General features: G+C 43.4%; 5 protein-coding genes and 2 long non-coding RNA genes across 26 annotated transcripts; 3 read left to right on the top strand and 4 right to left on the bottom strand.

The window, feature by feature from the left end:
- Positions 1 to 290: 290 nt before the first annotated feature.
- Positions 291 to 10,114, bottom strand: LOC122409146 (polycomb group protein Pc-like). Of its 4 annotated transcripts, none has more exons than XM_043416467.1 (6): positions 9,559 to 10,114; positions 6,460 to 6,824; positions 6,332 to 6,375; positions 5,555 to 5,678; positions 4,242 to 4,679; positions 291 to 3,737 (listed from the first exon to the last, which is right to left on the bottom strand). In XM_043416467.1, the coding sequence occupies exons 2-6, from the start codon at positions 6,517 to 6,519 to the stop codon at positions 2,808 to 2,810; spliced, it is 1,596 nt and encodes a 531-aa protein (XP_043272402.1). In that variant the 5' UTR covers positions 6,520 to 6,824; positions 9,559 to 10,114; the 3' UTR covers positions 291 to 2,807. The 4 variants fall into 4 exon arrangements, with proteins under 4 accessions (XP_043272402.1, XP_043272405.1, XP_043272406.1 ...); XM_043416470.1 differs by having other exon boundaries at positions 291 to 3,734; XM_043416471.1 differs by having other exon boundaries at positions 4,242 to 4,673.
- Positions 10,115 to 13,740: 3,626 nt separating this feature from the next.
- On the top strand, positions 13,741 to 18,886 carry LOC122409147 (uncharacterized). Of its 2 annotated transcripts, XR_006260610.1 has the most exons (5): positions 13,741 to 13,805; positions 15,047 to 15,404; positions 16,457 to 16,961; positions 17,074 to 17,596; positions 17,906 to 18,886. It is a non-coding gene; the product is annotated as an uncharacterized lncRNA (long non-coding RNA). The 2 variants fall into 2 exon arrangements; XR_006260609.1 differs by lacking the exons at positions 13,741 to 13,805; positions 15,047 to 15,404 and having other exon boundaries at positions 15,673 to 16,961.
- Positions 18,887 to 34,168: 15,282 nt separating this feature from the next.
- LOC122409045 (ras-related protein Rab-37-like) lies at positions 34,169 to 43,898 on the top strand. 5 transcript variants are annotated; one of them, XM_043416262.1, is made up of 8 exons: positions 34,169 to 34,552; positions 34,925 to 35,269; positions 36,321 to 36,431; positions 41,572 to 41,682; positions 41,968 to 42,076; positions 42,203 to 42,313; positions 42,401 to 42,542; positions 43,360 to 43,898. In XM_043416262.1, exons 2-8 carry the CDS (start codon positions 34,928 to 34,930, stop codon positions 43,475 to 43,477), a joined length of 1,044 nt encoding a protein of 347 aa, XP_043272197.1. In that variant the 5' UTR covers positions 34,169 to 34,552; positions 34,925 to 34,927; the 3' UTR covers positions 43,478 to 43,898. The 5 variants fall into 5 exon arrangements, with proteins under 5 accessions (XP_043272197.1, XP_043272193.1, XP_043272195.1 ...); XM_043416258.1 differs by lacking the exon at positions 41,572 to 41,682 and having other exon boundaries at positions 34,174 to 34,552; XM_043416260.1 differs by lacking the exons at positions 34,169 to 34,552; positions 34,925 to 35,269; positions 36,321 to 36,431 and adding exons at positions 37,385 to 37,538; positions 40,660 to 41,167.
- Positions 43,899 to 44,535: 637 nt separating this feature from the next.
- l(1)G0007 (ATP-dependent RNA helicase l(1)G0007) lies at positions 44,536 to 48,973 on the bottom strand. Its single transcript, XM_043416257.1, has 6 exons — positions 48,251 to 48,973; positions 47,766 to 48,001; positions 47,338 to 47,621; positions 46,612 to 47,216; positions 46,388 to 46,531; positions 44,536 to 46,289 (listed from the first exon to the last, which is right to left on the bottom strand). Exons 1-6 carry the CDS (start codon positions 48,686 to 48,688, stop codon positions 44,619 to 44,621), a joined length of 3,378 nt encoding a protein of 1,125 aa, XP_043272192.1. The 5' UTR covers positions 48,689 to 48,973; the 3' UTR covers positions 44,536 to 44,618.
- A 406-nt stretch (positions 48,974 to 49,379) lies between these two features.
- LOC122409273 (diacylglycerol lipase-beta-like) lies at positions 49,380 to 184,602 on the bottom strand. 4 transcript variants are annotated; one of them, XM_043416686.1, is made up of 15 exons: positions 184,284 to 184,602; positions 153,709 to 153,817; positions 101,568 to 101,841; positions 54,899 to 54,997; positions 54,602 to 54,814; positions 53,505 to 53,827; positions 52,919 to 53,062; positions 52,539 to 52,831; positions 52,245 to 52,388; positions 52,032 to 52,143; positions 51,863 to 51,955; positions 51,624 to 51,778; positions 51,183 to 51,329; positions 50,601 to 50,716; positions 49,380 to 50,510 (listed from the first exon to the last, which is right to left on the bottom strand). In XM_043416686.1, the coding sequence occupies exons 1-15, from the start codon at positions 184,359 to 184,361 to the stop codon at positions 50,330 to 50,332; spliced, it is 2,481 nt and encodes an 826-aa protein (XP_043272621.1). In that variant the 5' UTR covers positions 184,362 to 184,602; the 3' UTR covers positions 49,380 to 50,329. The 4 variants fall into 4 exon arrangements, with proteins under 4 accessions (XP_043272621.1, XP_043272623.1, XP_043272624.1 ...); XM_043416688.1 differs by lacking the exons at positions 153,709 to 153,817; positions 184,284 to 184,602 and adding an exon at positions 157,359 to 157,443; XM_043416689.1 differs by lacking the exons at positions 101,568 to 101,841; positions 153,709 to 153,817; positions 184,284 to 184,602 and adding exons at positions 76,977 to 77,092; positions 77,255 to 77,487.
- On the bottom strand, positions 111,265 to 112,259 carry LOC122409274 (uncharacterized). Its single transcript, XR_006260643.1, has 2 exons — positions 111,605 to 112,259; positions 111,265 to 111,533 (listed from the first exon to the last, which is right to left on the bottom strand). It is a non-coding gene; the product is annotated as an uncharacterized lncRNA (long non-coding RNA).
- A 752-nt stretch (positions 184,603 to 185,354) lies between the features above and the next one.
- Positions 185,355 to 197,882, top strand: lov (jim lovell). Of its 9 annotated transcripts, none has more exons than XM_043416463.1 (3): positions 185,355 to 185,543; positions 190,661 to 191,311; positions 191,942 to 197,882. In XM_043416463.1, the coding sequence occupies exons 2-3, from the start codon at positions 191,118 to 191,120 to the stop codon at positions 193,980 to 193,982; spliced, it is 2,235 nt and encodes a 744-aa protein (XP_043272398.1). In that variant the 5' UTR covers positions 185,355 to 185,543; positions 190,661 to 191,117; the 3' UTR covers positions 193,983 to 197,882. The 9 variants fall into 9 exon arrangements, with proteins under 9 accessions (XP_043272398.1, XP_043272394.1, XP_043272393.1 ...); XM_043416459.1 differs by lacking the exon at positions 185,355 to 185,543 and adding an exon at positions 187,614 to 187,668; XM_043416458.1 differs by lacking the exon at positions 185,355 to 185,543 and adding an exon at positions 187,677 to 188,056.
- Positions 197,883 to 202,464: the final 4,582 nt, after the last annotated feature.

Below are 202,464 nucleotides of genomic sequence, written 5' to 3'. Positions count from 1 at the left end.
ATTTAAACGCTTGTTAAGAAAATTTAAATTAACGCAAATATCAATTAATAATCCGCATGCGATAGCTTCACCAGTTGGCTGTACGCGCCAAGCAATGTGATTACACGGCGGTAGCGCTAGATGTCCCTGACTGCCTTGGGTGCTTCCCGCCATTTTGACTCGAAGCTTAAAAAATGATTGCAATAATTACTAAATCAAAACTTTTTTCGGGCTCACTATGCTCAACAGAATTTCGTCATTGAATATAACATAGTTCGAAAAAGGCAAATGAAAATAAAAATCAAGACATCTCAGAGATTCAAGTAATGCTTTTATTCAAATATAAGGATTAATCTGTACCAGACAGAACTAAAATTACGCTTGGATTTGGTGCATGTATGTCCTTACTACAGGGGTTCACATATCGGGCAATTTTAATAATAATCATAATAATGATAATAAACATAAGTTATAACTATGTGTGTAGAGGTTGAAATCGAAGGAGAACAAGGAAGGTGGGTGGATCAGCCAGCAGCCTGACTGCAATATTATCGTTTATTTTTCGCCGAGATACACGAAATTGTGCATGCTTCTCAAATTTTCCAACAAATTTTTGTGTTTTAGCCCTTTTTTTTGGAACGCAAATAGACGTAGAAACAAAAAAAAATATTCGAAAAATGCGTTTATCGTACACGAAAATACATGTGTTACACTCGTGTATCTCGTTTTTTCTTTTTTCCTCGAAAATTTTCAATTTCTAAATATTTAAAAAGGAATATACATCATATATATATAAAAAAATCTCGTGGCCGATTTTTTAATCATTTGTACAAGAATGATTTACGATATTCATTCGAAATTTATCAAATCCCTTCTATGTGACCGTGTAGTACGCACACATACATACACGCACACAATCTCGCATATATCCCCGCACGCACACAGGCACCCGACTCACACACCACGCACGCAAAAGTATAATTAAAACAGTTTCATTTTTTCTTCTTTTTTTCTTTTAATTTGAAATTTGTCTATTTACACTTTTTACAACGGACTCTTCACCGCAATATACAAATTATACATGTAGTATAGGTTTGTGAGAAATGCCCTTCCCAAAAAAAATATATATATATATATATATATATATATATTTATGTGAAATAATAATTAGGAAAACAAAAATTACATTTAATCAATTTTCCGTACGCGCGCGCGTGTGTGTGTGTGTGTGTGTATGTGTTTATGGGCTCCGTGTATTTTTGCTCCTCTTTGGGCAATAGTGGTACACGATTTTTGTCTACTTTGTTCCTTGCATTCGTTACTTTGCTATCAATCTATTTGCAGCATACACTCAATTTTTTATTTCTCATCTATTAGCATCTTAAACCCTAAGCTTATGTGAAAATCTAAAAAATCATTCGTTTCTTTACAATAAATAAGCGAGGGGCGGGGAGGGGGCGAACAGGAAGGGTAGTTCTTTCTTTTTGTCACTATTCACTAGTTATTAAACTCTATATCACGGATTTACTGGTTCTGCACTGGTAAACAGTTTTTTTGTTTTCAATGTCCCCGGTCCACACATACATAACGCATAATTTAATGAATTCGCAAAATAATAAGACAATAAATATCCTCCTTCTCTTTCTCTCTCGTGTTTACACGTGACTCACTGTCCTTTTTAATCAATAATAACCTAAAATCTTGTTTCATTAGAATATTACTGAAATTTCGAAATAAAAATGCGTGTCTGTTCGTGTGTGTGTGTGTGTGTGTGTGTGTGTGTGTGTGTGTGTGTGTGTGTGTGTGTGTGTGTTCGTGTGTTTGCTGTGTGGAACGATGCAATGCTGAGAAGAGTAAAGTGTCCGATTGGGGATCGTTAAAATCTAGAACTGTAAATGCTTGTTCGATCTCGGAGGGTTCCTCGTTTGATCCACCGATGTAACACCTTTTCAAAGAATCAATTCCTTGAATAAATTCAATTCTTTATATATATACAAAAAAAACTTGGAAAACAAAAATTGAAAAACAAGGAAAAACATGTTTTCCCACCAAATGTTTCGTTTTGCGTTGACACTTTTTTCCAACAAAAAAAAAACCTTCGCAAGAAATAATAATCAATAAAATAGAATCAGGTATAATCGAACGATGGATTCTTCGAGTACTCAACGAAATTACAATTTTATGAGTATGTCGCGACCATGTACATCGAATTTAACGTACATATATAACAATCCAATTAATACGATACTATTTTACAGAGCGTATAGTACACAGGGCTATTGAACGAAAAATGAGGAATTCAAGAAAAATTTACCGGACCAATTAGTGTGAAAGATCGTCGGTATTTCGGAGAAATATATATATCATATATATATATATATATAGTGTTTGTGTGTATGTGTGTGAATACATAATATGTACACTCGTGATTCAAATATCAGAAAACGCGAGGATTCATTCCGATAAGAGAACGAACGAGAAGCGTGTTGAACATTCGTAATGACTGAGAGTCATCTCTTAAATTCTGCTAATACAACGATTGGCAAACATAGCCTCTCTCTAAAAAGAAAGAAAAAAAAATTAAAATATAGAAAAAGTGCGAGCCTCGGAAAAAAAGTGCAATAATTTATAGTTCAGTATGTACAAGGGAAGATAAAAAAGAAATAGAGTAGAGAAATAAGGTACAAATCAATGCTCAGTAACGCGGTGACGTTTTCTCGTCAAGTCTGTTTCCCCGATATAGTTTCATTTCTTACAAATTCATTTCGATTAATTCTTCGAGCTTTTCATCAATCTGTCTCTTTATACATTTCGCGGGCAGATTAATTTCAGTAAATATCGCTTTTGGGATCCCTCTCCCGGAAGAATCCTTTTTCAGTCTTGCACTCCCTGATCGTAACGGTTTTAAGATTGACCGTAACGTCTGTGATGAATACCTGATCAGCGACGGGATTACGTGCAAGCCAGTAATCAGTACCGGGGCTGGTGAGCGGTACGTAAACGTCAGTTCTCGTGATATCGTTTTTGTTATTTTTGATGGTAAGATCGTTGTCGTCACGACTATTCCGCTCGTTAATGATCTCTTCATTTTCGATTTCATTCTCTCGGCGATTCTCGTCTTGCTCAGGAGCATTCCTTTCGTCGCCTTTGTTGTTATTGTTGCCTGCCGGGGTGCTTGCGCTACTACTACCATTGTTCCGGTGCTTACCGAGCGTTGCTTTGGCCATTGTGACGTCGTTGCTGTCTGCAATAATAGAATTGTGATGGCCGTTGGGAATCGACCCTAACCTGTTGTTATTCGTGTAAGAATCGCTTGGACTTGTCGATTTGAAGCTGTTGTTACTCGGATCCTGCTTTGTCACGTGTAACAAACCACCGTTCGACGTTTTGTTCAGTTTGCTCTGCTCTAACGGTCGCTTCTTCCCCGTCACTGTCGCCGTCGCCGTCGTCGTTGTTGTTGCTGTTGTTGTCGTCGTCGCTGTTGTCGTTTGTTGCTCCACCGCCGCGATCGGCATATGATCCATCGACGATCCCGTACCCGAAGCCGCCACCGTTACCGGCGACACCGGTGCCCCTCCACCCCCTCCTGCGACTGCCGGTACACGCGGCAGTGACGGCACTGGTCCACGTGGCACATCCGCTTCCGGCCTTTTCTTGTCTTGCTGCGCAGGCGCTGGAGTTGTTGGCACCGCTGGCGATGGCTCCTCCGGCGTTGATTTTACGCTCGATGACGACGAGGGCCTTCTTCCGTTTACCTTCTGAAATCAATAGGACGCGCTTAATTTACGGTTTAATCGATTGCTCTATTTTTGCATCAATCAACACGAATGTATGGCGGGCGTGCCATGTGCGGTCTCTAATCTCAATGTTCATGAATAATCAAAATATTCGCAATTGAAGAAACGACGTATTCGATTCAGTTAATCCCGTTGAAAAACGTCCAATTTATCATGTGAATCCACACATAAAATGTTTCTGAACCATCATCGATCCAAAGACCGGATCAAATCTAAATGGGCTACTGTATGAAGAAACGGAAAAATTATATTACGCTATGGTTTTTAGAATTTCGTAGTCCAACTCGAAACTCACGATGGAAATTCACACCGCAGTATTCGCACCGAAAATATGCAAATACAGAAGTCTAAGTGAGCTTTAACCCTCCATGATTGCATAATACTTCGCGTGTTCTGAGGGAAAAACATTGTAAAGCAGAAGTTGCAGGAAACGGAAACAATGTCACTATTTCGAAGAAAACTTACGTTGAGGTAAGGTGGTGAAACGGCAGGAGGGTTTGTTCCCTTGATGGGAAGCAAACGAGGTATTTTATTGGGCGGTGGACTTCCACTGGCGCTGCTTGGACTACTTGTCGTAATTGTAACGCCAATTTTGCCGGATTCTTTACTGAGGACTTCAGCTTTTCTTTTAGTTCCAGCTGGCTCGGGTCTTGGTAGGAGTGGAATATCAACGCTGCTGTTCGAACACTCGGAATCGATGCTGAAAGCCGAAGCTGACAATTCCGGGGGTGCTGGAGATTCGTGACCATCAAGGGAACTAGCGACCGTGTCTTCGTCCGGCACAATCGGATTTAATCGCGGTGCCACTGTACTCCCGGTCGTCGATTCATCTTGACTATCCTCACCGACTCTCTCGTCACCACCAGGTTCTTCTTTCACGACCAAATTCGCCAAAACCTGCTCCTGAATTAAATCGTTCAGACAATATTAAATCATGAACAGTTTTTCAGACATCACCTTTGCGGTTACCATTATTATTTTTTTTCATTATATAATAAAATAATTAAACCCGTGACAAGAGCTACGGGAAATCAATCCCCTCAAAAGATTTTCGAATAATGGCACGTAGGCATTTATTGTGAATCTCTATGCCCTCGCTACAACATTATTTTGTTTTGGATTGTTGTCTAAAAGATGATGCGTGTGCCTGTAGCATCGCCCAGATTTTTTACTGTAAAAGTGTGATTAATGAACGTTGCATTTTCTTTATCGTGGTTTTCCATCCGATGATTTTATATTATGAGAAAATGAAGAGATGTCGGTCTTGCTAAATTTTGGAAGTAAAAGATATTCGTAATTGGAAAATCACGATTCTTTGATTCCCTGATAGAAAATTATTGAAAAAGATCTTAGACCTTGGTGTGGTTTTAGGTGTACTCAAGCCTTGAATTCATTATTTTTCAACATATAGTAAAGCGCAGCAATAATTTGGTTAAATACATAAAAGATAGCTTGTTCTAGTGAAGAATAAATACACAGCAACCGTCAACTATACTCCAAATTAAATTTGAAAAATTCATCTAGATTCATGGTAGCGAATTGAGATAATCACATCTATGAAAGCAAGTTCGCTCCAAGATTCTCTACCCGATTAACCACGTTTTCAACTGTATCCAAAAAGTTTCATATTTTGTTTCTATAAGAATGATCATATTGTTCAAAATAATAAATATTACATGGTAATACATGATTTTTAGAAAGTCAATTCTGTACATTGTCTGGATTTCTGTCTTCTTATCTGTTTGTTTTGTTATTATAAATATAAATGCAGCTCTTACACTGTATCTTGTGTCTCGTCGTCTCGGCCTCCTGGTTGTAACATCGTTTCCCTTTTGGCTTTCCTCGTACAGCTCTATTAGCCTCATGTCCAGTATATTCTCTTCTGGCTCCCATGTGTTGTGTCTTTTGTAACATAAACGAATCATGGTCAACATTTTCCTCCTGCTCTTTAGAAACGATTGATATATCAATAGAGAATAAGACCCTTAATTTCTAAGAATTTTGAAGTAACCATTGTTTCGTGTAACATATGAAAAAAAAACTAGTTTACAGCAATTTTCAGTAAAATGCTAGTGATCCATACAGAAACGAAGAAAGAAGTGGGTCTACAGCCCCAAGATTCGTTTGAATTCGGAAATGACCGCCAGCTAGAAAACCTAACCTTAAAACTCACATTTTGCCAATACATTACATAAATTGAAAAGCAAAAAAAATGTTTCACTAAAATCGACAATTCATTGACGAATCTCGTGGTTACTATTCATAACTTGCTGTTGTAGTGGAAGGATTTAATGAAAATTGAAAAACTGAGATCTTTCAAATGTGAAATCTACAGTTAACGGACTCCTGTGCATGGAGTTTATCAATCATTTTTGAGGGTTATTGGTTTTACCAATCGCCAAATATCAATAAGATTTTAAAATTACAAAAGAAATGCTGCAACTCCATTCAAACTTTGGGATAGACTGTTTATTGTAAAAAGGACTGAGAAAAATTTCTCTCCGCAAGGTTACTTCCTAAATTGGGTGAACGAACATTTACAAAATGAAACTCACTTTTTGCTCCAACCCTTCCATTTGACGAAATACTCGATTTTCCCCTAGAAAAACGAGTGAATAATGAAATTGAATGAAAAAACGATGAAGTATATAAGAGATAATTGAAATTTTGGTATCGTTCTTACTCGTTTTTCACGTTTTTTCGTAATTCGCTCAGCGGCATAAACCCTGTCGCCGAGATCCATGATTGGTAAAGTCGTGCCTCTCGCGTTCGTAGTTTTGACGTTTTTTCCGTAAAAACCCGTTGACACCCCACCCCCACTCGCGATTTTCCGTATCGAACAGGTGGATCATAAAAATTGTCTCGTCAAACACGCGGAACAACGAAGTGAAAAAAAAAAATACGAAAAAATGTCGTTACGTTATTGGTAATCGTTTTTTTTCTATTTTTTCTTTCTTCTTCCAACGGTTTCAATTGTTGCACGTTGTGTTTAGACGCCGTCGCATGCAAAGAAGTTTTCCGTTGGCCCCGCGAGTGAAACGGACGTCGCTAGAAGAAAAACACAAAAAACATAACGTCAAGATCAATTTTCGCCACTCTCGTGTCGTTCGTATGAACTAAATATTGTCATTATTATTATGGCTGAATTTTCCACACAACATGAGTGATTTAATAACAATGTACCAGGCATTTTCGATGATTTTCCCACGCAACATCATTCGTTATTTTTGTGAGAGTTTACGTAGCTTGTTCCTTGTCTTTCTCGTCTACTTTTCCCCGTTGTTTTCGTTTTGTTGAGAACGTTACGATTGGTGGGTTAACGCCACCCCCGGGGGGAGCGCCAATGTGATTGAAAGTGGGGGGTGGAGAAGGTTGAGTTTATCGAAAGTCGGAAAGAGGGAAAAAAGTGACACTAGTAGCAATGGACGACGATTAAAAAAATGTATTATTCGAGAGTAAATCGCACACGGTCCGGTTGTTTCGGTGAGAAAACAAGGATGTTTGCCAGATGGTCGGGACCGGCGAGTAGAAAACTCGTATACGCACGTCCTCCCATCGGGAGATAATTAAATACAGCGCGCACTGATGCGTGGTTGTCGTATTTTACGTATACATTCGTACATGTATACTTATATTTTTTTATATTTTTATGTATGCATCTATATACATATACATATGTTGCTTTCACGAAGAAAAAACGCGTACGCGTGACTCGAATTAATGAAACAAAGTTACGTCTTGCACATTTATGCGTCGCTAATGGTGTGTATACTTGGTTGCGAGTGCATTTTGTACTGAAGAATAATCTTTTTCACGGATTTTCTTTACGTACGGTACCCAGTTAGTGCTGCCACTGTATTATAATCCGTACACTTTTCTCTCCCGGTAGCGAGACTCGCCCTCCAACTGACGCCTCTAGCGGCTATTCATCGAACTAGCCTCGCTCTCTCGTGTGCGCGCGCGCACACGCACACAACCACCATACACAACGCACACGTTGGATCTATGCCGAATCGCGTTCGGCGTGTGCTGTGACGTCAGAGTAGAAGCAGCAGCAGCAGCCAAATTTTCCCCTCGCCGCGTAAACACCAAACATGGTCGGCGTTTACCGTGAAGTATGAAAACACGCAAGAGCCCGCAGTGATCGTACAACAAAATAAAAAAAAATTGAAAAAATATGTAAATGTCCGGTCGAGAGAGCACTTAGTTGCGTATATTCGTTGAAATCGTTGAGCAAGAAAAAAATTCTGCGTCTCTCGAAGCGATCTAACGAAAAAAAAAGTAAAAAAACAAACGCGCGCTTTCGATGGTAGGAGGGGAGGGACTCGGTTTTCTTTTTTCTTTAATAAATATGCTTGCTGCGATTCGTGAAAATCGAGGCGCGAGGCAAGACGCGCAGATTATTTAAAACAGCCGTCCGTCTCGTTTCTTTTTTCTCTCTTTTATTCACGTGTATCCCGGGGCTTAGGCGATCTAGCACATTCTCCGGATCACGACGTACTAGAAGAGATCGAGGTCTGCCGTACTCCCCCTCGGACATACACGCGATTGGACTCGCCCGACTCGTTCGAGGTTGTGGGGCGCCGGAGTGAGCGTTGTAGCAGGCGCGCTGCTTGCTCTTCTGTCCTGTCTCTCTCGCGCTCACGGATCACGGATCGGCCAACGAGGGGAAGGAGGGGTAGAAACTGTTTACTGTATAAGAGGGAGAAAAGAATAGTCGCCACATTGGTGGTAGCTTCGTAAAGCGTAAAGAGCCTGAGAGAAAGAGAGAGAAGCGAAAAGAAAGCATATTTTTCTCTTTATCGTGGAAAAGAGTACAACGTGTCGGTTCTCTCGCAGAGAGAGAGAGAAAAAGAGAGCAGGACAAGCAGAGCTAACCCGACGAAACGTCGCATGCTATATATACCTAACAGAAGATACGCCAGCGCGGGGTAAAAGGGGAAGTGAAACAGAGCGGAGGAAGGGGAATGAGCGAAACGGCGGGACGGGGAAAGGGAGAAGTGGCGGTGGGCGGGAGGGGGGCTGAGGAGCGCGACACGAGGCGAAACTGCGAGGGCAGGGAGAGTACCCAATGGAGGTAGTAGCTTAAGAGGATCGAGAGAACGGTAGCCCTATCCTGCCGTACGAGCAAGGCCTCTCGTGCCTGCCACCCCACGAGAGAGAACAGAAACAGCGCGCGATGTTCGCAGCAGTTGCTCTTGTGTATATTATACTTCTTTTTCCATCTCACTCACTCCGTACATCCGTGTATATTTGCGAGTACGTGTACGATCGAGTGAGCGAGCGCTCACCGTCCGTGTGAGTGCACGTCTGTGTGTGCGGCAAGAGCGCGAGAGCGGTTTGCTGCGTTGCCGAGTTTTCGAGCACTCACATAATGTCACAAACACACGCAAGAGCGCTTAGCAGATTTTTTCGTATATGCTTTTACGGCGAGAGGGGCGGAAGGTGGAATCGGAAGAAAATTTTGCATTTCAGACATAACCTTTTTGTACGTTCAGCCATACATCGTTCACTCAACACGCTCCTCGTTCACGATCGATAACGGTTTTTCGTTTTCCGGTAACATACGTTTTTATCCTCGTATCCCCGAGCTAACTCCAATGTTTATATGCTGCAGCGTGCTGCCGCATTTTATATGAGAATACACCTACATACACGGACGTGTATTTTTATATATATATACGCCAGTGTATATATATATATATATACACGTGTACGCGAGATTTCAGAAAGGAGACGTGAGCGACTGCAAAAATGCGATATACCAATATACTATACTCACTGTAATAGTTAATATATAGTAGCGCTGACGTAGAACCGGCAACACTGTAAAATCCTCCCGTGTGAGCCTTACGACGTTCCGTCACACGCGCTTCGCACACAGCCTCGATCCACGACCATGTACTTTTCTCCTCTTCTTTCTCTCTCTCACTCCTCCGTACTCCACTTTGGTGTTTCTCTTTCTTTCTACCGTAGCACAAACACAAACCCCACGTCATGTGATATTGTGATAAACACTGCACTGCGGGTTTGCCTCGTAATGAAAAAAAATAGTGTATAAAAAAAAAAATAAAAAACAAATGAAAGAGCGAACTGACGGCACACCGGAGAAAGAAAGATTTTACAATTTCATAACCGTAGATTAATACTAAAAGACGGTAATAAAGGAAGAACTATGGAACCAATCCTGTGACACTTATTTATAATCGACGCGGTTAGAAATTCAGTTTTGTTTTATCGTCTCGTTTTTATTTCTCTTATTCTCTACTGATACAACGAATGTGCCAAGTACGAAAACGCGTGCAACTTGGAGCAATCCCGAAACAAGAGTGTCCTCGGCGCATCGACGGTGCCAGAAGCGGTAGAAAGAGCGAGAGAGAGAGAGAGAGAGCGAGTGAAATGGTAGTGTCGTAGGGAGAGGGAGAGTAGACGAGCGAGTGAATGAGAGCGGGGAAAATCATCCCCGTCCTTTCTCACCCCTATTGGCATTAATACACAACCATGGTAATAAAAGAAAAAACCCCTCGTTCTGGAGAACAACGATTGGACGTCCTTCTCGGCTTCCCCCAACAATTTGACCTTACTGAGAAATAACCGACCAATGAGAACATTGTTACGTCCCACCTTCGATACAACGAGTAGGCGGTTACTAACTTCGCTCTGCGATTCCCTCTTTAGGCTCTCGCTTTCGTTCCACGAATATATCCCACCGAAACCCTCCGCGTTCTCTCTCACTCAAACACGTTCCTCTCTTCGTTGGCTCTCTGTATGTTGCTCGAGGCTGACGGTGTTTTTTCACCCCCCCCCCCCCCTCCTCCTCCTCCTCGCCTCTCTCTTACTCCTTTACCTCCCCTATCGAAGCTCTTCACTTCATTCCAACGCTCGTTCCTTATCTTCCTGATCTCTTTTGGCTCGAACTCTTCGCGCATTTATTTTTTTTTTTTTTCAGACCCCGTACAGACTCGATGTATTCTACGTATATCCGTACGGATTTTATCGTCTCTCGTTTTGTTTTCTTGCCAAATGAACGAAACGCGTACGAAGGTCACACGATTTTGCTACTTAAATGGTAACGAAATGAATTCCAGTTTTACTAAACGGAAATCGTATGGTTTGTAGGACGCACGTATGATTTTGAAAAAAATTGAAACTTGAAAAAACTCCTTCGCATTTCTATCGGTCATTGATTCACGATCGAGAGAACCTCCTTTGCTTTTTCTCATAGAAAACTGCTCCGACTAAATTTTCTTCATTCCGAGATGAATAGTTATATACTCGAGTTCCGAAAGCTCCAAAAAGTAATCGAACCGCGCGAGGTTTTTTGCGTCGGTATTTTTCGAGTTATCTGGGGATTTTAGATTTTCAATATTTTTGTAGAGTTTGTAGAAACAAATATAGTTAAACCAACGTGATTCGTTTTTTTCTCGCGCGCGGCGCTTGACACGGTCGCGTGTACGAAAACTCTTCGGGAACCTCAGATAAGTGAGGTTATAACGCACCATTCCGTCCGATAGGCTCAGTTCGGAGATAAATATAGATCTTTGGGACGACGAGAACTGCGTTGCTGTTGAAATGAAACGAAACAAAATCGCCGAATTTCGCGTCATCTCAGCATTTCGTGGACTGTCGATGACACAATATGTCGTGATGATTTTTTTAGTGGTTAGAACAATTGCGTTACAGTTGTATATCCAGAGGGCGCACCGTCGATCTCTCTACTCGGGAGATTATCGCGAAGACCTTTTCTCTTATTGTACTTTCGCTTCGCAATCGTTATTTCAAGAGTTTTCCTTCGTACAGTTGTGATAAAACCATGCGCTACCGTCCGCAGTCCGCATTACGCATTCGTTAAAAGGTATTCCTTTCACGAACCCGAATATTATACGAATAACTGATTTTGAATAACAGATGAGAAAAAGTGCATGCGAATAGATTGGTGAAATTTCGGGTCAGGTTACCGAACATTTATAAAGAATTGAAACTTGAAAAATCGTAAAATTTATACGCGAGCTTGTGAAGATTCCATCGACACCACATTTCTATTCAATAATTCATATATACTAAATAATTCTAGATTGCTGATACAAACTGTCTCACAGACAGAAAAAAATGTAAGGAATCTATAGCGACAATAAAAATAAAGAGTTACCGAATGCTTAAAAGAAATATTAACGATAAAAGTTGGGAAAATGGCAGAATCCGAAGCTTTTCCTGTATAACCGCGACTTCTCAGAGGTTAGGAATCAGTTGAAATTTCGAGTGCCCCGATTAGCGCCACCAAAAAATACGGTCTGAGCATAATTGAAGTCTTCGCAGTGGCGTATTCGGATCCTGATCCATCCGATTTCCCCTTTATTCGTAAGGTTCTAAAGCTCTCGAACCTCCAATCGTCGTCACATTGACGGTGTTTTTTTTTTCGACGAAAGGACCGCATCATTTTTTCGGCGTCATGTTTGTCGCTCGCCGACTCGCGCAACATACACTCATTCGTTACGGTTTCCAGTGGGATCGATTAGAAAATGTGACTAACGTCAGATTAGTAGAGTTGGCGGTAACGGGTTTAGATGTAACTGGTGCGTGCGAACAAAGGTAACTGTCGCGAGACAACGGGAAAACGTGGCATGAGAAAGGCGAATCGTTGATAAGGCACGGCTTCAAAACGAATATTTACCGATTGCTTTCCGTCGAATGATTATTTTTGTCTTGTGATACATTGTGGAAGAGTTCGTCGCGGAATTTTCAAGGTTAATTTGTTCTCTGTTCCGATCAACATTGTGGGAACTATGCGTTTCGGAGAGTCGCATTTCTCATTCGTTCGTCTGCGCGCGATCGCGAACGGTTCCGAAATAAGTGAATAATCTTTTGCGTTGTTGAAATGCCGGCTATTGTTTTACAACAGCGACAACAGGATCGGACTTGCGGAGCTTTTTAAAAAGTGACGCTCAATGGACTCGACTGACCGATCAGCCATACGTGGATCGCAGACACGGAAAAAATAACATGCCGAAAAATGTGTTTTGCGTGCCCTACAAATAACTACGTCAGTGGTGCTACATCTGTTTGGTTAAGGTTAAAATCGTGATGAAAAAATGCTGGAAAACACGACGAAAATCATGAGAAAAAGGGCGTCATCGCTACAAAAATTTTATTTCATCAACTCATTTTGACAGGGCTCTACTTTTTATTTACATTCCTATTAAACGGCAACTCGTCTCAAAATTTCTGCTCAGTAATCCGAAACACTTTGTGCACTCGAGTCGGTAACACCGCCGATTTATCAGAACGTCGAAGCAGCGTAATATAAACGGAGAATCAACAATTTGATGCTGTTTCGAGATCGCAACTTGTGTGTTGCTTTCTCTGAGTGACAAATGAGTCTCCCCATCAAAGTGGGAAAGCTATTAGAATTTTCGCCTCGTCACCGCTCCTTAGGAGGTTATGTCGCGAGGCAAAAAACAATGGTGAACGCCGCCGCCATTTTGTGATTCATCTAACAGCGACAACGCATCGCTATTGCACTGGCGAGGGGTGAAACGAGTATTATCAGTAGAGTTGATAGGTGTCGAGGTGATTGACGCGCGGATGGCGAACAATCGTGGATCGTTCCCTTGTGAGAGATCGGAGCCCCGAGGAAGTTTATTTTAAAAATTCTGTGAATCTTCCGCAATTCTAAGAAAATTCATCAGTTCAAAGCTTTTCCTCGTGCCGTAAGCGATCGTGTCGATTTTTAGTTCCCCGGAGAGCTTCGTTTCACGAGCTGTCAGTTTAACCTGCAATTTCGGTGAACCTCGTCGCGCTTGCAGCTCCGTCACCGCGAATAGTTTCCATCATGATAAAATGCTAAGAAATGAGCGACTCTCGTAAGGCGTTGTGCACACAGTTGTAGACGTACTTGTCCCGCGGTTCAATAAAGTCTCTTGATACTTCGAAGCGTCCGCGGAGACGCGTTAACTTTGAACCTCCATTCGACCTTGGTCCAGTCGAGCATTCTTCCGCCCACGTCAAGCATCGCGCGGTCATTCTGCTCGGGTATGTATTCAGGAGTACATAACCGCATCCACGAAGCAAATGCATCCCGTAGATGGAATTGCTATCGCGTAGGCCCAAACACACGCGCCGGTCTACGCACGCAGAGTCAATATGTACGACGACACCTGAGCAATACGCGTTGTTACGTCGGAGCCCTTCTCACACCAGTCGCCATGGCAACAAGGGAACTATATTTGTATGCACGCGAGCCACACACACACACACACATGCCAACGGTTTTGAGTGGATGTCCCACCCCCACGCCGCTCTCCTGCGAGACAGCGGCTCCCTACCCCCTCTCACCTCGCGCCCTGCCGCTTTATATATAGCGAGGCTCTCGCGGCAAGTCCGGAATTACGCCGCGCGCGGCGCCCGCTATCGATCGCCGTCTCGAACGCGACGCCGGCTATCTTCGCGTGCAACCGCGTTTTCTCGTTCCGTGGACGCGACCAGTCTCGGGAATCCCGTCTCCTTTCCCTTCCCTCGCTCTCTCTCTCTCTCTTTCCTACCCCCTCCCTCCCTTTCTTTCTCCTTTCTCTGTCTCTTTTTTCATCCTTCTCTCTATTACTGACGCGGAATCGTGAACTCGCTCCCTCCTCCGCCTCGCTCGCAAACCCAGTCACGCAACCCCCAACCTCGTCCCCACCCCTCCTCCCTCGGACCCGTCAACTTTTTACAACGGCCGAAGCATCTCGTCCTGTATGCACTCTTGTTTGTACACGGCCGATGGGCGATCAAACGTCATCGTTACTAATGATTCATCGGTACAAATGAATCTTACGCCTGATATCACTCGGTGAAGGGATTACCGAAGATTTTAATTCGGCGACGAATCTGTTGAGCTCTCGGGAAATTTCGCGTCGGCCTATGCCAAGCTTCTGCAAATATTTTCACCGTTATCGCTCGATCTACGCTTTTGCGTTTCTGCTGATTCTGCTCGAACGTCTTGTGACAGAGGGGCAAGTGAAAATGGGGAAATATCGCTCGGTGCATTACAAGAAAATAACGGAGCTCCACACTCCCATTGGCGTTGGATATATTTCCCCGGCAAAATGGCTTCTCTCCGGTGCTCTCCATTATACATCGCCAGTCGCTAAATCGTTCGAACTTTTTAACCAACGCTCCTTTTTTCCGGCCAATCGATTTCTCATGCTGCCGCAGCTTTCGATGAGTCGATGGAGATTCCGATTTAAATTCTCACACTTTCGAGCTGTAATCTAACGAAATGTTTTTTTTTACAGAAATCTCTTTTCCGTTTCGATTCGCCTGCTTATGAAGCTCTCGGTCACTCGAGATTCCCGGGGAAGGAAGTTCGAAAGGTTTTTACTCCGGTTCCGGCTCATTCTCGACTCGCGGAAGAGACCACGAGGAAGTTCGGCTGGCACCGAGTTGGAGAAAAGAAAAATTATCACGCGTTATTAAAACGTCCCAGAGACGTCGAAAAAAACGAGTTTTTCACAATTACATCTAGACTTTCTCAACCGACCTTCATGTTTTATCGCAAGTCCTTAATGACAGTTGCGACCACCGCGGAAAACATAGCTCCCGGTCTGAAAAAGCGCGCGGTCGCAACGCTCCCATCGTGGAAACAACGCATGGGTTAACCTCCCAATAATCACCATTTTTCGAGAATAAAAATCATTAAAGTAGTTCGGCCGTTCGATAAAGTACGGTGGTCTGCTTTTTTTTGCGGTAAATGATAGTTCAAGGTTCCCTAATAACGATGAGCACAGTTCCGAGACCTCATACGGAGAAAATTTTTGAATTATTTCATTTATAACTTTGAGTTTTTAACATTAGGAGAACTCACAATAATGTTAATTGTGAAAAAATTGTACGGTGTTCGAGCTTCGGAAAAGTTTCTGTCGTGAAGAAAATTTATCGCAGATTCCATTTCTTTAAAAAAAACATTACCTTACGGGACTTTTAAGAAAGAAAACATGAAAAAACTTGAGTTTTCGACGCGTCGAAACCGGATGCCAGTCATTACGTTGGACTGCTGGTGACAGCTGATTGAACTTCGAGCAAATTCGGGAATCGCGGGAATTTCATCAAATTTATTTTTGAGACTGACTCGCGTGCTTTCATTCGTCCAGTAGCTTCGTTTTTTCTCCATAAATTGACCATTTTTCTCGGTGCCGTAACACCGATATAAACTTTCTTTCGCACAATAAATATGTTCAAAAAACTAGTCAAGTTTGAGTATAAATTTTATCTTTTATGATATTTTTAAAGCATTTTATTACATTTTTATGATAAAAATATTCTCAATGTAGGTATTTATTAATTTGATTAATAATTTAGACTTGAAATTAATCAACACGAAGTGGTTGCAAACTTGACTAGTCATAGAACGGCCGAACTACTTTAACTGCGAACTTTGAGCATTGAATGGATCTTACGAAGCTGAAAACATGATCGTCACATATTTTTCTATCACTTATGAAAGTTTCTGCGAGAACTGCTTCTCAATGCCTGCGAATTTCATATACGAAGACGGGAAAACCACTGAAACTCGTAAGAGACCGTTTGAATTTTTTTTCCACGATCAAAGTATCCTCGGGCTTTGAAATTTTGACAGGACATTTTTTATAATTCATTTCTGTATGGAAATTTTTAAACCGAAATTTATTTGTTGATTCGATTACCAGGTGAGCTTTCTTCTGACCGCCTTGTCAACTTTTGGCCGCCGGGAAAGCAATTGGGGAAATAAAATGGCTCGAAAAGCTCAATTCCTCATAATTTCGGAGCTGCAGCGAAGCGCCCGCAAGCTTTTCATTTGAGCTGGGCGTTGACTCGCTACCGCATCTCTTGACATCGTGGCTCAGTGACGTTTGGATATTCCATTGCTCACTGTTAAAAAAATCATTGCTTCGTCCATGGGAATACGGAATTCACCAATCTCCAATGATTGGGCTCCACCGCCGAGGCGTGGCTAAGCGGAAAACGAGTGCAGTGATCAGCGCCGTTGGCACTAAAATTCCAGTTGAAAATAAAACAACAAATATTTCATCGCGATGAGTGCAGAAAATAGTACGTGGCCACATTTCGCGGTGCGATGTAGAGAAAATATTTGTTCGAGGTACCCGCAAAAAGTCGGCTGTTCCAATAGCAATTGATGTTGGGCAACCCCGTTGCCCAGCCGCACCGTTTCAGGTAGAAATTTCTATGCATTTGAGGTGGCGAAATGAAAACCTATTTTCTTGAGGGGCAACAAAAGCCTGCGCACCACTAACATTTCTTTTTTTATCGTCCGCACTCTCTGCAGTGTTTTCATGTGAGCGAACCGGATCCGGACACCTTCTCCTGGAGGCGAGCGCCATTCGCGTTGTCCCTCTCCAGCCCGCGAGGATTCCACGTGCTTCTCAGAACAAAGGGAGCTCGAGGGAGACGAAGAGAGCGAGATAATGTTAATGGCGTTGATGTCGCAGTACGAAACATTCGAGTCGCGCCGACCGGGGGGTTCAACTTGGCGCGAACATCGCGAGGAGATCGGTTCACGCTTTTCGAACATTTATCTCCAACATTCCGACTCGAAATCAGAAGACACACGAGATTTTAAACGACTAGGAAGTCAAGAAAGTCGGGATACTCCTCGACTGGAGTTCACGCTGATGAAAAATGCAGTTTAGACTTCTGAGAAAGTCAAGCACACGTAAACGTTTTCAAATCGATGACACTCTGATGAAAATGCTTGCAGTCGACACTAAAAATACCGCAAACGATTAGCCACTTTGCCACAAACCGTCCATCAGACTGGAGCAGAAAATGCGAGGATCGAAGCCCGCCAAGTACTCGCTTTTAAAATGCATTCCCAATCAATTTTTTTCTACATTTCATTACTTCCTGTAATCCGTAATCGAATTAGTTTCATACAGCCGGCAACCATCGATTATCGTTGTTCGTTAGCGATTTACGATTACAGTTGCACCATCTTCGTTAAAAAAACTCGCAAAGCGAGATGTTCTGTTCGGAATGCAACTAGAACTGGACCCCTATATTTTCAGTTTGCCTGCCACTTTCTCCAAAGCTTTTGACAGCGAACTGTACAGAAATGTGCTCCTTGATACAACGATTAATAAATTCCGTTTTTTTTACAGAATATCTAAAGAAAGACTTGAGGAAGCCTCCGGGGAACTGCTTTTATTGGCCCATGAAAAAGATCGAGAGTTTATTACGAAAGTAATGTCTCGAAATATCGATCGGCGTCAACCTTCTTCGGGTGGGATATGTTCCAAAATAGCATCCGGATCGCACTTGCAGATGAAATTCAACGTGATTTTCCAAAGGGGATTGAGAAAAAATGTTGTCGTGTGGCAACTTGCCGAAACGTCGGCAGTGTAGTTACGTGACGTTTCGTAATTATTCAATTCGTGGAGTTTTCAACAGCTCCCGAGCATTCTCATGCCTTCGTCCGTTATTTTCTGCATTGAGATAATATTCCTTGACGATTGTGGCGCCACTAGCGCGAGGAAGATGCTCGGGAATGTCCGAGGTGAATTCATCCAACCGAAATGAATGACGTTTGGCTCATTTTCGCATTCCCTCCTGCCGGGGGCTGAAACACTTTCATTTCGATCGATCAGTGTTGGGAATTTCTCGTTTTCGATACTCGGAGGGAAATGTCCCGAGGTAGAACGGTCAGGAAACTCCCATTCAAGAGTAAACCGACTTTCAGATTTGTCAATGTACCGTAATTGTAAAAAACTAGATGATATTACTCGAAATTCAAAATAATTTAGGGAAAAACATGAATTTTTGAGAGACTCTGCATCTTTCAACATTTTTTTTTAGCATCGTTCAAATGTAATTACGAACTTTTCACTTGGAACAATTACGTAACTCCGAAAGTTTGTGGTAAAACGTTATCATTTTTGGGCACCCGTGCAACGCCGACCCATCGTTCCACCGCTTTCATATTAATTTTGCCAACATTTCTTTGACGTTGAAAGGAATGTGACAAAATGAAGGGTTTGCCTGACAGGACGTGGGTGAAAAATAGTTATTTCAAAAACAAATATCACGACTTTTTTTGATATCCTGGAACGTTTGTCCTGACCGGAAGCCAATGCGCGTTAATACAAAAGCTTTTCCCTCGCATCGTGTCTTTTGTGATTTTTCGTGTGGTATGAGAAACAACGGATTTGCAACGTTTGCATGAAAAATGGCCGTTTCGGGATTTCTAACGCGGGCTCCTTATGCCGTTTTGCCAGAGCTTGTTCCATTATCTATTCCGATATGCTCATTTTCGCTTTCCGTTAAAAGGTCGTTCGGTGTCCGAGGAAACTCGTTCTGCTGTTTATCAAAAACGATCTTGCCACGGGGACGACTGCAAGTTGGAGAAGTGAGGAGAAATCCTGTCCCGTGTTCTCCAGCCGTTGGGAACCTCATGAAATGTGTTATATTTATCGGTTATTAAAAATGGCCGTTTCAAGACCTTTGTGACGCTGAAGTTTGCAACGTTGGAGTCCAACGAAATGATGTAAAAAAACTCTTGAATAATTCCAGTAAATCTCCAATCGTGCTCCCTGCCGAATATTCGTAGTTTTTCAACCTACATCGATGATTCGTGAAATAAAAATGTGGGCATAACAAATCTTCTTTTCGTTAATTTCGTTGGACTTTCAGCGTCGTAGACCTTTTGTGTTTCGGCATGTAAACGTTTTCGTTTATTTACCAACGCCATTGAAATATTATTGAAGAATCTTGGAGAAATGAAGGCACGTCAGGTTCGCAGAATATTGAAAACGTAGAAGAGCTCGAAAACCGTCATATTCGAGTTTTCAAGTTCACGGGGCAGGTCGCGATAGCTTTTGTTTGAAATTAGTCATCGAGCCACCACGAACATAACCCACATGCTTCGTATCCTATTCAAGGTGAATAATCATCATACTTTATTCGATTTTCTGCTGTTTTTCGAAAAATTCAACCGACGGAGACTTCTCGATAGTTGATTCGGTTTTAAAAGCCGAAAAACTGCGGAGACAAACAACCGTAGACTTTGCAGCTCGCAAAGCTCCGTAAACTCGTTCTGTTTTGAGGTTATTTTTAAGATTTCTTGTCCAACATGATTTCAATTAATTTGAGCTGTCAAACGCGTAATCGTGCGCAATAAACGTATCGAATGGTATTAAAATAAGAGCGATGCGAAGGTTCTCTGCTCAATTTAGGTTCGACCGAAGACCACCGTGTTTTCCTGTTTCTCTGCTCATAGCACGCGGACTCCATTGTCTTCTGTGAATAACGCGTCTGGGTACGGGAAGCCTCTGAAAATTGAACGCGAGATTATTTCAGTGTCGTTTCGCGCGTGCAGTAGAAAGAGGAATTACAAACTTTCAACGGCGTCGTGAAATTCGACGACTCGACTCGTCGCCAGAAAACTGACATTTCGAATGTCGAAATCGCGAAGATTCCGTACTGGAGAATGTTTATTGTTGAAATTGATCGACCTGGTTTCGGGATCGTGGAATAACGGAACGAATTGAAAGTTTGACAGTTCGCAAGTCGAGGCAAATCCGGTAGTTTTTATTTTGAATGGTAAAAAAATGAGAGGAGAGCGACGATCGTCGTTTACGTAAAACGCTTGTATTCGTTTGCCATCGCTTCGTGAAACGACAGCGAACTTTTGAACTTGTTGAGCAACGCAAATATAATATTTTTCGCAATGACAATAACGCAATCGTGATAATTAGAGCTTGTAAATAGACGAAGAGAGCAAAATAACGAGTAGATTTGCCTGGTAGAAGCGCACGAGTCGCAGAGAGTATCAAATTAGTTTGCGAGCTGCAGTAGAGAAATGAATACTTGTTCTTGCGTCGTTTGCTCTCCTGATCCGTCCTGGCGCTCGACTTTTCGAGAAAGGACCTTCGCGCAGGCATTTGCGCGAGGTATGAAACCGCTTTTGGTCTTCGCGAACGGCCTCTGCTCTCCGATGGCGTGGTTATGTTGTACAACGAGGAAAGCACGGTCGATACGGCATACCGCAGCGCCGCCAAGCGGCCAAGTTTCTTTTTGGGAGGCGCGCGTTCGCTACCTCTTGGCGCTGCATGCTGCCTCGATCCTAACCGAACCTTCTCCTCGTTTCTTCCATAAATGGTAAGACTCGTATTTTGATAACTGCTTGTCCATACCTTCCCAAGCTACTCGGGAGAGCTCTCGACTCAATATAAATTCATAATTTCTTTCCCTCGAGACTCTTGCCCCCCCCCCACGAAACCTCTTCGACCATCATGGTGCCCCGATAGCAGAAGCGCCGAGACGCAGACGTGCAACATGGCGCGTGGCGTTAACACGACGACAAGAGTGATGCCCGCAACGATATTCTCGCTCTCTCATCCCCCGTCATCCACCCGATTCTTGTTCTTCGTCATCGCGATGCACGACGAAACGGAGACGTTCTCGACGCTCTTCGCCTCCACGACATTAGGATATCATGTGCTGACACGACTCTCCCGATGCCAAGCCACGTACATACGTTCATTCCCGTCCGAATCTCTCGTTAAGAGTTACAGAGAGCCAAAATGTCGATTATTTTGGCACAGTTCGTTAATCGAATAACTCGCCAGATTTTCAGGTTACTCGACATTGGTAAGGACTAATGAAAATGAGACAGTGGACAGTTATTACGTTTACTTAAACCATTTTGCACTCAGCTGATTGGCGTTGCGAAGATATTCGTCGTGGAAGTACTTTCCCTCCGGTTTCACTCTCCAGTTCGAATCTCCTGTCAAATGGAAATAATTTTTTGACCCGAGTTCCTGGACGCCATGCATACGATCTCCGAGCCCAAAAGTGTATCTCCGTTTAATTCATTCGTGATTAAGTTTCATTTCTCGTAGCTTATTCATTGCTCTCGTTGCATTAATGATTTTCGCGGAACATCAGTGCTCAAAACGTCAATCGCCGTATTCAATTAACGTCCAGATTCTTCATTATCGAACTCGGCACACCGGAAACTATAAGTGTGAGAAAATTTGTCACCGCGCGCGCGGGGCCAGTGTACAAAGTGTGGGTATAGCGTGGGCGCTGACCAAGTCCGCGATTTGTCGTCGGTTCAGCAATTTCAGTCGATATTGAAAAAGCGAAGCTTTCCCAACGTGGGAATCCGTCATATTTGACTTACGAATCGATAGTTGACAGTTGCGTACCGCGGATTCGCTCTACGAAGCCGGTGGACTTTGGACTTTCGTTTTATTCGTTTTTCATCGATTGGACAAAGATCATTGAAATTTCTACGGATCGCTCCGTTGCCTCAAGTTTACATACGACCCGGCAGATCGCTCGGGCGAACAAAGAGTCGATAAGCGTTTGTTGTTTTGCATTTCGGTCAAGCACAATCGCTGTCGCGCGTAAGTATTAAGCGGTTTTTCATACCGTTCGGAGCTTTTAGTAAGCGGAATCTTGGTGACGTTGCACTGCTGCAAGCATAAAAATTGGACGAGCGGTAAGGTGCGAAGGAGAAGAGGTTAACGGGGACTGCGAAAGAGCAAGAGAGAGCGGACTGCTTTCGAAATCGTTTTCAGGATGCTCGCTCGCACCAGGCGCGGCGGGGGGGGGGGGGGGGGATTAGGGGGAAAGTTGGCGAGGCGGTGCGCGGTGAGCGGAGCGTGCATGAACAGCCGTGGAGGGGCGGTGCCAACCTCGCACGAGCGAGAAAAGGATGCCTGCCGAGAATGTCAGATCAACTCGAACATTAACGACACTTTGTCGCCTGACCTACCATCTTTTTCGATAATCCTTATATCCGTAATATTCCGAACAACGGAGCTTTAAAACCTTTTTCCACGGCAGCTTTTAATCAGCTCGTTTCATCATTGAACTTTAAACGAAGTTTAGTGCTATCGGAAATCCATGTTGCGACGCGAAGACCGACCAAAATCGAGAGTGTCGCGCTAGCGACTCGAGACAAGAATATTTTTCAAACCGACCTCTCGTCCAGACATTTTTTACATAAGCCGTCGCGTTTTCAACTTTTTTCGACAAATTTTAAAGTCCATTTTCGCAACAGTTCGGAGGATATTGCGAGTATTTTTATTCATTCTTTTTTTTTCTCTTTGTCGCGCGGTCTTTAGAACTCTTTAGCCTACGATTTAAGGATATCGGTTTAATATTTTTACGCTGCGTTTCGCATGTTGAATTCCATCGAAGGCACTGCACTGAGAATACGACTGATGCACCGACGCCGACATTAAATGAAACGGTCGAAGTTACCTTTTATTACGGATTTTCATTCGGAGGTTCGAACGCGTTGAAATTTTTTTTTCCTCGTCGCACCATCGGATCTTCGAACTTTAAGCACTTTGTCAAATTCTCGTGTACTCTTACGAGAAATCGGAAACTTGGCTCCATCAAAAAACCGAAAAGTTTGATATTCTTTCTTTTTTTTCGTCCCGACATTCCGTTTTGTGATCCTTTTTTGATGCTCTTCGGCCTTGTGAAAAAACGGCCGGTCCCCTGAAAGCGCAATGGATCTCGCAGACTTGTGACAAAGACTTGGAACTATTTAAATTCTTCCGGGAATAAAGACCGTTTAATAAGAAACGAATCGCGCACGGGGGGAACCGTAGAGCGTTGCATTCCCGGAAAAATAATAACTCAAATTTCGCAACGGAAGACTTCGTCCAGGTTTACATAGGAGCGGATATGAAATTGCAAAAAACGCGTTTTCTTCGGTTCTTGAGAATCTTTAATTTCGAATGGAAATGTAATCGCGATCTGTGAGTCGTCGAAATACGCGATGTCCTTTCTCGACCGATTAACTTTTGAACTAAACGGCCGCAAAGCAATTTATTTGTCTGAATAAACGAGCATTGATAAGGCGGAATTGCCTGGGGGATCGTTGTTCGCCGTTGAAACGCTCCGACGACGTTACTATTTATGCGGTCCTAGTAACCATCTGCTCCATCTTTTCACGTTCTCTTTTGTCATCGTTGACATTGACGTTCCCACAATGTAACGTTTCCTCAATTTTTCAGCGATTTATTTCGATCCTCTTGATCCTCAAGAACCGAGAATCTTCAGTTTTAATCACTGTGAAAAAATCTCTAAATAAATCGACGAATCGGCTCGTTTCGAGGGCTTTAACATACACGTAATCTAGGGAGCGTTTTTATTGTACGAAAGAAAGTTTATATCGGTGTAACGGCACCGAGAAAAAAAGAGTGGTCAAACAAGACGAATGAAAGCACGTGGCTCAGTCTCAAAAATAAATTTGACGAAATTCCCGCGATTCCCGAAGTTCAATCAGCTGGTACCAGCAGTCCGACGTAATGACCGACATCCGCTTTCGGCACGTCAAAAACTCAAGTTTTTTCATGTTTTCTTTCTTAAAAGCCCCTTAAGGTAGTTTTTTTTTTTAAAAAAAAAACTGAATCCGTGATGAATTTTCTTCACGATATAAACTATTCCGAAGCTCGTGCAACTTTTTCACAATTAATATTATTGCGAGTTCTCCCATAAGCTAGCGTGTTAAAAACTCGAAATTGTAAATGAAATAATTGAAAATTTCGCCCCGTAAGAGGCCCCGGAACTGTGCTTATCTGCGAACCTCAAACCATCATTTACCGCAAAAAAAGTGAACCTTCGCCGGACTATCGAACGGCCAGACTACTTCAAGTTGAGTCCATTGCAAACATAATATATTACATTCAGAGTCCCTCCATGATTTGAATTGAATCAGAGGTCACCATAAAGTACAGCTGTCACTTCCCTTGACAATACACGGAGAGAAAAAATAGTAAGAATTACAATGCTGCCATGGTATTGGGTTTCTATATCGCCCATTTTTAACGTTTTTACCGAAAACATTGTAATGTCCAAGTCAATTCTGAATGAAAATTTTTAAATTGCGTATTTTGCTGTGACAAAGGTTCAAACTGTGCTATTTTTTCCTAACACAGTTCACCAAGTAAACGTTGTAAAATTTGTGTTGACTCGATGATGAACTGGCAAGTAGAATTATTATGCCGTTTTGCTATACTCAGTACTGTTTTCACAATTTAAATTTACAGTTGAACATAGTCAAATTTGAGGAGCTCGAACACAAGCATCGATCGTACGCCAAAGCGTTTAGAAATTTACTATGGTAAATAACAGAATTTCATTCGCGATTGTATAATAACGTGCCGATATACATGTGTATCGATGTATTTATTTTGACATCACTCATCAATTTCCATCGAGTCGCTTCCCAAAAAATTGCTATGTATGTTCGTAAGAATTAATAAATATTACCGATATAGAACCCTACTTCTATGGCACCATAGTAGTTTTTAGTGAAATTTTCTCTCCGTTTATGATTGCGCTGTAATGACGAGTGACGTATGGGCCTGTAAAATTTCAGGATTCCGTAACCATTTGTCATCTTCAACGGAATATTTTTAATTCGGATGGTCGTTGCCTCCCCCCCCCCCTCGCTCTTTTTTTAACCTTTTAAGGACGGGGATTTATACGTTGAAATCAACCTTTTTTTTATACAAAAATTGTGCATAATATCGATGATTTTTTAAAGTGAAGTGCCCGACCAAACTAGTGGTCGATATTTCGACCAGATCCGTCCTACAAAGGTTAACCAACCATTGATTAGGCGCGATCCAATTCATATCAATAATGGTTTTAATCTTTAACATTTAATTTAGAAATGTATGAAATTTTGAGTCGAAGATGGTTGAAGGGGCCAGTGATGGCCATAAGTGACGTGTTAAGGAGGAACATCAGCTTCACGTAAAGCGAGGTTATGTAAATACGAATTTCATTGTTTTTATGTAAACAATCTAGGTTATGTAAACCCTGTTTGCTTTATTTATACGGGATTAAGCCCCAAAAATACGTCACTTTTGGGTGGAATTTATGTGACATATAAAAAAATGGGAGAATTAAAAGACCTCAAATTTTGCACACATGTTCTTTAGAGTTCAAACTTTGGAATGTTACGTTTTTTTTCTAATCTATCGCCATTTTTTATTTGTTTTTGAGTATGAAAAGATGGGGTCTGCGGAGTTATTTCCTATGCGTACACGGAGAGACTTTTATAGCAAAAATGACTATGTTTTTATAGTGACGTCGGACCACATCGATATTATAATAATAATCGCTACAGAGTATGTCGAATAATGCAAAAGTTTGGGGAACCATTATTACCACAGTTCATAGTAAATAACGCGCTGTAATATGTCAAAAATGAAGACCGAGTGAATTTTTATCAAAAACGTAGTAAATAATGAAATGATTTGATGAAAATTTAGGAGATAACATAGCAGTCGTTTCTCTGTGCTATACGAAAAATTACATAGTTTCGTATTTTCCCTTTCACCGCACTGAATTTCGCAATTCAACAATTTTTAACATTTCGCCGAAGACACGAGTGACATTCGGATATCGATACATCGTTCGATGTAAGAATGTCGCAGACCTAAATTTTGCCTGTCTTGCATAGTAAAATTTGAGATAATTGTTTTCGGCATCAAAATTACTATGCACTTTTGTGAAATGTAATAGAATGGCGATATAGAACAGCACTGCTACAAAACATTGCAAATTTTTCTAGCAAATTCATTTCCGAAATATTCGTATAAAAGTCTCTCCGCGTAGGTGTTAAATATTCGAAGTTTGGAAACGATTTATTGAAAAATGGCTGAATGAAGTGGATTAAAAATTGGAGAGGCTACAGAAAATATATCCAAAAATGTATTCTAAAAGTTTCATTAAGCTATCACCACTTTTCTCAAGCTCATGTACCTCCTTAATTTCTGTACTTTTCGACTGTCAGTATTTCAAGCAGAGTCTCGACAAGGGGTCTTGAAATTTCACAAAACGAATGTTGGATTGTAAGACATAAAAAAATGAGAGTGCTACATTCCTTTAGCCCACAAGAGAGTCATGGCTCAATGCAGGCTAGCAGGCAAACATTTCTTTTCGTTCAAGTTTAAAAATTTTAGATATAGTTTTTCTGGAGAAGATATTTGTTTACTCTGTGATGAAAAGGCTAATGAATCTGTAAGACATATTCTAAATGAATGTAAATTACATAAACCACAACGGGATAAATATTTAACCAATATTTACTTCGATTACCCTGCAGGTTTAGAGATACTTCCCACAGAGTTCATAAAAAATATATACGCCTTCATAACTTTAAGCTGCAAAAATCGAGCTTTTATACTTAGTCAGTAAGATAAATCATAAAATTATATCTGTAAAACGTAGCCTGTAAAACAGATAATTTGTAATAGATCTACGATCTTAAACAAATAAATATTATCTTATCTAAATGAGAGTGCTATCTATATAAAAAGAAGCCTCGCGCTTGTACATCCTTAATCGAGCAGCTCAACGTCGCATATGACTCGATTTCGTAACAACGATTTCGCATGTTTATCAATGAAGCGTTCTAACGAGTTGTCGATTCACTGCGATGGATGTCGAGTCGACACGTAGCAGGGTAATGCACCAGGTCGATGCCACGTTCCGCGGATGCTGCTAAGGATCGCTGAGCGTGAACGTTCAGATACCGAAGCAGCTCCCATCGTCACTTGCTGCCGGGCGTCCGTTGAAAAATCATTTTAAATATTCGGCAACTCCGGCTCATCCTAGCGGCCCATAAAGACCCTCCCAGGAGTTAAAAGTACACTCGTTAAAGCCCGAAACGATTGGCAGCCCGGTCTCCTTAGGAGGTTCCATGCGGATCAGTGAGGGAGGGGATACACAGCAGAGCCTCGACGACGAGTAGGCCGTTGAGCTCGAGTTCGGCTACTACGTCGCTTCTTCCTTCCAAACTCGACGAATCTTTTCCATTTGCTCGGAATAACTTCGAGTCTAATTCCGTTGCAGGAATCCTTTTCAATTGATTCTTTTGGCGCTGGTGCCGTGCTTGAGAGCTGCTCGAGAAGTTTATCCCGAGGCCTGCTGTCGAGTATCGAACTTGTTCGGTTTTTTTTACTACTGCGAAGCCTTTGGCTCCGCCATTTAGTCAAGGATGAATTCAATTGTTTGTCAGTTATTATATAATAATAATAGTTAGTTATTTTCAGTCAACGTAAAAAGACGGAATACTATTTGAAATTCTTCAGTTCTTCGATACGATTTATTCATTAATAAATTTATCTGAAGAATTGATAAAGTTTGCCGAAGCCACGATGACGTTGCGTCTCTCGTAGAATGTTAAAGCGATTTCACGCAGTAAGGCAGGTTTTTTAAATTGATCGAAAGGAATTTTCGCTCATTTTCCCACGCAGGGGACGAGCATCTCACCGATTGTGTTTCGAAACTCCACTTTCATCTGCGCTCCGCAGTCCTCGCTATCGTAAAAAGTACAGTTTTCTTCTCAAGAGTACGGATCAGTCACCTAACCTCACTTGGAATTTTGTAAATAAAAATTCTTTGACACAGAGTTTGACCGATTTAAAAATGGCTGATCAGCCCACGCAGGGCGAGGGCAAAAATTGACTGACATTTTTATTATTTCGATCGCGGGTGAACGGGCTGGAAAAACTCCATTTTTTCTAAATTTTCAGCTATCTCGCACGCACGGTTGCGATGTACCGACTGATCCGTGCTCTTATCGAGCTCACGTGACCAACTCAAAATCGATGGTGGCGCCTCCCGTGGCAAAGTATATCCGGAACGTAGTAAATACGTTGTCAGACGCCTCGCGTCTATTCTGCCGGATTTCTCCGCGAGTTTTTATTGCAATTGCGGCAAATAAATTTCGTAATGAGCAGTAAATCGGTGTGAATCCGCCCGTGGTCTCTTCGGTTGTGACGAACGTGTGTACGATTCGTGATAAAACAATCTCTGTAACCGGCGTAAAAGGTGTCATGGCGTACGCAAACTGCTTCGTATTTTCATTTATTCGTTGCCTCGATGAGAAAAATCTGGTGTCCGAATACGGCGCACAGCCGGAATTTAAATCACATTTTTCGACATTTTTTCGCGTATTCGCGCTACATTCGCGACGAAATCCGGTAGAAACGGATTTTAGTTTGATTTCTGGACACTTTTGGCGCTGCGTGTGCCATCGCTCGGTCAGCTGGAAATGCGGAGAAATAATCCACGAAGAATCGGACGTGACGAGTGATTGTGGTGCAACCAGAAGATGCGGCAGGCTAACGCCACTGTTAACGATAGTGTTGGTTAAGAAGTGATAAAAGCAAAGTACGAGTTGCCCCGAGGCCCGAAGTTGACGCGGATGAAAGCACATGCGGAATGTCGACAACGACATGCAGTTACAGTTTTTCCAGGCGTTCTGTCCGAGTACAAAGCTCATTAATTCGCTGACCCGCAGACCCCATTAAATCGTTATTGACGAACTCGTAAAGATCTGCCTTCTCTGAGGCTCTTCTCAAATGTACCGAGACCTTCCTTCCGCTAATCTTAATCTCTAGAAGATCAAATAACACTTTAAACCCATCAGTGCACCGATCAACTCGAACTTATTATTCCCTCTCGCAAAGTCACCCCCTTACAAAAAATTCACGCGGCCGAGTTTCCCGGAAGTGACGCGTAATTTGGCATTTCATCGAATCAGAACCACTTTCGATGTCACAGTTGAAAATGAGCGCAGCCAACCCACGAATGGTGCCGGTTTTCGTGCGTTTATAGCGTTTGAAGAGTTTTTCAGAAATTCCATGAGAAGCGACAGAGCTTTGCAAATCGTAGATCCGCGCAAAGATTCGTATTTTCATCGATTTTATTGCAACAAGTCTCATTTTGTTCGTCAACCGCTCCTCTATGAATCCACCGTGTAGTTATTTTTTTAACTTGATCGTTTCACCGTTGCAGCTGATTGTTCATTAAGTGAAAAAACTTTTTCATTCATAATTTCTCTCAGGAATGAGTTTGAAGTTAAATCTACGCGGTGAATTCGTAGAGGATCGGTTGAGGAACAAAATGAGACTTGGTGCAATAAAATCGGTTAAAAAATGCAGATGATTATTTGAAAAATAGCTGGGAAAATGTGTCAGCATGGAAATTTGCATCTATCAGTTGATGCTTTTGCAAAACTATCATTTTAAATATATTTTCACATTAATAAAGTATGCTCGAATACATATCTACTAACAATAAGTTTAATCGGTACGTTGAACTTGGTCTAAAAGCGTTTTGAAAATTTACCACTCATTTGACTAGCATGCAGTACAGGAGTTACCTTAAATTCAACACCGTTTTCGTAGCCGCGCACACGCGAAGTGCATCTGATATCGCTACGATTCGAATCCCGTTGACACGTCCGCGAGCGCGTGTCTAAATCAGCCGGCCTGTTGGCCCGAGCTCTGCGCCGCGTTCAGCGAGCGACAAGGACGGAGTCTCCGCATCCGTTTCGCTCGTCGTAGCCCACGCGTCAGCGGCAACGCTCACTCCAGTTATTATAGCCCTGTGGCCGTTCACCTTATTGGCTTGGAGTGGGAGAAGAAATGGACAGCACGCGAGTTCTTTGGACACGCGGATGCATGCCGAAAGACCCTCTCAAACCTACTGAAAAAATGACGAGCTAATTGGGCGTCCCGTTTTGCGGAGAAATCAACTTTTCCATCGAGTCTTTCTCCCCACCTCCATTCCGTCGCATCCTTACACTTGAACTTGCTCGCGGGGCTAACGCTTTTTACGCTATTAAGCAAGTTCACGGGAATCTAATGGAAATCGATAATTCCAAGTTTAAGAGTCGAAATTTGGAAATTTCCTGGAAATTTACTGCGTCCATCTTTCCCGGAATTTTTGTAGTATCTAAAGTCTAGTTTTCGGGAAGACTGTCAACGAAAATCACACTTTTGTGCTCCCAACTTTGAAGAGCCGATAACGAAAATAAGAAAATTTAATGTCTTTAGAGAAAGCCTCGTTACCTGTGAAAATCACTTGGGAATGGAAAAAAAACACTTGTCTGAGGTTAACGCGGGTAATGAGGACACGAGCAGTGGAAGGTTTGACGACGTCACGAGCCAGGTGGTCGTTTAAAATGTAGATGTGCATACGCACGCGAATAGAAAATGGCTCTCGTCACATTTTGCTTGACGATTTTACTGCGAAAGTATTTTAACCGGTATCGTTGTATTAAAAATAGATCTCAACAAATAAATTACACATGATTTTAATAATTGCGAGAATATATTTCAATCGTTTCTTTGATCGTGAAAAGAGGAAAAAAGTTCGGTCGCTGTTTTGAATCTTCCTTAGCTCCGAAGATTTTCAGGCCTCGCTTCTCCGAACGAAGAATCCCAAGTGACGAATTGGCAAATTGTTTGTCGTCGTGCAGGCTTCATCGGACGAAAGTGCAGTACACGGTGCAGAGGGGTTCCTCAGAACAGTGTTTCTTTGTGAAATCCGTTTTCTTTTACTTCGATCGCAAGTTCAGTCGTGCAAAAAACCTTGAAATACATTTTTTCGAGCAAAAAAAACGAATTTCCGAAGTTACAGACAGTTGAGAACAGAAAAGTATCGTCCGCGAGTGCGCAGCAGTCGAAACGATTCGTAAATTCGAAAATAAGCTTCGTCTCTCCGTTGATCGACGGTTGGAACGCTTTGGAATTCCTCTAACATTGATACGCACTTGAAACGTCACTTTTTGTTTTCACCAACTCCGTGTGATTGAGCACAAAAAATATTCGATTTATTGAATCAAACGATCCGCCATTTATTGAGCATTGTCCTAGACAAACTAAAAGCGAGTCTTCGAGGTTTTATTTCGAACAAGATTCGTAGCGAATAAAAAATGACAAACGTCATTTTCACGATGTAAAACGAAAATGTTGTCTCTTGCATGAGCTAATTATCGATAAAAAAAAGCTCCGGAGAGGTTAATTATTTCTTCGACTCGAAAAAGCGGAAAGAATCCCGGAAAAAGCGTCTTTGTTCACCCCCTTAATGAACCAAGTCTACAGGCATCGAGAACTCGGATTTTTTTCCGCGAGCAGCATCCTCGCAGCTCACTAAATCGGAACGACGTCGATGTACTCGGACGTCAGAGCTCGAAAGATTTTCCTCACGAAGTTACGTCGACGATCGAGTCATTTTGAGTTTCATTCGACCATGATTTCCATTTATATTTAAATAATACAAAAGTCACTAAATTTTTCTCGGTGAAGTATCTGAAAAGAGGAAAAGACATTTGTGCTTGTTTCGATGAACGTCCCAATAACGATACCACGAGAAAGTCATTGTTTTAGGGAGCAGTAGTACCGAAGGGTGAAAATGGATATTTGCATATACGGTGAACTGATCGATTTCTTTCGTTTCGTGCCATCTTGTCTCTCGCACACATTGAGAGTTCATACTTCGAATTGGAAAAACGTGCGATGCAATCGCCTTGGAAAATGGCAAGGACCGTGAATGCTGGTTGTCAGAGTGGCTCAAAGCGAAATAAAGTTTCCCCGAAATTCAGCGAGTTCGAAGCTTCAACGGGAAGAATTGCGAAATACAGGAAAAAAGGTTAGAGGACTTAACAGCACGAGAAGTCGTGCTCAACTGGTCTTGGCAACGGCTTTATCGCGTGATATTGGCCGTACACGTCAACGAGACTGCGCGGTAGCGATGTAACGTTATATGTATAGAGCGCAATCGTATACCTCAAGTTTAGTGCTTGTACGACACACTCGTGTTATGTAATATCACATAATACCTTCGGATCGTCCTGTCCGATTGCGTTCGAAAGCCCCCGAGCGCGCCTCGCCTAACGATAATTTCCATCGAAAAAGTCGTACTTGAATGTTCAAGTGGACAAAAATGTTCACGAGACAATTACGATTTTGAGCACTTTTATCCGCGCGAACTACGTGCTGGATGGCACTATCGATTTAGCGATAAAATCATTAAAGTTATTGGTAAGTGAGGTTAGGTCTTTCGGTCGATGTTTTCGCACCGAGCGCCACGGTCGAGTCTCGTCTCTCGTCGCAAAGTGTTATTCGAAGGAAACGTTTAAATTGAAGGTTCGACGGGATTTCAGTGGGAGAAATACTTTTTTCGGTAAATCCAACCCTCTTTTCGAAGCTTTCACCGCTGCGATTAATTGGCCGAGAAAATCTTGGTCACACGATGCGTCAAATATCTGATGATTCGTTGATGAAGAGTTCAACACACGCGGATATACAAAATTTGACGGTTCCCGGTTATAAAAACTGCGACGCTGGCGACCGGCCATTTTATGAATGGTGTCGATACATTTTTTTCATACCGATTCTTCCCAGGTTTTTTCAATCCCCCATAAATCTTAGTTGCTCTCGGTCGACGTTTAAATCTCAGGACGGAGCTTTACAATGCTTTTTCAAGGATAAGTTAATTGAGCGTGTACCTGGTCAATAGCCGGGTAGACCGCGATCGCCAACCGCCTCCTCTAAAAACTCGGTGTATTTATGTATTTCTTAGCGGTGGTAGGGATGAGTTAGGTTATGATCGTTTCTAAGAGAGGCTTATGTTTGCCTGATACGAACGCCGCTCACGCGCTAGCGCAATTCTCCTTCACGTACGATGTCTCAACTAAACTGAGTCATTGCTCTTGAGCGATTCGTACAATAACCAATAACCATAGTTTTTCGTTCCGATTGTTTAATAATCAAGCTTTTAAATATTTCAATAATTTATCAAATTTTCTAGTATTAATTCGCAGAGCACATAACTTTTTCGTTACAACGGTTTTCCGTGTTTGATTAATGTTTAACTCGAACAATACTCGTTCGAAAGTGAGTGAGAACATGCGGGGAAAGATATGCTCCTGGTTTATAACTCAAGCTCTAGGTGGCGGTGCGAAAATGTCTGTATATAAATAGGTACTGAACGGTTCATTCATCCTTAATGGAAAGCGGGTTCGATTGTCCTTGTTGCAGAATAAATAAAGCAAAGACAGGTCGGAGAAACAATACGCTATAATTACAATTCTCTGATTCAAGAAATCCTTTGTATAAACCAATCAATGAGCGAGTCTCGTCGACTACTTCGGACCGAACTATTGAGTTTAAAATGGCTGCTCGATTCGTCGTTTTTTTACGAGGAAAGTGACGCACGGCTCAGTGTTTTACGACGATTTTATGCCTCGACGTAAGCGTACGAAACGATAAACGTTTCGGTACATAATTTTAGAGGACAAAAACAACAAAAGCATATATGCGCCGGAGATCGACCAGGAGATAGCGAACATACAGCGCCGCCATCTTGCGTCGTTACGGGGAAGCTTCGTTTAACATTTCCCTGTTATCAGTGCAAGGTGCGCGGAGTGAAAACTCGAGCATTTTCCTAAATTCTCGACGGCATCTTTCCTTCTAACCTAAAATCAGTGGAACTACGCTCTCGTTTCTTTATCGATGACTGCGAGAGGTTACGACGCGCGGCGTTAACGCGTTTCCACAAACTCTCGCGTATTGACAATGGCGCTAGAGGGGTCTGCAATAACTAGAACGGGCTAAAAGGCGCGCCGCGCGCCGTACACTCGTGCATATGACGTTCTCTCGTTTTTCATCAATTTTTATTATCGCAACTCTACATAAATCGTGTCAGTTTCGATCGTCGATAAAACATGTGTAGATTTTTTGAATATTTCAACACACGCGTCGAACAAGTGAAACCTAATGTGCTTTAAAAACACCTTTGTGTGGCGCTATGTCCTGAGCAATCGATAGCTCGTGCTCTTCCGACAAGCCGAGCAGGCGAGAAAATAAAGCAGTCGAGCTATTTTGTTCCTGCGGAAAATTCCGTGAAAATTCAAGTGATTCGTAAGGGTGCCAGGATTTTATTGCGATTTATCACTGAGGAATGGTACGAGTCGAATCGTGAGTATTGCACAATTCGTCAGTATACTTTTTAGGGCGAGTTTTCTTTACTCATTGAGTGTGTTATACGCGGATACAGATATACACAACGCAGTTAATGAAAATATGGTAAATTTTGCTCCGTGCAACGTACAATTCCATCCAATCCATTGAAATTCATTAACCAAAAAAACTCGTGTATTTCCTAACCACACTTATTCCTTATCAAAAATGCAAAACCTCCCGATAAACTATTGAAATCCATTGAATTCTATGGAGCAATGAAAAAACACGAAAAACTTGCAATTATTTAATTTCGCCGATGAAGTTTTCGCCTCTTCGGACACGTCAGGGCTTCGTGAATTAATTTGAACGACTCCCGCGTTTGCATAGATAATGAGACGGGTTGCTCGAGGAGCGAGTGCCGACGACTCGTTTGACGACGTCTTCGAATCCGAGGGAGGCCGATTTCGAGCAGACGATTCTCATCTAACCACAAATTCTTATGTTACAAACGTCAATGCTCCTGCTCGTAAAACTGCCGATGATAATTATCGAGAAAAATTGGATCCCTCACCAACGGGTTACAGGGATTATACACCGCCGGCTGAAGTTTTACAAAACCGATGGGATGCCTCGTCTTCCCAGCGATTTAGTAACGACAACAGATCACCCAATTCGGGCTATCCAATCTGCAACGTCGATTTCCAAAAGAAAGAAGAAACTTTCACTCACAAGGTACGTCGAGTTATCGTTATTCCCGACTTCGTCGTCGTAAAGAAAATACTGCGCGGAATGCGTTTTAACACGATCAGCTGATTCTCTTTAACGCGGTCCTAAAAAACCCTCTATTCCTGTCAAATCGATAGAAACTTGATATTGTCTAACTTGAAAAATGTTTAACTGTCAAAAAGAAATTCTTAATCTCAAGATTCGTTCACCGGCCACAGTGGCGCCCTTGTCGCGTCAAAAAACTCCCGCGAGCGCTGTGATCGCACCGTTGTCGCGCGGGGCACGTCGCAAAGAGTGTTTTTTTTAAATTAAAAGCGTCCTGTCATTACGTCGTACCGCGATAAAATTAGAACGTCGCCCATACTGTATTATCAACAACCTGAAACAGGTAGCCACGGAACGAGACATTTTATCGATAATATAAGTACGAAAGTGCACTTGCCCTCTATGATCATTCGACGAATTGCGAGGCGCCGAGATCGAACCGTTGATCGGAAGCTTCTTTTTCAAAATTGTCGCCATTTTAGTCGTGTCTGAGAGCAACTGCTTCGACGAGACGAAGTCTGTGACGTCATCGAGGATTTGTGTTACGAATGTCGCAGCGTTGACAGCGTTGGCGACAGTTTTTCGATTCGGATATAACCTCAATGTCGGTTGTGTGTGTTCCCTTTTTTTTAAATCCTCTTTGGCCACACTTTTTGTGCTTTTTATGAATTCCCGTCACGTTAATTCCATTCGATACTCAATTCTGTAAAATCCATTTTTTTGGAAAATCTCGAAAAGAAGGTTGCGCGCTCAGAAACTTTCTGACGCAAGAGACTCCGTCGCGTTTGCACGAGGCCCAACGGAAACTGAGGGAAAACCTGAGTCAAATAAACTCCTTGGCAGCGATTGATATCGGTGATCGTCGAAGCCGCGCAGCGAGCATACTTGCCTGTCGTGGATCTCTAGTGTTTATTTATTATGTGGATCGACCCGTAAATAGTGAAATCTTCGAAAAAATCGTGCTAATTACAAATTTTTTGACTCCATGTTTTTTTCTTTGTTCACATGGCAGACGATACTGCTGGGGGACAGCGGGGTTGGCAAAACTTCGTTGCTCGTACAGTTCGATACAGGACAATTTCAAACCGGCAACTTCGCCGCTACAGTTGGCATCGGTTTTACGGTAACTAATTCTTTTTGCAAAAATAAATTTGGCTCTTCGATCGAAGCTTGCGCGATAGTAAAAACCACGATTTCAATTATTCCCGTCGTTTTACAGGATTTTCAAGTATTTGACAAGTGTGAAAATTTTCTAAAATCAACGCCGCGATCGCTCGCGAGGCTTTCAGTTTGCCCGTCAAAGCGGCTGCGAGCAGATTGACAAAATACTTGAATTCAATGAAAATTTTAGTTCCGAGGCTTTCCAGGCTGAAAAAAGTCGTGGAGCAACAAAGTGTGGCCGTCACAAGGTTGAGCACGATAAACCAAATAAAATAGTTTCAGACCAAGCTGCAGATTCATTCCCCCAGAAAACGTTGCAGTCTAACGAAGAAAACTCGTCCAATAACGTCGATTGCCATTGAATCAGCAATTTTTATTCCTCAGTGCTTATTCCATTCCCGAGTTCAGTTTTTCGTGTGCAAACGACGCCATTTTCGGACGGAGCCTTTTCACCTCCGTTATCCGTTTTGGAATGAAGAAAAAAAGCAGCGTGTTCGAGCACCGATTTCCGTGTGAAAATCGATCGAAAATTGAGAAAATTTTTCCGTTTCTACGATGCCCAGCCGCTCGGCTAAACTTCGTTGGATTTCAGAGACTCGAGTGTTTCATTCCAAGCCGAGGCCCAAAGAGGCGACTAAAAAAACAAATTTTTCCCAAACCTCGGGTTTGGTTGGTAAGAAATGATGTATCCTCAGATACGAGACATTCTTGAAAGTGTGTAACGACAGTGCGCGCGGCCCGTTTTCATGAATTATCATAGCCACTTTGAAAGGGGATATTTCCATCGTTTTTTTGTTATTCATCGCGCATGTAACACGTGTGCACGTAAGAATGCTTGCAAGTATATCTATAGCGTGTGAAAAGGTAGGGTTGCGTCGACGTTACGAGCAGGCGTCGGGCGCGCGAGTTTAGTTATCGTTTGACTTTGTCGGCGGTCGTGTCGACACGTATTTAACTTTCGTCTCCGACTCGCGGAGCTGGGAGAAATGATTCGTTCTTGTAGTTTTGGTGGTCGATGGAGGAAGTGACGTTCGTTCAGTGCGGAAGGAAACGGAGTGTAACTTTGGTGGTTGGGCGCGTTCCTCAAAATATTGTCATTTTTTTGCGAGCATCGAGGACCGACCGCCGAGTCTTCTTCGCTCGCACGTCGCCTCGCTCTCCGCTCTCCCCGATCGCTTCGATGCCACTGCGCAAATCGACTGGAGAAGTTGGACCGCGTACGCGCCGGACTCGTCCCTCGTTTCCGCACCTTTACCGAGCTTGCCCGTTCTTAAAATAGTACCCATCGGGAACGCATGCATTTTATTATTTCTTCGTCGCTGTACGCTCCGTCGTTACCCACAATCGCTCCATTCCCCACTTTCTTCCCGCTGTCTCCTCGTTATCGGACACTCTTACGCGGTTAGATAATCGACGATTAGCGGGCTGCGACTCGCGAAAATTGGCCTGCCGCTCGTAAAAACTCTCGTTTCCAAAGCTTTGAGGATCGCGCGCGGCTTGTTTTCTCGAACGTCTCGAGTAATCGGTCGACTTGGGCATTTATTTGCGATCGAAATCGGGGCTTTCGGTTGTCGCAGTTTTCAGAACGCTTCTTTGTCTCGATACCAAAATGGCGGGTGATGCGTTGCGACGTCAGTGGCGTCAGCAGGATTCTTTGTGTGTCGTTGGAAGTGTCGTGGAAGCTCGGGAAAAGGCGTTTCTTCGAGAGTCATGAGCGCGCCAGTGCTCCGGGTCGCACGGACCCGCGGCAGGGACTCGAAACTCGGGATTAGTAAGTTTCGTTGCTCGCGGGGGAATTGCGAGTCAATTGAAAACTCGAATTTCGTTATTACCGAAGCTTCGACGACGTAGCTCCGAGCGAATCCCCCGGGTCCGAGCACTCCACGAGTTTTTCAATGCCCTCGAAGTCGGCAGCTTTTCGATGAAGCGCCAATCGCGAGGTAATTAACAAAGGATATTGGAAACATGTCCTCCCGTAAATAAAACTCGGCTGGTGGCCTCGTTTTACATCCGAGACCCTCGACGTTCTTTTCCCTTGCACGTACTGCATCGTTCTCCAAGGGCTTATAAACGCGAGGGCCTTCGCCTCCTCTGTCCAACGCGCACGTGTGTCTATGCAATTTTGTTCCACACGGTCGCTCATGAGAACGAAAATTCATCGGTTCGAAACGACGCGCGGATGATGCTCTTTCGCTTTAACTGCACACTTCATACCGTTCGCTGGGTTATCGAAATAATCGAGCAAAGTGGGCCACTCTGTTAGCACATTCCAATTTAGGAATTTTCGTTTCAATCCGTCCTTCGAAACTCGAGGGTCTCCCGGACCCCTCCCTTCGTGTGACGTGTATACGGAGATAATTTCCGAGCGGATTTCGACCTTAAATTCGAGCCAGAAGTCCAACCGCTGGATCAGCCGGAGTGGGCAGATCGTATTTGTCATGAAATGCGCTCTTCCGTTCAGCTGATCGCGTGTCATCAATATTTCTATGCAGTCGATCCTGGCGCGAGACATTCGTATACGGGAATCACTAAATCGTTTGAGCACGGATGCTCGAACGATCCTCCAAATTCTCCGTTGCAGCGCCGAGTTGGCTCCTTCATAATTTTCTCGATCACACTTTCAACACGAATTTCCGTATACATTTTACTAGAAACCTTTCGGAGAGTCAGTTTCGCATACGAATTATGTTAAAACTCACATAATTTAGCGTCCCGAAAGCAAAAAATATACGGCCGATCGGCGCTGCGAAGTTTCTCCTCCCACGTTCAATTTTTCGTCACAATTATTAATAAAAAATGTTGCCGGTTGAATGCTCGCGACGGTTGAGTACTTCGAGAGTTTGAAAAAGCCCTCGAATCGGCCATCTTTTCGATTTCCAAAGCTAGCTTATCCTTCCCGGGAGTTTCCCCAGCCGTACGGCAGTTTGGTCGAGTGGTTAGGGAGCTCGCGCGTAATGGGCTCTCGTCGCTTGCTGCTCGGCGAGTCGTCGTTCGATTCCCCGTTGGATAGAGATTTTCACGAGTCTCATTATTCACTCGGAATGGGTTTTTTCTCGCACCGTGATGATAAACGATTGCTTGAGATCAATGTCTCACTCGGGCCAAAGATCGTTCTGATCTGAGGTTCATGTTGGTCGATGACACGCAATGTCATAGTTACTCTGAGTGCTGGTGAAAAAATACCATTTTTAGAACAACAAAAAAACTGATGAACGCGCTTAAAGGTCAATAAAACTGTCAAACATTGTCAATCGCGATGAAACCTCTGTTACGGGGATTATTTGAATAATTCGAATGACGAGCAGCATATATGATGTGATACTGAATTAGTAAAAAAACGTACCAAGATCAAATAAACCTTGGAAAACAAGAATCGAAGAATATTCGTTGAAAAATGGAAAAAAAATAATGTACGTTTGAAAAGGCAGACCCTCGGAGCGCGCCTCGTTGTGTGCCTCCATTCGGTCGCACTCTCTGGGTGTAGCCCGAATGGCCCAGCTGAATCTCTTCTCCAACCTTTGCCCCTCTCACTGGCTTTTTACGACTCATTTATCGTCGCCTTATACTTTATGGCAGGCGAGGGTGCACCGGTCAATTACAGGCGTCGTAAAATATTCAATGCGTCATGAAATTGAGCTTTACATTTATTTGCGATCATTGCAAGTCCCATAAAGGGGCGTGGGAGATTTCGCGCTATTTTTGGAGCCTCGATTTTTCCTCTTTTCCATAAGCAGCTTGGCACTATGGAGATTATTTCGTTAAGAGGCCGCAATAGCGACGGGCTTCGTCCTCGGCGTGTACGAATGTAGGTTAAATATTGACTCGTTACGTCGCGATGGATCAGGAAAAGAGGAAAAAAAGGATGCGCGATCGGTCGCGAAGCGTTGGTACGCGTTGAAGTTGATGTTTTGTGCACTACGGAGAGTCCGCGTCGTCAGTAAGGCAGAGAAAAGAGAGGCGAGACTCGCTCGGTTTGCGGGCGCTCGGTGTGCCGAGAGAGTCGAGAGTCCAGTTGAGTAGATGCGAGTTTACTGACCCTGGCTGTGGTTGGCACAGAATCGTCGTCGTTTCTTTCTTCCCTTTTTCCTCCTCCTCGCCCCTCCGCCGAGTCGTTATTTCTCTCTTTCTCTTTCCATCTTTCTCTCGTCCCCCTTCGGCGAAACTCTGACTCCGTGCATTGAATCCCGCAGAAAGTGTCGAGGCATAAACTACACACTTGTACGTCGCTGGCGAACGCCACGAAATATTCGAAGGAGAGAGAGAGCGAGCGGAGCGAGTAAAGAGAGCGTGAGAAAAGGGATTCTCTCTCTTTTGCTTATTCGAGACAAGAAAGCGCGCAAGAGCGACTGTGACGAGGAGTGGCCGAGGAGAAGAAGAGCAAATTGGTGCTCCGAGTAACAGGAGTTTATGAGCGTCATGGAGGAGGAGCCTGTCGCGGCGACGAGCGCCGCCGCTGGTGGCGTTAGCGGCAACGACGAGATTCGCTCGGGACTGTTCTTCCCTCGAAAAAATCACGCCGACGAATCCAACTTTGACGGATCTACGACCTCGACCGCTTCTACCATCCGCAGCTACTGGAAGACTCAGGCCAGTTTCAGTGACTCGTCGACGCATCGCCAGACCTCTCAGGACCAACTTATTTCGGCTTCCCAGAGAACCCTACAAAGCTCTAACAGTGCCTGCGATTACTTTTTCAAGGTCACCTATTTTTCATGCTCCCTTGCAAACTTATCCTCTGCTCGCGCCTTCTCTCATAAATTAATTCGATGTTCCTGACGACGGAGAACCGATCGCAGCCTTGTCCAAGAATCGTCATGGCCGCGTGTCCAGCCCTCGACTGCACCGGACGCAAGACCTTGCGCCGCTTTTGGATAAGCCGAAATTTTCTTCAGTCAAGAGTATTATTATTCGTAGACTCGAGACGAGTGACACTGGCTCGGTAATCCGTCGTCCCTTGACTCGACATTTCCCGGTCGAGAGACCCGCCATCCTCGAAACCGGAAGTTACGATTTTCCGGACGACCATTTGACCTCGACTCTCGTCTTCGTTCTCGTCCTCCTCGGTTAACCAACTTCTTATATGTACTGTTGCACGTAAATAGGTGATGCTGTTGGGTGACAGTGGTGTAGGAAAAACTTGTCTTCTAACTCGTTTCCGCGACGGTCGTTTTCTGTCTGGCAACTATATTACCACAGTTGGCATCGACTTTAGGGTGAGCCAAGGTCCCCTCTCATTGCTAACTCGTCTTGCACACCGGTGCAGTGTCAAATCTATCACGGCCTCAAAGCTCCCCGTTGGGGGGCGAAGCTTTATAATTGTCTGAGATTTTACGAGAGACTTTGTTCCACAAAGCCCTTTTTTTTTCATCATACTATTTATTTTCAACGTTTTTAGGAACTTATCTTCGATCGACGTTCCGCTTGCCGTGGACTGCGAGGGAACGATTGATCGCTGCGAGGAGGCTGCTCGAAAACTTGTAGAATTTCATTTGTTTCAGAATAAAATGATCGAAGTGGACGAGGCGAAGGTAAAGCTTCAGATCTGGGATACAGCTGGCCAGGAGCGCTTTCGTAGTGTCACTCACGCCTACTACAGAGACGCTCATGGTACGAGATGCTTGATGGTATCGCAATTTCAAAATAATTAAATAAGAATAATTGGAGTAATGATTAAGGGGGAAATGTGTGAATGTTATACGAGGCGCGATATTAGATGTAGTTGAGTGATTTTAGCGTTACTCTTACTGTACGACGTGACCAACAAAACGAGTTACGACAACATTAGAGCCTGGTTAGGTGAAATACGGGAATATGCTCACGACGACGTCGTTATAATGCTCTTGGGTGTGTACAGATAATTATTCGAAGGCCTTAATGCCCGGTTTTCGTATTAACGGAGCCCGACAATTGATTAACGTCGAATTTGCGTAGGCAACAAGTGCGATTGCGGTAACGAGAGAATCGTCAAGAGGGAGGACGGCGAGCGCCTCGCGCGGGAACACAATGTACCGTTCATGGAAACCTCCGCTAAAACCGGCCTCAATGTCGAGCTGGCCTTTGTTGCCGTTGCAAGGTAAATTCCGATCGTGTCTTTTTACTTTGCCTCTTCTGCGTGCTGCGATCACTTACCGATTGAGCAATTGTCCGAAAAGCAAAAGGGAGGTTGCGCTTCTCACTTTGTTGGTCAACTTCGAGCATTCGAAAAAAAAACTTCCCCGTAGCCTGCCACAGTCTCTCGGGGACTGATACGACGGTTGTGCTTTACCATGTGCCAGCTCGTGCCAAGGAACGAGAAAAGTCTCACGCCTAGTGTTCAGGTCTCTTGGAAACAATGACATTCCATATTTCTTTATACTCGCTTCCATCTATCGCTACATCTTCGAAGCTAAACGATCTTAATCGCATTTCATTGACCCTTTTGCATATTCGTGCCAATTTGATACACACGGTCAGACCGAAACTCAATTATTTTCACTGCGTGTTGTTTGGGTTGGAAATTTGGAAAATCCTTGTGCCACGAGATCGCACCTTAAAAAATCGAACGTTTGAATTTACTGGACGGTAATACCCCCTTAAAGTATTCACAGCAGCAGACGCATATCCGGTTTTTTTTAAGGCCAGGGAAATTATTTCGATTAATTCAAACTCGTTTCAATGCTCGCTGTTTTATTGGGAGGCTAGAAGTAAAAAAATCGATTGATTTTTGGATCGACTGTGCTCGAGCACTTCTGTCATTAAGCTTGAGTCATTGGTGCACGCAGAAGAGACAAGAGTCTCGATAAGAAAAAGAGCAAGTATTTAAAAGTTGTCGGAGTGCAACGAATCCGATGACTCAATCGCGACGAATGACATTTTATTCATTTTTTATCGTCACTTAAAACCTCTTTCAGGTACCTAAAAGCACGGAAGAGTGGAAATCCGGATACCTCGAAATTCAACGTGCAAGATTACGTGCGACAACAATCACAGAAAAAAACGTGCTTCAATTACAATTGCTCGACAACCTGAGTTCGCTAAACTGGTTTTGGCCTCGATGTACCTTCATTAATTTTATGCTGAAAAATACGTTTATAACGAGCCTCGGGTTAAGTACTTATATGCCGACCAACTTGAAACACAGTGGCACAAAATTTACGCAGACGACGTAGTGTTGTACATGAATATATATATATATATATAACACGTATACATATATAAATATGAGAGCATATATTGAAAAAAATCATCACGCCAAGAATAAAACAAAAATATTCGATGTCAAATATTCGTATTAATTTTTTTTTCAAATATCGAGTTGATCGTTCGAGAGAAGAAAATATTGCGTGTCTAGTAAACATGTCAAAAAGTTGTTAGGCAACTGAAAAAATGTCAAACAATCGTTCTAGTGCCGCTGCAATAATGATGAATGTTTAGCATTCGTATATTTCAATTTTTGTTGAAATTTGGGTTTCGAAACATTGAGAATTGATGAATCATGGGATTACTGACATGACTATAATGTTTCGGTTTTAGTAAACGAATGCTGCGAAAATAACACGGCAACGTCGTGAGCGGCACACACGTCATCTACTTTATCGACATTCGGTACTTACGCAGCAGATTTTAAATTTGCAAGAAATTAATCATCGATCACACACCAAATAAATATGAATAACGATGTTATTCCATTCATTTACAGGAAAAAAAACGTTTCGTGTGTCGATGCGTGCTCTTGACAGCTCCTCGAGCGCAACTTCGAGGTTGTAAATGGGGCGCGTATGTCACTATATAATAGTATATCAGTCGCGACAGCAACTCGAGACAATTGTTATGAAGCTAATGGGGCGAGAAATTTTTCCCGGGATCGTGATTCTATTGGTCTTTGAAAATTGATTCTTCATTACAAACTAAAGGACGGCATTTTGAAAAAATGATTGACATTAACATTCTTATTTGTTCTTTCACGCTCACTGCGTTAGAATCATCCAATTCCGTGGACGTGACGAACATCCATGTAACTGCTGACAATGAATCAGTCCATTTCATAAACCACATAAAACCGTGGAGAGTAATCGTGAAAAAATGAGTTTGTTTATTAACGAATGATTTATTGTTAAGTGCGGTCTTTTGAAAAAATACACTTTCGTCGGTAGACCACAAAATAGTTAATTTACAGACCCAGTCGTCCGGGTGTTTTGCGGTAGGAAGCGGGAGTTCCTGGTTCTCGGATACCAGGTGTGAGAATTTCTTTTTTTCTCACGGAAGCTTGTTCGCGTTCTAATTGTTCTTGAGCCCGGACCCGCATTTCCTCTTCGGCTTCTTTCATTTGTCCCTCCATTTCGTGAAGGTGTTGAAGAGCTTGTCGCCTCTTGGCGTGACCGCTCCGTCCAGTTTCTTTGACGCTGAAAAACATCGGTCCGAGTTCGGCGAGCCAGTGCCCATCGACGGCGGTAACGCATTGCATGTATTCTTTAGCGGTCATAACGAGCTCGTGGTAAACAACGTAATCGGGTGTGAAGCCCATACCGAAAAGTGCGGAAGTTGGATGAAGATGGCAGGGCATTCCGGTTCGGCAATTGACGTATTCACCGATTCCTTTGAGGCGTGCAGCTTGATGAAAATAAGCGGAGCAAATGCACTTTCTTACGACGTCCCAATCCGTACCGCAACTGACAACTTCCATTTTCTGTTGCTTCAATATCTCTTCCAATTGTTGCCGTACTTCTCGTACTTTTCTCATCGCTTTCGCGTGAATGAAATGTTCGTTGCACCAGGAGCTCGAATATCCGTTCAATTTCCACTGTTTATAAACATTGAGATACGTCAAGTGATCAGATTCAGGAACTTGGAACTTTTCTCTCGCCGAGTCCGAGTCCTCCTCGCGCCCTTTCGGTCTATAAAAGATCGAAGGTACCGAGAGCATCGAAACTATGATGAGAATATCGGCGGTACAACCGAGCTGAGAGGCAACGATCAACATTTGACATTGCGGTGGATCAAGAGGGAATTCAGCCATTTGACGTCCCAGAGCAGTCAGTCTTCCCGTGTGATCGAGGGCTCCCAGGATCCACAATTGGTACAAAGAGTTGAGAATATTATCCTGTGGCGGTGGATCCATAAAATGGAATGCCAATAAATCTTGGACGCCCAAAGATTTCAATAGTAATACGGTGTTTGCTAAATTCGTACGTTGAATTTCCGGCACTCCGGTTAACAAAAGCTCGTCGAGGTACTGCCGTCGCGTGTACAAGCGGTAGCAATGTCCGGGCCCCGTACGACCAGCGCGACCCGATCTTTGGTCCGCGTTCGCACGCGAAACCGGATACACTTGCAGCGCGTCCATACCGATTCGAGGATTGTAAACTTTCAGCTTGCAGTATCCTGAATCCACGACGAAAACGATACCGTCTACCGTCAACGAAGTCTCTGCTATGTTTGTCGCAACAACACATTTTCTAAGACCACCCTCCGAACGCTGAAATATTTTTGCCTGAAGATCCGACGGCAGTTGTGAATAAATCGGCAGTATCGACAATTCCGGAGCGGAATCGATTTCCTCGAGTCTTTCCTTCAGCGACTCACACGTCACTTCGATGTCCTCCTGTCCAGGCATAAACACTAAAACGTCACCGCTACGAGGCTGCAAATGTATCTGCAATACTTGCTTCACCGCAGCATCGACGTAATCCTCCACTGCATTTTTCGAATGTAAGACTTCCACCGGATATGTGCGCCCTGGTATCTCGTAGGTTGCAGCATTTCCGAAAAATGCTGCAAATTTACTCGAATCCATCGTCGCCGAGGTTACGATCAATTTCAAATCGTGACGTCTCGCTACAACCTGTCGAACAAATGGATTCATCATTTACATTGTTATTGAACAATGCAACGAAATTATTTAGCCTCAGTTTTGTGCAGACATTCGGCGTTGGTACTCACCTCTCGAAGTAACCCAAAAAGCACGTCGGTGGAGAGAGATCGCTCGTGAGCTTCGTCCATTATTATAACACTGTAACGATCGAGATCTCCTTCTCGAAGACTCTCACGGAGCAGTATACCGTCAGTCATATACTTTATTACCGTCTGTAAATAAATTCTTTAGTAATAAATGCACTTAAAAGCGAAGAACTTCTTGGGGAAAGAACGAGGCAGGTGGAACTCACTTCTTTGGATGTGCAGTCCTCGAAACGGATAGCATAACCGACTTTATCACCCAGAGCTGTGTCCATTTCATCGGATACCCTCTTGGCGACCGACATTGCAGCGACTCTCCTGGGTTGCGTACACCCGATAATGCCATTTTTGCTGTAACCGTCTTCATGCAAATATTGAGTAAGTTGAGTAGTTTTTCCGCTACCGGTTTCGCCCACGATAATGACAACGCTGTTTTCTCTGATAATGTTGAGCAATTCTTGTCGAACGGCGAAAACGGGGAGACTCCGTCTTTGATGTTGTATCGTGCGTTGTCTCGATTCCCCGCTCGATACTTGTCCAGCTCCAATATGTCGTGCGTACTTTTGTCCAGCTTTGTAATCCGTTTCCGGACCATGTTGTTCTCGATCCTCTTTTTTATTGTCGTGCACTCCCATTATGTTGCCGAGATGAGTGCCAGCCAACTCCCAGTGTTTTTTCTGCGCACGACGACGCTCTTTTTGCTCTCGATATGCTCGGACCAAGGCGGAACCTTTACGCGCAACCAAAGCCATATCCGAACTTGGATCTCGTACCGGTACAACCGGCTCTGGTTGCTTCGTGAAAACAATTCGACCTGAAATTTTGAAGCACGTTTCCTTATTATTTGTTCTTTTTTTTTTTATATCGTTCATTTTACATTGCAATATTCAATTCATCGAACAAACGATTTTTTTTAGAGTTTCATTTAGAAATACCGTCAAGAAACGGTGGAACGACGTTGTGAACGAGGAGATGAACTCGAGCTTCTCCCTCATCGTCCGGATCATCATCGTGTTCCAGTGAGCTCACAACACCCGAAGTCAACATTCGATTTCTTTCCCAAAGTTCGTTGTCCTTGTTGATCTGCCTTTGCTGCGCGGAAACCCGCTTTTCTCGTTTTGCTTCTAGTTCCATTTCCTTTTTTCTCGTATATTCTTCCGAGACATCGGCAAAACGCTGGTTTTCTCCATCGTCTAATGCGTACCATTCGCGATCCAACCTGAAATTATAATTAAATTGAAATTCGAATTTTTCGTTCACAGTTTCGTAGAATAAAAATGATGAAGAAAATTTTCCAACATCTTTCAATTATTTATCAACATTTTTTTTGTGAAGGAAGGTGTAAAACCCATCAAGATATAACCTTCGCTGTTCTTCTTCCCAAAGTGCTTTTTCCTCTCCGTCTATCATAGGTGTAGCACCAGAACCGCCTCTGTGATCTCGATGCCACGGATTGTACTTGTATGACGGAGTAAATTCACTTCTTGCGCTTTCTCTGTAATCTTTGGAACCATAAAGCTTAGGAGTGGGATGATCCCAGCTAGATCTACGTGGCTCTTCGTCATCGTCGTCGTCCCAGTTGCTTCTTGAAGTTGGATCCTAGAAAAAAGGAGGGAGAAAATTTATTATGCAAGATTCAAGGAACGACATATTGTATTATGTATTTTTGAATTTTCAAAGGAAAAGAATATCAAAGTAAAGGGATATTTTTCAAGTTGCACTTAAATTTATAAGTATTGACCAGATAAGTGATCGAAGGTGTGTAAGACGATTGTACAGTTTGAAAGCAGAGCCTTTTTTATTAGAACCCAACGTTTATAAAGTATGAAATAAAAGGAAAATATTTACTCTTGCACGAATTTTAGGAGTTTGAGGTTCGTCTCGAAATCTTGGAGTTCTATCTCGTCTATCTCGACTGTGACTTCTCTCTCGATCTCGTCTCATGCGATCCTGGGCATCGAGTCTCTGTCGTTTGAGACGACTTTCCAATTTTCTTTGAGCTTCGGCATTGACTCCGCCTGTGTAAGTAGGTGTTTCTTCCTCATGTGATCTATATCTACGATCACCTTTGGATTCATGTTTTGATTTTTTCTTTGATTCACTACGGCTACTTCCAGGCTCTTGAGAATTTTCTCGTCTTTTGCGTTCTGCCAATTTGTCTAGACCGAATTGTGACACGCTTGGTTTTTTGAAGGTGTGATCAGACGCTTGTTTACGAATGAACAATCCTCCGGTTTCGGTTCCATCGGATCCTTCTAACCTAAACAAATCTGGAGTTTCTGACATTTTTCTCACTTTTTATCAAGTTCTTTGATGAAATGTTTGTCGTTTGAAGGTCGCACCAATAACACTGTCGTTTCGAACGAAACCGAAAAACATAATTCTGATACTTCACTTTGCGTAAACACTTGACGAAGCGAAGAGTTGTTCACCGTTTATATTCAATGAACAAAAACTTCACTCAATTATTCATTATTATATACAAAGTAACCTCACATATTCTACGTTTGCTTACGTACTGTCAGCATGTTACATGTTGCTGGTCTTTCATCTTATATATATAGCTATAAAACGGAGAATGCTGCGGCGGACACGATTAATTTAGAGATTCTCGTTCATCTGGTGTCATATTTTAGTACTAACAGAACAGCGTGGTGGTTTGCCGGCGCTGAAGTCTGAAGTATCGGCAGTGAGTTTGAAGCGTTTCGTTCTGCCAACCGTTCATCATCAAAGTTGCGGGAACGATTCCATCGACGCCATCTTTAGTTCCTTCATACCCACAATCCCACATCCCAGTTGGTTGCTCAAGTTGGTTACGGGCGCATCGAATTCGATCTAGTTTATTCTCCGCCTGGCTGCTGGTTAGTGCAATTTCTCATTTTCCAGAGGTTAGTAAGGATATTTCTAAAGTGACGGGCTTTTTGTGGAAACTCTCGAGCGGTTTACTGGTGAGAAGTAAAAGTTTACCCAACAGAACTTGGTCAAGCCTGTAAGATTTTTGGTCTTTATTGAAAACCGCTGATATTACAGGTTTGTGCTATGAACTTTATGTACAATAATACGCATGGTTCCCGTCTTTTTGTTCTCGGGCAGTCAGGAGTAAAAAAAATACATAAGACATATAACATTGTCAGTTTGATTTACTAAGAAAATATTCTCCTGTACGTTACGAGTACAAAAGCGGGAGAAAAAACGCACATTTCGAAAAGTTGCATACATCCAGCACTCGTGCGATAAAGCACGCGAGTGTTCCTACGAGCAGCGGGTTTTACGGCAAACGTATTTTCAGATATCTGCTCGTATCCTCATAGTTTACATTCTTTTTTTATTCTCAATAATTATGTACGGCAAAGTTTAAGTGTTTAAATCCTTTTACTGAATTTTTTGTTTCGTCTTTGGCGACCAATTATATTGCGTGCCGGAGATTGAGCTTTTTTTACATTTTTAAATCTGTTTAATCTCATCCCTAAAACTAAATGAAAAAATCGATGTCGCACCGCACGTTTATGAAAAGTATTGAATTGAATTCAGCAAGTGCGCGAATTCGTTCGCAATAATATTTCCATCGAAACAGCACGTTCGGTAACAAAACATGATCTTCGTCGTGTCGTTATGAAAGTGCCGAAAAATTGAAAGCTGCTATAAAAAAAAACGTAGAAAACTTTATTCGTACTTTCTTCGCTCACTAATAATAATGAACATAATTTAAGTATTTTTTTTGCATAAATAATAAACCGTGCGTGGTAACAGCAGCAGATAAAAATGCATGCTTGCTCAAGGTAGTGACACTGTCGCGTAAATGCAGATTACCTTAAGATTAAGAAGAGAGATTACAGAGTACGTTTGCCCCAATGGGTATCAACAAAGTGTCACCTTCGCGCGCACGTATTTCTTTGTATTTTCCAATCGGAGCTTTGATTCTTTGGGTTACGAGGAATCTATATAAACCGGAAGTTCTTCCTGCTGTCGTAGCAACGTTGCTAAAGCGAATTCCAAATTTTCTGGCAAATGGTCGAGCAGCATTCGTGGCATAACAGAAAGTTCCATGAAGTCTTCCGCTTCGGCCCATCGCATTTCGTACTGTCTCTCTTTTTTGCTCACTTTTTTGCTGTCAACGAATCACCAAATTTCCCATTAATCTCTCTCTCTCTCTCTCTCTCACTCCCGTTTAACTCGTCAGTTGCAGTATTTTTCGTACCTTTTGTCCGGCTGTGACGGTTTACATCGAGCCAGATGGAGTATTCGACCGGCATTGTACAATCTGACCTTGGAGTAACGTCTTCTGGTCACGTCTCGTTCGAATACCATTGTTTCCTAGAAAAATAAAATAAAGCCATTCACACGATTCACCACACGCGGAATGTCGTTAAATTCAACAATCTCGTGGCCGTCAGTGACTCTACGTGGACATAAAAAAAATAATTCAAACAATAAAATGTTGCTACAAAATTTATTTTACGTTTAAGGACGTTTGCCGGTGCATTCAAACTCGCGAGTTCATGCAAAATTTATATTAACGGCCATTCGAAAAGCTTCACTTTTAGTTTGACTGATTCGACAAAAAGGCACACTCCAATTTACACTCTGTCCGCACTAATTTTTTCTTCATACTGAAATTTCCTGAATTTATGTTCAACTTTCTTCATCTCGACGGTACATTCACACGAATAAATAAAATGCTAATAAGCAAAATATTGGGCTGTGTTCGGCTCAATAATTGAGCGTTTCTCATCCATGTTATTTTCTCTCAGTGTAGATAGTAAACTATATTTGTCATTACCGCTTGACGCGTCGTTGGTAATTCGGAGAGCAAAGGTAATTGGCCAGGTATGGAGTTGATGGTATTACCATTCCTCCACGTTCTGTTGAGGTCTCGATCAGGTACGCCGAACAGTATGTAACCAAATCCATTCAAAACGACTCTGTACTAGAAGCGAAAGGAGCTCATAAGAATGAGAGATTTCGAGTTGTCTCTAAAGTGACAGATCAACTGTGGAGGGATTTTCAGTCGACAGAAATGGGAAATACAAAATCCTCTGACTTTCTACTCTAAAGCACTGTCTCTGAAAACAATAGCCCGTCATCGGTTCAGCGAATAAGAGCACAGCTCGGACCTCAATGTTTTAAGAATTTTGTGATCTTTATGAAAATTCTAACTTTCAGATGTGCTTTTGGAAATTGAAACGTGCTCTTGGGACGGTCTGCAAGGTCGGAGTCATACTTTTGGTAAACGACAAGCTTGCAGGGTTATGAGAAGCGACGTTCGGAAGTTCTCGATGCTGTCGACACTGAGCCTCATGACCAAGTCATCGCCCAGTCCTACGGTCAGCACAAACTCCTCCGTCACCCTGGCAGCTTCTCTGCTGAGTAAACCAGCTGGAACAAAGTCAAAGTGGAACTTGAGAAGTCCGACTGCGTTTTGACTTTCTGGGCTGCAGTGGATCAACCGTTTGTAAATACCTGGCGTTGAGAAAGCATAAACCTTCAGGTGGGGGTAACGAGGCCTGATAAGCAGCGCCAGTAGCACGGCCAGTCCGGCACCCAAGCTATGTCCTTAAACGAAATTTCCATTTCGTAATCGCGCGCGAGAATAGACAATTGAATTATAAATAATTGGCTTGTCGAATACCTGTCAAAACCAAACTGTAGTGAGGGTACGTAGCAAACGCGTTTTCCAGTATTTTGTATTGCTCCAACTGTTTGAGGAGGACTTTTGCACCGACGATCATACCCTTGTGAGCCTAAAATATGAGAGAGTTTCCGGTAACACGAAGTTTTATAATTACAGATTAACTCAAATGGTGGCATCGTTTTGACGAATCGTGAAGTATTAGCTGCTTACCATGCTATCCGGAGGAAGACCCTCCGGGTGGAAAGACTCGGAAGCGGCTGCTATGTCCGTTATCAAATCCCGCACTGAGAGCGATCCTCTGATCGCGATAACGATCGACGAGGTCTTGTGGTCGGCTATCACACAAAATGGTATCTGCCAACGGATTGAATGGGATTTTGTACTGACGGAATTGACTCATGCTCGGGTGGAAAATGAATCTTCAATCTTTTCCGAATACTTTCGAACCGGGCGTAGTTGAAAAAAGAAGGCAAAAGCCTGACTGCGCCAGGGTCTGGTACTCACTTCGCACAGGTGATTCCTGAAGGAGGCAAAGAGTATGTTTTCCTCGGGAAGTTTCGAGAGATATTTGACCCCGGCCATGCTGCAAAGACAGCAATTGTCGTCCAAAACGTTGGTGCGCTCTCTCCTGAAACAGGCGCAGCACGTCATCCCTCTAGCGAGTCTGAAGCATCCGGTACAGGCGTGCTGGTAGACGACGTACAACCATCCGTACGATGCTATAGCTAACTTCAAGTAATGGTGGGCGCGTTCCAGCGACATCCAATTCGGGGCACCGGCAAAAATGTTTGCGCTGTCTAGGAACAAAAGCGTCATTTTATTTACAACGTGACACGGGGAATTTCGGGGCAATTAACAGCTCGTCGAGTAGAAGAGAATAATACCGATCGTGTATTCAGGACGCTTCAATATGTTGAGGCGCCTTAGCTCAAGCGTTTCGCGCTTCTGACGAACTCGGAGTAAAACGCAGCCGGCCATCACGTCCGAGGGTACCAAGTCCGTGCCTCGGAATAGGGCGCTCAGTAGTCCTGGAAAACAGAGAATAAGGGGGACACTATTTTATTAGGAAATGAACAGGGATTTTCGAAACTTTAGCACAATCGTATTGAGGCAAGGCAACCGGAAGTTTTGAGGTTTTTTCGAGATTTAAGAGCACATCTGGAATCGGCTAATTAAATCACATTTTTTGATATTTTTTATATTCCCCTGATCGCGTTATGTTCACGACGAAATCCGGTAGAAACGGATTTCAGTTTGATTTCTGGACACCCATCGAACTTGGTGTTTTGGTTGGAAGTTCGTCGTTTCTATCAAGAATTTTCAACAGAAATTTTGAAGCACTCGTGACATTAAGTCACGCTCAGCTGGAACTATAAAGTCTGAAGACGATGTTGGTTTGGGTTCGGGTTAAAAAAACAATGTTTTTGGCTCATTTACTTTGGACCTCAACTCCATGTACCTATGTCTCACCAGCAACATGTTGGAACGTATCGTTAGCGCTCTCGTCTCGTCTCATCCACCACAAAAACTTGAATCTTCTCAACCAAATTCTCGAAACCTTGCCGTGCTCGATCGAGTCCTCGAGCACTTTGTCCGGCAAGCCGAGGGAACCGAGGGGGTCGAACACAAGCGCGAGACCCAGAATAGCGAGGCCGATTAATACCCAGTCGAAAAATACCAGTGCCTCCACCACCGTCAGCGTGTAATTCTCGTTTTTGCAATCCACGTGATCGCTTAATACCCACAATGTTCCGAGAATGTTCCATACTATTTCCGGCAGGAGCAGCAATATTCTGAAATTCGAAAATCAAACTCGTCGCAGTCGTGAATATTTCGTTGGGTCGAATATTCGATTTTTCCAAATTCGAAATTCCCGTCCGATTTTTCAGTTTATTTCTTATTCGCAGATCTTTTTTTTCGTAGCGCGAAACAACAAGTTTCCGTCGTTTCTTTCACAATCCACAAAGGTCTTAATCGCTCAATGAACAGTCACGAAAAACGAGTTTATCACATTTCCTACTATCTCGTCTCATTTCAAAGCTTCAGCTCGAACCGTGCTCGCGTTACTGAATTTTGCATAGCCAGCACATATACGAGCACATTCGCACGAGGCAGTTCGCCTGAATTTTTTCATTCTTCCCTTTTATTTTCAATGGCGAGACGTTTCTTTCAAATTTTTAGTCTATTCGACGCGGCGTTGCAGAATTCTAATACGCGTACGAATTTAGAACGAGCCAGTTTTATCGTGTCAAAGTGTTCCGAGCCGCGATCTCGTCGAGCAACGGAACTTTGGTAGTGTGTAATAAAAATGTTGGCTTTTATTCAAAACCGAGAACAAATTGAAGCAACAACATTTTTTTCCTTTGCGAAAGGATAAATAATAAAAAATTCTTCCAACTTCGTTTCCCCGTACTTTTGGATCTCCAGTTTCGTGAAAATCTTTCGAGTTATATATCGCCAATGAAAAATATTCTTCTAAACACACGACAGCAACAATTTCGTTCCTGTTCGTTATTGCGACTCGCAATCACTGCAAAACCGAAGAAAACCTCGGCGCGAAGACTCACTTGATAGTTAGAAGCGGTTGAACGAATCTTCTCGCGTGGGTATCGGTAATCGATCCTCTCGCACTGTGATTTACGATGACGAATACAAGAATGGTCACAACGCCAAGGATAACCATTTCACCGGCGAGGAACACCCTCACGAGTTCGCCTCCTGTCCGACATTTCCACGTCTCGTCGTAGAACCTCAAGCATGAAATCCCCACAAGAACGAGCCTAGTGAAAAGCAAAGTGATCGGTTTCCAGTTCGTTTCGTTACTCCGAGCGTTCGTTCGACAAAATAAAAAATTTCAAAGTTACCAGAGAACTCTTATGAAAATCTCGAAGAGGCCTGGGTAGACTAGATCGTCGGAGGCTGCTAGCCATTTCCTTCCGAACAGTTGAAGCGCTGGCATTTTTCTGGTGGAATGAATGATTGAAAAAATGGATGAATTTCTTGAAAAATACTCGACGTATGTTCGTCCGTAATCGAATGAAAAATTTCGCAAAATATCGAAGCACTCGAGAGGATTATTGCGATTGATCTAACTCGAAATCTCTCATACGTGGGAAAAAAACTTGTTCATTGTTGTTCGAGGCGTTCGTATTGCAAAACACGGAAATTCCAACTTCGGCACGCTCGTTCACTTGGACGCGCTAATGAATTTAATAAGCCTGCTGTAAGATTTCTCGTTTACATGTGCATGTGCAGCATACGCGCATATTATTTCTACAGAGAGCGTCGTTTTGACTCTTCAAAATTTTCATTCTACCAACAGGCGGAATAAATATTTGAGATAGTAATGGAGTTTCATTCTGGAGAATAATTATCGCACACATTACGCCATTCGCGTTTTGTCTCAAGTGAAAAATATAGTCGAATAATTATCACGAAATCTGCATCGTTTTACGGCCTCTGCGGGGGAGGTCAAAGTTTCGAAAAAATTCGATGAATTTGCTCCTTTTGGGTGCTTCCACTTTCTCGTTTTCCTCTGAGATTTTTCAAAGTGTGAATTTCGAGCGTTCGTCTCCTACCAGACGTTTCCGTTGGGGCAAGATAAAAGCTCTCTCATCAGCAGAGACGGCACTTGCACAGTCAGTTGCGTGCGTCTCTTACCGTTGACGACAAGGCTTTTTTACGGGCTCGCGTTTTTCTCGCTTTTTTCTTCAATCAGCGTCTCGTTTGCGCGAAGGATCGTTCATACTCGACTATATGGGCTTGTATTTCTTTCCAGAGAGTCCTCGCACTCTGAGCTCTTTATAGTATCGCAATAAGCGCAATTTATAGACTGAATGAAACTGGAGTTTGTCAAGTGGGAATTATCAGCTTCAGATATTTCGGCTCGGCAGTAAAGTTGTCCTGGCCAATCGGCGCGTGTGTAGCGACGTAAAAAGTATTTTGACATTTCTAGTTTTATTTTCACGAAAATATGTAACGACTCGAGGGGGAAAAAACTTTTGCGTGCCGGCCATTGGCGCGCACGCACCTGGAAATCGTTGAATCAAATTCGATTGAGTAATCCCAAGAATCGTTTAGGAGGCCGCGCGGCCCCTTAAATTTTCCTCGTCGCAGTAAGAACGAAGTTTAAATTCTGGCCTTTGGCTCCGAGGCTCTCGTGACTCGAGGAAAAATCGTGTCCGAACTCCGGTGAACGTCGGCTCTCTCCTTGAATCGAAAAGCTCGAAAAAAATTCTTGAAGGAAAGCATGAATTGAAGTACCAACGAAAAAACGGTCTTGAGAATACGCATGAGAATTTTCGTTTCGTTACGAGGGAAAAATACTCTTTACACGCCGTTTAGAAACACGCGGACACAGCGGTACTCGTGGAATCGTATTTCGGGGCAAAATGTAAAACTGTACAAATTCACCGTTCGGAAGAATCGGCCAGCGAAGCATTTTTCTCGCTGTATACGTACGAGTCGCGCGTGTGTAGGCCTGACGCGATGCATCGAGTATGTCGTAAGGCAACGGACAGCAATTTACTAGAGACTTGAGTAAAGAGTTGAACTGGAACGGGGCCGGATTCTCCGTGTATTTTTTCCTTTTCTCGAGCGCCGCGGTGTGCGCGATACTTCGCAAAACTCATTCTCCGCATTATACCTTCGAGTAGCCCGGGGCACCCAATATTCTTAATGAAATACAGCCGAGGGGGGCAAAGAGAGAGCGCGTCCGAGAGAGGGGGCGAGGAGAGCGAGAGAGATGACAAAAAGTCCTGTGAAAAATGAAACTGCTTCGAAGAGGTGAGAACGTGGCTCCGATCATCGCGAAGAGAACTCCCGGAGTACTACAACCGCAAAAAGGGACACTTGCACGAGCTCTGTACTAGTAATTTGAAGCTTGGTACATTGAAGACGTGAAAAAGCGGGCTCGAGTGGGAGCTCGAGAAACGAGTGTTGCTCCTCGAATCGCAGGCGCGATAGGACGCGTCGATGGGGTTTGAATTCAGGGCATTTTGTGGTGTCGAATCGTGAGAAAAGTGCCATCGATTTGCCCTCATAGATTCCCTCCAAATTCGGAAATAACGAAAATAAGGCATTCGTCAATTTTTTATTTCACGAATCATTGGCGTGGACTAAAAAACTACGAATCGCGAATTAGGCAGGTAACAGAAGAGGAGAATTACTGGAATTATTGGAGAGTTTTTTCACCTCGTGTCGTTGGACTCGAACGTTGCGAGCTTGGGCATCATCCACTATTTGCATCATAAATATTTGTAAACGTATAATTACAAAGGAAAAACTGCGTTTGTCGTGTTGATAATTTAGTAACGATTGAGACGAGGATATTTGTTCTCTTCTGCATACAGGAGTGATATAACGAGCGAGCAGGTGGGCTCACAGGCCTGAGAAATAAAGCTGGAATTGTCCTTCGGGTATCGCGAAATACGTGATAATAAAAGAGGTAAAAAAGTAAATGACTCTTGTAGTGGACTGTGCGGAGAAAGTAGCTGGAGACTGCCAGAGAGAGGGAAAGTTCCTCGGGAGTTGCTGCGAGAGTCCTACGCGCGTTTCTACCACACACACGCGCACACATATTACGTTGGTGGCCGCGAGAGATAGTGAGATTCAAGGATATTGCGTCATTGCGATGAAAAATTGGAGTCAAGTCGCCCGTCGAATCGTCCGATTTTGAGGAAAGATCAACTTTTTCCTTGGTCTCTTGGTTTTCCTCGCAGTCGTGGTTCGCTCGAAGTCTAGCGTCCGCTGGAGAGCGTAATCGAAGGTGGGGAAGACGAATGAGAGGAGAAGATTATAAAAAGAGAAAATGCGGTGAGGCTCGGTGATCTATCGAACGCTGTGTCGTACGCTCAATCGTTCTCGATACGCTCTGTTCGTGCTGTAATTGCCAACGTAATTGTAGTGCCGTGTATTTATATAGATATCGAGGGAGCCTGCGTGCATGCATTTTATACTGAATTCGAACTATATCGACGGAAAAATGATTGCGCGCTGCGAGATCAAACCGACGAGGCTGCCCAACGCGTTTTTTCTTCCTCGATTCGCTCATCGCTTCCTCCCTTGCAAATTGACGTGCAGTCGCGCACCGTCAATAATAAAAACAATGATCTGTTATTCACGGACCGACTAGTTCGCGTTTCTTTTCATTTTCTTTTTATATTTTTCCACTCGCAGGCATCTTTTTTTATTTTCCCCATTCGCATGCTAATATTTTAGAGACGTAGATGCAGCTTTTTGTATTTAAACATCACTGATCGCGGTCCACTTTTTATATTCCTGTTTTCACACCTCTTCCTCGTCCCCGATATTGATGAGCCTCTCCGGAGTGTATTTCAGGCGAACACTTTTGTCTTTTCTTTGACTTTAATTAGAGAACGTTCCAGCCCGGTTTCGCATGTGTTCCGAAATTCGTGGAGTTCGTTTTACAAGAAACTTTATTTCTTTAATGTACTCACAGTTTCGTGACGAATCCATATGATCTCGTTGAAGGATGAAATTGTCACGAAATTACACGTTCTTCGATAAACGTTGGTGAAAAATTTGCAGTGAATTTGTGATTTTACTGGTCCTCGATATTGTTCGGAGTATTTTGGACAATTCACAAAGCGAAGAATAACGCAAACATTCTGTCAACGAAGCTTCACACTAGCCCGAGTGAGAATGCGATAGTACAAAAATGAATGCACGGAATTGTTCCCTTTATTTGAAACCCATTCGAGCTCGCGGTGACGATTCATTTAGATGAAAAATTAGTGAAAAAACGTGCTTCCGAAAAACGGGAAAGAGAGACGAGCAACGGTAACGAGAAAAAAGTAATAGCGTTGGAAACTCGTTCTTTCGAATGTCGAAGCTCGTGCGTTGGTTCCTCGAGAACACACGAGAGCCCGGCTCATACTCGAGTGAACGGTGTAACGAAATTACATTGAATTTTGTTTCGTTTGAGCGTGAAGGAGCAAGGAAGAGAGAGAGAGAGAGAGAGAAAAGAGGAAGGGGAGAAAGAGAACGAGATTCTTAGGGAGGTAGACAGGTAGGACAGCGCGAATGGCGACCACGGGCGATGATGAGCCACCGATTGAGCCGGCATTCTGCCCGCGGAGCTTTGACTGCTCGCTGTGTATGCACATGCATCGGTGCACTTTGCTTATCCATAGACGCGGGAGCGCCTGTTCCTTCTTTCTTCTACTCTTTCTCCTTCTTGTTGCGCGCTCCATTCGTGCATATTCTCACATCGGATACAGTGTAACACCTCGCATTACAGTGCTTCAGGATTGCGCGGCTTTTCCTGGAAGGCGAATGACTCGGATCGATTATTCCAGACACAACGACGGTTTAATGATCGATAAATATTCTCCGCCCAAGGAAAAATGCAGTTCGATCGTTGAGAGCGAAGCGCAAGATTGTCGTTTTGTTTTTATTTTTTCGTAAAATTTCATTGTTGAGGTACATCATGCCCGAAGGATCGTATTTTATGGTCGATTTTTACTTCCTATTTTAAAATATAGTCACTTTCAATTAATCTCACAGTTATTTATTCGAAATTGTAAAAACATTTTTTCAGCTTAGCTTTTGCGGCGAATGAAATTACAAGTCATTTATTCATCGGGGATCCATCACTGACCGAATATAGTTTTTTATGTTAAAAATCGCTTTAAGGAGTTTCGGTACAGGCGATACAATGTTGCCATGCTAATCCATGCTAGAAAAATTTAAAAATTCAAAAAGTTCAGAATTTTATACAAATTTGGTGAACATATTCTTTAGTGCCAAATTTGACAACACAAATTTTTTAAGATTTTTCTTCTACACAGTTATCGAGTAATTGATCACTAAAGTTCACGGGTATAAGTAAAGCGTTTCCATATATATATAGGTATACATTCCGGGCATAAGAAATCTGCTTTAATGCGTAATTACTCGATAACTAAGTAGAAGAAAATTTTGAAAAAATTTGTGTTTTCATACTTGATGTTGAAGAACATTATCACCAAATTTCATCAATTTCTTAATATTTAGACTTCTGTACCGAAACTCCTTAAAGAGCGCAAAGGGATGAAGAAAAAAGGGTTAATTATTAAAAGTCAGAAGGCTGTGACAGGAATGGGCCAAGCCAAGAAGAAACCAAATGCCGAAATAAGCAAATGTGAGATCATACGAGTGCTCATTACCAATTTCGTTCAATCTTTAAGGTAACTCCTGTACTGCATGCTAGTCAAATGAGTGCTAAATTTTCAAAACGCTTTTAGACCAATTTTATCGTACCGATTAAATTTACTGTTAATAGATATGCATTCAAGAATATTTTATTAACGTGAAAAAATATTAAAAGTGATAGTTTTACAAAGCTATCAACTGATAAATGCAAATTTCCATGACAACACATTTTCACAGCTATTTTTCAAAGATTCATCTGTATTTTTTAACCAATTTTATTGCACCAAGTCTCATTTCGTGCCTTAGCTGATCCTCTACGAATTCACCACGTAGATTTTTTCTTTAAATTCATTCCTTCAGAAATTATAAATAAAAAAGTTTCTTCGCTTAATGAACAATTAGCTGCAACAGTGAAACGATTAAGTTTAAAAAAAAACTACATAGTGAATTCGTAGAAAATCATTTAAGGAATAAAATGAGACTTGTTGCAATAAAATCAGTCCGAAAACGCAGACAATTCTTTGAAAAATACCAGTGAAAATGTGTCATCGTGGAAAATTGCGTTTATCAGTTGATTGTTTTGTAAAACTATAGTTTTTCATATTTTTACATGTTAATAAAATATGCTGTAATACAAATCCATTCTAGAAGCGTTTTGAAAATTTAGCACTCATTTGACTAGCATGCAGTACAGTAGTTACCTTAACGTAATATATCTTTATTACTAGTAAGACAATCGTCTCAAAATTTTGTCCCAAACCTTTGTTATATACTTCATTGTTATCGTGTACTTTTTCATAAACTTCGTAAGAAGCGTTCATTCGTACTATGGAAAGATAAACCATTTTTTACGCATAGTCTCTATAATCGTGTGTATTTTTCTTCATATTTAAACACGTTCATCTCAATAACCAATAAGGCGGACCCTTTAAAACTTGATACGCTTGTCAGTCGACTACCCATTTAAACTCTGTGTAAATTTCAAGACTTTCTTAAGAAAATCCTTCCGTCCATGAGCTACCTTAAGAAGAATCTGGGCTGTATTAAAACTACGGCAAGCTGGACGTCGTGGCTCTTGACTTGCTCAGTTTTGTCCACAATTCTGTAATTGTGTTCGGCCACATAACAGATTCAATTGAACTCGGGACTTGAGATATTTCAATGAACTCAAACCTCAAAAGGTATGCACAGTTCCGGAGCAGCAGCAGTGTTCCGAGAGTCAAAGAGCCGAACCTGTCGTTCAATAAAACAACTTCCATGCCATAAGCAGTAAATGAATATTAATTCTTTGAATTTGTGTTTGTACAGCCTGCCATTTCAGGGACAGAGAGAACGAGTGAATGAGAAAAATTTCAAAGATGGAGATTCTACTTCTGAGATTATCTGACACACGATAAAATATTTACAGATCGCATTTTGAATTCTCGTCTCAACAAAATCCATCCCGAAATATGACCGACTCACCAATGTTCTTCGTCGCACTTACAAGTGCGCACGAGTTACGTGTCGAAATGATGTCGATCACTCGGAAATTCAGAGTCGAGTTATCCAAATTTCCACTGTATGAAGAGAGAAAGAATACTTTTCATCGCTAGATGCAGCACCGCTTGGTATTCTTTCTGTCCTTGTTTCGCCGGAGCTACGGAGCGAGACATCCCCGCGACTGGTCACTATACTCGTTCACCTTGCTCGGCGCAAGACCCTCCACAAGTTTCACGCTCTTGTTGGATTGGTTATCGTTGACTTTCCCCACGCTCGTGCGATCGAGAGAAGATTCGTTAGATATTTCCGCTTGGTGCATCGTCGCGTTCGTTTGAGAATTCATTTCGATTAATCCCATGAGCTCGCTCTCGATCGCACGGTGAGATTTTTTCTCTCCGAGAAATTTCGATCGGCACGAACCTTTTAAAAATTCTCAACACGTTCGTTCAGTTTGCAAATAAATGAAAAATGGTTCTTCCCATTTCATTTTTTTTACATCAGTCACTGTTGTACCAGCGAAAATGTTCGCGAGCCACAGTCGCAATGGCGCAGTTGTTTTCGAGTCCTCCTTTTACTAGAAGCTGCAAAAATGTGTTGGAGCGTAGGTGCCGCGATGACCGACCGTTTTCAAGCTTATCGAAACTTTGTTGAAACGTCATTTCGTTGTTAACTCGGTTATGTAGAAATTCGGTAAATACGAATCGACTTCCGGGACGTTTAAATTGAAAAAAGTCTCTGGATTCGAAGCTTTTCCCACTTGAATTTGTTCTTTCGGCGTGAGAAATTTTTTAGTGGTGTGCCAAGCGCAGTGGCTCGTTTGACAAGTTCTAAATCAAACTTGTATATAAAAATATCCAGAAAAACCAAAGAGAACGAGAGTTTCTTTCTTAGCAACCGTCGGAGACAGTTTTGAAGGTGCGAATACCGCGAATAGCTCGCGATCAGTCATGAGTAGCGTACCAACGGATGGTATTTCAGAGGGATCGACAATTCAAGAAGCGTCCAGGTCGCTCGAGGAGTGGTGCAGAGGTCCCAACAGTGATTCAACCGCGAGTAGCAATAAGCCGTCACAACGCGATCGTTCACCGAAACTGAGTTCCAAAGGAGCGAGTTATCGTTGCCGTTGAGAGTCCTATTACGAGGTAGCTCAAAGAAATCTGCGGTGATCGCTCCGGGGACGATGAAAAAATTCCGACCCTGGGAGTGCTTTCGCGCCTCGTTTACTCTGTCAGTCCAACTCCTTAATTGAGAACATTTCAATCAAAGTTCAAGCTAAGTGCGGAGCCCTGACCGCATCGGCGACAAAACTTTTCGAGATCTACATCGAGTCCAATTTGAAAAGACGAGACACACCGGTTGTCACAATGATTTATTCGATCCTGGAATCCTCTGGATGAATACAAAAGCGCGATCAGCCAGCACGCACCGTTTTTTCACCCCGGAGTGAACCACTGTGGATGGTCGAAGGGGGTAGGCGATGCAACGTGCGAGATAGGCTCCGAGGAAGAAAGGGAGAGCGGGGTGGCTGACGGTGGTCTTGCCAAAGGAGCAAAGAGAGAGAGAGAGAGAGAGAGCGAGAGAAAGGGACGAAGGGAAAGATTGGCGCGCACACACCCGTTGGCTCGAGCGCGAGGGGTGGTTTAGCTAAGGTGGCACGACGACGTCGTTCTCTCGTCCTGGTCGTCTTCGCTCTGTGTTTCTCGGTGGTAATGGTACTCGGCACTATACACAGGGGCGAGACCAATATGTGTATATTCGCATGTATAGATATATATGATCTCGATGTACAAACAAATATACGTATATCCGTTGAAGCGTGGAGTGTATAGATATATTTTAAGGAGGAGTAAGAGGCTAGGAGGTGGTGGTGGTGGTCGCGCGGCTATGGCTCTCCTCGGGTTGGCGGTGGTAGCCAGCCGAGCTAAGACGCGTAATGACGCCCTGAATCAATATGTGAGGCACTGAGATATGCATACGAACTAAGACAAGCGGGGTCGGGTAAGCGAGCGAGCGAGACGGACAGATCGAGTGCCGAGCGCGCGGGAGAGGAGGATTGAGGAGGAGTTGCTCTCCCTGGCGTCGACGGAGACGAAGACGGCGACGACGACGCCGGGGTGGAAGGGGCCGAGGGTTTCGGAAAGGAAGAGCGTGGGGCAAAAGGAGGCGAGAAATTAAAGACGAGGCAGGCACAAAAATAACGACCCGCGAGCGCACCGTCGTCCTCCTCCGACTCCTTTTCCACCACTTTCTTCTTCGGCTTCTTCTTCTTCTTCTTCTGGTTTCCATCCAGACCCTAGGGTTGCTCTCACTCCCGGTGAAGACAGGACCGACGACTCGGCGTCCGCACCAAACCACCCCTCCTCAGGCGCTCCAGCCCTCTTATTTCAACCCCTGCAGCTCTCCGTCGCTCTTGCTTCTTCTAATTTTTTTAGCCTCCGACTCCCTCGTGCTTTTCTCCTTCGAATCTTTCGCACGTTTCCTCTCTCTCTCTCTCGCCTTAATACGTTATCCGTCTTCCCTTTTCTCTCTCTCTCTCTCTCTCTCACTGTTTTGTCGGACCAACATCTCCACGCACTTTAGTTGTCGCGTTCTTTCGCCCTTATGACACCCACGTACGTATGCACACATAAGTACGGGATACTCTACGTCGAATCGGTGTAAACTGTATTCTGGTGCGATCCCTCGTCGTCGCGTCCTCACTCGATCTTCCGGATCTTGTTATAATCGAGCCAAAAGAGAGCTCGAGCTTCTTACAGTTTTTCTATCGGAAACTTTAGCCACGTGGGAGGATAGTAACCACGTGAATGGAATGACGAAAATCAAAATCTCGGTAATCCGTAGTGCTCGCACTCCACCCTCTTTTCAGTTGGAAAAAACCTTTTTATTCAAAAATAACCAAAACAAGAATATGATAAATTTAACAAAAGTCGTAGAAAAGTTTCACTGCTGCTGCAAAATACTACCTATTTTTTCTATTCGAAGCATAATCGCGATTTGATCGGAGCAACTTTTCGTGCTTATCTAATGGTCCGGCGTCAGCGCGAAGAGCTTCGTGTGTGAAAAATTTGAACATGGCTTAACCCCGGCCTCCGATCCTTCGGTCCGCTCCTCTTTCTTTTCATTTTTTCATCTCCATCGCCTCGCATTTCGCCACATTACTCGATTCCTTCCTCCGTTCTACACATTTGCACTTTTTTCTGTCGTTTTTCTTCTTATTCCGAATATTTCGTGGCCCTCGTTGAGGATGTCGGGGCGAGTATGTCGCCTGCGGACGAGATGAGACGTCGGCGAATAGAAGAGGGCCGTAATCTCCTACACGCCATAAAACCCGCGGGCAAAAACGCGAGAGAGGTCACATCCGATTTCGCATCCTCCCTCTTCCCTTCGTACGTCTCGGTCTCCTCCCACTGCGCTTTCTCTTAGAGTATTGAATCATTCTACTTCCTCGTTTCTGGCATCCCCTCAACCAAAATAAGTGTATCGCGTGTGTGCATAAAATGAAAAACGACGCACGGGGATGTTTCGTAGCTCATCTGCAAATGGCGACGCTCCTCATTTCGTAACTCCCTCGTAAAAGTTGAGTAAACTTGGGCACTTGACGATAATCGCACCGAATGAAATAACTCGCAGAGGCAGATGCGATTTTCCGTGATCATTATAAACCTCATAGAAATGGACTTTTCCTAAAACTCCATAAAACATTCGCTTTCGGATTATTTTCACACGTCTCTCCATATTTGCGGCGAGGTAAGAAACACACAGACTCGCGCGAACACACGCAGAGAGGCCGGGTGCTCGCAGGGCAGGAAGGCAGAGCAGTCTTGCACGAGGAAATCAATCGTACGTCAATTTGTTAGGGCAAATTCGTTCAGGTGACATCCTGGGCCACCGTTGCGCCACGTGTACCGGTTCACACATGCACGCGACAATTTACGCACATATCGAAAGCTCGACAGGATGGCGGGATGGCTTAAGGCCATCGGCAATGTCAATCGAAGTGCAAAACTGTATTTCTCACGCCCTTCTGTTCCCAGGCGCTATAAATATTTGGCTATATAAGTATGCACATGCAGGCACGTGTATGCTTAAAATATGGACATTTGTGCAGATATAAACTCCTGGCTCGAGCTCTCTTTCCTATGTTTTGTAACATGCGGAGTATGAATCCTCTTGTAGTGTGTGTATTGCAACAATACAGGACACTATAAACGTCGATACGTCGTAGAATCGGTATTTTATGATAATACGAGGGAACCTCTGAGTTCCCGTACCTCCTCCATTGATTGTACACCACCGAGAGAAGAGTATATTTGCATTTACATGGGCAGGTCGCAAAATCGGCGAGGCCACAAGGCACCCGCAAACAATCTCGCTCTCTCCGTCTCTCTGGGCGAGAGAGAAACGTGCTTTCTTTTTATCCGTCTATTTTTTCCCTCGGCTAAAATCTTTGCTGCCGATATTGCCCGATTCTTCAAACAGTACGATCCTCGCGATTTTTCCTCGTTCTTAGAGCTCTCTCTCTCACTCTTTTTATTTTCTTTCTACATTCTTCTTACTCTTACTCTCATTCTCCTTAAGATCGACTCCACTTCCTCTCTTCTAGACCTTTTCGAATTTCTGGCAATCGCGAGTCACACTTCCGCTTCCGGTCTCCCGCATTTGCATTCCCCTCCAATATGACAACAAGGATCATAATGATTGAACGAATAAATGCAAAACAAAACTGATGAGCCAGAACCAAGGGAGCTGAGATTATTATGATTAGAAACAAGCTCGTTTCATTTCGTGTAAACATTTAACTATTTTCGTACCACAATGCACAATCGAATATTCGAATTCAACTTATCTTGCTCTAGCAATTACCAAAATTCCTTTTGAGGAATGAAAATTCATGAATATTTCGAACGCCCCATATTTTATTGTTTTCATTCGAGTTTAAGAACGCGCGTGGGTGCACACGTAGATTGAACGACGGATACACCGGCTTGATGCGAATGAAAATAGTTCCTTGATATTGTGATCAATAAAGTTTAGTCTATACTCATATATGCCGGTAGTTATCACCGGCTTCTAATTATCGTAAGTTCCTCGTACATAGTTACAGTACATAAGATAGCTCGTAGAAATCTTCTCCTCCCCTCAGCCGTTCCTTGCCTCGTTTTGTCCCCTCAGCCCGAGTGCTATCTCCGTCATCGTTGAGGCCCTGCTGCACCGGGACTATGAGGAAGGAGAGAGAAAGTTAAAGCTCTCGCGCAGTTGCGCAGAAAGAGACGGAGAGAGAGAGAGACGAGAGACGAGAGTGAAATCTTGCGGGTCAAACTCGACGATTCCCGTAGATGTTCCAGGGTATAAAATTTACATCTCGTTATCGCGGTTCATCCTAATGTGGTGGCCAGCGGACCACGAGAACTGGCTCGGTCTTTCGCACGTGTATGGCGGAGCAGTGCGTTGAGTTTTGATGATTCACAATAGACTGAATTTCAATAATTACAATATGAAAAAGATCAGCCGCGTCAAAACGCTTTGATGAAAAAGTGCGACCATTTTTTAAACATCATTTTCTCCACATTTTTATATTTTTAACCGTTATTTTTGGAATCTATTATTTTGGTTATACGCATTCGAAGACATGATGAAAATTAGGGGCTCCCCTCGCCTTCGCTCAACTCTGTTCCAGCCGCGAACTACGAGGACAGGAATGGGTGGAAATCTCAGTCACGATAAATAATATGAACAACCGTAACACGTAGTCGTGCGTGTACGAAACGAGAATATAATGAAATCCCCTATAAAAAAAGCATTGTAAGAGTTGACCCCTCGATCAATTTAGCTGCACACGATTCTCGCTTTTTTCTTCTCGTCCGCATACACCACATGAATGATAGAGCGAGAACGGCGGAAGTAGGGGAAAATTGATCAGGCTCTGATGTGGATCGTGGGCGAGACACGCGCGCTTCTGAGATTGGTGACCTCTTGACGTATGCTCATGTGTTTAGAGTATCGACTTCGTTGGTGTGTCTAGAAGTGTGAATCATGCTTCTCGGCTACTGCGATTAACTTGTCAAAGAACAGGCGTTCATCGTCTTTAAAATAGATCGTTGAGCAGTTGATTCTCCGAAGGGTAATGAGTTCATAAAATCCTTCGACGATCAATGGTATACTCGAAGATCTTAGCGAGGATGAAGGATGAAAGAGAGCGACGATGGAATTAGGCATATGAGAGAAAATCTTAAAGCGTCGATGCTTTCTGAGCGGGGAGGCATTTGAGCTCGGTGTTCTGCATGTGCCGTTAATTAATCTTAGGAGTTGCTTGGGGGTTGAGTCGTAGGTGGAGCAGGGGAGAGACTGCGAGAGAAAGACAAAGAGAAAGTGCGAAGGGACGGAGAATTGAGCCCGTGGCAATCGATACGAAAAGTCTAAAGTGTCTCGCGTGTGTGGCGAGCTCGTCACGAGAGAAAGTGAGAGAGAGACGGAGGAACGGTGTGGTTCTTCGACTAAGCGAGGCGAGGGAGAGAGGGCAAGTTGACGGTGGCGTGTGGAATCGAGGGGCTGGTGGGTGAGTTTGTGCTTCGGGGTCGTTCGAAGGGGGACGACGGTGGCGGGCAAGCAAGCAGGCACGAGGGAAGGTGTTCCCCGCGTTACACAGGCGTTGCTCGTGCTGGCTATGCGCGAAGGAGGAAAAGGACGATTCTCTACGTGTATAGGTGGACAAGCGGCAGTAGAGTCGGCAACCAGCTGAGAAGAAACAGAAGTAAAGTAGAAAGAAAGAAGCCGAGAATGGGGAGATGAGAAGTTGGAGATTTGTGGGAAAGAAGAGGAAGAGGAAGAAGAAGAAGAAGAAGAAGAAAGAAGAGGAAGAGAGGAGGCGGGGGGGTGGTTGCTGCGCTCGGTGGCCAAGACGTCGAGGGAGGGTGCGGAGGTTCTCATTAAGCAGCCCGGGCACCGCGCGCGCTCTGGGGGTTTCAAATAAGAAGAGCCTCTGATCTCTTTTTCTCTCTCTCTCTCTCTCTCTCTACTTCTCTTTCTTTCTTTCTTTCTTGCTCCGTTCGACGCAGGCATATTCCCAGAAGAAGGTAAGAAAAGGAGAAGAAACCCGTAAGACTAAGACAGCCGGGGTAAAGAGATGAGGCAGAGGGAAAGAAAGAACGGGATGGCATACGCGAAGGCGAGCAAGGAAGAAGACGCGCTTCGCCTCATCGTTGCACGAAGCCTGCTCTCTCGAGGCGCACAAGTCGAACAGAGATGGACGAACGCTCATTCGAGGATGTACAAGTGAGATGGATGTATATGAACGCTGAGGGAGCGAGAAAAGAGATTATGAGGGTGAACGAGATGGGTGGAGGAATTATCAGGGCTCTCCCGAGCTGTGTGCGGATGTCTATCGTCCTTTCTCTCTTTCTTTCTCGCCCTTCGCTCGATCCTCTCAACCGGGAGGATAGCCTCTTCTTCCCTTTTTACCTCTCACCGCGCCACCCGGTGGCAATATGGCCGCCACTGATGAGTGATTCTCGTAACCCTTACCGCGCTCTAGCTCTCTTTTCTTATACGTATCCTCCCGTTCAACTGTATACCCAGCTCGCTTAGTATTTCTCATTTGTTACCAAAGACGCGTGTCGTGTCAATACCGTTCTGTTTTACTTCAATTATTCTGCACTCGTGTGTCGCGCTTCTCGGAACTTTGCTCTTTTTCATAGCCTTTTTTGTATCGAAGCCGTTGAGGGATGGATGACCTCATCAGCGATCCGAAGCATCGCTTGGCCCGTTAATATCTTTAGAATAAATTAGACCATGGCCGAGGAAACTCGTTGGACTCGTACTCGAAGACGCTCGTTCATGTGGAATTATAGAAAGTTGCATCTCCGATCCCCCCTCGAATCAGAAAACATTGATGTCGCGCGAGTGGTTTGAATTTCGCAATACATTTTATAGCAGCCCACTCGAGGAAAAGCGAGCGCTGAAAAGAGCTTGGGAGACGAAAATTTATCAGAGGCAAAGCGAAAATTGCAGGAGATGGAGGAACTGCTGGGTAAGGGATGAATTAGACGATTCTGAGATGAGTAAAATCGCGAAAGAGTATACGACGGGAGGCTCTCGTAGTTTCCCGTATATCTGAGATTCCCCGTTGAGTGATCCACGCTCTTTCCTTTTTTATCATTCGCCTTGAAAAGGGATGTGCTTTCTTGGAGCCCTTGGATTCAAGGGTTGCGCGAGAGAGCGAGCGCGGGCTGCGGGCCTCATTGTCTCAGGCGGTTTTCGCGTGCGTGAGTCGGTAGTTGCGCCGAGAATCGTGTGGACTGTGCAAAAGGGGCTGCTTTTTCCAACCGCACCGACGGAGTTTCCTACGCGTATTAGTGAGGGCGTACGCGAATGTGCATATTCCGCGTGGTCGGAAGACGCGAAGACTCCTGCCAAGGATGAGTCTTCACTTGCACGAGGAAGATGAAAAAAGAGAAAGACTGAGGTACGCAACGGGGAGGAGTGGGCGAGCAAAGAAGAGAGTCAAGACGAAATAAAAGTTGTCAAAAAACGAGACGGAGAATCGCGGACGACACGCACGAATGTTGGCCAAGAGGAAGCGGAGCTAAGACGAACACTGCTCGGATGAACGGGGATGGCTATACAGTACGAGTTGGCTGGCGAGCTTACAACGAGAGAAAGAGGGGTAGCCGTGTCGTCCGGAGGGTCGGAAGGAGGGTGCAAACGCGGAGGGGAATGCAAATTAGAAACGCTTGGGCAGAAAGCAGAGAAGGGTGAGCTAAAGAGCAGGAAGACGTGATGGCGAGAGAGAGAGAGAGAGAGAGAGAGAGAACGAGAAACGAAGCGCGGCTGGGTATATAAGAGGGCGGTGGTGAACGTCGTTGGGTGGACGGGTGGCCAGCCGAGGGTGGCTGCTGCTTCGCATGAGACCGGAATGGGGCTGAGACGAAGGCGCGCAGAGCATGAGAAAGAGATAAGGACAGAGAGACAGAGAAAAGCGAGTATGCTGCTCGACCAAGAAGTCCCATCCGTTATTACGTAATGGTAAATGTGTGTTGGTGAGTTAGCCCGTGGTGACTTTGTGTACAGGAGGTTGCGCGATAGTTGCATATGGCAAAGGAGACCATCACCAGCACCAGAATACCACCAACTTCTGACCGTTTGAATATACATGTACACTCTTATGTGTATGTATATATACTTGGAAGACGAATATACCATGTAAGGGAAACAACATCTGAATAGATGACTTTGAAATAAGAGCTTATACTCGGGTCCTCGAGGCTGAAACGATTCCGCGGATCGTCAAGATATTATTCCGAGACGATTCGTTTGTTGTCACGATTGTGATATAAAGCTGCCCGAATTTTTGATAATTTGTGTCCGAAAATGTGCAGAGCCGCATCTCTCTTTGTTGGCAACTAAACTACTTTGGCGCTCGACGAATTTTCGATATGCTTCAGCGTCTTAACGTCACGCCGCATGCGAGCTTAGTACACATTTTTACGTACGTAGGTAAGTGTTGTAGGAGAGGATTTAGCGTGTGCCGGAAAAGGCCGGGGCTTGGGCGTCGTATCTACTCGGCTAGATGTACGAAGCGGCGGTGTGCAGCGCGGTGATCCGGGTAGTAGTCGAGTTCCACAGCTATGCGTGGCCCTTCGTCTTGAAGACGATGTGTGGGTGCGTATCGATTCTCGGCTGGCCAAGCAGCCGGGTCTCTCTTGCGCTACTTCGCTTCGTCTCTCTCTTCTCCTTGCTCCTTATGTACAACCTATAGTAATTATTGTGTGCCCGGTCCGGAGAGTACAGAAACCCTCTCTCGGCGTCCCGCAGCGAGAAACGCTCTCACAAACCCACCCTAGGCCACCGCACCGTCGATGCTCCCCATACACACCTAACAACCATCCGCTTGGTCCTTTCTCGCTTGCCTCAATCCTCCCGACAACCCCCCGGCCATCCCACGGCCCCTCTCTTCCGCTTCTATCCGCTACGTGGCCTAACTCTTACTTCTCCTCCTCCTCCTCTTCATTCTGCCTCTCCACCTCATTTCACATGTGTGTATATCGCTCTCGACGTCGTCTCGTGAGATTTTGAGGTTCTGGGAACGCAGATACGTGTTAGTCGCTATACGTGAAGGCTCCTTCTCCGATGCTTGTCCTCTTATATGGCAGTGCTTTCCGCACTAGCTCTCGTTGCTGCTGCTTCTACTTCGCTTCCTCCAATCCTCAGAACGTCCAAGTTTCTCACTCCCCCCTTGTCCGATAGTTCCCTTATACTACACCGACCCTTCTCCGTGGCCACCACTTTCCTCGCTCCTCTCTCTCTCTCTCTCTCTCTCTCTCTGCATCCTTCTCTCATCCTCGATACCCCATTTAACGGGTGTCGTTCTTCGAGAATGACCAACGTCGTACCCCCAGCTTCTTCCTTCTCCCGGCTCCTCGCTGCATTGTTCTTTCGTTCATTTTTTTGGACTTCAATGACTTTGCGTGGGTACGAACTATGATGGTATGACTTATCACTGAACCTAGAAACGAAATTTTAATAAATCGTGATAATATTCATGGTCGTGAGATGATAATTGATCGAGGTCGTTTTAGTAGGTTGACAGTTTGTGTACTTCGGTAACATGCGAGCGCGCAGTGACTTTTAGTTAATCTATGAATAATTAAGTGAGGTATACGATACTTTCGGTTTAACTGAAAATGGAGTCACAGATACTTGGAAGATTATTCGCATTTCTGATTCCCAAAGCTTCTTATCGTCTGTGATTCGTGGAGAATTATCTGAAACAGCAAATTACTTGATAACGAGAGAGTTCACGGGGTCTTCAACGTTAGCGTAGGGAGTAGAGGAACGAAGGAGAGGACAGAGGGAAAGAAGAGAGAGAGAGAGAGAGAGAGAGAGAAACAGAGAAGAGGTTGATGGAAGGAAACAGTTGGAGTCAGATTCGTCCATGCTTCAAGCAAATAGGTACGCATGTGTAGTGGAGTTGGTTAACTCCTTGGCCGGTTGTTCGGACCTTTTGGCCGGTCAACGGACACACTAGATGCACACAGAGGGTAAGGAAGTCTAGGAAGTCTGGCGAGGGTGGTTATGTCCAGGAGATGAGAGAGAGAGAGAGAGAGAGAGAGAGAGAGAGAGAGAGAGAGAGAGAGAGAGAGAGTGAGGACGACGACGTTGAATGAAGGAGAGAAAGGATTTCGGTGCTGGTGGCGGTGGTTCCTCGGTGATTCGTGGAGCACCCACACAGTACGAAGAGGTAGGTAGAAAGTTCCGTATGCATGAAGTATGTGGCTGTACCAGGTAGAACTAAACTTAAACTCGGTAAAGTAAGATACAGAATATAGAGAGCTAAACCCAGTGAATAGTGGAATAAGAAGTTGGCACGATGGACAGGGACAAACGGTGTGTGTGCAGTTCGAACTGAGGAGTGACAAACGTCTTCTCTTGCTCGTGATGACGATTCGGCCTGTTTGTAAGAGCGAGAGACGAGAGGCAGGAAGCTTCCTATACAAGGCAAGAGAAGATGAAGTCGCACGGTCGCGCGTGCATACATGGACAGTTATTCAGGTTGGATGAAAGGAGGTACGTCGTGGAGGAGGGAGAGCGAGTGAGCTCGCTCAGACCCTTGGAAGCTTTGCCTATGCAAGACGCTCGGAAGGATAGGTCCGTGTCCTTCGAAGAATATGCTTGAGGGGAAGATTTTCCTTCATCAAGTACCAACACAGGCATACCCCGGACACATGGAAGGCTCGCCCACCAAGTGTAAGAACATGCCTCGTGCGTCCACCCTCAATTTCTCGGACCTTAAAGGACCTTGCTCCAGACGATTCGGGGACCAGCGAGGCAAGATACACCCGTGGCAGGGCGACGATGCTGGTATGTTGCTAAGGCGAGAACAGGAGAAACGACGGACTCGTGACTGCGACGAGGAATACGAGCAGGGACCAAGACAACTGGTGGTGGGACAGCGCTCCTGGTCCTCGGATATGTATGCGGCGTCGGGCAGCAACCCTATCCATCGTGACACACAACCACAAGTCAGCCTCTAGCCAACCTCTGGAACGGAGCTTGGATCCTGGGGTACTCTTGCCATTCCTGTACACTTCTCTATATACGTTCAAATCACTATACCCATCTTCTTCGTCCTTCTCCTTGAACATTCTCACTACACACCCTCGCACTGCGGTATCCTTGTACTTGGCCGTCCTCCTCTGTGCGCCCTTGTATGGGTACTCGTAGTTTCTTATAAGTCCCTCGCACGCTCATGGAGCAACTCACTTGCCACCCTACGGCTCTTCGAAGCTACCTATCGTCTTATACCGTGACTACTATGCCAGAGAGCACACCCCAATGTTCTCCCATTCTCTTTCTCCGCTTCTCTCCCTCCTCGTACTTAACCACCGGTCCGAGGATGGTCCTTCGTCCTTCACAGGGGCTTCCCCCTTGCCCTGCTCACATCTCTCACATTCCGTCCTTCTCGCTTGGCTTTGCTTCTTCTTCAAAACCGACACAACTGCGGACCCCTTCGAGTCTCTAGCAGCTGAGACTTCATATCTTGGGAGAAACCTCCTAGGCAATCAAGCCCCATCGTCTTGGTGCATTGCTGACCATCTCTTATACGGACGCTGGCATACCAGTGGCTTGTACGAACCGAGGGAATTCCTGGGGAGGATTTAATCGGAACTTCATCTTACGTATTCTGCGGCAAACACAATATTCGAAGGCTGTGGCATCTTGTTTTTTTACAATTTATTCTAATTCTTTTTATAAATTATTATTCCGTCGTTATAAATGTTGAAGGGAACGAATTGATTGGGCGAACGCCTGATAGAATTAATTATGAAATCTGTAATGAGCGGCTGCACGGCAGGGGAAGCCGCCGAACCCGAAGATTCTGAGTCGCGAAGAGGCACGGGTGGCATTGTAAGCAGGGTTGGAGGGTTACCTTTAGCCCCCGATCGAGGTAGCCGAAGAGTTTTCGCTCGAATGGAGCGGGACTCTTCGACGTCCGACTTTTCTCATCTTGGATGTTGTGGTATATACGTATAAAGAGAGAGAGAGAGAGAGAGAGAGAGAGAGGGAGGGAAAGAAGAAGGTTGTACCATTGCCCTCGGGGTCCTGCAATCGTCCATGAACTGCGGCTCTTCTATGCGGCGGACTTGAATCGATCCAGGCCGATAATTAATTAGGAAAAAAAACCGTTAAACTTGTTGAGCTCTAAAGAGAGTTTGCGAGGTTGTGGGCAGGATGGGGGAGTTGCGGGAGGGGCGTGGAAACTGGGAGACGCCAGTTGAACGAAGCAGTTGTGAAGAGGAGTTTTCCTTTTCTCTGTATTCTCTCTATCTTTTTCTCATCCGCCATCTCCCTAACCACCTCTCTTACAAGCTTCGCTTCACTTCCTCCGCTATTTTTTCATCCCTCACTTTTTTCTACATCGTTTTTTTAAATTTTTTTCATTCTCGGACCTGCTCTTTTACATTTGGCCTCCACTGCAATACTCCTCCGTTGCGTCTTCCGCACTTCACTCCGTTTTCTTCTCATTTTTCCGCTATTATATATGTATGAATACATACACAGGTATATGTATATTGGGAGCATTGAATAAATTAATGTTTTTTCGGTCTGCCGATATTACGTGGGCAAAGTCTTTCAAATGAAGCTCTCCTTGTGTTTTTTCTATATATGTATATCGGACAAACCGCGTGGCGTTGCATCGTCCAAGATTTTTTCTCTATTACGGCTGAAAGTCAACGTTGGTATATAAAAACTTACCTGGGAGAGGTTCTATCGTGGGAGAAGAGCTATTGAACTGGAATATATAACATCGTGCTGGAAGTACAGATTTACCATTGATATAAAGATTTATGGGGGTGTTTGTATGCGTATGTGCTTGTGTGTGTTCGTATTTCTCTGTAGAGTTCTCCCCATTGAGTTTCAACTCTCCCGGGCTAATTAATATCTCATCATATTCAAGCTATTTCTTGTTACCTATTCCTTCGCGGTATCGTTGAAACTTGCCCCCATTCGCGTGACTTTGTGCCTCAGAAATTGTAAATGTGTGTGAAGAAAACCTATGGAAATTTACGAGTGTAATTCTGACCAAGGTAACCCTCAAAGGCCTTAATCTCAGACTCGAATCTTTTTTCTCTTTCTTTTCTCTACTCTCTTACCAAATAAGCTTCGGGCAGAGCCCGCGTGTATGTGTGCGAGTGTTTTGGTGCGCGAGACGTGTAAAACGTTCCTACTCAATGAGGGTAGCAATACGTCTTCTCGACCTTATCGAGTTTGACTCGACCCTCGTTGACCCTCAACCCTCCTCTCGTGGGCTTTTCCTCCATCCCGTCGCTCCTCTCTCTCTCTTTACTCTGTGTGTTTGTGTGTGTGTGTGTGTGTATTTCTCTCTATTTCTCACTCTGTGGCTCTTGCGCCCGAAAATTCTATCAGTGCGTTTCCTCAACGAGGACGAGGAGGCTTTGAACGACACATCGAGATCATTGATGAGACATTGAAAATGAGATTTATCTGCGAACGACGGAAAAGAGAAGTCTTAGCGTATCCGATCGATGTCGCGTCGTCCGATGCGATTATTTTTGAATTTTTGAAATTGGACCATCGCGTTGCGTTGCTTCTGATTCGCGACGATTCGTCGTTTCTATTTTGAAACATTTTTATCAGAGTCGAATAGTAATCGAAGTTAATTTGAATATTTTTCCATTGGTTGAAATCTCTGGGATTCACTCGCACCTCAAGAACCCTCTATTCATAGATTTATACGTACGAACGAACTTGACATTTTTTCGAGACGTTTTTTCCATGCGCGAGGCATTGCGTGTCCGAGTATGCGAGCCACTGATAATGAGTTTCGTGCTCGAAATCTGGGCTCAGGAAGGAATACGTGTGTATGTGACTAAGAATTTGAAAGATTGGAGAATAGTGCGAGGGACAAACGATATCAGAACGATCGTTTTGCCCACACGAAAATATAATTGAACCGTCGTTTCTCGTAGGATCGCTATCTCGATTATTATTTTCGTCTCCGACGCTGATTTCTGTCCTCCTTTTATTTTTTTCTCTGTAGATTCTCTGTAGACAAAAGGAAATACGAAAGTATGAAAATGAATGAGGAGAACAAAACGTACGTCGAAACACCTCGACGAATTTTCCGTTCTTTGTGTTTCGTTGTTAATTAGCACGTGTCGAAGTGACTCGTGTGATTTTTTTCCCCCGTCATGCAGCAAGCTTTTCGCCGCGTATCCATCCGCTCGACGACCCTCTCCGTGCTCGTGGCTTTTGCCAAAGTCCCGTGAAAAAGTATATTGTACTCACGAGAAAGTCGTATAATTTGACGGGTAACGAGGACTGTAGACGAGGCTTTTCCATAACGAGGCGTGTTTGCCACAACTGCATATATCAACCTCGTGCATGGAACGCGGAGCTTGATCCTTCAACGAAAAATAAACAATAAATGAGTTAACAAAATTAAATGAAAATAAAAAGCAGGAACGCGGCGACAAGGTTCCCTGTAATATCGCGTCGCGTCATTCAATTCCAGGATATTCGGAGCGCGATAATTGTACGAAGAGTCGACGAAAACATTAACTCACGTGACTGCTATTTTACGCAAAATTTCCACGCACTCGTTCCTCTCGAGGGAGCAAGAGTTTGTCCAAAGCAAATCCTCGGAAAAATGTGGGAAAGGTGGAAAAAGATGTGAGAAATATAACGAGGGAGAGAACAAGAGAAAAGGAACGATGACACACTAACCCTCTGAAGTCTGAAGTCCGAGCGTCGTGATTGTCGTTCTTCGTTCTCCGTGGAGGGAGCAGCGCGTGGCGGGCATCGATTATCATTTCATTGGCAACTCGATGAGTCACGGATGCTCTTAGGACTGCCTCCTCTTTCGAACTATGCCAATAAAAAAGCTATCAATTTATCAGTGTGCTTCTCTCACTGGGTCAATAATGACTGGGTCAAAGAATTTCGGTTTCAAAATTTGCAGCAATCTCTCTCGCACTCACGCAAGTGATAGATCACCTTAAGGTTGACCTACCGTAGCAGCTGGTCAAGAGACACCCTATTATTTTGAAAACTTTAAATCAGCTATAGATGATGGATTTATTTGTTATTTTATTAGTACTACGAAAATCCATGATTTCTCAAGTGTGTGTCGTGCCGATTTATGGAACATAATTTATTATGAAGTTATTTAATGTCATTCTGATTTGACTCGCATCGACCAATCAGCCATACTTCTAATAATACATATGGCAACGCTGTCTCGTTTGCTTACCATTTACCATCGCTTTGTGCGAGGAGGTTATGTTTGACTGTGGATCGACACAATGCTCGGCTTGACCAGAAACATTTTCTTCAAACAAATTTATTTTTCCTAGCATTTGGTTTCTCGAATAAGAACCCTCGATTCCACTATTCAATGAAAACAGTTTGATAGTTCACATATTCCAATCCGTTCACGTAATTACTCAACTAAATGAAAGATTTTTATTTTCATTGTTCGGCAAACCTCTTTTTTATTCAAAAATGATTCTCATCATTTTTTTAACATTTGAGAATTTTTTAAAAACATATCTAATCGGGAAAATGATTTATTCGTGGCTCAAATCTCTGTTGGGGCGCGGTCTCCGGAAGCTGTGTGTTAAATTTATAAATTTTATCGATTATTTATTGCTATAATTAGTCGATGATGCGGACAAAAATTTTGCAGGCGTTTCCTTGTGTACTTTAACTATCAAATGAATAAATATCACGTTTTTATCTAATAATGAAACCTTAAGGTTGATCCTCTGCGACAGCCCCAACCAAAAGTTTTGTACCGTCTGCATATTAAAAGGCTTGATAATTCGTTCGGATCGCAATCAATAACTTTGTAAAGACCCTATATATGTACTCGGTGCCAGTAGATATAGTACAAATATCATTTGCTTTCGTAAAATTTATTCTAAAAGTATTTTTGATCTGACATCGTGAGTAAATTTTTTGACGGAACTATCTGGGTTACGTTTCAACATATAGAAAAGGTTGCCTATACAGACGACATTCGCTTGTTCGCTTGCAAAATATATCGTATGCAGCCTAAACCTTCGTACTTCTCGAGACTATATCTGTCAAACTAGATGGTCAATCACCTTGATTTTTTTTCACAGTATCTGTGATATCCTGCTCTAGCTCCTCCTCGTTTTTTATAAACTTCCTAATTTTAGTACTAGCGATAGAACTAATAATGTACTGTTTGCCTATGCATGGTCCATATGTTACGTGTTAATTGAGTCAACTTCAATTACATATATCTCGGGTTCGGGATGGTGAAACTTGTTAAAATTTTATAGAGGTGTTGTTCATATGTTAAACAATACGTATACCAAATTTAAATAATTTCCTAATTTAACTGTCTCGTGGAGGAACCACCTTAACTATCCGCTGCTCGTTATCGAGCAACTTGCTGCCTTCTCTCGAACCTCCTATTTTGAGTCGCCCTGCCTTTACGTGCACGATTACGAAATCTCTTCTCTCTCTGTTTTTCTCTCCACATAATCTCTCGTTTATCCTCTTGCTTTCATTCCCCATTTTTTCTTCTCTAGATTTAGTGAGATTTCTCGTTCTCGCCCTTCCACAAAACTCTTACCCTCGCCCCTATAACGATATCTCTCGGGGAATACCGGTTGATGCTCCCCGAATGGCCACTGAAAGGGAGAGCGCGCCTTCGAGTTTGAAGGATAGACCAAGAGTAAGAGTGAGAGCGTAAGAAAGAGAAGGTCCAGTTGGAAGAAGTTAAAGACAGTCGTGGCCGTGACCAGGATCATGACCAGCGCAATCTCTCCTCCGATGCTTAGTTTTGACGCAGAACAACACCGATTCTTTACATTCCTTTCTCACAAGCACTTTGAAAATCATTTTCTGAATCAACGAATCCCATTTTGCCCGCTACGATTTCGTTCATTTAACGAAATCAGTGTCATCCTTGGCGTGGAAAAATATCCGTACATTTTATTTAAATTAATGTTTACTTTCCTCAATTAAATCGTGTCGTCTTTCAGACAACGCACTGAAGTTGTATGACGCATCGAATTTTTATTCATAACCCAGTGGCGACCCGAGAACTTCATTGAAACAGCAATATTGAGCATCGATTTTCATCGGCATTTCCATGGTGACGCTTATATTTGTATCATCGAGTCGGCAGGTACTTTGATTATTTCCCTATGTCCTGCGTGCCTCAGAATCTTAAAAAAGAGGTCTAAAAATATGTAAAAAAATTAAATCAAACGCAGCTGGAAAAAATTTATGAAAAAATGAAAAAATCTGTCTTATGGCAATGACTTGAAGAGTTCGCTTGACCAACTCAAAATCGATGATGACGCTTCCCGTAGTAAAGTATATTTATATATATAGTAGATACGGTCGCTGTCACATGTCAGACTCCTCGTGTGTATTCTACCGGATTTATCCGTGAGTTTTTATTGAAATCGCGGCAAATAAATTTCGTAATGAGCAGTGAGTCGGCGTGAATCCGTCTCTGGTCTCTTCGGTTGTGACGAATGTATGAACAAAATTTGTGATAAAATAATCTTTGTAACGCTAATGAAATCCCATTTTTTGGTATTTTTTATATCCGCGTGATCGCGTTTTATTCGCGACGAAATCCGGTAGAAACGGATTTTAGTTTAATTTTTGGAGACTTGGCGTTGCGTACGTAGCAAAATGAGCAAGTTGGACGCTCCGTTGCAGAGTCTCGTAACTGTGTTAATCCGAATTCGAAAAAGGTTTTCAGGACTTTCAAATGCTTAGAGGGCGCTGAAATCTCTTCGATCTCAATTTCATGTAATATCAAATTTATTTTGACATTTCGAATGAGAGCGGATTATACAATGATTGAAAAGAAAGAGCGGGGTTGAAACGCCTATAAAAGAAAAGTGAAAAAAGAGCTGCGGGAGGAATTACCCGGAAAAAAGATACGAAGACTCGAGAGTAAGCTTCCGGAGCCGAGGGTTGTTGCACGAAGTATGAGAGAGATGGAACATGCACAGGGGTGGATGTGTGGGATGAGTATAGGCGAGAGAGCGGTAATAAAATCAAGCAACGAGGCTTCAACCCTTCTACCGTTTGAGTTGCTCGCAGAGGTTCCCGGTAATCTCACTCTCTTGGTCTTTCTACGCTCTGAACTACCCTAGCAAGTACACATGTACGCACACGCGCACGTAAATGCATAAAGATAGAATATTTGGTGGAGTGTGAGGATTACGAGATCTCGTTTTCGTTTTCGTAACTTGCCAATTAACGTTCTTCTGTATCCGACGTTAAATTGCGATTAAACATATGGATACGAGAATTCATGACAATCGTGGAATTTCCACGTTCCCTTTGGACCGTTGGGAAAGGTAGCTTCTATAACCAGGCAGCGATTTGTTATTCATTCGCATTGTTTCCTAGAACTTTCGTCGATGAATGGCCCAAAAAATGCTTCGCAACGGTGATTTCCGAGGTTTGGCAAACCTCAATTTTTTTTCAGTACGTATTCGATCGAAGTGAATAAAACAAAGGATTGTATGACATAAAATCGCTGTGATTGAGAATACGACGAACCGATGACTCGTTAAATCGTTTTCGGCCTGATGTGCCTTAGCAGAACAATCCGAATGCTCCTAATGCATGGTTTATCAAGTCATAAACTCCCTAGAATTGTACGTTGCGGATGTGCATCGGATATTCAGGGAATTCACAACTTCGCCCCTCGAATATAGACAAATATGTAACGCAGGAAGTATATATTGTAACGAAATGGTTGGCCAAACCTATCATTCGTTCAACTAGAGCTCGGGAACGTGTTCGTGAGATGAGTTAGAGCCTCGGAGCGCTGCCGCAACGCGCCTCGTGGTGCGGAGTTGCACAAACTTTTTCTGGCTCGTTTCTCAGGTTGTTCGTTTTTTCTGCGAGAGAATCTGCCGGAGCTGGGTATTGATAAGGCAGTTAAAAGACACGTGCGCCGTAGCCCGATCCGAGAGTGTGAATTCTTTTGTGCCGAAGCTTTTCGAAAAATTTTCGCAAGTTTTCAACCTCGCATCCATTCTTGTTCGGAGTCGTCGCACAAAGCGCGCTCCCGAATGCGGCGTCGTAAAAATTCCTTTATCAACTGCTCATTAAGGTTAATGTAAGCTACGTACGAATGTATACGGTCAAATTGACTGCTGAGTTTCGTTTCCAAGGGATAAAGCGAATGAGAAGAAGAGCGAAAAGTAAGAGGGGTGGATAGGCCCGTTGCTTGCTCGAAGAAAATTAAGCACAGCCTGGTAATTTGAGGTATTGATTTTTATAGTCTCTCGGCAGGCATATATTAGAGGCTGCTGCTCTTCCTTTCTCTCCTTTATTTTTTTCTTTCTTTCTCTTTCTATTTCTCATTCCGTCTTCTCCCTCAGACACGTACATCCACTCTTTTTCTCTAACGTCGGTTCTTCACGGGGGTGGTGGTGTTCTCGGGTGAGCTACCCCGCGCTACAGTCTGGGCCAAGAAATCGTAGCATGCGAGGAGAAGAAAGATTGTGGGAGGGGGGTGAGGGGCGGGGGTGGGGGTGGGTGAAAAGTAAAGGCACGAACGAGGCAGTGCCTGGCGATCAGCCACCCTCGCGTCACCCGTCCCACCAACGCCCAGGCAGCGGTACTTTCTTTCCCCGTTCGCTTTGCTCTTTTTCTGTTTTTTGTTGTTTTTTTCTTTCTTTCATCCCTTATACGTTCTTCCCTTTCCTTCCTGCTTTCGCTCTGCATGTCCGCAATGGAAACGATGTAATCGTGTGGCACATACGATTGGTATCTGTCGACGTCCTTTTTAAGTAGGTTAATTAGTTACGTTCGTGTTCTTCAGATTGCTTTACCGTCATTAAACAATCATTTGAATTTGCTTATTGCTAGTTCAGCTTCTCTCGATGCTTGGGGAAGGCACGCTTCGACGAATGTCGTATGAGGACACGGTCGACTAGTACGGAGTCTTTGGGAGGAACAAGGAAGCATCGATTTTAACGTAGTTTTATTTATATTGTGCGCACTCGAATAGGCAGCTTCTGCGAAATGTTTTCCGACGAATCTGGCCAAGACGGGGCGTTAAAGTTCCGAAAGCTTTAGACATTTTTGACTCGGATTTCGCAAACTCTTTCAGAAACCTGATGACAGGTTTGCACCATTCGCATCCTGAATTCTCTCGCCGGGCGGTCGATGAACGGTATTGCTGGTGGGCGCAGCTTTGTGTCTATAATCTGTTCGATTATCAATTGATATGACGAAACTTCATGATTTCATTACTGCTGGCTTTCTCAATTTCAACAGTAGCGAACGAAGCACAGGGAAAAATGAATAATGAAATGAAAATATTTGAATTTAAGAAGTTTTTGTAGCACGAGTTGTCGGGTTAAAAAAATCTAGGAAAGGCTCAAGACAAAAATTTATTATATAAAAAAATATTTGTTCCAGTAAGGCACTGTAAAGTTTTCAATATTTTGCGGAATTTTCAGTTTTATAATAGCAAATATTGCAAATAGTGAAATTTACGGTACGGAGACTAAAATTTACAAAAGGTTTAGTCAATTTAACGGTACGCCACGGTTAAATGTCTTTGCCCCAACGTAGGTATCGATCACCCGTTCCCGAATTTCGTAGCACACTGAAACGGTGATTTACACACTTCAACAGAGGGCTGAGCATATAAAAAGAATGGGGAAAGAGGCCGATATGGCACAAGATACGCCGACCATGTCCCGAGCCGCATCCTAGCAAAAACATTCGTCGCTACTGCGTCAACAATTAATATTATTTTGTTTTATAGGAAAATTCAATTTCTTTCGATTAATAAAATCATGTAATTTTTCAAATGGATATTGTGCACAGGCCAGTTATTCGAAAACGTTTTAACATTTTTAGCGCCGAATGATGAAATTTGTCTCGAAATGTTGATATTCCGATTAACTTCGATCTTCAATTATTCCAGCACGGAATAGTTGTCCGAAATTCGAGGTAACCAATCGTAACGGCCGCGCGGCACAACATTTTTTATTCTTTCTTCCATTCTTCGTGGCGATCGACGATTTTCGGAGATAAACGATCCGGTGAATACGGATTATAGAAGACATCGGGGCAGTGAAGAAGGGCCAAGGATTGGAGGAGGGGTAGGGCGTGTGGCCCATCTCTTTTCCGCCTAATTCTCCTCGTTGTTGTATGCATATAGAGAGACACACAAGTTGTACACACTCCGTGTGTTGTCTATGCATGTACGTCATGGTAAATAGTAAAAAGCGTGTGAGACCGAAAGACAGAAAGAGAGTATAAATGGAAAAAAGGAATGAAAAGGAGACAGAGCAAGATAGCGAGAGACTTTTTGCGGATAAATTGTTGGCTAACACGAGAAGGGGTTGAAGAGGGCGCACCAGTCAGCTCTCTCAGCCCCTCTTGCCCCCTTCGCCGCTTGCACGCCCTTTGCCTCCCCCACTTCTTCATGGGCCCCGTACACAAACGAGACGGGAGGGTGAGAGTTAAAGAACGAAAAAAAGTAAAGAGAGCATAAGTAAAAGGGAAAAAAGTATGAACGAAAATTATCGATCCTGACTGTAGACGCGTCACGCACGTGACGACGTTTCTCCACTTACGAAACTTTTTTCGACCCCTCCCTTCCATTTTCCGTTTTCCTTTTTTTTCTTCACTTCTCGCGCTCATTTCACTATCTTGCATTAGCTACCGTCCTACAACATGCACGCGCTAATGTTTTTCGACCATTCTGAATAGGCTTCCGACGAGTTTTCCAACTTCACCGCGATTACTTTGGGCGCTGAACCAAGCCCTCGCGGTACGAAGTGAATTTTTTACTCATAAACTAACAAATTCGTCAATTCTTTAGGCTCGATCGAACGATAAATTATAATCTCAATTAAAATGTATGTTGAAACGAGGAAATTTCATTCTCGAAACTCTCGTTTCAATGATTTTCGACAATTCATCATTTTTTCGCCACTTTACACTCGATTCTCATGATTTTAACGAGAATTTGTGCCGACGGATGAATACCACTGTTATTTTAATCTCAAAAACACCGGACATTGTAAATGGTGCGTCATGAACAGTGAAATTTATGGCTGGTCAATGAAGCGCATGAGAAAGACACGTGAAAAGCAAGGACAGCCGGACGACAAAGAGATGATTACCTGTAAGAGTTTTCATCCTCGCAATCCGCAGTTGATGATACAATAATGACATTGTTTTGAGAATTCGCTCGTCAGTTCGCCCGTTCTATTTGTACCGACTTTGTCTCGCTCCTTCTCCTCATCCCCAAAGACTTGATGCAAGCTGGCAGCTGTCGAAACTCTCATAAATTTAGATCCGTTCGAATTTCACTTCCCTTTTGCCTCGTAATTGATTCGAGCTTGAATTACTCCGGCATTAATAAAAGACAGTAAACCTGATGATAATTATTAACGATTTGCAACATATTCGCGAGAATATGATAAATATTGTAACTCGAATACCTGCGAGTTTCGATCGGCATGGATTTTCTTGAGGAAAAAATAACTTGTGGTAAATAATCGTGGAATGAAAAAAGCTTGTGAGAGTTATTTAATGGCCCTGTCTGTTCCTCTTGTTTCTTGGGCAGACTCAACGATCCTCGAGCCCTCGTGTGTGTTGGTGCGCGAGTGTGAGGAAAAGAAAATAGCAGGGATAAAAGAGGATATAGCGCGCGGTAATACACGAGAGTTCCAGGGGTTCATATGTGAGCGTCGATTTCGCGGTTCGCTGCGTCTCGTGAGTGGACCGTTGGTCCATTGCAACAGCAGCATAAGGAAGACGAGCCTCGGAGAGGTAAATAGAAAAGAGAGAGCGAGAGGAGTCGAGAGGCGAGGATGATAAAGAAGGCGAAGAGGATCGCGAACGAGAGGCATAAAGAGAAACGAAGAAGGAAGAGGAGAGAAAAGAGAGAGAGAGAGAGGAAAAAAGCGTCCTCGACTTCTGGCACCACGTTCGAAACATAGAACGCGATTCTCTCTCTCGATCTCTCTTGATTTATAAACCTCACCTACTAAGTGAGCGGATCGAGAGCTTATAAAGCCAAAGTGTCGAGAATGAGAAGATCTGCTCGCGAGATAGAGAACACTCCGCCTTATAAATTTGCCCACACACGTTTATCACGAAGATTTGCGAATCGGTGAGCGAGCATGATTCAAATATCGTCTGCGAGCTTTTCCAACGCGTGTATATTTACAGTTCCATTTGGATTGATTTCGAGGGAGGACGCGACGTCAATTCAAAATTCCAACTCGGATTCCCGAGTCGAAATTTCGACGCGTATATTCTTTCACACGGGGCACCATTCGTATCCTCCTTTTTTGACACTGCGAAAAATTATAATGCGAGCGAAGACCGAGGATACCCGAGAGTCAAGATTGCTTTTTTACTTATTCACGACCTCGCTCTCCCAAGCAGTCTGCTGCGAAGGAAAAGTGAATTTATAAAAGTAAGAGAGAGCAAGAAAAAATAAGATAAATACAAAATTCATACGGAAAGATATAAATAAAGAGAGCTCTTGAAAGCGATTCTCGAATCGTGCGCGTTATCGGTATCCTTCTCGTATCTCCGAGTCACGCATATGAAATAAATATACGCGCGTTTCCTCGCTCGTAATATACTAAGGGTGCGCGCTTCACGAATATATAGTACGCATGCCCATTGCAAAGATTTAAAAATGTGATTGTACACACGAATTTAAAATTCATTCACAAGATAATCTCAATGTTCACTAAAAATCTCTTTTGCTATGGAAAATACGATAATTTAGCTCAGCTAATTTAGCATATAGAAAAGCCTGTCGACGCATCGATGACGGGTCGACAATTTTCTTATTTTCATCAAGCATATCATATAAAACTTTTGAAAAATAATCAGCTGACCACAGAATCGCATATTTGTGCATATTATCCTCGTGTCGTAATGACCAAAGTCCGGGTACGCGTGAAACGGTTCGAAACAACTTGGAAGCTCTCCGAGCTCCATTTTCTTACAATCATTTCTCCTGTTACACGTAGCATGTAGTTGAGTGTAGCACACACGTGTTTTTATAGGAATCTATATAATACTGTGGAGTATTTTTCTTCGGTCGGATCCCCTTCACCCCAGCGAGTTATTTGTCCCGGGCAGCTATATATTTTATACGTGCGAGCTTTTATAAGGTAGTTTTATGTCAGCTCTGACTCTCGCACCTGTTGCTTCGGTTCACCGCACTAAATCGAAGCTCGCTCTCTCTCCCTCTCTTATTCTCTTTCTGGCTCTCGCTCTCTTTGCCAGCGAACCCTCCACTCTCACCTCTCCCAATTCTCCCTCCTTTACTGGTGCTGCAACCAAGAAGCGTCAAAAGGGGGATGATGATGTCTCGCTATAAAATAGAATTTGATAAAGTGTGCGAACGATACTCGATTTGGATAAGCTTTTGCGAAATTCAATCGACGCATGGAATAACTTACGGCGTCCTTTGCTTCCTTCGCAAATGCCTTGGAATTGCTGGCAAAAGACGATTTTTCTTCCCGAAGTTTTATTAATCACGAATTTTTTAAATCTCGAGTTTTTGTAGATTCATGTAGTTCGACACTGGAGCGACTGAAATTTTGAAAAATACGATAAATTCTTCATAAAGATTTGTTCTTCAATAAAATGCCCTCAGATCGTGGCATTGATCAATCGGAGATGCTAAAACGACAGAATGCAAATCGCTATTTTTGACGAAAAATATCTTCAAATGCGTCTACCGACAAGTTTGCTGTCACACAGCAGGATCGTAGCGGTACGCGAATGGGGAGTGAAAAAAATGGAGAGGGCGAGCGAACGACGGTTGACACCTTGTCCTCTCATTTCTCGAACGTCTTGGGATGCCTGCTCACCTTGTAACTGAACGATCAAGTAGTTAAATTTGTACGGACATGAGTTTCTCGTCTAGAATCGAGGTCGAAGGTCGCACGGTAGAAGTTACACACGGAGGAGGGAGTGAGAGAGTGAGGGTGGCACGAGAGCTGAAGATCGTTACAGTTTCCATCGAAGAGTTGGAAGGATTCTGCATCATTGCTCGAACGAGAAGAGGAGCAAGAGGGAGAGAGAGAACGAATAAAGAGGGAGCGAGAGGGATGGAAGCGAAAAGAGAAAGAGGGAGGGAGGGAATGAGAGAAAAGGACGGAAAAGAGTAAAGGCTCATCGCGGCTATATCGAAGAAGGATGTGCACAAGCTCACCGTACGGATCGAAGGGAACGCGATTAATAATTGCTGTAACTACGATCGTTGATCCGATGACCCCCTCCAGATCGTTTCGCGGAGGTCGTGCGCGAATAACGCCCACATGGGAAAGGAAAAGGCAGCTACGGCAGCAACACAAGAATGAGAAGAAGCTCACTCGCGGGAATCCGCGAGATTCTTCACTCACGATCGAGACGAGTAAAGATCCTGTACGTCCGCTCCATGTACTACGCCTTCTTCATATGTATGAGTGCAAATTCCAACTTATCACGAGATAAACCATCTACTATCGAAATAACACACATTTGCTTCAATCCCCTTAAAAAAAAATCGAGTAAAATCACCAGCGCCGAATCATTCGTGCCGAATTCGTTTTTATGCAAATCTTTCGCTTACATTTTAATCATCCTTGTGACGAACGATCTTTTTATTTTTATTCAAAATCATCGTACTTTGGAGCGTTCGCGATCACTATCAAAAGCAGATATTTTATCCAGGAAATAAATGAGAGAATGTGCACGTGTTTCTACCGGATTTCGTCGGGAATATAAAAAATATCAAAAAATGGAAGCCCGTGCTCCGTATTCGGACACCAGATTTTTCTCATCAAGGCAACGAATAATCAATGAAAGTACGAAGCAGTTTGCGTACGCCGCGTGACACCTTTTGGGCCGGTTAAAAAGATTATTTGTTTGCCACGAAATTTGTTTGCCACGATTTCGATAAAAACTCACGGATAAATCCGGTAGAACATGTGACAGCGACGGGAGGCGCCACCATCGATTTCGAGCTGGTCACGCGAGCTCGATGACTCGAGTTCGATTCATTTCAATTTTTCTACTTCCATTTTTCGTACGATTATTTCGCCTCTGACTAGCCATAAAATGAATCTTCGCATAGTTCGAACGATTGTGTTTTTTGTCAACCGATAATTTACCCTCATTCTCGAGTTATCCTCGATAAAATCATTTCGATTGAGTGATCGGATTTTACAGCTGCTATATTCTTTATTCCCATCTTTTCGAGCGTTTTTTCGTCATAATCTTGTCGATGTTGTTTTACGAGCTCAGTGAGACCCCCCAAGTGTGATGCTCACAGCCCGGCCATCATTGTACCGCATTTGCGCGAGGGCCTGAGGAAACTGATGAGACAGAGACCGGTGGAGATACAATTCGCTATGATTTTATTGATTTTCACTTCTTTTGCATCGTCAAACCCCATAAAAAGTGCCTCCCACGCAGCGATCGAAGCGATCTGCGAGCCAGTGTGTGGCTCGAGCATCACTGATCCGGGAACAGCGAGTTTGCCCGGAGCTGCTTATCCTGGGCGGTCGCGACGCCACATCATCGCTCTCGGCTCTTGTTCTTTTTACTAAATATTCAATTATTTATTCCCGCTTCCCCAAGCGCCTCTTTTTTCAGTCGGACCAATAAAGCGCTTGCGTAGGAATTTCTGTGCGGCGAAATGGCATTGATGATCATTGATTTTTGTAACCGCCGATCCGAGTGGTAAATATTGGCTGAAGGGCTGCAGCGAAGCTGGTAGCGGAGAACGAATCCGCACGAGTCTTGGCGCACTCTCGGAAGAGCACTCCGCGCGGGAGACTGCACGCAGAAAGAAAGAGGGAGCGAGACAGGGAGAGACAGAGAGGAAAACAGGCGGGGGGAGAGACCGAACGAAAGAAAGAGTCAGAAACGTGGAGATAAAAGAGGAAGATCGACCTCCGTCACGCGTCAGGGCGTCGGACTGTTGCTTCGCTTTCCTTACCGAGTCATCCCACGCTAACCCTTTTAGAGACCACAGTTCTTCTTCAACCTCGTCGAAAATATATATCCTCGTGCATCTCTCCCCTTCTCGTCCGCGATCCACATCAGTTAGAGACGAAAAAAAACGATTTTTCTTCATTTTTACTCCGGCTCTTAGCCACGCTCGCACTCACTTTTTTTCATCTTCTCCGCACGTGTGTTGCTGGGCCAAGATTCGAGAAATGAGGATGGAAAAATTCTTTGGATCGATGCCATCGCTGTGACTTTTCAATTGGGCTTCGAGAGTATATGAACCAGTCGGATAAATTAGTGCGGAATTCATGCGGATGTGAGACGGCGAAAGCGTGATCGTGGGAGAAACCGATTTACGCGGCGAGCCTCTGGCATGGTGAATGAGCTAAGAAAATGAGCGGAGCCACAAGTATTTGAAAAAATGAGCATGCGATACACAGTAATCGTCGCGTTACTCATTGATTTCATTTCGATTGAATTTTTCTGCGAGCATATATTGCTCGCGGATCGCCCGATTTGGAGACTGTCAGGTCCCGCCGAGCGTGATATTTTACTTCGCCTTTTTATTCTCTCAGTTCACTTACTACGTTTTTCGATTGACCGCAGCTTCCAGGAGATCGATATTGAAACATTGAAATGGAATCACGCCGCGCGCTCTCTCGTCTCTGTGCGCCGCGCTTCGCCTTCTGCTTCTTCTCCTTTCTTTTTTTTATCGGTTCTTATGATCCATCGAAGTGCACCCGGGCGGTAGATCCTCGATCCATCGTCCAAGAAATCGGCGCACATGCGCTCGCTCGATACGTGCTGGACCCGCGAGTCCATCATTTCCTTTATCGATTCTATACAGGGTGCACCAGTATTTTTCCAAAAAATATTCCAGCGGATGGAATATTCGTCGCGGAATCGGGGGGAACATTTTCGCCCCAGTAGTTCGCAGCGATTGAGAGCCCCGAAAAAGAAACGCGGTCAGAGCTGACTCGGGATTCCGACGCGAAAGTCCACCAACAATTATCGAGCAAAAACTGTTTTTTCTTTCCCCACATTTTTGCAGTAGAGATTTTGAGTTTTTTCACACTCTGGCATCGACTCTTTTTCATAGCTTTTTAAGGCACGATGCGATGTCGGTCACCCTGTAAGTTCGTGTTTGCCGCTGCGCCGTACGCGCCACCGTCTGCAGGCTGCTCACACTAGCGCTCTCTCCCTTCAGCAGCGGACACGACACACTCGTTGATCTCTCACAGACAGAATGGCACACGAGTCTTTGGATCGTCACTTTAAAATGAAGCGAGTTGAGCCTTTTTCCTTGTCTGTAGCCGAGTCTTCGTCTGCGTGTGTTGAAAAATATATTTATACGCTCTTTGAAATCCCCCGAGCTCTTCGTTCCGCAATCTCTTCCCATCCTGTAGCACGTGTGGTCACGTATCGATGTACTACGCGTGCAGTCACGTATATTGGTATAACACGCGTACACTCACGTATCGATATCGATACGCGCTTGCATCTCGTACCGCGTGTCTTCTGTTGTTAGCTCCAGGGAATTGATACTCTGCAGGTGCGTTCCTATTTATCCTTTCGAGCGTATACATTCGCTTCTCTGCGTATGCACGGCACGGGCTGCTCAACAATTTTTTACTATTTGCACAGCTCATCGGCAGATCTCAATTGGGAAAAAGTGCAGAAAAAGCTGAAGATTTCTGTCGTGGTGTCGCTTTGGTTCTTGAGAGAAATTTCCCATAATCTCAACGCGAAAAGGAAGTGACTCCAACATCGAGAGAAAGATCATCGAGTGGGAAAATTGAAACTACTAGATCAAGAACGTCTTGTCTTGGCCCCTTAAAATATCATTTTAAGGTAGTTCAGGCACGGAACGATTTTCTTAAGGAAGTCTTCAAATTTACACAGAGCTTAAGTGTGCGATTGTAGGGGGTATGCGTAAAAAATCGTTCTTTCCACATATCGAATGAACGCTTCTTACCAAGTTTATGATGAAAAAGTATACAATAACAACGAAGTTTAAAACGAAGGTTTGGGAAAAAATTCGAGACGATTGTCTTACTAGTATTAGAAATATATTACGTTAAAGATTGAAGGAAATTGGTAATGAGCACTCGTCACCTCACATTTGCTTATTTCGGCATTTTGTTTCTTCCCTTTTCCCTTTGCGCTCCCTAACGCGATTTTTAGCATAAAAAACTATAGTATTTTAGTCAGGGACGAATGAAATTTGGGGTTCGGTCAGTGATGGATTCCCGATTAATGAATGGCTGCTAATTTCATTAGCCAAAAAATAAGTTGAAAAAATGTATTTACCATGTCGAATAAACAACTCTGGCATTAATTTAAAGTGATAATATCTTTAATTAAGAAGTAAAAATCGATCCAATTTAGACACCCATAAAATAAGATCCTTCGGTCATGATCTACTTTAAAACCAGAGACGCAGCGACTTTTCTCGATAAAAATTAAAAATCCCTCTCCACACGAATGTTTATTTCGTCATAAAATGAATAAAAAATGTGAAAAATTCGAGGAAAAATGAAATGTCAATGGGTCGCATGAGAAGCGAGCATTGTAATCGAGCTTCCATTCGCGCAGTTCTTTCCACAGTATAAATCATTGAAAAAGTTTGTGAAGATAAGGACTGAATATGGAGAGCACAGCGATAGACAGCTTCATACAGATGCTACCATATTGAGTTTTATCGTGAGCGTCGAAAGTTAGTAAGTTTACTCTTCAATAATAGAGTTGCGTTCGGATGGGGCCGCTCTCGCGAGGAGTGAGGTACAAATCCACACAGAGACAGGTGAGAACGAATAAGATGGGCGTAAGGAGCATAGGGAGAATAAGAGGTAGGAGGAAGCAAGGGGAATGAGAATAGGAAGAGCGAAGCGATGGTTGAACGTGGTGTTCATGAGAGGCATGCTTAACCAGAAAGGACGAGAAAGGATCAACTTGGTAAAAGAGAGAAAGGGAGAGGGAGAAATGTTCTCGCGAGAGGAAGGCGACAATTAGGGCACTGCGCCTCTCTCGCTTACGTCTACCTGTCTGTTTATGTTCGGATCTTTAGTAGCAGGTACAACGCTATGTTGGCTGCCCCACAGGCAGAATTCGCTCGCCTTAATATATATCTATACTCCTGTAGACAAACCTTCGAGATAGTGGAATGAAAGATAGAGAGAGAGTTGGCGAAGAGTGCGAGGGAACAAGACTGAGGAACAAAAACATTTGTAGCTTTTGACGGTGTTACACGAACTCGCATACATTCATGTTTCCATACACAAGGTGTCGCGGAATTCAAGCCCGAGGCTGAGCTGCTCATCGCAGAATTCCGGAGAGCAAAGTCTCCGTCGATTCTTGTTCTCAAACAAGATTGACGTTTTTTCAATGTTGACGATCCATTCGAGCGGTCCAAGGAAAGCTGCGTGGTGCCAGGACTGAAAGTAAACTCGCCGTCACAGCTCAGTTTTTATGTTTTTATAACTGCAACAGATTCGGCGTCCCAAATATATCGTCGTCTCTCGATCCTCCCACGGAGTTAAAAGTGGCGAAGCATTTTTTAATTTCGATTTTCCAGCGAAGCAACTCCGTCATCGACGCTTCGACTCATGATTTTTCGAACACTCTGTATACTCGAGTTAAAAATCTAGCTGCTCAGTCGAAGCCAGGTTAAATAGCTCTGCATGCTTGTTTCGCTCGCGTGGTAGAGGCCAAAGAGGCCAGGACCAACGACGAGTGGCGTTGCACACGAGAGAGAATGCAGTTAAGCTGTCGTATGCTCACATAACACGTATTAGTGCCTCTCCTCTCTGAAAAATCTCTCACGTTTTGTGCAAAAAAAATGTACACACACCTACACATACTCGCACTCATCCTGCCTCGCTTCCTCGCAATTTCGAGGATTCGCCAACTGCTGCGAGCTCCCTCGTTCCAGCAAATTTTCACTGTTTTTTTAGCACCACGTGAATATTTCAACGCAAAATGAATTCGATCGCTATCGACGTTCTGACGTCAGCGATGGCATTTTACGATTGCGTGAATTTCAATCGAAGCTTCAGTGTATTCAATCGAGTCTGCAAAACCAAAAACTTCCGATGTCTCGACTCTCACGACTCCGTCGCGTGCTCCGGAGGTGCGTACGAGCAGCCAAATTTGACGTAGTCAAAGTGACGAGCGAATAGGAGAGCTAGAAAGAGACGACGTAGCTCCGAGATGTTTACTCGCGTGCGGGAAGAGGCAAACCTTTCAGGGAGGCGGTCCCTACGCTCGGGTCAAACCGATTCAACTCGACCTCGCGGCGTTTCCTTCCTCTTTCCCTCGTTACATTCCACCTTTCTTGTATTTTCTTCCTTCTGAAAAGAAAAAAGAAAAAACAAGAGCGAAATATCTTCATTCATAATGAGAGGGACAGTCTTTTGCGGTGCCAAATTTTTCGTGGGTGCTTGCAAACACACGCGCTCGTTATGCGATTAGAGGAAGCGGAGTTCAAAATTTGTTTTTTTTAATCCGTCCTCGGTCAATCCATTGAAGAAGTTTCTCACGTAATTTTGCTTCTTCCCAGCATAAATCTTCCGAGATTACGTTGACGCGAAGACATTGGAAATAATTGTTGTAAAAACTTATGGCGGAATCCATTTTCAAATGAATGTTAGATTTATTATAGTGTGAAGAAAAAAAATAAATAGAAAGAAAAAAGAGGAAAGTTATCAGCGAATAAGAGCTTGACCCAGCCCAACAATTTCCTTGTCGTAGGTATGAAAACTGGAAACTACTATTTACGATGTCACGACGTAAACGACGAATACGACGAATTAAGGTGGTAAGAAGATGAGAAATCTCTCCACCTTATGTATAACCGTATAAAACGTATACTCACCGGTAGTGTACACAATATCACGCGGCTTAATGCGTGTAATCATCGCGATTCCATTATGCCGGATGATCCCCGGTATGCCGGGGGGAAGAGCCGGAGATACGAAAGAGAGAGAGAGAGAGAGAGGAGGAAAGAGGGAAAGAGAAAAGGGAATCTCACTACGAGAGATACAGTAATCATGGAATGTGCCTGGCGCCCCGAGCCCCTTCTCAAGGCGTTTAGGACTCCATTTTTGTCCACGCTCACCTTTTCCTTTGTCTTGATAACAATGTTTCAATCTTAGTGCGGAGTAACGACAAATGCGTATGAGCTGATTTTTTAACATCTTCATCCTTTCCAGTAGATTAAACTTATTTTTTCACAATTTTCTGGCCAAATTGGCCACACGCCGATAGGCTTGAGAGCTGGCCTCGAGAATGTGATGACGACGACGACATTTATTCCCATTTTCAAAGCATCGCTTCGAAGGATATGAGCAAAAAATGGCTTTGGTGCAAGAAGATATTAAATGCATAGGAGAGAACGAGAAATCTTTGGCTCGCAGTTACGTGGAATTTCTATCATCATGTATAGATGTGTATACTAAATATGGCGAAGAAAAGAGAGAGGAAAGAGCACAGATGTGTGCCTTCCAAGAAAAGTCGTTGTTCGAGTCTCCATGCAACGGATTATTTTGCCAAAGAGAGAGAGAGAGAGAGAGAAGAGAGATAATTGGAGAAACGAGATCTTTTCTGATGAGCAACATATACAGAGAGCTCATGCCAGAGAAAATCAAGAGCAGAGGCATGTAGCTTTTCTCTTCGTACGAGCGTTAACTTAGCATGGCAATTCGTTCGTTATTTTCTTCACTCTCTTTCTTCACCGTTCTCAAATCTTACTCTTCGCGTATGATAAAACTGGAGGACGTGCAAGCGGAGTGTAAAAAAAACTGAAGAAAATCGAAGGAGTTCGAAACAAGTCGTGATTGACTCGCGGAACGTTTATTGGATAAATGTCACGAAATATTCGCAAATTTGAATGAAAACGTACTTTTGGCTATAAATTATTCCAATAATGTTACAAACACAGAATTCCGTCAGAACGCCCATCACGAAAAAATTGAGGCGCGATTAATGCAGAATAAAATCGCATGCTTTGCGAAATTTCACCATCGACGCACGCGGAGAGGCGAGGTAAGAGTGCAGAGTTTCTTCAAGGAGCAAATGATTCCGAGCAGCATCGACGAGAGGGACGTTCTTAAGGCAGTTCGTCATACAGTCTTACAATCCCGCGTGGGCGCAGTGGCACATCTTTCTTTCTCTCTTATTAAAAAAAAGTCTCTTTCTCTCGGAGCGAAGGAACAACCGGCACGGCAGAATCTGTGCAGCAGCAGGCGCAGAAGGAGGAACAGCAGCGGGGTACACTGGTGATTACGAGGCTGATTGGCCCGGCGCGAGATGAGACGGCGGCGTCCGTTCCGGCGACCGCAGTCCTCGTGACGACGATGACGATGACGATGACGACGACGAGACCAATGACGAGAAGACAAGCGTGCTCATGATCTTTCTCGAGAACACTGCATCCGCGAAGGAGTCGAATTCTTATTTTTCTTTTGTTTCTCGCGTAAACAGCGATGCGAAGGATATACAGACGGGTGCGGCGGGCGAGGTGCTGTATGGAATGGGCGAGCTCTGCGCATCTCTGGCATCCCAGTAATGACTTCAGTTTTTACTCACATTGCGGATATTTCCGTTGGGGACGATTGCCGAGAAAACGTGTGAAACGAGTGCGTCGGGTTCTTGACGAAGAGGGACGAAAAATAGGAAGGAGTTCGCGTCTACGCTCCGAGTGTTTTGAAATCCGTGACTAAAAGCCTCGCTAAAAGCCTCAGGGAATTGGGATCATGCGAAATTTCCCGAAGGAAAATCTCGGCCCATCGATTCGTTGATTTCGGTCAATGCGTTCGAGAAGGAGGGGACGACGCGCGGTGACGAGTCCTCGCGGCACAGCTGATCGCAATTCCAAATTTGCGGTGTCTCCGATCTTGGGAATATCTTATAAACAGGGAATCGTCGAGTAAAAGCGTCTAACGATATGGATTTTGGTAAATTTGAAAAATCGCTGTTTTCAATGAGTCTGGAGCGCGACCGCTGGGGCAGCGAGTGTACAGCTTCACCGCGCGCGGATCATGCTCGAAGAAGGTGCGCAAAGCCGTGGCTGGTTGTCTTGACCACAAAACACGTGACTTCCTAACTGCTTTTCGTTTAAACTTTGAGCTTTGAGGCTCGAGCGAGTGGGCAGCCGACGTCCTCAGCAGCGAGCCTTTCCCCGTGCCGCTCCTTCCTCGCCCTTCACCATGCATCCACGTGGCCGAGGCAGGCTTCCTTTTCTCTCGCCCGTATAATGTGCCTCTCCCGCGCCGGACGATGCTGGATGATGACGCGAGTCAGAGATCGGCAGAAAATATAGCGCCGATCTGGTGAAGCGATTCGACTGTGGTTTTGGCTCTCTGATGTTTTTCCGTCTTCCACCCCCGCCGCCGGCGCCCCCACCGACTCTTACTCCTCTTTTTTTCATCTTCGTTCTTCTCATGTTCCTGGATACCTCGTGACTGTGGCCGTCGGCTAAGAGCCTTTTCGCTTCTTAATACACGAGTCCCATCCGTTGATGACGATTGTGTGATGGAAGTCAGTAAGAGAATATTATTTCTCTCTCTTTTTTTCTTGTACCAAACCTCTGTCTCGCTGTTTACTGCTCGGAGCTTGAGGCTGATTTACGGAATAAAAATACGAATAATATCACGCCAGTTCGCTTGGAAACAAAGAGAAGACGGGGACTGAAAATGTGTGTTAAACCCGCTAAAACAAAAGGAAAGTAACATTCCTCGTGTCCTGTTGATAAATAAATTGAAAAATATATTACGGTTTAATACTCCCGGATATAACGTAGAAATTGTTAGGGCGATGCACCCTTGAAATCCTCTTTTTCTGCCTCATTCTTTACCTTCCTTTTCCACTCGCTTCTTCTCCTTCTCTCTCTCTCAGTCCCCCGTTCTCTTGGTCCGTTTGAGATCCTCCTTGAAGAATAGCAGAGCACACACGTGATACGTATGTGCGAGTAGAAGATTATTGTGCCGGAACAGAAGACGAATAAGAAGAAGAAGAAGAAGAAGAGTTGGATGCTGCAGAGAGGGCAGGCCACGACCCCGGGGCGGCCACGAGAAACTCACTCCCAGCTTTATACATCGGCGTCTCAGATGCTCACACATGTGTGTACGCGAATACAAGACTACGTGAGACGTAACGACGATACATGAAGAAAAGCGGGAGCGAGGAAGAGAGAGCCAAAAACACGAGGAGAGAGAGAGAGAGAGACTGACAAAGAGATCGGGAGAGAGCACAATGCCCATCACGGATTTCTTAATCGCTCTCGATCTATCTGTTCCATAACGTTCAGATGAAACTCGTACATGCCGTTGCACATACGTGTATGTATAGACTACGGAAAAATGGTATACAGCTTCGTAGAGATGCGGCCAAGACACGTGTACTTCTCCGTACTCGCGCTTGAAGACTTTCAAACACCGTGATTATGGGCAATTAAAAATGATACATTTCGAGCTTACTTGTGACGTTTCTGTTAAGGGTAATGACACACGATTCGATATGAAAAGACAAATCTCACATCGATACAAATATCCATACGCGGGTAATTGATTTCGAAGAAAAAATTGATGAAAAATTCATCGAAATATTGCCAACTTTGATAGTTCGAGAGAGGAAGGAAATAGAGGGATCGCAGGCCGGACTGAAGTCTTTGGATGCCGGCACCGTTTCTTCTGTCATTTTCGAATATCTTCGCAGAGAAGGGTCGGTTATGGTTTGACGGGGTGCGCGGAGATGGTTAAATAAAATAGGAAAAAAAAGAAGCAGTGATGCTGGTCAATGATCGTCAGACAGAAAGGCGCGCTAGTCGGTACACGTTTTCGTAATCTTTATCGGAGCTGCGGTTTTGAATAGTTGGAGATTTCAACGCTCGGGATGCACGAACGCGGCGCACGAGAGAGAAAGGAAAGAGAGGAGTTTCTCAGCATCAGTTCCAACCCTCTCTCACATCAGAAGGAAGTAAATGAGGGAGAGAAAAGCCTCGCGCATTTTCCAACCCTCCGCATCTTTCCACAGCACCCCACTTCCGTGTTTCGCTCGCTCCCTCTCGGTCCCTCTTTCGCTTCCTCTTTCTCACCTTCTCCCTTCCTTCCCCTGCGCCCCCTCTTCGCCAGCTTATTCACCACCCGCTGCTCACTCCACGATCCCTCTTTTTCCGTTTCAACCCCCGCGCCAGCTCGCTCTCTTTTTTACCCTCTTTTCAACCGTTCCTCTCAATTTTCCAGCTCTCTTCGACTCTCTCTCTCTCTCTCTCTCTCTCCCCCTTTCGTCTTTCTTTATGAGTCTCTCTTTCTTCATATATCCCACCAGTACCCTTGCGGATTCTCACCCTGCTGTTGGTACACGTATAACTCTCGTTCCACCATTTTCTAGAGATCCATGGTCAAACCCGCCCCCTCTGCGCTCTAGCGTCCCTCTCTCGCTTCCTTTCTTCCTCTCTTTCTCTTCTCCCTTTGCTTTCCAGTGAGGAAAAACGCTTCTCCTCGGTTCCAGCTCTCTTTTCCCCCCTCGCACACAACCCTCTACCGCCGAAAAAAAAACAACATCGCTCCGCATGCTCTTGCAAACTCGAGGAAAATCCTGCTAAGGTTATTGGACGAGGGTGAACGCGTGTGGGCAGTGACCAAATAAAATAGCAGCGAATATTGCACTCCCTCCATCCCTACACGTGTATACCCTTCCAAAATGCTGGGAAAAACTCACCTTTTCTCAGCTAATCTTCCCCCGTATCCCGGGGGCGTTTTTCCTTCTTATCACTCAGCAAAGTTCATTAATAATGTTACTGAACAAAAAACGATTTGTCAAATGGCGATTTTTTCTTTATAAATTCGGGTACAGTTGCACTGAAAATCCGGCTTTCGGAGGATCGCTCAAATTTTTTAGTTCGGCATCTACGAACCGAGGAAAAATTGAATTTTTAACTGGACTGTGTGCGATTCCTTGCTTCCTCCGAGAATATTTTGCTTTGGATTTAATACCAGAAATGAAAAGCGCTTCCGCTGTTTTCCCCGTAGAGAAATATATTCGTTCATTCCTGTCATTTCTTAATTTACGAAAATCGCGACTTTATGAGAGAAAAAAAAAACTTGTAACCGCTGGAGGCGGAGGAAAATACAAGTTATTCGTGTCGTTGGTAACGAAGAATCAAAAGGGGGACATTTGGCGAAATGGATCGGTGATTTCGAACAGCTCTAGCGGAGAATCTAGATGCTGATTTTTTTCCATTAGCGTGAAAAGGAGGAAAGAAAAATAGAGAAAAAGGAGGGGGCAGAGAAATGTTGTGCAGAGTATATAACGATAAAGAAAAAGGAGAGATAGATCGAGAAGATCCGGTTGATGGAAGAGATCGGTAGTGATTGGCGGACCGCGAAGGAGTTAATGATCCCGTTGTCGTCACAGAGTGGTCACATTGGAAAATAGATCTGTCGCTCCTCATCCACACAGTCTTTCTTTTCATCGCGTACTCTCAATTCTGCCGAACGAAAAGTCCATGGTCACATGACTTTCTCTGTCAAATCGTGTTACTTGCGCCTTTTTGCACGTTTCAGATGTAACGCAGCGTGGAGGTTTGGCATTTCGTCTCTTCACCTTCCGCGAACGAAAGATTTACAGTTTCCCCTTCAATAAACTAACGTTTCCGGCGTCCTTTGCATTTCATGCTTTTTTCTTTAGCCGCGATTCCTCCTTTTTCGCAGCTCTTCTCGGACCTGCTCTCTTTGCTTTCCGAGGCTCTCTCTAATTGCTTCCACTCCGGGAAATCTCGACGACGGCGACGTCGACGACGACTTTTGCCATGAACGAGTCTCTCTACCATTCTCTCACGCTTCAGGAAAAGAGTTTTCAGTGATTCGACGAAATAAAACAAACGGAACAACTCAAACGTTCAAGCAACTTAGGAGCATTCACGAAAAACTGTTTCGCTAACGATACCCTCCTCATATTTTTTTTTACGCTTCAAATATGCCGATTTTTGTCATCAATGTTCCATTCGTTTTCATCTTTTCGTGAACTGAACGTTCATGATTTTTATCTGAATTTAGGCTGACCAATAAAATTCATGAAATTTTCGAAATACTTTCGGGAAATTCTGCGAAGTGGACCATGCGTTTCCTCATCTTCCGAAGCTTTCCCACGTACGTGTACAAGCTCCCTCAATTCTCGAGTAGAAAAAGCGAGACGTCTCGTTCCAGACGAGAAACTTTGCCCTTCGATGTACCGCTAGGAGACACACACTTATCGCCCACATTTCCAACGGTGAAATCTCCACAGGATAGAGCAAATGGATTCAACGATGAGCTAACAAATGATGCTTGATTGAACATTAATTATATGAGTCGTTCGAAATGAAATATTGAACGAACGGAAATGCCGGTACTGCTCTCGCGTTCATTGCTTTTTTCAATTGAAAATTTGACTATTGAAAATTCAATAATTCAACGATGGTCGGGTGCCCTGGGAATAAGATCGTTCAATAAAAAATAACATTTCGTGGAATATTTTAGTTCCAAACGAGAAATTTTTCGTATTTACTTTCGTCAAATCGATTAATGGGATTCAGAAGAAAGTCAGTGAACTGAAAGAACGCTTCGGGCTCGTAAAACTTTTCAATAGTCGCGTTCATCGTTTTTTTTTTTCATTACTTACTAAATTAACAATGAAACATTGTGGATAGTTTATGAGGGAAACGTGCTGGTTGAACGACTGAAAAATTGGAAATTTCGGAACCGCGTTAATCCGCGTAGAAAAACGAAGAGCACGAATGGAAATGAAAAATTTTCCGCATTTCGATCATCGATGTTTAGCCGAAGCTGGGGTAGTTTGGAACAGCACGTTTTTATGATCAATCAGGAGAGCCGTTACCTCGCAAATTGGTTGTTCCTCAAAATCCACTTATCTCCTATTCCGTGGAATCCAACTGTTATAATCACAGTTCCAGCCACACGGCGAAAGGGTCGTGCCTTCCAATTACACCGGTTTTTCTGTGCCACGCTAGTGAGCACGATCGACCGGTGGCCAAATAAACAGACAACGACGGGCCCGACGTGTATGGATCGTTCGATGTTAAATTTGCCATTGGAAGCGAGACTCGGAACCGCGTTCATCGAGTGTGGAGCAACAAGAAAATGAGTTGAGGCTGCAAACAAAAATGAAAGATTGATCAAATCGTTTCGGCTCCTATCAGAACTTGAACGCGCAATTACATTCAATCAAAAGTGGTTAAAAATGAATCGTTTTATCGAAGAAAAATTGCCCCGTGAGTTTCGATTTCCTATCGTTTTTTACGTTTTTTTTAATAAAGATTTTAGCCTGTTATCAGTCATTATTTACATTCATTTATTTATTCCAATCTCAAATAAAAAATCCAAATAATTAAGCAGTAAAAATGTCGTCGAACGGAGTGCACGAGGAAAGTTGTATTACGAGCGATCCGCAAAAATCCAATTTTCCTAAAAACTAGATGAACGTGGAGGTATATCCGCAATAAAATAAATTCAAAAATGGAAAGAGAAAGAAAGTAGGAAAAATATTTTCTGTTGTCTCTCCCACTTGAGCCCTGACAGCGAGCCAGTGTGTGTCTATGTGTGCTGGCTGTCGTTCACCACTTGTGGGAACCACGTCGTCGTGCATCGTCACACAACGTGTTCCCTGGACCACGAAGTGAAAGTCCAGAGAAAAGAGCGGAGATGGTAGTGTCTCCCTGGGCTCTCTTCAATTGTTTCATTTTAACTGGACTGCATGTTGGTTTACAACTTAAAATCATTGAGTATGAACACGTGGGTGAGTCAATGCGAAGATATTCAGTCAAAAAAACTCGAAAGACGATTGCAAAAGGCTCGCCCGAAGCAAACATTACAAAAAAAGGAGAAATTTCTCAACAATCACCGGCGATCCTGCATTTCCTCACCACAATTCTTCATCATTTCTCAATTTTTCGAGCCCTCGGATTCGCCGATTCAATTGAGAATAAATAAACTTTGAACAGAGAAATTTCCTCTGATTATTAAACATACAAAAATAGGTGTGAATACACTTTAAGACCGAAAACGTTGTTAATGCAGGTATTTGAGAAAAAAAAAGAAAAAAAACAAAAAACAAAACGTGCGAAGACATAATATGAGACACGGGAGTAAAACGAGCATTTAAGCTGGTTTCCACGAGCCCATGACCGCATGTTACAAAAAATATCTGAATTCTCAATACCCTCAACCCATGCGAACCTACACACGTACACTAAATAACTCGTCTATAAAAGAGAGTACATAAAGTCAGTTTGAATCTACAGGCATGCATTTGCAGTATATACATACGTATTACAGGCCAAGATGTTGGTACGAGCAACGATTTGAGTGCTTGAGAAATTTTCTGGACCATCGCTGGCGGGAAACGGAGAGAACGAAGGAGCCAGAGAGAGAGAGAGAGAGAGAGAGAGAGAGAGAGAGAGAGAGAAAAGAAGAGTGTCTATCCATTCGACGTTTTCCTAGCTCGAGTACACGAGGGTGTGCGAATGTTTTTTCCTCTTTTCATGGTGAAATAACTCGCGTGTTGTTCACGTGGAAACAGAAAGAAAGAAAGGGAAAAAAGAAACTGTCTGTTCGACGCGTAAAGTAACGTACGTGAATTCTACGTATTCGTACAAAAGATTTAAACCATGTATACGTGTGCAATTATACATGTATATCTATACCCAGCACGCTATAGATATATTCGTGTAGACAATATGTTTATGTTTATATACATATTTGTGCATGGATATATTTATATATAACACGCAGTTGGTCTAGAATACGTGTGCGTTACGCGCTCGCAGTTACGTTACGACCTCGGCCCCCCTGGGTAATCGGTCATAAACCGCGAAACTATCCTTACATACTGAATATACTGGAGAGAATCGAGAAAGCGAGACACGGTGCGAGAGAGAAAGATGCAGCTGGGTTATACGTCTTTCCTCGTAGAAACGTATGGAGTATTCGCATCCGAGCACTTCCGACCCTATATGCAGAAGCCAACGAGAGCACGGAGATAAAAAGTGAGAAAGAGGGAGAGAGAGAGAGAGAGAGAGAGTCGCAGAATCCAGAAGCATAGTTTGCCGACAGCTGCACTCAATCTTCTTTGTCTATCGGTAAAACTCCGTTTGAGAACTCTAGTATGAGTACGAGAGCGGATTTTCTCTCGCTCTTGGTTGTTTTCTTTCCTCTTTTTCTTCACTCTGCGATATCCTGAATTTTGCCTTATAATTCGATTTGTTTTTGCTTTATTTTATCTTTCTTTTCATCTGTGTGTGCACGTTATCTATGAAAATCTCTTGTCTCAGTGCCTTTGATCGAAATGCCAATTACCACGTTTCTTCGACGACTTGAGGTTTTTTGTTTTCATCTCGGTGTTCTCCGTTTCGAGGACGCGAATCAAAGCGAATACAATTTTTTAAATTTATTCTGATACACTAGAAACTACCCTTCCGATGAATATTCATTCGATGCGCCTCCCCGATCGTCGATTATGACGGTCGTGGAAAGCGTGATTGTTCGCTTGGAACCTTCGGCTTTTATTCTTTCGTCAAAGAACTCGGTCGAGCAACGGCCGGCAATAGTTGCGTCGCCGAAATTAAGGGACGATTAAGTTTTCGGGGGTAAGAAAAGTTGTCAGTTTGCAGAATAATCCTGGATTCAAGATTGACGAATCCAAAAAATACGAATAAAAGCACGCTTGCATCGATGCTCAAGAAAATGGAAAAATTAGAGCGTGATTAAAAACGCGAACTCTCGCATACACGGTACAGCGGATTTTTCTTAATTTTTGGAGCCTCGCACATACGCACACGCAGGCGTAAGGCGGAGGGCAAAGGGAAAAGTAATAGGTAAAAAAGGCCAAAGAGCGTTTCGTAATGCAAAGACAACGCCCTTACTTTATACGTACATGTCAAGTACAGTGGTGGGAGAGAGGAATGGGTTGGGTAATAAAGATGAGGCAAGAGCGTTGGATGAGGGGCTGGAAACAGGGGTATTGGGATGGGGAAGAAAGAGAGAAAAAAGCATGTTGAGAGAGAGAGAGAGAGGCGGAGGGAGAAGGCAGGAGAAACTGAGAGAAAGGATACACTCCGTGGATGTAAAAACGTGAAGCAGAGGGAGGAAGAAAGAGAAGCAAGCGGAAGAGAGACGACGGGCGATTAGCACGAGGAAAGGAAGAGAAGAAGAGATGAGCGAGGGGGTAAGAAAGAAGTACTTGTGGAGAACGCGAAATAGAGGGCGAAAAGAAGAGAGAAAGAGAGGGAGAGAGAAGGCGAGAGGGAGAAAAGATTTGATAGAAGGAAAGAAGCGAGGGGGTGGTTTCGATGGTGGTGGGTTTAGAGAGTCTGAGGCAAGGGTAGCGTTGTAAGGGTGGCTGTGAGAATGTACCCCCTACCCTGAAGGTGGTACCAGCGGGCCGTGCGCACCAGAGATGGAGATGAGGAGTACGTCGAGAGTATACGAGAGGCGAAAACGAACGAGAGACTAAGGGGATGGAGTGGGAGAGAGACGGCGAGGGAGAACGGCCAAGAGAGAGAGAGAGAGAGAGAGAGCGTGGAAAAGAGCGAGAGAACAGAAAAGCGGGAGGCTCTGTACGATAGGTATGTGTAAGCAGAAGAAAGCGCGGGTCGATTAAAAGTAGCGAGGGTGTTTCTCCTCTCGTTACCGGAGCGAAGGAGCACCCCTTCCGCTTCGACAACCCTCCCCCCGCTCCCCCAGCCCCTGCTCACCCCTTGGTCACTGGAAAGAGAAAACGGATCGAGGAAAAAACGGATAAGAGAGAAAAGAGAGACGAGGTGGAACGCGTATACTGCTATGCTGGATGTTGAGTAAGCACGCCGGCCTGCCGCTGCTCCTGCTGTAGAAAAGAAAGAGATATACGGATGAAGAATAAGAGAAAGACCGAGACGAAGAGCTCGGTAAGGGACGCCTGATATGTACAGAGATGAGAAGGAGAAGAAACTTCGCCTACGTATCCTTAAATGTGTGTTTGTGTGCATGCGAAAGAAGGAGAGAATATTAAGAGCAAAGAGAAGCCTGGAAAGAGACACCCCCAAGATGTAAAACAAACATCAAGGCAGAGCGAGATAGCTGCGGTCCCGATCCAGGGCTCCAAATCTTCCTCTATACTCCTCCATCCCCCCCCCCCCTCCCTCGACGCCCCCCCCTCTTCCAACCTCCTCGTCAACTTTTCCTCCGAACTCACTCGAGATCGCACTTCCAAGAGGGTGGAAACTTAGAAAGAGATACACGGAATCTCGAGCTTTATTTCGATTTAAGTGAGAAAGGGTTACCCTTCCCCCTCGACAACGATCTTACGAACACTATTTCTTAGGGATCCTGCTAAATCGAACTCATCGCCGATGCTAAAAGTTTCGTTTTTTATGTCCGGGAACCCCGAACCGAGCGAAATTACTCGGATTCCGCTAGCGGAGGTAGCAATAGCGAAAATCATTAATGATTCAATGAATTGCATTTACTGCGGGAAATTCGTTTCGCTCGAAATGTGTGACGCGGGAAAAAGTTTTTGTCGAAAAGGGCCGATTGATTCCCCACACGCGACAAGACCGCCGAATTTTTTATTCTCTGCTGTGCGACAACGAATGTGAAAGACAGCCGAAATTAATTCGCCTTCGTCAATCCCCCGGACACAGAAGAATCACACGTTTTTTAAGAAAGCGAGAAAATAATCAGACGAAACAGAAAAAGAGCCACGTTCGAGCAGCGTTGTCACGACGCTTAACAATATTTGTTTGTACTTGGTGAAAAAAATTCAATTAATGTCCATGTCTCCGTTAGCCATAAAAAAGGCACGGGAGGTTCTCGCGCGGCGATGAAAAGTCACGGATTCAATCTGCCTACACGAGAAGATCGCGGCGTGTCCCTATCGTCGCGTTTCGGTCCCTCGTACTAGTTATACCCTAGCAGCTGTCGTCTCTTCCTTCGTTCTTCCTCTTTTACTATCTCGCTCGCGTTCGCGGGGGTTGAACTTTAATTTAACGCATCGCGGAGCTCGTTCGAGCGAACGGCCAACACGCTTCACGTATTACTCCTACCTTCGAATAGTTATGATTCGCTCTCGCCCGCTGCTCCTCTGCCTCTCGCTTTTTCCCTCATTTCTTTCTCTTCCCTTTTTCTAGTACGAGCTTTCGACAGTGACAGAAAAGTGGTCAAGTGCGAACGTGCTTTCGGATGGTTCGACAGCGAGAAAAACTTTTCAACAAAGTCACGAAAACACATTGAAAAGGTGGGAAATTTGAAAAAATCTAACATCGAGACACTTGCGCACAAGCAGCATTTTGAGAAAACATCTCGAAAAAGCAGTGTCCGAAACACGATAAGCTCAGTTCTGTAACAAGCAAAACTTCGACCAAAGCTTTTTTGATAAATCATGGAACGATGATTTGCGACGATTGCGAACTCAAAGCCACTTTTTTTACATTAGATAATAATTAAAAAGTTTATGAAATATCGTAAAACAACTCACGTCTAATATCAAGACTCGAGCTCCCAGGCTAAGGCGATATGAAAAATAAAGTGTAGCGAGAGTGACGTGGCGAGGATAAGAAGATGCTTTTCCTTTTGTCCATTGAATGCATTTATCTCTGCTCTACTCGTTATTAGATCGAGACCCAGAGCAATTGTCTAATTCCAAGGCAGTCGAGCCCACTAGAGGAGAATTTATGAAAAGAAACAGAGAGAGAGAGAGAGAGAGAGAGAGAGAACAGAAAAAATGGAGGCAGACAGATGAAAGGATGTGAGATACATGATTATGCTGATCGAGCATGACTAAGGTCAACAAGTATCATGTTCCTCGTATGTTTCTACCATCTAAACGAATTAGAGTGATGAAGATACGAGAATATAATCCAGGAGAGAGCTAGAGAAGGAGAGCTTCGGCGAGGAAGATAAGATGACAAGAAGAGCATGAAGAAGGTAATCGAGCGAGTGAAAGAAAGAAATATACGGAGAGAAAGTTGAGGACGGTGACAGAGAGAGCGGAAGAATCTGTTCGCAGGCCAGCAGCCCGAACCGATCGAGCTTCGATTTAACCAACGACGACTATATGACGAGAGCGATGGTGTAGGAGGGAGGAGAGAGAGAGAGAGAGAGAGAGAGAGAGAGAGAGAGAGAGAGAGAGAGAGAGAGAGAGAGAGAATAGCAGAGGAGAACGAGGAGGAGGAAAAGGCTAATAAGATCGATACGTTTATGTTACGATATTGAGTAACTCGCGTGACTCACAAATCATGAATCTCTACAACGAGGACTAACGAGACCGACGTTTACCGACGGTTAAAAAAGTGAAAGAGAGAGCGAGAGAGAGAGAGGGGCGGGGGGAAGAGCGCGACGGAGAGATCGCCGGTGACCCTCCTGTGCATACGGGAACTGCTTATGGTTCGATTCTCTATTGTAAGCCGCGCGGTATGTATAAAACCGATGATTGTCTTTGTGCGTTCATGACTGACGTACTAATTGCAAGTGACGTGGCCGCCGTTATAGAAACATTCATCTGAGTTTACACACACAAATGTACGTGCGTGCGTGTCTGTGTGTAACTACAAGATAATTAGATGTTGAGCATACATACTGAGAAAAATAAAAAAGAGAAATATGCTCCTTGAACACCGAGATTACGAGTCTCTTAAACAAGTCAATACAGCTGGTCGAATTATGAAATTTTTTAAATTCTTACACCAGCCTGCTCATGTATTATTGTGCTGCAATTAACGTCAATAATATTTCCAAAAAAAAATGTGTTCATTTCACGCGTACGAGAAATCGTTCGAATGTTTTCAGAACTTCCTCACGAGTGTCTCACGACTGCTCATTCGACTTTTACTCATTTTATTTAAATGCTGTCGAACGATTGGGAAACTGATGAAAAATAAAACACTTATTCTACGGTTCGAATGCTCAAAGTACAAAGAATAAAGAGGACATTTTGAAAAGGAGGAAAGGACACGGGGAGCAAGGAACGAGAAATATGGGGGTCAAGTTTCTGAGAAGACTATTAAATCCGTGAATGAATGGGTGTGAAAAGGAAGAGAGGGCACGACGATGGAGAACAAATGGAGAATGAATGGTTTGCAGGCAAGGATTCTGGGCGATGCACCGCCATTCTCTATCCCTTTGTTTTTTCCTTCTTTCTTACACTCACTGTTTTCTTCGCGATTACTGCTAATTATGTTATAACAATTGAGGCCTCGCGCTCCTCATGCGCCGAAGAAATTCTTGCAACTTTCTCTTTCTCTTTATTTTACTGAGAAAGGGAGCAATCTTATTTCTTACTACTTTTTTCTCTCTATTTCCGAAGGATAACTGCGCATCCATACAGTATTCCATTAGCGGTGCATCGGAACCGATAAAAAGCAGCTAAAATGAAAGAGAAAAATTGCGATCAGCGCCCCCCCCCCCCCACATATCAAAACTCGTAGATGCGACTGAACAAATATTGAGCAGAAAGTATACTACTTGGGTTATCCGCGGGCAGGAAAAGAATGACACTCGAGTATACGGAGTGAAGGATTTGCCGAGAGGAAAGGACTCCTGCGCGCACGTTTTATTATTCACGCAGACGAAAACGTCCCGGTGACTCTCACGAGACACGATATCATTGCTCAACCGTGAACATTTCTCCCCTTCAACAGGGATCACGATCTTTCGTGGTCTTTCGGATATCCAAATTCCTTCGGTTTATCCCCCCGCGTCGTAACAAACTCGCTAACAATAAGAAAAAATGGTAAAAAATACAATTTTCGTGGCTTCCGAGGCTCGCGGTAAAAGCAAAGTTCGATGATGTTTAAAATTTATATAAAGAAATCAATAAACAATTAACAACCGTCGATTTTGGTGTGTCGACCGGTATTTTTTATTTCAATAGAAATAATCGTGACTGTATTTTATCGCAGCACGTGAAAAAAAAAGTATTGAAAAGACAACTAACCGGATTACATCGAAGGTAAAACGCAACGTATCGTGTCGTAACGGTAATCGTAACGTATCGCGTAGACACTCGAAGCGTCAATTTCGTCCTCCCTTCTTCCCACACTCGACTCGCACGATTTTAAATTAACTCACCGTTTCTTCGACGAAGTAAAAGGAGAAAGAGAATAAGACTGCGAGCGAGACCTACGGTAGGTTGAATGAAAAGAAAAAGAAGTGAAAAAAAAGAATGAACAGGACGTCTACGAGAAACCAAAAAACATGCGTGTCCGTAGAACAGGAAAGCCCAAGATTTTAACCTTGGGATCGCGAGGGTACCGAGCAAAGAAGTGCAGCAGTAGCCTCTCGAATCGATCTTGCTACCTTTTAACTTCCACTCATCCTGCCCTTCATTCTTCCTCGATCGCTTTTTGCTTCCTCCTTTGTTTTTTCTTTCTAATTTCGTCTTTTATTTTTTCACGCTTTCCATTCGCTCTCTTTTCATGCTCTCGAACTTTCTGCTCGATTAGTTCGACGTGTTCCACCACACATGATCGACTCATTCGAAAGTACTCGAGTTGAGTAAGTTTAGGGAAAAAAATCGAGTGGGAAATTGGTCGGTGACTAACTCAATTTTAGACTCTAAAAATAACTGAATAAATATCGAATCCCCTCACTATTTTAACCGTGTTTAACATAAATATGTGATAATATCTTGAAACTGCTAGTTCTTGTTGCACTTTTCGAGGAAAAAATAGGAGGAAATCGAGACCGAAGACTCTTCAGCCTTAGAAAAGATGAAGTCGAGCGGTGTGCTCTTCCTCAGCGAAACTACAAATTTTCCTGGAGCCCGTAAAACCTCTCTTTCTACCTTTCCAACTCGGACTCGTATTTTCGTCTCTCTTGCTCCCTTCTCTGCCCGTTCTTTCTGCGAGAGGAGAAAATCTCTTTGATCTTCTCGCGGCTACTTAGCCGGCCTCTCCTGGATTCTAAACCCTTTCCATCTTCCTTTGCACTGCTCACCTCCGCGAATCCAGCGTTATACGCCCTTCGAGCTAACCCACAGTTTGAACGATTTTACTTTATTTGCCAAATTCCTTCTGGTTTCCGTCAAGGAGCAGGAGCGGAAGATCGAGCTGATGAAAGCATCATGGGAACACAGAGCTAAAAACATAAATTAGCACATCACTAATGTGAATTCATGTTTTCGACATTTTGGATCGAGCGGATCTAAAAACAACGATCGATGACGAGGCTTCGTTCCTTCGAGCCTCTATTTTTGTGGGAAAACCCCATAAAAACCTCCCAATGACCGATGAAGTGTTCGATAATCTTCAAAATCGTTTCACATCGAGAATTTCGTTGCTTTTTCATCGACCAACGTCAAAACTTTTTTCAACATATGAATTTTCGCAACTGCTTACTGAAAACTCATTTGGACAGATTCCTTCGTGATGCCACTTCTACAACCGATTCGAAGATTAATTTTGGTGATTTTTTTTCAAACTTATGGATACTGCCGAGTCCTCAGGTATTTGTAAAATATTCCGAAAGCCGAAAATTCCCGAAATACTTTAATGCAGTAGCATGGAAGATGGGGTCGCGTTGAAAATGATTGTAACCAACCGATATCAGACGAAAATGATATTTGCATCAGTAGCTCATTTATTTGTTAGCATGCGATCCAAATACAGCACGAAACGACCGGGTAAAGAGGAGGGTTGAATTATATACTGTATAATAATCGTTGGTAATGCATCCTTCTATAATTGAGTCGAAAATAGCCATATATTTAGTAGCACGCGATAGGCACACGTGCCCTGTCTTTTTATCTTTATTTCTCGAAGCCTCTCTACTTTCCTCGGACTCATCTGATCCTTTTCGTCGTCATCAAAGATCACTGGGGAATTGATGCAACTTTTCGAAAAGGTTCGTAACACCGATCGATTTATTAGTCACAGCTTCACTTACTGCCATTAAATATTTCAATGTTGTTTATTCGATCTAATATTTCCCTGCGAGGGAAAAATGTTGTTCGCTTTTTTCTCCTTCGGAAAAGATAAGTCTTGTGAGGGTGGTCCACAGGAAACAATGGTGGGTTGCACTGAGCCTGTGGTCCCTAGGACATGACTGCGTAAGAGAATTCACTCGCGCAGTGCTCGTGGGACGTTCTCTCGTCTCGATTCTTGCCGTCCGAAGGACGCAGTCTCGTCTCCCTTAGCGTATCTTTTTCCTCTGTTTCTCTGCCTCTATTTTCGCCACTATTACCTAAAACTCGGGCTTTTCTACGTTGAGAAAATAATTTCATAATTTTATTTAAAAATAAGGAAATCGTGAAACGTGGGTGAAAATTTAAACAAGAATGGCGAAGCATGATTTAGAAAAAATGTCGCCTCGTTGTTAATTCATCTTCCGTCAGACGAACCTCGATCATGTGGATTAATTCACATGAATTTTGAATTATTTCAAATCCTCCATAGACTGTCCGACTGATTTTCCAATCTTTTTGACTATTGATGTTCCAATCCCTGTAATTCAGACAGGAAGCAAATTATTATTTCAAAAGGAAATGCACGTAAGAGAGAGAGAGAGAGAGACAAAGTTTTTATTTCTTCAATTTTTGACTCATGGCTGGCGAGAAAAGTCGAGTCGTTCTGGTAAAGAGAGTAGCGGCGATACAGCGGTCTGGGATCATTGACTCGACTTCCGGTTCATGGAGCAAACATCTTTGTCCCTCTCGTTGTTTCCATGCTACTCTGCTAGCAATTTCTTCCTCCTTTCCTCTTTCTCTTCCTTTCTTACCCTGAATCGAGCTCCTTCGTCTGTTTCTCATAGAATTCTCGTAGATACAGCATTCAACTTCTCAGTACATCTCGCGCGGATGAATGGAAACTATTTTAAGACGGATAGGCATGAATAATCAACGAATATCGGCGATGTTCGCGTCTCGTATTAACTTCCCTTTGGAGCGAAGACCAATTTTCGTCTTATACTATTTTCGCCTGCGTAGTCTCGATCCATACAATCCAAATTTCATGATCGTTCGGATATATCCCAAAATTAATCAAGTACTTTTCGGTCTCGAACGTCAAATCACATTTTCTGGTGGTCCAAATTTTTGGCATCCCAAATTCCAATTCTCGAGCAAAACAATCCTGAAGATTTCGGTTTTCAGGATTTAATCCAGTGGAGTTGGAAAATGGCTGTGAAAACAAGGATCTCAAACACCCGAATCAAATCAAAGTTCGTTGCGTTCCAACTTTTTTCAACATGACGATTCCGTATCGTTTATCAGTCACACTACATTTTTGCCTGTTTTTGTTTGCAGATTTCGCGCTTCACACTCGCATTCATCGTGGTAACATATATCGAGGAGCTTCGACTGAGAGCCAAGGCATAAAAGAAGCTCCTGATGCTACCGTAACCGAGCATGTAATACCTGGAATCGGTTCCGTGAGAAAGAGAGCGAAACAGAGAGAGAGAGAGAGAGAGAGAAGCATCACGTCAGGTATTCTCAAGCATAAGAAGAAGCGTCAAGAATTTATCTTGAAGCAATCTTTGTATGATTATTCGAGCAATAATCTCGTGACTAAATATGAGAACATTTCGAAGAAGCTAATCAAGTTTATCAATGAATTAGTGCGGTGTTTTACACACGTTTACCTTAGCAAACAAGCAATTATTGCATTATAATGTCAAGAACATACAAATTATTCGAGTTTTCAAGGATAACGATCGAGCATGGAGATGATTGAGGAAAAGAGGAAGCGGGAATGACAGAGGTTTGCACTGCTCGGCTTTCGTCGGAAGGACGAACGGGCGATTTAGCTGAGGTGACACAATTCGCACTTGCCCATTTTTCCCACCATCATAGCTGACGTTGTTTCACCGGACCGCCATAATTGAGCCGTTAACACGCTAGAACAATCAAGATCAAAGATCGCGCGGAACTATTTAAAAGTGCATAAAGCGTTGTCTGAAATGCTTACAAGATCGTTTGAGAATATGAGCCTGAGTGAAGGACGAGATACTGAAATATCTGAGAAATGAAATAAAAAATAGAATTTCGCAGACACGACAGAAAATTTTTAGTGTAAAAAGCAGAGTTTTTCTACCGAGGCGTCGAATCGTCAGTCCATTGAAAAATGCAACACGACCAAATGAATTATCTCGGGCCGAATAACGGACACTGCGGCGGCATTTGGCAAGTTTTTTCCTCCGCAAAAGTAGTTTTCCATTTTTTTTTCAACTTTTTCGTAGTAACATTACGTGTAGCTTTCATCGCTGGTTGCACTCCGCGGACTGTGCGAAACGTGTGATGCGTGTATAAGACGAAAGAGCGCGCGGAGAAAAAGGAAAGGGGCAAGAGGGGATCGCCCCGCGGGTTTTATGGCCCCGTAATGGGCCCCTTTAGCCTCAGGGAGAGCGGAGCGGGCGTCGGTCTTCTTCTCCTCGTGCGGATAGTCCCGAGGAAATGCGGAGCAAGGACCCCCTCGTACTTTTGCGAGAGAAGCGTGGTATTACATACATAGCAGTAGTTTTAGCGTGGTATAGTCGCTGACAAAAATTCGCCTTGTTTCTCGCTCGCTTCCTTGTCTTCCTCTTCGTATACGAGGATCAGCCCAGAAGCGGAATTCGCGAGGCTTAAGGACCGTTGAATCCTGAAAACATTCTCTGCGGCGTTGTTTTCTCTGCGAATCGAGGACCGTTTAATAATCTCGATGAATCAGGGGGTTGCAAAAATGGGGAGTCGCAGCTGTTCGCGGATTCTTTATATCGGCGCGCTGGTTCGCGATTTCAATTCCACCTAGCCAGGAGGGCGTGACTGGAAGCATTTTTGCAGACGCCTCGCATCAGAATTCTTCACTTTTGCGGCTCAACTCGACTCGATCGGAGCTTTATTCGTACATGCAAATTTTTACGTGTGTATATCATATATAAAATAGGAAGGTTGTAAACGCCCGTCGCGGTAGCCGAGCGAGAAACTGGCGCACAAGTCCGAGAGGGATAACTCGCCCGCGAGGAAAACGTTTCAGCGCGAATTCCGTTCTCCGACAATACGAGAGATGCGGACAAATAGTCCTTTCCTCTCCCCCTCTTACCTGTACAAAGTATATAGTTCTACCGTAATACAGAAACACGACGCTTCTTTTTTCAGGAATTCTCTTCGCCTGCCCGCTTTTTTATTTCACAAACATTCTTTCTTTCCTTTTTTCACATTGAGTCTACTCCATCTCGAGTCGAGCGCTGAAATGATGCGTCGTTCGCAAAGCCCCTGAACAACTTCAACGACGAAATTTTCCAGACTCAAATTCCTCTTTTTTCGATTTTTCGCTTCTTGCTTCATTAACTTTTCCATCGACGATTATCCGGAGATACTTTGTACTCTTCCGATTTAAAAAACCCTCCTGGGATCGTCCAACAGAATATTTTTGGACGAATCGTCATTCCACGAATCCCATTTCCATATCATTCATGTAACAGTGGAGAAAAACCACCATTAAATCCTGACAATTTAGAAAATATCAATATTATTTGTAAATATTTACGATATTTACTTTTGCTGATGCAGGTCCTAAAATATTTTTTTCAATAAAAAATTATTTTGCGATCAATTTTAAGAATGGGGAATAAAGTAAAAAAAAACACAATTTTTTTTCTGTGACGAAAATTTCACTTTTTTAGCTACTTTAATCATTAATTCTTCTACTATTCATTGTCCCAAAGCCATACCAGTCCCCATCTTGAACACGTGGGTTTGGAACATCTTCCTTATTTCCTATTTTAATTTCCCTACTTTCCCCTTCGTGATTTTTTTCGGATTGACGAAGAAGATTTTTGATAAAATTTGTAGCTTATCCTCCTCATCCCTGGAATTAATCCCCGTATCTTTTTATCAATGATAATGCACAAAAAATAATGTGGCATGCTTCTTGGCGAAAGTAAGCATTGTAAATATTTACCAAATAATTGTATGATAATTGATAATGAACGACGTCACGTTGTAATGGAGCTTTCACGTTGTTATTAGGTGGAAAACGATTCAATTCCACGGGGTCTGCGATAGATCTTCGCTAGGGTTCACGATTAATGCGTTTTGGACGAGCGAGGTCATCTTATTTTTCTTCTCCCTTATATATTCTTATTCCTCGATTTTTTCATCTTCTTCCCTTTCTGTTGCACGCCACAGGTGCGTACCCTCGAGTAAAACGAGATGTTGAGAGCAGCGAAGTGCACCGCGAGGACCCCCCGCGAGTTCGCTGGAGCTCGAACCTTCGTCCTTTTGGCCCCAACCTGGGGCGAGAGTGTATGACACACTCGTGCAAGGTTCGTAGGTCATTGTGAGTTATCGTATCTCTTGAAAATCGGCCTATTACTCTTCAACCTCGAGAAACACTTGGACACACCGGTGATCAGTTTAACATGCGTTAGAAACGTACGTTCGCAGGCAGCTAAACGAATGAATTCGTTGCTGCTAATATTGTCAACGTTTTTCAACTTAGCATTTCGCCGTTTATTATTTTAGTACTCGTAGTTCTCGTGGCCAAGTTTTCCTCAACAAATTGAACATTAAACGCCCTCTAGTGTATAAAATAGAGGCTTCAATACTTATTTTTAGATCGGATTAAATTTCAATTTATTGATACGAATGGCTCCCCACTGATGAGCCATCGCGGCTGAAGTTCTTTGACCCAGTCTCTCTCGCCTCACGGAGATAATTAAATTTGAAAAATTATCGTCCAGTAACGATAGTGCGGTGACGAGCTCCAATTCACGATATTATGATGTGGGAAAAATTGAATTTTCATTTACGTTAAATAATATTCATTGTTCAAAGTAGGAACTTTTACGGGAGCATGTCTAAAAGTATTTCTAAAAGAAATGTCAGGTTAAGGTTACTGTACTTTTAGTTAGTTAAGTTACTGTACATTCTTATTATGTGCTCAGCCCTTTGTCGAAGTGTGTAAATCACAGTTTCGGTGTGCTACGAAATTGGGGAACGAGTGATCGATACCTATATACGTTAGGGCCAATAAAACATTTAACCGTGATGCACCGTAAAATTGACCAAGTTTTGTAAATTTTGGTATCCGTACCGTAAATTTCACTATCTGCAATATTTGCTATAATAAAACTAAAAATTCTGCAAAACATTGAAAATTTTACAGTGCGTTACTGGAATAAATATTCTTTCGTTTCGTCCCCGCAGTCAAAGACATCCAGTAAATTTTACGGTGAATTTCGCGCTAAATATTACTGTTTAATTCTCTCCGTGTAGTAACCGCTTGTTGAAAAAGAAATGACTACGATTCTACTGCAGCTACTTAAATTTTCGGAACTCTTCTAGATCCAACTTTGATTCTACGTACGAATCTACTATGAAATAGGCATGGGAAATCATCACAAGGAGGTCTGACTATTGAATGCGCATAAAAAGGAGACGATTCACAGCGATTCGTGCAGTACACATGGACACTTTATATCGAGAGATTCTTCAGCTCTGAAAATAATTTCGTAGCTTCTTGAATTCGATTGCAAAATCCTTCAAATCATCAGCTCGAATGTCAATCTTCACACTCCGTTTTATCTACTTGTTACCTGATTAAATCTAGTTTTTATTTTCCGCTTATTTCGAAAGATCACGTGAAATATCAATCTCTGCGTACGTACATCCGAATGTGCACGAGAAATATGATTTAATGGTCGTGGAGCCAGGTTGGAATGATTTCTCTTTGTTTATCACTCGTGAGTGATCTCTGGAGCGTCCACGCGTGCCTTACACAGTCACTGACGCAGCAGGCTGTGGTAAAAACGGATGGAAAGAATGGAAATACATGTACATACTTCCTATTCTTTCGCGGCGTGTGGGAGGTCCTGGCAGACTATCTTTTTCTCGCTCTCACGTAGTCCTTTTTATACACCTTTGTGTATACGTCGTAGCTGTGTGTATGTGGCTATTTATATGAAGTAGTAAGTTGTGAGTAACTGCAAAAGAGTCCATCCGGAGGATCGAGAACGAAACGTTCGGATTCACTGAGCCCCAGAGTCCGCGAGAGTACCGAACGGTCGGGCTTAGTCATGCTGCTTCTCGAACCGTTCCCAGGGATCATGAACACCACGGTGTTCCCTCTTCCCTCGAGGATATGTGCTCACCGTCTTCTCTTTCTCTCTTCGCGTCTTTCTCTCCTTCGCGATCTCTTATTCTCATCCTTCTCTTTTCATCTTCTACTTCTTCTTCTTCTTCTTCGTCTTGTGCCTATTCTTTCGCCTCGCTGTATATGTTAAATATCTCGAGCATGTGAGTCCCCTTTTGTAGTTGAGAAATAAAACGATCGTGGCAGAAAGTGTCGAGGAAATTGATGTCCGACGAATTCTTACGGAGGTTGCTTCGAGTTAAATTAATTCGAATATAAAATTCATACATCCGATAATCAGCTTTCATGGGAAACTGTATCAACCTCTTCCCAGGCACGGATACACGGTTGGAAAAGAAGTTGAAAAAATTCTAGCGCACGTTAGATAAAATAGCACGAAAGCTTCCTCGCTTCGTCGTTTTTCCAGCTCGATTCTGTGACAAGTGGTCGTCGCAGTTTTCGGACCTGTTTTCCAAGTTTTATAGGCTTGAAAAATTCAATTTCGACTTTTTGCAATTCTATGTTCTGGTCTCTCTATAAAACAACTTATCTCCATTTTGAATTCGAAAATATTTTCAAGTAAATACGAATTAAAAGAAGCAAGGTTCGATTTCGAATTATTGATTTTTCCCCAATCTGATCTTACAACTTTGAAAATTTCGAAATATCGACCGCACTCAACAATTTCGTGATCTGACAATCGAACCCCGCCCCCATCTGGAATCGCATCAATTTATAAGAAGAATTCGAAAAACTACAAAAAATTCGTTCGACACCAGTTCTATAGAGTTTCGTAAAAATCGGATGTGAGCAGAAATTGGTAACTTCATCCGCTCAATGATATTCGAAAGCGAGAGAGCAAAGATCGATTGAAAATGCGATTGATCATCGAAATTCTGGATCCAGTGATGAATTTGCGTGTCCGAGAGTCAAAAGATGTTGGTACAGCCGTCAAAAAAATGTCGTCTATATCGCAGGCGATTATACCGTTGACTTGGCCGCTGCTTCATGATAATTGCGACAGAGACAACGCCGGCGAGCGAGATGTTCCCGATGCATCTGTGTGCGCACATGCACACAGATTCTCGTTCGCATTGAAAAGAAAAGAGCAAGAAGATGAAGCAGGTGGGAGAGGCCGGGAAAAGAGCGTGCCGGAAGCGAGCAGGTGACTGGTAGTTCCGCTCCATCGAGCCCTGTTCCGCGCCACGGGCCTCGAAGATCAGTTCGTATAATGCTCTGCATCTCTTACGCTTTCTATATATATTTATATATACAAAACTTACCTATACATAAATAAATATAGATGTAGATAGAGGCGTGTGTATGCAAGTTTTTGTTAGCTCGATGTTCTCACTCGGACTGTTCCACGCCAACGCTTAGTGATCTAGCACATATACGTATACGGAGGTATGTGATGCTCGGTGTGTTCTAACGGCTCGGTTTCTTCTCTATTTTTTCCGTTTAACATTTGTCCGTTTCTCCGGTGCTCGCTTGGACCGATGCGTTCCTCATAATTTTTTTGCGCACTTTTATCCTCGAGGCTTTTTTCCTTTCTCATATACAGAGTGTATACCGAAAGTCGTGTCGCACGATTTGCAGCGGAGGTGGCCAAACCGCGTTGCGAGAATCGCTGCTCGGTGAGTAATTCTGCTGTGGGAAGTCGGCGAATTTTTAAGCTAGGGAATCGAGAGGGTGGAGGGCTTGAGCTTACGCGATGAAAATGCGTTGAGGAGCCCCGCTCCTTCGCTGTCTGCTTTTCTCTGACGAGATCAAAGTCGATCGAGCAGCGTGAAGAACGTGCAATGACGTTTATCTCGATAATCAAGCGATCCGACTGTTTTCCACGGTTTTTACGCGACTTTTGACCCAGCCTATATATCCATGGGTGGCATGTTGCAAGAATCATACATGCGAGGAAAGAAGTACGAAGAGCGATGAGATCTCTGGCATAATCAGCCGCAGCAAGCAGCCTTCCATCTTTATCTTCGTATTATTCTTTCCTCGTCGATCTTTCAAGCTCTTGATGCCGTTTGGTCTGGTCACGACGTCCCAATCATTCTCACGTGGCCCTAAAGAATTTGCCTCCTCTTTCGTTCAAGCTGCATGTATCTCGCCGAGTTTTTTTTTCGCCTCGTGTGCATGGCTTGCGCGTACACAGATATCGGTTGGACGTAAAAGTGCATTTTTTAAATATTACGTACCTCCGCGCTAGTCTCTGAGCAGTCTCATCTTTGTTATTTGTATCCTATGCTAGAATTTCCCTCGTCACAATGTGTAATGGGGAAACGTTGAATTAGCATCCTCTTTGCTACCGCGAACAAGCCTCAAGTATATGGCAAGCGCGCGCGCGCGCGCGATGCTCCGTGAACTTTCTCCCGATCGCTCCATTCTTACGATCTTGCACATTCATATTAATTCACTTCCCCTCCAGGCCCCCTTCCACGTATTTGTCGTGCTCCGGACCACCATTAAGAATTTCGCAAAGTTTCGGATACTTTTTTAATCAGGTTTTTTCCCTTCTCGAAATTCCCACAGTTAAGCACGGAGGGTACGCGATTATTAATTCTCCCCCCGCTCCTGTTCTGCGACCGGGCCCAGAGGACCTCGTTATTCCGCGCTGGATTTTTTCTTCGAGAGATAATTGGCCGAATCGCTAATTTTCAAATGCTCCTCAAGTTAAGAGAGACGGAGAAAACGCACTCGCTCTCTCTCTCTTCTCAACTCCCGTGCTCTCGCTCGCTCTCTCCCTCTTGGTCCATGTCGTGATGTTACATTAGCGGCAGAGTGCATATCGCAAACGAATGATTTGCATCAAATTGATCAACCGAGTTAAATCGCTCCTTACGCGAGACAAATACTAGGGAAACGTTCCTCCGTACAGCCTCGTTCAAAGTCGACTGTAATTCACTCCGGATTAACACTTTTTTGCTTTGATTATCAATCTCGTTGGAGAATTTCGAGTCGTCACTGATCGCACGATAAAACTTATTCTCAGGCTTTACGAAACTTTGGAATTTGATCTACTTTTCGGGTGCAAATAACGCTGCTTCTGAAGCGTCGCGAACGTCTCGTTGATGGCTCATCACCTTTTCTTCCCTTGTCTCCGTACTTTATTTATCATTTTTATTAACACTAGCCAATACCGTTATCTCAATAATCGATCAACTTTATAAATTTATCACGCTCTACCAAAAATATTCCTCGAATTCTTTGGACAAATTTAAGATAAAAATTGAATAAATGAGAAAACGCGCTTAAATCCAGCTGGAAAGCACGGCGGTTCATCCGGGCTTTTGACAATATCTTTTAAAGGATGCAAGCAGAAGAAAATTACTGTTTTTTTGAATATCAAAAGTGCTACGCGCTTCGTGAAACGTCCTGTATACGTGTATGTGTATCTTTAAGAACCGATCGTTCGAATAAAGCATGAATTCGTATCGTAACTCAGGACCTCGCTCATTTCGTTGACTCGTTACATAACCGCGACCCACCCTCCTCCCGAGTCATCAATTTTTCTTCCATACTTTTTTTATCCTAGATTTCTTTCTCCCTCGTATTATGTCTGGCTGCTTCCCTCGTGGTTCCTCTTCTCAAACGATTCTTACAAAGCTGCAGAACGTTTCGTTCCAAACGTGAAAAACGAAGTGAACACGATTGATGTGGGAGCGCCGGGTCGTGTTTTACTGGAATATTTCTGCGAGGACCTTACAGCGTATCACCGTGAGAGAGAAACTATCCCGTTATTGCATATCTATTCGCGAATGCACATTTCCGTGCCCTCTTTTTCAATTTCAGCCCTCATTGGCGGGGCGTTGTCCTCCATTTTTTTCCTTCAATCGTTCCGTCACTTTTTTCAGTACACCAAATGGTGGTGGCTGCGAAATATCGAGGTAAAATTTTAATTCAACTTTTTAATATTTTTTTTTTCGAATTTCATACATTTTTTTAGTATTCTTCCCTGCGAGAAATTTGCAGGCTTTGGTCGAAAAGTAATATACGTTCAAAAAAGTATTGAAAATGAAATGAGTTACACGAAAGTTTGTTACGTTGTTTCTTGTCGTGTAGGTCTGCAGGAAAAAGCAGGACGTCAAAAGGCGTATGCACTGGGAACAGTCTCAGTCGAGTCCTTTCAACTATTGCGTGTACTTTCATGTAATAAGGGTGGTTTTCGCTCGAATGCATCCTCATGGGATCATGACAGAGTCGAGATGGCTCCAGAATATTTAGTTATTCTTGTTGCGTGCGGAGATAACATTCTTCGTGTATACATAGAAACCTCTGTACGAGGAAAAAGTGTAATGGGAAGTTTTACGCCAAATCAGCCACGTTGAAAATTCGTTTTTTTCCTAAAAATATTCACCGCAAGGAAATTAATCTGTTTTTTTTTTTAATTATCGTTTCAATTCTCTTGAAATAGATACAACAGCTCTGGAAAGTTTGAGGGAATCGAATGGCTTCGGGCTTTTCAGGGGTTTCGAATTTTGTCTTTACGTTCGTTCCAAAATGTTGGACATTGTTTACAGATTAATTCACGTAATCAATGTTTTTTGAGTGAGTTTTTGTTGTTGTTCTATTCAACTTTGATTTTCTGGAAGATTTTTTCTTCATGAAGCTCGTGAGTTATTTATTTTCGACATGCTTTTTCATCATAAGTTTGTCTATACGAAGGAGGAGCAAATCCGAATGAAATTCGTGGAAACTCGATGAGCCGCGTATACGCATCGGGGTTTTCTGCAGAGATCGGCGATTTCTCCGTGTCCTTTTGATTCTTTTGTTTGGTACAAGGTCCCAGGGACTTCGGACTTAAAAACTCTCGGCGAGCTTAACAAAACGAATTTATTTTCTGATTGAAAAATCTTGCTACTCCACTCGATACTTTGGTAAATGGTGCTGCGACGGAATAACAAATTATCGGAATGACGCATTCCACATTGCCATTTAGTGGACAAAACGAGGTCGGTTTTTACGCGCATCCGTTCGAGGCCAAAAGAGTATTTAATATGTGACGTCACACGGCTCAAAAGCTTTGAGCAAGAGGGAATTAAAGAGGCAGAAGAGGGTGGGCTGATGAGCGAGAAACGTAGTAGAAAGAAAATCAAAAAGTGAGAGAGAGAGAGAGAGAGAGAGAGAGAGAGAGAGAGAGAGAGAGAGAGAGAGAGAGAGAGAGAGAGAGAGAGATAAAATCAGAGCCAAAGGAAAGAGACGAAAGAAGAGGGAGGCTGGGGATGTAGCGAACGGATGAAGAAAGAGTGAGATGGACATAGACATACATATTCAAAGACAGAGGCGAATGGTGAAGTCAAGATAAAAGACCCCATATGTATGTGTGTGTGTGTGTGCGCGCGCGCGCGCGCGTTTCGTGGAATACGAGAGAAAAGGGGAAAATGCTTTAAGACGCTCAATATAAATACTGGAGAGAAAGACGGAAAGTTCGGCGGGCTGGACGAGGGGTGAGTTCGCAGGTCTGAGAAAAAGGGTTGCTTCCCTTAGCGTCGCAACGATGTGGAGTAAAAGAGAAAGATGCTTTAAAATTGGGAGGGAAAGAGCGCAAGCGAAAGAGAGAGAGAGAGAGCGAGCGAAGAGGCTGGGAAACATGAACGGGGTGAAATTCGTGCCGGAGGTGGACCCAAAGATCCGCGTGCTTTACAGGGAGGGTTGGCGGAAAGCCCTCTCGGCAATGGGGGGTGAGTTCAGCCAGGGGAGAGAGAAATATACGCAAAGGCGAAGGAGCCGGTATATGGAAGAAGTAGAAGAAGCAGAAGAAGAAGAAGAAGAAGAAGAGAGGATGGGGACCCGCTCGCCGGGGACTGGAAAACTCACCCCTTTTCTTGCTTACTCTCCCGAAGCCTCTTCGTCTCCATCTCTCTCTCTCTCTCTCTCTCTCTCTCTCTCGCTGTTTAATTGCATCTTACTTTCGAATTTTCCGCGTGGAGCTATCGATCGAGACACGCGGCAACGGCGGACAGAGAATGAGAGTAAGACAGGGGGATGAGGAAAGCGAGAAGGAGAAGGAGAAGGATGAGGAGGCGATGGTGAGATGCTGCTGGTACTACACTTGCTGTATATCCTATCCTTGCATACATAGAGACGCGCACACACCCACACCCACACATAAAGTCTTGTGAGAAATGAGAAAGAGTGTACGAAGAGGTTGAGGGTGGCAATGGTGGTGGCTTCGTTTGCGTCTTATCTCTGATGCTCCCTCAGCCTTTCTCTTTCCTCTCTGCTTTGCACGTATATACACGTGAAAAACCCCTTTTTCCTAGGCTGCTGGACCTCTTCCTCCTCTTCTCCCTCTTTCTCTTTTTCTTAAGCATTCCCTCCCCCCGTCCCCTTTCTGCTCCTTCTCCCTGTACACACTTACACATTGAGCACGCATACACACGCGAACCGCTCGTGCACAGCCTGCACACGGGCACACTCGCGCTATGTACCACAGTTTTTCTTCCTTCTCTCTATGGTAACCCATTCTCGTGGTAATACCCGAGTCCAACCTGGACGACCAATACCAGTGTGGCATACTGTGTCGCGATACGTGACGCGAGGACAACCAAGAACGACCACCACTTCAGCCCGAAATCAGCAAACCCACCTACTTCCTACTTTTTTTAAGCCTCTTCTATCCCCCGTATCTTCCTCTCGCGCCCTTCGCCCATACCCCGCGAAGTCCCGCTCTTCTCGCAGTCTTTCTCGCGTGTGCGCGCACGTTGAGATGAGAACGAGAGAGGAGGGCTTGCCATGAGAGGGAACACGCTCAACCCGCTTCCAGACTATTTAAAACTACGCACGGCCTCTCGCTATCTGTTTTCCTCTCTCACTCTCTCTCTCTCTCTCTCTCTTCCTCGCCCTTGCCAGTCTCTCTTTCTTTTCCACGAGAGCCAACATATATACACACGTATATATGCACTCGCGACTTGGAAATGGGTCTTCGTGAGTCGAAGGAAAAGCAACGAGGGGATCCCAGCACCACCAGCCACCTCCTTCCAGGGACGACTTAACGAGTCTTCTGAGCTGGTGACTCGCATATATCTCTCGTCCTTTCTCTTCCCTCCGCGCACCACTTGTAACCAAGCCTCTCGTACGAATCTCGATCCACGCATAAACCTTATCTCGAATTTCAGACGTCCGCTGTCAAGAATCCGCATACGAGAGCATTCGGTGCGTGAAAAATATTGCGAATTAGACACAGCTCGTTAATGCCAACGCGTGCAATGCTGCTTCCAATGGCTGAGAAGATACGTTCGTAGATTCGCACTTCTGCTTGGTCTCACTCGATGAGTTTCAAATAATTCGATCACTAACGAGCTATTTACAAATAATTACTCAAATGGGATTGGAAATAAAAATGTTTGTTAATCGAAGCTCTGATTGCCGGGTGACGGAGACCCGATTTTTCCACTCCGCCATATGGAAAGATGTGTTTTCATGAAGTCTCATACTTCGAGTAGCCGGAAACAGGTATCGGAGGTTTGAATTTTTCGAGTTGATCGATCGAAACATTGGCGAAGACGACGAAAAATTTAATCGCCCTTCGATATACCAAGGCGAAGGTTCGTAAGAATTTTTAGTCCTCGAGGCTAACGAGTCCGGCAATGACGATATGATTTTCGTCAGTGAAGAGTCGTCACTCGATGGAGAGGGTTGAAAATTTCAACGATACGTAGGAGAAGGGAGGGAGTGGGGTTAGAAAGGGTGGCGCTATTACGTGACCGATGACGCGGTAATGAAGGAGCCCCGATGCAATACTTTCGCCCCTTGTATTTTTAATCAATCCGTCACTGGGACTCACTGGAAGTAGTGAGGTGGGTGAGGGCTTTTCCAAGGGCGAGGAGGGGTCGAGGGTGGTTGCAGCAGCGAGGGTGAAAAGGAGGTAGAGCGGTAAAGAAGTTGAGGGGTGTGTGATGGTAGGCGAAAGAGCTCGGAGAAAGTGGAGGGAGGAAAAAGAGGGAAAGAGGTTCGTACGGAGCTGAGAGACGGGCCACAGGCAAAACGGGAATGGTTTCTTAGTTCCCTTCCTCAAGAGAGAAAGAGAGAACGCGCACGCCTCGTATTTAAAACCTCGGGGCTGATGAACGTTCCTCATGCCAGCATCAAGCACCCCGAGTAAAGAGAAAGAGAAAAAGAGAGAAAGCGAGAAAGAAAGAAAAAGGAAGGAGAGCCTACCCTCTCAAAGTTGCTGCTTCTCCTGGCTGGCGCCTCCTCAGCAACCCCCTAGTCGTTTCACCCTCTATCCACCTTTTTCTTTACTCTTTCCCCTCCTCTCCCCCTCCCCCTCTCTCTCTTCCTTCCGTCTCCTTCGAAAATCTCTTTCTCTCCTTCTCTCCAAGTCTGCAAGTCCATCACACCGTATCTCTCTCAAACAAAGATGTCCATGAGTATAGTGAAAAAAATATACGTGAATTTCGACCTTTTCTCCATCTACTTGAAATAAGCCGGTTCTACTTGAAATAATGCGCATGCGTTATCGGGGAATAACAAATGTTTGCCATTCCTATTGGTCGAATAACAAGTTACCATACGAACTCCTCAATGACCAAGTATTTTTTAACGCTGTCGATAAATGCAATGGACAATCTTACGAATTGGAGATAAATCATGAGACGCAGCTTGCTTTTGTTTCGTAATAACACTCGAGGGGGTCTCATCCCGCAATCGAATCAACAGGGCGATGTTAATTTAAAAAATTTGAATATAATTATATCGATACCAACAAAGCCACCGGTCAAGTTTTCAAGCCCATAAAATACGTTGCTGGAGAGAAAATTAATAAAAGTGGATTTGCGAGCTCATCACGGTCCCTGAAGCGGTACTCTGGCTTCCCTTTCCGTGTATATACGAAATTCACAAGCATCGAAAAACAGTTTAGAAAGAAAGTTCGATAATTACTGAGAAAGTATGCAAAGACTGTTCGTACGCTTTCGTAAAACTCGTCGAATACTTACGTGGGTGTGAACAAATGGATTTGTCTTCGAGAAGGAGGTTACACTTTCGAGGTCAAATACTCTGAACCCAGTGTACGCTAGTCAAAACGCTCATGCACGAAAGGATTTTCTTAAGAAAGTCTTGAAATTTACACAGAATTTAGATGAGTAGTCGAATCACACGCATATCAAATTTTAAAGGGTTCGTCTTATTGATTATTTGGATGAACGTGTTTAAATATGAATAAAGTTACACAGGGTTATAGGGACTGTGTGTAAAAAATCGTTCATCTTTCCACGTGACGAAGAAACGATTCTTACGAAGTTTATGATAAAGTACACAATAACAATGAAGTATATAACGAAGCTCTGGGAAAAACTTCGAGACCTTAAAGATTGGACGAAATTGTTAAAATGAGCACTCGTAACCTCACATTTGCTTATTTCAGCATTTTGTTTATCTTGACTCTGCCCATTCCTGATGTCGCAGCCTTCTGTCTTTTTGTTAACACTTTTTCTTCATCCTTTTCCCTTTGCGCTCTTTAAAGCGATTTTTACATAAAAAACCATAGTATTTTAGCCAGGGACGAGTGTAATTTTGGGTTCCAATGGCTTGTAATTGCCAAAAAATAAATTGAAAAAATGTATTTACAATTTTGAATAAATAACTCTGAAATTAATTCAGAGTGATAATTTCTTTAATCAGGAAGTAAAAATCGACGAAATTTAGACACCCGTAAAATCGATCCTACGGGCATGATCTACCTTGAACTTCCTCAGTGCCGGTTGAAGTTTCTTCGAAGATGCATCTCTCGTGGGAAGTCCGAGAAGGGGCAAGTCATCCAGTCGATTATTCTGAAGTTTGCCGAAGAAAGGACTGGAATAGACTAAAGCTGAAAGAGAAGGAGAAGGGAAAAGCATAAAAGATGCGATAATGATTTTTATATGCACTCGCGCACACACGCTCACACAAATGCACGCATATATATGCGTACATATTGCTCCCGAGTTGTGAAGTTTGAACCGTGGAATCGTCCGACAATACCGGATGCGGATTGCGGTCTGTGTCATGCATCAACGCTTCGGATCACCGGATTTATCGTCCGGTTCGATGCTGTGCATTATAACTCGTTCGCTTTATACTACATAAGCCGTCTTTCCATTCCTTATAAGTGAATCCTGAAGAGCGAAAAGCCCCAATAACCTACAGCCCGAAGAAATATTGCCCTGCAACGATATTTGTGATTTCCCGAATTCGTAAACACGCGTTTTATAAATCGTTTCATAAATCTGCGGGCATGCGTGCACGGAGAGACTTTTGTACGAATATTTCGGATGAATTTGCTACTTTCATGCCGAAAGCAGTTCTCTCAAATTTTACTATGTACGAGACAGCCAAAATTTAGGTCTGCGACATTTTTACATCGAACGATGTATCGATATTTGAATGTCACTCGTGTCTTTGGCGAAATGTTAAAAATTGGTGAATTAGACAAATTGCTTGAAATTTTACTATGTGCCGCTGGTTAATTTTCATGTTTCATCACATGGTGGGCGCATGAATTTTGCTATGCTATTGAGCAAAATTCAGTGCGGTAAAGGGAAAATACGAAACTATGCAATTTTTCGTATACTACAGAAAAACGACTGCTATGTTATCTCCTAAATTTTCATCAAATCATTTCATTATTTACTATGTTTTTAATCAAAATTCGCACGGTGTTCATTTTTTATATAGTACAACGCGTTATTTACTATGAACTGTGGTAATGGTTCTCCAAACTTTTGCATTATTTGACACACACTGCAGCGATTATTATTATAATATCGATGTAGTCCGACGTTACTATAAAAACATAGTAATTTTTGCTATAAAAGTCTATCCGTGTGCTTGACCAATTATTCTCGAGGTTCAGTCATTTGCCGTTTCCTAACATTTTTCCTCCGCTCAATTCTTCGCTCTTCTCGCCTTTTTCATTTTCCACTCTTCACCAAATATCGAAATGACAGAAAAGAAAAAGGAGGAAAAAGCAATGTGTGTATAGCCTTCTGCAACAAGTTCCCAAGTTCGAAAAGACGAAATTTTATTAAAAAAAAACCGTGTGTCTGGCCCTTCATTAAAAATAAAATAAAGAATTTTGTTTGACGAACGTTGAAGAATGGAAACGAAGGGGGTTTGATATTTTATCCATACGTTCGAGTATGTTACAGAGGGGAAAGGAAAGAGAAGGAAGACGAAAGCTAGGAAACTATTTGGATTGAAGCCAAGGGGTGACTCGTGTGCCCACGTAAGGGAGGAGAAATCACGCGAGCTTTGCATATCCCGTATCCGTGTACGTTTTCTAAAAGAGCGCAATCCAAAGTCAATCGGTACATCAAGAAACGTGCATTACGCCCTTTTCCTATTTAAATAAATATACGCTGATGAGGCTCTGCCTATTAACCCCCTTCTCACCCTCTTTTTTCAATCTTGTGTTCGAGAGTCACGCACGACATATTTTGGGGCGTCTTTCTCGTGGCATATGACCGTGTCGTTTTTCTGCCCAGTCGAATCTTGTTATTCTATTTGGTACGTTGTATTTTTTAAATAAAAAATGAATAATTGCGAATTGGATGACCAACGATGAATCTCCATCGGTGTATAAAATAATTGAATGATTTAATCGACAATTACGTAAAAGAGTATTTCAACCCCGATCAGAGCTGAAGTTTACTGCTGAGATGAAAATTCTGTCGAAGTATTTTATCATTAATCAGCATCCAGGGCTTAAAAAATGTCCAATGACACGGATAACCGCAACCAAATTCGAATAATATTAAGAGACAATCGAAGAGTATGATCGTGAGGTAACATTTTATTAAGCATTGAGAACAGTACACCCCACACCATATATTTGCTGTCTGTGTCAAAGTCCTTACTCATTGGACTACGACGTCGTTGACGTTCCCCAACGATAAGGGTTTGCGCGGAGGGAAAGAGAGGATTTAAAAAGCAGGGGAGGACAAGGAGGCAGATGCGATCGACACGCGAGACGAGAGGGATGTTACTACGTCAGCAACGAGTTTTCTCGCAATACACGCCCGATTTAAGTTTACGTAAGCCGAGCCGAAGTGATATGTTCCGTCTCTTATACACACAATCTCTTACCCTCTCATTCGAATTGACGAGAATATTTTTATCCAAGTTGGCTACTTCCTGCCCGCGTTCATGAATTCATCGACAACGTTTTTGTTTCAACGAAGACTCAATTAGAATTTTTAAACAACGAAACTGGGCTTTTAACAACTAAATATAATTATGAGAACAATGTGGCCCGAATTAAGCCTTGACGCAGTTTGGTGAAATTTCTCGGACCACAAATCCGAAGACCAATCTACGCGAATACGTCAGCACCCAACGTCAAACGAATGAATGACGTCGAGCAATTAGAACGAAAAAAATTCAGCAATGATATGAGAAAAGTTTTACTTTATAAATGTCGCAATAGGAACGTGGAGCATCGAGAGGAACGTAAACGGTGGAATGAAATAATCAATGAAGCGTTGACGAAGAAAGAGAGGAAGCCATGAAAAAGTGAGGATTAAACTTTTTTTAAACTTACTCGAGTCCCCACCATGATTCTTGCTGGACAAGAAGAGATATCGAGTGAAAGACAGCCTTGAATAAAATCACAGAATGATAAATAATAAAAGCCAAAGATTCAAAACCCGAGAATCGAAAAATATGAAAAAGCTACTAGTTCGAGTGAACATAAGAGCACGAAACTCGAATGTACAGCTGTGTGAGAAGACCAGGAGGATGCTCGCTGGATCGGCCTGTTTTAGGATCGTGGATTTCTCTCCTCCGTGTATACGGTACCCCGCACGTAGCATCCAGAAGGATAAGAGGATGCCGGAAAGAGGAGATGAAAGAGGAACGAGGAGAACGACCACATCTCGTCTTGGAAGGCGAAGGAGAACGTTTTACGTGTATCGTCCGACAAAGCCAAGACGAACGCGCTCGGGGTGAAGGGGTGCGAGGAGGGGGAGGAGACGAGGCGAAGAGGAGGGGCGAAAGCCTTCGCCAACGATGAGGAGGATAGTAAATAGTGCGGAATAGTGTGGTCGTATAGAGAGAAGGATCTTCACTCCACCGCCCTCAACATTACAGTACAATTGGCGAGTAAGCCGGGCATTGATTTTGCGTATACAGAGTTCTGTGAGAGTCATTTGTGTACGACGAATACGGGGACGTGGCCCTTTTTTCTCGTCGTCTTTGTCCATGCATTCTTCCGGATCTCTTTCAACGAAATTTTCAACGTCGCGTTCACTTTGAATAAGGACGTACGTATGTGGTCAAAACGTATTATCTACTCGGAGAGAAGTAACCCAATTTAAGGAGGGTGGATCGCGACGATACAATGTTGCCATGCTAAAGCATGTTAAAAATATTAAGAATTTCATAAAATTTGGTAAATGTATTCTTTCAAAATATATAAGACAATAGAAATTTTTTTAGATTTTTCTACCACACAGCTCTCGAGTAATTGAACACTAAAGTTCACGCGTTTAAGCATAGAGTTTACACATTTCGTGCACAAGAACTTCGATTTAACGCTCAATTATTCGATAACTACGTGGGAAAAAAATTTGAAAAAATTGTATTTGTATACCTGATGCCAAAGAATGTTATCACCAAATTATATCAAATTCTCATTATTTTGATTTCGTGATCCACCCTCCTTAACCGTCTCTGCGAGACCTCTCGATCTCGTTCTCAATTACACTCGATTATGTTTCCTAAAAATGGAGAAAGCATGGCTTCCGGTTGAGTCGCTGTCACACGGAGAATTTTTGGCTCCGAGTAAAACTCAACTGACAAAAGACCGATCGAATATTTACCGAGAAGCATTAACTGGAGGCGACAGTGGCACTGCTCGATTGTTACCCAAAAAAACGATTTGAAGCTGGACCTTTCAGAGCCCCGTAATTTCCAATTTTGTTTTATGGGCGCGTGTCGAGTTGTGATTCTGTCACACTCTGCCCACAATGGCAACCACGGTGGGATGGTACTCAGGAAAAAAATTGGAATTCCCTCAACCTTTAATGATTTGTTCCACAACGTAATAACGGAAAAAATAATAGCATGAAATGAGATTTTTCGGAGTACATTTACCACGTCAAGCAGCTCATTTTTTTTCCAGCTCCTGAAAATTGTGACGGTCACCCGTTAGGTCTTTGAGTTGCATTCGGTTAAGAGGCGAATACACAGAGACGTGCTCTATCCCCCTGCACCACCCACCTACGGATGCACACACACACACACATACACACACTCGTGACGTACATTTGCATGAACACAAATGCATCCTCGTCTTGAGTAGCAAAGGCGGAGAGGAAGAAAGAGAGAGAGAGAGCGAGAGTGAGGCCACAGGAATACGTTTAGAAGTTGAAACAGAGAAGGCCGGGTGCATGGTGGTCGTAGGGGGTGGTCCTGCGGTGGGTTGGATGTACGCGGGGAGTCCGCGGACGGTCTTAACGGTATCTTGGCTCCCCCGTCGTTTCGCCGTTACCTCTCTCCGCATCGTTGTTTAGTATATGTGTTTCTCGTATACGAGAAGACGAGAGAAGGGGGCGGAGAGGGAGGGGAAGAGAGAGGAAGAGCCATGGAAGCAGCGACTCCGGGAGAGAGAGAGAGAGAGAGAGAGAGAGAGAGAGAGAGAGAGAGAGAGAGAGAGGAATAAGGGATTGAGTCAGAGGGTGGCTGAGCGAGCGGCTAAATACCTCAGGATTGTTACTATTGCCACCCCCTTTACACCCGCAAGGAGCCATCACTTCTTTGCCACCATCCAATGGAGAGAGAAACAAACGAAAAGAGAGAGCGAGAGAGAGAGAGAAAGAGATGGAGGAAGGGAGAGAGATGCCTGGATCCATGCCTGATTATTTGCTCCCTTCTCGATCGTAGGCTATTCTCCTCTCTCTCTCTCTCCGATGCCCTCGTCCGGCCCACCGAACGAGACACACCACCATAAACCACCCTCCCCCGCAACCCTTTACTCCCTCTTTTGATGGGCTCTTCCTGCTGCTAGAATGGTATAATGCTATTGATTCACGGGTCCGCGTTGAGCCCTCTCACGCTTTTGAAACCACCATTTCTCCCTCCTCCTTCCTCGCATACACGAGTGCAGTATCAAGGGCATTGAGAGATATTTTGCTGCTGTTGCAGTGCAGCGCTTCATGGAGATGCACCGGGCAGTAGTTATGCATCTCCGCCTATTCTCAGCCTCTCGTTCCCTGTTTTCTCGTCGTTTTATCCTGACCATATTCGTTTGATGATGGAAATGGCTCGTTTCGACGTACGATCACTCCCTCCGAATTGATTGTGCTCAAAGAATTTGTGCTCCTCGACGAGATTCATTTTGGAAGTGCAGGAGTCGATGATCACGATCGGGTTCCAAAAAAGTTACGGTAACGAAGTACTGCATTTTGGAGCACGTCAATTGATTACGAAAATCATACTAGCCGGAAGGAAAACTGTGACGTTCGCCAATTCTGCAACGTTAACAAACCCAAATTTACAAACTTGTAAAGAAGAATTATTGACCTTCATTTGACCTCTTGTTATTGCTCGAAGGAATCTCCTTTGAATTGCTAATCAATCGGAGCAGTATTTTAAACGCGATTGGTTTTATTGTGCCTGTCACTTCGACGATTCGCTTTTCTGAGAAATACTAATTAAGAGTTGTTTCGTTGATACGGCGAGACAAAAAAAACTGCAAGGATTCACGGTTCTAGCATTTTTATAACTTTCTAGTCAAGTGGGAATTGGAGGAGAGGAAGAGAAGAAGAACTAGAGAAAAGAAGACAGAGAGAGTGAGAGGGAATTGCAAAATCGATTCGCGTCGAAGCCAGTAGACAATTATGAAAACTACGTGGCTCACGAGGTTGAAGGGGTTGTTTCTAGAACGACTTCATCGAACTCCAAGAATAATATCCCTCTTTCGTCCGCCTCTCTCCCTCGTCCATTATCAGGAAAAATGTCTCCCTCCATCTCCTTTCCACGATAATAAGAATCTCGTATCGGACTTTAGATTTCTCTCCCCCATCTTTCTATACGCAGTATTCTCCTTCATATTTAGTTTTTCTGGCCTCTCATCGTTGAGTCGGTGCTCGAGCAGTTCTTCTTTCTACCAAATATATGTCTAAATACTCTGCAAATAACTATATTCTTATCGCGCTGATAATGCGAACAAAATAATGCTTTAACGAACGTTCGCTTTTGGAGGCTCTCCTTTTCTCGCGCACCACCACTGAAGCATCAGTTCGCAAGCCTTCCCATAAATAAACCAAGGCAAAAGTACATTGTCCAATTACAATAATGAGATGGGAGTCCTCGTTAACGTGAACGTCCTCCTGTATCGAAAAGAGAAAGGCGGAATAAGAGAAGAAGGGGTGAAAGCATGGGGGGTACGGAGTAAGAAAGAAGAAGAGAGAAATACACGGGCTGCGTGGTAGAAAAAGATAGGCGGCATGGTTCAGGCGTCGATGAAAAATGAAACGAGCCAGGAGAGGCACCACTAAATATACATTCATGTATAAACGTATATACAAATTTACACACACACACACACATATCGATTTATATATAAATTTGTTCAATGCACGTATATAAATAAAAGCACAAGGTAAAAGATGTGGAGATATCGTAGAAATATTGTTAGAAACGGAGAGGGGTAACGAGATATCCATCGGGGGTGAGAAAGACAAAGGAGAGTGGTAAAGAGAAAGAGAGAAAAAAGGCAGAGGGGTAGTTTGAAGAATACGAAGTAAAAAAAAAAAACGAAGAAAAATAACGAAAGAGAGAAGACGAAGCGCAAAAGACGCCAAGTATGGCGGTCTACATTATCGTGACGTGTAATACAATATGCAGATAGATATTTGCATCTCACATAAACACATAGACTGGCACATACACGTACAAAATATCCGAGAGCCAACCGAAGAGAGACGACCACCTCCGTAGGACGTGGAGGTAGTGTTTCGTGATTGGGGAGGTGAATGGAGCGAGAGAACGAAAGAGTATGTATGTGCGAGCGTGTGTGTGGCTGTTGTGAGAGAGAGAGAGAAAGAGAGTGTTGCTGCTGTTAAGAGTAGACGTGGGTGGTTAGTCACCCCCGCGATGCTGTCGGGAGTCGAAGCGAGAGAATGAAGCAGCAACGCGGAGGAAGAGGAAGCAGGGGGTTAGTAGGTGGAGATGCTCAGTCGTTGGAAGGAGAGGACCAAGAGGGATGCTCTATGAGATTCCTCCCTCTCGAATGGACCGGACACGAGAGCGAGAGAGTTCTTCAAACTCTATCTCTCTCTCTCCCTCTCTTACTCTAAGAAGGTCCGGGGGCTCGGTGGTGGGGGTAAGAAACTGTGAAATATCGATTAAGTTTGCCAGTAAGACAAGGAACGTCCATGAGTTTCCTATATACTTGTATACATGTATAATTTCTCGAAGGTGCTTGCCTGCTGTGAGAGGGGAACTGCTTTATCCCTCTCTCTCTCTCTCTCTCTCTACCTTTCTTACTCTCCCGGTCTCACTCCGACGCACGGCACAAGACTCCCTGGACCGTATCGTCCTTCTCCAGGACGACGTCCTTTCTTGCTTCGGGTTCTGGTCAGGGGTGGTGGAAGGTGATATGAGCATTGTATCGGGGAATTAACGGTCCTCCCCTCCCTCTCCCACAATTCCCTTTTCCTTCAACATCCTCCCGTACCCACGCCATTTACATACACACATCTACACATGCATATATATATGCTCGGAGAGTCCACTGGCAAGTTCTCTTCTTCCCACAGTTTCCACATCCCGTCTTTGAACTACACCTCCCTATCCTTTCTGTCGTGTATACCAAGGGTGCTTGCACGCTTCTCCCTTACTCCTTTCTCAGCTTCTACGTCTCTTTCTATCGTGGTCTTGGCGAGTTTCCTTGTGTGCTCCTCCCCCACCCGACTTCTCTCTCCACCGTCGTCATCTTGGCCTCTGGCTATTCTCGCTGCACACACCCACGCACGTACACGCACCTATGGATGTACAGACACGTCTGTGGGCATATGTATTTGTGATTTTACTGCTACCAACACCCGTCAGCTTCCTCGACGGAGAGGAGAGATTTACTTCCTCGTTTTAACATCGCTGTCGTTGCCTTTCGCACAACCCTTGCCCTCCTCATTCTCCAAATCGCCGAGAGTCCCAGCCACAGCATTGCCTCGCACATTGGTCCGAGGCCACTCTCCTCACTCACCCCTATTTCAGGTCTCTCTCTCTCTCTCGCTCTCTCTTGGCCTTCCTCTTTCCTCTCATACTTCCTCATACGACTCGACAAGATCCTGTACCTCGTTCGTCTCAACTTCCTGACTTCGGTATGAACCACGTACGACGTAGTTTTTCGTGTATTCTCGGACCCCTCGAGCTTCCAGGAGCAGCGCCGCTGCAATCATCAAAACCAGATAGGGAGGAAAGTCTTTCTTCGAGTCTCGCCATCGGTGGGTTCCTCGGTCTGCACACCTTCAACGGTGAATTAATTACAACGTCTTCATCCGGAACAAATGTCACGAATTAATTGTAAATAAATTCTAGTTCGAAAGTTAGGGGAATTCGAGTAATCTTGAGCGTAGATACGCTAGAAAATTTTGCTTTCCTGCAACTTGGCGTCGCGTCTCTTGCGGTTTAGGGGTTTTTGTATTTTTGTTGTTTTTTTTTTTTTTCAAATTCATTCGCGTTTCTTCTTCAGGTTTGAATTCTGCGTTTATCTAGAACGTGAGAGCGGGATAATCCACGAGGAAATATTACCCGGCATGCGTCGCATAAAAACATCGCAAAATGGTGGAAAAATATTGTTACCGAAGGGTAGAAAAGTGCGGGAAAACGGAGGGAAAACGGGCGGAGATGCGATCACGTTGATCGCTCGTGAATGCACGGAATCTCGCAGCTTCTTCCTCTTTCTTCCTCACCTTTTTCTCTCGTGCTCTCTTCCTCCGCTGCTCGAAAGTGTGCGGTGGTAGCGTACGCGGCTATCTTCCTGTGGGCTCCTCGCAGTGGAGAAAGTAAGAGGAGAACAGCCATAAACAGCTTGTTGCTTCCCCAAGAAAGTGCTCTCTTCTCTCTTTGCTTCTTCTCTCTTTTCCAACTCTCGGCTAACGATTTCTTCGCCGATTTCTTCGCCCGTTCTCTCCCTATTCCCCCGCCCCGGCTCCTCTGACCGTCGCTGCGTCAGGTGGCGATTGAAGAATTGTTTTTTCATATTTTATGGAAACTTCTCGGTGACAATATTCCATCGGGATTTTTTAAGGAGTAGTTTTACCGCACGATTTTACCTCGTTCATTGGTCATTCGACGCCTGCTCGGGAATAATTTTGGCCAGGGTAAAAAAAGTCGTTTGGAAGAGGTCATGTTTTACGATTTATATGACAAATCTGGTTGTCGACTTCGTTAGGATACAAAACTGATGAGCGATTTCCTCCGATGAAAGCGGAATCTTTGATTTGCATCGCGAATGTTAACGAAATCAGCAAAGGGCGGAGGATCTGAAGAATTTTTTCGGCCTCTTCGAACGAAGCAAATTCAATGTTACCATTTTCTATTTGCGCTTTCAGCCTACCCTTCATAGGGTTGCCCCCAGCCTCTCTTTCCTGATTAGATGCACAAATGTACCGCATTTCCGAGCCAAGGAAAATTCGAAAACCCGGCCGATACTTCAGGCTTAATTTTTATTGAGATTCAGCTGAATTGGCTTCGCCTGAGGCTGCCTAATTTGGAAGATTGTCGTAACCGTAGACCGACTGCACACCCATCGTTGTCGGTAATTCCAAGTGTACTAATCAACGCTAATATTGTTCAAATGATGATGAAACCAGTGACTCTTCTTTTTATTTTCTACTGTAGAATATTTCAAAAATATTGTACGAATTTGAATGACAAGATTTGAAGATATTTCAAGATTCTCATGTTCAGTGGAATCCGTCATAATCTGAAAATTCTCTTCGAAATGCAAACATGTGACTGTCTCAATTTGCCATCGTGAACTTTAAGGTATTCCTTTCACGAACCCGAACTCTCTACAAAAAATTGATTTTAATTTACAGTAAAGTACAAGTGCATGCGAATTGATTGGCGAAATTTCAAGTCAGGTTATCGAACATTTAATGAAGAATTAAAATTTCAAAAATCATAAAATTGATACGGGACCTTACGGAGATTTCATCATCACCACATTTCTATTCAATAATTCATACTCTGAATATCTCTAAATTCCTGATACAAACTGTCTCACGGATAGAAAAAAATGTAAGGAATTTATAGCGATGATAAAAATAAAGGGTTACTGAATGTTGAAAAGAGATATTAACGATAGAAGTTGGAGAAATGGCAGAAGCAGAAGCTTTTCCCATATAACAGCCGACTTCTCAGAGGTTAGGAATCATTCAAATTTCGGAATTTCGGAAAGGAATACCTTAAGGTAGATCACGCCCGAAAGACCGTATTTTCTGCTGGGTATTGGATCAATTTTGAATCTTCGATTAAAGATATAATCACTCTAAATTAATGTCAGAGTTATTAATTTGAAATAGTAAATAGGTTTTTTCAACTTATCTCATGGTGAATGAAATTACAGGCCAATAATTGAACGGGGATCCATCACTGACCGAACCCGAAATTTTATTCGTCCTTGGCGAAAATACTATACTTTTTTATGTAAAAAATCGCTTTAGAGAGCGCAAAGGGAAAACACAAAGGGAAATGGATCAAGAAAAGAGTTTCAATAAAAAGCCAGAAGGCTGTGACAGGAATGGACCAAGCCAAGAAGAAACAAAATGCAGAAATAAACAAATGTGTGGTTACGAGTGCTCATTACCAATTTCGTTCAATCTTTAAGGTAATATATCTTTATTACTAGTAAAACAATCGTCTTGAATTTTTTCACGGACCTTCGTTGTATACTTCATTGTTATTGTGTACGTTTTTCATAAACTTCGTAAGAAGCGTTCATTCGTCATATGGAAAGATAAATGATTTTTCACGCATAATCCCTATAAACCTGTATATTTTTCCTCATATTTAGACACTCAATCTCAATAACCAATCAGACGAAACCTTTAAAATTTGATATGGGTGTGAGTCGACTGCCCATCTAAATTCTGTGTAAATTTCAAGACTTTTTTGAGAAAATCGTTTCGTGTATGAACTACCTTAATAAAACCTACCATCCAAATTCCTATTCCCTGGTCCCCACTACTTTTTTAGTTCCCTCCGTCATTACATTGAAAATAAAATAGTCTAAATTAGACTGCGAATAATGTAAGTGAGTCATTTTTATACGTCACGTAAGATCAGAACGTAACACATTCCGCATATTTCACAAAATTCATTTCGATGATGGGACTGAAGATTTTTAAAATAGAAAAAATAAAAATAAAAATTAAACAATCAATAAGGCATCAGCAAGCTTTTTCAGTGTGTCAATTCGCTGAGAATGGGAGGGTAAGAAGGAGGCATAGAAGAATGTGGCGTCAAACGTACCGACTCCCGGAAGTGTGATTACACCAGCATGCATATTCTGTAACGAACGCACTCATGGTGTATCTCCTCAATGCAATAACGTGAAGAACATTGCGGATACTTCAATATACACATTGTACGTAAAGAAGAGGTTTAGGCAGAGCATAGAGGTGAAAACAATGCTTGCGAACAATGGTCGCGACTCTCAAAGCGAAGGAATAATAATAAAAAAAAGAGGATCTTAAAGATATACACACGGAGAGACTCTGCCACAACACCTGTCATTAACAGTCGTTATTAACGCATGGCTACTTCGCCCTTCTCGTGCTGGACTCGTTTGTCACGAGGACAAAGTAGTATGAAAAAGAAAAAAAGAAGCAAACAAACAAGCATTAGTGAGGGGAAAAAATGTCACGAGTGCCGTGGAATGGATCGACTCTGCTTGGTCTCTTTGAGCTAGTATATGTCAAGTTTAAGTAAACATACAAACTTTCGTCTTATTTTACTACATTTTTATCGCCAATATTAAGTATTTGGCACTTATTGAAAGTGATGGCATCAACGAAGCTATGAGGAAACTCTGATATAAATAAAACAATAGCACAACGACGTGCAACACAAGTTTTTTAAAAAGTAGTTTGGCCGTTCTATGATGAGTCAAGTTAGCAACTACTTTATGTTGATTAAATTGAAGTTTAAATTATTAATAAAATTAATAAACACTTACATTGAAAATATTTTTATCGTAAGAATGTAATAAAATGTTATTAAAATATCATAAAAGATCGACTAGTTAATGTTTGTGTCCGACACTTTAAATACACATAACCCAGGAAACATTTTTATTGTACGAAAGAAAGTTTATATCGGTAACAAGACACCGAGAAACAGGAATGGTCATTTCGTTATAGAAAAAGCGAAGCTACTAGACGAATTAAAGCACGCGGGTCAGTCTCAAAAATAAATTTGATGAAATTCCCGCGATTCCCGACTTTGCCCGAAGTTCAATCAGCTGTTACCAGCAATCCAACGTAATGACCAACATGCGCTTTCGACACGTCAAAAACTGAAGTTTTTTCATGTTTCCTTTCTTAAAATCCCCGTAAGGTAATGTTTTTTTTTAAATAAACCGAATCTGTGATAAATTTTCTTCACGATGTAAACTTTTCTGAAGCTCGAACACCACGCAACTTTTTCACAATTAATATTATTGTGAGTTCTCCCACGAGGTACAGTATCAAAGACTCAAAATTGTAAATGAAATAATTCAAAATTTTGCCCCTCGAGACGCCCCGGAACTGTGTTTATCGTTATCAGGGGACCTTAAACTGTCGTTTACCGCAAAAAAGTGGACCTCCACAAGACTTTTTCGTACGACCGAACTACTTTAAGAAAATCTTTTTATCGATGATCAATGGAACAAGATTCTTGCTGTACGACCAAAATATTGGTACGGTAGAAGATTTTTGAATCTACTAAAAAGTATCTATGCCGAATATCAATGATTTTTTGAATTAAAAATTACGTATATAAGTACATAAATATACCTCGGACGAGAACCCAAGTGCCTTTTCCAAGCCTCGGGGAACATCTTCCAAAATCGCCTGCACTCTGACGACCTGTACGAAGGCAAAGTAATTGGCAATAATAACCAAGAATTTATGTAATTTCCTGGCAATAATCGACGTTTATAGGCAAACAAACGAAAATGCCAGAGAATCCTGTACATTCTATATGTACCCACTGGTGTACATGCATCCGTAAATGTATTAGTTTCCCTAGAAGATTGTAGGAGTCCAGCAGCATCTCTGGGTTATCGAAGTATCGGAAGCTCGCGTTCACATCCTGTGTAAAATCCGGGCATGTTATTCATCCTTCGTTCTCCGTTCCCTCTCTTAAACTTCGTATTCTGTGAACGAGAGTTGGCCGCACGGTTGGATGGATGATGGTGCGATTGAGAGAGAAGAGAGGCGGAGGATTTTGCTCTAAGGTTTGAGAATTCGCGCTACGAGAGGATTCAAGGCCCTCATCGAAGGACCAAAAACATACATCCGTATACAGAATGTATATGTAGATGAACATACACACATAGCAAGGAGATATTGCATCGAAATGCGAAATTCGTACAACGTGGAATTATCGCAGAAGGCATGCGAAGGAGTTGAGCTGGACCAGGAGCGAGAAAGAGGGTGAGAAGGGCTTGGGGGTGGACGAAGAGGAGGAAAGGGAAGACGACGGAGCAAGACGGAGGGTTGGGCGAGGATACAGGAGAGTGGAGGGTTTAACCACTTTGAGGAGGATGGAGGAAGGGTATGGCCAAGGGATCTCAAGTTCTTGGATATATCGTGGACATAGTGGAACAAGAAGAACAAAATGGCGTAGGTAAGAAGCTTCGGACGCGTTAAATTCTCATAGTTACGCCATTTTGTTTAGAAGCATCTGAAATTCGTGTCGTAGGATGCAGAACTACGAATTCGAACCACGAGACTTGGGAGAAACGAAGTGAGGAGTCGAGGGGAAAGGAGTTGAGAAGATTTCCTCTTGCCGGGCGTTAAGGATGCAAGAGGGGGGGATGTGCTGGGTGTTTTCGCTTGAGAAATAGGTGCAGATGGACAAGGTATACAGAGGTGGAAGGATAGTCGGATGGGAAATAACACAAGATGCCAGAGGAATAAGAGAATGTGAATGCACGAGGGAGAAAGCAAAATTCGACGGAGACGGTGCGAGGAGGGTGGAGAGGCAGGGCGCAAGAGGAAGAGAGAGAGAGAGAGAGAGTAGATAACCTAGATAGTGGATGCTAGTGATGGCGTTGTACGCTGTCTAAGAGATAGACTACGAGAAACCAGGGCTAGAAACACGCAAGGAAGGATGGGGTAGTACAAAGGAGGAGAGCGCGAGAGAAAGAGAGAGAGAACGCCCTGAGGGCTAAGGCTCGCGAGGGTTTCGAGATACTAACCCTTGGCCAAGCGAGGCGAAACCATCCACCCCTCCCGAGGTCCAGAATAATCTACAATCCATATCAGTCTTAGGTAGTAGTCCAGCCAACATCCAACCTTTCTTCTCTCTCGGTCTGTCTCTTTCTCTCTCTCCCTCTCTCTCTCTCGCTTTCCTGCTGAAGCGAGCAGACCAAGAGCCTTCTCGTCTTTGGTCCATACATTTATCTACATGTATAGTTGCGGAGTAGTACCCTTAGCAATGCTCTCTCTGTTCTCGGACGTCCCTTCCAGGCCTCGAACTTTCCTTCTTCTCTACTGACAACCCCTTTCTCTAGCCATTTGCCTATATGATCCTTCCTTCTCTCTCTCTCTCTCTCTCTCCCCAGTGCTCGTCTTCTCAGATTCTCCAGAGTCCATCCCTGTACTCTACCCTATTCCTTGTCCACAAACCCCTTCTTCCTTCTCTCCGTCTTGGCCACAACCTCCTGGCAGCTGGCTAGTCAATACCGACACGCGTTCCTTACCTACGATCTTTCTCTCTCCCTCCCTCCTGACTTCTCTCGATGTATCCTTTTAATGCGAACCGTCTATGCAATAGAATCGTCCGAATACCAAACTCGCGATACACCGACCGAGTCTCCAGTCCCCTTTCCTATTTCGGTACAATTTTTCACGAGCTTTTTCACACAATCGCCATTATCTCATCCATCTCTGAGTGACCGCTCGAGTAAAACTCTTCTTCATTATATCGGTGGGTAAATTTGATGTCAATTACTCCCGACCCACGCTATTTCGCGTGTAACGGAAATCACGGACCAGTTAACGCTCACAGCTTCGTATAAACCCGAGTACAAACTACTTTGTTGCAAATAACGTCTCTCCCCCACGTCCTAAAACTCCGTGACACGATGCAATGGTCTCTCATGTCCTCTGAGCCTGTTAATTAATCCCAATCATCACACCGGAACCATTTGGAAAACGCTCCCCCGAATTGGTCATTCCACAGCGATTGGCAGCCTCCGTGACAAGATTATTTAAACTGCATTCAATCCTTTTTTCAACTATCCACTGGATATTTCTCTTACCTTAAAGGGTCAAGATTCGTTAGTATGCTGTGTAATGGAGGAAATGTAGCCCCGCACATCTAGGGTGCGTCCGGTCGTAGAGGCTCCTGCGGTCACAACCTCGACGTATCTAAACTCTCTGCACTCCCATCCCATCCCCCCGGCCCTTCTCACCTCGCTCTTCAGCAACGACGAAACTACCCTGGGCTATATATATATACTCGCGCGAGCACAGCATCTTGGACGATAAATTCCCTCGACAACTCGCGTATCGCTGACTCGATACGCCATTCTCCTCTGTTCCCGTGGCCTCAAGCGAGAAACAGGCAGCTCGATCGAGCGGACAGACTATCGTCAAAATATACATACCTAAAATTTACATGTATGTGTGTGTGCTTGTGTATGTGCATGATGATACATAACACGGGTTATTTTGAGGAAAATTGAACAAACTAGACTGGAAGACATCCCAGAATGGTGCATGGTCTTGGAAGACGTTTTTGAGGATCTGGTCCACTAATTCGTCAAGCTCTGGGATATTCCTTCACTGTTTTACAGCCTGTTTTGATATCGCCGACTCTCCCTCCGACTGATCGACCGAATATTATTTCTGTATTTGCAACTATGTGTGGTGTGATGTTAAAACATTTTTAGATGCACAAGCATAGCAATTCCTCAAGTTCCAACAATACATTTATACTTTAAGGGGCGTTCGAAAATAGTGGTCAACGAGGTGGACCGAAAATCCAATTTACATTGCGCCTAAAATAACGAATGTACATTAAAATACAATTTGATTTCGCAGAGGATTATTATTGGACGACAGCTGACTAGCTGACGAGTCTGTTGGACTAGTGCGCTTGGTACTGCTGCATTCGTAGACATTGAGACGCAATGAATTCTTGAATTCTTATCCAACAATGAACATCACTTCACTCCGGTATGCAACTGTTTATAATTATAGCCTACCGCGTTGTCCATTTGATGTCTTTTGACAAATAATTCGAAAATAATAAATCAATTGAGGCAAAAGGATGGAATATAATTCGGAAAAAATATCGATGTAATAAAATAGTAAGAAATAAATATTTTACGATTCAACGACAGTAAAAAGTACTGAGTATTTTTAAGACGAGTAAACGAAGAATAAGAGACATTGATGGACGCGATTTGATTAGTGAAGAAAATTTCATTAGTTAATCAATACGAAATGTCATCGTGTTATATACCTAAATATATATACATTCATAGTTCATAGACAGAATGCATATGACGGAAATTCGATGTAAAGCAAGGCAGCCATAGAACGAAAATAGGAAATCTTGTCTAAATCTGTAGAGATGTGAAATACAGTGGCACGACACTCGAAAGGTGCTTTAACAATCGAATTAAAAACTACACGTGAATAAACTCGATAAACTCATTAACTTTGGAATATCATTCGTCCAATTATCAATCGTTTCTTAAGATAATAAGAAATTTTCATGCCGTCTCGTTTCTTTCATATAGCAAGGAACGAAGCAAGTCCATAAACATTTGACTCCTGGCCATGCATCAGTCGAGTTGACTCGAGCAATTTTTGGCTCGAACAAATATGGCATAGGAAGTTCTAGCGAGAGAAGAAAGAGAAAAGGAGCACGAAGAGGGAAAGAAGTGCACACTCGTTACGAGTAAAGTAAAGAAAAACTAAAAATCCTCGGAAAATATGAGAAATAATGGAGAAAAGGGAATAAGGATCGTAGCCATACTGCTGTACGGAAAAAGTCAAGACAAGTTCAAATATAATTATTTCGTTGTGCATTTTACGAGCACATAAAGTGAATATGATACCGTGTTGGATCTATTCGCGGAAAGGAGGTGAGCAAGGGCATCCTCTATGGACGGAAATATACAAGCAGTTCTCGTATATCTTTCGAACAATCACATCATTAGAATGAGAAATTACAACACTGATTGAACCGGAGCAATAACGCGACACTTCCCCATCTTTTAATAGTTCTTTATCAAATGGATGCATATGTTTATAGATGTCATCAAATCCTGGAATAATCCTAGCTTAATAGACGAATGAATTTTTATTTACATAATAATATAAAATTTATAAAAGAAAAGTATTCTTCTTTGCTGGCAGAAATAAATACACTGTTATACATGTGTCTTATCTTTTTCCCCCTTCATCCTTTATTTCCTCGTGTACTCGAATCACTGCACTCGCGCGCATCGCTTTACGGCTTTTCCTTGAAACTCCCCGTCCTCATTCGACGCAACCGTATTATATACGTATACGCACACACACACACACACACACACATCTTCGTCTTTCGCGTGCATTGTAATTGTATATATCGATTGAAAACTTCACATAGTTTCTCGTGAAGAGCACTTTTTCATCATCCTTTTTTCTCGTTCTACATCGTCCTCGTTTCGCGAGAATCCCAGGCTAATTGAATAATTAGAACGGCTCCAATACATCGATGCAGCCATCTTGTACTTCGGTTATGAAATGCAAAAAAAGTATGAATAAAAATGTGAAAAGAAGCGTACAAGAAAATACGTTTCCTCGAATGAACTTTATACGGTTACGTTTGCTTTGCCACACTTTTCTATAACCAACGCAATTCGTTTTTCATCGTTATGAAAAATGAATAAACGAGAACGTTATTCAACGTTGATCGAGTGCACGTGAGACACCGTTTGTTAATAATTTATATAGAAATTTGCAATAATCTCGATCACGAAACGTAATCACGAGACTTCCCTGTAGCACGAAAAATCATCAACAGTTTTTCATTATCGAATAACATGAGTTTTAAGAGCATGGATCAGACGGTATATCGCAACTGTGAGTGCGAAAGAGCTAGCTGTAAATTTCGAAATCGAAATTCTTTGTGACAGTTTGACAGATTAAAAAGAAGCTCTTCAGCCCGTTCTTGCCATCGCCCTGCGTAGGCTGACAGAGCCTTTTCTTAATTGGTCAAACTGTCTCAAAGAATTTCAATTTCGAAAATTCCAAGTGAGGTTAGTCGACCGATCTTAAGGTAGCTCTGCACCGTGGTTTTGTCAAAGCTTGTACACTCTGCCTGTCCTACGCAATCACGTTTCACGCACGAATAGGTCTCTCACACGTACGGAAAGTGGCGCTGTAGTCGTGGCAACAACGCCGTTCTCCAATATTACTACAGCGTCGAGCGTCAAATTGTCAGTGTTTCCCGAAATCCTATTCATTCGTCGCGAAAGAAGTTAAAAACCGTTCAAATGGTTAAAAATTCCCATTTTTTAAATATCAATCCCACAATATAGTATTGAATACACGACTCGTTTTATTTTTAAGTCGTAAGATCCGTTTAGCGTCGGTAATAAAAAATGTGAACAAAACGCTGTCCAGTGACGCGCTAAGTATAGGCATCGCGTGTGCAAAACGAGCCATTTTTAATCCGGAATACCTCGAAAACTAAATGCCGAATCGATTTGAAATTTTGACAGTCGGTCCGTGAAGGCTATCTTTACACCGTATTTAAATTTCAGCCCATTCTTAAGACTTCAACAAAAGTACAGAACCACCTTAAGCCCACTCGCATTGGCGGCAGGGCACAAACTACGATATTATTACGATAATCAGGTCATAGTGCAACCGAGAAGTCTAATCCCCGAAAAGATGTTTCAGATTTTCTGTTCTTTCCTCGATCCTCGTCTCTTTTTCACTCATTTCGCGATACCACGAGCCAGTAATTTTCTTCAATTTCGATCGCAGACTTTTGGAAATTGTTAATCGTGTATGAGTACACAAAATAGCGATTTGTAGAGCCATCTAAAAACATAAACACAAGTAACTTATTAGGGGAGAATAAAATAATAAGGACAAGGAAGAACAGATGAGAAGAGACGGAGAAAAAGAGAGACGCTGAGCTCGCCGAATGAGAAGGAGACAGGAAGTAAAACGAGTTTGCAAAAAGAGATCAATAGAGAGGAAAGCTAATAAGCAACGGAATACCCGGGAGATAGTTAGAAATTATCGGTATTTATTAAACCGACATTTCCTGTTCTGTCTCCGTCTGTCTATCGAATTGGTAACTATTTCTGGGGATCTTCATTCATGATCTCATCCTGGCATATATTCCGTTACCTAAAATTTCATTGGCGAGTCAATGCATCGGAATGACGCGAGGATCCATCATTCAAAGCGGATGCATATTCTCGTCCTTATCGTCATAAATGCTGCCCTCTTCAATAATAGCTAAGATTATAGCAAAGCGTACAGGCTCAAAAGCCAATGTACCGAGTCGTTTGTCCTACCTCGCGACGCCGAATTCTTGAACGTTTTCTTCGTTTATGTTCACCGAATTTCTCAGTCCTGTTTCCGTCCAGGCTCCTGCGACTGGAAAAAAATGTTGCTCTTGCCCGTCCATTTGGCTTCTTAGCTTCTTCAATTACGTACGATTTCCACTCAAATAGAGACGCGTGAGATACTAACACATTTGTGAGCACCAATAAATATCATCTCGTTAAAATGCCTACGTGACTCGCTCCCATTGATGCCGTGCGAGACAGAATATCGGATCGATCGTGAGAGAGAAATAATTTTCATTCACACCGCAAAGAAAACGTATGAGTGAACGTGCAAAATCGGATTGCTAGACGAGACAGACAGACGACTTCCCTTCGTGACATTTCGAGAATCAATAATTCAGTTAGCCCGATATACGATTAACACATTTCTGAGGATATGATTATCATCGATCTCCACCGCTCGAGACTCCTCTCTGAATCTACTTTTCCCCTTCCCTTTTCACATTGTGTAAAAATAGTTTTGGCAATCGTCAAGAATCATTTGGAGACGTTGACAGAAAATAGTGAATTGATAATTTTCAGTAAAACTTGAGGGCCCCGTAGAGCATTTGGTGGTTCGACGTTCCGCGGCTCTCGTCATACTCATACATTCAGCCGACGGGGCCTCACACATTCATCAGCATATATTTTGGCACATACCTGTACTTGGAGTGATTCAACCGCGATGGCTTAAGCCGGCGCGCAGGTTCAATCTGCACTTGGTCGTAAAATGTTGAAAGAAAATATCCAAGTACGACATGCATACTTAACCCACATATATACATACACGCGAGGGTGTAGAAAAAGAGAGGCGGATTTACAATGCTACCTGGGAGTGTTGCGGACAGCCTCGTGAGAGAGAAAGAAAGAGAGCGAGTAACGGAGAAACGAGCCTTAAGGACCTTAGTCGAGCGACTGTGCGCGAGGCAATTCAATTTATACAAAGTGTCTCAAATGTGCAGCACATTCCAGGGGAGACCGAGCCCGTGGATCGCGCACTTTTCAACGGCTGACTCGTGGATTAAGATTTTTTTGAACTGCCCTCGTCGAGATATCGACGAAGCGAGGATCGATCGGGGGTAGAGCGAGGCGAAGGGAGCGAGGGTGAAATCACCGAAGCAGAGCAATCGTCCACTTTTTCTTATCGAGTTACCGAGTCAATTGTCTTTGGTTTGTTGTTCTGAATTTTCTGTCCGTGAACAAGGCGAAGGAAAACGAGGGGGGGGGAGCAGTTTTTTCGAAATTTTCATTCCCATGGTCTTCCGGAGGTTGGAGAGAAATTTCGGGACAGCCGATATACGATTGACGACTGTGGTTCTCCAAATGGATTAAGAGATACGAGCCATCGAGGGTACGCATGAAGGTTCAGAAGTTCCAACGTCCACTCCGAAAATATCCTTGACCCTGTGCGAGGACGCCTTCGCTTGAAATATTATTGCCCTTTTCCATGCCGTTTTCCTCGTACCTTTCTTCCGCGACGTTATAGTGACACGAGTGAAGACGCTCCTCGACTCTTTTTCTCACATTCTGAATATCCTTCGCGTTTATTTTCGAAGAAGAAAGGACAGAAAAGAATATTCTCTCGGTGCGAGCTTTGTTCTCGGCCTGACACTTGTTCTCGACGTATTCGTGACACAGTGGGTTCGGAACACGCTCAAACGAGTCGTCATAAAATCTGATTTAGAAACAAAAACATCAATGCGGCTTCCCTCCTATTATGACCGAGTTTTTTCTCGGATCAATCGGGACGAAAAAGAGAGTTCGATAAAGTATTCGATTTTGCAAATACTGAGTCGACGTGCAATGCACCAGGAACGTTAAAACAAACTGTTGAGTGCATCAGACTCATTGGAAAAATTGGGCCTGAATAAGTTCGATGGAGAAATCTGTTTTGGAACTCCGAAATTTCACTCAGTCCCCGAACTGAACGTTCACCATTATACGGACTCTAATATAAGATTTTGCTTCTCATTTACGACTCAATAATCTTCAATAATTCGTGTATGCTGAAACGTAAAATAAACAGCTGATTGTGTTATCGCGAAAATGAAAGATTCGAGTTTGAGGAATGAGAATAAACTCGTAATTGATCGCAGCTGTCGCAGACGAAGGGAGATGATCGCCTTTTGATTTTCTTAATTCTTCCCTTCTCAAATCAGTTTACAAACCGAAAAGCATGAGAATTAAATTATCAATATTTAGCTAAATATAATTTCGAAGGATCATCTCGATTCTATTAGTTGTTTGACAGCAATAAAAAACCTCGTGTATGTGAATAGTATGAAATTCATTATTCATTGGACGATTTCTATATTGAGGACGATGCACCAGAAGGTTCATCTCGAGCAGGTGAAATTCAATGGGATGAGACACGAGGAAGAAAAAAATAAGGTAAAAAATGATATTAAAAATGCTGTCTCGAATCTGGAGCAGCGCTAACACGAAAAAAAAAAAGAGTAAGGTACGTTTTGTGAAGCTAATCGAGCGGTACCCCCGGACCCGATGATTAGAGGGTACGAAAATAGTTCGTTAGTTGTTTCGAAAGCCGAAAGTCATCGAAAAGTTGAGGATCCAGTGGAAAGTGAACTCTGGACGAAATGAAGTTCATATATTCGATTGAGTCTTGGAGGAAGGTGGTGTTGCACGCGAGAAAGAAGAGGAAACGCAGGGAAAAAAGGAGCTACAGCGCGCGGAAAAAAGGAAAAAAACACGAAGCTGAAACTGAAGAAACTCTCTCGGTCGAGTCCGAAGGGCAAAAGTTTTGTGGCCAAGGGTAAAGTGATAAAAAGTACACCTCGATACTCGAGAAAACGGAGAGGGAAGCAACAAGAACAAAGACAAAATCCTCGATGGGCTAATAGGGCGCGAGAACGGGGAGAAGGAGTGAGAGAGCGAGAGAGAACACGTGGAGGCGAGTTCTCAGACCTTCAGAGAAGAAAGCGAACCGGCAGAAACATTGTTTTAGCACTCGGTTCTCTTCCCGGAATCACTGCACTTCTCTAACCCTCTCTTTCTTTCTTTCTTTCTTTCTTCCTCTATCATCCTCGCCCAAGATACAGAGAAACGATGGAAAAAGAAGGAGCCAGCAACGAAGAGGATGACTCGAACGTTGAAACGAAATAACGTGGAAGTTCTCCTCGAGTCTTTTCCTGAAATGTTCCACCATCTCTCACTCTCGTCACTTAATGTCTCATAATTATTAGCCCTCCGTACCTATTTTTTTACTCAGCCTGATTTCTCTCTCGCTCTTGTTTCTTTTGGCTGCTCCTCACTCGCTGCCTTTCAATCTTCTCGTGGCATGTATGTAGGGCGTAAGCAACAAAACTTTTTCGTTTTCAACTCTCGATGCATCGCTGAATTCAAACGGAAGGAGATGGCAAGAGAGGAGAAGCGAATGGGAGGAAAGAAGTACATCTGTGGCACACGAATTCTATTTGAGCTTCGGTGCCCTCCTCCGATCATTACCGAGAGGGCTAAGAATAAGTGAGCAGAGAACGGAAAAAAACATATTGACCAAGATAAGAAGTAAGAAAGAGAGGAAATAATGAACGATAAGGAAAGAAGAGACGGACGAGAGAGCGGGAGAGTGAAGGAGAGAAAAAATACGCGAGTTAAGACTGAGACAATGTGTATAAGGTGGACCCAAGAGGGAACAGAAGGATAAACACATAATGCGCTCGAGGGGACCCCAACAGAGTAAAAGAGGAGTGCGGTATATTTTGCAGGGGGGAGTTTACGTGTTCCTCGAAGAACGAACTGAAAATATGAGAGCGGGGGCAAGGCCAAACCGCGAAAGAAGTACGAGAATATGGAGAAAGGTAAAGAAGAGTTGAAACATCGAGTGCAAGATAGAGGATATTGAAAGGTAAAAAAACTTGGACTTTACTCATTTTTGTCTCAATTTACTTTTTGTTCACTCCTCTCTTATTACCGTTTATCAATCTCCCTTAATTTTGTCTCCATCATCATCAAACGTGTTTGAGCAGCTACTTTTTATCAATTGGATGAAATGGTCCGGATTCGAGAATGCGACAAACCGAGAACGCGAGAAACGAATAAATGTTGAAACGAAATTCATCGTCTCGAAGAAAGGTGAAAAAGATTTTCTGAAAATTCTCCTTCCCGAAATATGTTAATTCGAAAAATTGTCCAGTGAATTATTACGCCCGGCGATTTATATTCTCGCTTGTACACGACGATAAATGAATTGTTTATGGTCGCATAAGTAACACCTGATGGAAGAGGGATTGGAGAGAGGAAAAAAGGAGGAGAGAAACGTGTATTTGCAAAGTAGTGACCCTCGAAGTGGGATTATAAAATTAGTGGTTTTAATGCAGGAAACATCGTAACGGTGAATACAATGTTCGAGCGAAGGTAACAATGAAGAAAGGAAAAAGACAGAGGGAGACGGAACTCAAGTTCGAAAGACACAAACAGGTAAAGAGCCGAAGAAAATCGTCTTGCAATTGCGAGTGAAATCCTCAGAAATATGTAAGTAAGAAAAAAAACGAGGAGGAAGGAAAACGAGAGGGCGGAAGACGACAGAGCGAGAGAGAGAGAGAGAAAGAGACAGAGAATTTGAGGTGGAGGAAAACGCGAAGAGTGCGCGTGTTCAACCAAGTGCGTATTACCGTGAGGCGAAAGGTCGAGTGAACCTCTCACAGCAGGGTTTCAGTTAGTCTCATAGTCTTTTCTCCTCCGCCATATACCCACCCAAACACACGTAGAAACTTCTATGGACACCTGTCTGTCCATTACTCACCATTCAGCTATTAAACATTGCACTTTCATTCTCCTGTTTTTGGACCCATCGATATTGAGTTATTTCATCATAATTTTATGTTACGATTTCGAGCCTCGATTAATTGCATAAAAAATTGCAATTTTTTCACAATTTGTGATCACCGTTACAAATTACGATGCATTAATTAACTAAAGCTTACTCAACTGGTCGAAGAACTAAAGGGACAAAAAAGAGATTTAAACATCCTTGATGCTGCTGATTCGTCCATGAAATTTTCGAAACAGCGGCTCGTGGCCGAATATATATCTTCCATGTGATTTGACGTATTTCAAAAACCCATGAAAAAATATGAATAGTTTGGAAAAACTGTTTGAAAATGTACGAAGGAAAATCGTGAGTATATGTGATTTGTTGCCCTTTAAAATTCTCCGAAATTTGTGAATGCGTGAAACCTCGGTTGATTCGCAGACTACTTGTTTGGTTTATAACCCTCGGCTCATCGGCGTCGGTCTGTTATTCATTTGTACAGCAATTAAGGACGTACCTGCTTCGGCAAACGCTGCGTTGGAAGTTCGAGAAATACAGAGAATGCGTCACAATCGAATTTCAAGAAGGGTATCGAACGGTTAGTTAATTTTTTGCATTCAACGACGTAGAGAAAAAGGGGCAAGAAAGAAAAATCTCATGGAAGAAGGCAAGTTTGTAGGGACAGAAGCTTTCCGGAACACGACAGTTATCTCACTGCTATCGTGAATATTTTCTCACCCTCTTGTGCGCTTTATATCTTTGCCCAATCTCTTTTTCTTCTCGCGCGTTATACTCCTCCTACAATAGAAAGCGGCGTCCCTTTTCCTAGTTTCTTCTTGCACCCTCAATTTTTCTCATTCCTCGTATTATCCTCGCGCGTCTCTCCATAAAGCTACTTGTCGCGAGTTCGCGGTGTCTTCTGGCCATGTAAGATACACGAGAAAGAAGACGAAAGGGGGAAAAACTGTTGGAAAAAAGGTTGCTCGTCGGGGAAAGACGAGCATACACTTTTCTCCCTTGCTCAGCTCATCGCTCCTTTCGCCGGTCCTCTTCAGCTTCGTTTTTTTCTTCCCACCGTCGCTCGCTAATCTTTCACAGATCTTCCACGAAATCTCGTTAGAAATTCATAACCGTAGCGCGTTCTCCTCCCGCACAAAACTCACCCCCTCATCGCGGCGGGAGTGTTACCAGTCGGGAGAAGGGGTGCGACGTTCCAGTACGGTGGACCGGAGCAAAGGGAACGAAGGAGAAGAGAGTGAGCGGAAAATGTTGGAAAAATGGAGGGAAAAAAAACGGAATGAAACGAAAAACGAAAAATATTGCAAGCAGGGGAGAAGGCAACGAGAACCAGCGTGATACGAAAGAAATAAGCAGGCAAAGTACATTAAAAATTAATTACTTTGCTGATGGAAACTAGAAGTGCCTAGAGCTCGGGGGGAATTTGTTGTACCCAAGGCCTGGGGCCTTCCGTTCTCTCTTCCTCTCTCCTCCTCGCCTCGACACTGCTCCTAGAAAAAAAAGTGTCGAGAATGAGAGAGCTCTACGAATACGTATATTTCGACTTCGTTTGTGGGCGATAGTCACCCCGGAGAACATGCGTACTCCTTAAAGTCGATTTTCCATTCGCGTACAATTTCTTTTTCAAAGAACATAAACTTTTGAGAGTTTTTACGAGCCCGACTTAAGGGCCACATTTTCGCGATCTCGCGGCTCGTTCGAGCCATCGGAGACACTGGAAAACTGCCTTTCGCTCGCTCATATCGATGGACGAGCAAAAATTTTTTTTCGATGGATATTCAGACAACGCGAATTCACGTTCCAGAGATTAAATTAATCCGCACCGTTCATCGACTGCAAATGCACGATCTGTACAACTGGAAAGTGACTTTAAGGACATCCCGTACACGTAGCAGGACAAATACAAATATACTGTATAAAAGTAACGGCAGCGTGTCGCATCAGGAACTTAACCTCATCTCGAATACTCCTCTCTTTCCTCCCTCTCCCTCTAGATTCTCCTCGTCATCATCGCGGTTTGCCAACGGACTTATTTTAATATTAGCTTATTACCTGCAGCCCTCGACGAGTTGGAGCATCGCTATCTACTCTATAGCTTCGCTACTTCTGGAGATAAATAGATAAATGGATTGCCGGACGAGGGTTGAAGCCGAGGGCTCGATCGGATTTTGCGGTATAACGTACTCTCTTGCCGCGGCTGCTTCATCTTTCTCTTATTTCTCGAGTATAAGTGCGCTATTTTGCCTGCTGTTTCGTCTTCGGACTACCCTCGCTGCTCTTCCACGACCCTTATATTATTCTCGTATATTTATATACATAAACATACACTATACGTAGATACTCGTGCATGAATATATGTATACGACAAGTATACAAATGCCCCTCATTGGGATTTATTTCCGCGATTCAGTCATCTTTCTCTTAAACTCTGTGCCTCTTACTCCCTCGTTGTTGCATCAAAACTCTCTCTCTCTCTCTCTCTCTCCCACTTTTTCTTTCTCTCTCCTCTCGCTTCACCGTGTTTCATTCCGCACGAGGTTCACTGCTCCGGTTCTCCACCTCTCTAGTGCTCCGCTGCATCGAGGGGTCCAGAGCTACGAGAAGGGAAAATGCTTGAGAGTTCGCGCGGACGCAGATGAACGAGAGGCGAAAGAGAGGAAGGTGAACGAAAACTGAGAAAACTCCCTCTTCTCTCGCTCTCTCCCTCTTTCACTCGCTCGCTCGCTCGCTCACCCTTTCCCATACATTACTGGTTAGGAAAAAGGAAAAGAGGCGCAGGGTGGCAGCAGGACCTGGGACTCCGGGAGTAATTAACTGCTTAACGAAGTAAACACGACGCCATCTTGGCTCCGGGAGACTCCAGAGGACAACCGGATGGCTGGATGTTGCGCTGCAGCCACTAGGACGATTCTCCTCGAGCCCGAAGGTTGCACCCTGCCGCGGTGCAACGAGGCCCCTTCGGCAAACCTCCACCGCGAGGCTGTGACAGCCGCACCAGCCACATTTACATACTTAAATGTATGCTCGTGTTTGTGTATGCGGGTTTATAGCGATACTTTTTTCATCCCCGTTATAGGAATGAAGGTTTTTTTCTCAAGCATCCAACCCCGTTGGCGCGGTGCTGTTTTTATGTACTTCATTTTCTACCCCTCGTCTTTTCGAGTCTTCTTTTTTACTCGACTTCTTCCTCATTTTCTCCGTATTTCCATCCTCTTCTGGTTTCCTCGAGGCCCCACGGGTCGAAGCGGAGATTTTATTTGCCATATTAACGCGATTCGTGAAATCGACGGACGCGAGGAGCGCGGATTCCGCCTTCCTCGAGTAACTCCGCTAAGCTCGGTAATGCGGAGGGCAAGGTCATAAAAAACATTGTATACACTCGAAATGATTTCTTCGATAAGACGGGCAGTTATCTAATTTTTTGTCACCTCTCGCGATTGCTTCGTTATCGATCATTAAATTTTCAATCGGAAAGTTAGCAGTGCCGCGCGCACTTGCCTCTTTTCATAACCAAACCAAATTGGGATGCGCCGGGTCGCTTATGTCGGAGTTGAAAAATCACGAGGCGTCGCGAAACGAAGGTGTGATAAATTTCCCATCGGATTAACCGGTTGCGCCGAGTGATCACGTGCTTGAGATCGCCAAGTGTCAGATCTTACGTGATATAAAGACAGATACGCGAGAACGCGAATATGTAAGTGTACGAAAAAGTGAGAGGTTGGAGGCACGTTGGTGCGCTGATTATATGAGATTGGCCAGGTGAGACTTCGAGCAAAGCGGCACAGCAGCGGGGGCGCGCGAGAAAATATATATATTGCAACGCCACAGGTCGAGGGGTCCGGGTCGCACGATCCTGGTTGATCTTTGCGCTCGTGCGGGCCTGCAATTCCCTTCGTGTCTCCTCTCTTTCTTCTTTTCTTCATATTTCTCTCTCTCTCTCTCTCTCTCTCTTTCTATCTCTTTCTTCTTTTGTCCCTGCAGCTCTTCCCTCGCTCTTTCTCCTCTGCTCCTTCGTTTTCGATGCTTGTATGCTTTTATCCTTCGCCGTTTCTCCGTGCTTCCATTCCGAACGTTTTCATCTTTCTTCTCTCTTTCCCATCTTCTTGCTGCTCGTTTCTATCCCACTTCGAATCACTCACCTTCTCTTCAGCTTCTGTCTCCAACTTTGTTTTAAGTTACGCTCATCAATTCTTTCCATCTAATTGCGAAGGAATTTTCCATCATTTTGATTCTTTGGTATTTCTTGTTACAGGCTTTCTTGCGCGGAGTACTTTTACTGTATACAAGCTCGATCGACTGGACCCTGGACACTTGGGGAAGTCCACCAAAGTTGCTACGACCATTATTCCGTTTTGGATCGAGGATATGAAACTACCGTCAGTGAATCCGGTTCCGCATTCATACGCTGCTAAACCACCCCGACCAGACAAAGGACCAGAAAAAAATGTGATGACGATGGCAGATCGGAACTTTAGCAATTACTTTTTGCTCTCGAGTCGATCCTGATGGCGCTCACCCTGCTGAAAATTTATTTCCTTCGACACCCCTGCGTCGTTCGTTCAATTAAAATCCTTCGACACTTGGATCGCACTTCCGCACTCGGGACATATTTTGGGATAAGAACTGCAGCTGCATGCGCGATACACGTGGAAAAAGCGCGATGTACGCACACGTGACACGTTCTTGAGGAGCAACAAATTCGTTCGATCTCAAAAATTCATCGGCGGCAGTTAAAAAAAGCATGAAACTCGGGATCGGCAGCCAGAGTTTTTAGATCCAAACTTAAACGGGAAGCTCCAACCGAAAACGGGAAGCCGATGGAGCAATTAATCTGCAAATTTTTTCCAAGTTCTCCGCGAGCTTTGTCTCCACTCGAGCGAAGTGAAACTTTGCGTCTTTGCACTCAATCTGGATTCGAGATCGACGAAAAATCAATGCTCGCCTTCCAAGTGAGCATGACTCTATACACTAGTTATAAATTATCTTTACGAGCGATTGATCGTAAAAGTAGATATATCGTTGAATATTTACCGAAAGATGATCCAAAGTATGCCGAAGCGATTCCACGCGAAAGGGGAACGCAGGGAGGGGGCGAGTCGTGCATCTCTCCCGCAATTAGTCGAGATCTATTTTATTCGCGGCGAAGTGGGCACTCCGAGAGGGCAATACCGTTGAATTTATCGTCGAGTTCTCGCGCGTGAATCGCCAGCTTCAGCCCCCTCCCTCTTCGTCTCTCCTGAGACCGAGTTTCGTACACTCGGAGCATCTTCTTCACGATCGTCTTCTCCATCTTCCTATTTTTTCTTCTATCTTCCCTCCTCTATGCCAGAGAGCACTATTCTGTGTGTGTATCTTGATATGTTCGTGTCGGTGTACACGAGATTTTATACGAACGTATATTCACAGAAAATCGCGTATATGACCGCGTACTTATATAACAACATGGATACTCTGATGCACGAAGGATTCTTCAGTGTCTATATGGAGCGTTATAAGGATTGAGATAACCAGCAGGGTGTCGGTGTATTTTCCCTTTTCATTCTCTCCCTCTCTCGCTTCTCCTCCTTCGTCCTCTCCATCTCTGGACCGGGACGCCCCGGCGAAGAATTTTTTTCCCGCGAGATCGTACTGACGCGTCACGATATTTCGCGGCTGAAGGGGCTGAAGACGTTGAGAGGGGCGCATGGAAGCGGATTTGAAAAAAATGCACAGCAAGTTGCTCGTTTGGGAGGAAAAAATTAATGCGAATCTTAAGCAAGTCCACGAGAATCTAATGGAAATGGAAAATTCCAAGTTTGAGAGGTAAAATTCGGAAATATGCTAGAAATATACAGCGTGCATATATTCCCGGAATTATTATAGGATCTACGGTCTAGTTGTCGAGAAAACAATTAACGAGAATCACATTTTTGAAGGGCTATACGCAAGCTCTTAGGGCAGACACACTCCCTGTGCGACCATTTGGATTTAATATAAAATATACAACTTGAAGAGCCAAGAACGAGAATAAGAAAATATTATGTTTTCAGACATCGATAATGTCTTGAGGAAGCCTTATTACCGGTGAAAATCACTTGGGAATGGAAAAAGAAAAACACTTATTTGAGGTTAACGAGGAATAACGATGCAAACGGTGGAAGGTTTGACAACACCATGGCGGCTTGAAATATAGATACGCGCACACATATAAATAGAAAATGGCTGTCACATTTTGCTTGACGATTTTACTACCGCTATCGTTGTATTAAAAATTGATAAATCTCAACAAATAAGTTGCACATGATTTTAATGACTGCGAGAATAAATTTTATTCGTTTCTTTGGTCATGAAAAGAGCAAAAAAGTTCAGTTGCTTTTTTCAATCACAAGTAAGTGTTTGAAAAATTATTTCTCTCCAGACTTTTCAATAAAAAAGAGTTCTGGGTTTTGGGTAATTGATTGACCTCAGGAGATCAGACTCTGTACGAGAGCCCGACCCGTTAGCACTTCCCTGAAATACATATTTTCCGTTGACACTCGATTATTTTAGACACCCTGTATAAGAAATTAACAATATACATGAATTATATATAGATTTTAACAAAATATGATTGTCTATATACGATATAGAGTTCAGGGGTTGATAAATTCGTGACATGATAAAAACGTGACTGCATCGAGTCACGGGAAGGGATGGAGAGACAGAGGGAGGGAGGGAGGGAAAGGTCAGTCTTTGCGAGAGAACAAACAGAAACGAAGTGAAGAGAAACTTAGGTAAGGGAAATTTCTCTGAGGATCTGTACGATCCCAGACAAATCTTATGGATCAAAAGTGTACGTGCGAGAATCGTTATGCAAGACTCCATAAGTGCATGCATAAAACATAGCAATAACATCATACAGCGTATTTCATGTTTGCAATACTTCGATTCGGCGAGCCGCAGCAGCGATTTCAGCTTCGAGTTTGGTGATTTAAAGCCTTTCGTAACTCCCCAATTTTAACCGCAGGCGTTTAATTCTTGATTTACGAGTTGCAGAGCCTCCGAGTGAACCAATCGCGGTTTGATACACCCCGAAAAATTTCATCGACGACTGACGAATCGGGATTCTGAGATCCAATGCGATTTATGGAAAATTTACGTGGCAGGGGAGACTCGCGGGGTCCAAAAGGGGTACCGGAGTAAAACGGGGCGAAAATCCAAAACGTTTTCTTAGTTTTTTCATTTTACCCGTTTTGCCATGGTCTTCTCGCTAAAACATGGTCTCAGTCGCGATCCGAGGAATCGTAAGCTTTTGTAAACCCGAACTCTGGTGATTGCTATTTATTCTAACGACGTTCGACCGCATACACTTTCATATACGCGCTTTTTTTATCGATATAAACACACACATTAAGTAAGTGTACAAAAAATGCATTCCCTTTCGCTGTGAATTCTCATTTATAACGTTCCGATGAGACTCGAAGACTCTTTGTATTCCTGCAGCTGATTATCGGTGATCTAGTTGAGTAAACACGTTTCCTCCTAAGGGAGAAACTCGAAGCGTACTTACGCCGTTGGCGAGTAGCCACGGTCTCGTCGCGGTGGACGCGTTGACCGGATGTGACGTCCCTCCGGTTGCAAAAAAATCACCTCGCAGTTACCAGCATCAACGGCTTTTTCTCCTCTCATTTCGTCTTTCATTTTTTCTCTCTTCTCTGCCCATCCTTTTTTCTCAAATCGACTCCTTTCCAGCTTTCTCTCGTTTGTGCTCTCTCGCACCTTCACCGGCTTCGCGAGAATTTTCTTTTCTTTTCTTCGAGACTCCTTTTTTTGCGCCTGTTTCTTTTCTTTTTCGGAGGTGTTTCACTCTTGTCTCAACTCGGTTTTTACTCTCGAGCACACCGAGAATACAACCGCAGATCTTCCATTTCGTTGGTATACGCGTTGCCGGACTTTGTAACTATACAGGGTGTCCGAACGAAAATTAGCAAAGTTTTTACCCACGTATCGATGAGTACTCGTAGTAATTGAATAAAAAAAAATAAAAAATAAAAAATAACTGACTCTGGGACCCGTCGAGCATTCGTCACGGTTTGCAAAACGATGCTAAAAATTTTCGTAAACTTCCAAATCGTCAGAATGCTGACGCTCTCGATCGTTGCGCTATATTTCGTAACAAGCTTTGGCCTCCGGACAAGATTTTATCGTAATTTTGGCTCCCAGAAACGTGGAACGATTAGTGTCGACGGGAAAGTTACTCGTTCACTGTGCAAAATCAAAACACTTGCGATAGTAAATTCTGAAAAACTCCTTAAGCGTACACCAGGGACACCCTGTGTGTATATTGCTATACTAGACTATATACTTAGTATATTCGTGTGGTATATAAAGGGCAATCCCAATCTCCGGTGGCGGTGTCAGAAGCGATTCCAGGAGAGAGACCTGCACGAGACAATCAACACCCACATTCCCTCGACCATCTCTCGCTCATTCCGGGAAGGCGAGGAGAGAACTCGCTTCTTTGCTCTCTCGTAGGAAACTCTTGCTCCTCAAAACAAACAAAAAATAAACAGGAGGAGCGATGGAAAAAAGGAGGAAGAGACACACGACCATGTCTCGAGAGCTCTTTTGAAACTTGTAAATATCCCAGGGCGAATGTTAACGTCGATGTGATTGGTTTTTCCTGGCCACCTAATTCTCTTTGTCCAGATGAAAATTGAATTTGGAACTTTGGGCCAGTTTGCAAGATTTTGAGATTTTTTTTTTTTATGTTTTATATTCAAGTACGCAAAGAGCAGTAATAAGAACTGTTCACCGTAGTAAAAAGACCATACCTTTTGTTCAAAAGACTCAAGCCTCTTTCACTTCGAATGTTTATATTGTTGAGTATGCTCGCGCAAGCCTGAAAAAAAATTATATGTATGGTAAAATGTCATGCACACGTATTCGATGTATATTCGTGTATTTGCCATAGAATTTACTATGCTGAAAGTAAAAATTTGTGATCAACAATACATTTCCACTTATCAGTAAGTGCTAGTCTGACATGACGAATAACACTCGAAAACAAAAGGAAATATAGTTGTCACGTGCATCACTTTTTGCTGTCCACATAAAGCTGTTTAGAATTGAAGGAACGAAAAATGGGAATATTGAAAAAATCCGCTGTTTGTAATCTGTGGCTAAATGCTTTGAAAATTCTTGAAAACTAATAAATTCCTCACCGTACAAAACAAATCCTTCTTCTCCGTGTTCTCGAAAATGACGCGTTTTCAATTCCCATAATCGCGTAATTGTCGAGTCGAAGGTACATTTATAATTTGAATATATCCAGAACACATAATAATTTGAGCTATTTTTGTGCAAGCCTTAATTCCGTGATCGATAAATAAGTACGTTAAGGTTGGGCGAGGCAAAAGTCTCACTCAAGCCGTTCCATACAAGCTTAATGCGAGGTACGTACGAAGGAAAGGGCTCGAAAAAGAGGTTGAAAAGCTCGAGTAAGCCTCGTCCTTGCTTTTCTCCCCTTAGCTCGGTCTCTCCGTGCCAGTGAAAGTCTTTTCTTCACCCTCCGTGTCTATATACGTACACCAGGACCCTAATCTTGCTCTCGTTTCATCTTCGTTTATCAGCTCTATTTTCTGCAGCGTTCCTTCTCGATCGCCCCCGCGGGCGAGGCTTCTCGATCGTGAGAGGCACGAGGGAAATATTCGTAAGAATTAAAGCGCCGGGAATTAACATTCCAGGGAGAGAGTTGCTCCGTAAGAGAGAAGTCTGGCCCAGCAGGGTGAAAGAAGAGTTTTTACCGAGGGTTCGCTCGTTCGTTTCGTTTTCCTGCCATTGCTTCTGTGCTTCGAGAGAAAAACAACGAGACATGAGTGTTCAAAATATCATTCTCACGTTTCATCCTACCCTCGATATTTTCTATTTTCATAATCTCACGCACTGTTGGAATTAAAATCAAATGAACGATTTGCCAGACGATTCCAAATCCCAAAGAAATATCCTTTTCGCAATAAAATCCTAATATTTATCTTCAATTTTTCATTTATTTTCAGTCCAACCGAATTCTCATTTTTTTCCTCAATCAAATATCACACTTACTTTCGAGCACACCGCGAGATGCTGCTCAACCTTTCTTCGTGTATTTTTTCACCCTCGCTTTTTTCCCACCCCCCCCAAACTCACTGCCACAAGATTATACGCGCGTATTCACGCTATATATGTACGTAAGAATATGCAGATGTATATATGCGCGGTATGCGCAGAAGAGGAGTCGTGATGGTGGCTGCTGCTGTCTTATTCTTTCCACTCATTAAGGTGGATCGATGGACCAGCAGTTGGATGCGCGACGGAGTAGGGATACGCCTTTCTTCCCTTGTCCCTTCCTCTCTTTCCCTCTCTCTCTCTCTCTCTCTCTCTCTCTCCATTTCTCTTATTTTTTTTCCCTCATATATTTTTTTCGTTTCATCGTTCTTGTCTCACGACAGCTGGGCGGGCGAAGGGGGGGGGGGGGGGGGGGGACAAAGCTCTAGAACGAAGAGCCATGCAGCGACGTTTGACGAGAGCATCGATATTCATGAGTCTTTTCTGATCAGTCCGAGCATTTCGTTTGTCATTGGAATATAAATCAAATACCATATATTATTACCACACATATTACTATACATTATTGGAGAAACCACTTGATTTTGAAGGGAAAAAAACGAATGAAACGCGTTTCAAGAGTTGAACGAGATTCGCGGTTCTTTCTAGCCGCGCGATCTCAAAACTCTTTGACTTAGTATGCAGATTTACGTGGCTTTGGTATCTTTTATGTTATTGTACCGTTCACTGACTTTTAAGTTCTCCATCGGGCTTGTTGTTGTCGTTGTTGCTTTTTTTTTTTTTTTTACTTTTCATTGTGAAACGATATTCCTCTCGTTGGTTAATTAGTGGTTGCCAAAAGCTTACCGATTCCAGATCAATCGAATTATCGAGTTATTTTAATTTCTCGTTCACCCCCATCTCCTTTCGCTCGGCATAATTTAATCAATGTTTCTCTGTTTTCGTGCATATAATCGAGCTCCTTGCGGTCGTTACCTACGCTTTGTCTCAGCGAAGCCTCTCTAAGCACGAATCTCGTGCTCCACTTGTTTCGTGCATTTTAAATCCACTGAATGTTTCTCTTCCCTTTGATTTGGTGAGGCGAAATGAAATAAGCAGGAAATTTATTAATATGTTGACAGGTCTATCAATAATTTATCGTTCGTTTGCTGTTTGTTGAACGATTTATTTATACATCTAATTACATTCGGGAACCCAGCAGCGGCTTGGAGCCGAGCCTCAATACGATAGTTGCGAAAATCCGAAAGCAGCTACCTCATAAATCGTATATATCCGGTCCGTAAGCATGATTCGTGAAAGATGAAAAAAATAGCACTCGATTTCAAGCGAATGGAGCATTTTTAATGAAATGTAAAAAAAACGATAAAATAATCGATGACGAATAACGATACGAAATCACGTAAGAAAATACTCACGAGAGACATTTTACAATTCGAATAGAAGTCTCGTTCCAATGTTTTGTGTCGAAGAGACGGGAAGAGCTTTGGGAACGTCAAAGAGGGATGACGTGGATAGCACGTGGCTGCGCACGTGGTTGGTTACAACTCCCTACTTCATTCCTACTCTCTCAGTCCGTCTCACTTTCTGGCGAGGGAAAACTACCCCCGCAAGTTTCTAAGCCTCTCGAGCGAGCGGGCGAGGAAGAGAGCGCGCGAGGGTTGGCGAAAGAGACGCGCGCCGTCGTCAGCTGACCACGCAGTGGACCGTACCACCACCACCACCACCACCACCACCACCACCCGGAAATTCCAGCCCTCCTTTTCTCCCTTCTTTTTACCAGTTGAAATCCACGACCAGCCACACTATTCGCTCTCTTTCTTGCCTTCGACTTTCACCCCCTGACTCTCGCTCTCTGTATACATATACATACATATTTATAGCATAAAAACCACCTCCGACGAGGACTCTCGCGGCCAGCGACCTTCTCACTTTTTTTCTCTTCACTGTTTTTTTACCGGCCAGCCGGCTGGCCTTCCACGTGGGTGGAACGTCCGAGAATTCCTTACCAAACTCGGTCACGCTTTCAACGTCACTCGATCACATATCCGAGGGTGGGGGGACGAATCTTTTCTTTTTCTCCTGTCTATGTTTTTCCTCGTTCTCCCACTATTTTTACGCTCTGTCAACTTTCGGTACGAATACAGACATTTCGTCGAGCGAAGGACTCCTCGAGAAAGTAGACATTGCTCGAACTATTGAAGCGTTTTTTGAGTATTGTCTTGAAGAATTGACCCGATTGGGTCGATTTAAAAATCGACAAAACTTACGAGTAATCGATCGATTGAGATTTTTATTAATATAAAAGAAAATCATCACGTGTATATGGGTGGACTAAGTATTGGCAGTACTCCAGGTAAAATGAACTCTGGTTCGTAAACGAGAAATAAGTAAAGCTGCATAAAAATGAAACGAATGAACCATACGTGCGTCTCGCGGTGGCAGCAATTATTAAAAAATTCCATCTGTTTTCCTGCCAGACTCCACTTCCTACCCTTGGGATTAGTCCTCGAATTTTTATTTCGGCGTGGTCTTTCTTTTGAACTGCGATATTTGGCGAACCATCATCCCCTCCCAGGTAGTGCAGTTTCGTTTACGAAAAATGGAGGGAAAGGGGGGAGCGAGCGAGCGAGCGGGGGAGAGAGAAGGAGGGAGCAAGAGCAAATCCACTTCGTCTCAACGAAATATGCATAACGCTTATTTACTTCGAGGTAGCGGTGTCTAACCCAAATCTGCTCAACCCCCGTGGCTGCGTGCTTCAACCCCTTCCCTCTTTCCTCCTCCCTGGCTTTTACTCACTCCAGTTTATTGCGGATGCTGCAGCGAAAGATAGGGGAATGAGAGAGAGAGAGAGAGACGTTTCAAAGTTTCAAGCGGAGCGTGTGTCGTCCCATCATCCGAATTATACGTGTCGGGGGGCCAAGAGAAAAAAATAACCAGTGAAAAAGAGAGAAACGAATGAATCTCGTACACTCTTACGGATTCGGTCTCGAATAAATAAATAATAAAGGGATTGAACAAAAAAAAAAGGGAAAGAAGAACATTTCGTCAGAGTTGAACCACTGAGAAATAAAAATATATTCTGCCACGATGTAATTGAGTCTTATATACGTATACGTATATATTATGGAACTCCTTAAATTTTCTGAAGAGTGGAAAAACATCAACGAGCAATTGAGAATTGAATTAATTACATAAAAGAATCGATTCGGGCTCGAGTGGGACTCGAGAAAAATTTGTATTCGTCACATGTATTATAGGAGGACGTATAATGAAACGAAAATAAAAAACCAAACAGAAAACTAACAACCCTGCAAAGATATCCAGATCGTTTCAAATGTTCCGCAAGTCTAAAAGTCTGGTACGATAGGATTTGAGGAAATTAAGCGATTCATATGTCGTTATCCGAGAGGAAGAAATAACAAGAATATCGAAGACTCTGGGTCTTCGTTCCCAGACAAATGAATCGTGAAAAACCATTCTCCCCGATATTTACGAAAATCGCAATTTGCCTAAAACCGAGCTTCCAAGTGTTTTGTTTCGTTCAGCATTTCTTGTTCGATTCAATCAGAAGAGATTTTCCGATACACGGACGAGGGATGCATCACCTTCGCAGCATGTGTATAGGACCGTGGAAAAGTAAACGAGGAGTGCATACCGGGCGACGTTATTTCATACGAAAGAAAACCACAAGAAATGTAACTTTGACACGAGGACGAATGGGAGTGTAAAAAAGCTAGAGGCAGAAAGGCACGAGGGAAAGACGCACGCAGAGTTTACGGTTCACGTACACAATCCCACGTTAAGGCACATACGTGCGTGCATATTATTAGTATATACGTCTCTTTATGTAAATCGTTGTCGTATAAGAACCACGCCCTCGCCAAACCAACCTTGCTCATACCCTTTTCCCTGCTCACGATTCTCTACCCCCATATAAATATATATAAATATATATGAGCGTACCGTCTATATGTGTGTCCTCAGTTGTTACCCTCCTCGGCATTCGTTCGTGTGCACCCCGTCCTCAAAAGCTCCCCCTACTACTTTGCGACCCATCCACGACCCCATCCCCTAATGACGCAAGCAAAGCAAAACAAAGAAAGGTTTATACACCGACTCTCTTCTTCAATCTTTCACTGTCTCTCTTTCTCGATACATATGTGTATGTATGTATATATGCAGAAATGTAGGAAAAGAGGAAAAGATGGGAAGTGGGAAAGGGAGGGAGAGAGAGGGAGGGAGAGGGAGGGTGGGATGGTCTCTTTCTATTTTATATACACACACATTTATACGTGTAAACGTTTCTCTGTCTTAAACTTTTCTCTCATTTCGTCTCGAATCTCTCGCTCTTGTTCTTCTCGAGGCGGCTGAAGAAAGAGAGCGAGAGAGGGAGGTCGATGAGGTTGCTTCGGTGCTGAGTTTTCTCTCTGTATGTCTCTCGCCCTCTCTCTCTCTCTCTCTCTCTTGTTCGTTTAGAATACGCCGCTTGCCTCGCTCACATGCGCGCAAATGAAATCGATTAAAATGCTGGGCGCAACTTCTAGGCTAAAGAGAAAGAGAGAAAGAAACGAAAGAAGAAGAGAGAGAGAGAGAGAGAGAGGAAAAGAAGGATCTTTCTCGTGGCACTCGGCTCCCTTTCTCTTGTCTCTTTCTCTCTGACGCTCTCAGTCTCTTATACCCCACCAGCCAGCATCGCCACCGAGAACTTACTCTTACCACCCCTGTACAACCCCCAACGACTCACCTCAACCCCCGCCCCCCACACTCACCCTGGGACTCTTGCCACAGCTTTCTTCTCGATGTGTGCGAAGGAGGAAATCTCCCTTTTACTTTATTCTCACTCGCTCACTCCCTTATTTATATAGCCTTGTCTTCGTCACTCTTTCTCTCATTACTCGTAGCCTCTTCTTTCTTCTCATTCTTTATTCGCTTTCCTTTCTATTTATTTTTATTTCTCTCATTCTTATTCTTATTCTCCTTCGGCCTGTGTTCTCGACTTTGCTCTATCTTGCTCCCTCCAACCTCCGCGACACACACGCTCTCCCAACTACACCATAGCTTCGTCCTTCTCTTCCTTTATCCTTCTCCCGGAATATTTTTCCTCTTACCCGGTGAAATTCTCCCCGTCCTTCCTTCCACCTCCCTCCGGGGCGTGCTTCCTTAACAGTCTCCGCTCGCTAAGAAACCGAGAAAACCCTCACGTGCTCCCACCCCCTCGCCCTCTTCCTCTTGCCCACAGCTTTATTTGTCTATGTGTACACGTCTGTTTGTATGTTTTTGAGACTTCGTAGATGTCGAGAGAGCCGAGCCGCAGTCTATCGCTTTTGCCTATAAACTCTTCTCCAGATTACTGTACGTACGTACTCTTGGAGTTGAGTCGCGTTTTGGCTTCTCATTAAACTCCACGTGACGGATCAGCATCTGCGTGCATACGTCGATGGACCCTAATTCTTTTCCTCTCGCAACCGTGAGTGCGAGCAGCTGTAAATTTTGAAATCCAATTTCTCTGAGCAGATTGACCGATTAAAAAAAAAGGTTCTGTCAGCCCATTTTTGCCACCGCCCTGCACAGGCTGACAGAGCCTTTTTTTCATCGGTCAAACCGTCTCGAAGAATTTCGATTTCGAAAATTCCACGTGAGGTTAGTCGACCGATACTCTTAAACGCACACTTTTCAATTGTGACGTCGTCATTCCTGTTTTTTTCCGGATCCAACTTTTCCATGCTTCACTAAACTCTCGTATATCTGCCCCTGACCTCCTGTGACTCTTGCGTCCCCGCAGAAGGTTAAGAGCACGCACTGGGAAGGGAGTTTTCAATGCGCTACTACTTATATCGCATTATTTCACGAGGGCGAGAGAAAACTTTGAGAAATCACTCGTCAGACAGTATTTTCATCTACATTCATCTGTCCAATTGTTTTTTATGCCTGTAATTGTTTATCGTCGCGACACGAAGCGAGAATAATAGAAAAAAGTGAGAGTAAATGAGCAAAAAGCGAGAGAGAAGCTGAAAAAATGTAAGATGCAGAGGACGAAGGATGGAGCGGTGAAAAGGAGATAAAAAGTAGGGGAGAAAGAAGTGGGGGGGGGGGGGGGGGACCAGAGCACCCATACGGAATAAAATTCGATGATTAATGCAGCTTCCAACCATCGGTATAAGCATCCCCCGAGGTCGTAGGTACCTACACTGAGAAAAAAAATTGGTTGATTCACTATCACGTGTGTTATTGTAATTTTTTAACTTCGATAAGTATCAATGTATTCTTTTCAATGATATCGAATTTAAAAGCAAAAATCGTGATATTCTTGAATCGTCTATCACGCGAAGTATTTGAGAATGCGATTTGATTCGATGCTAAATTTTAGTGACTCGAAAATCAAGAAATTGTCACACCATTAAAAACGAATACTGAAACAATCCTTTACGTATTTCGATTGAAATTTGATTTAACCCGTAGACACCACACTGGTGCAAATTTTCAGCCACGAAGATTTCAAGTGTCCAGAGCTTCAAAATCCCTTTCTTCCGTTTGGCCATTTTTCTATAATAAAACTTGATTTTACAATTTTTTTCATGATTGTAATCGATTAATAAGGAATTTTTACCCCTAAAAAGTATCGTTGTAAGATTAATTCCATACATTAATGGATGAAATAAAAAGTTTTTAAAAGTCCAAGTGCAAATTAGTACCAGTGTGTTGAGTGTGTGTCACCTCAAAGAGAGTGTGGTGTCTTCGGATTAATTTCGCATTTAAATCGCTCAGATATTGATCATAAAATACAAAACCAGATGTTTCCTCCATGTAACGAAATATTTAATCGTTAAAAACAAAATTAACAGCAAATAGATTAGAAAGAAATGCAGTCAGTACTGTAATCGGTTTGAGTCCTCGTATCTTATTTTTCGAAAGCATCGATGGCCAGGCTAATGTTTTATACGATTGGCAGTGCTTAAGTTAGTTGTTAAAATCCAATGGCTCTCGGCACAATTAAATAGTGCATCTAACCAAACCAACATGCATTTTTATTTTTCCAAAAGGTTACTTCTTCTCAGTGTAGTTATTTCCGCGTTTTTTTCTATGCACTCGCGCTCCCGTTTCATTTCTTCGAGCCTTTACCCCGCCGTAATTTTCCACCCCTTTCCTTAGCCCCTCGATCCGCGGAGTTTTTCCGTGTGTATATACGAGAATCCCGGAGAATAATATAAGAGAAGCGAGAGTTTAAAAAAACCACCCCCTCAACAAAAATATAACGGGGAAAAAGGAAAAGATCGGACGAAACGAGTACGGAGGCAGGGGGGTGAGACACTCAGAGGCGCAAGGGACGGCGGGAGGAGGGGGTGCGAGAAGGCATGAGAAAACGTGGGGTGTGCGAGAGCTTGCGCGCGGGAAGCCCGAGCCACCGCGAGGGTGGATATGCGGGGCGAAAAGGGGCACGGGGGGTAGCTAAGACGCCGGGGCTCTCCCAAGTAATTATAAAATGCAATCAATACTTTACATATTTTTCACGCGCGAACCAGCAGCAGCCAGCGCGCGCGCTAAGGGGAAGCTCGAGGGGTTTTCAACCCCCTCCATACCACATATAGTTCTCCTCTTCCTTTCTTCCTTTTTTCCTTCTCTTCTACATATATACATTTTTGTTCTTCTACTTCGTCTTCTTCTTCTTCTTCTTCTTCTTCTTCGTCATTCGTTTCTCCTCACGGGGTGCTTCGACATCCCGTACGTTTCCCACCCCTCGTTAAATATACGCACACATTCGTACCTATGACTGTATCCTTTTTTATATATGTATACCGAAACGTCTTGGAGACTCTTTTTAGACCGGCGAGCATTGAAAATGCGCAAACGGCGAGGGATGAGGGCTCTAACGAAATTTCATTCGCATATTCATGTCATAGAATACTAATTAATTTTACTGATCACGCTAATACCTAAATTAACTTTTCCTCATCGATGAGGAAATTTACTGTTGTTTTTATGCGGAGGAGCAGGAATCCAGTGAAATCGATCCCACTCCACTGGAATCGACTCAACGAATCTCGTCGAGTCGACGTCGTTGACGGACTCGCCGGTGTTTCGTCGCTCTAATCTGGTCGGAATCTAAACTCGAGTCCGCGGGGAAATAGGAGCCTGCAGGATATTTTATCGGGACAGCAACGAACAAAGAAGTTTGAGTCGTACTTGCGTTGAGGAGAGGAGCAAAAACAATGAGGGTTTACTGTCAAAATTAACGAAGCAACGATTTCTCATCGAGGAGAATATCCGAATGAACAACGATCCGGAGTGTCAACGTATTCGAAGGAAATAGTCTCCGTCCAATCGACGTTCGAAGGAATTGCTTCTGATTTCTCGTCGCGGGGGGAACGGACGAGGAGGCGAAAATAATCCTCATTGCACGCGCTTAAAAGTGCGTTCCTTAAAAGATTAATGAGATACAAATTTATCCCGTTCTCTTCGTCGCCGGCCCCCCCCCCCCCCCCCCGCCCACCCTTCGGCTTTCAAAGGAATCGAACTAGTGCGAGGCTACACAGTTTCAAAACGTCGGAACAATTTATAACGACTGCACATCCAAGCCTGTCGCAGTATAAACTTCAACGTATTAAATATTTCATTAACCTGTGCGTATGAAAATTTCAATAGTCACAAATTCGCAAATCCGAAATCCCCTTCCGACAATGAGGGGCATACACACGTACGTAAAATTATAGTGCGCGGAGGGAGAGCATCTCACAAGTTGGAGAGCCGTTTGTCTCTCTTTGCTGTCTCCGCGCGCGCGAGCGTCAAAAGTAAGTAGCGAGTGAGCTTCGTTCAAGGCTTGGTGACTGTAGGCGCTCGTGGAGAACGTCGCGATAAGGGTATAACCTGCTCCGTCGCGAGTCGAAAGAAAGAGGAAGAGAGAAAGAAATCCATATAAACGTATATATACGTGTGAATATGTATATGTATATAAAATAGGTGGTAGTACATCTCGCGTATAAGGGATGAAACGAGAGGTATAAGCGAAGAGGGAGAGTTTGCGTGGTATGTGTTCTATACATTAGTACAGAAAGCTCGCATCCTCTCCTTCTCTCTCTCTCTCTCTCTCTCCGGCTGTTTCTTTCTTTCTCTGTTTGAGGTTCGAAGCCCAGGGAGGGTTGAAGGGAGTGGACTGGGACGGCCAGATTTTAACGATTCCTCTGCCGCGGAGTCTTAAGAGAAAGAATGGCAGGGATGGGGGTTGAAATGAGCGGCGGGCGGAGGGTGAAGCCGCGGCGAGAAGCTTGCTCAAGGTGGGAGGGGGGCGAGAGAGAAGGGGGTTGAAGAGTGCGAGTAGTCGTCGCTCTTGGTGCTTGCACGACGTGGCTCTTCTACGGCCTGAAGGGAAGGTCGGGAGTGGAGGCTATAAGGAACGAGGTAGAGGGTTGCGCGGTCCGAGGGGATGCGAAGCAAGCGCCAGCGGAGAAAAACCACCCTCTTGGCTTGCCCAACACCGAGCCATCCTCTTGCGAGGGACTACGCGAAATGAAGAAATTCTATCTACATTTCCAACCCTTCATGCGGCGTCTTACCCCCTACATTCAGCCACTTTTATATACCTATACATGCCCCTATGTGTTTGTGTATCTGCGTGTGTGTGTGCGTATATTTAAATACATGGATACACGTACATAAATACAAGGCTGCTTGTTATGTGTGTGTGTGTGTGTGTGTGTGTGCATACATATGCGTGAATATCTGCATGTACATCTCTCTATCTCTCTTCTTTTACTTCTTCTTCCGTTTCTTCTTCTTCTTCTTCTTCTTCTTCTTCTTTCGCCTCGTCGCAGCCACCAACAAACCCTTCTTTTATTTCCTCTTTCTCCGCGCGTCTCTCCTCCTCTTCTACTACAACTCTTTATTATTATTCTTCTTCTTCTTCTTCTTCTCGGTCTTTCAGCATCTTTCGCCTCTCCGGAATCACCTTATTTCTCTATACGTATATCGGCGATTCCAAGCCCGTGGTCCCTCTTCGGCCTATCTTCTCAACTTGAAAACCCACCGCACCCCCCGCCCTTACTCTTTCTCGATCTCGCTCCCTCCGACTCTTTCAAACCGACAGCGAAGACAATACGAACGACCGACGTTTTCCAACGTCCTCAACCGCCCTCCCGCCCCCCACGGGACTCGCTCATTCCCGCGGATCCCCGCGTCGAAGCCCTCAACCCTCCCTCCGACTCTCAACCCACCCAATCCTTCCCTTCGTCTCACCCCCTCAGCCCGCTCCCCGTCGACATTCGCTCATTCCTTACTTTCCCCAACATCTCGCGCTCTTCGGACACGGCACCCGACACGAAAACACACGCAAACACCCACGGATTAAAATCCACAAATTATTGCTTTGAACTTTTTTCTTTTTCTCCCTAATCTCAAACGCCACCGGCGTTGTGCGATGAGGCTCTTATAGTACGTACAGGAAAACCTTTTCAATTTTCTCTATTACTTGATTTTTTATTTCACCGATTCTTCGATTATTTAACCCGCGAAAAATCACTTTTTTTCGTTTTTTATTGTTCCTCGCGAATCGAACTTTCGGTAAGAAGCAATTTTTCATAATTTTTCCATTATTTCGTCGAGAAAACAAACGACAGCCCGTTATCGAGCTTCATCCAATTAGGTTAATTCTCTCATCGAAATATTGACCGGAAGCTCAACCGCTGATTCGCACCGCCACCGTCGCCGCATCTCTGAGAAAACGTTCCTTCGTCTTAAGCAAGTCCCCTCCTCATTTTATCCCGATCTACTTTTTTCGAAATCCGCGTCGAGCAAAAATTTGGAAAATATTTCTACATAGTGTGCGAGAGGATTCTCCGGTGCACGGTATCTTTTTGTCCAGATATAAAATACTCCATTTATGCACACAATATATCTATACACGGTGAAAGCGTTGATAGGGTTGCTGGAGGATATACGACGTAGGTTCCACGAGAGTTCGGTAGCAAAAGAGAAGAGAGTAGGACAGTGCAACAAACAATGGAAATGGAGGAATCTAGGCGGACAATAGCTCGTGTGGAACAAACACATCTTACAAACCCATTTCTCGTTCTCCTTCGAACTCTATCTCTCCGTTTCTCTTTGTGTTCTTGCTTTCTCCGTCTATCTATCTATGTATCTATACGTGCACGTATCTCTCTTTCTCTTTCACTGTATCTTTATCCTTTCTTGTCTGTTGCGCGCCCGCGAGTGACGGTCCAAGCACATCTCTCCTGCCTCCGCGAGGAGTCTCCTCTCAGCTGCTGCATCCCCTTCGGTAGAGAAATCCTACCGAACGAAAGTACCATCCATTCAACTTTGGAGGCTGGAGTATGTGGAGTTGCTTCCTTCGGACAAAGAAAATAATAGAAAAAAAAAAAAAAAATAGTATGCGTGATGAACACAAGCGGGAAGACAAAAAATTTATCTGCGTCGGAGCGTTTTTTTTTCGGGATTCGCCGTACTCGTCGCTCGCCACTCGGGGGTTGACAATCGAAATTTATCCTCTGTTTCCGAGGCTTCGTCCGCGGAATAGAATTTCGCGGAAGAATTAGAGGATCTTTAAAAGTGACGAGTTTTGAGGGCTTTGGGAGCGTCGTGCGCATGGACAGTCGCACCGAGTTTGTTTTTTCGGATTTGTAATGGATTTTTTTTGCACCGCAGGTTGATCCAAGTGACTGAAATAATGGTGTCTTTTGTATCAATCCCATGAAGTTTTCATACACGTGATAAAGAGCCATTGACATTTATAATTGCTTTCCAATTGGTTGAAATCCCTTCTGCACAATACGCTTTATTCGCGTGGCTCGCATGAGAAGCGAGAACGTTTTTCTCGCGTAGTATAACTATAATACCTGAATGTATAGCGGCGCGCGTGCCCACGTATCTGATTTTCGTTTCGAGGGCGTCGTCTGAACCCTTTCAAGGCCTTGTCTTTTCTAACGAATCTCGATGCAAAATTTCGGGTATATCACTCGTTCGGAGAGGGTGGAATGTGAAAAGAAAGAGATAAAAAGGAGGGAGGAAGGAAAGAAGGAAAAAGCCGAGTCCCTCTCTTCGCCAAGAACACTCGACTCTCCAGCGTCCTCAAAGTTTTATTAGCCTCGGTGCTGGTGGGTGGGGGAGCCAAGGTGGATGCAGCAGAGATATAGGACGCGAAGGAGAAGAGAAAAAAGAGAGGACACAAAAAATAGGGTTTCGGGGGTTGAGACGATACGAAAAGGGGTGGATCTCCCTCGAAAATACGAAAAAACAACAAAAAAACAAAGAAATAAAGCGAAAATGGAAGGAAAGGGTTGTGCCGCTGCACGCGCTCTATTCTCCAGCGTAAAAGATTATCGGAGATACGAGGCTTGACTGTAGCTATAGAGAACAACGTTGAAGCGCGCGCGCGCGCGAGCAGGTTTGTGCAGAAGTTTGAGACGGCGAAGTATCCCGAAACTCTGCGTGGACTCTACATATTTATATACCTTTCAGCGTGATGTCAGCCCTACCGGCTTTTCCCCGTGTACGCGCGTGTCTATGAGTTCGCGCAAAAAAAACGGATCCAACGTTTCGCAAGCCTGCAGAATTTTTCTTGTAGCGAAATAGGCATCGTCACTCGAACCTGCGACTTCGAATGAAAAAGTACACGAATAAACATAATTCGATGCCCGATTATCAATTTGCACCAAATGAGAAGGATGGATGAGTATAAAAAAACGTGGTGTGCACGCTCGCGTTCAATTTGAAAGAAATTGATTAAATTCCTATGATTAAAAAAATCATAGGAATTTTTAACGCGAACATTTTCGCACGTGAAATATAAAGTAGTTAAAAGTACGAGCGAAACTCCCGATCTGCCGTGAATTGAGTAATCCGCTTTATCATTTAGTATTTTTTTATATCGTCACAGTGGAAAATTTCTGACGTGGCAACGATGCTTCCCCCAACCCCGGGCATTTCTTATTCCCTTCTGCCCACTCCTCTCCTAATTCTACTTCTTCTTCTTCTTCTTCATCTTATTCGTCTTCTTCGTTAAGGATACATATACACGGGGAAAGGGTGCTGCCGGGGATGCTGAAAATTTCGAGGATCTCAGTCCGAAAGAGAAAAGGGAAAGAGAAAAAGAGCACACGTACACTTTTCCCTTACGTTTCTCGAATGCGGGGGTGGCTTTCGAGTCGCAGGGTGGCTCGGGTGAGCTAAGAGAGGCTTCCGGGGGCAGAGCGGGAGGCTCGCTGTATACCGTATAGTCGTGCAGCGATGGTTTGGCGCTTTGGGCTCCCGAAAATTTCAACAGCCGGTGCTCTCGCGGTGGTTGGGGGCACGTAGGCAGTAGCACGAAAATGAGGGTTCCTTCGTTCCCGCTCACTCATTCATTCCCTTTCTCACTCGCTCATACTCTTTATCTTTATCTCTTTCTCTTCTGAGTTTTTGCCAGGCGATCAATAAAAGTCTCAGTGCTGCGTATGTGTCTACTTCTCTGTACGTATGCGCGCGTGTGTGTGTGTGTGTGTGTGTGTGTAAATTTCTCTCGTCTCCCTCCTATACTTGTCGTATAACGAAGTAGACATTTGAGAAGTGTGCGAGAGAGAGGAGCTTAATCTATATAAACATAGGTGGATTCACGTGATGAAGAAAACGACGGAGATGGAACGAAATAAGGAGGAAAGAATCGTCGTGTGCGTATGCATGTAGTTGGAGCTTTTCGGGCGCGTAGCCCGCCGTTGCGTGCATTAATTCTCGCGACTCTACATACGCAGAGACACACACACACACACACACATTCATCGCGCATACGGAACGCTCTTTCTTATTCTCAACTCCGCACACGCAACCCCCTGCTCCGCGTGCTCTCTACTTTCGTTATCTTCCCCTCTCACCCTCGTTTCTCCCCCATTATTCATCTATCATAAGCACGTATATGTATATACGCATTTTTTAAAAGGGAGATCGCAATTCTTGCTCGAATCATCGAACGGTCCTGTACTACGCACCGCGGCTCCCGGGCCAAAACGTTTTCTTTCACCTACTAAAACGAGAGGTGCAGCAGCCTCCTTAAGGTTTCGTTTACAATTTTTCAAAGCCCGGGCTGGAACCTCGTTGATTTTCTAATTGGAATTATTGAGAAACGGTGCACTTTTGTTCTCAAATATATCCAAGACGAATTAAATTGGTTCCTCGATTAAGAATACGCGGATGGGCCAATGAGATTCTTCATTCGCGATTCCATGACGAGAGATCATGGAAACTGGATCTGTCATTACAGCGGAGCTCGCTCATGGGGCGCTGTAATTGCGAACTTTCTCTCAAGGGCAGTTTTTACCCTCCGCATCCACTCGTCCTCTTCTTCATCGCCCCCCACACGCACTCGCTCGCCCCTTCTTTCCTTGACTTATTACACGCAAATTCACCTTAGCTCTGCTCTCTTTGTTGAACATTCGGAAGCGAGGATTTCACTGTCATGGCAACACTCGAATATAAAGCCATGGAACTGTATACACGTATTTCGTCTTGATCCTTAAGGGCTAGCTTTAATATCGATAGCCTTATCTCCGCGTTCCATCTTCGCCTTCGCACTCTCGCCACGAAAATTCTTCCACGTGTCAGCATATTTCCATACTGTCGAAGACCCAAATTCATTTATGAAGTCATATTTAAGGGGGAAGCCCGTGTCCTGTAGCCACATGGGCGCGTCCTCCTCGCACATCGATCCCTTTCGACTCCGATCCAACTCTTTGATGGTTCGCCGGTCAATGGTTCTCATGCGGTGCGAACGGTGCCTCGCGACCCCTCCCTTCAGGTCTGGCCGCAGGGTCGCAAGCCGCCACGGTGCAACTTGCCTCTGCACTGTTTTCGTATATCGATGGAGGTTGTGACGTCATAGCGGCAGCGTCAAATCGTCAAATCGAGACTTTGATTTACCGAAAAGCTCCGACAGAGCTTTCCGCCAAGGAATTCCAACCGGAATGCGTTAAATTCGAAAGGCAGGTGGCCAAATTGAAAATCAATATGGAAGAAAACAATCCTTTGATCGAACCGTCAGCGAGGCACACACCTCGATCGATGCGTGGCTTGCCGATGTTCGGATCGATGCAGCCTCAGGCGAGCAGGTCAACATCCAGCCGCGTGTGATCGCTCAGTTACGAAGAAGTGTCTCTCGTGCATCAAGAGTCGAGTGGGAAGCATTTATCCGAGATTATTCCGATGGTTATGAATCAACGAAGACTCGACGTAATTTCGCTGCAGCAGTTTTGCATTTTTCTCAGTTTCCATCAACCCTCAGAAGTGCAGTATGAAACACACGAACGGAGTTCCGGAAAAAAAAACTCTAAAAGTTATCAGATTAGGTTTCAATAGTAGCGACGAGGAGGAAAAAATTGAGAAAACCCTGTCACAGCTCGGTTGCAATGGACGTTAGAAAATTCGACTAAAAAACCCTGCCAACTTCAAGGCGAGAATTTTCGTGCTGCATCAAAGTTCCGAGGCTGATGGTGGAAGCTGCGATGAGGAGATGCCGATGAGGATTCGATCACATCGCGAGACAACTTGTGCCTCGACGTTTGTTGGCTCGAGGATGCAGTGAGAAAAATAAGAGAAGAGAGAAGAAGAGGAAGAAGGGGATTGAAAAAATGGAGAAGCAAAGATTTCGCGGTTCATTGGTAACCTTGTGGGAACGGATGGACACAGCGAGACGGAGAGAGAACAGATAAATAAAGAAAATAGCCCGAAGAAAGAGAGAAAAAAGATAGTGCGAGAGCGACACAGCACGTACAAAAGAAGCTTGCATACGTATATATACCCCGTGTACCTACGCTATAAAACAGGAGAGGGAAGAAATACCTAGGGCCATTATATCTCGAGCAGCTCCAAAGCCTCGCGCACTTCTTTTCCTCCTCCTCCTCCTCCTCCTCTTCGACTCCTCGCCCCTCGATCCGCTCCGTTTCGCTTGGTCCGTCTCGATCTCATCTCGATCAACTTGTACGGGAAATCGGGATCAGAGTTTCGTGTCCTCCTCTTTTCATTCTCGAGCATTTCTTCCGGATAAGAAGACCGAAAGAGAGCGAGAGAGAAGAAGTCTAACGGAGATAGACGCTTCCTCGCGCTGCGAGTGTGAATCTCTTCGCGCGCGGTTGGACCAAGAAAGGCACGAGAGAACCTGTGACGAAACGTGTGCCAAGATATACCAGGTTTATGTATCACGCCACTATGCTTTATATACGTGTATAATATCCATCCTCCGGTCAACGAGTCCGGATTACAGTCCCTCTCGTACCGCGAGCTCACGAGAACTTCTATATCGCCTGAGAATAATACAATCTCTGTGCATACATCATTCATTCTGTCCCACTCTCCTTCCCTTTCTTTCTCTCGCGGAGCGTTCAATTCAACGCGTCGATAGAATCGATACGAATTCAACGCTCGTACCAGACCCGGCGCACTGTCCATCTTCGGCGTATCACACCTACCGTTACTCGATGAAATATATTGCTCTCTTGTAACACATCGAAAGATTTTGAATTACGTTGAAATTTTTAACGACTTTTCCTGCGAGTCGCACAAACGCCTTACTCTCGATGACTCCTGGGCGCCAGTTCATGCATTTTTGTAAACAAATTTATTTTGAAATTTATCGAAAATTAGATCCGCGGGTTTCCGGCGGTCGTACCTGTTATTTTTAACAGTTTGGCGGAGGGCCGAGGTCGAGACGCGGACGAACGTAATCGAGTCTCGAACTGGTTTCTGGAATTACGATTAAGTATTTAATTCTTTATCGGATTTATCAGAAGTTCGTTCAATAAAATAGTAATCGAAGTTTCCGCAAATCTTCTCGTTATTTCGTTATTTTTCTTTCAATAATTTAAACGGTTTGTATAATAGCTTTCATTCGTATACGTAATGTACCTTTTTCGTTATTTATTGATGAATTCTGGTTGTTAATCGCGCATTTTTAGACTAAATTTCTCACGCTATAAACACTAATTACGTACTTTTTTATAAATGGAGAATTATCGATGGGATTTGTTGAGTTCGTGATAGAATTCCAGGGCAATTTGTTCTTCGTCGTAACTCTTTTTAAATAGCGGAATAATCGTAAGTGCGTGTATTTTCATGAAAGTCTGTAGATTTGCACTCAAGTATGAAGAATCTCATAATTTCGATATTTTTGATATTTCAGGCGAAATCATATTGTCGAATAAAACTGAAATATAAACGAGATAATTCGAGTCGTCCAAATATTAATGATGCGATTCTGTCATCGAAATTTCAAAGACTAAATAAATAGCTCGAATCTTCATAACCGGCCTGTAAGTGCGAGGATGCCAAAGAAATGATGAAACAAAGGATCCTCTTCTGTCTGTTTCTCTCTTTGTCTCGTTTCACGAAACGACAATTTCCGTGTAATAACGATCCAAGATTCACTCCGAGTTCGGTCGAATTATTTAAATCATGCGACAATGCCGCAGATAAACAGGAAACACGTGACTCTCATATGACGTTTTACCGGCGATGAGGAACCTGACAGCAACGGGTGAGAGCGGCTAAATTCAGTACTCGATCTATTGTCCCGGAAAGCATTGTTTCGAGCATACCGCACAAACGTAATACGGACTTTCCGAACGGAAGAACCGATGATAATTTTACTTAATTTTACTATTTCATAATATAGCTCCGAATGAGGGTATATAAAAATGGGGGGAAAAAGGTGAAGATAGAGGGAAAAGTCGAGAGAAAAAAATGATGCGCTGAGCATAAATGCGATTGAGAAAATTGATGAAGAAAAAAAAGCATAAAATTTGAGAAATACGAAAATAGAGAAAAACGAAAGAATCGAAACCACAAAATAAAATTAATAGAACGTAAAGTATATAAGTTCAAAAAAAAAATTGATTGTAACAATCGAAATGTGATTGGATTGAAAAAATATGAAGTAATTCATATCAATAAAACTATGTAGTTATATTAACCAATTTGGTATTATTAGACCAACTATTGTACGTGTTCAATTTGAACTAAATTTGATCAACTTTAAGGTAGATCGTGCCCGATGGATCGTATTTTATGGATGTCTAAACTGGATCGATTTTTACTCCCTAATTAAAGATATAACTACTTTAAATTAATGTCAGAGTTATTAATTTAAAATTATAAACCCAAATTTCATTCGTCCCTGGCTAAAATGCTATAATTTTTTACGTAAAAATTCGCATTTGAGAGCGCAAAGGGTAAACACAAAGGGAAATGGATCAAGAAAAAAGTTTCAATAAAAAGACGAAAGGCTGTGACAGGAATGGGCCAAGCCAAGAAGAAACAAAATGCCATGCAAATGTGAGGTTACGAGTGCTCATTACCAATTTCGTTCAATCGTTAACGCAACATATCTTCGTTACTAGCAAGACAATCGTCTCGAATTTTTTCCCAGACCTTTATTATATACTTCATTGTTATTGTGTACGTTTATCATAAACTTGGCGTAACAATAATTCGTAATATGGAAAGATAAACGATTTTTTACGCACAGTCCCTATACGACCCTGTGTATTTTCTTATTTAAACACGTTTAGCTCAATACACAATGAGACGAACCCTTTAAAATTTGATATGCGTGTGAGTCGAGTACCTACTTAATATAAACTCAGTGTAATAATTCAAGACTTTCTTAAGAAAATCCTTTTTTGGAGTGTATGAAAAGCGCGAATTACGAAAGAGCCGAGGAAGACTGAAAGATAAAAAATGACAAAGTCGAACGACGAAAGCAGCGCAAGAAGAATATAAAAGAGGAAGAATGAAGGAAGAAGCGTGGTGAGAACAGGAAGACGGAAAAAGTTCGATATGTCATCGGTATCGTGACATTGTTCCATGCGTTTCACGGCTTTCTTAATTATCATCTGTCCATCTTCCAAGCATCAGAGCATATAGAAGCGGGGGAAAGAAGAATGAGATGGAAAGGACGAGTGTGCGAGATGGGAGGGTCAGAGGGGACAGACGATGAAAGAAAAGCCGCGAAGAAGGAAGAAAAAGGGGGTATACGGGTCTGGAAGAAAGAGCGAGAACGAAAAGCGCGCGGATCCGTTAGTGAGAAACGCGAAAGATCCGAGAGATGTGGAGACAGAAAGAAAGAGCGAGATCGAGAGAAAAGAGCGAGAGGAGAAGAATAAATGAAGGGAGAGTGAGAGAAGCCCGGCGCGCTTCTTACTCCGCCCAGCATCCAAGATGGCGTTTGCCAGAGCGGGGCTCCCCTCGTCATTAAAATCAATAATTAAAAAATACATCCGCGTGCCACGACGACGCCGCGTGAGGGGGCACCTTCGCCTTTTCTAGAACGCGACGCCGCGCCTCGTGACAACGACAGCGAGCGACGACGGAGACGACGACGACGACGACGACGACTACTACTACACAGGCCTCATTCTCATAACCAAATGAGAACCCCTGAACGACCAGCGTGCTTGCTCTCGCGGGGGAGTGTTTCTCTAGCTGTATAAAAACTTCAGATATATCTATATGTGCTTATATATATTTGTAAAAAAAAAAAACAGAGTATACCGGATGGTACCAGGCAGCACTGCTGCACCGTGGTCTCCCGCAGCCCGAATATCCCACGTAAGAGCAGAGATGTTTCCTCGCAAACACTGTTTTTCGATAATCCACGATAAACGAGAAAATAATCCTGAAATTGCCCTCCAATTCGAATAAATCGAATCCCCATCTTGTATTTCCTTACGAATAAATGATTGCGCGGTGCGCGAATAAAATTACGAATTTCCTCCATCCTGTGTAAATCCGTGAAAAACATTGAACCGGTTGCGAAATCGGTTCCAGTTCCAAAGCCCAAAAACCTTATGACCAAAAATCAATTAGAACAAATCTATACGAAATAATTCAAATTTTCCTCAGGCTTCCCTGCGATTTCAACGTCTCGAGAAATTTCGCGAAATTCGTGCCAAGAGCGTCGTGCACGACTCGCGTCGAACGACGCAGATCTCATCGAAAGGTAAGGAATTACTCGGAGATTTTGGGAACAAGTAAATGCCTCTGTGAGTATATGGGATGCGTCGTTTCGGTGCAATAAAGAGCATTATGTTGGATAATTAACGCAGCCGAAGTTGAATATGTACGAACAGGGGGAGCAGGCGTCTCTCGAGGAAGAGATTAGCCGAGTCTTAGAGAGCTAAGCGAAGGAAAGGTCCTCGACGCGTTCATATATACATAAATTTTGTTATGTGTGTACGTGTCCCAGTGTCAGGTCAATGGAAATTGTCGAACGAAGCTCTTGTCTGGACACGGTGCGCAGTGTCGAAATAAGGGACCATACGCTACCTACGTTATATTATAGGCACCACCTTGGGGCTTTGAGGAAGAAACCTCGTGCGCGTTTGACGACTTCATGCTGAGTATACTACCCCACATACATAAATATATTTATACATGTGGATAGTACGGTCGAAGAAGGAAGAGCTCCCGAGGGTCGTACACTGGAAAACGGTACAGGTGCCCCTGTGGCCTCGGCTTCGGGTGCAGGTGTATTGTACTCTCATCCTTAAATACGTGCTAAACCTAACCTCGGAGACAGTGTTTATGCACGTGAACATTTTCACCCCCTCTCTCCTCCTCTTGTCACGAGAAAATGTTCATTCTCACACAGACAATATAACTCATATAGGCACACTCGAAATAACGCACATAAACCCATCTTCCATCGAGCGGGTATTGACCAATGTCATGGACACTGACCACTTCGCGTTCAAATAAACTCACTTCGGTGAAATAAAGCTATTTACACGAATATTTAAGATTGGTACGACCGCGTGCTCTTCTGGGATGTGAAATCATCTGACGAACGTTTTCATGCTTGTGCAAATATCCCAATTCGTGTCTTGAGTATTTTATTCGCAGGTGCGTTACAGCGACGATTCGTACGATCGACGAATGGCTTTTGTTTTTTACAGTTTTTCGCCTACGAATCTTCTTTGGAGTATCGTTTTGCAGAAGAACTCTTACGAATTTGGGACGAACGATCGGTTATATTGCATTGACTTGCCTCGATTGGTCATAATTCCGTGAGGAATTTATTCGCGTGAATTTCCTTTAGAATGATCTCTGGAAAATGGGATACGAAGGAACGACCGGCACAAAAGAAACTCTTGATTTGAAATTCTTAATTTATAGGAAATACTAACTCAAAAACTCGGCGCAAGTCGACTACCGTGAACGAGAATATCAAAAACAAGTACGATGACGAAGAAAACATTTTCAATTGATAATCCTTCGTTATCCGAATCGATGGAAATCAATCTGGGCCTGCAGGGCTTGCTTCTGAGCAGTGATCATTCAAACGAGCTCAACTCCGAAAATGCGAAATACTTCGGAACGATGATCTCTATTAAAATCTCACTTCTTGGATCCAACAAAGTTGACAAACAGTGAGAAAGAGATTGACAAAAAGACGGACGAAAAAGTGGTATTTTTGCAACAAATTACTGAGGAATACGCGATTTGTAATGGAATAAAAGGTCGAAATTTATTAAGCGCTGGACGTTTTCTTATTCGATTGATTCCATCTTGAAATCATTTCTCTTACAATATTGTCTTCATTACAATTTCGTTCGTGCAAAATCGCTTGTTGTTATCAACAGTGAAATTTTTATTCATAGAAAACATTTCGGCTACGTTGATTCTTGAACAGCCAAGCTCATCGTAATCTCACGCTTTAAATAAAATTGATAAAAAGTATATTTGAAAATTCAACAAGAAAGCTGACGCCTCGAATGTCGATTGAAAAATAAAATTTAAATAAAAAATTGGCAAATGCTTTCAGGCCTTTCGAGAGCTTTAATTCGAAGAAATTTCGCATGGTAATTAGCCTGAGAAACGAAAAGGATTAAAACGCGTGAAAATGAATGATCGAATTCGACTCACCACGTTTGGCGCATAGCTCGGTATTCGATGAATTGTAAATCTTCGTGTCGGGGAGGTCGAGATTTGGTCACTTTTCATGATTTAACTTCGATTTCATTTTCTCGCGTACAAGCGGGGTTGCGAATAAAAAAAGGTTGGAAAAAGTGTGAAAAAGATGTTTGATCGTCAGTGGTCGTTGGTGCGCGTTTATCGAAAAGGCGAATCGCTCATTTTGATTTTCTTCTATTTGAGGGATAACGAAGAGCCGATGGGAGTGTCACGATCTCAGGTGGAGTGAAGTATACACGCAACAAATAGGCTTCGAAGAAGGTTGACCACAGTACGAAACTGGCCCGCATAGGCTCGCGAGATTTTCGCGTTTTACCTCGTGAGAGCGTGCTCGGAAAGAGAGAGAGAGAGAGAGAGAGAGAGAGAGAGAGAGAAACAGAGGAGGAGAGAAGAAGGATGAGAGGAGGAAGGGAGAGAGAGAAAAAATGATATCTCGCGTGGCAGTCGGAGCGAGCGAACGCGTGAGATCGCGCGTTCGGGTGAAACAACGCGGGAATAAGGACGGAGATATTGGGACGAATGATAAAGAAGTCGTGAAGGAGCAACGAGCAAGATGGAAAGAGGGAAAAGAGAGAGGGGGTCCAGTGGGCTGGTACCCTCGGTGGTTGGAGGTGGCCAAGGAGGAGGGGCTCTCCTACGTCGCTTCGACGAGCTCCACTTTTATCTCTTTCGCTCTTCCTCTCTCGTTCTCTCTTTAGCTCTTTCTCCCTCCGACTCACGCTTCTCGCGGTTTCTTTGCGACTGTTGAACAAGCGGAGGCAGTCTCAACGCGACCGTTCCGCGAGCCCGTGGCCGAATCTTATTATTTTTTCAATATATTTATTATCCAAAAGAGGCAGCTCCTAGTTCGAAAAAAGCGATAACTCAAATCACTAATTTTGCACGTGCTCCCATCGGATAATCACTCGATCGATGAACAAGAAGGAATCCCCTGTGTTTTGTTTGTGAAAGTTACCAAAAGTCTGGATTTTCGAGAATCTTCCGATCGAAATTGGCTCGTCAACGATCCCTCATTTTTACGGGTGCGCCTGAATTTCGTGTGCTCTTCTGTGTGACCATGTGCCAGTGATTTATTCCTCTCACTACTTTCTATTGTTACTGTTATTGTTGTTATTGTGGCTGTGCACGAAGGGATGATTCTTGCGAATAATTGGCGAAGACGCAGCTATTATCAGCCGGAAATGACGAAGGGTTGTTCCCCAACGAGCACAGGTGAGCGACCACGCATGAGGAGCGACGGGGCGACGGGCGGGGGGGGGGGGGGAGGGGGGGGGCAGCCATCGGTTATTTCCTTGTGCACAAATTTCCAATAACACGCGTGCATTATCAGGTCCTATCTCGAGTGGAACGCGTGCCTAGAATTTTTCGATCCCTCGACGCACCAAAATCTCGAACGATATCGTTCACCCAAAATTCAGATTTTCATTAGTTTGTTCTCTCGATACTTTTCATTGCTTTTTTCCAGTTCATTCCTCTCCTCTGCGCTCACACGCCCTCGAATCGGTTGCGTCGTCCCGTAAAGGGGTGCTTTTCTCCCTAACGCAATGCTCCCGAGAGTTTGATGCTAGCACAAGTGCCAAGAGGGACGAAGTTACACGAGCTCAGTCAGAATGAACGGCAAAAAGTATGATCCGTATACCAATTTTTCGATCCTTCGTCTCCTTCAATACACCTCTCGAGACAGGAAGAAACTTTAGTCGAGTCGCACCGAGTTTTCGCAGTCGAAAATCATCCGCGTTATCCAATTTTTTTCGTTTCAACGATTCCTCGGCTGCTCTGTCCATGAAACTCGCGCTCCATCGGGACTGTTTTTCCTATTTGCTTTTGTACTCTGACGAAAAATGGCAGGATTAACGCTCTGGAGGAATCGTCGTCGGCAAACGTTGCGGGACGTTCGGCGTGATCGATCGTCGGATCAGAGCCGTCGAGAAGGACGAAACCCTCGAAAGAGATGGAGATTCCTTTGATCCATTCGTCATTTTTGTCTTACGTTCGTTATCATTGTACTTGAAAATATACAGATTTTATATACGATCATATCGTTGTTTCTCGTGACTCGTGATGGCAAAAGGCCGACTGGCTTGTTCGATTTTAAAAAAATCACATCTTTCTCCCCGAACTCGAATCCGACCGGATTCTGCAATACCGTTGCTTTTTTCATCGCGATGATTCTCACCGCAGGTCGCAGACTATTTTGCTTGGTGCCCATTGCTCTTACGTTTTGAAAGGTATTGAAACGCCGAAATAATTGATTGGAGACGTTGATTGTGTGCGATAATCGGAGCTTCGGAGTGCCTGAAAAGGAGAAAACAGCAGAGAAAAATATCGCTCAAATTCTCATGGGTCATTTCTCCTGAAAATTTAATTTTTTCTTCGCATTCGTCAGTTGCTAGTTGACATTGGAAACCGCGCACGAGTTGTTGAGCACTCCGGTTAGAAGACAATGAAACTCGCGGTCTAACTTTCGTGATTGAAGAGTTGAGCTGATCGTAGCGAGCGCGTTTGAATCGTGTGTCTAGTGAAGAAGTACCTTCAGATTAATCATTCGTGGAAATTCATGTTAAAAGTGGAGAATGTGAGTTCAGGAATCTCGCTCAATTTCGAAAAGTTTCTTCCACAAATGCAAGCCCACAAAAACCCAAAAACGAGCACAAAATTGTGCGAATTGCCTCATATTATCGAATCGAGCGGATATTCTTGAAAATTCACTTCGATCAGCATCCTCAAATAATAACGTTTAGAAGGAAAAATCGAACCTCCGAGACTCCGAACTTTCTTCGGAGTCCGAAACGTTCATCGCGTTGTAAGATCGATCCTATCGTAGAAAACTGGAAAATTGGAAGAAAAAAGTGACAATGAGGATGCACGTATTTAGTAGTAACAGTCGAAATAGACGAGGGGTTGGTTTCGAAAGTGGTAGGAAGGGTAGTTCGCGGTCCGCGGATGTCTGAGGGGGTGCGAGGAGCGGGGGAAGGGCAGAGGCGGGGTTAAAGGAGCGAGAAAGCTCGGGAGGACACGCGGGGAGATTTTGCAGACCCCTCTTTCCACCTCTACTAATTCGCTCCTTCTCTCTTCCCGGTGTTTTCGTCCTCGTCGCTCGTTGCAGCGTGTACAACCGCCTTGTACCCCTGAGAGAAGGTACGCGGAGTTAAAGCGAAGTCGAGGAGTTGGCGAGGAGAAGGAACACTCGAAGGAGGAATAGAGAGAGCGACGGGGCTGGGGAGGGGGCAATGGAAGAAGGGGGGAGTCTTAGGAGGGGCGCCTAACGTCACGGCGCATTCACTCACCGGCCGTCGCCGACGCCGTTGTGCCCGCCAAACGCAACTTTATCGTCACGGTCAGTTTTTATTTTTGCACCATTGAAAATTCAAAAAACAATGTAAAAAGCACCCAGGACGATTACGAAATCCGATTGCGTTGGCTCAATGTATCTCGATGCTCTCGGAATTTCTTGTTTTTTCTTAGTTTTTTCGATCCACGTTTAGAATCAGTGCTTCGAATGTTTATCCACGTTGTTTTGATTTTCGTTGTTGGCTTTTTTTATTCAAATTTCGGTTCTCATCGTGGTGGATAAATTTTCGGTGACGTTTACGGCGGTGTGCTTCGTAACAAATGTACGAGGGTGCATCACTCGTATCGTGGATTTCGTGAATTCGTGACTTGTGTTATACTATGTGTGAAAATGATATTTTTATCCTCTTTTTTGGTGCTATCCCATTGGCAAAGTGAGTTTTGAGGGTGTGTTTATTCTTTAAATATTATTCGATTAAAAAGGAGAGGGGGAGAGAGAGGAAGAGAGAAATCAGCTGATGGATTATTGTGACGACGGAAACTTCGGTAAAGTTTACCCGCGCGAAATACTTGGCCTCCCTACTTTCCGGGCTCGTTGACTTTCCAAACTTATTCTGTGACGCAAATCAATTAGTTGATTATTCGATAATTCACACGTGTTTACCGGGCGCCACTCTTTCTCGCAATTCCTTCTTCAAATTCCTCATTTCCATTCGCATTTCCGATTATTTTTTTATCCCTCGCACTTTTCAATAGCACAATAATTATTGTTTTTCGAATTGAATAACGAGACATCGCACCGTGGCCGCTCGCCACTTTGTTGTTAATTCGTGCACAGTTTGATCGATTCCGTCGGTCGCGACGACCACCGAAGTCGAAGACAGACAAATGTGCTCTGTCTTTACTTACATACACGTATTGAACGATATACCAAAGTATGTTTCTTGCAAGAGCAGAGACGCTTGAAAAAACGATAAACATCGTGAAATTTGTGAAAACGTCTCGTCGTCGCGAGTGCTCTTGGAATTCATGTTCGGTTTCACATCTCCGAGTGATACAAATATTTCCGTACATGCTAATGAATAAATGATAATAAAGTAATGCGGAAACGTTAACACAGAATACGTGAGACGGTTCGTTTCCTCTCTCTCTCTCTCTCTCTCGCTCTCGCTCTGTCGCCCAAAATTTCATCGTCTCCTGAGTATTCGAGAGGATTAACGGAAGGAATAGTCTTGAGAAGTAAAATTTTAGAGAACCATAAATTTCTTAATGGAATTGTTCGTCCAGCTTTTCATTTGAAAACTCGAAAATTCGGTTTTATACAACGCGATCTGGAATAAGGAAGCGCGACAATATTCCGTTGAAAGAGAAGGTGCTTCGGAATTTTTCTCTGCTCTCCGTGTGCGTTGTGTGTGACTTCGGGCGTTTGCGTTAGGCCGAAAAAAATAATAATAAGACCAGAGGAAATGTGAATTCGTAAAGTAATTTTGAGAGCAGGGATAAGAGTGAGAGGGAAAAGAAAACAAGTGTAGTTTTTATTTGAATTTGATATTCGCCGTTTATACGTGCCGGGAGACATTGTCACACGTGCGAATTTCACAACAAAGTTCGCGACGAGTTCTCGTCGGGCGCACAGTGACGTGCCCCGAAAGTCCGAGTGCCCGAGGATTTTCAGAACTCGGATAAAACTTCTTTCCCGCCTTTTTATCCGTGCGAAATCTTTTTTCGGAACTGTGAACATTCTTTCGTCGAGTCTTTCGCTTACACGCACGGAAACTCACCTGTTTTGACCGTTCAAAGTTACAACTTTACGTCACAAATTCCCACGAAAATTCGTGTCAATAGCCAAATTCATTTTTATTCAGCATCACGGACGCGGTTGGTGTTTTTTCATTTCACCGCTTTTTTAATGATCGCAAGCTCGCCGAGTTTCATGCTCAGGAGAAATAATATACATTCGTCAAAAATTTGACGATAAGTGCAGCCAAAGAATAACGTAGATTCGAATCGAAAATTTTTCGTGTTTGAGTGATCACTCGATATGGATACCGAGAAAGGTAGATTTCTCTACGAATTTCCCTGCTCCAAAAACATCGCGTCATTTTTAAACGAATTTTCCAAAAATTGGAGAACACTTGTAGAAATGATGAATTTGCATTAAAAAGAGAAATCGAATGAAGGGCGGGGGGGGGGGGGGGAAGAAAAGGAACCATGGATTTTCTATGTTTCCGTGTGGGGAGGCCCTGTAATTATGTTTCAGAAGTTTCAAGGTCGTTGACTCGCGAGTTTCACGAGTACGCACCCCCTAAACTTTCGTGGGATTGTAAATTTGAAAACAGAGAAAGCAGCTCTCGTTGAGTGAATTAGCTAGTCGAGAGCGTTTTAATAATACGAAGAATCAAGCTCGATCGACATTGTGGAAACGATTGATATTTTTTAATCGATTTTTCCTCAAGAAATTTAAACGATACAAGCTCTTGCTACGCGATGAAAAGCGATAGAAAATTAACAATAAAAAAACAGCATGTTGATTGTATCGAAAATGTCGGGAGTGTATAGAAAAATGGAGGAAAAAAGTAATGAAATTGCAGCGACAATGTACGATTAAAAGATCAGACTTTGTTATCAAATTTTCTCGGATCACCGAGCAAAGAGTTTGATAAATGCATGTCTAGTGTGAATAAGAAGTCGACAACTGTCCTCGTAAGAGAGAGCGAGAGAAAAAGAAAATGGTAGAAAAAAATAAACGTTTCGATGAGCTTTCGTGGACGAAAGGCTTCGCGATGAAATTAATCGGACTGTGATCGCGCGCGCGTCCGCGACAACTCGATTTTGGAGTTCGATCCCGTGAGACGGAGAAAGCGGACGATCGACACGAGCGACTTTTATCCCCCTTGATTCGAGGTTTCTTTCGTCCCTTGTCGTTCCGTCAATTAGCACTTGATTTTTGTGCGCCGCGATAAATATTTAGCGTAATTTGAAAAGCTGAAGGGTTCCGATGCCGAACGTGTTGTTAATTGTCGTTTCTCTATTTACAGAATTCGTGGCACGAAAAATCGGCGGGTGAAGATCGGAGGAGATAAAAGGAGCGGGAAAAAGTTGGGCGAACCTGAAGAAAGAAGGAAAGATAAAGCGAGACAATTCGAGTAATTCATGGACGAAAAAAGTGCGAGAGTTAGAAAAAAAAAAATTGCAAAGTGTTTTAACAATTGGAGGTGGAAAAAATCGATGTAATAGAAAATTTTGGAAGGTAGAGGTGTTCGAGTCCTTTTGATTTTCGTTGTTTTTCATTCGGCAACGGTGAATGTGCATGGAAGAGCCGGGGTGGAAGAGTTCCGTTATTTTTCTTCGTTCGCGCTGTCATTGTCGAAAGTGGAAAGGTGATACGAAAACATACCCGTTATCGTCGTGGAAACGAAAGGGGGGAGCAGACGAGCTCCGTGGTCCACGCTGAGGCCACCCTCCTCGTCATCGACAACGACGAGACGGGTTAAAATGTCGAGCACATCGGACAGTCCGGACACGGCGATGGCCCTCCAATCACATTACTCATTGAGATGGAACAACCATCAGACCCACATATTACAAGCGTTCGAAGCACTTCTTCACGCCGAGATACTCGTCGACGTCACCCTTGTTTGCACCGAAACGAGCCTCAGAGCCCACAAGGTCGTTCTAAGTGCCTGCAGGTAAGGAGTTGACAAAAGAGAATATTGCCGAATTACCTGTGCCTTTGTCCCCAAAATTTTTATTTAAACTCTATTCTCACCGAGCCTAGGACCCTTCTCGTTCGAAACGTCGCGCGGAAGCACAGCGAGAGTATTATCGTGATTACTGTAATTGGAGTAATCCTTTACCTGAGCAGTGAGCGACGAGTCATCCAATGATTTATGCAAATATGAATATAACTGCGATTCGAGATGAGAATTTTTTCAGTTAATATTTGAGTAATCGAGCCCGTGATGGAAGGAAAATGACGAAAAAAAGGGATGAGCTCATCGAATTTGGCTCCTCTTTCGTTGGTCATCGGATTATGCAAGGAGAACGACGCCGAAGTTCGCAACGTCGGAGTCCAGCGAAATGAACGAAAAAAAGATTTGTAATTCATCATTTTTTCATTTCACGAACAAAATTGGAGATTTACTGGAATAATTCGAGTGCTTCTTAAAATCATTTCGTTGGACTCGAACGTTGCGGACTTGAGCGTCTCGCACGCGGAGACGAGTGTAGGATAATAATGAAAAGTTTGAGGAAAGAGCAGTGGGAAAAGATAGGGTGGATTGTTTGACTAACCGCAAAAAATTGTGTCTCATTCGCAGTCCGTTTTTCGAGAGGATATTCGCGGAGCATCCGTGCAAACATCCGGTAATAGTGCTGAAGGATTTTCCAGGACGAGAGGTAACAGCTCTGATCGACTTTATGTACCGGGGTGAGGTGAGGGTGGGTCGCGAAGAATTGCCGGGTCTGATGAGAGCAGCGGAGAGTCTGCAGATTCGGGGTCTCGTATCGTCGGAGCCGCGACCGGCGAGTCCGCCAGAAACGCCGCCGACGGAATTGTTGGGCGAGCCATCGACGCCGGAAGGGGCAAGGCAAGGGAGTCCGATCGACGAGAAACAGATGGAAACAACGGCGACGCGTATCGAGACTCGGGGCGGTGTAATTCAGCGGGACAATCGTTTGCCGCACATGGGTCATTTGAATTTTTCGGTGCGGGATCTTCGAGACTTGTGCGGTTCGCCGTTGTTGCCGAGGAGGAAGCAGGCAAGGCCGAGAAGAAGATCCGGGGAGTTGGTGGCTCAAGACCTCAGTCGGCCTCAGCCGCCGCCCAGTTTGAGTCCGCCGAGCGGTTTGAATCTGGCTGGTGCGAGGCAAGAGCTGCAAACGTGTCCGACCTCATCGTCGACGCCGTTGGCGGCGGCCTCCCTGCCAAACTTGAACAACAACAGCATCCATCAGAATCAGCCCCACGACGAAGACATAGCCGAGAATCTCTCGTTGAAGAGACCACCCACGCCGGAATCTCCGTCCGATCAGCACAGTTCAGGGGGCGTAAAGATAAAACGGGAACAAACGGCGAGTCCGCGCTGCTCGCCGCTCGGGCTCGGGCTCAACGCGGACGTTGGAAGCCTGCAGGAGCTACCGGTCAGCGGACACTCGTCGATCCCGTCGATGTCGTCGACGCCGCCGCAGCATCCCAGTGAGTACCTGACGAGTCTCGGGCAATTGGCTGCACAGTGGCTCCCGGCCCCGAACCACATGAGTCAATCCTCTTCGTACCACACGAGCGAGAGCCGACCTCACAGTCGTACCCAGCACAATCACTATCAGCAACAACAGCAGCAGCAGCAGCAGCAGCAACAACAGAACAGAGAATCGCAACAGTGCCGGGACCAACAAGAACAACACCGACAGGATCAAGAATCCTCGTTACCCTCGATAAGAACAGTCGCGGTTTTTCCCATGGACGGTATGTCGCCGGTCGGCAGCGCGATGTTTCCCCACGGCGGTGGCCTCGACCGGGGCTCCCTCTTGGCCGACCTCCACGACAGCTTCAAGCCCGAGAGTCTCCACGGGCTCTTCAGCGGGGCCAGTCTGGGCCATCATCCGAGTAAAAAGTCCAAGAAGCATCGGAGCGAGAGCGTCAATGCCCGGAGATGGGCCGAGCACGGACGGGGCGGTACGGCGTATGGGAGACCGAAGGGACAGCACAGCGCACCTCGCGGCGGACCTCCGAGGTCTTGGACCAACGCCGAGCTGACGATAGCGCTTCAGCACGTGTGGAACAAGCAGATGACGACTTCGCAAGCGAGCAGGATGTTCGGGATCCCGTACAACAGTTTGCTCATGTACGTCCGGGGTAAATACGGGAAAAGCCTGAAGCTCGAGCAGCTCAGGAGGGATTGCACGGGTGCTACGACCGGAGAAGTCATGAATTCTTTGAACAACAACGTCAAGGCGATGCAAGGACCGCCTCAATTGAGCCATCCCCTCGCTGGCTTGCCTCATCCAGCCGACGACGGTAATTTCCCTCATCATCCGCTGCTCGGTGGCAATTTGCCCCAGGGATTTTTCCCAGATTACAGCGCCGCGTTCCCGGTGCCAGTTTCCATGGTGCACCTTCTACCCCCGAGTGAACAAAAGGCCCTCGAGTCAGCAACGAATTCAGCCAGCCTCACGGCCAACTGTCCTCCGGTTATCGTAAGTTGCCCCTCCGGTAGTCCACCACCGAGTGAAATGGCCCACAGAAGTCGCACCCCATCGCCGATCGACAACAACCACGAAACTTCGTCCTCGTCGTCCATGACCCCGCAGGCACCGCAATCCGCGCCCGCTCTTCTACAACAAAATGGTTCCGATTGAAAGCCCTCTTTTGACCGAGCGAACACGAACCTCCGGGCCCGTACCATCCTCCCACCAACGAGGCTCGTGCCTCGTATGTTCCGTTGATCGAGACTCTGCCACGTCTCATTCGCGCCTAACATCGACCTCGGATCGTACTCGACCTTTTTGTCTTTGTCCACTGCGATTCGGGCCTGTCCATCGGGGGAGCAATTATTCTCCGGGTCACACTCGAGCCAACCGGAACGCTAAACATCAATCAATTGATAACAAAACACCACACGCACACACCCACACACGTACACGCGGACAAGATACGAAAGAGAAACGCACACGCGCGTTCGGCATGTGCGCCTAGTGAGCGAATCCGAACGGACGCGTACACTCACTCGCGCACTCGCGTACAAATTCGGAAATTGAGGAAACAATCGTCCGACGAATGTCCGAAGCCAGGACGCGGCTAAACCTCCTGAAGGCCAACTCAAGACTGACTCTTCGACTTTAATCCAGCTTCGAGGCTCGCCCGAATAACTCGATTTATATTGCGATCCGTGCAACCTTCGATGGCCAAGCGATATAAGATATTTATCTCCCGAAATCCGTCGATCAAGTGCGCTTCTCTGGCTCCACCCGAAAGAGGTCCTCGCGCTCTGACAATAATGAAACAAATATCGGTATGAATTTCAACCCACTGCAGGCTGGCTTGAGAAAAAACCTGAAAATAAGACCACCCAAAAAAGCATTCGAATAGAGAGTTTTTCAATGACGAATACGTTTTTTATTTCCTCACCAATCGATGAAGCGCGCAAACGGGAAAGCCAGCGTGACGCTACTGATCCCTCGAAAATGTAAATCGAAGGGCCTAAACCGCGTTATTCGGTGTCGCAGAGCTCCGAGCAAAAAAACAAACAAGCGATCCTATTTTTTTAATAGTACAATTTTTTTCTCCAATTTGTTTTTTCTTCAAGCATCATCTTAAACAATAAACGCATTTGGCGCCATTGTATTCATAGTAAATTACTAAATTATGTGAAATGCAAGAATGAGAGAGATTTAAAAAAAGAAGAAACACATGAAAAAATAAGCAACAAAATGGAAATCAAGAAAAAAATGAAAAAAAAAAAACAAACAAACAAGAGAAACTAAAAACGAATGAAATAAAAATAAAGTCGCGCTCGGATCGTCCGCGGAATTCGCCAAACAAAAATATCGTCGATCGGTACACGGACGAGCGTGACCAACAAATCCAAGGTCGTGAACCGTTTTCACGAGGCTGTGCACTCTTCCTCGTCTCTGTTGATTCGCCCAAGCTCCGAACACAAATTAGAATGATATATGTATATACGTATATTTACGTATGTGTCTGTAATAATGAATAATTCGCGAAACAATACGGAATGACAAAAATAAAGAGAGAGAGAGAGAGACGATGGTCACAGAGATTCCTCGTTAACTCGGGGACTCGATCAGCCGCAGCATCACACTATAAACAGTTCCTGCTACAATGAAGCGATCATATACCAAATAGTAAATTACTGTTAATTACTGTAAAACTTCGAAACTGATGAAATGCGAGAGGGGAAAAATATTGAAGTGAGAAAGAGAGAGAGAGAGAGAGAGAGAGAGAGAGTGCGAGCGAAAGGAAAAAAATGAAAACAGGAAGTGATAGAAAACAAATAATGATTGATTAATTGATTAAGAAAAAAAAACGAAAAAAAAGCATCATCGCCCGGATCGAGTCACAGAATCGATTTGACCAATTATTATCGTAACTGTATTATTTGTATTTTTATTTTGACTGTAATTATTTTTATATAATTATTAATATCATTATTGTTACAAATTAGAATTATTATTTAAGAAAAATGAGTGCTTCGTTCAATTTCGTTACGGTCTCTCGAGAATACGTGTTTGGGTCACGCGCGTTTTTTTTTTTAACATAACTTTTTTCCGTGTTTTTTGTTTCTTTTTTTTTTATATTTTATTTCGAAAATATCACTTTACCATTCCGGGTAACCGCGAGCACTCGTGTTCCGTTACGACACGCGACATATGGACGGTTCGAAACACGAGGAGCGAGATCGAGAACGCGAAAATTAAATTGTTTTCAATATAAAAAGTAAATGATAATTTAATTTAAAAAATCTTACTATTTCAATATATTTTAACGCGCGTGCACGAATCGCAGGGATTAGTGCAATAATCACAAGAATGCAAAATTTATATAATTATTATTTTCATTTTTGTTCCTTCTCGATTGTAAATATATAAAAATTTCAAGCGTCTCTCGCCGTTCTTAATATTAATACTATTATCATTATTATTTTATTGTTTTTACTTTTATTAGTCTTATTGATTCTCATGTTCTTCGGTTTCAATAAATTTTTCTTGTTTTCCTTTTTCTTTTTTAATCCAAACAGAAATAACAAAGATATAAAGAAAAATTGTGACTCGTTTATTTTATTTATACGAATTGTTTTGCGTTTTTCTTTTCGTTGGACTCACACGTCTACCGTTCGAATTGAATTAATTTTTTATTTCCCCTCGTGATATAAATAAATGGAATTCCGACTGATTGCTCCAACGTTGCCTAGTTTAACGAAGAGTCCGGAGCAATTTATAGACAAAAATGAAAAACAAAGGTAGAAAAACATTGCCATCCCCGCCCCCCGGTTCCCTTTCCCTCTCCTTATCCACATCCCTCGGAATTAACGTGACAGGACGAAAATTTTGAGGTCGTAAAAATACACGAATAATGCGTTCCGAATAGCATTCGTCGATCGAGGAGTATCTTTATGATATAAATAATAATAAAAAAAAAAAAACGAAAACGAAAACGAGATTAAAAATAAAAGAAAAAGTAATACACGACACTTTGGAGCATGCGAAAACGTTGGTGGATGGAAAACACGTACACGATACACAAACACGCACACGATGAAAAAAAAAAAAAAAAAAACAATATGAAGAAGAAATAGAAAAAGAAAAATTAAACGAAATGAAAAAGAACAAATTAACACGATCAACAATCGATTAAATCGTAGACCACTACAGTTTGACAACCAATATTTCGACAACCAGACGGAAGCGCAGGGTAACTAACACATCAGGGATAGCCACAGACAAATCTACGATAGATAATGAGAAAAAAATTGAAGTTGAAAAAAGCTACATATTAAACTATAAAATGGTAAAGAAAGCGCGCGCGCGAGAGAGAGAGAGAGAGAGAGAGAGCGAGAGAAAAGAGGTAATTCATAAATCTATAATGCTTTACGATTATTTCGTTGGGATCTCAAAGATCGTGAGAGATCGAGGGACAAAGAAAAACGTTTCGCGATTATATCGAGTTGATTCTCGACTCGAGTCTGTAATAAAAATTGAATAATTTAGGCGTATAATGAAAAGTGTTTCGATTTTTATTGCGAAGAATTATAAGATTTCGGCACATTCGAGACGCGTCGTTGGGAGGAAGAAAATAAAAACAAAGAAAAAAAGACGGAAAACAAAAGAAGCAACGTACAGTTTAAATGATCGAATAGAAGAGAGAAAAAAAAACGCGAGGATGAGAATATATTATTAAATTAACGATTAAATATAATGTGTAAACGAGGCAAAAAATAATGCGGGGGAGAGTGTTTCGAGTACGAGAATAAGAGAGAAAAAAAAACGAAAAAAAAGAAAAACGAAGAAAACATTAAATTTAAAAATAATAAAAACATAAGAAATAGACGCGGACATTTATTCGCATTCACACTCACACACGCAAACGAGCGGGTAACGCACACAACACCACACACAGACACACATTTCTGTAAGGCGTAAGCTATTTTAGAGACGAAGAAAATGACACGACAGGCTTTCGGCCCAATCCCTACCCAAGAAAGCAAAAAAAAAAAAAAAAAACAACTCTCCGAGACCCAACGTTCTAAACAACAAACAAAAAAAAACTTCCCCTCAAGCCCTTGAGAGGAGGAAAAATGGAGCGAAATAAGAGAAAAAAAAAGCAGCCTGTATAATACAAACTGATATTATTGATTATTATTACGATATATATTATTCTATGAAAACAGGGTGTTTCGTGAGATGATGATAAAAATGAAGAAAGGCACACAAGAGTTTATCGTTGGCCTCTACGAAAATCTTTTCGGAATGCGAATCCGCGGAGCAGCGTCACTTCCGAATCTCGCATCTCTTCTTTTTAACGATCGATCATTTTTTTATCACCGGAAAAATAAAAAATAGGGAATACAGTTGTGAAAAAATGTGGACGAAAGTCGAGAAAAACAAAAAATCTTCGGAAACGACGCTACTCCCCGCCCCCCCCCCCCCCCCCCCCCCCCCGCTAACCACCCGTTGCTTCCGAAAAGACAGAAAATAATGAACGAGGAAAGAAAGCAAAGACATTAAAGAGTGCGGGCAACGACAATTTTTTATTAACTCTTTGCCCGACGAGAGGAGCTCGATCAACGCTTTTGTGACGTTACCGAGTGTGTGTGCGTGTGTGTGTTTCGTGTATGCGCGTGTACGATGAATAATTAGGTGCGAAAGAATTTTGTCTATTTGTGTATATGAGAGATATGAAACCGTGAATTAGATATTTAGAGGATAAAAGGTCAACGTGAGAATATGAGAAGCGAACAACGTCAGGAGAGAAAGAGATTTAAATGAAAAAAACGAAATACATAGATGAAATAATGTGATAGGCACCACACGTGCGGACTTCAGTATTATTTTGCAGTTAAATTAAAACAGAAGGATAAATAAATTAATTGAACGAACGAATATAAGTGAATGAGGGATGACGATTCGACAGAGTGCGACGTGTGTGAACCGGAGGACGACGAGTGTGTGGTGCGAAGGAAATCGTGAGAGTTTCATAATTGTTAATCATTTTCTTAAAAAAAGAAAAAAATCGACCGTTTCGTTGTTGCAAAGGAAACACATTATCGCGGATCATTGTCGCGTTCGTTCCCCTCGAAAATTAATAAGTTCATTGTAATTAATCGAATATAGGAATTAATTTATGATTATCGTTATGATTACAATTATTGCTATTATTATCTTTATTATCAATCTTATTGATATTTCATTATTATCATTATTCGTTGATCGAGGGTCGATAAATATTTGTGATTTTTGTGTGAGAGAGAAACGAGAGAGTGTGACCATGCGACTTGTCCAAATAGTTAGACGTTTTTCGATTGGTTTGTTTTTTCTTTTTTTTTTTTTTTTCTCAAGCGCGTAACGAACAGTGCAATTAATAATTGTTAACGTAAATTTGGAGATAAACGTCGGATCGTGTTGGTTATGAAAGTTGCGAAATATCGTGAAACGTGTGAGAGCGGAAAGAATCGATGGGAAGACAGAGATCAAAGAGGGACCAGGCAAAAGGTTGTATTCGATTCGACACATTCATCTTTGACATACCGTTTTGCTCAATCATCAGAAACTCTCTTTAGCTGAAGCGGAATATCGCACCAGAAAACACGTCGGGGAACGTGATTTTTTCGAAATTTACGGTCGAATTTGTTTTCATATTGTTCAATGATTATTGTTGCAATTTTTTGATCATGTACACACAGATTTTTTCTATACTTTTACAATGTGAAAAAAAGAAACGAATTGAAACCGAGTGATAATAGAGCCTGAGGATGTTAGATTTTGTGACGAATATTTCGTTACCTGCGGAGTTATATTTTAAACGACTTTGTTGAAAAGTTTGGCTTCGAATACAACCTTCGAAGTCTCGCAGAGGAATATGAGCATCGTTTCTTTTTGAATGTAGTTGTATATGAAAATGGAGTCGATACGATCTCCTTACCATTTATCCTTCTATTGATAAACCACTCGAAGATCGAACGATCTTGGCTTCGGAATGCACAGATGGCGTTGAAAGGCTGAAAATCACCCTTTTCAGTTCTCTTTATCCTCGACGCCCAACGAGGACAAGAGAGATCAAATTTTCACACTTGCCGTCGTCGGTTAAGCAAGAAATTTGCTTGATCGATCGACGAGCCAACATCTTTTTCGAGACTCATTGGCACTGGAAAATGTACACGAAGATTGGTCGAAAACTATCAATACTTTGGGCAGTTACATTTTTTTTATTAAAATTTTACTAAAATTAACAAAAAAAAATCAAAAAAGTTATCCAAGCACATTTTCTCCGCTGCTCCGGTTATCCGGTTGCAGAGAGTTTGAGACGAAGTGAAAACCAGCCAAAGTATCACCCGTCATTTCAAAACGCAAAAAAGTTTTTTCGTCGAAATCAATCTGCTAAAAAAATCACGAATGAAGCTCATTACTCCGCGGCACGAAGAGGTCAAAAAGCAACGCAAAAGCCTCGAGTACGACGATGGAAAAGAGTGAAGGAAAGAATGAGAGAGTGCGATTGAGCAAAAGAGAGTGAGAGGAGAGCCCCAAAATTCCGGATAAATGTACCGAACGATAAAGAGACGTGAGATAATAGTTACTTGCATCGGTTGTGCCGTCACGTAGTTCCTAAGTCGCCCTAGCCTCGTCGAAGCGCATCTGACATTATTATAATAAAATAACAGAAAATAAAACCAGGGAAAAAAAGAGAGGGAGCGGGAGATGGAATAAGGCAAAACCCACACACGTATACACATGCAGACGTAAAACAACCCGACGAAGGATTCAGTTGCTGTACGTAAATGCATTATTTCAAAGCTGCAAGAGCAAATAAACAGGTTTGCAAGAGAGAGAGAGAGAGAATAAAAAGGACCACAGATGAAAAATTTGTAAAAAGATGAAAAAACGAATCATAGGTGAAAAAAACGAGAGTGAGAAAAATAGACAGAGAGAAATGGAACCGATTGAATTCGCATATAAAACGCAATTGCAGAAATAATATAATAACGATATATTTATACTAATTACCGAATGTACCATAACAATTGTAATAACTAATTATTATATTATACAGAGCCGCCGCCACCCAGTATATTTTTTACAGGTTTACATTGTATTACAGTTTATAATGTTTGATATACAATAACAAACGGGATAACAATTATCCAACGCGCAGTTTAAACGAGCCGTACGGAAGGTGTGTTGTAAAAGTGATTTCGAGGGAGGAGAGTCCCCCGTTGCCAATTTTCAGTATATTGTCATCTGACGACGAGCCTCGGTTCGTGCTCACCCTCCGATACAATTCTCATAACCGTACGAGTGATGCGGCGACGAGAATAAAAAGACAAATATAAAATAAGGAGTTTGAAGGAATCGGAGTAAAAGGGTCGAGAGAGTGGGTTGTTGCGCGCGAGTACAAGGATCGCGGGCTCGTCCCTCGAGAGCTTTTACCCCCGTTGGTTCTTCCGTAACTCTATTATAACAATAAACAAGAGAATAAAATGAATTTAAAAAAAAAAAGAAAGAAAGAAAGAGAGAAAAAAAACACACGTCGAGTGCTGGTCGAGACGAAATATCGTGATCCCCGGAGCGCAGACAATACAAACACCGATTATTTATCGCGATCTTTCATTACAGTTTTTCCTTCTTTTTTATTATTTTACATTTTTAAACATGAACGAGAAAGTTTTATTGGTTCTTTCGTTGGAGCTGAAACGATCGAAACGAAGGACATCTTTGTTCGAAAGCTGCGTGGCTCTTCTCGACTATGAAGAACCACGTGGATCGAGAACGAGGACTCAACGACGAACTGAGATAATTAGATGGATAACGATAATAATGATAACACGTATATCTATATATATTTGTATATGCAAGAGAGACGATAGCAGAGAGATTTCTCACAGGGTGAAAAAAGACAAGAAAACGGTTAGGTTTTAATGCTCACACCATTTTATTTTCCATTGTTGAGTGTCGTCGAATAACTCAAAGAAATAGCTCAAAGAAACGATGACGTAAAAAGTGAAGAAAAGGAGCACGAGGGGCTCACGATTCTTCGTAACCTCGAGCAACACTCGACCGACCGAATGTTTATTGAATAAAACGATGGATGCTACATACTTGTGATACGTTTACCGCTGGTTACTACAGAGACTTCCTAAAGCCGTGTGAAAATTCCTCTCTCGCATCGACAGACAGGTGGAAATATGAAAAAGGTCAAACGAGGCAGGAGAAAAGGAGTGAGCAAACGAGATGAAAACGAGACTCCACCATCGTTATATTTGTTGTTGTAAGAAAAGTACGCTCCATCTGTGGTGAAGCACGCTGAAAAAGATTTTTGCAAGAAATGAAAAAAAAAAAAAAAAAAAAAAAAAAAAAAAACACGGAATGAAACCGGATGAGAGAAAGGGAGAGGAATTGTTTGATACACGGCGCCACTAGTTCACTCACGCACACATAACTCACGTTTTACTGATACGATTTATTGTCGATTTATTGAATTAAACCGAATTGCGTAAATAAAAAAAAAAAAAAAAAAAAGCATTGATCGGTTTATCTTGATTATTAAATATCGAGATTTATCCAACGATTGCAAACAAATTAATAAGATTAATCAAGATTAATGAAATGA

This window comes from Venturia canescens, chromosome 4, assembly GCF_019457755.1.
Source record: "Venturia canescens isolate UGA chromosome 4, ASM1945775v1, whole genome shotgun sequence".
NCBI classification, from domain to species: Eukaryota; Metazoa; Arthropoda; class Insecta; order Hymenoptera; family Ichneumonidae; genus Venturia; species Venturia canescens.
This window is presented reverse-complemented; position numbering and strand designations above follow the sequence as displayed.

Coding starts and splice junctions, on each gene's coding strand:
- LOC122409146 (XM_043416467.1), bottom strand. CDS start 6,519: ATGGATCTCGGCGACAGGGTTTATGCCGCTGAGCGAATTACGAAAAAA. Junction 5,679..6,331: donor TGGAAGGGTTGGAGCAAAAA/GTGAGTTTCATT, acceptor ATGTTACAAAAG/ACACAACACATGGGAGCCAG. Junction 4,680..5,554: donor GACGAGACACAAGATACAGT/GTAAGAGCTGCA, acceptor GATTTAATTCAG/GAGCAGGTTTTGGCGAATTT.
- LOC122409045 (XM_043416262.1), top strand. CDS start 34,928: ATGAGACGGGTTGCTCGAGGAGCGAGTGCCGACGACTCGTTTGACGAC. Junction 35,270..36,320: donor AAGAAACTTTCACTCACAAG/GTACGTCGAGTT, acceptor TTCACATGGCAG/ACGATACTGCTGGGGGACAG. Junction 36,432..41,571: donor CAGTTGGCATCGGTTTTACG/GTAACTAATTCT, acceptor GCACGTAAATAG/GTGATGCTGTTGGGTGACAG.
- LOC122409273 (XM_043416686.1), bottom strand. CDS start 184,361: ATGAAAAGTGACCAAATCTCGACCTCCCCGACACGAAGATTTACAATT. Junction 52,832..52,918: donor GCGTCCTGAATACACGATCG/GTATTATTCTCT, acceptor TTTTGTTCCTAG/ACAGCGCAAACATTTTTGCC. Junction 50,717..51,182: donor TACCAACGACGCGTCAAGCG/GTAATGACAAAT, acceptor TTATTTTTCTAG/GAAACAATGGTATTCGAACG.
- lov (XM_043416463.1), top strand. CDS start 191,118: ATGTCGAGCACATCGGACAGTCCGGACACGGCGATGGCCCTCCAATCA. Junction 191,312..191,941: donor GTCGTTCTAAGTGCCTGCAG/GTAAGGAGTTGA, acceptor TCTCATTCGCAG/TCCGTTTTTCGAGAGGATAT.